The sequence below is a fragment of the Megascapheus bottae genome, chromosome 1 (assembly GCF_031878675.1).
Source record: "Megascapheus bottae isolate mThoBot1 chromosome 1, mThoBot2.hap1, whole genome shotgun sequence".
NCBI classification, from domain to species: Eukaryota; Metazoa; Chordata; class Mammalia; order Rodentia; family Geomyidae; genus Megascapheus; species Megascapheus bottae.
The window spans coordinates 89,157,949-89,413,228 of NC_143509.1; the positions used below are offsets into that span (position 1 = coordinate 89,157,949).

The 255,280-nt window shown below is 34.5% G+C and overlaps 2 protein-coding genes and 1 long non-coding RNA gene across 5 annotated transcripts; 2 read left to right on the plus strand and 1 right to left on the minus strand.

The window, feature by feature from the left end:
- Positions 1 to 23,719: 23,719 nt before the first annotated feature.
- Positions 23,720 to 43,151, plus strand: LOC150069573 (uncharacterized). Its single transcript, XR_016535554.1, has 4 exons — positions 23,720 to 23,802; positions 35,964 to 36,000; positions 41,360 to 41,433; positions 43,103 to 43,151. It is a non-coding gene; the product is annotated as an uncharacterized LOC150069573 (long non-coding RNA).
- A 35,940-nt stretch (positions 43,152 to 79,091) lies between these two features.
- Positions 79,092 to 98,882, plus strand: Chodl (chondrolectin). 3 transcript variants are annotated; one of them, XM_090348088.1, is made up of 6 exons: positions 79,092 to 79,554; positions 90,321 to 90,630; positions 90,764 to 90,921; positions 93,503 to 93,589; positions 95,468 to 95,570; positions 98,700 to 98,882. In XM_090348088.1, the coding sequence occupies exons 1-6, from the start codon at positions 79,473 to 79,475 to the stop codon at positions 98,782 to 98,784; spliced, it is 825 nt and encodes a 274-aa protein (XP_090204214.1). In that variant the 5' UTR covers positions 79,092 to 79,472; the 3' UTR covers positions 98,785 to 98,882. The 3 variants fall into 3 exon arrangements, with proteins under 3 accessions (XP_090204214.1, XP_090204223.1, XP_090204230.1); XM_090348097.1 differs by lacking the exon at positions 98,700 to 98,882 and adding an exon at positions 98,571 to 98,675; XM_090348104.1 differs by lacking the exon at positions 79,092 to 79,554 and adding an exon at positions 84,690 to 84,709.
- A 3,128-nt stretch (positions 98,883 to 102,010) lies between these two features.
- Tmprss15 (transmembrane serine protease 15) lies at positions 102,011 to 195,709 on the minus strand. The gene is made up of 26 exons (XM_090333295.1): positions 195,565 to 195,709; positions 193,276 to 193,400; positions 193,123 to 193,190; positions 182,901 to 183,052; positions 181,905 to 181,949; positions 179,833 to 179,868; positions 171,842 to 171,976; positions 166,403 to 166,514; positions 162,961 to 163,067; positions 162,299 to 162,439; positions 157,712 to 157,861; positions 149,115 to 149,220; positions 148,659 to 148,806; positions 146,381 to 146,516; positions 140,826 to 140,915; positions 138,377 to 138,502; positions 137,484 to 137,624; positions 134,771 to 134,881; positions 133,626 to 133,758; positions 124,014 to 124,109; positions 120,982 to 121,031; positions 120,643 to 120,817; positions 113,315 to 113,496; positions 111,069 to 111,164; positions 107,832 to 107,971; positions 102,011 to 102,166 (listed from the first exon to the last, which is right to left on the minus strand). Exons 1-26 carry the CDS (start codon positions 195,707 to 195,709, stop codon positions 102,011 to 102,013), a joined length of 3,102 nt encoding a protein of 1,033 aa, XP_090189421.1.
- Positions 195,710 to 255,280: the final 59,571 nt, after the last annotated feature.

The following is a 255,280-nucleotide window of genomic DNA, read 5'->3' on the forward strand; positions in this document are numbered from 1 at the left end:
GTCTTCGTGCATGCTAGGCAAGCACTGTACCACTAGGCCAAACTCCCGGCCCCTGTTATTAGATTTCTTGATCATGGCCTTTCTAACTGGAATGAGGTGGAATCTCAAAGTTGCATTTCGTTTATGGCCAGAGATGTTGAGCATTTCTTCATGTGTCTATAGGTCATTCTTATTTCCTCTTCAGAGAAGACTCTCTTTAAGTCTATCTTTTAATGGGATGGTTGTTTCTTTGAAGATTTGTTTTGGAGCGATTCAATTTTTTCCATATATTTTTTATTGTAATTAATAGAGGGGTTACATTATATTCCCCCTATAGAAGGTGCATTACTTCACAAACATTGATATCCTTTCTCATGTTATGGTCCCCATTTCCCTCCCCTCCTTACCCTACTCATCTTGATTTCCCCCCTCCTCTCTCCAATTTCAAATAACCAATTATCAATTTTTTTAGCTGTTGATATATTTTAGATATGAGGCCATTGTCGTATGGTTAGTGAAGATGTTCTCCCACTCTGTGGGTTTTCTATTTAAGTTGCTAGCTATGTCCTTTGCCATACAGAAGCTCTGTAGTTTAATGCAGTACCATTTGTCCAGAGATATTTATTTGCTATATGTCCTTTCTTTCCCATCTTTCTTTTTTTTGAAGATTTATTTTGTTCTTTTATTGATATTTATAATAGGTCTGCTTTCATATGACAAAGTAAATAGTTTTATTAAGTTTGGAAGTCATAATAGCTCTTCCTTTCTATCCCCATCTTTTTTATGTCTTTTTGTCCTGTTTCATTGGTTTTTCTCTTTTTGATATGTCCTTTTTATTGTTCAAAAAGGTTATCCCTCCTTTCCAATCCTAGTGCTTGAATTCAGGACATAGGTACTAGACCTGAGCTTCTTTGGCTCAAGGCTAGCACTCTACCACTTGAGCTACTGCTCCACTTGTGGCTTTCTTGGGAGTTTAGTGGAGATAGGAGTGTCACAGACTTACTAGCTCCATCTGGCTTCGAACTACAATCCTTGGATCTCACTCACTTGAGTAACTAGGATTATAGGAGTGATCCACTGGCACCTGGCATGCATTCAAGACCTTAATTTAGATTTACTTAATTTCTTAGTGCTGTTCTTCTTAGTGCTGTTATCTTATGGCACAACTTGCTTTATTTTGCTCAAACTTTTCCATGTTCTATATTCTTATCTCTGATCCATGCTAGAGTTAAGTCCTCTAATGATTTATTGAATCCTTCTTGAACTGTCCCAAAGATAGGACTGACACTGTTTTTCCAATAATTCTTTCATATACAAGCCTTTTTATCTTCTATACTTCATTAAACTTTCACTTGGGAGGTAAAAGTTGTTCCTTTCTTTTTACAGCATTCTATTCTTTTTTAAAATTAAATATTTTATTAACACTGATTTTTTCCATCCTATTTCAAATATCATGTTTAACAAACAAGTATTCAAGAAGGGAATATCTATATACAATAACTGGCACATAAATTTTAGAATATATTTAAAACTGTTGAGACTGTGTATGTCATAGATACATATCAATCTATATAACATAACATGTCTATAGAGTATATATACCCCATCATAGATTTTTATGTCTATATATTTACATTTATATCTCAAAGACCATGTCAACAACCTTGGGTACCTCAATATTGAGTCATTGCTCATGTAATGTTTAGATCTAGTATCCACATATCAAGGAGACCATGTGCCTTTGGTTCCTTTGGTCTTGACTTACCTCACTCAACATCATTTGTTCTGGTTTCATCCATTTCCCAGCGAATGCCATTATTTCATCTTGTCTGTTAGCTATGTAGAATTCCATTGAATATATGTACCACATTTTTAATATTAATAAATTCTTTAATAAAAAAACTGAGGGCTGGGAGTTTAGCCTAGTGGTAGAGTGCTTGCCTAGCATACATGAAGGACCAGGTTCAATTCCTCTGTACCACATACATAGAAAAAAGCTGGAAGTGATGCTGAGGCTCAAGTGGTAGAGCTCTAGCCTTGAGAAGGTCCAAAGGACAGTGCTCAGACTCTGAGCTCAAGCCCAGAACTGGCAAAAACCCCCACAAAAAACAAAACAAAACAAACCAACCTGAGTATTCTAATCTTGCAAGAATATTAATATCCCCCAAAATTGATATTGTTGCTCAGTCCCATTAAATATACCTAACAATTGTGTCCAAAGCAATCTTTTCCTCTGTGTTAACACTACTACTTTTCTTACTCTTCCTCCCAGTGTATTTTAGTTATTAGCATTTCTCTCTTTATTCCTTAAATGGTGCTATTATTTAGAGGTACATGCAAAGTCATCTCTATTTTTACCTAATTCAAAAAATTTCCTTGAGTGATCCAATCTCCTGAATGTACTGACTATTCTATATACCTCAAAGCATCTGACATCTGACCAATATGGTACCTCTATGTGGAGATTTCAGTCTTAAGTAAAGTCAACATTTCCTACTTCTTTGTTTCTGTTTCCCCCTTTAATCTCATTTATTGAGATCAATATTCCACATAGTTGCCCAGGCCAGCCTGGATGACCAATGGTGCCATCAGAAGACTCCTGAAGGAAGCAGAACATGTGGTAACACTGAGATTATTCTTTGGTGGATTTCTGAAGCCTCAGGAAGACGAGATATCACAATAGAAGCAAGTGAGCCAGCAGGTACAGAAATGCAGCAGAGCTATCCCACAGTGCTCCTCTATTAACAAGAAAGAGGTAATACAGTAGGTTATGCATTTGGGTCACTCTATGAGCCATCACAAGAGTAGAAGATCTGACTCTGAGCTTCCCACCCCATGGCAAGTATTTACTGATGGGTTATTGATCCCTTCAGCCCTGAGAATGGCTGGGCAGAGACTCAGACAGCTGGAGCTGCCAGGACTGTGGTGTTGGATCATTTATTCTAACATTCTAAACTGTCTCATTTTCCACAGTTCTATAGTGAGGTAAATATTGGAAAGTGTAGTGATTTAAGGAACTTCTAACCATCTGTTAGATGAAGCAACAGTTCCATTCTCCTTATGTTACATATGGAGTGATGAAAACTGAAAGCTCCCAGCTCAGGGGATGGCTCAGCCTCTTCAGTTACACTTAATGTATACAACATAGTGGTTGTGTCATTTCTATTCTTCCTTATGCCAATATTTTACTCATTTGTACAAAAATGACTCCTCCGTGGATATAAATTGACACCAAAGAATGGTGAATTTTTATATCTTTCATGTAGATTATATGTCAGAGGAGGGAATAGTAATGAGTTGTTATAATTTTCATTTCAACAATTCCATCGAGAAATACAATGGGATTTTTTTTTTTGCCAGTCCTGGGCTTGAGCTCAGGGCCTGAGCCCTGTCCTTGGACTTTCTCAAGGCTAGAGCTCTACCACTTGAGCCTCAGCACCACTTCTGGCTTTTTTCTATGTATGTGGTACCGAGGAATCGAACCTAGGTCTTCGTGCATGCTAGGCAAGCACTTTAACCACTAGGCCAAACTCCCGGCCCCGGGATTTTTTTTTTGCCAGTCCTGGGCTTGAGCTCAGGGCCTGAGCACTGTCCTTGGACTTTCTCAAGGCTAGAGCTCTACCACTTGAGCCTCAGCACCACTTCCGGCTTTTTTCTATGTATGTAGTACTGAGGAATCGAACCCGAGTCTTCATGCATGCTAGGCAAGCACATTAACCACTAGGCCAAACTCCCCGCCCCACAATGGGAATTTTTAAATAGAGCTTTTACAAGATGAAATTGAATTAGGAAAATTTGATATAGATTGCTTAAATTAGCTTGAAGTACTGAGTACAGAGCCATAACCCAGTAATCCCAGCCATAACCCAGTAATCCCAGTTGAGATTGGAGCATTTGAGTTGGAGACCAGACTAAGCGAAAGGTGGCAAGAACTTGTTTCAGCAAAACAAAAACAGAAATGAGCTGGGATCATTGTTTTGTTATTGAGCACTTGTCAGGTCTAATGGAGGCATGAAGTGTAGTGTCTAGAACTAAGAAAAACAAAACAAATCAACAAAGAAGAATTCTATTTCTAATGCTACATTTGCAATTTTGCACAGGAATCTAAGTTTTTGCTCCACTTTAAAGAAAATAAACCCAGAAATCACATACTATCTGCATTACTGTTTTTTTATATATTTTTTATTTTAATTAATAGAAGGGTTACATGATATTTGCCAGATAGATGGTGCATTAATTCCCATACATTGATACCCTTTCACATGTCTTGGATTACTGTGTTTTTATACACTAGTTTTTGTACACTGTGTTTTATCAACTAGGTCTTGAGGTAAAGTAGAAAATTAATGTGTATGGACATGTTTTCAATTAGAACCCAATATCTATAGTGCATGAACATTTTAATTTAGTGCTGTGTTCATTTTTCTGACTATATTAAATAAATGAATGCTCGTGTCAGTCTCCATGTATTCATAGGCCCTGACGAGTAACCAGCATCTTAAATTTACTAAAAATAATTGCTTACTTTTAATGTTTATTGGTGAATTTAATTTTGTGATAAATAAAGTAACTTTGTAGTTCAATATTTCCAATGAAACAATTACTTTTTCATTTCTTGATTAACTTGTTTTGTGAATTCCCAAGAAAATAAAATATGTGAAATAGTATATAACGTATGTCCAGGAGATACATTCTTTTCAGTATTTATTCATTTGAATGTTATATACTTTCCCATAGTCACTGGATAAATACCATATACTGCAGTAAATTCTAAAGGAAAATAATTTACATAGTTGAAATAGAAAGCATTTTCTGGAAGAAAGTTTCTGTGAGCTTGACTGGCTAATTAAATAGATGAGTGAAAACTTAGCAGTCTAGAATCTATAAAAACTTACTACTAACTACTTCACCATCTCAGCAGCCACTGTCAAGGTCAAAGAGGTTTACTACCTCAGTATAGATATGGAAAAATTAACACAAAAGAATAAAACACATTGAAAATAACTAAGACACGAAGTGGGTGACATAAGCAATGACATATTAGATTAGAAATAAAACAATGATAACCAATGGCTGGATATTTAGAAAATTAATTCATCACCTACATTTGTTGTCATCTCTTTACAGTGATGCTTCCATTAGAGGCTTATCTATTGGCTCCGTTTAAGGCATTTGTCAATTTGAAGTGGTTCTATTAATCACTATATACTCTTTATTAGACATATTAGTAGCATATTCTCTCTCATTGTAAATGTTCCTTTGATCATTATTTTATGTATGTACAGGTTTATTTAATTCTCCTTAGATGGTTTCTTTATGAGATTAGCAAATTAGGCAGTTGGCTTTCAAAATGACCAACAGTCAGGACTAAGGCATCTGATTCAGCATTCATCAGCCCATTTATTTGGACAGGATCTTTCGTGTGTGTGTGTGTGTGTGTGTGTGTGTGTGTGTGTGTGTGTGTGTGTTTTACTTATTTTATTGTTGGGGTGATGTACAGAGGGGTTACAGTTATATTCATCAGGTAGTGGATACATTATGTATTGAACATTGTTGCCCCTTCCCATATTTTTCTCCCGATTTCCTTCCCCTCAAACCCCCACTCATCTTGTTTCCCTTATCTACCATTTTAAAAATATACAAATAAACATGTATATAATATACCAGCTACCACATTCAGATACAGTAACAACTTGAGATAAATCATAAGGGGAAAAGAAGAGAGAAATAGCTTCACAAAGTATATTAAGAATAGCAATTACAAAGATAAACCTCTTGTTCCCATATCCTTAAGTTCATTTTGCTTAGCCTCATCCTATATATACATAGCTTTTGAGCTATTATGATCCTCTGATAGAAGAATCTTTTTTAAAATATTTTATTGTGATTAATAGAGGGGTTACAATATATTCACCAGATAGAAGGTGCATAACTTCACAAACATTGATACCCTTTCTCATGACATGGTCCCCATTTCCATCCCACCCTCCCCCTGCTTATCTTGATTTCCCCCCTTCCCTATCCAATTAAGCACATATAAAATATATCAGATAACAAGGTGAAAAATTGTAACAATATGAGATAACCAAGGGATGGCAAAAGAGATGAGCAATAACATAGTATATTAAGGACAACAGTCACTCATTATATGGCTTTTGTTTCCTTATCCTGGAGGTCCTTACATTTAGTGTCGTACTATTTGGCCTAATGTCTCTACATTTTGTTCTATTGTAAATCTCTGCTAGGAAAACCCAAGGTTTCTACTGATTATGACAAATGACAGATGATTGATCCTATGTTCCTTTGAGTCTGGCTTACTTCACTTAACATAATTTTTTCTAAGTCTTTCCATTTCCTTACAAATGGGGTGATGTCATTCTTTCTGACAGCAGCATAGAATTCCATTGTGTATAAATACCACATCTTGTTGATCCACTCATCAACTGAGGGACATCTGAGTTGGGTCCATATCTTTGCTCTGGTAAATAGTGCTGCAATGAAAATGGTTGTGCTAGTGGATTTAGTATGCCCTTGTTTCTGGACGGTTGGGTTAATGCCAAGTAGTGGAATTGCTGGGTCATAGGGGAGTTCTATGTTTAGTCTTTTGAGGAACTGCTATACTGCTTTCCATAGTGGTTGAACAAGTTTACACTTCCACCAACAGTGCAGTAGTGTTCTCTTCTGGTCACATCCCCACTAGCATCTATTGTTATTAGATTTTTTTGGTAATGGCCATTCTAACTGGGGTGAGGTAGAATCTCAAAGTTGTTTGGATTTGCATTTCTTTTATGGCCAGAGATGTTGAGCATTTCTTCATGTGTCTATTGACCATTTTTATTTTCTTTTCAGAGAAGTCTCTTTTTAATTCTTTAGACCACTTATTAATGGGATGGTTGTTTCTTCGAGGATTTGTTTCTGAGAAATATAATTTCTTGAGCTCTAGGTATATTTTAGATATATCACCCTTGTATGTTGGATGCATGATCTTTCTATTTATCTGCTGGCTATGTATTTTTCCATACAGAAGCTCTGCAGTTTAATGCAGTCCTATTTATCCAAACTTTCTTTAATTTATTGTGTTTCTGGGCCTTTATTAAGAAAATTTTGACCTGTGCCAAGGAGTCCAAGTGTGTCTCCTATTTCTTCCTGTAAAAATTTCAGAGCATCTGCTCTTAGACAAGGTATTTGGTTCATTTGGAGTTGATTCTGGTGCAGGGAGACAGATAAGGATCCAACTGTAGTTTTCTATGTGTGTTTAGCCAGTTCTGCCTGCACCATTTGTTGAAGAGGCTCTCTTTCTTCCAGTCAGTATTTTTGGCTTCCTTATCAAAGGTTAGGTGGCCACAGGTAGCCAAAGATTAGGTGAGCTCATATCTGAATCTTCAGTTCTATTCCATTTATCCTCAGGCCTGTTCTTGTGGCAGTACTAAGATGTTTTTATTACTACAGCTTTGTAGTAAAGTCAAAGTTTGGTATTAACATTCCTCCAACACTATTTTTTCTGTTAAGGATTGATTTTGCTATTTGATGTCTTTTTTTATTCTATATGAATTTTTGGCTTGCTTCCTCTATTTCATTAAAGAATGACATTGGAATATTGATGGGTATTGCAGGATTGCCATTTTAATTATGTTAATCCTTCCAATTCAGGAGCATGGAAGGTTATTCTACTTCCTTAGATCTGTTTTAATTTCCTCTTTCAGATTTTTAATAATTTCATCATTAAGGTCCTTTACTTCCTTGGTTAATTCATAAGTATTTTTTAAGCTATTACAAAAGGAGTTGCATTCCTGATTTCAGCCCCACTGTTTTTATTGTTGGCATATAGGAAAGGTATTCATTTCTGAGGGTTAATTGGAAATTAATATTCAGATTAATTTTTGACAATACAGAAATAATATGCTTTTCCTGGAATGTGACTGATGAATGACTGGCATTTGTTACACACTCATACACACATATATAATGTGTATATGTACACAGGAAGCTAATTCTATTATAAATGTTAAATACAATACTCAAGGAAAGCAAAGCTTACACACAAATAGCTAACACAATTCTGAACTGATAATATTTTTTTCTCAAAATATAGAGACAGCATAGAAACCATCAGTCATTCAAGCATATCATGAACAACTATAATGGATTGGCCATAGTAACAGGTGTCAAGTATCTGCAAAAAATCCTTTTTTTTAAAGTTAGTGGAATTGAGCACAAAGTCAAACTGTGAAAAGATATGTGAGATTCCAGCTTGGAAATGCCTTTCCATTGTTTAGGCTATACATACCTTGGTACACAGAAAAAAAATAATGATTTGTACCAATACTTGACATGCTTTATTTATTCTTTAATTGATAACTAATATTGATACTTACTTATGGTGTTTTTCAGGCTTAGTACATCCTTACATAAAAAAACATATTATAAAAAACATGTTGAAGCCAGGCATTGGTAATTATAGGAATAATCCTATCTACAGTTCAGTGGCAACCCAGGAAAAATTGTCCATGAGACTCTTCCCTCCAATTAACCACCAAAAAGCCAGAAGTGGAACTATGGCTCAAATGGCAATGCAGTAACATTGAGAAAGGAAACAAATATCAGGAACATTGCCCAGGCCCTGAGTTCAAGTTCCATAATTGGCATACACACACAGAAACCACTGGAGTGGGTTTTTTCATATGTTATGTTTTTATTTCTATTTATTTGGTTAACTAATCTGAGACTGCTCACACTGTTATAGACTGGATGGCAGGAACAACAGGAATTTTTCTTCTCATATTTCTGAAGGCTGGAAATCAGGATACCAGGGTGACTATTTGCTGGGAAAGCATCTTCTTTTACTGGATAACTGATGTCTGCCTTGGAGAGGAGAAAGGAAACACATTTATTTTATAAGGGCACTAATGCTTTTGAGTGTATGAATTTAGGAACATGGGGCACAACCATTCAGCCCACACAGTGTCTTAAAATCACATGAGAAAAAGTAACCATACGGATAGACAATATAATGAATTATCCGAAACAAAACCTAAATCTATTTTTATAATTTTGGTAAGCATTCAACTGTGTAACCCTTTCATTTATTGTAACAATAAGTTGATAATATTGAAAATACTATATTGGCTTTGGGCAAATAGGTAAATTTGCTTGCAAAGAAAATTTACTTTTGATTTCATTTTCTCCAGTTATACTTATCCTATAATTTAAGTGTTCAATATTCTACTTTCCCATCATCTTTTTTTTTGGCAAAGTTATGTCACTGACTTTAACGATGATGGATGTTATAGCACTGTTGGATCAGCCTTCTAGCTGTCTGTCACTGTTAGGCTGATGGAATGAATACCTTGCAGTGGTTCCTTTGTCTCCATTCTGGTCTATCTCTGAAATTATTGAAACAACTTCTACTGTTCTTTTCTTTCTTTTCTTTCTTTCATTAGTACACAATTTTAAAAAGTGAATCAACTTTTTAATTATGAAGGTGATGTGCAGTGGGGTCCCAGTTACCTAAGGCAGGTAATGAGTACATTACCTTTCTCAATTTTTTCCCTGCTGACCCTCTCCGTCACAATTTGCATAATTGTGTTTCAATATACTGTTTAAGGGAGTAGCACTGCTGCATTTGTTCACCCTTTCTCTATGCTCCCCTTAACCCTCCCCAAAACAGATAAACTTACCTACAAGACAAAAGGTACAGAAACCAAAAATTGGGGCAAAGCAAAATAAAAGAAGCAAAATAATTTAAACTGAAGAAACGTAGTTGCATGTTTCTCCTCATTTCCTGTAACTAGAAAGTTCCTACAAATCTATAGGTAAATACACTGGATGGTAAAAGACCATAAATACATTTGGACATGGTAAATTATACACCACTCTAGACATTCACGCAGTGAGACCAAAGGAGGACATTCTTAGGAAAGGAACACAAAGGTTCATATAAAATGATTCGGCTTTTCTTTAACTTACAGTGACTTGTGATATGATTTTATTATTTTCATAACTATTTGCTTTCCTATTTGGAAATGGATTATATGATCTTGCCTCATTAACTGTATCCATAATCATAAAACTTATTTTACTTAGGGAAATATTAAAAAATGGAGTATTTGTCAGATCTATTCAGAAACTATCAAGGTCATTTTGTATATCCTCATTTCACATTTTATTTCCCATTTTTGACATCTAATACCCAATTATACATGTGAATATTTCTTTAGTTTTTAATCTAAAGAACATAGAGAAGAACTTTAGTGAACTGCTTTAACTCTGTTGGAAAAAGAAGGATTTATTTAAAGAGGATTGGAGTGCAGTTGAATGGAGAAACACTTTCCTAGCTTGTGAGAGTTTCTGGCTTCTATCCAACATTACTGAAAAAGAAAAAGAAATAGTGTGTTGTAAGAGCTTAATAATTTTGAATCATTTTAAGATATCTAGGTAGGACATACCTAAGAGAGTGCAGAAGTAAACAAATACCATAGATTTCTTGTCTTTCTGAATTCATGCATTGGCTTTAATTCCAAACTATCTTTACAGGATATATGCATAACTAATATGAGAAAGGTTGTTTTTTAAAAAAATTTACACAGACTTTATTTTTATGTAAGCTCTAAGATGTTCCCTCTTCATATAGAAAAATATTTTTAGTAAATCATAGAGGTTATATTCAAGCTATATAATTCTGTGTCTGTTTGCACACAAACCTGGAAAGACCACAAACAGGAGACGGCAAGCAATGGTTTTATGTAGAGAGGAATCTACAGTTGGTAGAGGCTAAGGGCTTTCATATTTTGTTTAGAATGACTGTATTGTTTGCTTCTCATACAAGTAAAGCAGGTTCACACATATGTGTTAGTTTTCTCAAAGCTCTGTTGAACTGACAGGTAATCTCAAATTATTAATATTTTTAATAATACAGTAGTAGTTATCCCTTAACCAACAGTGTATCCTTGGAGCAGACAACATAAATATATGATGTCTAACATAAGGATAATATTCTTCTTTTTATTGTGGATGCAATAACTCACACCTGCCATCCTCGTCACTGGGAAATATACAGAGAGGATTGTGTTTTGAGGCCATCCTGCGTAAAAAGAAGCACCCATTTCAACCAGTAAAAAGCTGGGTATGATGATACATGCCTATTATCTCAGCTACATGGAAATGATAAACTGAAGACTCCTTAACTTTAAGATAAGCCAATTTTATGTGCAGCCCTCTCCTGGGTTTCATACCATGGAAATTGGGGATGAGAGAAGCCTAGGTGACAGAGACATGGTAAAGACTATGCATAGCGAATACAAATTCCTTTGTCTTGAACCTGTGAGTTTCCTGGCTTCTGGAACTATCTAAGCAATTTTGTTAAGTTAGCTTAGTTTATAATTGAATTAAAAATTTCAGAACCTTTGTGGTTGTTGAATATATATGTGTTTGTGTACATCATTTATACCAATTCTATCTCTCATTTGTCTAATCTATCTATCTATCTATCTACTGTCTGTCTGCCTGCCTGTCTGTCTGTCTGTCTATTCTAACCATCATTTATCATTTTTTGTATTTACATTTAGAGATATATTTGAGCAATTTCTTGGTGAATGAGAATAATATTTCTAAGCTTAATACCCATTTTCAAGGAATAATGAATGTATATCTCTGTAGAGGAAAAGAAAATATTACTAACTCCTGTCTGTTTTACATAAGCACATTAAATGTTTCATTTTGTTTCACAACTTCATGGGTTGTCTGTCATTCTTTTTTTCCTAATCTTACTGCTTTATATATAGAGGATCTCTTCTGTCCATGTCAGTTTGTGTCTGCCTCTATTGCAGATAAACGATGGTGAGTTCATTTTCTGATCTTCCCAGTGAATGTTGGACAGAACTCAATTATTGGTAATGCATGTTTCTATAGTTATTCCTCTAGAGAATCTACCTTCAAGGTACTTCACTACTCCTAAAAGAGGAAGAAGTTCAACCTTAAAATCTGAAAACTTTCAAGATACTTCAAGATTCAGTCAGATGTTAATCTAATCAAGCTATGGATTGGGATTGGAAGTTATGTTAAATTCAGTTCTATCCACCACTTTAATCTGTGTTGGGTTCTTTTCTTTTTCTTTCTTTATTTCATTCATTAAAAATATAAATAAAGCATGTTTATTGTAAGGTGAGAGGAAAGGCCTTTTAGGAACACAATAAAATTAAAAAGCAGGTGAGTGTTTGAGATAAACAGTGAGTGTATTTGGAAGTGAAAAGAAAGTTTCAAGGGAGATTAAGAGATTCTTCTTTCAGGAAGGGGCCTCAAAAAAGAGACCCTGTCTTCAAGTTCCTATGCTATAAATACATTGCATTGAGGTTAAAGTTAGTATGGAAAAAATTAGACTGAGAAAATGTTTTACTTCTAGTAGGCTGGTTAAATTCTTCTCTGTTGAAATAGTAGATTTTACCATTATGATAAATAAAAAGATTATTTTTGAGCCAAGCCATCCATGTTTGGATTATATGAGGAACCACAATTAGTATAAGTAAATGTCTCCTGCTTTTTTTTCTGCTGAGATATGTCAGTGCCAGTTCTGATTAGAGTCTTTTATCTTTATGTGAGAGGAAAGTTTCATTTCATCCTGTTACACTTACATTTAATCAAGCTTACAAATTGCCCTTTGCCAATTCTGTTAATTTGATTGTGTACCATTCTCACAAGGACCTCTCAGCTACAGATATTTCACATTCCTTGTAGCTCTCTGTTATAAATTCCTGTCTTTTTTGATTTTCATAAAACTTAAGATTTCCAATGAAATCATATGTGAAACTCAAAAATAGAAGAGTTGCTCTTCTGAAGAAAGATAATAGCCTAAATATACTATTCACATATCTTCTTCCAACCCAAACATGACACTGTTATGTTTCTAGCAAATACAGTGTGTTCTTTTCTCTGTACTTTTTCTGGCCAATCCCTCTTTCTCTATCAACATTTGTTCTCTTTGTACATTTAGAACTTGATCACATTTATGCCAAAATTAGGGAAATGTTTTTGGGGGGATTTATTGTAAAAGTGATGTACAGAGGGGTTACAATTGCATAAGTCTGGTGATGAGAACATTTCTTTTTTGAACAGTATCCTTCCCTTCTACATTTTCTGCCAGTTTTTTCCCTCTTCCTCCCACCCTCCCAGTTATATAATTAATTTCCAACATAGTATCTATCTATTGAATTTAGTTCACCCTGTTTTTGTGCAAATCATTGTTTCTGTGCAAATCAGATAACCTTACATACAGGACAAAGGGTCAGAAATCACAAACAGCAACAAAAGAGAAAAATGGAAAAAAAAAGAACCAGGAATAGTACAATACCAATCCTATTGTTCAAAGAATGTTTTTCTTTTTGTTTGTTTTTGTTTTTGTCAGTCGTGGGACTTGAACTCTGGGCCTGGGATTTGTCCCTGAGCTCTTCAGCTCAAGGTTACCACCCTATACCTGGAGCCACAGCACCACTTCTGGTTTTCTGATGATTAATTGGAGATAAAAGTATCAGGGCCTGTAGTGAGCCCTGGCTAGCTTTGAACCATGATCCTCAGATCTCAGCCTCCCTGAGTAGCTAGGATTACAGGCATGAGCCACCATATATGGCTAAGGGGAATGTTTTGATGCATCTTTAACTTAGACTAAGGAACTTGGAAAAAGCTTTAAATGAACTTTAATAAATACAATAACCTAGCTTATTGTTTTTGGAACATTTACAACTTTTTCTTGAAGCAAAATGCATTATACTAATAGAGATACAACACCATCAATGTTGCTTTGATTTAAATAACTACCAATTAAAATATGACTAGTTTTTGTTATCATATTCGTAGCCATATTGATGGAGATTCATTTTATTTACAGAATTATATTGATTTTGCAAGTTCCTAAAAGGCACTTGGAAAGAATGGTAATGGAATGAATAGATGCATTACCTTGTACATCAATCAGTGAGGATTTCATGGATTGTAAAGTGAAGACAAATTTACTGAGGTCAGCATTTTTTTTCCTGCTGCTCTTTCTGGAACTGTAGCCAGCGACTTATTAGTACTAGTTACTTACTTTCTGGAATAGCAAGCGAGCAAGAGCCCAATGCAGAGGAGATTCTTGGCAGGGAGTTGCATTCTCTTAACTGCTTTAATTCTGATGATTGCATTAGATGCAGTTCATCTTTGATGAAATGCTCTCAGCCAAGACCTAGGAATATATCAAATAGGAGCTGATGCCTCATTTCTTTGATCAGGGCACTCAATTGAAGATAGGGGCATGGATAAACTTAAGTGTAGTTGCAGTAGAAATGAAAAAGCTAACAAATGGTTTGGATAATATTTTATTTTATTCTTTGTAATGCCATTTTGTGGAAGATAATAATGCCATAACATAAGAGGTGTGTGTGTGTGTGTGTGTGTGTGTGTGTGTGTGTGTATGTGTGTGTATGTGCGCATTTGTAAAAGCCTATGAGTAAATTAGTGAATTTGTGCACGTATATGTATTTATGCACAAATATAACTTATGTCTGTTATATCAGTTCCTTTTTTTTTTTACCAGTCTTGCGGACTGAACTCACGGCCTGAGCACTGTCCTTGGGCTTTCTGAAGGCTAGAGCCCTACCACTTGAGCCACATCACCACTTCTGGCTTTTTCTATATATGTGGTACCCAGGAATTGAACCTAGGTCTTCATGCATGCTAGGCAAGCACTCTACCACTGCGCCAAACTCCCAGCCCACATCAGTTATTCTTATACAAATAGAATTGCTTTTGATATCATTAACAATGTTGGTAGGAACTTTTATATTCTAGAAATCACAGGCAAATTAAGGATTTGGTTGTGTAACAGTTTAGCAATAGGAAGCATGAAGGGCCATTTCAAAAATCCATTGAAGTTCAGTTCACATGTGAAATCCTAGCTACTCAGAAGACTAAAACAAGGTTTGCAGTCACTGAGGCACAACATTTTATTTCCAATTAATTAGCAAAAAGCCAGAAGTATTGGTGTGGCTCAAATGGTAGAGCAATAGTCTTGAGAGCAAAAGGCAAGCAAGAGGTTGAAAAGTTAAAGTCCTAGAACCAACACACATATGCACACACATATGCTCACATACACACCCCACATTTGGGAGACATTAATACTCTGATACTTAAGACTTTATAGCCCATTCAGAAAATTATATAAATCATCAATTCTTGCATATGGCAAGAAGTTTTGTAACAGACCCTCCTAAGACATGATAATGTATATTGCAGGCTATAAATTTAATATTTGTGTTAGATACTTTGTGTCATTTTCTGTTAGTTAATTTTTGAACTTTTTTTTAATAAAGACTGTTTCTGAGTGTCCAGAATTGGTGGGATAAAAGATGGAAATGGATCTGGGAAACTGTACACTATTTAATGATTATAAGCACATGGGAAGACTGGAATTATTTCACCCTGATTACAGTACTGAAAATAATTTTGTTATCTAATTGAATTATTTTGTCCTAAGCTCATCTCTGATCGTTATATCATTGTTCCATCTTGTGTTCCTTTGCCTGCCATTTAGATTCACAGAAACACAATGAAAGGACTATTTCCAGATTAATTTGGTAAAAATGGCTAGATTTCTAAGAAGAGAGCATATTTTAGGAGTCTAATCTTAGAGTACTCTTCTAGGATCTTTTGGAAAATGGGAAAGTTTAAAAGGAGTTGAAGAACTTAGAGAAATGAGTAGTATTCCATTTATTTAGTCTCATAAATTGTTCTCTTATACAAAATGGGAGGATGCTTTTATTAGGCTTCTCTTTACTGTGAAAAATATCTGACAGAAATAATTTAAAAGAAAAAAAAGTTAGTTCAGAATTTCAATCCATTCTTGCAATCAAGGAGTGGTAGAATAGTGAAGTTTGAAGAAGCCGAGAAAGACAGGGAAAGGCCCAGAAAGAAATGACCTCCAAAGACAGTCTTTCCACCATGGCTCACATCTGTAATTCTAGCTACTCAGGAAGTGGGATCAATTGAGGATCATGGTCTGAAACCCATCCAAGAAGAAAAATCTGTGAGAGTCTTTTCTCCAGTTAAATACCAAAAACGCCAAAAGTGGAGCTATGGCTCAAAGTGGTAGAATTCTGGCTTTGAGTATAAAAACATTAAGGACAGTTCCAAGGCTCAGAGTTCAAATCATAAGACAAAAAAAGACAGCCATTCCTCCTGGGACATATATACATCTTCCAGTCCGGCACCACCATGGGCCTACCACACCTAACAATATATTGAATTTTGAATGAAATCTGTGGACTGGTTACACTGTTGACACCCTGGAGGACACAAGTAAAAGTTGGCTTTAGAAAATCTCCTAGCTATCTCTAAATCCAATAAAGTTTGACCATCACAGATGGTAAATTTGATAATCTGAAATTTATCCTGTAGTACAAATATAAAACCTCTCTAGTACACAAGTGTTCAAATTTGCCTCACCAAAGCCTTCCCTGTATCTGGTAAAATTGTATGAAGGATATTCGTAGGCCTATTTGACCCTTAGAGAGGAGGAACCTAGGGAGCACAAATGTTGAATATTAATTTGAAGTTCTTTTCACAATGGATATTGCTTTTATTAGGATTGAAAATTTTCAGGTGCAGGAAAATCTTGAGGGGAGGAAATATGGATCAAATAGCATTGAGACAGCTTCTACTTGAATAGTAAACACAGTTCACATTCAGATTATCTTTAATAACATGGGAAATTAGTGAGGTGATGATGTTCTTGGTAGAGATTACATGTATGTTTGAGGGTATTCTTGAGTATATGTTAAATAGCATTCCAGCACTTTTCTGTGCTGTATCACATTTAAAGATAGAAATTTAGATAATAATATTTGTGTGTTTGTTTCTTTTCTTCACTAGGAAATAGAATGCTATTTTGTATTCAAGTTAAATTATCACATTCAAAATGGTATGAACTAACTAGATATTAACACAGGTTTTCTTTCCTTTCTTTTTCTCTTTTGTTCTTTTTTTTTGCATTTTAAGATAGGATCTTTGATATGTAGCTTAAACTAACCTTGAATTCTTGACCCTTCTGCTTCAACTTTTCAAACCCTGGGATTACACATACGTGTACCTTCCCACACCCATTTTAGAGTTCTTTATTGGGTGATCATTGAATAAATTGAACTTGGAATGGAGATATGGATAACTCCTAACTTATGATGGGTTACTTTAATGATTAATTGCTTGATAGAATAAGTGTATACCCACACATTCATTTTTTCTTTCACTACAGTATTCAAAAATCACACAGCATATTCAACATTGTACTATAAAATAGACTCATGTCAGAATATTCTGCTGAACTGTAGACTAGTGTAAATACCCTCAGCACATTGAAATTATGAGATTTGATGGACTGTGTATATTACATGAATTCTCCTTTTTTATTGTAAAGGTTACATTACATGAGTAAGGATATGAGTACAATTCTTATCTAACATTGTTACCTACCTCCTGGTTTCTCCCACTTTTTCTTCCCTTCCCATTCATCCCCCCACAAGTGGTAAAGTTTATTTCCAAGATGGTGTCTTGTGAATATCACCATTGCATCAATTCACCCTTTTTCCTTTATCTCATCATTTCTGTGATTCCTCTTCCCACCCCCAACTCAGAGAAACATACACAAGAGACAAAGGATCTAAATGCATTTTCAACATACAATATTTAGATAGATTTTCAGCAATCACATAATCTTGAGCTTTATTGTGTTAATAAAGAAAATGATATTGAAGTTTTATGTGCAGGAAGGATGCTTAATTATTTAAGTTCTCTAAGACTGGTTTAGTGAAAGTGCCTAAAATAAAATACAGAGATAGTACAAATGGAAACTGAAATTCATTAATAAGTTATTTTTGTAGTCCATTCAAGCATCTTAGAAAAGAAATATCCACATCACATACAATAGTAGGATGAAAGCAGTAGAGGAAAAATACTGTTATAGTCCAAATATTTAGTGTCTGAAAAATCTTGTTGCAATTAGAGAATTGGCAATCAAGCAGGTGATTGGATTAGATTAGGTTTAGAAGAAAAAATTATAAAAAATGTATGGGGGAAATTGAGTTGCAAATGAGAGCATACTACTTAGATGAAGTTTCTCTTCAGGTTTTTGGAAGAAATTAGGGTTTCAGGCAAAGGTTTGTGTGTAACTTTTTTAAGTGGCATAGTGGTTGTGAAGCAAGGAGACTTCTATTGGGAAATAGGAAAAAGAAAAAAAGAAAGTGGTGATATAGTACTGGATAAAATGCTTACAATTGTAGAACAGCAGGAGAAAGACAAGGCAGGGAAACAAACAGACTGAAGGTGAGAATTAAGTAGCATTTTAAGAAACTACATTGACTTTGACTAAGCGACAACAAGAGTTCAATACTTACCCAGATATTAGATTTGCTGTGCACTAACCTGCACTTTGTTTAATTTCATCTGGCTTTGTTTAATTTTATGTGGTCAACTAACGTACTGATCCAATTACTAGCTATATGTAGATTTGTGAGCATTAGAAGTGGCATTTTCCATTGTAGGTGGTGAGAGCTTAATTGGTAAAGTTATCATTTATATTCTATACACACATATAAATAAAAGTTTACCTTTGAGAGGTTGTGGGGAAAAATAAGCTCTACAGCAAGGTAAATATCTCCAAGTCGCTTCACTCTGTTTTGGAAATTTCTTTTCTTCAACTTTATGCCACTTATATTTTACTTCAAGGATTCTTCTATCTGGAGTCCCGTAATGTTCAAATGGCCTTTGATCATTAAACATATGGTCACACACATTAGGAGAATCCTCATGCATTAGGTAATTTTTCTAACAGGTATATTCAGACAGTAGCTGGCTGGAAGCCTAGATCTGTGCAGAAAACACTACTGACTTATTGGTATCTGCTTTGTTTTGCATTTGGTCTTTACAGAATGCATTTCTGTGTTCAAGTTGTTCAGATATAGAAAGTCTTACACTTTTAGAAATTCACTATAAATATAATTCAGAATGGATGCATCATAACTAAACTGTAGTTAAGATTCCATGAAAATCAAAGGAATCAGCATTTCTGATAGATCAATTAAATTATCTACCTTCTTATTCATACTTGTATTCACTTCTGTAGCTAGAATTGATTGACTTCTAGTAAGCTGTAGGGAAAACACTTTATAAATAATTGGTAGTAATATAAATCTAGTGTTTGTCAAGACACTAAGTGCTAGGAGCAAAATCTCAGGTTAAGTGCCACCTGAGTTACTCCATAATCAAGAGGGAGAAAACTACAGCTATGTATGTATGCTGATGAAATACATGTTTTAATCAATCCATTTTCTTTTTCTCAAATATCCAGATTCTCTAATATCTATTTATTTAACACCTCTAACACCACAAATACTATAAAAGGATGATGATTTTAGTTTTGTTATCACTAGTGCTGTTTATGTAGAACCATAAATATCATTTTCTATTTCTCTCAATGAATATTCTTTGCATATTTAAAATTTATGATTACAAATATGAATTCTAAAGCAAGTTGTATTTAGTTTGAGTCATAGTTTTTAAATAATAGCTATGTGACAATGGACAATATGTATAATTTCTTTTTAATACATTTTTATTGCAATTAATAGAAGGGTTACATTATATTCATCAGATAGGTGTATTACCTCACAAGCATTGATACCCTTTCTCATGTTTTTGTCCCCGACCCTCTCCCCTCATCTTGTTTTCCCCCCATTTCAAATAACCAAATAAACATATATACAATATATCAGATAACAAGGTAAGATACTGTAACAATATGGAATAACCAAGGGACAACACAAGACATAATGGTATAGTAAGAACAATAATCACACTCTTGTTTCTATATCCTGGAGGTCCATTCATTTAACCTCATTTTATATAGCCTTATGTATCTAGGTTTTGCCCTATTGTAAACCTCTGCTAGGAGAGTCCCCGGTTTATACTAATTATGACAAAAGAGGGAAACCATTGAGCCTATATTCCTTTGAGTCTGGCTTACTTCACTTATATCTATATCTCTATCTATCTATCTATCTATCTATCTATCTATCTATCTATCTATCTAAATAATTTCAATGTGCCTTAGTTTCTTCATCTGCATGATGAGAACCATGTTTGCTCTCTGGTCTGGGATGTAGTCCAGTGGTATCGCAATACCTAGTACATAGGAGGCCTCATGCTTGATTCCCAGCAACGTAAGAAAAATAAGTGTCTCTTACTAGTTAGCATTGCTTTGAGTATAAAAATATCAAATGTGTAAGTAAATTGATGTTGTGTCCAGAATTTATTAAATGCTACATAATTCTTGGTCATTTTTACTATTATATATATATATCTATTTTGATATACTGGAAAATTTGGTAGAATTTTTAGATTAATAGCTTCATAAATTATGAAAAATTACTTCCTTTAGACGGACCTCCAAATCCAAAATTAAACATTTTATGTTTATTCAACATAACTGAACATTTATTATCCTCTCCTATATGAGGTACCATAATTTAATTAACTTTTCTAAGAAAACTCAAGTAATTATATTGAGACAATACTAATTGGTAGATAAATAGATTCATTTTTAAAGATTTCTTTATCTGATTACATGGAATACTTAAGTTGATTAATAGTATTATCTCTGATTGGAAAAATAGTACCCAAGTTTATGTATTATGTTTATACATGAAGGTTGTGTAATCTCACATTTTGAGGAACATTTATTGTAAAAAGGAATCAAACTAGACTTATGTGACATTTAAGAAAAGAATTCTTCATATTCCATGATTATTATATTGCATAGTGCTACTAGAAGCCTTCCTCTGCCCATTAATCTCTTAGCTTCAAGCACTGGAATGTAACATAGAATACTGTATTAGAGTACAACCATGGGGAAATTTTATTTCACCATTAGGAGAATTGGTGCAGTTTGTTCCAGTTATCACTCTTCACTTTACATTCATAACTAACCTTAAGGCCACATTTACATGGAAGCTGGTTTCCTTCTACCTGTACCCCTGTCATTTTTGAGGATTTCTAGCCTAAATCACACAAAACAATTTCAGTAAGTGCTAAATGTAAAGTGATTTACATTCACACATACAGAGCACGGAGCCTACTTACCCATTCCATCTTGCAACAAACTCCTGAAATGCTTTTTTCTAGAAAGCACATTTAAGATATTCACTTGATTAAATTATGACGGGATATTGATGGAGATTGCATTGACTTTGTAGATAGCCTTTGGCAGTACTGCCATTTTCACAATGTTAATTCTTTCAATCCAGGAGCATAGGAGGCTACTCCACTTTTTTGGGTCTGTTTTTACACCATGGAATTCTATGCTGCAATCAGAAACAATGACATTGCCTCATTTGTAAGGAAATGGAAAGACATGGAACAAGTTATATTAAGTCAAGTAAGCCAGACCCAAAGAAATATAGACTTCATAGTTTCCCTCATTTATAACAGTTAGTACACATTTAGGACTCTCCTAGCAGAGGATCAAAGTAGCTCAAAAGCTACATATACATGTCCATATAGGAGGAGGCTAAGCGAAATGACTTGAGGATATGGAAACAGGAGGTTTATCTTTGTAATTGTTCTTAATGTACTACGTGAAGCTATTTCTTTTCTCTTCTTTTCTCCTTAAGGTTTATCACATGTTGTTACTGTATCTGACTTTGGTTCTTGGTACATTGTATATACGTATATCTCTGCATTTGAAAAGGGGAAGGTAAAGGGAAAACAAGATGAGTGGGAGCAGGTGGAAGAAAACATGGGAAGGGGTTAGCAATTTTCAAGAGTAATGTACCCACTACATGATGAATGTAACTGTAATCCCTCTGTACATTAACCCCAACAATAAAATCATAAAAAATATATCTTTGAGGGAACTAAAAAAAAGACATTCACTTCAGGCTATATTGTATATATTGAATATGTTTCTTTTTTTTCTGCAGCCTTGGGGAAAATATAACTCATCCATTTATGAAGATACATTGCTTACTTTCTTTTTCTTTTTTTTTCAAACATTATTCAATTTAAGGTAGGAGCAGTGCATATGAGTTTAGGAGTTTAAGGGAAAAGGTAAAAAGCCTTAAATAAAGCCTTAAGTAATCATATTCACCAAGTAAAGATTAAGAATGTGATTTTAAAAAATAAAGTACTGTAATTTTGACTTATATGACGACTAGGGCTAGTTTAGTGTTTTGTTTTCTTTTCAGTAACAAAAAACATATACAATTGATCTTTCTTTTATTAAAAATCCACTTTTAAAGGACTTGGGGGTAGAGGCATTGCTTAGTGGTAAAACACTTACCTAGCATGAGCCAGACCCTGGAGGAAATCCTGATTGTCCATAAACAAAGAATCCCCCAAATGCATAAGAAAAAGTATCCTAATTTTATTTACTATATGAGTCTATTAGAGAAGAATATTTACCTCGTGAAGTGGAACATTCAATAAAAGCCTTCATTAGGAAGCAGAGTTTAATGATATGTTGAGCTTATCTTTTTTCCATTACTTGAGCAAAAGGCTTTCATTTTTCTACCTTTTTTTAAAGAATTTATTAACGTTCATTTTTACATCATATTTTAAATGACACGTTTAACATACAAGTGTTCAAGGACGGAATCTCTATTTACAATCACCGGGACTTAGTATTTAGAACTTAATCACAATTAGGCGAAGGGTTTGTATGTCATAGAAACATATTCATTTATGAAATAAAACATTGTATCTATAGAGTCATAGGTTTTTATGTCTTTATAGTTATGTGTGTATTTCCATTACCATGAAGGCTTTCATTTTTGACCCATCATATATGCATACAACATACATCGGTCACATTCACTCCCTGCATCATTCTTTCATCCTCATTCCCCCTCCTCAAATAATTCCAACACCCTTTACTCTTCCCTTTACATAGGTGTACATGTAGTATTTTGACTGTTACCCTCTTTCGTGCTCGCTGCTTACCCTCCCCCTCCCACTAGTTAATACCTATACTTCAGACAGGATCTGCTTGTGTCACTCATTTATTAATGATCTACTCATTGTATGATGGGGTTTCATTGGTATTTCACATATGCAGATAAAGCGTATGTTCTTCCTGCTTACTTGCACTTCCCCCATTCTCATCACCACATAGGACTCAACAGCTTTCAATGTCTTTCAGGCTGCTATCTTCATTCACGGATGGAACCCATTTTAACACTACTGACTTCCTTCCTACCATTTTCTTTTCTTCTATAGGCTCCCTGTAACCCCCTCACACAGTTCTGCATTTAAAAATTTGTGGGTTTTTTGCAATGTGCATGCATGATTTTGTATGTGTTGGTGCATGTATATGTCTATATTCTAGGTTCAGCACTCACAAGTGTGCAGATTTCATCCTGAACCTGGCTTAAATTACTTAATACGATCATCTTCAGCTTCATCTAGTTCCCTGCAACTGACACAATTTCATTTTTTGTTTGTATAGCTTAATATTTCACTAAAGGGTTTTTTTGGTGATTTATTCCTTGCCAGATGAATGGCTGGTACAACTTTTTCTCCCTTCTGTAGCTGTGTCTTCAGTTGTTACTATTTCTTTTGCTGTGCAGAAGCATTTTAGTTTGATGCAATCCACTTGTCAGTCTTTGCTCTTGCCACACAGTTGGAGTTGTGTTCAGGGAGTTAATGCCCATACCAATAAGTTCCAGTGTTTTCTCTATTCATTCCTTTAGTAGCTTTAAAATTTCATCTCTGAAATCATCCTAAACCTATACTGTAGAAGACCCTGACAATCAGGTAAGAGTTGGTTTTCCTTAAAGTTTGGTTGCACAGAAATAAAAAAAATGGGATCGAAGATAATAATAAGGCAATAAACTACATCATTTAGAATTGTTGTGTTCAAGAAATAAAAGTCTCATGTCATGCCAAATGTGTATTTTTTGTGTCTAAAACTTTATAAAGCAGCTAAGAAATTTATACTTTGGATCTCGAGAACCTGGATTTAGCATATTTACAGATAAATAAGATGGCAATATTTGGTTGTTTTTTCATTTACTTTAGTCATCTTATTGATGATTATGAAAGACTGAACGAAACTTTTGTTTCTATACTTACATAAACATAATTATGTAACCACTATTTCATGCCTCCAATACCGTACTTAAAATTGTGTCTTGTGAATCTTTGTGACTACACATCAAGAAAGGATTTATTGTACATTAGTGAAAAGTGTTTCTTTTATTATATTGTATCTCTAATTTTGGGAGAGATTATTATATAGAATTATGGATTATATTTTGGGGCTAGAATTGTAGCTTAAATGTAGAGCAAGTCTGAGATCCTGGGTTCAATTCTTAGTCACACATGCACACACACACACACACACACACTATTTATTTGTGCCCAAAGCAATCACAATTCACAATGAAGATAAACCTTTGAGCACTGGAAATCTAATTAAAATCTTCCAATCATAAATATTTATAAAAACTGTCTTTTTAAAGGATATTGTCCCAGTGGATTTAGTATGTCCTTGTTTCTGGATGATTGGGTAAATGCCAAGTAGTGGAATTGCTGGGTCATAGGGGAGCTCTATGTTTAGTCTTTTGAGGAACTGCCATACTGCTTTCCAGAATGGTTGAATGAGTTTACCCTCCCACCAACAGTGTAGCAGTGATCTCTCCAGGCCACATCCCCTCCAGCATCTGTTGTTATTCGTTTTCCTGATCCTGGTCATTCTAACCGGAGTGAGGTGGAATCTTAGAGTTGTTTTGATTTGCATTTCTTTTATGACCAGAGATGTTGAGCATTCTTCATGTATCTATAAGCCATTTTTGTTTCTTCTTCAGAGAAGACTCTTTAAGTCTTTGGCTCATCTTTTAATGGGATGGTTGTTACTTTGGAGATTAGTTTTGGAGTGATTTAAATTTTGAGTTGTTGATATATTTTAGATATGAGGCCTTTGTGTGTTGTTTGGTTGGTGAAGATCTTCTCCCACTCTGTAGGCTTCCTAATTAATTTACTAGCTATGTCCTTTGCCATACAAAAGCTCTGCAGTTTAATGCAGTCCCACTTATCCAGCGTTTCTCTGATTTGTTGTGATTCTTGGTCCTTATTAAGAAAGTTTCGACCTGTGCCATGGAGGCCTAGTGTATCTCCTATTCCTTCTTGTAAAGTTTTCAGGGTGTCGGCTTTTACCTAGAGGTCTTTGATCCATTTGGAGTTAATTCTAGTGCAGGGTGACAAAGAAGGATCCAACTTTAGTTTTCTGCAGGTGCTTAACCAGTTCTGCCAGCACAACTTGTTGAAGAGGCTATCTTTCTTCCATTCTATTTTTTTTGGCTCCCTTGTCAAAGATTAGGTGGCTATAGGTCTGTGGTTAATATCTGGGTCCTCAGTTCTATTCCGTTGGTCTTCAGGCCTGTTCTTGTGCCAGTACCAAGCTGTTTTGATAATTATAGCTCTGTAATAGAGTCTAAAGTTTGATTTTGAACTTCCTCCTCTGCTGTTCTTTCTGCTAAGAAGGACAGCACTATTTACCATAGTAAAGATATGGAACTAACCCAGATGTTCCTCAGTTGATGAGTGGATCAACAAGATGTGGTATTTGTACACAATGAAATTCTATGCTGCTGTCAGAAAGAATGACATCACCCCATTTGTTAGGAAATGGAAAGACTTAGAAAAAATCATATTAAGTGAAGTAAGCCAGACTCAAAAGAAGATAGGCTCAATGGTTTCCCTCACTTGCCATAATCAGTAGAAACCTTGGGCTCTACTAGCAGAGATCTGCAATAGAGCAAAACCTAGATACGTAAGGCCATATAGTATGATGCTAAATGAAAGGACCTCTAGGATATAGAAACAAAAGCCATATAATGAATGATTGGTTTCCTTAATGTACTATGTTATCTCTCATCTCTTTTGCTGTCCCTTGGTTATCTCATATTGTTACAGTATCCCACTTTGTTACCTGATATATCAGATATATTTGTATTTGCTTATTTGAAATTGGATAGGGAAGGGGGAAAAACAAGAGGAGGGGTGGGGGTGGGGGGAGGCAAATTGGGATCAAGACATGTGAAAGGGTATCAATGTATGTGAATTAATGCACCTCCTATCTGGCAAATATCATGTAACCCCTCTATTAATTACAATAAAAATATATGAAAAAAAAGGATTTCATCATGTACCCAAACAGTTTTTAACTCTCTCAGAGAGTAAAGCACTGTTATTTAATCCAAAATTTAATGTGCATAAGAATACATTCTAAGAGTTAAAAGATTAAGGGGAATAACATTCAATTTTAATAAAATATTTGGAGAGAATTTATAGGTTTTTAAGGAGGTGTATTATACTTACATTCCTGCATAAAATACTCTTTAATTGGAAATGGATATAATGCATTTTGTTGAGTTACTTATGAAGAATAAAGCCATATTATCCAAATTTATGCAAGTTATTTTCTTATTTGTGATTTCTTCCTTGAGCAAGTATTACTATTTATTTACACTGTACATGTTTCATTTTGTCTAAATACTCCACAGATCTAAGCATGATAGTTTCTGACACTATAAAACTTTCTATTTACTCAGAAATATCTTTGTACTTCAACTTATTGTCATTAGCAAAAGAAGTTATATTTCAAACACATCACAGGTTTAAACCTTAATTAAAAGCCATGACAGTCAATGAAAACAAATTAAGATAGGAACTTCTTTCCCATTTATTCTTTAAGTAAAAGATACTAATATATTTTAAAAGTGAATTTTTTTTGCCTAGACTAATTTTTTCCTTAACAAGGCACCTTACTGCTTTTTTTTATTAATAAGTTTATTTTTCCCCTGCTGAACATTCCATTTGGTTTTGCTTTTCTGTCCTATTCAATTACTTTTTGGTTTGTAAAAGTAAAACATGACCAGGAGAATTATATTTTGGATTCCACTTTAATGACATTTAAAGGGAGAAAGAAGAAAAGGAAAATTGTCAGATGAATTGTTCTCTTGCCTTCTTTTATTGCTACTCCATCTGGAAATAATTGGCAGGCCTGGTCTGTCTCAGGAAAAGGGGATTCATACTGAATAGACCATCTGCATACATACATGCACCTCTGATGCTATTGCTTCAACAGATGAGAGAATATTATACATGAAAATTATATGCAGCTGCTCTTGTAACACTGGTAAATATTTGCAAGAATTTTTTTCTAAGATGCCTCACAATTTATTGTGAAAAAAATTAATTGATCTCATTTACTAATTGGAGAAAAGTCATAGGAAATTAATAACACCCACCCTCCTTGATAAAGAGGGATATTCCTCTTAAAAACATTTTATTTTTTTAAAAAATATTTTATTAACAAACAACTATTCAAGAAGGGAATCTGTATATACAATCACTGGCACTTAGTTTTTAGAACATAATCAAAATTAGGCTAAGAGTTTGATATCATAGATAAATATGAATCTATGTAATAAAACATTATGTCTATAGAGTCATGGGTTTTTATGTCTATGTAGTTTTGTTTATGTCATTTGAAATATGATGTAAAAATCAATGTTAATAAATTCTTTAAAAAACCCAAACAAGTGATAACTATAACATTTGGCACAAAAAAAAACTTATTTGCTCTAGGTAGTTGTACAAATGAGTCACTATTTAAGAAAGCAGTTTATGAATAGAATATATCATGATCAATGTCACCATTTCAACATTCTCACCATCCCTCCCAATCTACCCTTCCTTTATCTTAATATTAGGTTATGTATTAAATCTTTTGTCATTTATGAAAGTTTATATGTGTAATGCATCTTGATCTGTGTCCTCACTTTAATATCTTCACACCTCTTGACCCACCCTTTCCCTATATTTCTCAATTCCGTGGTATATGCAATGAATTCTTCACTGCATTCTCCCTCCTTTTTCTTTCATTCTAACAAACCACACCCTCTTTGCAAGTACCCATTTCTTAGTATTTAGTTGTTGGGAATTCCATTTTTTGAATTATTTTTAAGGAGAAGAGTCTCATGTGTCTTTCCACAGTAACATCTTCTTATTCATAGAAAACATATGAAGTTTAATCCACTAGAGTGCTTTGACCCTGCACTGTTTAAGCATGATGAGTTTTAAATTTCTGTGTAGCAAGTTTTAGCTCCTAAAAACTATCAATCTAGGTACACATATTCAATAACTTAAAGTTTCTTGGGGAGAAGAAATATACTTGTCTCGATAGGTTTACTCACAGGAAATGGCAATGTTCAGTATACTATATTGAACTACCATAGACCAGATAGTTGACAAATCACTGAAATTTATTGCTTCTATTTTGGAGAAAAGAAGTCCAAGGTCAGGGTATTATGGTGTTCTGATGATGCATGTCTTCAGAGTTCCAGACTGAGAACAACCTATTGTATTCTGGAATGGTAGACAGATAGCTCCAGACTTCTCTAATGCACATTTTATGAGAGCATTAAAATCATTCAAAAAGGATCTATTCTCTTGATCTCATTGCTTCCCAAGGGTCCAGTCTCTTAACAACATTGTACTGGGGACTAAAACTTCAACATGTCATTTTTTTTGGTGGAAGCATTCAATTCACAATATGTATTTACACATGCATGTGTATCATAATGTAGAAATTATTGTGATAAAAGAAATTATAGAATAGTTTCAACTCAGTTTTACAGGAGTTTTGGTATTTAACTCATCAAATCTATATTAGTTTTGTATTTACCATCACAAACCATGATTTAAACATATCTATTAGTTTTCAGATTACTGAGTTAAAGAATTTGAGCCCTGGAAGATGAGCTCTTTCTTCAGGGTCTCAACAGAATCAAATCACATTGTATACCTGGTATGGGTTCTTTTGAAGTCTCTGTGTGTTTAATAAGCTTGTTGGAGTAATTATATTCATTAGAGTTGTAGAATTAACTCCCTAAGTTCTTGCTGGCTATATGCTAGGCTTTATCCCCAGCTCTTAGGGGCCTCTTGCTAATTGTGGTCCCAGGATACTCACAAAACATGGCAGTTTGCTTTTCAAAGTAAGCTTAATTACATCTACCAAAGGAAAATCTAGTCCACTGTGATTTATTTTATATGCTGCAACATGAGAGAGCATCCATTACAACACATTTGCCATTTGCTTAAGAGGAGAGATTGTTCAGTATATGTTTACCAGAGAAGAAAGGCATCATCTTTAGAATTTGCTGATATTGGTTATATTCATATCATGTTTATAATAGTTTCAAGACTCTTAATAAATATTCTGACATCTTATGAGGAGGAAGAATGCCCACTATCATTGGTAAAGATGAAAGGTCCAGATTTGGCTATCTTTGTTAACTGTCCTTACTTATCATTGACTGTTATTCTAGGTAATAAGTATGAATATTCTATTTCTGCCACTAGAAATATTAAAGATAAAAGCTTAAAAAGAAAACACCTGTTTATTATCTTTTACTTCAGTAGGACAGAATTTCAGGCATAGTTTAGCTCAGCTGTCTTTCTGTTCTGTGTTCATTATGAGAAACAGACTCACCCACCCAAGCATGAAGAATGGACTTGGAGGCAAGAGTGCAACCAAAGCAAGAATTTAGGTTCCATTTTCATATGAATGTGACAATATCATTCTTCTGATGGAAGCATAGAATTTCATTTTGTATATATACCACATTTCCTTTTTCTTTATTTCCTTTTGTGAGTCCTGGGGCTTGAACTCAGGGCCTGGGCACTGTTCTTGAGCACTTTTGGTCAAAGCTAGTACTCTACCACTTGCACCACAGCACCACTCCCAGCTTTTTCTGTTTGTGATACTGAGGAATTGAACCCAGGGTTTCATGCATCCTAGGCAAGCACTCTACCACTAGGTAACACTCTCAGTCCAAATACATACCATGTTTTCTTGATCCATTCATCTACTGAGGGACATTGGGGTTGGTCCCATATCTTAACTATGGTAAATGATGCTACAATGAACATGGTTATGTTGTTAGCCTTAATGTGGCCTTGTTATGTGACAATTTGGGTAAATGATCAGGAGTGGGATTGCTGGGTCACAGAGGAGCTCTATTTTTAATGTTCTGAGGAGCAGCCTACTGCTTTCCAGAGTGGTTGGACAAATTACACTCTCACCAACAGTGCAGTGGTTATCCCTGGCCAATCTCCACCAGCATCTGTTGTTATTAGATTTCTTGATCATGGCCATTCTAACTGGAGTGAGGTGGAATCTCAAAGTTGTTTTGATTTGCATTTCTTTTATGCCAGAGATGTTGAACATTACTTATGTGTCTATTGGGCTTTCATATTCCTCCTCCAGGGAAGTTTCTCTTTAAGATTTTAGCCCAATTATTTATGGGGCAATGTTGCTTTGAGGATTTGTTTTTTGAGGGTTTATTTTTTTCAACATCCAAGTATTTTTTAGATGCGAGCTCCTTGTCTGTTGTATAGCTAGTGAAAATTTTCTGCCAATCTGTGAGCTTTGTATTTTTGGCTAGCTATATCCTTTGCCATGCAGGAACTCTGAAATTTAATGAAATCCTCTTTGTCCATCCTTTCTTTGATTTGTTGTGTTTCTGGATCTTAGGAAGTTTTTACCTGGGCTAAGGAGACCATAGGCTCTATGGTCTCCCTCATTTATAATAACTAGAATATGTCTAAGATATTCTTAGCAGAGGATCACTATAGATCATTAGCTGTGTGCATATGAACATATAAAATGGAGCTTATCAACATGAACTCCAAGAAATGAAAAAAGTTTTTTTGCAGTGTACTCTTTGCAGTTATTTTATTCTCACTCTCTCTCTGTCTCTGTCTCTCTGTCTCTGTCTCTCTCTGTCTGTCTCTGTCTCTGTCTCTGTCTCTGTCTCTGTCTCTGTCTCTGTCTCTGTCTCTGTCTCTCTCTCTCTCTCTCTCTCTCTCTCTCTCTCTCTCTCTCTCTGTCTCTCTGCCTTTTTGGTTTATTCCCTGTTGTCAGTGATTTTTTCTTTGGCACCCATTGTCTTGCACATAGGTGTATCTGATCTGGGGACGAGAAAGGGAATCACAGAAAAGGTAGAACCTGGGGTGAACCAATACAGCAGTGATACTCACTAGATACTATGTTGGAAATGAACTCTACTACTTTCAGGGGTGAGGATGGAGGGTGGGGCCCAGGGCCAGGAATAGTAGAAAAGGAAGGAGGGGGTAACACTTCAAAAAGAAATATACTCATTACCTTGCTCATGTAACTCTAACCACGCTATATATCACCTTTACAATAAAATTAAAAACATATTTTAAAGATGGTAAAAGAAGAGGTAAGGGTTTTTAGAGTCTTTAAGAAAACTTACAAGCCATTACATTCAGCCAAATTATGTTATCTGCATATTTCTGTCAGAAGGTTGGTCTTACTTAGATTATTAACACAGAAAAATAGCCATGGAAACATTCCTCTTCACTGGAATTTTTCTTTCAAATATAGCATTTAGCCTTTGATACTATGGTCTTGTGAGGAAGCTACTGCTTTTATTCTAGTCATAGCTATGTAATGTCAAACTTATATTATGGAAGACCACTTACATTAGACAGCTTAGAAGTCTCAGGGTCATGTATACACTAAAAGAAAATCCTGCAACCAAATAGTATAAATGTCTGTACTTGCTTGGAGTATGTTTAAAGTCAACTTAGAGACCACATACTCATGCTACTGACTTTATGTGATGTTAGGTATTGACTGGGAGATTTTCTTCTAAAGTGTGTGTCCTGATTCACTTCTGACTCACACTCTGGGAAGGGAACTAATATGATTCACTATGCCTGGAAAATTTATAAAAGCTATATTGAATAAGTAAAAGAACAGTATAAAAGACAATGTAGTTCATGTATTTTTGAAAGAAATCTGCATCTTCTTAAAATTTAGGGGATCAAATTTTTATCATTAATTTTTATCATAATTTTAATATAAAAAGAAACAATCACCACTTTGCATTAAGGAAAGATCTATAGTGACTTGATTTTAAAGTCTGTTTTCTAGGGTGATATACTGTTAATAAAATTCAGTACTAGTCACGGGTTTGTTGTTTTTCTTATTAAATAGCATATACCATCATTCATATTAAAATGTTCGCTTACTATTGTCACATCATTCCATTCATTATTAACTGTATTTTTTGTCTCTTTTGGTCCTGGGGATCAAACCCAGGATATTGCACTTGCTAGGCAAGCATTTTGCCACTTAGCTATATCCCAGCCCCCGTTTTCCACTCATTATTGAAATGAAACACTCAAGCCCAAATCTGACAGCACAGATATCCTCATGGCCTCATGGGTAAAGAATCTGAAAAGGGAATAGTGGAAAAGACATTTGCTGTGCAATGTCTAGGACTTAGGAGAAAAATTTAACAGCTAGATATGTGAAGTTTAGTATTTTCTGATGCATGTTCACTGAAGTATTTGTTGCCTTTGGGCTGAGAGGACCCAAAGTCTAAAACTCCCAGCAAGTCAGTAAACCCATGGTCTATTCAAAAGGCTTGATTTCCACACAGCTTGGTGGCTTGTAAATTAATGGATCAAAGGGTAAGTATTGCAGAAGCTGCCTTATAAATTATTTGGTACAGTTTCTAGCACTGTTACTGCTTTTATCAGTTGTGAGTTACACATTTGCACATATTCAAAGGAAGTATTACATGCACACCATTTCTAAATTGGAAGGCATAAAGTCATGTTGCAGAAGCAAAAGTATGTGAAGTAGAAGATATACTGGGGTTACTGTTAAAATGCAATTTGTCATGATATTTACGGTGGTGTTTATATTTATTAAATAGTTGAGAGTATCTTCCTACTTGTTGTCTTGCTTGTTAGTTATTGTGCACTTGGGACTGTTCAGAAAGAAATCTCTGTTTGTGGTTTACAAGAAAATGACAGCTTTTAATAATGGTGATGAGAACAAAGATTAATTGAAACTTGTACTTATTATTCAGCTTTACTAGTAATATTGTAAATATAGTCTGTTAAAAATACCATCTCTTCATGTGGATTTCATTTCTCTTCATTCAAACAAGAAGTATCGCCAAATAGCAGATGGACTTCCCATAATGCTTTTGGGCAGATGTTCTCTTTTGGGCCATAACATGTGAATAAATAAATGCCATGTTCAAAACTATCTCATCATCTGCAGTAATTACTGGATAAGGTCCAATGTGTACACAGGTCTTTTACAGCTGAATTATATTGGTTCAGTCTGCTACTGGAAGCTTGGTTAGTAGTAATTCTCTTTTGCTAAGTTTTGATTGGAATATTGTATATTTACTAGATGTTTATTATACCATATTTATACACCAAATACAATTAATTTATCAATTCTGACTTTCTGATTATCATTTTAAAAGATATCTCAAAGCAAGTGCAAATACTTATTGCATAGTGGAAAATCAAACTCAGAATAAATATGGTATAGCAAAAAGACTAAAGAAGGAAAATCCACTAATAAAGTGACTTAGAAAGATTAAGGTGGTTTTACAATGCATTTTGCTTGAAAATCATTTTGATTCTGTGCAATTCCGTGAATGCCTCCCATCTTAACTCAGGTGTTCTAGAGTTACTACATGTATGCTTCTTTGAGAACTGTGAGTGGAAATGAAAGACAATCTCTCTATTTCATGAAAAAAGAAAGCATTCAGAGCCTGATATACAATAGATTGAGGGTAGATAATTTTCTTTCTTTCAATCCTGAATACTATTCAATCATGCATACTTTCTTTATACAACCCCCAGTTTTAAGAAGATGACCCATTTCAGCACTTGCCTGAAGCTTTGAAAGTGGTAACAGAAGGCACTTCATATAAAAAGTGCTTTTTTGTGTTGCCTTGCCAGGGATAAGACAGAAGTACAGATTACTCAAAAAGACTTAATTAGAAGACAGACTCTTGTGTCCCCGTGCACCTGCATCTTCTGTTTACTCTATTCACTTCACCTACACACTTAGGCAATTTTGCTGAGGAAAAAAATTACACTTTAAGAAAATCAGACATGGGAATAGGTATTTGCTATTCAATTTATTAGTGTATTATGCATGCAGGAAAATGGAGGATGGCATATATCACAGTAGGTTTGTTTTTTTAGAAACATTTTGGCAGTATGTTCCAGTTCTCATTTTTTTTTTAGTGCTAGTCCTGAAATGGGACTCCATTAACCAGACTGTTAATACATTTTAGCTCAGAGCAGTGATTCTCCACTGTAGGCAAGCTTGGCCTCCAGGGACCATTTGGCAATACCTCAAGATACTTTTGTTTGTCATAATTGAAAACCAGGGGGAGTGCTGCTGGCATTTGGAAGAGTGAGGCTTGCAAGGCAGCTGCACAACCTGCAATATTGAAAAGAACCCACTCCCCTAACACGAAACTATCCATTATAAAATTTCAATGGCACCAAGGCGGAGAAATACTATGTAGGACAAGAAAACTTCTAGAAAACCTTAGTTTTATAGCATAATTTCTAGTATTATTCCAGTGGATTTCCCTTAGCAAGGCATGACTTAATGTCCAAAATTGAAAGGGAAAAGAACTTTTTTAAGTAAGTCGTTAATGTGGGCACTCATGTTCAGTCTTGTGGTGGACAGAGTACAACCTTTATTCCTTATCTATGCCCTAAGCCTTGGAATTTCCAAAGATATCACTTTGACAGGCCAAAGGGATGTTTGTTGCCTGGAGACTGTGATTTTCTAGGTGAGCCCAACCCAATTGGGGGAATCATTTAAAGCAGAACATCAGCTGAGGCCCCAAGGGATGGCATCATAAGAAGAAGCAGAGCCAACTTGAGCGCCTGGTACTGCTGGCATGGAAGGTAAACCATCATGAGCCATGGAGAGGCTTCTAGAATATAGAGATCCAGAAATTCTTTCTGGCATCCAGAAAGCAAGACACCTCTGCTGACACACCCTTTATTTTTGCCCATTGAGACCCTCATCAGACTTTGGAAACCATAATATGAAGAAACTGTAGTTTTATAAGTCATTAACTTTGTACCAATTTATTATTATACAGAGAAATACCGTACACCCAGTTGATTTGTATATGTCACTTGATCCTTTGAACAATATAAGGACAAATGTGTTAGTTTTGGAAAAACAGAGAGACATACAGGGAAATGACATGGAGAGCTAAAGTGATCTGCTGTGTCACACATTTAACAATTGTGAAGAAATGGTCTTGGGAAGTGTACATTTGACTTTAAAGCCAGTGCTTTAAATGTTTTTGGAACTGACCTCTTAACTTACTTCTAAGCAGAAGGTCTTCTTTTCTTCTCCCTTTCAGTGTTGCACAGTAAGCCTATGGTTTTGTATATGCTAGGCAAGTCGTTTAACATGGAGTAAAAATTCAGGCTTAGGTAAGTTTGTTCTTTGCCAAAAGCATAAGCATCTCATCCTTAGTACTTTTTGGTTCTTTTTATAACATGTAAATTTTATGATTAGCTTGAGTTAATCTCTTCAGAACTATTTGTAGAAAATAGTTCCATTTTGCCTAGGGAAATGTGTACTTGGTTAGTATTTGATAGAAAATATTTTATTTTATTTTAAGTTATAGTCATATCTACCATGTTTCTGACATCATTTAGAAGTAACTTTTCCTCCCTTTTGTAGTTGCTGTTTAATTTTCCATTTCTTTCCACTCTCCACCATCCATTTTGTGAACCAAATGGAGCAGCTTTTGCTTTTTTAAATGAATCATGTTCTTTTTTATTTATCTTTTACCTATTACCAATTTTGTCTTAGTTTGTTCACGACCTTTGTTTTGCCTTGAATACTGTCTTACTCCTTTGTTTGCTTTTTATGCTCATTCTTCAGGTTTTAGTTTCCTGCCTTTGAACTGGTCTGGGAAGAGAATTCTTTTTGACACCCTATCACCTCAAGAATAGATTTCATTTGTAGCTGAACTCATTTTAGAATTTATTTTAGTAACAGTAATTTTTCCTTGTCTTTTCAGTGCCTCCTTCTAGACCAAAAGTAAGAGTCTCTCAAAGGTAAGACACTACCAAATATTCCATTAAAAATAAAAGACTATATAAAACAATTTGAACTGACAAGTGTACAATGCTAATTATGCAGCTGATTTCATACATGAATTGTCCATGTAACTATAATTAGATCAAGAGAATGCCAGCTCCTTGGAATCATCATCCTTTCACCTGGAACTTTTGTTTCTGCAACTTCTTGTTCCCTCTTTCTCCTCCTATTCTACCCAAACACAATCTGTATCCTGGCTCTAATGCTATGTTATTTTTTTTTTGCCAGTCCTGGGCTTGAGCTCAGGGTCTGAGCACTGTCCTTGGACTTTCTCAAGGCTAGAGCTCTACCACTTGAGCCTCAGCACCACTTCCGGCATTTTTCTATGTATGTGGTACCGAGGAATCGAACCCGGGTCTTCATGCATGCTAGGCAAGCACTTTAACCACTAGGCCAAACTCCCGGCCTGCTATGTTATTTTTTAAAGGGTTTCCATAACAAAGTAGAATAAATTGACTTAAATGACAGAAATCTATTTTCTTATGATCTGTTAGAGGATAGGTATCTAAAAATGGGCTCTGAGCTAGATTGAACACACAATCTGAAATTTGCAGAATGATATTATGCAAAGGGAAGACCTATTTTCATAGAATTATGCTTGATAACTTTTCAGTGTCAGAAAAGAAATTCATTATTTGATTTCTACTCTGATTTCTTGCAATGCCCCTGATTTTCTAGTTGTTCATTTGTATTGCCTCCTCTTTCCAACCCTGAGCCTTCTTAGAGAACTGTGAAGACTCTGCACTGCTCACACTGTGTTCTGTGTGCATGCACCTGTGTCCAAACACATACTCCTTATAAGGATTCTACTTTTTCTGTATCGGGGGGAGGGGCATACAGTTCTATGCCTTACTCTTACTTAGCTGTACTTTCAGTAATCCTATTTCCAAATAAGGCAATATTTTTAAGTGTTAGAATTTAGATCTCCAATATATGAATTTTAACTAGGAAATGCAATGTAATCTACAGCATTTGTTTTTGAACTTTGAATAATATATAGACTATATTTTATGTTATCTTCACTGGTTCAATATTGTATCCATGCCATCTGGCCATATTGTTTTGTAATTAATTACTTAATCATTTTGATTGCTGTACTGTGCTTTACTACCTGCTTATAGTGCATACATTTATCCTTCTACTGTTGAAAGATATTGGTTTATCACTAAGAGTTATTATATATAGTGCTGACAAAAAGGTTTTTACTATAAGTTTTGATGCATATAATGTAAAGTTATAAAGTAAAGAAATGCTTATTGAGTGAATACATTGTAAGACCATGCAAGTACTCATTCTTTAGTACTTTACTAAATGAACTAAATATTTGAGTAAAGTAGGGGTAAGCAATGGAGATTTTTTTCCAAGTGTTTCTCTTAGAATACTGATCTCACTAAAATAACTTTGTCCTTTAAAAAGATTTGGAAATATCAGATTGAACAAAGTAAAATATTCTGTTTGCTTAGTTATACTGTACGGTTTGTTTCCCAATTGTTAATGTGAATTGCATTTTTTCTGGAGAGTGAATATGAAAGACATTTCTTAGAGTTAAGAGAAAAGCTCTTTATGTTTTGGGCAAGATGTAGGAAGGAAGAGAAACTCCCTTCAGGTTCTACATCTGTTTATTACCAAACAGGTTTTAATTTTTTTCAGATGGCATATTATAAGCTATGTAGAATCCTACTTAAACAGAATCTCAGAAGTACAAATACATGGCATTTACCCAATCGTCCAGAAACAAGGACATACTAAATCCACTAGCACAATGATGTTCATTGCAGCACTATTTACCATAGCAAAGATATGGAACCAACTCAGATACCCCTCAGCTGATGAGTGGATCAACAAGATGTGGTATTTATACACAATGGAATTCTATGCTGCTGTCAGAAAGAATGACATGGCCCCACTTGTAAGGAAATGGAAAGACTTAGAAAAAATTATATTACGTGAAGTAAGGAATATAGGCTCAATGGTTTCCCTCATTTGTCCTAATCAGTAGAAACCTTGGGCTCTCCTAGCAAAGATTTACAATAGAGCAAAACCTAGATACATAAGGCTATATAAGATGACGGTTTATGAAACGACCTCCAGGATAAAGAAACAAAAGCCATATAATGTGTGATTGTTGTCCTTAATGTACTATGTTATCTCATCTCTTTTGCTATCCCTTGGTTATCTCATATTGTTACAGTATTTCACCTTGTTAACTGATATATTGTATATATCCTTATTTGGTTATTTGAAATAGGATAGAGAAGGGGGAAACAAGATGAGGGGTGGAGGTAGAGGGAGGGAAATGGGGACCAAGACATGAGAAAGGGTATCAATGTTTGTGAAGTAATGCACTTCTACCTAGTAAATATAATGTAACCCTTCTATTAATTACAATAAAATATAAATGGAAGAAAAAATATGTTAAGGGATAGTACCCAGCCTTAAGATTAAGTCCTAGTTCTGAAACAACAACAACAAAAAAATCAAATGATACACCCAAAAGTAAAAGAAACAAAACAAAACAAAACAAAAAACATGGCTTGGACCATTCGGGGTAGGATCTTCAATGTTTTTCTTTGTGTGAGGCTAACTCAGAATTTTATTAGTATTTTTTATAATTGAACAATGATTGATGCTTTTAGAGGGCTTCTTTGAACACAGCAATGTTCTGTGTTTACAATAAGTTGTCTAAACAACAAGCCTCAAATTTTAGGAGGAATAGTGATCAGTTAGGCAGGGGTAATAAGCACAAGCAATCATTTGGTTCACTGTGCTTACAAAGGAGGACCAACTCCATTTCAGTTCCCTTTTCAGCTTTCTTCTAAGCAGCACAGTGGATTAAATGCTTGCAAGGGGAGTTGTTTCTATTGTATATCTTAAAAGAATTAAATTTTAATTAGTGAATGCATTAAGCATGTATATTAATTAAGTGGTTTGGGGTTGCAGTAGTTCAAGCATCAGCACTTTCCCTGATGTCTCATTTTGCTGACTACAGTCTGAAGGGAAGCTTGCCCCAGACAGCAGCAACACAACGGGGCTGCCAAACAAAAGGGCTTGCACCCCAATTAAGTTAAAAGTCTCTGCACTGCTCTTACATTCCAGATGGCAAGTAAATTCAGATCTGCAGGAAGGATTTAATTAAGATATGTTGATTGTAAGGATAAAGCCAGGAATTCAACCTTAAGCTAGCACAGACAAAAAAAAAATGTAATGGCACTTAAAAATCATTGCAATATAAGTAGGATCTAGTCCATCAGTAGAGTCAGGGATCTAATACTCAGTATTTTACCATTCTATTTGCTATTTGCTCTTAATATAAGTTTGGTTCTTTGCCCTACAATAATCATTTTAGATTTTATTCTATCGATCCCCTCCTATCAAATGCATTTAATCTCAAAAGTAAGTATAATCCTAGAGCATAATCGCTGTATTCCACTTCAAAAAATAGTTTAATATTTTAACAAAAGAGTTTACTTGAATGGCCCAAATTTACAGAAGAACAACAAGATACATGTCATATAGAATATTAGTATGGTTGTGTTTATAGAAATAAAGACAAAAGATATAGACAGGGGAAGGAGAGAGAAATTGTGTCCTAAAAATCTACTTAGCCTATATGAGGTGTGATGTACTAATTTTGTTATATGTATCTATACATACATTTATATAATGTAAAGCTGTAGGTATATAGACGTTTATTAATATCTATCCATTTGTATATACTACATATCATATAGTAGAAAAATATTTTTATAGAAAAATAAATTATTTGGATCTTATATAAAAAAATAATCCTAGAGCATTTAATAATTCTGTTTTTTCAATTGTTGCATAAGAAACATACTTGTATTATGAGATTGGACTAAATGACAAATACTGTGATGATTATAAAGTGTGTGAATTACACCTAATCCTTCTACAAACTTGTCAATGCAACTGCTTAATTGTCATCATTACAAGGATTTGTAAGTTTCCATCTCAAACATCCATAAATTGGTCAATACAGAACCATGGGTTAAACCCTAACACAGAATTCTACTTTTACTCATTTTCCTTTCTTGGTAATGATTCCAATACCTCTATAGCTGCTCAATGTTGTTGCCTTTCATAGTCTAGCAAAATAGTTCTGTTGATGCTGATCATTGTAGTGTACCTGGGACGAGTCCACTTCTGTTTCCCTCATTCTGGTCCAGGATTTCTCAAGCTTGATAAATTAGTATTTTCAAAAATATGATTTTTTATTGTGAATGATTTTTTTCTGTGTAGGATTAGATGTTACATCCAGCATCCTTATCATCTATCCACTAAATGCCGTACATCTATGCTAGTTATGAATCTTCCGAGTTTGACAGTTGTTCCCTGGACTAAAAAGTCAGCCCAAATTTAGGACCATCCTGTTCATATTGTCATTATCTCTTGATACAAAATATTAATTGTCATAAAGCTCAACTGAAATATTTGCTTTAATTTAAGTTGATTCAAGTTTTGTTCCTTTTTGTTGATCGTACTGGGGAATGAGCACAGTGATTCGTATATAGCATTCCATGTGCTCCACCACTTGAACCATGATACCATGCTTTAATCTGATTTTCGAAAGTTCTTTGTTTACATAGTCATTTAATTCACATTTCAATAAAGAAAATGGTCCCTCCTTTAAACCTTTAGTATATTTCCTCTTTATTTTATTATTTATTTTGTTATTTCTGCATATAAAATAAATTTGTTTAAAACAATATCTATTTTATTAGCACATCCACGATTTGTCCAACCTTGTCCAACCAAGTTGGTTAGGGCAGCCCATTTCTGCTTCAGGCATAATAACAGTGATCATTAGAAGTCTGAACCTTGAGTAGGCAATGGTGTCATATGCTGAAATCCAGACACACTGGAAGGGATAAAGTTTGTAATGTTCATGTTTTATTGTGATCTGTTTATAAGGTGCTCATAACACTAGTGTTTATTCCTTTCAGTTAGGCAATCATAAATGACTTCATTTTAAATTAAGAAGGAAATTAAGTTTTTTGTAAAAATTACAAAGGAGATACCACACTCCCCAGAAAAATAATGCCCAAGTATCTTCATAAAAGAAAATCTAAATAGTTTTCAGTAAAGTTCCTAAATAGATTTTGGGGAAAATCAAAACAAAAAAATGTATGACAATATACTAATCTGTTCCCAATAGTGATCCTTAGCTTATGTTTATTCACTATTTGGCAAGAAAACTTGAACTCAGTGTCCCACACTAACTTGTCTTGCTAGACCATTTTGGCATTCTACCATTTCAGCCACACTGCCAGCCTATTTTATTTATTTTTTTGCTAGTTAAATGGAGATGCCCACGCAGGCTTTGATCTTCCATCCTCAAAGCTCAACTTCCTGAGTAGCTATGATTCCAGGTAAGATCTACTGAGATGCATCAAGAATCTTTTTCCTTTTGTGCAGGTCCTGGGCCTTAATTAAGACTTAGCTATCATTCCTGCACTGTTTTTTGTTTGTTTGTGATTTGCTCAAGACTAGTGCTCTAGCATTTGAGCTAGCATTTGAGCCTTAGCTCCACTACTGGATTTTTGGTGGTTAATTGGAAGTAGGAGTTCATGGGCTTTCTTACCTAGGCTGGCTTAGAACTGCAATCCTCAGATCTCAGCCTCCTCAGTAGATAGGAGAAGAGATGTGAGCAATGAGAACCCAGTGTTTTTATTCAATACTTGATTCTGAGATTATACAGATATATATAACATAAAAAGAATCATTTCTTGTAATTTCTTATGCTAAAATGCAGTTCCAAGAATTGAATTCAATATCTACTAATATTCTATTCTTGTTGCCAAATCTCTAATTAAATGAAAATTTTATTATATCAATAATTCAAACATTTCTTAAAGACCATGTTGGATTATGAAGCAGGTCTCTCTTAGCCATTTACTTTCATACTTAAAGCCAAGTTTATAAACTTTTATATTAAATTTTTCAATATTTAAATATTTCATTTTTTGCTGTCACAATTTCTTAGGGTAACTGAGTAGATGCATACATGACTGTGCAAAAAATGTTGAAAATAATTAAATGTGTATATGTTTTCTTGTTTAGAAAAATGAAAAGAAGACTGGGCTGGGCCAGGAAGTTCTATTTATATTGAGAGAAATACATATTTATGTTCCAAACTAATAAAGCTTACTTGTCAGGCAAGGACTTGAAAATAGTTTCACTACAGTTGTAGTCCTGAGTGAGGCCCAGATGGAAAGGCACTTTGACAAATATTTAGAGTAAATCCTCATGGTTTTGCATGAGAAACAGTTTGACTACTTCTGTCTATAAATCCTGAATTCCCCCCCCCCTTTTTTTTTTTTTGCCAGTCCTGGGCTTGAGCTCAGGGCCTGCTTACTGTTCTTGGACTTTCTCAAGGCTAGAGCTCTACCACTTGAACCTCAGCACCACTTCCAGCTCTTTTCTATGTATGTGGTACCGAGGAATCCAACCTGGATCTTCATGCATGCTAGGCAAGCACTTTAACCACTAGGCCAAACTCCCAGCCCCCTAAATTTTCCCCTTTTAACTACGTTTTATAGCTAGACATGAACCTTCCTCTGTTTACTTTTGTAAAATTAATATAATTGTGTTTGCATTCTAAGAAGCTTATAGAACAGATTAAATGAGTAAATGTTTTCAAAGCACTTAAACTGAATATTATATGAATGGTTATTATTTTTTGATAAATTTGTTTTAATGAGTGATTTTCAGTTTTAGAAGTTGAGCTTTCCTGAATTGCATCACAAATATAGTACAAGAAGTTATTTAGTGGATCTGTACTTAATAGTCTTCCAGTGCGTTTGCTTCTTTACAATTTATTCATTTTTATACAATATTTTCAGAGGCACAGCTATGTACTGGGTAGTAAGCTAGATAACTAAAACTATATAAAGTTCAGAAATCTGTAGATTAATCCAGAGAAGTACATTGTTGATTTTGTTTGAGTCTTTGAAACTCAGAGGGAGTCACAGAAGCCATTCTACGCTGTAAATATATTTTTCATCATACAACTCAAGACATTTTTTTTCTCCCATGCAGGAAGATTCTTTCATGCAAAAGAAAACGGACACCAGCCATGCCCAAAGATGTGAGAATAATGTCTATTATGTTTGTAATTTGCCTTTCTCTGATAATGAAAGGTTGGGTATATATTTCCATAGACATTATTTGCTCTTTGTAAATTTTCTCAGATCAATGTCTATCGAAGAAATTAATTCATCTTTTACTTGGATGACTGTGGTTTTTCAGTATTTGTAGCAATCCTATGTGCGGTAAACTAGTCATGAAATACAAATTTTTTTTTTTTTTGCCAGTCCTGGGCTTGAGCTCAGGGCCTGAGCACTGTCCTTGGACTTTCTGAAGGCTAGAGCTCTACCACTTGAGCCTCAGCACCACTTCCGGCTTTTTTCTATGTATGTGGTACCGAGGAATCAAACCGGGGTCTTCATGCATGCTAGGCAAGCACTTTAACCACTAGGCCAAACTCCCGGCCCCGAAATACAAATTTTGTATAACTCCATCACATGAGTTAACTAAAATAATCAAACTCACAGAATCAGAGCAGTATAATGTTTTCAAGGGCTACAGGGGGAAATGATGAGAAAGTTTTGCTTAATGGGTATAAAATTTGAGTTGTGTTAGATGGCTAAGTTCTAGAGAGTGGTCCATGTAGTTAGTAATATCGTATTTACCCTTACCATTTTGTTCAGGGTTAAAAAAGAAACACAACTTTTGGAAATGTATGAATTTCAGAGTGTTTTCACTTTCATTTGGTTTTGAGAGAGAAGTCAAATTTTGAGGGAAACCATGTGCTTCTTGTTAGGTGTCTTTGAAACCACCTTGATGCAGCCTTTGAAACATAACACACTGAACACTGCAGTCCATTCTTTAAAACACAAATACCTAAGACAGCCTTCAGACTCTCCCTTTTAGCTAGTGAACTTGACTTTGAGAGAAGGAATAGACCTGATAATTCACGGTACAAATTTATTAAACTTGATTCTAGACAAGTTCAGGATTTCTGAAAGGAAGGCTATCCAAGGGACAGTGATCAACCCTCTGCTGTAAATTTTTTTATTGTTGGGTAAAGTATGCTGTAATTTTTAACTTCTGCTATGAAAAATCCCAGAGTTCAAACTCTCAGCAATTTTCAAAATTGCCATACATTCTTATTAATACAAGGCATTGTTATTAACTGTTTTAATATTGTCACCAAACTATACATTATATATACTATATATATCCAGTATGTCGCTGAACTTATCCTTACTAAGTGAAACCATGTTCTCTTTCACCAACATCTCCTATTCTCAAACCCCTGTTTTCCTCAACTCAGTCGCTGAAAACCAACATTTTACTCTCCACTTGTGTGGGTTTGGTTTTTTAGATCCACATATACATGAGATCCTAGGAATTTGTCTTTCTGGTGTCAGATTTGTTTCATTAAGTGCAATGTCCCCTAAGTTCATTCATTATCACAAGTGATGAAATTTCTTTTCTTTTTCTTTTTTTCTTTTTGTCAATTCTGGGACTTGAATTCTGGGCCTGGGCATCATCTCTAAGCTTCTTTTGCTCAAGGCAAGCACACTACAGTTTTAGCAACAGCACCACTTTGGGCTTTTTTTTTTTTTTTGAGTAATTTATTGGAGTTAGAGTCTCACTCTTTTTTGTGTTGGCTGGCTTTGAACTGATCCTCAGATCTCAACCTCCTAAATAGGTAGAATTAGAAGTGTGATCCACTGACACTGCACTTGAGATTCCTTTTAGATTCTTCTATTTCAGTTCTTTGAAGGTCTTTGGGCATTTGTTTCCCCAATAGAAAGAAATTTAAAAAAAAATAGGGCTCTTATCAACAATGTATTGGTCAGCCCTGTATTCTCAACTCATAATAGAATTTAGCATGGGATAGTACTTTACGAAAATACTATTTTAAATGTGGGTTGACAGCATATGAGGTCAAAAGTGTATAGTACCCAATATAATTGTGGTAAACATTATAGAACATGCACAGCTATAGCTGTATCTTATCAACTTACTTCTCCCTTATGTCATGTAGAAACAAAATGATGTGCAAGGAACTTACCAGGTAGACTAATATTTAGATATTATTATCACTAATTATAGTAAATTATACTTCAGGTTACCAGTAACTTTAGTGATCATGATTTTATACTAAACTGTACTTTGGACTCTAGCAGCAAGAATATATACAGGTAATACAGAAATCTTTGCTGTGACATATTTTTAATCCATTAAAATCACATTTGTTATAACACCATTTATTATAAGTATACCTGCAACAACTATTGTTATACAAATGTTGATATTAAACTTAATGAGATGAAAACCCAGCATCATTTCTAAAACTCATGTGTTGATGTAGGGATACTTTAAAAATGTATTTTCTACCTTCTTCTGGAAATGTTTATTTCCATTTCATACAGATTTGCTGTTGCAATTAACAGTAAGTGGTGACTGGCAAGTGCAAGTGTCAGAAACACATTAGTTCTGTTGGTAAGTAGAATGCATTCACAAAATCAATATGACTCCATTTGCAAAAGTGGAGGTGTTTAGAGAAATATAAATATCTTTATTCAGTTTTTGTCCATTTAGTAAAACTACAATGAGAAACTAAAATGGAAAAAACAATGCTTTCTAAAATCTGCCCATTAAATATTGTGCCATTGAAAATGATTTTATTTTTATTATCACAAATATTTGCCACTTTCAATATTTCACTCATTCTCTGTGACTACCTTTACATCAGACTTACCAAGAATTCCTTAACTTTGGCAAGGTAGCAGAGTATAAGATTAAGCCTCAAAAATCAACTGTTTTGCACTATGCCAACAATGAGACTAATGAGGCAACAATCAGGAAAGCATCTCCTTTTGCAATAGCCTCCAAGAAAATAAAGTACGTAGGAATTAACTTAACTGAAAATGTAAAGGACCATTTTGATGAAAACTTTAAAACCCTGAAAAAGGAATTAAAGCAGAACTGAAGAAATGGAAAAATCTCCCATGCTTTTGGATTGGGAGAATTAACACTGAAAATGGCAAGCTTGCTAAGGGCTATCTGTAAATTCAATGCAATACCCATCAATATCCCAATGTTATTCTTTAAAGAAATAGAAGAGGTAATCCAAAATTTCATATGGAATAATAAAAGACTCTGTGTTGTAAAAACAATCCTTAGCAAAAAGAACAGTACAGGAGGAATTTCAATATCAAACTTTAGACTTATTACAGAGCTATAGTAATCAAAACAGCTTGGTACTGGCACAAGAACAGGCCTGAAGACCAATGGAATAGAACTGAGGTCCCAAATATTAAACTACAGGCCTATGGTCACCTAATCTTTGATAAGGGAGCCAAAAAGATAGAATGGGAGAAAGGCAACCTCTTCAACAAGTGGTGCTGGTGGAACTGGTAAGCACCTGCAGAAAATTAAAGTTGAATCCTTCTTTGTCACCCTGCACTAGGATTAACTCCAAATATATCAAAGACCTGGAAGTTAAAAGCAGATACACTGAAAACTTAACAAGAAGGAATAGGAGATACACTAGATCTCCATGACACAGGTTGAAACTTTCTTAATAAGCACCCAGAAACACAAAAAAAATAAAAGAAAGTCTGGATAAATGGGACTGCATTAAACTGCAGAGCTTCTGTATGGCAAAGGACATAGCTAACAAATTAACTAGAAAGCCTACAGAGTGGGAGAAGATCTTCACTATCCATACCACAGACAAAGGCCTCATGTTTAAAATATATCAACAGCTCAAAAAATTGAATCACTCCAAAACTAATCTCCAAAGAAATAACCATCCCATTAAAAGATGGGCAATTCCACTCTTGACATTTACCTACCAGTCCAGAAACAAGGACATACTAAATCCACTAGCACAATCATGTTCATTGCAGCACTTTTTACCATAGCAAAAATATGGAACCAACCCAGATGCTCCTCAGTTGATGATTGGATCAACAAGATGTGTTATTTATAAAAAATGGGATTCTATGCTGCCATCAGAAAGAATAAAATTGCCTCATTTGTAAGGAAATGGAAAGACTTAGGAAAAATCATATTAAGTGAAGTAAGCCAGACTCAAAGGAACATAGGGTCAAAGGTTTCCTTCATTTGTCATAATCAGTAGAAACCTTGGACTTTCCTAGCAGACATTTACAGTAGAGAAAAACCTAGATACATAAGGCCATATAGGATGATGCTAAATGAAAGGACCTCCAGGATATTGAAACAAAAGCCATATAATGAATGATTGTTGTCCTTAATGTACTATGTTATCTCTCATCTCTTTTGCTGTCTCTTGGTGATCTCAGATTGTTACAGTATTTCACCTTGTTATCTGATATATTATATATATATTTATTTGGTTATTTGAAATAGAATAAGGAAGGCAGAAAAACAAGATGAGGGGTGGGGGTGGGGAGACAGAAACTGGGACCAAGACATGAGAAAGGGTATCAGTGTTTGTGAGTAATGCACTTTCTATCTAGTGAATATAATATAACCCTTCTATTAATTATAATAAAAATACATGAGAAAAAAAGAAATCCAACAAAGTTCTTAGGAATTTAAAGCCTACTATTTTAGCATGGTAAGTATGTAATGTAAACTATTCTTTTTTCATATATTTTTTATTGTAATTAATAGAAGGGTTACATTATATTTTCCAGATAGAAGGTGCATTAATTCACATACATTGACACCTTTTTTTATGTCTTGGTCCCCATTTCCCTCTCCTATAAACTATTCTTTTTAGGTTAAGATAGTAACTTTTTTGTTAAATCTGAAAGACATCTAGATATTTTTGTACTTTAAGGTCAATATTTACCTTTCCTCAGAGTAATAAATAATAATCTCTAACAGTTGTTTTATAAAACTAATATGTAAAGCATATGAAGTACCTTACTTAGCTCTATAATATTAAAAACAGAAAGCCAAATGGCACATTGATTTTCTTGTAAGATTATAAAATTCATTGCTATGAGCTAAGAAACAATTTCACTATCCCTGCAGATATTTTTGTAATTATTCTTCCAATATAAAAGGGAGGAACATTGTTCAAAAAAAGATTATATGTGTATATCTGTAAAATACCATCAATACAAGATTATTCCAAATCTGACAATAAATGAATTCATAAAGAGACAGAAAAATATAATATCTTAATTTATTCCTCTTTTAACTAAAAAGTTCAGGAGCCAAATGATTGATGTCTAAATTAAAATTTTGATTTATGAATAAAAGCTCAAATTGTCTCTCCAATCGTCTTCCTCTATTCACTTTCTTTTAGAGACATTGCTAAACTAGATACACAGTTGGGTTTCTTTAAAAATGGTAGTACAAACCAGGAGCTGGTGTTCTAGCTACTCAGGAGGCTGAGATCTGAGGACAACATTGTGAAGCCAGCCCTGGCAATAAGTCCCTGAGACCTTATCTCCAAAGAATCACCAGAAAACCAGATGTGGAGCTATGGCTCAATGTGGTCGAGTGGTAGTTTTGGGCACAATAGCTCAAGAATAGCACCTAGCCCCTTGTCCTAATCTAGGCCATATGACTACATATATGGTAATCTTTAGCTTGCAGGGGTATGGAGAGCAACACCTCAGATTCTTTGTAGCTGTGTCCCATTACCTTTAAGAAAGAGAGGAGGTTCATAAAATCTAAACAACAGTGTGCATGTAAGTAAAGACACCTGTCTGATAATTACTTTTGCTTTAGTAAATGGGACACCACTTGAAGATTTCAGATACTAATGACAGATAATGTATGAACAAGTATTATGAGCAACTGTGTAAACTTGGCTTTCATCTCCCCTCATTGTGCGAGAATTTCTGAATGGGAAAGCCTGAAGGGGAATATAAGCCCAGACCAATCAACTGCATGGGCTCCATTGTCCTTAGGATAACCTGCTGCCATTCTGTCTTGACATTTAACCAAACTGTTGTGTTTGTGAAGAGGTCTTCCATACTATCTCTCTGTAATAAATTTTCAGTTTGCTTTTGCTTTTAAAAGAAAAAAAGAATAGCACCTAGCTAGGCCTTCAGTTCAAGGCCTATGACCAATTCTCTACACCCCCTACCCACCATAAAAAAAATGGTGGTGCAACCACATCTCTCTGGAGTGGGTTTAGTCACACAGGCCTCATTTTTACAAAATTAACTTTTGATATGCATGACCTTTTAGAGATAAAAAGTTTCAATAAAATTTACAGGATTATCAAAGTACTTTTCTTATTCACACCAAATTGAAGAAGAAAATGAATTTCTAATCTCCAAAGCAGTAACCTAAAGCCATCTGAGACTCTCGAGATTCAGTATGGTACCTAGGATCATAGTCATCAGTATGATTTTCATCAGTATTATTTCCACTAGGATGTCAAGTGCTGTCAGTAAATGCCATCATTTAAGCTAGAAAGGAACCAACACTGTATAAAAATAAGTCAATTTTCTGTGTTATGGAGTTACAATGTTTAGATAAGCTACCTATACATACTACCACTTCACTTGAGGAATGATGTTAAAAAAAACTGTGCAAAGTAGCTTTAAAATCAGTTGTTATCATTCAAGAAATTATGAAAAAATGTAATATAGGATACATGAGGTTTGAAAAGAGTCAACCAGGGGTTAAAATAGTCAACTTTTAATAAAGGAAGCTTTGTTGGCTTCACAATTACTCACATGAGAATATAATTTGCAGATGCAACCAAATAAATATTTCATGATAGTTTAAACTTACCTAAGCATTTTGAGTTACCATTAAGGGGAGAGACACACAGTTGAGCTGGTGATTACAGGGCATTTACTTAATGAAAAGCCATTGTTATTAGTAGACTTTATTATTTATTTGAAATATCAAGCTGAAAGTTATAGTCAGGTCAGCAAACAGCACAGACAATTGAAAGCATATAGATTCCTTTAGTATATATATTTTCACTTAATTAAATTTTTAGTTGAACATTAGACAGTGCATTATAAAAAGACTTCAATATTCCCTAGATAGGTCTAATCATTTGTAGAGACTTTACATTCTATTAATCTTGGCATAATCAAGAACAAAGGAAGGCTGTAAATGCCTTTCTTTCATAACTGATCATGTAAATATTTGTAACAATATTACAACAAACTCTATTTCAAGCAGCCACATGAAGGTATTTTTCTATTATATGTCAAATGGAAGCATATGATTTATGAAGTTTTATTATAAAATCATGATGTCTAATTAAACCAAACAAGGGAGAAAAACAATATCATAGTTATTTAGAATCAACAATAAAATTATTTCATAACATTATAATAAATCTATATGATTTGATTTTGTTATTTAGTTTTTTAAAATTTGATTTATTCATAGTGAAGACAAAAATGGAACCTCTCAAATAGCAGTTGATGTTAAAGTTCTACAACTTTTTATTGTGTGTGTGTGTGTGTGTGTGTGTGTGTGTGTTTTCATTTTCACTCATTCATAGGTTATACTCTATCCTTTCAGCAATACCTTCAGCCCACTATTTTGCTTAACTGGAGATGGAGTCTCACAGAGGTTTTTTCTCTTTTCAAATCTTGATCCTGCAGGTCTCAGCATCCTGAATAGGTAGGATTACTAATTTCTGGTTGGCATTTAAAAAATGTTTGCTTGTGTTTGTTTTAATATAACAGAATGATAAAAATCATGTTTTTTGAGGATAGAAATTTATTACCCTTAATTAAAGTAATAAATTTCTGTTCATTTATTTTAAATAGCAAGCTGAAAGATAGTGATAGGTAACCGAACAGAATGGGCAGTCAGTAAGAAGCAATAGCAAAATTATCAGTGAGGAAATCAACCTTTTTGAAACTGGAAAACCCGTGCTACTTATTATGGAAAGTGACAGAATATAGTGGAAGATCATATTACATTTTTAAATTTTTTATTTTATTTAAGGATGTGTACAAAGGACTTGCCACTTAACAGAGAATATAACCCATCTTTGATCAGTGCCATCCATTTCAACATTCTCATGCGTCTCTCTCAACACACCACTTCCTTCAGGAAAAGAATATGGAGGTATACCTATACTAAAGTTCATACCAGAGTTTTGATATTGTCATTGAACACACACACAATCACCTTAAATACAATGTTACAAAATCAGTATGAACTGACATTTTGCATTAAAAATGATTTTTCAATCCCTGCGAAAGACCATTTTTTTCCCCCAGAACTGAGTACCAAACTCAGGACCTTTCACTTGCCAGGCAAATATTCTTCCCCAGTCCCTAAGACCATTTTAGATATGTTGAGACAGTTTATAGGTCAAGGAGTTCTAAGAACTTGATTATGTAATTTCCTACCAGATTATAAAAAACCTGAAAATGCCCATAAGTTTATTCAGAATTTAGTTCTTAAACAACCAGATGTATGTTCTGCCTTTTAAATATGAGTGGAATAGAATTCCATAAAGTAAGGAAAAGACAAAAATGGAATGATTACTCATAAATCACATCATTTCATTGGTTAAGAGTATCATCATAGATAATTCTCAAGAGTGTTCTTTCCATTAAATTTGATGGAGAAAAATTAATACAATTATTTTCATTTTTTATTAGCAGTGTTTCACATGGATTATTAAAAATACTTCATAATTTATTCTTATTTTAAAATAATTTAGTCTTTTCAGATTGACTTCTTGAACTTAGACATCTCCATTTAACATTCTTCCAAGCCTTTGGAAGTTTATGAGCTTACTGTTTTTATTGTTGTTCAAGTATGAATATAACACCTTTTTTTTCTAATCCAATCTTTGTTAGGAAAGCTTTTTGTAAATTCAAGGCTGATACTCCATAACTTGATTTATACGTATATTTCTGGATTTCTGCTGGTAAAATAGAGATAAGAAGGTCAGATTTATCTGGCTGGCTTTGAATTCTAATCCTCATATCTCAGCCTCTTGAGTAGCTAGGATTACAAGTGTGAACCTCCAGTTACTGGAATATGATGATGCATTTTCAATTTTTATTTACAGTCTTATTTATGCAAATAATTAATTGTTTTATTATTGTATTTATACAAAACAACAATGCTCACTTTCATCATTTCTAGTCAACATAATACTAAAAGTCATAAGTATAAAATTAGTCAAAGTAGAAAAATGAATCACAGTACATAGGAAGAAGTAAGATTGTCATTGTTTGCAGATGATATACGTGTAAATTCTGGAATATTTTAATTAGAGTTTCAGGATATAACATATGAAATATAAAAATCAATAAGCTAATGAGTATGTCATGAGTCTTCATGGACTAGATTAGGGAATTCATAAACTGCCTTAGGGAATTCAGATTAGAGGCAAAGTACTCACCTGGCATGCCTGAGTCCCTTTCCTTAACACTGCAAAATAAAAAGAGATATCAGACAGACAGATAATAATTTAAGAAGTGGCTTTACTCTCAGTATAGCTTGGATACATTCATCTTGTCCAAGACTGCAGAAAAAGGTGCCATCTTGGAAATGGAAACTGGCCTCTCTCCAACATTACATTTGCTACCACCTCCTTAATTTTAGACTATTCAGTTTTTTAAGTTGTAAGAACTAAGTTTACCTTCTTTACAGATTTCTCACTTTCAAACAATTTGCTACATGACTAAGTGCAAATGGACTAAGCTGAAGATCTCACTCTCAATGACTTTTTAGCAATTTGATGTTTTGTGATTGTTAGTAGTGAAAACTCAGTTCTGACATGTGTCATTCCATTAGGAGCGTCTGGTCAAATTCTCATTTCAGACTTTAGATTTACAGGCAATCTTTAGGAAAGAAAAATAAATGTGCCTTTAAAAGGCTACAGAAAAGGCTATAGTGGCCTAGTGGTAGAGTACTTGTCTAGCATGCATGAAGCCCTGGGTTCAATTCCTCAGCACCATATACACAGAAAAGACTGAAAGTAGTACTGTGGCTCAACTGGTAGAGTGCTATCCTTGAGAATGCCCAGGGCCTGAGTTCAAGCCTCAGGACCGGCAAAAAAGGTCTATAGTTTATTTTTCAACAAGTTCTAGAAATAAGCTTTCCAGTACAGGAGTCTCTGACTAAATGGTTCTTTATATTTCAATTTCATTTATTTAAAATACAATTAAACTGAATAAAAAATAGCTACAAGTGGTAGGTTGTTCCTATCTTGGCCAACAGTGATCTCTATCATTTCTATTATTTTATTATTCTATCATTTCTATTGTGGCACTAAATTTTACTTAACATGCCTGTAGGCTTCTTTTTACTAATTGGAATTAATTATTGTTTAAAAAATTTATTTTTATGTCATAAAATTATTCATTTGAATAAATTCATTTTCCACAATGAATATCTCTATTTTAAGAGTAGGAATTGAATTTAAAGATCTTAGAATACAGAAAGGAAACTAAATCAAAGTCTTTATGTAATAAATGTTTCATTACTTTGATGTACATTGTATGAACAAAAATAAATCAAGAATTGACTTTATATCATGTGTGGAATTCATCATATAGTATGTTTTGAATCTCTTTTTTTGTTAGGGCTACCTCTGTCAGGAATAAAGTGCTGAACATTTTTGTCTATTATGTTTGTATTTATTGTTGGAAAAAATCAATATCAGTCTGACCCTTAACTAATAGCATGGTTTTGCAGCTGCCCAAATGGCACCATAGTTAATAGCAGTTTTAATGCCTGAAACCACTGTAATTGCTTTCAGAAATCAATAAGTCAATAAAATACTTTTTTGGATACAAGTATTGAACAATACATCACATTTTGAAGATGTTTCTTTTGATTATGACAACCCAAATTTGCAGAATTTGACAACTAAACAGAAATGAATAACTTTAAAGGAATAACTTTATAGCTCTAAAAGTAGACCTAAAGAAGTGCAAACACGGATTCACAGATTTTGTTACATACTTATGCACATTTAATGAAGCTTTACATGTTTTCTTTGAAAATACAAATGTAATAAATAAAAAAAACTTATTAAGTCACAAGTAAACACAAGTGTTTAAAATAAAATTTAAATTTCCATATATTCCAGTTAAAAGACCAAGTTATCAAAATGTTTGGAGAAACAATTTGGATTTTAAAGACAAAAAATTTATAGAAAACTTTCAGTAAGAATTTCTTTGGATAAAAATAATTTGTTTTTTTTTCTATTTAGTTGTTTCTTCATGTATACCTAAATTACGTGTTGGGATTCTTTTATGAAAATGTCACATGTGATATTATTTCACTTCAAAGGGAGACTTTTTGTGAATTGTGGGAATACTGTGCTTATTGTAGCTGAGAAAACAAATGAGATTGGAAGCAAAAAAAACACAAGCAAACAAACTCTAAGAAAAACACACTGTTTGGAAAAAGTGATGCATCTGTCACTTACATTGATTGCATTCAGCATTCCAGAAACTGAAATAAGAATGCAATGGTTTGGTTTCTAATCAGTTAGTTAATACCAAGAAAATTATCTGGATCCAATCTCTGATATATGGACATTTCTGTTTTTGGCAAGTGTTATTGGAATTTTAATGTTTTGATCGAACATACATCTTTTCAGAACCTCTTACAATTTAGCCAGCCTCACTAGATTAGATTGCTGTTTGGACATTTGCAACCTTTAATGTCTGTAATGCTTGTGACAGTACAGACAATTTATTACTTACAAAGTAGTTATCAAAATCAAAACCTCTATAATTCTTTAGGAGGCAAAATATCTAATCTTTTCTTTCCTACAAAACAAATAAAATGTCCCAAAGTCATTGTTCATTTTGTCTTAGTTATTAAATTTTAGCCCATGAGGTGAATGCTGTTATTGACTAACTCTCCTTTTGGCTGTGTTTTAGACATAGCATTTTGCCATTGATGAAAATAACAGGGTTCAGTTATCATAGCCCTGTACTAATCATTTGGTAGGCTGTACTTAGACATGTAGGAAGTTTGAAGGAATAACTCCCAATGGTGTGAGAATAAGGGTTTTTATTGTTAATATGAGTCCATGAGAATAGAAGATACTCTTAACTAGTGGAAAATGAGATAAGAATGAGGTTTGACAGTGTTTTAATGGGGTAGTATTCTCATTACTATATTCCAATGAACTCATTTTACAATGGTGAAGTAGAAAAAGGCCTAGTAACTGAGTGAGCTAGCATTCACCCTACCCTGAAAATAATGAAAGGCAGAAATTCTAAAATGTGTATTGAGTATGACAAGTCTCTCATCAAATTCCAACCAATTTATGGTCACTGAAATTAGCTTGATTTCCTGTGCACAGAATAAATTTTCTATGCAAACTTCATTATCTACATGATTTTATCCCCATATCCAATTTATTCAAAACTTTATGAGTTTTAATTTTGACTTCTATTGCAACATCAACCTGGCCTTCTCCACATTAGCCTCTGAAAGTTCTATTTGTCCATTAAGGATATATTAAAATTTATCTCACTGGTAGAACCTTACCTATGTACTAATCATATTGAATCATAAGTCTGCACTTATTATTTTGCCTCTATGTAGTACTTACAACCTGCTATAATCCAGTTTTATATTTTTCATATTAGAGTGTATGTCTAAGCGATTAGTGTCTTAATTATCTTCCTAGTTCCTTAGCTCCTACTGAAGTGGCTTTTGCATAGCAAGCACCAACACATTTATAATACAATTAAATGATACTTTCACAAATGCTCAGCTTATCTTTGTCTATCTTGATGTGAGTTCTTCATTTGTAAATTGGGTAAACAATTTATTCTGAATTTATAGGTTAATTTTGGAGTCAAGGAATTCATATAAAAAACTGCAAAACCTATTATAAATATATTTTCTAATATCTAAAATTTGGTACACACTCATCTGCAAATTTTTACTTGCTAAAAGAATATCTTCAGAGCCAACTCAGTGCAGAGACCGCTTCAACTTTAGCCAGTATCACATAGGAGAAAGATATCCAGTATCCTTGATTTACAACTTTGACATTATACTCTCACAATATTAGAATAATACTTTAAAAATATACAGAAAGCAAAGAAAAAGAATGTACAACTAGAAACACATGTTAAAGAGAAAATAAGACCTAAAAGAAAAAAAGTATGAAGTTTAAATGATCTAAATATGAATGTATAAGCCAATATAGTTCATGACAAAAGAAAATTTCAGTAAGCTTATATGAAATAAGTAAAATTAAGCATAATATTTTCATGTCCAGCAGCCATCTTGCTTCATGATTGCTTCCAAGCTCAAGCTTACTTGACAGTCTTAGGGAAGAGAAACTTCTGCAGATTTATATCGTTTGATATCACCACCAAAAGGGGAGCATGCTTTCTCAAAATCACCTCATCCTAGAATCTCATCAATGCATAAAAATCTTGCTGAGTCTGGGTATTACTGACTCAAACTGCCAGTCTCTGTCAGAAGAGAAATGGTAATTGGTCTTCCCCAGAAAAACTCCAGGGATGGTAGAAGTGTCAGCATTTGTTGCATGTGGAAAAATTTTCTAGGAATGAGGTCAAGCAGAGCAGAAAGATATAGGTCTTGACGACGTATTTTAAAATATCTGTTCAGCCAGTGATGCTCAAATTTACTTCAATTCCTATACTATATATAGATATATAAATATTTTATAATATATACATGTATTATTAGAAAAATCTATTTATTGGTTATTATAAGAATAATAATCTCTACATGATCAACTCAATATACAGAGCATTTGAACTTTAGCCACTTATAACAGAGACTGCATATACATATGTATATACATATATTTATGTCTAAATATGTAATATGTAGTGTATATGTTAAATATAATAGTGTATACTTATTTATATCTCAGGAATTTCTTTTAATATAATCTAACATTATCTAGTATTTAGATATTTAGCCTATTTTGCTTATGTATTATCAAGTCATATTTCAAAGGCCAGATTATTCTTTAATTTACTATCTAGAATTTCTTCTAAAATTTATACCCTAGATTTGGTTGGTTTGGGGATATTGGAGTCCTCCTTGTTGTCAGACTAAAGTAAGAAAGGATGGTTTGTGCTCATAAAAAAATGAGTGCTTTTGGGAATAAGTCCCAGGGGTTGCAATGACAAGGAGGAATTACTGACAAATTGATTTCCTCCAGAGAGACTGAGGTAAGAGTCAGCTTTCAAAGGCAAAATGAAGCCCATGACAAAACCTGCTTCGAAACAAGGTTCATTGGTCTCAGGAAATTGACTGTGTGAGTTGGTGTTAGCCTTTTGTTAGAGATAGAATGAACAGAGAATATAAGACAAATAAAGACTGAGATATGTGAGGCCCAAAAGAATATCAGATGGAAATTAGAAAGTCATTTTTTAATGAGCCACCTTTTCTCCTTTCTTTATGACCTTCCAGTTGTACCCATAAGAGTGACATCATCTTGATTTCATCAACTTTGATAAGAGTGACATCGTCTTGTTATCAACTTTTATATTCATTTCTTCTACTAATATCAAATGAGTAATTTTCTGGATCAAGACTAAGACATAGGAAGTAAGCCAGACTCAAAGGAACATAGGCCCAATAGTCTCCCTCATTTGTCATAATCAGTAGAAACCTTGGGCTATCCTAGCAGAGATTTACAATAGAACAAAATCTAGAGACATTAGGCCAAATAGTATGACACTAAATGTAAGGACCTCCAGGATAAGGAAACAAAAGCCACATAATGAATGACTATTGTCCTTAATATACTATGTTATCCCTCATCTCTTTTGCCATCCCTTGGTTATCTCATATTGTTACAATATTTCACCTTGTTATCTAATATATTTTATATATGCTTAATTGGTCATTTGAAATTGGGTAGGGAAGGAGGGAAATCAAGATAAGGGGAGGGAGGGTGGGAGGGAAATGGGGACCATGTCATGAGAAGGGTATCAATGTTTGTGAAGTTACGTACCTTCTATCTAGTGAATATAATGTAACCCTTCTATTAATCACAATAAAAATTATTTAATAAAAAAAGTAAAAAAAAGACTAAGACATAGCTCAGAAGAACACCCTCAGAACTGTCCGGTAGACACATCCCAAAGAAGTATACTTCTGGTGATCCAAGATGAACTTATCCATTTCTTAAAATTTTAAATTGTTCTGCATACAGGAGGGAGATGAAGTGCTATTTCCACCTGGGTGGAATTACTGTGAAACTTGACTTAAACAATTAAAGATTTTTTTTCTTTTTTCATTTTGCCAGTCCTGGGGCTTGAACTCAGGGCCTGAGCACTGTCCTTGGGCTTTCTCAAGGCTAGAGCTCTACCCCTTGAGCCACAGCACCACTTCTGGCTTTTTCTGTGTATGTGGTACTGAGGAATTGAGCCAGGGACTTTGTGCACATGAGGCAAGCACTCTACCACTAGGCCAAACTCCTGGTCCGCAATTAAGAATTTAAAAAAAAAAAACAACAACTTTATTCAGTATTTGAAATGTGGTGAGATAATAAGTTTTGTGCACATTCCAGCAAGATGAATATTTGAAGGATATGTTAACTATGAAGAGTGAAAGAATCATTCCCAGTAAAATTCTATGTTAGATATTATTGTTCGAGAAACATAAATATTGTATTTCTTAAAGAGAACCTATATAAAATATTTAAAATTTGAAAAGCTGATAAATGCATCAGATATTTCAGAATAATTATTAGAAGGTATAGGAATTTGGAGCTGAATTATTGGTTGGAAAATGTAATTGGTATATTCCACTCCCTACTCCAATAGCTATAACATGTTATTTATCCTTGGCACCAGGAGAAATGATGGGAAGGCAAATGGTTGTTTTTTTTTGTTTTAATCTTTCTGCTTTACAAAATTAAACTGATTCAAATTATATTAAAATGTACTCTGCCCATAGCATTCCCCAACAGATATAAAATTGCTGTCAGGACTTGGAGAAATGACCGATGAAATTGGAGACTCAAAATTGAACAAGCATACTGAGGTCAAAACGCCAGGAAAAGCAAGGGTACCAGAAATGTTCCTGCATTCTGAGGTGCAAATATCTATGTGAGGTGAAGTTAGAGTTCACCAAGTAAGTGATTTTATCTCTCTTAGCTCCTTTCAGTTATGACCCAGAGTATGAGTATCTCTGCATTTCTCTTATTCTGCCATGGTGAGCCCAGAAATTCATCAGTACCAGCAGCCTGACTAAAATGAGGGACAAAGACTATTTAACTGGCATCAGACATTGTAAGCAACTTTTGCTCTCCTGAGACCCTGAAAGAGTATAATGCATTTTTTAAAAAACCATAGCAACATGAATCTTGCAGGTAAATGGAACTTGAAATCGGTGTGAGAAGTCTGAGACATGAATTGGTGGAAGCAAACAGCCCCAATTTTGGAGACTTACTACACCTTTTCAACAGTATTAGTTCAGAGAGAAGGCATAGGAGAGTAGCTGAAGAGGGGTCTGACACTGATTATACTAAATACACTTGGTACCCTAAAGGTGTTGGAATTCCAGATTCCTAAACTCTCAGGTCTAGAAATTTATCTAGAACTGAGATTACTGTACTATTTTCTTAAGCAATAGGTTATATCACTGCACGCCTGGCTGATCTACCTTCAATGGTTTATCATAGTAGCCCTCTGTGTCTTACTTTGCACCTCTTTAAGATGAAGATACTGGTGATTCTTACCTCAGGATTCATATGAGAATTAAGTAAGGTAATCAGGTAAATTGCTTAAAACATTTCACAGTACAGCAAACCCTACTGGCTAGCTCTTCTCCTTGCTATTGTCATTGTCACTGGAATGTGCAAAAGAAACTGAGATCAGGTCCAAACTAGGATGCCTGCTACTGATTATCTTGACTCTATTTCAGATCTCAGATTTAATTCTGGGAACATATTAGAATTTATTCAATTTTCTTAATATTGGGAATATAGAATTAGATATTCTTCTATTTCGCTTTTCAAAGCTTCAATTTCTTTTGACTTCATCTATGAACTGCTTTTATAGTACTTGGTATGGAAACTGAGAAGGTAGGAAGGTGCAGTCAGAGAATGAGATATTAAGGGTAATATTTTCAGGAGTTTAATAGTTTCTTTCAACTGCTCACAGGAGGTTTTCAGGCAATATACTAACTCTTCATATGAGGTGGCCTCAGGAATGCCCATAATATTAATTTCTTTATTGGTTTTATTAGTGTGTTCATTTTGTGAAAGTGAATTTATATACTGCTATAGATTATTTGTGAGGTTTTGGGGGTTCATGCTATGTCTCAGGAGAAGTTTTGGATAGAAATGCATTCTGAACCAAACAGTGCTAACTTTTTTCTAGGTTAGAAACTTCATACATTTATAATCAACTCTCCTTTATAATTTGAGATATCATATATAAAATATCTATTATCATTAACAATATGTAATTATTAATAGGTAATATGCCATATTAATTAAAATGACAAAAAGCTCGATCTTTTGTTTATCTGTGACTATACGCTTATAATATTTGTTCTTACACGTGTCATTGCTTTTCACTTAAAGTTTGTTGCTTAAAGACTCAAATTTACCCACATCTAGAAAGAAATCAGATAAAAGCTTTCTAGTTTACATCTGTATTGTTATTATATTTAGCATTTAAATTTGGAGACATACATACCCTTTCTTAACCTAATGTAAGCTTCCTGCAAATTAAGCAAAAAATGTCTTAGGTAGGTAAATGGAAAATTTCAGAGGTATATTATACATTTAAACATATGCAACATAAAAATGTATATGGTAGCCTATTATTTGAATGAAAGTAATGGGAAAATGGAGATAATATATAATTATTTTTATTACATATTTTAAAATAGATTTGAAGGATAATAGAAAGGTAATGAAAACAATATTTGTGAAATGAATGGGAAAGACTGAAAACAAGGATAGAATAAGACACGATATAGTTATTACACTTCTTAGCTACTGAAAATGCTAGGTGTTTTTAAGTAATTTAGAAAGTAACACAAAAGTACATTAACTTTCCTCAAATACTGTCATTTAAAAATTTGTTTCTCCTCAAATTCATATAAAACCACACAAAATACTGAGAACTTATGATACCTGGGGGGGAGGGTGACAAAGAAATCCAGGACCTAGGGAAGACAGGAAGGGATGGGAGGTAGGAGGATCCTGTGAGGCCAGACACAATAAAGCTTTGCTGTCTGGCACTGTAGGTCTTATTATTGGCTATCAGGCCTCCTATTTTGGGGAGCAGGGAAAGACATATATCGTTTTCACAACAAGGTTTTCCCTTTATGCTTGAGATGAATTGCTTGTTTCTTCCAGGGGTCTAACTAATGGGCTCATTATTTCAAGTTATAGGTGAAATGAGAGGTGACTGCAAGGACATGTTTTGAATGTGATGTACTAAGTAGCAGATTCTCTTCCTGTCTCTTAGCAATACTCTTTATGGTGTTGGTGAAGTTTCTTTTGAGTTTCATAGAAATTGATTTTTCATTGTAACTCTCTGGAATGTCTTATGTTTTCTGTTGCTTTTTAAGTTAAATGTAGAAGTTTATATGTTTAAACTAACTTAAAATGTAATTTAAAACAGTAAAAAATTTTGTTTCCTGGTGACTTCACTGGTAGTAGAGGGACAGAGAAAGAGTGAACAAGAGAGAAAAAGAGACAAAGAAAGAGACAGAGACAGAAAGAATAAACATATCAACTTAGAAAAAGTCTAAGTCTTCTAAAGCACATTTCTAAGCTACTAATCTATTCTAGTTTATATAACTACAACTTTCTATCTAATGCATTTTATTTTATTTTTTTTGCCAGTCTTGGAATTTGAACTCAGGACATGGGCACTGTCCCTGAGCTTCTTTTACTCAAGGCTAGAGCTCTACTATTTGAGGCACATCACCACTTTCTGGCTTTTTTTGTGTATATGATACTGAGGAATCGAACCCAGGGCTGCGTGAATGCTAGGCAAACACTCTACCACTAAGTCACATTCCCAGCCTTAAGCATTTTAAATTACCTAAATATTTGTATATTTGGCATCCTATAAGAAACACTGTAAGCAAAACTGCTTATATACAACAGGAAATCCTTCACAAGTGCTAGGACATATGTCTATGACTTGGGTTCTCATGAATTTAGAGTCTTACTGTGTCTTCACACAGTGAAGAAAACTAGACAGTTCATGTAGGCCCCATTTATGAGGGTGCCACATTGTGAGGTAGGATCTTCTATGAATTTTAGAGGTATAAATCACACAAATTATAACTATAATTGGCCTATATATTACTTCTTTAAATTGTGATGCAGTCACATCAATAATTCTGCTCTGAAATTAAGACTGTTATTGTGAAAATAGTCAAGCAATTCTGTGCTTGATATAAAAATATTCACAATTTTTACTTAAAAGTATTTACAATTTTCTCTTAAAGTTTTACATCATGCTATGTGAATATTCAGCTTTGCCCCTACCAACCTCTCATAAGAAGAAAAACTTTTATCATTTTACTGTATACAAAATTTATTTAGTGACAAGTGGATTTGATTTGACTTTAGAAAATATAAATTCAGGTTTTGTCCATTCCATCTACCAGCTATGAAATAGAATGTGAAGACAGGGAAATAGATTCTTTAAAAAAAAATTGTACCAGACCTGGGGCTTGAACTCAGGGTGTGAGCACTGTCCTTGGGCTTTCTCAAGGTTAGCACTCTGCCACTTGAGCCACATCACCACTTCTGCCTTTTCTATGTATGTGGTACTGAGGAATCGAACCCGGGTCTTTGTACATGCTAGGCAAGCACTCAACACTAGGCCAAACTCTTGGCCCGAGGAAAATTGATTCTTGTGTCAGATACCTCATATCTAAATTCAGGGACTGTTAACCATATATGAAACTGTATAAATATGTTCTGAATTACTACAGTCTGTAAAGTTTTTCCTTGCTTATGATTGAAAAGTGCACAGTGTTTTATACTGGGTAGATTTAGCTCTAATGCAACTGACAATGATGATACCCAGATAAAAATAAAGTGTTTATCACAAGAGCAGACAAAGTTTTACATCTTTAGAAGACAAAGAATTGTGTGTTACTATCATGAGAAATGCTACTTTTAGCCACTGAGAATGATAACGATGACAGTTACTTCAGCTAATTTTTCAGTTGTCACTTTATATATTGATAGAATCAACTTAACCATTCCATGTGTTAGTGCCATTTATTTTATACACTATTGTTGCTTATTGTATACACTATTGATAGGAATCTATGGTTGACTTTACGCAAATCTCCTTACATCCTGAGTTAGTACTTAATAATAATCACATAACGAATTTGATGGCAGACTATGGTTTTCAGTAGCTTAAAATTTCAAACTGCTGACCTCATACATGAGAATGTGAGTGGTACAATGAAGCAGACATTTCTAAACAACTTGTCATTAGGCTATGTCTCTGTGCAAATGGCATCTTCATGTAAATTATTTTCCATGACATATTTTTTTCATTAGTGAACATCTACAAGTAACAACATGGCAGATAAATCAGTGTACAGATAGTTTTACAGCTCCAGGACTGTGCTACATAGGAATGCTAGCTTTTCTGTGGGCATCTGCATCACAGTCCCATGGGGGTTTGTCACACACACAATCCAAATATCTCAGCTGTGTTTCCAGTTCCCTGGTTGTCTCCTCTGGCATGCAATAGCACTTGTGGGCCAGCCCAATCCTCTTGTCAATTTTGTGAGCAGCTAGAAGAGTACCATTCAATCCTGCAGCCCTATTATTTGGCTGACTTCCTTAGTTCATTTAAATTGGTTGATTTGTCCAAATTTTTCTCTTTAGGCTTGATTACTGAGACATATAGTTAAGGCTTCATTTCATCTAAAATGCTAATTATAATGAGATAAAATGTGTACAGTGACAATTACATAACGAGGGCGTAAGTAAATACACGTATTTTTTGTGATTTTGTGCTTTAGCTCTTTAGATAAAAATAGCAATTTTTGTGCAGTTATGTTCTTTAAACACTTACTGTACAAAACAAACACACATTGTCTGTGAAGTATATGTGGGCGATAGCTATATTAGACTCGCCTCCTAATTTTAACATTTATTTATGAATCATTGCTATCCTCTCGGGATAATAGTTAATCTGGCCAAAGCAAGACACCACTGGAAATGCCTCTGTGAAACAAAACAAAATATATTAAATATATGAAAGTAGGTGGAAGTAGGAAAAAGTATCAAGTGAAATCAGGTGAGATGTATATGAAATATTATCTTTGTATAAGTACTTGCTGATTTGATACTTATGGAATTGTGTCTAGTGAGATTTTTCAGTATTCATTTAAAATAACACCCCAACACATTAACGGCTTATACATTCACAGGTATGCTCATTGGATGAAGCCATCTCTTCTGTAAGCACTGAGTGATAGATGTGTGCAGTGTTTTGTCATGTTAAGGCCCAAACTGAAGAAACACTCCCTAGCAAATAAATAATTTCTTTTTTCAGGTTGAAGCCGTAATTAAGAGGTTAACCCAAACCACAGAAGCACTTGTAAAGTTTCTGTCAGAATAGGATATGTGTCATTTTTCCATCTCATTTGCATGGGTTAAACAAATCATACATTGAAGCCTAACATTTTAGATACTGGAAACTTCCTCACCGATGGTATGGAAAGAATGAATATCCCTACATAATAAACACATCACTAGACAACTTTTTTTCTTGATAACAACTACTCTTCTTTCTGCTTTCTAAAAACGTATTCACTCCAGATTCAGTAAAGACTTTCTCCTCTCCTCAGAAAGATTTACTTTTTTTCAGCATCAGAACTGAGGTCTAAAAATCTCTACATCGTCTCTTCCCCTTTCCAAAACATTCAGTGCTGGAACAGAGCAGAACATTCTTAATGAATTTGTGGCTTCCTAGCCACAAGCAAATAACATAAATTTCAAGTTTTTCTTTGAGGCCCACCTGCCTCTGGAATCAATGAAGTGGGGTGTTATATTCCTTCCAAGGAGGTGTAAGGGTACAGTAAATATTTTTGAACGACTATATGATCTACCTCAAATGACTAAGTGGGCTGTACTTACTGAAATCATTGGTCAAACCATTTAAAATGTACTCTAAGAGAAAACTGAAACAGACTGTTTTCTCAATGTTTTTCAGTGTTGTCTCAATTCTAGATACAAAATGTTCTTTGCCAGAAAAAAATCTGGGAGGAGGCAGAGCCAGTTTGTAAGAACCACCCAAATTGAAGGCTGTAGATATTCTTTTATCACAGAAGATATAGAAAAGACTAATTTCAATGAAATAATAATATAGGTCTCAGAATTACAAAAGTAGCATTATTAGCTTCTTGTGAAATTTAAAGTTTTAAGTTCTGTATGTTGCCATTCTGATTAGCAGGAAAGGATATCAAAAGTAGAATTTCTAGTTTTGAGACTTATGTATACAGTGATTTTAATATTTCTATTGCTGTAGTACCATATAATATGGCTTCTTCACTGCTTATGAAATATTTAAAGGGAAATAAAGTGGTAAAATACAAAAATCAAAGAATTTAACATAGAAAAATATTTATTCAAATTAGCATTTTACAAATTAAAGCTTGTGTAATGTTTACTGTTAAAAATAGATTATTGGACCTCTTACTGCTTTTTTAACTGAAATATCAATCAGAAATAAACTTTTTTCCATTTTATAAATTATATTTCACTCATACTTAGGTGATCTTTATTGCTGTGCAAATGTTTCAGTCTTTGTAAGGAATTTATTCAATTCAACCTTCATGGAGCCTCAATCACAGGGAAGACTTAGAGATAAAAGTAGATTTTAATTTATTTATTATTTTGGATTTTTTTCTTTCTATCACTAAATATTTTTATTGTTGTTATAAAGTGATATATAGAGGGGTTTCAGGCATCAGGAAAAGTGGACTTTAACTTAGTCATTTTTTCCTACTTGGGAGAGGATGCCTGCTGTAGATTGCATTTGAAGAAACACTCTTACTCAGCTTTTTAAAAAGGTAATAATCAGTGCTATCATAAAGTAACCATATTTCTAATGAAGATTTTGACAAGGTAAATGACTTCTTTGCTCCTTTCTCTGCCAACTCACTAAAGTGTTCCATGTTTTGAATCCAACATCATGAAATGACCCTTCTTGAAGTGTACCCTGCCATAGCCTATTTGATTTTATTACCTACTCAGCAGAAATTGTTTCCATGCCTGCTGGCCATGGCGCTTATGCAAACTCTATGACTTGGCACAGCAGTGCTTCCATTTCACTTAATTTAAATACGTCTTTTGTCCAGCTAGACCTTCCAGTGAACAGTTCAAGGCAGTCCAAAAGCCAGGCTAAAATTAGTCTTGTACCAGCCCATCAAATAACCAGATGATCCATCTAGTTTCATAGCTATATGGTTCTTCTCATGTTATTTAAAAAATCTATTTAAAAGACTGTTTGAAATATAGCTACTCAAGGCCTCTTTCAGCTCTACTTCACACTCTGTGAATTACTCTCCTATTTAGTCTGCCCTGAAATTCCTTCAGAATCAGAGAAGCCATGCTCCACTCACTGCTTAATAGGTGGATTTAGTTCCCTTTACTATCAAAGAGAAACAACCATGTCACTGTCAAAGCATTGTAGCTAATGTCTATGGGGTATAAGGCTTTAGCCTTTGCTTAATGTGAAAGAACAGTTGTCCCTTTTCATTCCCAAAGTATCACAATTCTGATTCTTTTCATTTGTCCTTTATCTCTCCAAGTGTTTGCTCCATAGGGCTTACCAAAGGGCCAGGTGGGTTAGGTAGTTTTAAGAACAACAGAGACAAAGCTTGCATAGGAAGGCCATAGTTGAATAAAGGATACAACTACCTTGGCACTCTGGGGTCATTTTGATAGGAGAGCGATTGTAGTCTTGGTAATAAAATAGTGTGTTGGATTAGTGACAACTATGATAAAGCTATATGTAGATGGATGAAATGAGTTAATACACAGGACTTTTTCACAGCAGTGTCTAGAACAACATAATTAAGAATTATTGTTACAGATCTAACCATTCTTCTAACAGATGAACAAATCAATGTTAAGTCTCCAGTGCAATCATCCAGTACAAAGACCCAACTTCAATATCAACAATTCAGAAAATATACAAAAGCATGAAAACTTTGTGTCATTTTTTTACGTTTTACTAATGTAATTTTTTCTTTATTTCACAGTGATTACATTGCTTCTGGTAATTGTATGCACTATCTTTTCTTCTACTTTAGGTGTCAATGAAAATATTTAATATTCAAAATTCTATGATTTATTACTTTACACTGTGACTTAAAACAGTGCATCTATCAAGGTTTAAAAATATATCAATAAGATATGACCAACTGCAACCACAAAAAATCTTTTCAAAACTAAACCTGGAGAATGTATTTTATTTCAATTCTTTGGTGCTACATTGAAGAATGTTATTCCAAATTGAATTGTTCATACAATAAATTGATAGTGCATTAACTTTTAAAGATACTGGAAGCAAAAAACTTAACGTGCCCAAGGTCTTTGGTTTATGCTGTATTTTTATATAAACATAAAAAAGCAAACTAAAAAGATAAAAATTAAAAAAAAATTAAAAAGGGGGCCGGGAGTTTGGCATAGTGCTTGCCTAGCATGCACAAAGACCTGGATTCGATTCCTCAGTACCACATACACAGAAAAAGGCAGAAAATGGTGCTCAAGTGGCAGAGCTCTACCCTTGAGAAAGCTCAAGGACAGTGTTCAGGCCCTGAATTCAAGCCCCAGGACTGGGAAAAAATTAAAACTGCAAACTATGCTTTATTTTTTAACATGAAAAGAATAACTTCACTTGATAAATATATGCCCTCATTTGAATGCTCTCCTTTACTTTGTGACTGTTGTCAGATTGACCACTATGAGTAGAAATTATTCATCAGATTAATATAAACTATTTTTTGATGGTTAGATAGATTCCAGAAAGGTTCTATGTTATTTTCCTAGGTGTTCAGAAAAAGGAAACAGACTGTAGATTGTTTTTCCTTGTTCTTATTAGACCATGAAGCTTCTGGATGGCTGTAATCTTAGCTGCTCAGAGGTCTAATATCTGAGGATCACAAAGTCAATGCAGGCAGGAAAGTCCGTGAGACTCTTCTCTCCAGTTAAATCCAAGAAGTTGGCAGTCAAGTGGTAAAATGATAGCTCTGGACACAAAGGCCCAGAGATGGCACTGGGCCCCGAATTCAAGACAGGATTGGCACAACAAGAAAAGAAAGCGAAGTGATAAAGAAGGTTAGGTTTCCGAGGACCTGATTGAAAGACAGAGTAATCTATTGGCCAGACTATTAATTGGAGGCTTGTGACTAGGTAGTTTGTAAAAGCCTGTGTTATCTTATGCATATATTTTCTTTCTAGTATTGTACTTTTTCTGAAGATATGTTTGTATGAACATTGGAAGACAATTAAGAAGTTGAAAGACTAATCATATGAAATACAATTCATTTTGAAGGAAACTTTTGATGATGCAGAGGATGTTGGAAAAGCTATGAACTGAATCCTGGTCAACTCATTGGATTTATTATATTTATATCTTTATTAAAGTTAATGCTTTTATTGTCTCTGAATGTTAGAAGTTTTCTTGTGGTTCAAAGGGTTAATGAATCATGAGGAATAATATGAGCAAATATATTTTAATAGCAGATTCTGCCAGATATGTATCTAATTGAATGTTCTCCACTTATGAGAAATTACGTGTTCCAAATGGTTTTTCTAACAAAAATCATTGAAAGTAGCAGTTTGTTACTATGACAACCTGGAGTAGAAAGTGAGGAGAGCATTAAAGGTGAGATAAGAACAACAAAAGTTTCTATTAAGCGAAAGGCTAATCATTTCTGATTTTTATATTTTGGAGGGATTTGAAATTTCATTCTAGGTGTTAAAATGTATAGCTTCAATATCCTGGAGGTCCTTTCAATTTGCTTCACATTATATGGCCTTATGTATCAAGATTTTGCTCTATTGCAGATCTCTGCTAGTAGAGCTCAAGGTTTCTACTGATTATGACAAATGAGGGAAACCATTGAGCCTAAGTTCCTTTGAGTCTTGAAACAAAAGCCATATAATGAATGATTGTTGTCCTTAATGTACTGTGTTGTCTCTCATCTCCTTTGCTGTCCCTTGGTTATCTCATATTGGTATAGTATCTCACTTTGTTATCTGATATATTGAATTTATTTGTATTTGGATATTTGAAATTTGTAGGGAAGGGGGGAAAACCAAGACGGGTGGGGGGTGTGTGGGGGGGGAGGGAAATGGGTACCAAGACATGTGAAAGGGTACCAATGTATGTGAATTAATGCACCTTCTATCTGGCAAATATCATGTAACCCTTTCACTAATTACAATAAAAAAAAAGAAAAAAAAAACCACTGGAAAACTGGAAGAGCTCTGACAGAGCCCAGGCCCAGAGTTCAAGCCCCACGGCCGATCATAAAATAAATAAATAAATAATAAATTTTAAAAAATAAATAAAATGTATAGCTTTTATCTTTACAACTGAATAGATTTTGAATGTTCAGTTATGTTTACCCCATCTATTGGTTATTAAATGAATGAATCAGCTCTCTATTTTTCTGAATCTGGTAAGTATTATTTGTTTCAACTTTGACTACCTGCAGATATTATAGTTGGTCACTGAAATCTTGATTCTCAAAGGGTATTGTATGAAGTGGTGGGTTACACAAAACAATTCTGAAGTTTTTGTGGAGGGAAGTTTGGTCATATGGTCATTTGATTCAGGTGTTTTCTATTTCTTTTACATTTCTCCTAAACCTCACATTAGAAATTGCACTGAATTCTTAGCAAATGAGCAAGTAGTTTCATAGCTCAAACTGTTTGGAGCAATATAGAAGTTTGATTTTATTTTTTGTCAGATAATCTCTTGAAAAGTAATTAGTAAACTTCTATTTTGTTTATCTTATCCTCAGTGAAACATGCTTGTTTTAGCTTTTAGATACCTAAAATTTTATGCTAAGTTTCTATGTGTATGTTTTTGAAAATTTTGAGTGCAATCAACATATATTGAACTTCTACTTTACAAAATATTATCAGGTACTAGGGACATAGGTGATTATGTGACTTTGTGTCTATCCTAAAGTGGATTACTGTTCACATAAAGCATCCAACTAACTGCTAAATTAGAAATAATATAATATTTAAGTATTGGAGCAAGAAAAATTATCCTTATGAAAATAAAAGTAATAGACTTCATAGAGGAGATGATAACAAATCACATGGCAAATATCAAATTGTAATCATGCATTGTTGGGGATAAAACAGGAGTTTGTCAGCCAGAGTAAGATGTGTAATTATTGTATTTATGGAAGAACAGGTTATGGGTATGAGGATTTAGCAGTACAGAAGCAAAACAAAAATAGAATATATAAGATTATCAAGGGAGTGTACTGTAGTCCCTAGGTGTATATGGGATATTGGCTATGAGACTTTTTGCATTTATCAAGTCCTGTAGATGCTTAGTAACTTTATGAAATTGCGCAGTATTTACATATAACCTACATATATCCCAATTATGCCTTAATCTAATAATAATTTAATTATTAAATCACTTGTAATATCCAATGTTATATATTTAACATCTTATAATATAAATGGTTCTTCTGCTATATTGTTTGGAATATAATGATAAGAAAAGAAATGCAACATTTTCATGTTTTTGCTCCATGACTGGTTAAATCTATGAATATAGAAGCTAGAAATATGCATCCAAATTTCTATTCTTTTTCAGAATAAAATTGTCTATAATGGAGAATGGATATTGATTCAGAAATGCAAATAACATGAATCAAACTTGAAAACTTCTGCCCCTTTAAGTATGTCATCAGAAAAGTCAAGTAAAGTTTTAAAGAATTATTCTGAATTGTTGAAGTCTTTTATGTTTGGTGGTATTAAGTATGGAAATAAGAGCTTTATATTTACTGTGATAGTACTCTACCACAAGCTACAATCTCAATCATTTAGCTTTAGTGTTTTGTTTCTAGATAACATCTTGTACTTTTTCCCAGGTCTTGACCATAGACCCACTTACCTCTGTCTCTTAAATAGCTGTGATGAACATCTGGATGCCATTGCCTCTTTCTTGCTGTTTGAGGTAGGATCTTGCTGACTTCTGCCAAGGCTGGCCTTGTGCTACAAAGCAACTCTGTCTCCACCTTCTGAGTAACTGAGAGTAAAGCTATGTGCTTGTAGAACACTCATTTATCTTTACTCCAGGAATAGGAGATGAGAATAACCTTCCTATGCTGATTGTAGTTTATATCAAAATACCTTCCCCCACCACAACACAACTCTTGAGAGCAAAAAAGGGAAAAGTAATTTATTTATTTGACATACATCTGGTAGTTATCATGAAAACATACTTAATATGTATTACACAATGCATTCTATTACTAACTACATGTTTAATATTTATAGTCACTATTCATTTATGTATATCTCTATTAAAGCTAATTCTCTCATTGTCTATGACTGATAGAAGTCATTTTATGGTAAAAATTGTTAACAAGTCATGGGGAATAATATAATCAAATATATTTTTATAAAAAATTCTGCCACCTATGTAACCAGTTGAATGTTCTCCACTTATGAGAAATTATGTGTTCCAAAAAGTTACCTAACAAAACTTATTGAAAATAGCACTTTGTTGCTATGACAACCCTGAAGTAGAAATTGAAAAGTAGAGCATTATTTATTAGAATATATCAAGAATTTCAAATTGGCTGATCATTTGTCAAACAGGCAATAGGTGGAGACAAAAACACCTAGGGTAGGAGATTAAAAAGCTCAGAAGTGATGAGCAGTAAACCATTAGGGTATAAACAATTTTATAACCACAATTTCAAACAAAGAAATGAAACATGGAACCAGAATTATTTGTTGAATGAGTTAACAGAAGCCCCGGAAAGAAACTGGGAGTAGGAGATGTGGGGGTGGTATTGCATTCTGTGACTAAGTCTGCATGTGTGAATAATGGAGAATGATAGTATATTTACTATCGTGATGATCATCTGGAAACTGCTCAGCACACAGGGCCTTTAACTTGCAGTAAGAAAATAGTGTAGAATCTAGGTTACTCCATGGTGTTAGTGACCCTGACTTAGAAAAAGTCTTACAGAGTCATAGAGGAGTGTAAAAGCTTAGAGAGAGCTTGCCATAGAGTATGGGCGTGATTAATTAGACAAATAAGGTATGGATGCTTAGCTATACTCTCTATTTTATCCCTACTAAGTGTTAGAATCACGTATATATTTAAGATAAAAATCATTCTTTCGAATCTTTTAGGATCAGATAAAATAATTCCTACTCTTCAAAGGAAATAGGAAATACTTAGGTAAAACATGTTTGATGATCTCTTATCTCTCTGATTTTCCCTGAAATGTTTACATAATATCTTATGAATTACAACATCTGCTATTTAGAAAAAAATTTCTTCTGTAACATGACCAGTTGAATTGGGTTTTTTTTGTACGAAGTATTTGCAAATAGAAATGCACATACTTTTGTTATTTCTTTCACTCTCTGTTCAAGTTTATTCCAAAGGAGTTGCTGTGGAGTGCAGAATATTTATCTGTAAAGTACCTGACAGAGAATTCCTCATTATTTGCATTCTGCTGTGCTGTGATGTATACATACATTTGGTATGTGATTTTGCATTTAAAAACTCTATGAAAACAAGATGAGGAGTGAGGGTGGGGGGGAGGGAAATGGGGACCAAGGCATGTGAAAGGGTATCAATGTATGGGAATTAATGCACCATCTATCTGGCAAATATTATGTAACCCTTCTACTAATTACAATTAAAAATATATGAAAAAAACAAAATAAAATAAAAATTCCTGACCAAAAAAAAAACAAAAACAAAACAAACAAACAAAAAAAGAATACAAATACACATCCAGAAACAGTCCAATAGATTTTCCCCCAGTCCCTCTAACTTTGCATTTCACCACATATAACTTAGCATATTGTTCAGCTCTGACATGGTTGTTTGTATAATACTTGATAGGTAGAAAAGGAGGCCTAACTCCTGTCCCAGTGCTCATTTCCTGGTCTTGGGACTGCACCTGGCTGAGACAGTGTCTTGATTCCCCTTCTTTACCTACCTCCCCTCCCCCACACACACCCTGCCCACCTTTGTGCTGATAGGCTCCTGCATCCTATATTAGCTGAATGTACTTCCTCAATAAACAAGATCCTGCCTTGAGGGGTCCATTATGCTTCTGATTGCCCCTGGTGAGGGAAGGTCAGTTGGCCCTTTCCTTTCTTGGCTCCTCCTGGTCCGGCCTGTTCTCCCTATCCCTCCTGCAGGTCCAGAGAGACCAAGGACTAAAAACCCCAACAATGGGGAAGAGAGAAGAGAGGAGAGGAGGAGAAGGAGCAAGAGGAAGGGAAGGACAGAGAGGGATGAGGAAAAGAGGGACAAGGGAAAGGAATAAAGGAGGATGAGAGAATGGAGAGAAATGAAATTTCTTTAGAGAAATAGAATTGAAAAGTTGAAAAGGACCTCTGAAAAAATTAAACTTGGTATTTTGCAGCTTCTTTGAGTACGCCTCATGTCTAACACAATGCATATTAGAACTCCAATTATGTGAACACGTAGTAAAACATTTTTTAATTTAGTGACATTTTAGAATCAAGTTTACATTTTTATTAGAATCATTGTGTATATACCTCTGGAAAATTAATGCATATGTAGATAGATAACAGACATTCTGGCATCAATAAAATTTATGATTTGGAATTAGGTGAAGATAATATGTGAATATAAATATGTAAGAATAGCCCCACTATTGTGTAAATTTAAGAACAAAAAGAAGATTTAATTTTTGTGCAATATAGTAATATTCTTAACTCTGTGTGTGTGTGTGTGAGAGTGTATGTGTACACCGGGTGCTTGAACTCAGAGCATAGCTGCTCTCCCTGAGCATCTTGGTTTACTCAAGGCTGGTGCTCTACCACTTGAGCCAATAGCATCACTTCCAGCTTTGTCTGAGTAGTTTATTGGAGATAAAAAATTGGCTGGGATTTTTAGACTTTTTCTTCTCTTCTCTTCTCTTTTCTTCTCTTCTCTTCTCATCTCTCTTCCTAATCTTTTCGTCCTCACCTCTTCTCTTCCTTCCTTCTTCCTTCTCCTGCTTCTTTCTGTTGGCCTTCCTCTTTCCTTATCCCTCCCTCTGTCTCTTCCCCCCTCTGTCTCCCTCTCCTCCCCCACTTCTTGTGCCAATGTATAACAAACAGGCATTCTATCCTATTTGGTTTCCAAGATACTTAGAAAATAGGAGTCCTGAATAGCCCAGGCTGGTTTTCAACTTGCATCTTCAGGATTACAGCTGTGAGTACCAGCACCTGGCTCCTTTTTATTTTAAAAGAGAAAACTAAGAGACAGACTTAGCCATGATAATACTATCCCAAAATTAAGATTCATATTTCTGCTAGCCAATAATATTGAAAGCGGAATCTGTCAACTATAGACCTAATAAGTAAGACCAGACACTAGAAGCAAGGGTAACTTTAGATTATACCATTTTTGACAATCTCAACTTGTATGTTATAGTTATGTGTATTAAATCTAGATTTAGTGATTAATAAGCCAGGATTAAAAAAAACAGTGATTTGTGCTAGATTGGTAATAGTAGCATCAATTGTGAAGTTAATTTTTTTTTGGCAGTACTAGTTTGAACTCGAAGCTCTGTACATGCTACGTCAGGACTCTATCACTTGACCCAGACCTCCAGTCCATATTATTTTAGATTCATAAAGACACACTAAAATGAAATTTTGTTACTTGAGTTGATATTTAAATATTGACATGTACTCATATTTCTTCAGATGTGATGAATTATGTTTCCATTAATAGAGATCCATAAATGTTTAACTTACTACTTGAATTGTCAGATCTTACTACACTTAAAACTTCAAATCATAAGAAACTGCATTTATAATATGAGATTCTGCATTACTTTTGGCTGTTACTATGAATAATGGAGCTACTCAAACTAGTCCTGCAAAAAACTAAGCTATCTCCAGGGATTGTTAAGAGTGAAACTGGCACTAGCCTGGGATAGGTCACACATTCTACAGCACACATTTTGAAATAAATATCTGAATTTCGGGGGAATTTTCCTGACTGTCCCTTCTTGCATTTGAGCCAGTTAATGCTTGAATAGATGCTCATGTCTCTTCTCTAAAAATGGGATCTAAACTGTGAATCCAAGCTTTTTTTCCTAGAGTGGGCAATAAACTTAGGGAAGAGAAAGTGTTGCATTTCCTGAAATAGTTATATATGAGTACTTGTATTTCAAATTTTTCAAATATTTACTTTGTTAGGTTCCACTGATGAGAATCATTAACTCTTTAAGTGTGAAAAAAATGAACAAATGAGCTAATTCTGGGTCATGATAATACCTCATGTATACTAAAGTAAAATAACAGCATTTTTATACAACAAATTTTTGCTATAGACCATATTCATCACTTTTTGATCTGGAACATATGAGTATGCCCTGCTGTGATTAAGGTTAAAGCTACGATCATAAAGTTATCCAAGTGGGAAGCCAGCAACTGCAAATCAGTGCCTGGAATTCAGGCTGCCTTGAGATATATTAATGAGTATAGGAAGCAAACGCACCCTGGGAATTACAGACATTTGAAAATGATCAGCAAGGGTGAAGGATGAGTTATGTATTTGGGATGTACAGATTCCATATTCTACTATTAAGAGCTCTGATATCATCTTTCAAAGTTTAGGATCTCACATACTGTACAGTATTGATGTTTCAGAGCTACAGGGAATTCACTGACTGATTTATTCTTGAGAATTTGGTGTGGGGGGGCAATTTTTCTGTTATCACCCTGTCCGTTTCAGCTTGATGATCAAGATACATTTTAAGTGGTGGAACATGGGTGAACTTAGCCCACTCACTTTGAAATGCTCATGTAAAATGTTTAGTATTTTACTTCAAAAATATTAACATATGAAGGATCAAATGATTGCATGCCAAATCCTGTTTCCAGATCAGCCATGTCCAGCTTTACACAGTTATAGACAGTTTCTCACTTGTCTAGGTCTCCTGCTGGCCCTTCAAGAAGCCCTGCTCTCCTATGATCTATAGATAGTCCTGAAACTTCTCATTTTGTTTGCATACTTTGGAACTAAATTGTACTCACCATCAGAGAGCCATTTGCCTCCCATGAGATCCTTACTTAAATGTATTGTGGATGGGGAGGAATGAAAATCACTTCCTAAGAAAATTAATATCTTTTGCTAACTCCAATAGCTTTGTAAAATATAGGAATGTAGATTTGTTAAAGATTTCTAAGTTATATGCCTCACTATTATATTTTACACATTTATATGCACACATGTATATATAGAGAGAGAGACATGAGTATGTCTCTATGTATACACATGTATATATGGACACAATATGTGTATATTTATAGATATATGTATGTGTATATATATATGTACATTTTCATACATGTATATAATGCATATGTTTTAAACTATATGTGATAATCATTCTTGATACTCTCTAAAGAGAATGTATACTATTTTTAAATTCTATATTTAAGGCTGCCCATATCTGGCTACCTAAATTAGTGATCATCCACCCAGATGATTTTTGTATTAATTGTACAAAATATTGGCTTTGTTTGGACATTTTTACATTTGCATGCTGTTAAATTTTAATCATATAGATACTCTAGAGTGATGTTGACACAAAAAGCTTATTCATATCACCTAGTCCTTTTTAAAATCATCATATTGAAAAAGGTACTCTTTTTTAAATCCATGAGCTACAGGAATTACTGCTGTGCAGTCTTAATTAGTAAGGGTGTGGTCACCTTAACTTCTATCCTAAAGAAAAAAGAAACTGATATTTTAGGAAGTCAGCCAAATCATTTTGAGGATATAGTACTTATTATCATTTTGGATTTTCTGAAATCTAAGATTATGAAGTGGTTCTCAGCCAACGATGGTTTCAAGCAGTTGCTGACATTTTACATGTTAGAGACATGCAGGACCTGCGGTCTACTCTAGGAAATGATATCCAGAGTTTACATTGATTAACTTTCCTTCCCTGGGATGGACCCTTTCACAATCACTTTGGACTATGCAAGTATCTCAAAATAGGGTGACATGAAAAGGGGAAGCAAGCATCACCCAGAAGTCTAGCTCTATGGGCATTTGAAGAAAGCCCTTAGATCATGAGCCAAAGGGAAAGAGCACCATTAATGTTGATGATGGCTGGAGAAATCCCACAAATACATTTGCAGATGAATTCCTGATTCTACTCTAATGGAGGTGGAATTTCTTCTTCCACTACAGAATTTTATACCCAATCATAGTTTTATTTTCCACACTGTTTTCTGGACCACAGACACCCACTGATGCTCAGAGACTCAGTTTCATGGACACCCTTCATTGTCTTGAGACTTTATCCATGTTCCATCTTCCACTTAAAATATCCGCAATGCCTGTGTCTTATAGACAGTCATTTAGCTGTGGCAAAACTCACAAATTCTCCAATAAATCCATATTGTTTAACTGTTCATGACCGTACAATAATACAAGGAAAGTCCTATAGAAAATACAAGGAAACAAAATACAAAGGGAAGGTACAAGTATCTGTAACTCATTTAGAATATTACTACCATGAGTAGGGTCACTTTCATATCAGTTAAAGTCCTTACAAGTGTTAAAATTTCTAATGTTTCTACGTCTATTTACTGTTTCAGTATTAATTGCTAATTTCCCCCAAGGAAACAATCCAATGGATATTTCAAGTATCCTTACGGCTTGTAAAAACCAAAGACATGTTAGAAGAAAGTGTGCTGCCTACTAATCCAAAATGATTCTATTTAAACAATTTTGGTGCATTTAAACAACATAGTGGACAAATACTAACTCTACCAAAGCTGATTAGGAAAACATTTTTTCAGAAGTCATGTCATGGGTTAGCTAGAGGAAGAACTGTGTTGAATCTCTTTGTAATCCTTCAAGAAACAATGCTTGGGTAGATTGTTAGATTAAAGAGCAGAGCAGATTGTGAAAAAGTGCCCTGGTTAGTTTTAAGATGAGTTATGCTTCTAATGTGTATCCTAGATCAATGCTTGCAAAGAAATACGTACACTTCATATCCAGGAAGTTATCAAGAATTCAAGACATTTATTTTGCCTTGATGGTTTTCTGTGGAATTGCAAAAAAAAAAAAAAAAGAAAAAGAAAAAAGAAAAAAAGAGAAAAAAACAACAAAAAAGCCAAACTGGAATCAGTGGGGAAAACTAGGCTTCCAATATTCTCTTCAATTTGCTTCTGTGGCAATTTAGTTAAACAACCTGCTTGGAAATAATCTATTTTCAGAACCTAGGTGGGGAAAAACCTGCCACATTATATAATTCACAGAGCAGGTTTTGGCTCCCATTCTGCCAATCCATCTTAAATAGTGCTTCTGCTTTGTATCTAGCAATGTATCTGATCAAGCAATTTAGCACCATACAGAGGAGAGAGAGAGAGAGAGAGAGAGAGAGAGAGAGAGAGAGAGAGAGAGAGAGAGAGAGAGAGAGGGAGGGAGGGAGGGAGGGAGGGAGGGAGGGAGGGAGGGAGGGAGGGAGGGAGGGAGGGAGGGAGGGAGGGAGCGCCCCACCACTTGGCATCCTCCTGGACATTTATCTTGGAGAAAACCAAGCGGAGCCAACTTTTGCCAGAGTTTAATAGCAAAGCTGTCACATTTTACACAAATGAGTATTGAAGTGCATTGGCAGTGGAAGGGGGTGGGGCGGCAGGCTGGGAGGAGGTGGGATGCTGACTGGACTCTTTTTTGTTCTGGAGGGAGGGGCTGGATGCCCTGCTTGGCAGGAGAAATGAAGTAGTTAAAAATGATTAGTAGCCAGGGGCCTGCACGTCGGGTATATAAGAAGACCGCACCTCCTGCTCAGAGCGCCTGCTGCTGCCGCCAGAGCCTTCACCAGCGCTCCAGGGCTCAGCCCCTGAGGACCCAGAGGCCAGGGAGAGAAGGGGCACACAGGAGCCCAGGACCAAACTGGAGCTCTCCTTGCAGATCGGCTGCAGATCGGGATCCCCAAACTTGTGCTCTCTTTCCAGGCGCCTTGCGTGCCCTAGACAGGCACACGCGCGCGCGAGCAGCGCGCTGGGCTGCGGGTCGCGGCTGCAGGCGATGCGCCCAGAGGGCGGAGCAGTAGCACCGGGGCCGCGGCAGTAGCGGTCCGTGGGGGAGCCAGGGAGGCTGTGGGGTGAGAGCCTCGGGGACTGAGCTGCCTGCGCGGGAGGAGGCCAGGCCACTGTCCTCCAGGAGACACCTGCTGCTCACTCCGCTGCGCCACCATGATCCCTGCGGTCTCCCTGCTACTGCTGGGCGCGGCGCTGCTCTGCGGCCAGGGAGCCTCCTCTCGCCGTGTGGTCAGCGGTGAGTGGGGAGGTGGGGGGCCCAGACAAGATCAGAGGGGTAGTGGGGGTATTGGGGTGCTGAGGGGCAGCCTGACCTAGAGTGGCCACTGTGTGTGTGTGTGTGTGTGTGTGTGTGTGTGTGTGTGTGTGTGTGTGTGTGTGGTAATTTGGAACCCTACAGGAGGAGTCCAGGGAAGGTAAAGAAATGAATCCCGTGTCCCGCTTTCCTCTTGTCCTACCAAACACGCGGAGAAAAGTGGAATTTGTTTGTTTGCCTGCATGTTGTTTTCTTCTTCAAGAGCCTGGTTAGCAAAGGAGTTGTTGCTACAGACTTGGCCAAGAGTCATGTCACTTTTTAAGATAGTTGGCTATAAGGAAGGGTTAGTCGCCTGCAAAAAAAAAAAAAAAAGCAAAAAAAGTGGAGGATGTGGAGGCAATGGGCAGGGCCAGTGCAGAAATGTAAAAATGTCACCTACCCCCTTGTGGGGTTGGCTCCATGTCAGTCCAGGCACCAGATGTGTAGGGGTGATTTCCAAGACCAGACCAGTTTACAGTAGGTTGCTCTGCTCTCCATGGATGCCTGTCTTTGTTCTCAGCAGGACTGGGAAAAGATCACAGAGGGCCAGGTCCCTGTGGAGAGGTCTTTCCTTAATATATATATCTTTTTTTTTTCTGTTGTAGGGACCTCTCAGAAAATGAAGTCAGACAAATCTTGGCTGAGGTGTGCTTGGTAAACTTAAGCATACAGACAGTGTACAGTTAAATCTGTAGAATCAATGCAAAGGAAATTGATGAAATTTGGCAGGTTTCCCAGCTTTGTCTCCCATTTTTCTTTATGTCCATTGTCCTATGGTGGAGGAATTTATGATGTTGCTTTTCTTACATTGTCTCTACCTCTCCTTTCTTTTGGAAGTCTTTTAAGGATATAGACTCCCAACCAGTAGGATTTAATGTGGATTTTGCTCCTCACAAACATTCCACACAGTTACATTATGCTCAGTAACATGTGTGTGTGTGTGTGTGTGTGTGTGTTTGTGTGTGTGTGTGTGTGAATGGACATGTTTAAGGGTAAAATGGTTTTCTTTAAATATAAAGAGACCACATCGTACTTGTCACATTTTGCACATCTGCACAACAGGTGTCCCTTGAGGTAGAGATAGAGGGCAGATGACAGAAACTTAATCAGTTTTGAAGCCAGACATTTAGAAGCAGGAATATTAAACTTAATCACTACCGAACTTCCCTTTGGCAATTGGCAAAATCCCACGTCATCAGAATGTCATTCTTAAATGCATAGTTACCAATCACTGTTCAATAACTTTTTTCAAGATTACACAAGCTCTAGCATCAGATGCTTTGCTAATTTAATTAAGAATTTAAAAAAATCTATAGATCATTGATGGAATTTGTTTCATGCCTAACTGCCTTGATCAGAATTATTCATACAAATAAACAACAGAGAGCATGCTTTGAACATAATGTGTTTTCTAAACAAATAGAAACATTCAAAGACCTTTTTGCTGCATTCATCTTTAGATGCCTTAAAATTCAAAGAAGATCATTGTTGATGAAAAGTTTACTCTTTTCTATTTTACACTTATTCCAAATCTTTTTCTGTGCTTTCCCTTTAGTAATTTGCAGGCATCTTGAAGGTGACATCTGGAAAATTTCTAATTAACTCAATCTGATTCATTTGATTTAGCAGAAATAATGGTATTTACTTGATGTTAAAATAATTACTTAGTCATGTTTTTCTTATGAATAATTCAATTGCCTTTAATCACAGAGAACTCACATTGCAATGTTACTGTCTCTAAATGGATTTGTGGCTTTCCTACTCTGAAGACTATTTTTTTTAAAGATAAATGTTATCTATCTTGGGCTGTGTGAAGAATAGCCTAAAGCCTGATACTTTTGAAGAAATATTTTCTAACAGGTCCAATGTCAGCCTGGTTGATGGTAAGTTCTAACTAGTGCACCAAACTTTTTCGGCCACTAGGGGCCATTTACCAAATATTTTTTCACATGGCTGAGCAGAACTGAAATAGCACCTATGACCCAATGGAACATACTACACAATGAAATACATTTGTAGAGATTACATTTGCAATAATTTTTATTTATTATGCAATTATAATTGCATTTGCTCCCGACTGTCCAGGAAAGATAGGCACTTACAAAACAATACTGCAGAGTTCTTTTTATAGTAATACTTTAATATTCATGAAGACCCTTTGCTACTACTTGTAAATGCATTGTTTTAACATTCAGAACATGATTTCACATAAGGTGAAAAATAATTTAGCCAAAGGTAGCATTGAGACATAAAATTTAATAGCGTCTTCTAATAAGAGTTTTTGATGCATGAATAAGCAATAATCTATCTTTAGCCACAATTATGTATCTCTTTCTATATGTTGATAAAACTGTAAGAATGTTTAATTAAAAATTATAACTATGGGGCTGGGAGTTTGGCCTAGTGGTAGAGTGCTTGCCTAGCATGCATGAAGACCCAGGTTCGATTCCTCAGTACCACATACATAGAAAAAAGCCGGAAGTAGTACGGAGGCTCAAGTGGTAGAGCTCTAGCCTGGAGAAAGTCCAAGGACAGTGCTCAGGCCCTGAGCTCAAGCCCAAGACTGGCAAAAAAAAAAATTTAACCTCTAGAAAGTGGGAAGTGGGGCTTGGCTCAAGGGTAGGGTGGTAGCCTTGAGCTGAAGAGCTCAGGGACAGTGCCCAGGCTGAGTTCAAGCCCCATAACCCCCCCCCCCCAAATTATAACTATGAAATAGGGCAGGGATGGAGGAAAAACCAAGAGGACTGGGAGGGGATGGGGAAAGGGGAAGTGGGACAAAAACATGGGAAGGCTATCAATGTTCAAGAAGTAACATATCCACTCCCTGACGAGTGTAACTGTAACCCCTCTAAAGATTATAATTAAAAATGCAAGTATGTTTATTTCGAAGTGGGAAACTTATTTGGGGAACTTACATCTGCAATAGTTTAATTCTAGAAGTAACTGGTGGGTAGTAAGTTTTTTTTTTTGTTTTTTTTTTTTGCCAGTCCTGAGGCTTGAATTCAGGGTCTGGGTACTGTCCCTGAGCTTCTTTTGCTCAAGGCTAGCACTCTACCTCTTGAACTATTGCTCCACTTCTGGCTTCTTCTGTGTATGTGGTACTGAGGAATCAAACCCAAGGTTTCATGCATGCTGGGCAAACACTCTACCACTAGGCCACATTCCTAGCCCAGGTAGCAACATTTTAAAGATAAAGATTTTTTTTTAACCTGAAGTATATGAATAAATCTGAAGAATTCAGAATTCAGATTTCTTGGCTGGGGGAGGGTGTTTGAAGATCAATTGTCATTTTAAATATTTGAAGCATTTTAAAGTAATTTCCTTGCTTTTTTTTCTTTTCTGTTTTCTTTTCCTAGTGTGTACAATGGTGGTTCCTTGTTTATGCTGGAAATTACATTAAGTATATTACATGACACTTCCAAATAACTCCTAAATACTTTAATATATACTAGTCTATCCTTATACACACATGTTATAACAGATAGTGATCTAGGGACCACTTCTTTTTATCATGTAGATACACAGAAAACTGTTGGACAGTAACCAGTAGTCTATAGAGATTAACATAATGGAAGAAGAGAGACACAGGAAAATCTGTTGAGACTATCCAGGCCTATGGAACAATTCGATGACATCATCAAAGGCAGAAAATGATGACAGCATCCAAAGATGCAGTTACTTTAAGCATCCCTCAGGAAAGAAGGGAACAAGTTAATCTTATTTGTAGGCATAAATGAACTATACTTAGCATAGCCTTTATTCTTTACTGTTTGTCATTTTATGTTGTATTTACAACGTTTGCCTGAAGATGGCAATACCTATACATCGATGTTAAAGAATTATCTATCTATCTGTATATCTGGATCCAAAATGAAAAAATAATTAATGATTCACTAGTAACTTTTCTTATCTACAAAGATTTTCCTCTTTATATATAGATAAATCTATCTATATAGATAATACATAGAATATATAGATAATATATACATAGCTCTATAGATCTACAGATATTATAAAGAATATGTAATCTATACATATATCTATATATAATATATATAATATATTTTATATATTTCCTATTTACAAATCTCTCTATATATGTATATATATGTATTATTTATATCCCAATGGGGAAATATAATTGATCTTTTACAACTGCCTTCTGTGCCAGGAACTCACACATAGGTAGACAGATGTGCACAAATGGAGATGAGGTTATTTCTTCATTGATTTAATATATTTTTGATGATGTAGCACATCCTGAGAACTTGATTACTGTTATAGATCTTGTTTGGGGGAAAACATCCAAATTACACCCCATTTGTCTTAGTGGGAAAGTAAAATGGCTAGATTAAAAAATATCATCAAGGGTATATATGTTTGAAAACCTAATGTAGATGGTGTTCCAGTATTAAATTTGAGCAAGAAAGATTTTCAAAGTTTAGAAGCAACTTTTTAAAAATGTTTTTAATTTTTTATTGTAATTAATAGAAGGATTACAGTTATATTTTCCAGATAGAAAGTGCATTACTTCACACACATTGATACCAATTCTCATTTTTTTGTCCCCATTTCCCTCCCACACCCCTTCCCCTCATCTTGTTTTCCCTCCTCCCCTTTCCTATTGCAAAGAAACAAATAATCATATATATAATATACAAGTTAACACGGTAAGACACTATAACAATATGAGATAACCAAGGGACAACAAAAGAGCTGAGAAATAACATAGTACATTAAGAACAACAATCACACATTATATGGCTCTTGTTTCCATATCCTGGAGGTCCTTTCATTTAGTAGAAACAGCTTCTTATTGCATATACTTCTTTTACATTAGCCTCCTTCTAGTCAATAACTGATTGATTCTTGTAGTTGTAATACAGATACCATCCTAATGAATGCATTTACCAGTCCTTTTGTTCATAGAGTATGTATTGACTACAATGTGTTTGAAACACATATGTTGGTAGTACAGAAATCAGAGTAAATGAACTACAGAGCCAGACAACCTAGTTCTATGTCCTGGTGTTGGCATTTGTGAAGATTGTGGCCTTGGGAACATTACTGAAATTGGAGGATTCAGTCTTCAACTCAGGTAAATTGTGATGTGCATAGAAGTATTTGCCAAGAGGATAAGAGGGGCTTAGTTTGGCAAGGCCTATGCCCATAGTTGAGGCTCCCTAGAGGCCAAAGGAACCTTTTTGAATTGAATAATCTGGAAGGGATTTTCTTAACGATATATTAGCAGTTCTATTGTTGTGTGCTAATTTTCTTAAAGAAATAGCTTTTACTATAAACAAAGCCCTTTACTTTCTTTATAAATGTCAAGCTCTAATCACTTTCATCATTCCTCTGTCATTCTTAACTTCTTTTTGTACGTAAGGAAAATGAAAGGAAAATTAAAGTTACTTCATGTATCTCTAGCTCAATTATTGAACTGATTTTAGTTAAATGCTTGAACCTTTAAGTCACACTATTACTTTCATTGCTGTTTATTATTCTGATCTCTTAAGTATCAAGTTTTAAAACATCGAGTCTCACTTTCTTCTCAGAACCCTACTCATTACCAGTGCATGATGTAGGGTTTGTTGAAAACATCTTCCATTTGATGTCTCAAAACTATTATTTCTCAGTACAAGGGAATGCATTCTATCATACACTCTTTAAGTCAGTATAAGTTTTTTTCATAAAACTAAAAGTTTATTATGACAAAAAGTTCTTATTTAAAACAAAATATCTTTTAGTGAAAAAGTGCAGCATTGGTGCTCACTGGACACTGATGAAAGTGAACTAGATAACTGGTGGGGAGAGATGGGAGGAAGGGACTGAGAAAGAGTGAGAGAACAGAATACATGGCAGGGAAGGATATGTTCTCATTACCTGACTCGTGTCATTGTAACTCCTCTGTTTATTACCTCTACAATAACAAAAAGTAAACAAACTATTGTTTAAAACAAACTATTTTGACATTACTGTACTATTGAATATTGAAAGCAGAAAATTTAGAATAAAAGCAGGCATTTCATTTTTAATTATAAATTATTGGCATTGTTTTAAGAGGTCATATTACTATTAATTTCATCTAAACATGAATTTTACTTGATTTTTGAAAGAGAGAAAAGGGAATTATGGGACAATTTAATTAATAGGATCACAGTAAAATGCCAAATGTTTAGCTAATTCTGTTTAGGGAAGATTTACTGTGTAATATTTTCCTACAGAACTTAGTTTTGGCAACTAAAGATAGATCAAAATTTAACAGTAAGCTATATAATATATAAGAAGATATTTAATGTCGGTATTCATGTAATACTGCTAATATATATTAGAATATGAGGCAAATGAAAATCTTTGTCACCTATATAACATGAATATTCAGAACATACATACAATATATACATGATACATAATATATTATGCATAATTTTCAGAAAAAATATAGCAACCTGCGATTACAGCATGAGTTTGTCTTGCTTTTCCATCATTGAGAAAGTGGTTACAACTCTGCCAATATTTAGTGCTCAATGAATTTTTCACAAAAAAGACACAAGAGAAAACAATCTCTGAGGATATTATCATAGTAAAGACAGGAATTGAAATCCTTTAGTATTAGTTACTGAGAAATATTTCTCAATAAATGAAATAAGTGAAAAAAGTATATGTGTCTGTAGTCAGGTGGGTGTATACACACATGTGTGTGCAAAACAAAATTACTGTGAATATTTCAGAGAAGAAAACTTAAAGAATTAAGTATATTTTATATTTAAAATTAAGGAATTATGAGAAATAGGTTTGACAATACCTTGGATTTCGTGTTCCTCAATGTTTTGAGAATTCTGAGTGGCACTCTTGTAGATGTGTCAGAAATGAAAGGGTATTTTTAACTATAGATGTGTGATGAGTTATGTAGAGCTAGAGAGTACAACTATAGCCCTAGTATAATACAGTATATGGCTCTCAAAATTCTTACCTATGGAAGATTATTTTTATGTGGTATTTTAAAGTAAGACACAGGCGAAATGTTCATGTGATCATATAGGACAATGAGGAAGGCAATCAAAATGTCTCTCTAGAAAGATTAGCCTTTACAGAAATGGGAAAGTTGCTCCCAGAAGGTCTACATTACCAGAACTTTTCTGGGAATTAAAGCAGCATTTGTTTCCCAGCTGTTGGAGTTCCACTGTGACAGAAGCCAAATGGGATGAGCTGAAATGCAGCCAGAGGTTCAATAACTTCTGCTTCTGCTGATTTTGCCATAGCATCGAACAGACTTGCACTATAAGGGAAAAAGTAATAGTAAAATAGAATTAGATGTAATGGAATTCAGAGTATCATCAGTTTTAGCTCATTATACATAGCCATCAATTCTGTACAGTGTCGCTATAATTTCCTGGAAACTGCCTTGCTAGATCTGAACTGCTAGTGACTTTTCAACTCAAAAGCCAAAGACACAGCTGATAGTCACTGAATACCTTTTGCAATTAGTATGTCTCTTCCAGTTAGTAATTGATTGCTGTTCTGATTTGTTTGAGTCCCCACCCACTTCTGTGTAGCTGTCATGATCTGCTTTCTTTCACTTAGGACCTGTGGATCCGTCTACTCTTTACAACCAGAGATTGGCACAGCAATATTTTGGTCAGCTATTCTCCAGGACATATAATGATTGATACCTATTTTAAGTATGATCTCTGTCTACACATTGCTGATAATATTATTACTCTCATAACTAAAATAGTCATATTAAAGAATTTCCATAGAATATCTAAACATTTTCCTTGCATTCCTACCTTCATATTATAAATGAGTTAGTTCTGTCACCATTTTTGTGCTCTCACTGCAGATAAATCAGTGATGCACTAATCACTTAATATGTCAGAGCGAATGAATAGTGACTTTGTGCACGTCATGTATACTGGCCTCCTCTGAATGTGTTTGTTTTGATATAAGTAAATACATTTTACTCATTAAAACATCTCCCTGTTTTTGTAAAATGACATCTTGTTTACATTTTGTAAAACAAGCTTGTTGTAAAAATTGAATATTTCAAAAGGGCTAGATTCCAACACAATGTTGTAACCTCTTAAAGTGAAAATTTGGACAAGTTGAAAACTCAGGGGAATGTAGTTAAGATATATTTGGAAACAGAAATATGCGAAAGATGTAGTAGATAGAAATGGAATAGATCCTGTTTCTAAAATACAGAAGTAAAATATAAGCTTTCTGCATTGTCACAATATCATTAGGAACAACCATTTCAAACAATGAACCTATATCAGAACAATTAATAATACATAAGAAGAAAAAGTCTAAAGAGCATGCATTATTTGTATTAGAGTCAACCAGGGGGCTTCCGTGAGAAGATAACAAAAGTTCTCCCTCAAACCTCTAACTCATTTTCCATGGTCATTTATATTATCATGTGATGTTAACCATTAGTTCAGCCAGTCTACTAATTTGATATAAGTTTTTAGTGTTCTGCTCCGATTCCAGATCTCAGTGTATGAGACAAAAGAAGCAACTGGCTGGATGACTTGCATTTCTGGAATCACTATTTTATGTTCTCAGCTTGCGTCAGGATCTTGAATGTCCGTGGTGTTGTGTGATTAAAAGCTTTGTGCAGATTTCTCTCTCCTGAGGGTCATGGAGGGTCTTTAATTGCTGTTTCTGAAGGTCAGAATGGATATGATATTCTGGCTCAGTGTGACATTCTGTCATTCAAAACACAGTTTGAATATTTTAGTTTTTGACAGTATTTATTACATCCTCCCAACCACCTCCACTGAGAATTTTCTTGATAGATCACAAATTTAAATATATGATTCAAAGAACCCAAGAGATGATGTTCATCCAAATGGACGGAATCAAAATGGTAAAAAAAAAACACCCTCTTAATTCCTTAACATTATAGAATTTGCTTAAGTTTATAGACGATACAGAATAGCTGTTTTCCAAGATCAATCCTATGCTAATATTAGTGCAATACAAAGAGAGTAGTGAAAAGTGTATTCACTATTTGGAGACAAAGATGAGTAAGAGGCTGGGCCCAGTTTTTAAAATTTAACATAGAGCTTAGAATTGAATACAAGATGAAGCTTAGGAAAAGCAAGACAAGAGAACATGAACTTTCTGGAAATGGTGCCTATAAACTTCGTGTACATGCTTAATGTGGAAGGAGGTAGAGGCCGGGGGAGGGGGTCATAAGTAGAATAATTAGGATTCTGTTGGTTTTAGAGTTAAGTAAATCTTGTCCACTGTAACAACCCTGCTATAAACACAGCTGTAGTCTAACCCAGTCAGGGTCACTGATGTTTGCAATTATGTCTCCAAATCATTAGGAGAACTCCTTCTGCTTAAAATGTTATTATTTTCATATTATCTGTGGCTTAATAGAGCCCAATTTGGCTGATATTTGAAAAAAAATGATTACAATTTAGTATATACAATAAACAAATAGGTTTTCTCAAACTTATAGTTTGTCCTCAAGTCTAATAAATATTTATTACCTTATCTGTGTTCAGTTTACCTTTTGATTCTTTGAGGCCAAAAGTCGCCTTATCTTTTTTTCCATCTATAAATGATCAGAGAGGCAATTCTTAGCCATTACTGGATCTTTATTTCATGATATATTCATTCCAACGTCATTCTAGGCCATTAGATATTTTTTTCACATTTAAAATTCACTTCCTTTTAAAGAATTTGATTCTCTAAGTATAAATTTGACAGCTTTTTATTAAAATGTATGACTTATTAGAGATGTTTTTGCATATGAAGGATATTAACCTTAGTACTAGCTTTCATACCCAGTATTTGTAATAAAAACAAAATATTCAGAAATTGGAAATGAGATTGTTTTCAAAGATAGTACTTTAGATATTTATCATCTTACTTCTGATACAACATTAATTTTTCATTACTGTACTTACATTTATTCTTCCCTCAGTTATCTTTCAATTTCAATAGGTTTGCACTCAGAAATAAAGTAAATATTTGCACTGAAAAATAATTCCACTTCGAATCTTCTTCAGAATATCATAAGCAAATTTACTTTTTTTTAGTTTATTTGCTTTTCATCATTAGTTTTTTATAAGGCATTGTTCTTCACTGGCTTTGATCTGCTAGTTCATTTTTCTATATATGTCTCAAGTTCCTTTGGCTACTTTTTTGCTATGAGAATTGGCTTATGGAGCCTAAAGCCAGAAGAAGTTTGGCTTCCTTTAACAGTTTCAACAAATCCCCTTGGACTATTGTTTCAAAGTTCACCTTCCCCATTTTTTGTTTGTTTGTTGTTGTTGTTGTTGTTGTTGTTTTTTGGCAAGTCCTGGGGTTTGGCCTTAGGGCCTGAGCAATGTCCTTGGGCTTTCTCAAGGCTAGCACTCTACCACTTGATCCACGGCACCACATCCAACTTTTCTATATATGTAGTACCGAGGAATCAAACCCTGGTCTTGATGCATGCTAGGCAAACACTCTACCACCAGGCCAAACTCCTGGCCCCACCTTCCCAACTGCAAAAGAATCAGTTTATGTTTACACGTTGATAGGGATGGGGCAGAAAATATTCATACACAACTATCCCATGAGAGGACCATTATTGACAATGAGCTTTCTGTTTTGACTGGTTATTTTCATTCTGATCAATGCTGAACTTAAGAACGTAGTCCTGATTATCGATATTTGGGTATCTTTCTTTCCTACTTTTATTCCAGGCCAAAAGGTGTGTTTTTCTGATGTCAAGCATCCTTGCTACAAAATGGCCTACTTCCATGAGCTGTCCAGCCGAGTGAGCTTCCAGGAGGCGCGGCTAGCTTGCGAAAGTGAGGGAGGCGTCCTCCTCAGTCTTGACAATGAAGCAGAACAGAAATTAATCGAGAGCATGTTGCAAAACCTGACAAAACCTGGAACAGGGATTTCAGATGGCGATTTCTGGATTGGGCTTTGGAGAAATGGAGATGGCCATACCTCTGGGGCCTGCCCAGACCTCTACCAGTGGTCTGATGGAAGCAACTCCCAGTACCGGTAGGTATGGACCCAGAAGGGTCTCATGTGTGTGTTCTTGGGGACTTCAGAGGATATGGGGAGAGCTCTGTTACATGTGGAGATAGCAGAATAGAGTAGGCTGATAAATATCCGTGTTGGTCTATCCCTGAAGAAACTGGTACACTGATGAACCTTCTTGTGGAAGTGAGAAGTGTGTTGTGATGTATCACCAACCCACTGCCAATCCTGGCCTTGGGGGGCCCTACCTTTATCAGTGGAACGATGACAGGTGCAACATGAAACACAACTATATCTGCAAGTATGAGCCAGGTAAGAAATGCCATTAGTAAGTTTGGTAGATCTTGTGTACATGTGTTCATACTAAGTTTTTGTTTTCTTTATTTAAGCTCTTTTTTCTTCTTTCCTGTGACAAAAGAGAAATTACTTAACAGTGATCCTGTCATTCATTGTACAGAATATTGCACATATTAGAGTAAGCTTCCCAGAGAGCTCAGTGGAAGGGAGGAAACAGAAACACCTTGAGGAAAAAATGATCATTTGTAAACTTATGGACATTTATGTTTGGGTAATGAGTTTGTGAACATAAATATGTACTTTAAACTATCTTAAAAGCTTAGTTTAGTGTTTGGGAAGTAGGTATGCATTGCCAAAGAAACATGAAGACTTGCGCATGTGTGCAACAACTCTTTAGAACATTTCTGGCGAATTGAAAGCAACAAAGTGATCTCTAGGCATGTTAACTCAACATGCCAACATAATAGAAGACATGTGTCTTTGTATCAGTGGAGACTCTTGGGAGCAGGTGATTTCCATTCATTGAAATACACCATCTTGGTCACTCTTCTGAAATCTCTAAATATTTTGCCAAATGCAGGAAATGGGAACATTTCATTGACCTGAGATATAAAAGGGTGGTTTCCTGTTAAGAATAAGTAAGCCCTAATTAATATCACTAGGGTGATTCAATGGAATTGATATTTGACTAAATGACAGACCAACCAAAACTGTGTAAATTTACATTTTTGTCCTTTAAGAAAATCAAGTCAGAGACATAGACATGTAGGATTGGGGGGGTGTTTTTCTACTTTACAGTGTTTGAAAGTATCATCATCACATTTCTCAAGGACTGTCTGCTTGACCTCATAATCTGTGTTCATGGAAGGCAATTATAGCAAAGAAGTACTGCTTCCATTATTCTCTCAAAATTACATGATTTCTTTTCTCATAAGACGTACCTCACCAGGATTATGTGGATTATATCTACCCTCATCTGATGTTTATCTTGCTCTTGAGTATATTAGCCACCTTTTTATATACCTGGTGAGTTTGTTCCTTAACCTCTTTGGCTAGTAAATCCATCATTATCCTCCTAAAATACTGGCAAAGAATGCCTATTACACACATAGGTTCCTTCTCAGTTTTCTCCTAGAAGAATACAAAGTTGAGATCCACTGATATTTTAAAATTTCAGCACTCCTTGTAGTTAAAACTATTGATTAAAGAAAATGCTAGACAGTATTTCATGCTCCTTTATAGTTTTCAGATAGCTATTTGAGCATTCATTTTATTACTTTATCAATTCTATTATTTAATTTACATCCATGCTTACACATCGCTGAATACATGGTCAGCAATAAAACATTCTTTACTTGATTTGTACTACTATTATTTAGGCTCATATTACTCATGTAAAAGCATTTGCTTTATTATCTACATTCTATCCATATCCAAAATAATCTGTATTTATTACTTATTAAGTGATATTTTATGTACGTGTTCTGTGTGTATATGTTATGTGTGGTGGGGGGGGAGTGTCTGTCCTATGGCTTGAACTCAGGGCTTGGGCACTATTCCTAAATTTTTGTGCTTAAGGCTAGCACTCTACCAATTGAGCCAAAGCTTCACTTTCAGCTTTTTGGTGTTTAGTTGGAGATGAGTCTTATGGACTTTTCTGCCAGGACTGACTTTGAACTATAATATTCTGATCTCAGCTTTTTGAGTAGCTAACATTACAGGTGTGTGAGGCACTGATTCCTGACTATACATTCTTTTTATATTGCGTGCATACGCTGATATTTGCCTATCTTAAAATAACTCGGCAGTTTTGGCCTTTATCTTACTTGTTAAGTTTCGATCTTCAATTATTATCAAGTTTGTTTCTATTTTGAACATGTAAATGACATTGATTTAGTTAAATTCCTTGAACTCAGGGCCTGAGCGCTGTCTTTGGGCTTTCTCTAGGCTGGGAGTTTGGCCTAGTGGTAGAGTGCTTGCCTAGCACGCATGAAGCTGGAAATGGTGTTGTGGCTCAAGCGGCAGAGCTCTAGCCTTGAGAAAGCCCAAAGACAGCGCTCAGGTCCTGAGTTCAAGCCCCAGGACTGGCAAAAAAGAAGAAGAGAAAGAAGAAGAAGCAGCTGAAGAAGAAGGTTAACACAGAAACATTAGCCTAGAAATGCAGACACTGATGACCTTTTAGTTTTCATCTTCTCCTCTTCTACTTTTTCTTTTACTGGCCTGTGAGCTGCTGTATACCTTTTCTTTGGGTCTACCAATCTTTTTCATGGGGGGAATCTTTTCTGTGGGGGAAAGGAGGGACTAAAATTACCCTATACCTTCTTACATATTAAAAACAACCTTACGAAATAATGTGTCAAATTTTATTTACATGATAATCACATTAAAGTCCTCCCTTTCCCTCTCGTGGGGCTTGAGCTCAAGGCTATCACCCAACCCCTTGAGCCACAGCGCCACTTCCTGTTTTCTGGTGGTTAATTGAAGATAAGAGTCACATATTTTTATATTGTTTTAGAATACTTTGCTATTCTTATCTATGCTAGGATTTTTCATATTTAATCATTATTTATGATCTTTATGTACTAATTATTTACAGAGATTAGTCCAACAGATCCTGTAGAAAAGCCTTATCTTACAAATCAACCTGGAGACACCCCTGAAAATGTGGTTGTTACAGAAGCAGGTAATTCTTTCATTTTTCTTAGTTTGGTTGAATGGAAAACTTAACCTGGAAACACTTTCTCATGCCAAACCCATTGAAATATTTCTTGTGGCAAATGGAAGTGGTGCTCTAAAAACCAGGCAGTAGAAATTCACTATTGAACCGGGTTAGAACTATGCTAGTTGTAAGTAGAAGAATCTGTTTTGTTTCTCAATATTATTTAAATTTCAAAATGGTGTATCTGTTACTGAACTAACAAATCTACATTAAAACTTGTATCTATAAAGAGTTTCCTCAGCAACCCTTAGATGTCTTCTTGCTAATTGGCAGAGTTTATAGAGCAAACACCATAGTAATTCTGCAAACAACAGTGGTTTGAAGGATGTTTAGAAATAGGCTACCATAGAGGTGAAGACAGAATAAAAAAACCTGTTTGGTGGCCTTGATTGATTTCCATTGTGTAAACACTCCTTTCTAGCTCATATCTGGCTATCTAAGGGGGCATCATTGCAGAGCAATTTGGGAGGAGAAGTATACAATAAGCTTTTGGCCTAGCTGTCCCCTGAATACCACTGCCTACAAGAGGAAACAAAATGCAGTCACCAGTGCAAGTCAGATAATAGAAAATGTCACCCATCATCACCTGTTTCAGTTAAATATTATTTGTAGCATAACCCTGCATCAGTTAGATAGATATTTATTTATCCTAGTTGTTTTGTAAAGACTGGGTTAAAAGACTTGATGTTTCAAAATCAGCAGGTGATTAACAAAATTTACAGAAGCATAAGATTTTCTGTTTTTGTTCATTATTGATATTAGGAATGGTAACAAACTTTTTAAAAAAAATTATTGTATACATCCTAAAGTGCTTTCTTCATCAAAGCTCAAGTGAATTGATGAAAATGGTAAATATACACAAATTACTACAATTACTGACCTCGATTAACACATCCTTTTTTAACCAAGGCAGGGGAACTAGTTTAAATGAATTACTGACCCATATTGGCTCATGTTGACCGCAGATAATTAGGTCAGATATAATCACAGCTTCCAGTTTGCAAACTTTGGGCATACTTCTTCAATATTCTTTTCTTATATAGGCATAACACTAAGATTTCATGTTCTCCAAGTTTGGGTAGCTGATTTGAACTTCATTAATAATATCTAAACCTAATAAAAATATTCTCAAATAATTTTATCAGGAATATTTTTCCTTCCATTACATTGAAAAATGTTTAATAAAGTCATTTCATGCTGTGTGGGATTTAAGTGTTACAATGATTTTTAAAATTTTACTAAAAATATCATTATCAACTCTGATAGAACAGGATTAAAACATGATTCATTTTGGAGTTTAATTAAGACCATGTCTTTGTGTCTCTGGAGTCTTATACCTCTGGGTTATGACTGTACCATCAGATAATATTTACGTATTGTGACTTAATCCCAAAGACTTGAATATCATCATGATACTCAGAATATTGACTAGGATGTTTGTTTATCTAACAAGCCAATAATGATTTTAATAATCATCATTGTTTAATAATAAGTACTTAGTTTGCAAAATAATAATTGAGAGGGATTAATGAAATGAGATTGCTAAAATGATTAACATATTATGAAAATTAGTCCATTTCTAATTTGCAAGTTTATTGGCACCATTAAAAGTGTGTATATATAATTAAGCATGGCAATAAGTGAACTAAAAGTTGCTTTTAATTTCTTATTGAATCATGGATATAGTATTTCATTAGTTGTTGGTACTTTAGCATGAACCTTTGGCATCTAACAATTACTAATAATGGTTTTACTTTATATTTTGGCCAAATTCTTTAGTAACTTTTGTGTTTGAGTTCTCCTTCAGCTATCTTTATACATTATGACTATTCTAATTTATAGGAATTATTCCCAATCTAATTTATGTTATTATACCAACGATCCCACTGCTTCTACTGATATTGGTTGCTTTTGGGACCTGCTGCTTCCAGATGCTTCATAAAAGGTAAATTATTTATTTATGTCACACTAACTTGAAACATTTCAATAGGATTTCAGGAATCTGAAACTTATTACTATGCAATTAACTATATTTTTGACTTGTCTCCAAAAAGTTCCTCTCTGCCAATAAAAATCCAGTATACATTATCTCATGAAGACATCCCTTCATAGTATCCCATTTACTTATCATAAGGCATAAGAAGTAAGGGTCCTGTTTCTGTTTCTCAGCTGAGAAAATACTGGCTTAGATGTGTTACTTCATCTGTCTAGCTATAGCTAATATACGTGATAGACTTTGACCCACGTGATCATAAGCTTACTACAAAGGTTCTGTACAATACTGACTATTGTGTTTTACATATATATACATATATAATGTTTGATATCACATTTTTATCTGAAAATTAATATGTATGCAATACTTCATTGTTTCTTTTTTTAATAGATAAACTATGCAGTGCCTTTTCAAAATTATGTTGTTGGCTTCTGTTTTATTTCATGAAGATCTTGTAAGAAGAGTAAATAAGGCACAGTGGTAAAAGTCAGTCATTTGGATACTCTGAAATAAAATGATGTGTCTTAATAGTAAAGTTTCTGGGAATATTGTCCACTTTTATGCTGCTTACTCACAATCTTCAGTTAGAGGAGTGTAAGGTTTTTTTTTTTTTATGTGTCTGCCAATTGCATTTTAAGAACAAAAACTATATGTATGTCAAAGGAAAACCAGAAGATAGTAGATTAAACTAAGAGGATATTTGTAAAAGTAAATTTTACATCTTTGTTACACTGTGACAAAGGATATACAAAATAACCTATTTTTCTCTTTTAACTTTAGACTTTAGAATCTTTTCAAAAATAAATTCTAATAAAAACTCCAGAAAAAAATTAAGTAATATAAATTATATATAGTTCAGGAGACAAATACAACTTGGGAAATTGATATAGTTAAGTGATCTCTTGGTTTTCTATTATATATGGGCAATGTTTTGAAAATTGTTCTTCAATATTCTGTACAGAATAATTACAGCAGTGAATATCTTCTTATTATTTTCTTTTTACAAGACTTTACTTATTTATTTTTGTCTATTGTGGAGCTTGAACACTGCCTCTGAGCTCTTTTGCTCAAAGCCACTGCTCTACCACTTTGAGCTACAGCTCTTCTTCCTTTTTTATCATTCATAAAGACTGTAATGCCAAGATGATTGATTTCTCATCGTGAAATCAGTAATATAGAGCAAAAATTGGATGGTAATTCCCTATTATGTGAGCCTTGTAAGTAACAAATCAACTTGATAAAAATGATTTGAAAAAATGATTTAAAATAGGTATGTGGTTAATGCCTATTTATGTCAGTAACTTAGAAAAAAGAGATCAGGAGGAATTGAGTTCAATGTTAGCCGAGGGAAAATGTGAGACTCCAAAGATCAAAACGTAAAATCTGAGCATGGTCCCAGCTGCAGAGGAGATGTGGGCAGAACATCCTCTTTGAGGCTAGCTATGGGCAAGAGTTGAGACCCTATCTGAAAATAACTAAAGCAAAAAGGACTTGGTTTGTGCTGAGACCCATTTCACAAATAAGAAAAGAAAAAAAGTGAAAACAAAAGTATAAGGCCAAGACATCCTCATTTGTAAAGTAAAAGGCACTGAACTACTGTATTTTCTCTCGTTTCTTTCTTGTTTCCAAAGCCATGAGTTTTTTCCAGTGGTTTGTAATTGCTCTATGTCTCATAGGTGGTTATACCATGAGAATCTGTTTGAAATTTTCAGAGAAAAGTCAGTCAGACTTGAACACTTCTAGATGCCGGATCTTGCTATAGTGCTTCACTTATCATTCTTAGCTCCTCCCCTTTACCGTTCTTCCAGGAAAGCAAGGAGATACATCACCAAAGATTCAAATCAATTATCAGCAGAGTGCCTTGCAGAAAGTTTAGATTCCAATCTGGTACACAAGATGACTTCTATCATTCTGGGTCATATTCAACAAGACTTTTATTCCCTTAACTTCTAGTCATTCTTAAATGCAATATTTATTTCATACAAAAGCCGCATCAATCATGTAACCCAGCTAAAAATAATGGACTTTTAATTTGCTTGACTTATTTTCTATATGTGTTAGATAACTTGGTAGTATAAAGTTATGTTGATCTATTTATTGGAGGAAACTCCATAGAAACTAGACTTTATTTGTCCAAAGACAGTTGCATTGAAGTACATGAGCTCACCTTGAAAAGAAACCCTCTCTGGATGTGTTTAGAAATAGCTCTTGTGCTTTCAAGGAGTCATGAAAGTCTGTGGAAAGTCAGGATAGAGAGTGGGGGGCATGTCCCTGGGGACCAGGGAAACGGGGAGAGGGGGGGAATGAAGAGATGCTCTGGATAGTAAATGAGGACAGGCACTGAAAAGTCATGTAGGTGAGATGTCATCCTCAGAAAACTGAAACAAAGACATCTTCTAGACCTTGACATGTAATCTGGGGCAAAATGACTTGGACCACTTGCAGATAAATGCTTCCACAGCTCTCTCAAAACAGAAGCAGAATGCCAGGAACAGGCTAGAAATGTGGGCAGGAATTCCAGTACTGACAAAAACTAAAGTTAGATCTCAGACTTGAGGGAGAGACTTTGATATTTCTGAATTCCCAAAGATGGAATCAGTGGTTAATCGACATTGCTTTCGGAGACCTTGGTATGATTGAGTCATGTGGCTCAAATGACTTACAGGGAAACATTGTACTTATATTTAGTATTTCAGAATTTGTTTTGAAGATTTGAAATTAAATTCAACATGGATTGCAACAGGAAACCCCCAAAATATGTTTCCAAATATTATCAATCAGAGAAAATAAGGTTGGCCAGAGAGTTAATTAAAAGTTTTAGTAGGGTATATGTGTATTTGAACTAAACTCTAAAGAATCAAATTTGGAAAGATACGTCTTTGTTTCTCATCATTCATAAGAATTTTTGTCCTCACATACTGAAATAATTTGTAATTTCTTTTTTTGTAGGAATGGAAAAATAATCTGTCAAAGAAGGGCTCTTTTATAAACAAATACCTGAATTACCACCATTTATGCCAAGAAATGAACAGTGTGATAAGAAAACTTTCAGCACTGAACTTTCTTTTTGTCTTTCAGTAAAGGGAGAACCAAAACCAGCCCAAACCAGTCTACACTGTGGATTTCCAAGAGCACCAGAAAGGAAAGTGGCATGGAAGTATAATTCATTGACTGTCCCAGAAGTAAAAATTTGGTAATTCTGGATCAGTATAAGGAATGGCATCAGAGCATTAGCTTGGAATGGCTTGAAATCTCAAAGGATTTGCAAGATGAACTGTAAGCTCCCCCTTGAGGCAAATATTAAGATAACTTTTGTATGTTTATTATTTCATTTACGAAATATGCTGTGCTATTAATGGAGTGAGACATGCTTATTTTGCTAGAGGTTGCACCCAAATGTCAAGTAAATGAAATGGACCATGCAGACAAAATTGCTGTCAACACATCAGACATATGTGTGTTGAAAGCAGTTATTTTAATTGCTTTCACCTTTCATAAATTATAATGTCATTAATGTAATGTAAATCATATTGAAATTTACAGTGTACAGAAGTATTTTACCTTTGCATAAGTGTTTGATAAAAATGGACTCTTCTAATATTTATTTTTATGGCATTTCATTTTCAATACATGCTGTTTTGATTAAAGAAATATAATCACTACTGTCAATTGAATTCATACACACACAGATATATGACCATAGGAAACTTTATTTCCTTTTCTACAAATGGTTTGATTTCTTTCACTTTTTCTGTTGTTGGTAGGACAACTGTTTAGGAAATTTCTTCAGAAATAAGAAGTTATTTCGTTTACTGTGGTATAAATCTCCTGAAACACTTTACTTAGAGGCAAGAACTGTTTAATTTCAATTGTGCAAGACATGTGCCTTACTATAATTTTTAGTTTAAAAATCAAATCGATTTTGTAATAGAACTTTACTAGTAGCTGTAATAGTCATTCAATCAATCTTGAACAAAATGTGGCATATACAGTATAAATGATTCCGTCTTCACATGTGGCCTATATAACTAACTACAAGTTGCTCTCTGAGGGTCGTAGAGTAGTGGTGGTCCCTCCCCTCCCACACAAAGAATGATGGTTGTTTCAGATCGTCAATGGCTACAGAGACTTGGAATTTTTCCATACCTGAATTTGGTCAAGTTCTTACAGGAGGGACCAAGTGAATTGTTTCCATCAATGTGGATCTAAGCACAGCACAATTATATTTTAGGGTGAGAAAAGAAGTACATATTGCACGAATCTATGTGACTTGTATTGGAGGTCATCAATTATGGAATATTCATCGATGAGGGTTTGTTTGTAGCAGTAAACTGTGGCTCCATGCTGCCTAATCTGGATTCTTTGATGCTTAGGACTTGTACTTCGCAAGAGAGAGTTGTAACTATTTGATCTTCAAATGTTCCTGTGCTCCTTTTAACCAAATAAAGAGTTCTTGTTTCTGAAGAAGGGTTCCTGGTGCTAATTCTCTTATGTAAACAACACGTAGATAGGCTGCATTATGAAATGGTGAGCTTGACCTTGTGGTGATGGATTGAACAAGGCAATTTAATCTCTTCTCTCTCAATTCTCAGTGACGCACAAAACACTTTCATTAAGGCAATTAACTCAAATGGGTTGTCAAAACTAAGAGGCAAAAGAGACATTAGTGGACGTTAGAGCTGAAGACTCAGCAACTGGGCAGTGATAGTATAATCTTAACTATGTTTTAGAAGCATGCCTCCTTTTTTCCATGACTGCTCAACTTTCTGGAGAAGAGACCAGCTGCTGGCTATGCCTTCTGTCCCACTAACTTTCGCCACGCACAGCTTTTGTCACGCATTTCTTCTTTTAGTCAGGGTTTAGTGGAAGGAAGATTAACTTGTTTATTCTGTCTGTGCCACCCAGAACTCTGACAGCTGCGAGACTGAAGCAGCCAATGGATGGTGGAAGGTCTTTTATTTATTTATTTATTTATTTATTTATTTATTTATTTATTTATGTGTTTATTTATTTATTTTTACACAGATCTGAAGAGCTAGTAGTAATGATGAAATCCTAAGTGATGAATGATGGAAAATTAAATTGCTCTGTTAGAGGATGGTTGTGATGGTACCCTGTATATGGTCCATCTGCTGGTTTTCAATTTCAGGACAAAGTTTTAATCTGAAGTGAAGAGATGAGATGTGGGTCAGTCTAGAGATATTAAACACAAACACCATGCCTCCTGCTCTAGACTATTGCTGGGATAAGGTGATTAGAAAAGGGACCTCAAGAGTTACATTCCTCAGTTTTAGACTTCCATCTTCATATACCTTCTTGACATGAGGATTTCCCCTTCTCTGACCATTTCCAATGGGAATCTTTTCACTCCAAAACACAAACTTTTAACTAACCCTTGCTCTTGAACTTTTAGAATACTGCCACATGTATGATTGGCCTCCTTTCTTCCATAGGCAAATGCATACTGGTTGTCTCTTCTTTCAACGCCAGTAAACTTCACACATCTGCCATTTAGCTCCCGTGTGTGTGTATGTGTGTGTGTGTGTGTGTGTGTGTGTGTATGCATTATATTTAGTATATATGGGGTTTTGTTTCCTCAAGTGAATCAATAGATACTGTGTCACAAGCAGAATTGAAGTTGGCCATTACTCTGGAAATAATCCAAGAGATTAAAGGAGTGAAGCAAATTCATTTATTACACATTTTTGGGCTCCAATGGATAATCCAGCTGTGCCCAAATAAGTATTTCACATTTTAGAAATACTTAGTATAGCATACAAGAGAGCCAGAATAAACATGCTTAAGTTATTGCTTATTTTATTAAAGAGGAATCAACAGTGCTTACAATGGTCCCTGCTATGTTTATGAGCAATGAAAATATTAAGCTTTTTGTTTACATTGAAATGGCAATGTATTTTGATACAAAGTTGAGAAAATAATTTAAATTTGTACAATAAAAAGCTAAACTGAATCCACACAACTAATAGCACTTTATTTCAGATGATGATATACTTTAAGTGAAAGTGAATTCCATAATTTGTCTACTTTTATTCTATATTTTTAAAATATGATATATTTCTTAAACCAATATCTCTTTAAACAACATAAAAAGGTTTAAAAAAGAGTAATGATTTCCAACAAAAGAAACAATGATATCTGTAAAAGACAGTTCAGAATGAAATAAAAAAATAAAGGTATTTTAAATTGCAGAGGTCAACTTTATTCTTTGATTTTATCTCCCTACATCTTCTATCCCAGAATTTCAGTGATTTAGGTACTTTTAGGTTTTTGATACTTTATATCCCAGAAGCCCTCAGTTTCCACAGGTCCGATGCTCCTTAGAGTGAAATAGGGAAATGTGTTCAACCTTCACATTTGTTAGGAAGTGCTTAATGTAGGAAACTTCGAATCCATTCGGTGAACCTTGGAACACGGACATAGACTCCTGGGCGATGAGGCACGGCACACTGATACCCAAATGATGTCACACCAACAAGAACCCAGCTGTTGTCATCTTGGCACATTAAAGGTCCTCCTGAGTCTCCCTAAGAGTCAATAAAGAAGAAAGCTGTGGGTGACTGGTCAAGTATATGTAGGATGGTTCTGAGTTAACTGAACAAAGTTTAAATAAAGATATGCACATCATATATATATGTGCATATATAAGTATGTGTATATTCTCACCATTATCCTATATCTCATAAATAGGACATGGAAAAAACAATGACAGACACAATGAATAATTTTTCTCACATTTTTGAATCCGATGGTCTTACCTTCATGAAAGTATTTGGGTAATAAGCAGTTCTCTCAAGCATAAAATGAAACATGTCAAAATGAATCTATAAGATAAGCGTGCTGTTAAAGAAGATATGCTGGAGGTATTACAAAGAAAAGGAAAATTATCTACTTGATAGCTTTATAGAAAATAAAGAAGTTGTAGATGTGGTGGATTTTAATACTTGTGGGTAGCACTGGATTTCTGGCAGCAGTCAGATTTGAAAACCTTAACATTTCAATGAAAGTAAGCAAATATTTAGCATGTTATCTAATGGTAAGACTATGTATTCTAAGATTTCATCTGATAGAGAAAAGATTTTAGTTAGCACAGATACTAATGATAGCTTATCATAGTAGAGTTAGCTTGTATTTGCACATAGTGATAACATAAATAAGATTATGTAAAGAGTGTTATTATTTAATCATGTAAAATTGGCAAATATTTTTTCATATTAATCATGCAATACTTTTTATAATTATTTGAGTTGTTGAATTTGACCTTGTGTCACCTTGTACCTGCTAAGCAACACTGTATCACTTGGGCCAAGGTGCCAAACTTTTAGCTATTTTTCAGTAGACTCATTCTTTTGTCCAGACCTAACCTTACACCACTAGTGGGCTATGTGTATCGCCTTAGTAGCTGGAAATATAACTGCAGATCACTATACCCGGCTTATTTGTTGAGTTCGGATCTCTAATATTTTTTCCTCTGCTAAATATGATGTATGATCACCAGCACCTTTTCTCTGCCTCCTGAGTAGGCAATATATATTTTTCATGTATTATAAAATAATATATACTGTGTTTAGAATCACTAGTGTAAGAAAATATTTCGACTTCAGCTTAATGTTAGGGAATATCCTGACAGACATTTTGCTTAATTCTTTATCATCTCTCAGTCATATTTTTAAAGGAGAAAAATGTGGCTTATCAGAGGACAATTTTTTCCTCTGAAGTATAGAGGAACATAAATTTCATTGGCCGCTGCAGCCTACCTATATTCCAGAGGCAAAAATGAGCACAAGCTGTTTAAAGGGAGGGATTATGACTTATATTTTTGTATCCTAACTCTCTAGTAGTCTACACCCAGGTGTTTACATTTATGGAACTGTATATATACATATATACATATATGTCTCCAAATACATTATATATGACTTAGAAATTAAAAGTAAACTTTAAAGGCTTTGATAATTTTAAGAGATTCACTAGGCTCTTGCCTTAAAAGCTAATTTACTTTAACAGAATAGATAAAATATTGATTATATTGATCCAAACATTTTTATTATATGTACAAGGATTTTAAATTACTGAGTACATATTGGAACAATTGTAGTCACTCAAGAAACATAAGCAAAGCTTATTGCTTCTCTGCTGGGAGAACTAACTCTTTCTTCCTCATCAGTTCTTATATTTCATCACTAGATTCCATTTAAGTAAGTAATCATCTTGATTTACTTTCAAAACAGGAATGAATGCCCACACATAAAACATCAACAAAACTATATGTTCCATTCGGGTGTTACGTTGATAAAGAAATAGAAATGTAAAGGCTTGGGAGGATTGTCCTCTGTGTGTCACAGTCTCCTGAATGGCAAAATAAAGTACAAATCCCTAGGTTCCAACTTCATAGAGTTGATGACTTAGCAGACATGAGATAGGTCCTGAAATCTGTATTTCCAACAAATTCTCAAGTGATGTTAATCCATCTACTAGACTGGAGCTCATGCTTTGAAAGTCATGAATAAAGAACCAACTTTGAATCATTAAAAGAATAGCCACCAGCTGGGCGCCATTACTCACGCCTATAATCCTAGCTATTCAGGAGGATGAGATCGGAGGATCAAGGTTCAAAGCCAGCCTAGGCACAAAAGGACCTGAGACTCATATCTCCAAATTTAACCTATAGAAAACGGGAAGGTAAGGGTGGTAGCCTTGAGTTGAAGAGCTCAGGGACAAAGTCCAGGCTGAGTTCAAGCCCCATGACTTACAAAATAAATAAATAAATGAATATATAAATAAAATAAAAGAATAGCCACGAGTCAGTCTTATAAAGAGAAGACATTTACACAACTGTCTCAACACTGGAAACCTATGGTAAGGCAGCTGGCATTTAATTATTTAGTTATGAAGACCCAGCAGGGAAAATATTGATGCTGAAGTTGACCAGGTCCAAAAAAGAAATGTACTCATTATCTGACTTATGAAATGATAAGCCGTCTGAAAAAAACATAATAATAAAAATAAAATTATATTTTAAAGTAATACCTCACTGGGTACTGGTGGCTCAAACCTGTAATCTCAAGAGACTGAGATTTGGGGATCATGGTTCAAAGCCATTCCAGGCAGGAATGCCTGTGAGATTCTTATCTGCAATTAACTGTAAGAAAACTGGAAATGGAGCTGTGGCTCACAATGGTAGACTGAGGGACATCCTGAAGTCATGGCTGTTAAAAAAATAAAAATAATATAATGGCAACAATGCCTCTAATAGTAATATAAAGCCTCTAAGTACACATTCAAGAAGTACATTGATAAAACAGCTTCACAGCTTTAACTAATGCCTTCTCGTGTAATTGTTTACACAATTGTTTAAATCTGTTGTAATTAAATCAGTTACTCTTTCTTGAACCAACAATCATGTGACAATATAGAGTATTTCTTAATTATAATATATTCTCTTACACAGCATATTTTGTAGTATATGATATTTTTACTAGTGAATAACCTGTTTAGGTTCTATGGAAAGATGAGACTACTGAGATTTCAGAGATGTGGAATGAGTTCTTGGCTGAATGTAACAATCAATGACATTAGCCATCCTATTTTGTGCTTAGTGTGTGAGGTAACTGCCACATAATCCTCATTAATGATAATGATAATTGTATAGCTGATTTCCTTCCTGGGCATTAATCCTATAAAATTTCAGAAATGGCAGTATATCCACCTTTAGAATACTTTTAGTTTTAGGGGCCGGGAGTTTGGCCTAGTGGTTAAAGTGCTTGCCAAGCATGCATGAAGACCCGGGTTCGATTCCTCGGTACCACATACATAGAAAAAAGCCAGAAGTGGTGCTGAGGCTCAAGTGGTAGAGCTCTAGCCTTGAGAAAGTCCAAGGACAGTGCTCAGGCCATGAGCTCAAGCCCAAGACTGGCAAAAAAAAAAAAGAATACTTTTAGTTTTAAAAGAGAGCAAAAAAATCTGGAGGTAAATTCTAAACAAGTATAAACTTATTTGATTTGTCTTGAATTTGCCTATTTTCATTAAAGCTGAAAAAAAGTAATCTGAAAGTTTAACAAAACTTAACATATTGAGTTAATTAAAGGCACATACACAGATTTATTTGCAGAAATACTTGCTGTGATGTCTTCAGCTATATATGTGCATATATTTCAATATATCTCTCTATAGTTCAATGTATATATGAAACAAGTTGTTTCTCTTAAACAATGAAATCATTTTCTCAAGATATAAATTTTTCCCATGTATAAATTATTTTATCTGTAATGCTTGTAAGTTTAATCTAATGCAGGGCATGTTGGTGCATTCATATTTCATTAATTTTCAAACACAGAAGGCATGACAGTAAATAAATTTACTAATCTCATGACATAAAACTGAAGGGCATTTACTTGTTGCTTTCCATGTGCTATACCATTTATGTCTCTCTATAAATTCAAAGTTACTTGTCCAAACTCAGTTATTACCACCAAAAGACTTATTCTTCTCAGGAGAGGCAAGAAACTGGCTTGACAGGAATATAAATTATCAGTATATCAGTATATCTGACCACTCATGTCTACAGCAAGAATAGTTATATGAAATCAGTCTAGAAAGGTAACCATTAGCCAATGGGCAATGTGAGAATAAGAGTAAATCATTCACAGGATCATGGACAGAACTAGGGTGTCATCATGTTAAGCAAAATAAACCAGACAGAAAAACAAATATCACATGCTCTCTCTCCTAGGTGAAATTCAGTCCTTAAAAAAGTCTCAATACAGAATCCAGACTACTTAATGACTACTCGATGATTCATACGGATCAATTGCAGTTCAAAACTTAGAGAAGTTGTATTTATTGAGAAAATGTATCTTTCATGGAGCTCACACTTAGCTCCGTTATTTCTCGGAGGTAAGATGCTATTTTGGGAGGCCAGTATACAGCTAAGATTTTTAATGGATGATCATCCTTGCCAATGGTTATTGGCAATTCAAATGTGGTGCAATGTTGGCTTTCCTATTGTAGTCATCCCACTTCATCATATCTCTAAAATAAAATTTAAAAATGATAAGAATATTCCCATATAGGAATTTTATAGTTCTCAGAGTTATACTAGGTTATTTTCCCTTGCTCATTAAAAAATGGCTGTCCTTAAGCTATTCATATTTTTCTTTTCCTAGAAATTATTTCGTTATTTGACATGTGGATTATACTCTAAACTCAGGATTGATAATTTGGGGGCCTGCAAATCAAATTAGCCCTCAGGCTTGTTTGATTTGTTTTACATTGATACAGAGACTAAAATAATTAGAAATTTTCAACCAAGGAAATGACAGTATAGTTCAAAGTGGTAGAACACAGACCCTGAGCACAAAGGCTCAGAGACAATGCCCCTCAGCTCAAGCCCCAGGACCAGCACAAAGACAAAAACAACCATAATTAAGGAAAAAGACCAGAGAAATTTGAAAACAAATTCTCTCAGCTAAGTTACATATTCAATCTCAAATCAGATCCATCACTCTTCATTTTATCTTACTATCCCATGCAGTCGTATATCATATCTCATCTTAAAACATCATTATCCTGTTTCTTAATTGTAAAACTTAGGTTTTTTTGACAAAAATAACAGCTTTGTTTATGACAAGATGTAGAGGCATTCACAAAATACCAAGGGAAAAAATTTCTGGTTAATTTTCTAAATCTCAGAGCCTTCTCTTTATACCAGGAAAGAACGCCCTCTTCCAAACAATCTTTTCATTTAGTCTCTCTCATCATTAAAGCTATTTGCTATCCAAGAAATTTGTCTCCCTTGGACCTTGTAAAACTTAGTTTTGTCCACTGAAGAGAACTATGAAAATAAATCTTTTTTATATAAAAGAAGAATTTAGCCAAGCACAGTGGCTCACGCGTGTAATTCTAGCAACTGAGGAGGATGAGATCTGAGGATCTATGTTCAAAGCCAGCCCAGACACTAAAAGTCTCTTATCACCAATTAATCACCAGAAAACCAGAAGTGGCTCTGTGGCTTAAGGGGTAGGGCAGTAGCCTTGAGCTGAAGAGCTCAGAGACAACACCCAGGCCCAGAGTTCAAACCCCATGACCCACAAAATAAAAAGAATTGGACTTCAGGGATGATTTTATTACTTGTGAAATATTTAAATTGAGATGGTCTCTGAAAATGCAAGGTAACAAGTTTTACATATTCACCTGACAAGAGTCTATTCCTCCTTCCTCATAGCCTGCGCATATCATATTTTCCGTAATGTTATATTCCGGCATCTGCTGCTGGCATTTCTCATTTGATAGAAGAGGGATATTAGCTTCTTGCAATATGTCTGCAGTTGGACCTGATCAAATGGATGAAGCAGTCAGTGAGATGTGATCAGTGTGCTCTATTGAATGGAACACTATCAGTCTTATTTATTCCAACATTTTCCTTTCATGATTGAGCCATTGTATGGATAGAAAAATGGAACTAACTACCAACCTTGCATTCTCGTATAAATAAAACCCATCTGCAGATTTCACTCAATGCAGAGCAGTCATGCATTCCCCCCCCCCCCCCCCAACGGCTGGTCAGAATGGCCCATGGAACTAGGGTAGTCTTTAGGTATTTTCAATGGTTGTGAACAGTTACAGTACTGCTCTGGGAAATAAAGCCCACCTAAACAATTAGTTTCATTCACACAAATGAGCCCTGACTCAGAAATCCAAAAGTGCTTTCATTTGGCACCTGAAGAAGCCCAGCCTCCTCCTCTCCCTCCTTTTCTTCCTCTGGTGTAAAGTCATTCAGCTTCTTTGTGGTGCTATGTGAGTAAGCAGGTGTAGACTACATGGAGAGCAAGCTCCATGAACTGTGCTCTGGTCCGGGGATAATCAGTGTGCCATTCACATGCAGGTGAAGAGGAAAGAAGCCTTTTATGATCACAGTGTAGTTATACTCTCTTTTTCAAGTGACTTGTCTACTGAAGTATGAATATGTTTATGAAACCATTAATCCCAAGAGGGATATTAAATAAGCAGGTGCCAGGAGCACGGGATACATAAAAGATAAGTACTTTCTAATATCAGCTTATTCGCTGGCTTCCTGGGGAGAAGCAGAAAGGTGAGGAGAATTTAGTGACTTTGTCATCCTGTGTCACAGAAATGTTCAAGACCATGTTTTTAATCTAATGTGCCGCTGATATACTAAAAATAATTAAGGAATTTTCCTGCATTTCTTAGCTAAATAGTCAGAACAATATTCACCCAGAATGCAAAACAGAGTCTATGAAATTACGTATAAAGCAAAGTTCATAAAGTTTATTAAAATTATAATTATCCAAGAATTATAATGTAGCCAATGATGTCTAAATCAATTTGATCTCAGATATAACATTTGTTTCTGGCTCCATTCCTCTATTGGAGACATTCTTAAGTCAATTAAACATATTTCTGACTAACAATAAGTGAATGTGTGCTAAGTTTACTCAGCTCAGTTTTGCCCCCTCTATGGAACAGAGTCTCAAATTTCATTAGTGCATAATTTGCTTTTGAAGAGTCTGTATTGTGCCCATAAAATGTCCTTTAGTTTGAAGCCTGGAAGAAAATATACCTACTTAGAAGTCATTTTTTACTCTTTAGATTTCTAATTTAATAAACCATGACGTTTCTAATGGAGGAAATACAAGAATATACAGTGTTTGGCTTCAATGTATTTTAGGGAGAACTGACATGAAAATATTTTGAGCAATATAATGTAATTTCTGAGCACAATCTTTGTTAGGATCATCGGGCAAGCATCTGACTCAGAACTTCCTGCTTTTCTCTTATGAAATTAGGGTTTCTCACTATTTCTTTTTTTCATAGAGCCCACGTTTTCAGACTTTTAAGCACAATGGCTATCATTGGTTTTGGAGATAGGGGGATTTGTGTCATGCTACAGTAGCTTTCCTTTTTACTTGGTATTTTTCTAGATGGACTCCTCCTGTTAGCAATTGTTAAGATGCTTATTGTTAGCCAGTGAGCATCATGATTTTATTTAAAGTCCACAACATACTGGAATATATTAAAATTCATTAAATAAAGCCATGAATAGCTATATATTTTTGGGAAACCATGTCACCATGTCATCTTTTGATGCATTGTATAATGTTAAATGGAGAAAGCTTGTAAAATAATTTTGTATTTTTTTAATGTAATGCCCATAGGTAACCTACTGGGCATTAATACACATCAGAGTTTCTTGTTTTGATCGATTTATAGCACAGAACCTATTGATGGAACTTCCTACACTTGTAACTTTCTCTTGTCTGTAGGAATCACCGTAATTTTGCAGTATTTATGAGTTCAACTTCTCCAGAGTCCACAATGTAAGTAGGATCATGTTTTCTGTTTTTTAATTTTTCTGTGCCTGATACCTGATACATTACCCTTAAGAAGAGTAACAATTCCATAGAAGCTACACAGATTTCTGTAACAAATCATCTAATTTTATGAAGTCCTAACATACTCACTCTGATAAAACTTCAGCTCTCCTTTTGGAGCAATTTATGCAGATAAGATGATGAAAAGCATTTCATTTTTACCTGTGTAATTCACTTTCAATTCATGACGCATCATGTCAACCATGTTTTCTCAAAACACAAAATGGGAGGGTGTTCTTAATTGAATAGTGATTCATTGTAAAGATAAATCACAATTTTCTTATCTATTCATCATTGATTGACACTCAACTTCGTTTCTATTTCCTTACTCTTATGACTAGTGCTGCAATGAACATAAGAACTCAGGTGTCTCTTGGACATATGGATTCCATTTCCTTTGGACATAGAACTCATAGTGAAATAGCTAGCTTGTATGGTATGTCTGTTTCTAATTTATTTGGGGCTATATTCCACCTACTGTGGAGGATAAGGCATACTACCTTATAATGGGTATATTAATTTACATCCTAACCAAAAATATGCAAATATTTTCTTTTTCCTTCCAGCTGAAGAGCTCAGGGACAACACCAAGGCCCAGGGGTAAGGTGGTAGCCTTGAGCTGAAGAGCTCAGGGACAGCATCCAGGCTGAAGTCAAGTTTCATGACTCCCTCTCCCCCAACTGTAGAAAATGTACTTTATAAAGTTAATGGACTTATAAAATTAGTTTTGATTTAGATTCATTTCAATAGATACATCTTTTCTATTTATCAGAATGCTTGTACGTAACTAAAATCAAATATAAAAAGTTTTGGAGGTTCTAGTGTTCTTTTCAAGGATTATAGTTTTATAATATTGTCTATATAATCTAGAAATATTTATAACATAAAATATTAATCTAAGCCAGGTAAAGTTTTAGGAGATATGGAAAAATGGTTAGAGCATAAAAGCTGTTAACAGTGTTAAAAACATTCCTAGGCCATACAATTTCATATGTCCCACCAGCATGTATTTTCCCTTCTTTCAAATCTGATAATTTACCTTCATATGCAACTGTTCCCCAGCCAGCAATAGAACAATTTCTTTCTGGAAGAAAAACTTGATTTTCTTCTGGTAAACAAATAGGTTGTATATAATCTGAAAAACAAGTAAGACGAATGAACAAAAACAATTACATACACATATGCAGTTTTCTTTTGACCAGTCCTGGGCTTGAGCTCAGGGCCTGAGCATTGTCCTTGGACTTTCTCAAGGCTAGAGCTCTACCACTTGAGCCTCAGAACCACTTCTGGCTTTTTTTCCTATGTATGTGGTACCAAGGAATCAAAAACCCAGGTCTTTGTGCAGTCTAGGCAAACACTCTACACTAGGCCAAACTCCTGGCCCCATATATACATTTTTAACACACTTTGAGCCATTAACTTCAATATTTAATCTACAAAGCCTGAACTTTGGTTTCATCCTTATGAAAATACCGTTTAGGTATGAAGAAATAAAGGAATTTTAGAGTAGCCTTTCTTTGACACCATTTTGCTGCCGCTGATGTCCTTTATTCATCTCATACATCTATACATCTTGTCCTCTAATTGCCCTTTTGTGATGTAAAGTATCTTGGTGAAGAGTAAATCACTTGTATAGACTTCTAAATCTGCATACTCAATTAGAAGTAGAGTCAGTGCTGTGAACTTTTGGTTAGGCCTTCTTCGATATTAATATAATTTGGGCATTGTTAAAATTTGTCTCCAATTAATTCGACATTAAAAAAGGTATCTTGCAGGTTTTGTAAAGTGGCTCTGAAACTGCTCACTGACGTCTAAGGCCCTGTATATCAATTTGTAAGTGGCTTGGAGTACTGGGAGTAAGCTCCCAGTATCCTAAAGCCTAGAGAAGACACAAAAATCAGTATACAGTGTTTATCCTCAAAGACTAGGCTTATCCTATTAAGCAGAGAAATAATCTGCTTTGACAAGCTCTGCAATACATGTACACAGCAGCTTCAGGCAAGCACAAAGATGGCAGCACTCTCTTGATACTGGGCTTGTAAAACATTTCAGAATAAGGGCTAGAATTGAGTAGAACCTCTCAGGACAAAGTTCACTTTTTCAAGTGAATTCCTACATGTTTTCCAAGACTATTCTGGTTGTATTATAAGCTCTCCCAGAAGATTCTTTATCTATAATACTTTATATTTATACTCTTAGTTGACACCTTACCATGTCCTTCTGGTTACACAGAGTTATCTTTCTATTGTATAAAATTTGGAGAGGACATGTGTAATATCATCACATTTTTCTTTGGGCTAAAAGGGAGAGCTGTAAGCATATTAGTCTTTTTTAATTTAAGTTTTTATTGTCGGGGTAATGTATAGAGGGGTTACAGTTAGATTTGCCAGATAGTAGGTGCATTACTTCTCACTCATTGATAACCCTTTTTATGTTTTTGTCCCCATTTCCTCCCCTTACTTCTTCCAATCATCTTGTTTCCCCCTTCCCTTATCTATTTCAAATAAACAAATATACGTATATATACGATATACCAGGTAACAAAGTCAGATACAGTAACAATATGAGGTTAACCAAAGGGCAACAAAAGAGAAGAGAAATAACATAGTACATTAAGAACTAGCTAGGTTTTGTGCTATTGTAATCCTCTGCCAGGGGAGTCCTAGGTGTGAACTAATTATTACAAATGAGAGAAACCATTGAACCTATGCTCCTTTGGGTCTGGTTTACTTCACTTAATATAATTTTTTTCCAAGTTTTTCCATTTCCTTACAAATGGGGCAATGTTATTCTTTTTGATGGTATCATAGAATTCCATTTTGTATAAATACCACATCTTGATTCAGTCATCTCTCGAGGGCATCTGGGTTGGTTACATATCTTTGATATGGTAGATAGTGGATTTAGTATGTCCTTGTTTCTGGACATTTGGGTAAATGCCAAGGAGAGAAATTACTGAGTCATAGAGGAGCTTAGTCTTTTGAGGAATCGCCATACTGCATTCCATAGTGGTTGAATGAGTTTACACCCCCAGCAACAGGGTAGTAGCTATCTCTCCTGGCTAAGAATATTATTCTACAAGTCCTTTTCAAATATCTGGATTTAAATACTTCCGTGAATAGAATTTAAATGTTCTCTATACATCAATTCCAGATGAGTTACAAAGAGTTCTGTTACAGATCATACAATCTATTGAATTACTAATTTACTCATAGTGATAATACTTCAACTCTTCTTTTGGAGTAATTTATGCAGATAAGATAATGAAAATCATTTCATTTTTACCTGTGTAATTCACTTTAAATTCAAGATGCAACATGGCAATGTCATTGTTCTTTGTCCGTTTATTGTAATGAGGGTTTATGACAATTTGATCTATCAACCGGGTTACTATATGAGGAGAAGAAAGATTTGATTTCATATGCAGACCTAGGAATGCTGTCCACTTTGATGGATCTACATTTCTCCTGAAGATGGTAAATAAGGATTAGGAATTCTGTAGTCAAAACAGCTAGTTATCTGATCATTTCTTATATAAAAATTTAAAATTATGCTTGCCCATTCTATCATATTCTTATAATTCTACAAAGAATTATTCAAAAGCATTCATTATTCTTAACTTACAATAAAATTGGACAAACTGATAGAATTCCAAGTGTTTTAGCACACATTTTCATTGTATAATGTTCAAATCATGGTAAATGTACTTATCTCCTTGATTTATTATATTTTGAGGCAAGATATTCAGATTTTTTGAAATGTACAGGATATTACTTGTTATCTATAGTTACCCAGCTCTGCATTTAAACCTCAAATTTACTTCTCTTGCTCTACCCACTGGCTACCTATCTCACGTGGCTCCTGATCCCTCCACCTAGTTTTTACTCTGGTAATCAATCATTGTTCTACCCAGGACTTTGAGATCAGCTTTTCTGGATTAACATATGAACAAAATTTTATATTTCCCATCATATTATAAAAAAGCCTTAATCTTTCTCTAACATATCTATTAACTCCTCTCTCTTCTCTCTCTCTCCCTCCCCCTTCTCTCTCTCTTTCTCTCTGTCTCTGTCTTTCTGTCTCTGTCTCTGTCTCTCTCTGTCTCTCTCTCTCTTTCTCTCTCTTTCTTTCTCCAATCCTTGGGCTTGAATTCAGGGCCTAGGCACTGTCCTTGGACACTCAAGGCTAGCACTCTGTCACTTGAGCCAGAGCACCACTTCTGATTGTTATAAGCTCTCCCATAATTCTTTATCTTTATACTCTTCTCTCAGTTGACAACTTACCATGTGTTTGTGGTATAAAGCAATCCAACCCATAGCTTTGTGCATGCTAGGCAAGCACTCTACCACTAGGCCATACTCCTGGTTCCCAAGTCATCCATCTCTTGATCTCCAATTTTACTATGTGATTCTCTACTCTAGTGTTCTCCCAGAATTACCTAGAACAATTACAAATAGCACAGATATCTGCTTTCTCCCTTTCTACAGTTGGTTTAACATCTCTGGACTGGAACATCAGATGATTTAAAAAAATATCTTTTTTAATAAGACACTACATTTATAGTAATACATAATATAGTTTTCAAATCTCTATATTTGATTGCTAGATATTGATAGTCAGGAACTAAGCCTGACTTCCAAGCCTTCACTTGGGCCAAATCTGGGGTCCATCCAATTTTGGGCAGGGTTCTGTGGGAGAAAGTAAGAACTGAGTGAAAAGACAGAAAGGATGGGTAGGATCCTAGAGGTGGAGGGTTCTTTCATAATTCTAGACAGGGTTCCCTGGGAGGAACTGAGAACTGAAAAGAGGGAATAAGGAAGTGGAAGAAAGAAAAGAGCACCATGACAACTCTGCTCCAAGAGGTTGCTGGCAGCTCCAGAGATGTGCTGGATGCTATGTGGGAGTATGTTATTGTATGAGACCTGTTTGTTTCTTGAGATGCCTTCTTGCTTTCCCAGTTCTGGGACAGAGAATTCAGTATTTCAGTGCACACTTGGCACAATGATAACTGCAGATAACTTGATTACAAGCTGCCTGGTACTCCACATCCACCTGGGCCTTCCTTGAATAAAGGAAAAGCTCTCCCTTGTTGTCCTATTTCAGCCAGAAAACCAGAAGTGACACTGTGGCTCCACATGGTAGAGTGTTTTTCTTGAGCTGAAGAGCTCAGGAACAGTGCCCAGGCCCAGGGTTCAAGCCCTCATCAACACCCACACTACCACAAACAAAAAAGGTATACCTGAAGGCATTGTTTTTCCTGTTCCTTAGCATTAGGTAATTGGTAAAAGGAAGATTTTCCTGTGTCTAATAACCTCATTATTATTATGGCTATTAAATAATATCATTTCTGGATGGAAATGAAGTTTAGGAATTCAGTTTTTTCCCCAGTGGCTCACAATTCTGATAAATATTGGATATGTTTGTGATCTGCACACATGTCCACTCTGAAAAGATGCAGGAATAATGAGGCAGTACAACAGTAGGATGAACATGGAGCATACATTGGTGAAAATTCACAAACATAGAAATATGTGAGCAAAATAGTAGGAGAGAAATGTGAACTGTGCATGTGGAAGTGAGTTTTCTAACTCTGTACTACTACTTAAGCTGATGTTGAAGCAATAACATAAAGAGATGTTATTTTCCAAGCAGCACCATAACAATTTTTAAAAATTATACAGTGTGTCAAATTAACCTGATAAATCATATTTAATTAGGCTAGTAGCTTAAAGCATGTGTTCTTAATCTTCACGGTTCATAATTTGTGTATTGTATTCTACTTAATATTTGAACATAATGTGGGGCACTGGTGATTTCTTAACTCTGTGCTACCTGTAGGCCCTCCCATGGTAGTAATTATAATTATTAACTATCAGATGAAATATAGTACCTACAAATTAGTTAGGAATTTGGGAGCTTATCTAGTCTTTTTTTTATTGTAATTAGTAAAAGGGTTACATGATATTTGCCAGATAGAAGGTGCATTAATTCACATATGCTTATCTATTCTTTTTTTGAGTTGTCTTAATTCAACAATCATTTAAATCAAGCCAAATAAATCACTCATCCCCATCTGAACTATATGATAGATTTTGAAGAAAAATAGGTATAAAGCCACTTTAGCAGAATTTTTTTACTTATTTTTATGTGCTATGTTATACAATATATATGTTATACAGAGATATAGGCATTCTCTTAATTTCAAACAATCCATATAAAGACCTTATATCCCTTGAATAAATATTGGCTAATATTACTGAGATAAAATTTTTATTTACAGGGGCCTGGAGTTTGGCCTACTGGTATGAGTGTTGAGTAGCATACATGAAGACCCGAATTCCATTCCTCGGTACCATATACATAGAAAAATTCCAAAGTGGTGCTGTGGCTCAAGTGGTAGAGCTCTAGTCTTGAGAAAGTCCAAGGGCAGTGCTCAGACCCAGTACTGGCAAAAAAGTATTTACATAAATAATTTCTGTGCAGATAATACAAATATATATCAATGTGATACATGAATTATATAATTATAAATAAAATGAAGTGCAAAGTAAGAAATACATGAGGTAGTAATTTTAAGATTAGTTTTCTGTAAATACCAAGCAAATTATGAATTTAATGTTGAATTAAAATACGTGTGTTTTGAAATCATGTAAATACATATTATTTATCTTTCTTCAAAGGAAGGTATCAAGTCAAATTAAGATGGTTGAGTTTTTGTTTTTTGTTAGCTTGTTTGTTCCTTGGTTGGTCGTAGGGCTTAAACTCTGGGCCTGGGTGCGATCCCTGAGCTCTTGCAGCTCATAGATATCACTCTACTGCTTGAAACACAGCACCACTTTTGCTTTTCTAGTGGTTAATTGGAGGTTAGGAGTCTCACAGACTTTTTGTGCCAAGGCTAGATTTGAACCACGATTCACAGATCTCAGCCTCTCAAGTAGCTAGGATTACAGGCGTGAGCCATTGGTGCTTGGCATAGGTATACAATTTTTGATGAAGAAAAGAAACTCCATAAATTTAGAACATATTGTCTGAAAGAATATACTTTCTTGTAAAGAAAGAAGCCCGAGGGGGCAATGTGCATGGGAAAATGTGGGCATACATGAGTAAGTATACTGTATAGCCTGGTGATAAATATGGCAGATATAGAATATATTTTGGTAGAAAAAGGGGACTTGAATTTTGCTACATTCTACTGGTATCTGCCCTGTAGAAGCATGGATCTTAATGTGAAGAGAAAGAGAAAGAGGCTGTGAGACAGCAGATAAGAGGAAAAAGTCAAGATGACTCTTGAAGTAAAACCACTCAACTACCATCTTTCAATTTCGGCAGTAGAGCCAATAACATATACTATAGAAAAGATAGTCTCTTCAACACATGGTACAAAGTCACCCCTTGGCTCTCCTGTCTGTACTCATTTCATGCTTCATTTTTTTTGCTGGAATCTTTCCCCCAAATTCTTATTTGAAATTTTTTTCTGTCTTAATCTGTCATACAAAAATGATCAAGAAAAGGATTCTGTTAGTCTGGACAGTTTTCTAATTCTGAAGACTTCCTAATGTTTAGCATAGGTTCAACACTTAGCAAATATCATTTGAATGAATATCTAAAAAGCAGGAAGCAATCCATGTCTAGGAATGACTGAGGACCGCTTATGGCCATTGCATACTGCTATGGTGCTGTATGGTAAGTCACACTAGCACATGTTGTTATGCAAAGTCAAATAAGAGGGTTCAGCAATGTGACTGAGGATGATCACGTCACTCTTGAAGAAGTGATACCTCGGAGTTCTGATACTGAAACTTCTAGTAGACTGATTATTCTGTCTGCTTTTCATAAAAGTGTGATGAAAAATAGTGCCACTAGAATGTGTCAAGGAACTGGACCAAGGAAGACATACAGAATACATATGAATGTATTGGAAGGGACAGAAACAAGGTTTCAAATTGATTAAAAACCTACCAGAAAGAAATAAATGATAAAGGTATCTCATGGGTCAAACCCAGGGGCCCATGCACACTAGCTAAGGGCTACCACTGAGCTGTATCCTCAGCTGCTCATCTTTTTGATCTGAAAAATGTACTGTAATCCCAGAATGCTATTACAGTATTACTGTAAGTAGGAGATAATCTTCATTATCCTAATACCTTAAAACGATAAGACTAGGTCAATAACAAATGGAGAAATGATAGTGCACTCAGGATGTTTATACTTTAGAATACCTGTAAATAATAAGCAAATTACCTTCAAATGTGTGAGGCATTCAGATGAAGCCCAGATTTTCAACTTTTTAGTGTGGTAGAAGTTATGTACAACTATTTTATAATCAGTGTCAAACTACTTAAAACATTATTTTCCAGAGTTTTATTAGATTCATCAGCTTATTTCAGTACTAGGCTATAAATGTAAGTGTGAATTTCTTACTGTATCTCAGATATGCTACATATAAAGTTATATATTTCAGCATTCTACTGTTCTTACCAGTTTTATATCAGTGGTGGTGTATCAATGCAAAAAGTTCAGAAATTAATCTGCTATTTATTGAACAACAGTTGAAGTTTTTCTCCTGCTCTCCTGAATAGGAATAGGAATAATATTTCATTTCACGTTTATATCATTCATAATATTCATTCATCTTAATTTGTTTGGATAATTATCCTATAGGGTATATCAAGGTCCCTCTGCAGACCAAGAGATATAAACGCATACTAAATTGCCTAGTCTGTAATCACAAGCGAACTCAGCCACATTTATGGAATCAAAAATCGTGCCTTTCTGTTCAACATTACTATTGTACTTGAAGTCATAGGAAAGTGCCTGTATTTTTCTAAGTGCATTTAAGATTTTAAAGGGGACAATTTGAGGAGAGAACATCAAAGAGTTTACCAGTTTACTAATTTTGAGATCATCTAATTTACTAATAACTACCTATGTGCAATAGAAAAGACTAACTCTATAGCTAGAAATATCTCTTACTTATATCACAGAAGTGATATGATGTTACCCATCTCTGACTTGTACATTTACTGCAAGAGACTGTAATACCTGATCTATAGCACTGAATACATACTCTCAGAGAATGTTATCATGGAATGAAACCTTGCATAGCTCCATCGATCTGTGTGTTGACCAACATGAGATCTGGCCATGGATGCTGTCTTTCTAGATTCCTCCACTTTAGTTTTAGGCTTTATTCTCATTCTGTTCTCTTAGGTGTTTAGGTGTAAATTCAGTTCTTCAGTGTTCATTCTCCCTTGTCTTTCCTTATTATCACTAAAATGTAGACAATTGTGTGGATCTGACAATTACTAGTCTTTATGTGTACAGTCACTTTCATTGTCTATGTTAGTTGGAAGGGTTCACCTCTTTTACTTGGTTAGTTACAGCTGTTTCTGCAGTGTCTGAGCACACGCAGGTCTTTAGAGACAGGCTTCTGGCTTTATGCTCAGATGTGTAACTCTACTGCACCAGCAAGTCTCTAGGGTGTTACTTACTAAGTGAGAGGCAGAAAAAAAGTCCTCCTACTACTGAGGAAGTTTCTATTTCTTGAAATGACTTAGAAATATTCAAGTATTCTTATGTCATATGAAAAGAGAGACATCATATTTCTGAGTCTAGGACAATTTATTTCTCCATTTACTATGTTCTTCTTCATTTTCCTTGTTCCTTCCTCTAGCATTAGGTGAGATCTGGCTGCTCTTAAAATGGAGAAATAAGACCTAGAATTCTGCTTGCATTTGGCTCTATTTTGTTATGAAATCATTAGTTTCATATGGTCACTAGTTCTACATTTTAATTTTATTGACTAGGTCTAACCTGAGTTGTAGTTAAGTATTTTGATTCACAAAAAAAGCACTTAAGCTTCAAGAATGCATAAAATTGCTGGTGTGGGGGCTTCCTGTGTATGCTTTTTGGTATTGAAAAACTTGTCAACAATAAGCATTAGCCTAATTAGGTGGTAACAAGCATAACTTGCATGATAAATATTAAATCTGTGGTCTTGAAAATGTCCTGAAATTTCTGCAATTGGGGAGGCTGATGTAGGAAGATTGTGAGTGCCAAGCCAGCCTGAGCTACATAGAAAGTCTTAGGGCAAGTGGGCTAATGCAATTAGATCATTTCTCAAAAAAAAAAAAAAAACCAAAACAACACAAATATTTACTTTGTTGGTAAAATTTTCAAATGTTGTATGGATAGAAGACTTGGTATCTGTGATACTTGATATATACTAGATCTATGTCACAAATGAAGATGATTTTTTTTTTTGCCAGTCCTGGGGCCCGGTGACTGTCCTTGAGCTTTCTCAATGCTAGCACTTGAGCCACAGCACCACTTGAGGCTTTTTTTTCTGTATATGTAGTGTCAAGAAATCAAACCCAGGGCTTCATGCAATGCTAAGCTAGCACTCTACTACTCAGCCACACTCCTGGCCAGAAGAAGAATTTTTGGTGGAATTATTTTTTATCTGTGATTTTAAGGAAAACTTATTGAAATGCTATCATGTCAAATGCAGAATTATTTTCCTCATCAGGTGTGTGAGGCTGAGAAATATGAGAAGCATAGCAGTGTCTTGGATGGTGATTTTGACTGAGAAAAGACTCATAATCCGCACTCACCCATACACGCAGTGTGCAGCAGACACCAGCCATTCTCTGCTTATGAGAGTTGCTCCACACAACAGCTGACCTCTGTAATATAGACCAACGAGCCAGGGCCAGGTCCCTGCTTCCACATCGTTTCCGCCAACAACTTTTGGGCTGACTTTTGGAGCCACCAGTTTTTTACCACATGCTATTCATAGAATTGAAGAAAGAATATCTGTTTTACTTGGAGGGTGAGGCTTTGGATCATGAGAATTGAATGATGATAAAAATAAAGTTCAGGTGACAAAAATCTCTATATAGAATGTCCAATTGAAATCTTAAAGAGAAGGTGATCAAAAAAGGTTTACTTACGTTTATGGTTACATTGCAACTGAATCAAAGAATCTTGAAAGCACTGTTGACTGTAAGAGAAGAACAATTACATTTCTAAATTTGTACACTTGATATTTAATGCGTGTAGTGCAGGTTATCTTACTTTTCTTCAATGTACTTTAATGGTATATATCAAAACATCTAATTCATGTATGACAATACATGAAATATAAACAAGCTAAAGTACACAGAAGAAAATGCCATACTTTAATAACAAGTAGCAATGAGTTTTACATCCTTACTACCATTTACTTCTCCTATAGTTTAGGATAAGCTCCTCAGTATCCTTGAAACTCAATTTCCTAATCCACAAAATAGACATAATCATATATCATACATCAGAGTAAAACTAGTATTTACATTGCAATGATTCTAGTGCCTTACACATAATTAATATGCGGTCAGTGATAGATATTTTGCTATATTTGCTATTTTGTTTGAGCTAACATTGCATTTCCTCATTCTGTGATCTGGTAGGTCCTGCTTGATGGAAACCAGGTTCTAAGATTTCTAGCTGATGCCTGAAAGTCACATACCATATAATATCCTTCATTAATGCCATTTTTGCCAGTCCTGGGTCTTGAACTCAGTGCCTGGGCACTGTCCTTGATCTTTCTCAAGGCTAGCACTCTACCGCTTGAGCCACAGCACCAGTTCTGGCTTTTCTGTGAATGTGGTTCCAAGGAATGGAACCCAGGGATTCCTGCATGCTAGGCCAGCACTCTGCTACTAGGCTACACTTCAGGCCCTGATGCCATTTTTTTTGTTGTAATGAAATATCTATTGCACATTGTTTCCATATTATTTTTTTGGGTCAAGGACAATGCCAAGTTAAAAAAAAATCTATGTTTTTCTTCTTTACAATTTTATGCATAGAAAACTTCATCATGAGTGTCGATCATAGATCTTAGCATCTAACTATATGACCATTTTTTTCTTTGTCCATTGTGATTTTTCTTGCTTTTCACATTTAGGAAGTACTACATAACTACCACTGTGTTTCGGTGGACATATGATTTATTACGTGAAATAAGATATGGTAACAATCATTGAAATGTTGTAGTCAATGCTACCAAATGAGAGATTAAGAGATAATGCACTCAGTGGGTCATAAAGGAACAACTCACTCCTGGAAGGGAAAAAAGTGGGTTCTGAGTCTCTGTTCAGACTGGGACCTAATTTAGGAGTTATAAATTGCCTTTTCTGGAATTTCCATTGAGAACTTTTAGACTGGGTTTGACTGTGGTTATCTGAAACAGTGGAAAGTGAAATGGGAAAAGAAAATATACCATCCAGAATATGCCTTGCTATTCCCACTAGCAAAATATTCTCTGAGGAACACTAGGAGTGAGACTGTGTTTCATTTTGAGAATGATGAATAAGTCACAAATCCTGCTTTCAATGGAAGCAGACATGAACCTAGCTATCATTAAATAAATAACTGAAGGACTCAGTATTTATTAAAAATGAGAATAGCATTTCTTTCAAAACTATCAATTCTATTTTGAACAAAATTTTTTTCATAATGTGTTATACAATGTAACCACTAGAGATCAGTGTAACATAAGAAATTCGAATACTTGGTCACATCTTTTCCTAATGCAGCTATAACATCTCAAACATATTAGACTTCAGTGATTTATACCTATATATGTACTAACATTTCATTTTCTCATGTTGTTTAGGAACTTTAACGAGAAAAGTAAGAGAAAAAAGAACAAAACATTATCCTAGCCTCAATTAAAAATGATTCATTGCTTCTGGGACATGAATGACAAAATATTTGAAATTACATGCATCTATTTTGTCTAGATGCTTTAGAATACAGAATGATTTTTAATATACATATTAAAACATGCATTCATATTTTATTGTCCACAAATATACATATAAAAATGGACATAGATAAATATGTCATTATGTGTCCATGGTGGCCCATAGGATTCTAAATTACTTCAGTTATTCATTCGTATTCCTAGTTTACTTTCAAGTTTCATAGAGACTTTGCATTTGGAGTTCTTTAATGAAAATATATATACAAAATGGTTCATCTTTTAAGATACTTTTTAACATTCTCTGAAGGAAAAATAGTATGTTGCCTACTTTCTAGGAAGACCAAGCAGTAAATCTTATTTCACCAAGTGTAAAATTACTGTACTTATAATGGATTCTGTAGTTAAAGGTTACCCCCAGTACAGAAGAATGGTGACACCATGATTTTGTGTCTTTTTCTTGGCCCAATAGAGTAAAAAAGTACAATATAAATGGATGGATTACTGTGGCATTTAGTCTTATTGGAAAATTCATATGTCTTTATTTATTTGCTTTATAGAATTACTAGTAAAAGTGAACTACCACTTTTAAAAGGGATCATTTTAGAGCAGAGAAATAGAATGTTTTGGGTAGAATTAGATTTTGGTTTTAAATATTTGCATAAAAGTCTTGAGAATTTGTACAAATTATTGATCAAACTCAGGTTTTCCTTTCCTCAAATTTGTGATGAAGCAGTATTATTTAAATCATAGAACTTTCCATAGAATATTATAAGTATTTGAGGTCAGACTGATGATCTCTGGTGCTGGCAAGTGGAGAATTTAGTCTTTTAAATGCCTCAAAATAGTATAAAAAATGGGAATTGTGAGTCATTGTATTTTAATAGCTAAAAGATGTGTATTTACTGACATCCTCTTCCTTTACTTATTTTTATTGAAACCAACAGAGCAAGGATATTTTCTAAAGAACCAGTTTTAACAGAAAATAGAATCTAAAAATTATCTCTGCAGTAACTATAATAGTGACATCAGTGTAAGTCAGTCTTGTTTTTTTTTTTTGAGCTGTATGGAGTAATTTAATTGAACTTCCACTGAATTCAATTGAATAGTTTTAGATTTTTATTTTGCTTCTGTAATTCTTATTTTTATAGTTCATATAGGTCTATAAAATATGACCAGGTGAAAATCTTCACAGTCTATATATTCTCACCTAAGTGAAGAACAGATTTAATGACTCACCTGGGTGTTAGTATTAAGCTGCTGTTAGGTGCTTTGTTTAAGTTTACAAATGGCCCACTTCTTGTAGAGAATATAGGCATTGATGAGTTTCCACTCCTGCAGGAGGTGAGGAAGATATATAAGTAAAATAATATATACAGTTAAAAACACACAAGATACATTGTTTCAATTTTGTCAGGCTGTGGACACAGAAATTATGAAATTCCATGTACACAGATGAACATTTTAGCATCAATTTTTAAATATTTTGCCACCTACAAGACAATGTAAATTATATTATTTTATAAATATATATCATTATGTATTTAAAGATTTTGAGCTATGATAAAATCACTTAGCATTTATCACTTATCATTCTATGATGTTCTGTAGTTTTGAATAGTATAATAAGTACCTTTTTTTTTTTTTGCCAGTCCTGAGGCATGAACTCAGGGCCTGGGCATTGTCACTGAGCACTTTTGCTCAGGGCTAGTGCTTTTCCACTTGAGCCGCAGCACCACATCCAGCATTTTCTGTGTATGTGGCACCGAAGAATAAAATCCCAGCCTTTGTCCACACTTGGTAAGTATTCTATCACGAGGCAACATTCCCAGCCCCAATGGGTAAAATCATTGAGTAGATTTATCTTTCAAAAAAATATATGTCCCAGGCTGGGAGTTTGGCCAACTGGTAAGAGTGCTTGGTAGTATACACAAAGCCTGGGTTTGATTCCTTGGTACCATATACACAGAAAAAACTGGAAGTGCTGCTGTGGCTCAATTGGTAAAGCAGTATTAGCCTTGAGATAGCCCAAAGACAGTGGCCAGGCCCTGAGTTCAAGCTCCAGGACTGGCAAAAAAATACATGTTCCCTACAACTATATATTTTGTGTTTATCTTTCAAAAAGTTGCTTAGTTCTGAATATTTCATTAAATTTCAGTTTAATTCCAAACTCTAATTTTAAAAGGTAAGAACTGTATGTTTGATCTTAGATAAAAGTATAACTCCTAGAACTTAAAGTATCAATTGATGAGAATAATAGGATGAAGTCACTGCCTACTGACCAAAAAGTCTGAAAACCCTATGCAAAAACCTTATATATCCACATTCTCAAATCTGAATCTTAATCTAAGATTTCTCTTAATTTTCCCATCCCTCTTAAACTCAGATGGAGACTTTCTTCTACTGGTAAATAACAAAATTATGGAGATCTTATCTTTTCCTGCAGCTACCTGTTGCCTCTTCAAAAAAGGCCCAGTGATTTTACATATCAGTAAACCACTTGAGCCACAACTCCACTTCTGGCTTTTTCTGTGATTAATTGTACATAAGAGTCTCAGAGACTTTCCTGTTTGAGCTAGCCTCAAACCATGATCTTCAGTTATCAGCCTCCTATGTATCTAGGGTTATGGGTGTGATTATCAGTGCCCAGCTTTCCTTTCTTTCTTTCACTTCAAGAAAGAGTTTCTGTCTGGTACTCTTCATTCACCAGAGAATTTAGGAAATAGAGATGAACTGTAAAGTTCCAGAATTTAGAATCTCATATTCTATTTGATAAGCAGATAAAAGCAATTCAAGTACACAAAGTCTTTATCATTGCTTTAAGGAAACCTCAAATAGATTCTCCAAAGCTGTGATGATCCTAGCTACTGCTAGTGTTAGAGATTAAGCTACTCCTCCAATGTAGGCAGAAAAATCACTTTATTTAATGGTTTGTATTACATATATTTGCTAATGCTTAGAAAACATTTTAGTCAGGAAGTCCTTAAAAGCAAAAGGAGTTTTAGAAATTCATGTTTCATTGAGGTCCTGAGGGAATTTACCAATGTAGTCCTGTTACACTTAAGGACTCACACATTTATAGATAAGAGACTGTGCCTCAAATAGGCCATAAGGCACTTAAAAGTTTTATTGGTTGGTTGTGGGACCTGAACCCTGGGCATGGGCGTTGTCCCTGAGCTCTTCAGCCCAAAGCTGCCACCCTACTCCTTGAGCCACAGTGCCACTTCTGGTTTATTAGGAGTTATTTGGAGATAAGAGTCTCACAGATTTTAGTGCCTGGGCTGGTTTTGAACAATGATCCTCAGATCTCAGCCTCCTGAGTAGCTAGGATTATAGGCATGAGCCACCATGCCTAGCTAAGGCATCTGAATTTTACCTTTGGTAGAGTTTGTGGTTATCACACAAATCTAGGCTTAAAAAAAAACAACTCTGAGACTAGAAATAATTCTAGCTAATTTGGTAAAGATGAGAGGTTCATGGTTTATAGCCATCCATGGCCAAAAGGCTAGTGAGATCATATCTCAAAAATCATGCTGGATGTTGTAGAGTTCACATTAATAATACAAGGAATTATAGAGGTAAGAATATTACAGTATGGGGCCATCCCTGGCCAAATGTGTGAGACTCTATATGAAAAGTTAAAACAGAAAATGCTACATTCATAGTTCAAGTAAAATACCATTTGTTTAGCAACTGGGAGATTCTAGTTCAAATCTATTATCACCACATTTATATATGATGTGTGTGTGTGTGTGTGTGTGTGTGTGTGTGTACACGTGCACGAGCATGTGGATCTTGTAGTTAGAATTGAGTGGTATCCTTTGTTACTGTGGGGCAATGCTTTTAAGTTACAGACACTTTCTAATCTTCGTTTTAAACAAACTCTTTTCTAATTTGTTTGCTCACATTCCCAGTATCCATATTCTACTGATCATCTGCCATAAGCGAAACATCCTTCTTGGTAGTTTTCTGTGTCCTGAGTGTCCATCACACATTCTAACAGAATTAGCTTTATCAGTGAATGTACTCAACATTCCCCAACCTCTTCAGTCCATTAGAGTCAGAAACGGTGAGAGGATCCAGGAATCTATGTTTCAGCAAGTGCTCTGTTGGTTTTGATGTCTACTATTGTCAAAAAACTCCCGTCCTATCCAAATACAAGATTTTGTCCTTGTTGAAGGTACATTTTGATTCTGTGGTACTTTCTAGTTATCTGACCATCTGTTTTATACAACTTGATACTAAATGAAAGAATATTTTCAAGAGGTATCTTTGTTAAAATATTTTATGAAAAATATATTTCTGATATGCTGACTTAACATATCACACATCTACTTCTGGCATGCACCATGAGGGATGGTGATTAGTTATTTTATATGATTATTTTACATGAAATGAGAGTATTTATGAGCAATTGATATTCAGCATATTTATAGAGGATATTTTATATAAAGTTCTGTGTTATTCAACTGATGTCCTTTTCCCTTCCACTATCATTTCTTAAAAAGGGATTTAAGAGGGGATTCTGTGAAGATTACTGTTAAAATGTCCATTTTCTAAATTTTGAAAATAACAAGATCTGAAGATTTATCTAATGCTATTGTCCACTTACCTAAGTCAGTAAAAAATTAGTATAACATAGAGCAAACAACATGTAGCATTACCTTCTTGAAATATTAATTCTTCTTGTAACTTAAACCCTGATTACCATGTTTAAGGATGCTTATATACCCTTAAAAGGCATTCCTGACTTCAGAACAAAATTTATTCTATAGTATAAAAGGAAAATATAGATATGGACATTATTATTTTAGGCCATATATGAAATATAAAAATATAAATGAATTCTGGAGAGAGAAAAAAGAATAACCCAAGGCTACTTGCATGGTATTAAATCTTTTGCCTCTTTTCTGAGGTCATTCTCAGGTTTTCTCTCCTTTGTCTACTCACTCAGACTGCATTTGCTTGATAAGAATTCTTCCCTGAAGCAAAAGCTTAGGTAGAAATGTTTTAAGCCATTGGATACACTAAAGCTAAAAGGAATAATAATGTGAATACTGCAGCCAGGCACTACAGGCTCATTTCACACCCCAAAAGGTTTAACTAATGAATACTGCAAGGTGAGGTGGAATTAGCCTAAAAGGTTTTTGGAGAGGGATGGACCTTTCTTTTCAGATTGGAGAGAAAGGAAAGAATTGATTTGGTAAGGGAGAATGCAAGGAGGAACATTTTTATTGATAAGGATAGGGTGGATTGAAAGAATTCTATAGTCCATCATCGCACTAGGAGACTCACTGTATGGTGCAGTGGTAGAACCGTTGTTATTGAACTGATCACACGTCATCTACAGCTACTTGTTCATTTAGCACAATTGTGGCCTTTATTCACCTCTAAAATAACTCTTAGCAGATAAGCTTCATTAAATTTAGATTTTCTGACCCCAGACCTCAAAAGTTTGGGACAGTTGAATATATGTAAAGAATTGTCCATCGATTAGTTATTCTAACCAAATAAATGTCTTCCCTTGTGGAAGCTACTGAATTAAGGGCAAGACAGAAGTCAACTGATCTGTTGATCTGTTATTTTATATTAAAATTCTTGTCAATATGACAAGCTAAGGAAACCTGTGGACTAAGTTAGAATGGATTTTGGTAGAATGTTTTGACCTATGGCAATAAATTAAAAAAGTTTCTGTATGGTTTGTTTTGCGCTTTTGTTTTGTTTTGTTTTTAATACCAAGTGAAATCAAACCACCAAATGTTCTGCCTGTAGCAAAACAAACTTGAAGTATTATAAGGATTATGAGTTCCTTAAATGTGAACCTATTCCCTACGGATTACCTAGCTCTCATGGAGACTAAAATCTCAGCTTCTCATTGTAACCAAATACTTTATCCTCTTAGCCTGGATTGAATAGATATTTTGTAGCCTGTTATAACACTACATTGTTTCCATTTATTTGAAAAACTTAAAATAATATTTTACCCTCTCCTACTATTTTCAAAACACCTTTCAATGGTCAAGCATTGAAGTAATTTCATTTTATTTTAATTTGGGTTTGAGAAAAAGAAATTCAAATTGGTATCTTTTATATATCAGGTAATATTGTGCAGAACTATATTGAAATATAAAACAATACCAATTTGCAATAGGATCACTAGGTCTTCTCTTAAAAGTATTTTCAAAATTCTGTAAGGTTTTTGAGAAGCTGATGATTTAGTTTTTAATAGAAAATCAAGTGCATTGCTCCTATACTGGGTTGGGAACAGTGTAGTGTTCTTTCCTAGAAAATACCGTGTGAAAAAAATCACTCCTAAGTTTCTGTACATTTATTTTTTCAGCAGGTTAAATTATTTTCATTCTTTGAAAAAAGGCATAGCTGTTATTCAAAATAATTTTACTTATGCATGCTATAAATGGGATGGAATTAAATGCTCAATATAAAAAAAGTGAAGACTGATGAAATCTGTCTGAAATGATTTACAAGAATCTGCAGGGAATTGCAGTTTTTACTTCATCTGCATAAATAATCTTGAAAGACTACACTGCCTTTTTAATAAGTTAACTTCTAAATTACTTTCCACTATGCTAAACACACGTCATTTAAACTCACTAAGTTTTCTTTCACCAATCTAGATGAATTCTCATTAAGGTTTTAACTTTCTTTCCATTATTAGAGCACTAAGGAGACTTTAATAAGCAAGTGCAGGGACAAAGATTGAAGGTCTTGGCATTAATTACCCTGACTCATTTGAGAAGAAAGGAAATACCTGGCCTTCATCAAAACCACTGTATCTAGTGCAGTGGCAGGGGGCAGGGGAGTTGGGGTGGGGGAGAAACACTACTTGTTTTATGCACAGTAAGAAATGTAGCTCTCATCTCTGTCTCCAGCTCTAAGGACTCTGATCCATAGGAAATGAGGTCAGTGAAACTCACTAGCTGGAAGAAATAAAACCATGTAAATAAATAGTAAGTTTCCATCTACTCCCTTTAAACCCTTAGGATGACTTCCCTGATATATCTAAATTGAATTAAATACATTATTGTATTTATTGCATAATCTATTTTAATTGCCTATTTGTCTATATGCACATATGTATAAGCCAAAACTTGTGGGTTTCCTTTTTTCATTAATGGCTGAAACCCAATACCAGGCCTAATCTTTGTGTTTCTGTTGTAATGAAACTAATATATTTACATTGTGTACTGTTAAAATATAATAACTATTTATACTTCCTTTCCAGTAAAGTATGGCATGAAACTGGAGGAATTAGCATTATAACATCAATCAATATACTGTTTTCACACCCATCTAAAATATGATTTTCAAAGAAAAGTATAGATCAATTTTCCTTCTGTGAATAATAGACTCCTCTTCATACCATGCATCCTCAAGAAAGCAATTGAGTGAGGATTCACAAATCTCAATGGGGAAAAAAAATTTCTGCTTAGTAATGTGGTAAACTAGAACACAAATTTCCTGGGCAAATTTCCAGGCTATTTGTATGTACCAATTTAGAAATTCAAAGTATCAACCTCTTCAGCTTCATCTTTCCACTGAGTCTAAAAAACAGCTCCTTAGATTTAACAATTTTGACAGTGCAACCAAAACATTTCCAGTCCCATTCCTATGAAGTCACTATTCAATTAAAATCATTATGGAAATAGGAGACTGGAGTCAATTTCAATTCACCGGAGGTTTACTTGATGTGACAAATTAACAGCTGACAATTTCCTTGTTTTCTGTTTATTCAAAATCAATACTCTTCTTACCACCCAACCTCTTCCAAGCTACTTTTGTTTGTAAAAAAAATGTAAAAATTGTAAAAAAAGAGATGTTTTTAATTAAAAACTGTAATGTATTACTTTAAAAGATTGATGTGAACATACTTATTAACATATATATATATATATATATAGAGAGAGAGAGAGAGAGAGAGGAAGAGAGAGAGAGAGAGACAGAGAGAGAGAGAGAGAGAGAGAGAGAGAGAGAGAGAGAGAGAGAGAGAGAGAGAGAGAGAGAGAGAGAGAGAGAGAGAGAGAGATAGGACAGGAAGTTTTTGACTAATACACATAGCCAAATTCATGGTTATTTACATAATGTATGTTAGGATTCACTTTCCTTCTTTCATTCCTGCTAAGAATGATCTTCTTCATAAGTCTGATATTGGGTCTGCTGGGAACTTCCAATGATGAATCTACAGAATTTTGAAAAATGAGGAAACTGGATAGTTTTAATCCAAGTACAGTGAGTTATGGAGAATTTATATCACTGCTTGTGAGACCTCAGCACATTTTCCTGTGGTAAAAATATCTCCATGGCATGGTTTAGTGTTATTTTAGCTTTGGTATGCAATGCAGCTCTCCCAGTATGCCAGAAGTTAACAGCTGTTGTGGACTAAGTACTCAAATACTGCACACAGATTATTTCTAGGGAAAAACATGTTTTGGGGTCCAAAGGAAACTAAAAAGAAGGCGATTTTGAAAATATATGCATTATGATTCTGTTATATGAAATACTAGCCAGTTTGAAGAGGCTCATATAGACAAGGCAACCAAGTGCATTTGATTTTGATGAACTGGAAATAGGTGGCATTAGCTAAAATATTGATGTATGCATATGAGAGTACATGTATTATTTTCCCTTTTTGACCTTGTACTTTTTAGAGTATGTTTAGAAAATCAGGTACCAGTTTAGAATAGAGAGAAAATGATAATGCTCTCTAGTTAAATGACTTTTGGCATGCTTTTAGATAGCTAGATACATCCATATTTATAGGCACATATGCTTGAAACAATGAATAATTTATTGCCTCCATGAATACTTATTTTGTTCATATATTCTTTTCAGAAAAAGATAGTTTAGATGCGAGCAATAACAGAAAATAAAGCAAAAACATAAAATATAGTTTGGATTTTAAATATTTTCTAAATGTTCTCAAATTTTGAGTCTTGGTCTGTAGGGATGTGCTTTTGAAAGGTGGTGAAAACTTTGAGGAACCATACAATCTACTCTTGTTATCGATTGCTATCTCATATGTTCAAAGTGCCAGGACCAATTCATTTATCATTTACTGGAACTTCCAAGACTGTGAAACAAAATGATCCTTCCTATTTATAAGATGGCTACCACAGATGCATGCTAGATTGATGTGGAACTAGCATGTATCTCTTACATTTAGAGGGACCTCATAGTTTAATATGACACACAAGTGAGGAGCATGACCATGTAAATGATAAAAAAGAAACTACATGTGATGCAATATGATTGTGAATCTCCAGCCATCAGAAGGCAGTATCAAAACTGTGAAATTGTGAGTGGTAGAAGACTCAAATTATGACTACTCATTTTTTTTTTATTTTGGGGTCATTATTTTCCAGATAGGTGAGGAAGTAAGGAATGAATCATGTGAACTTAGACATTTCATGTAACATATTGCTACATTAGACCTGGAAGTATAAGTAATTTTGGTGATTCATTAATTATAATTTTTACCTGTATTGTCTTTCTTGAGTAAGTCTTATAAGTTTTCATATGTGTCAACAATTGTACTTTAACAAATATTCTCAAGCAACTGTTGTGAATATTTTCAAAATAAATTTCTCTAAAGTACTATTCTGTTTTGTTATGTTTGTTATGGAAATGAAACATAATCAGTGCTCTGTTTCTGTTATTTCCATATCTTTACTTATAAGCCATCAAATAGATAAATATATATGAAATTATATATATATATATACCAGTTATTTACAAATATTTTTTCTAGCTGGATTCCCTATACAGTACTTGGACAACTACTTATATGTTATTTACATTTTTAGCTGTTATTAGAAATCTAGAGATAATGCAAAAATATATGGGCAGAATTGTTAGTTACTTGCAAATATTGTGCCGTTTTGTATCTGCATATGTGCTATACATAGGGCTTGAACCAGGGCCTAAGGCCTATCTTTGAGATTCTTTTGCTCAAAGTTAGCACTCTACTACTTGAGCCACAGCTTCAGTCCTATCTTTTTTGTAATCAATTGGAGATAATGGTCTTATAGCCTTTCCTGTCATGCCTGGATTTGAACCACAATAATTAGAGCTCAGCCTCCTGAGTTGCTAGGATTAAAAGTGTGAACCATCAGTACTTGTCTATGCCATTTTTATAAGGAACTTGAGCATGCATGGATTTTACTATCCATTTTGGTCTAGGAACAAATTCTCCACAGATACCAGAAGATGCTGTACTTTATTTTCTTAAAAAGGTAAATGTAAAACTATAAGAAATGCTCATATGCATAGTATATTTTATCTTGTACAATATTTGCATAGAAATGTTTATACAATAAATTACTATTTGTGAAAGGAATTAAATAAAAATATTACTTCCTAACTCTAGGATATGGAAACAAGTGGTTTATGTTTATGATTGCTGTTCTCAATGTACTATGTGAAGTTATTTCTTTTCTCTTTTTCCCCCCTTATGGTTAATCGCATGTGGTTAGTGTATCTGACTTTGTTACCTGGTATACTGTATATACACTTATTTGTTTATTTGAAATAGGAAAGGGAAGGGGGAAATCAAGATGATTGGGAGAGGGTGAAGGGAAGGAAAAGGCGACAAAAACATGAGAAGGAGTATCAATGTTCGAGAAGTAATATGCCCATTACCTGACGAATGTAACTGTAACCCATCTAAACATTATCCCAACAATAAAATACAATAAAAAGGAAAAAATTTACTTTCTTCTTTTGTGCTCATGTACTTTCTAAGTTCATATGTAGTCTCTAAATTCACAAATTTATATACTAAATAAATTGTAATGTGGTGTTGTTAAAAAAGACATATTTTAAGTAATTACTTACCCTAGTCCTAGCAGCTGACAAACATCATTTGAAATTTCTGTGGTCCAATTCACAGCACAGGCTACATGCCATTTACCCTGGATGTTGAATTGCACCAACCCATTGTTGCTCATTGTGCCATTGATAAGACGCACTGCAGATTCAGGGAAGAAAGCTAATTACTAAACACTGAAAAGTGAAAGTATTGGTGTGTGGTCAATCAGAAGGTACATGATTTCCTTTAGCTCATACTATACTCCTTAGATATTTACTTATGCCTATTTACAATAAAAATTTCAAACAATTCATCCACAGCAAGTCATATACACTACACTCTTTAAATATTTACAACTATAGTTATTTACAATAAAAATTTTAAAATAATTCATCCACATCAGGACATGTATTAAAAACACCAGATTTCAACTGGGGTCATTTTTATACAAGTTAGTAAAAGTAAATGAAGTCCTTAGAATAGCATCAATGTTGTTAATAGAATATAATTTAAAGTGTAGAGATTGATGATGCTTTTCAACTAATATATAATATTCAATATTACATAATACCTATTATGTATACTTTTGTACATATAAATGCATTAAATATCATAATTATGCATTAAATATTTCCTAGTAGTAAAAGTGAGACATAGTAAAGAATGCATTCTCAAATTGTTATGCAGATCTGAAGTAGCAGGGTAGGGGTAGGGGTGCAAACTAAAAACAAGCAACACAGGAGGAGGAATAAAATATACCCAAATAAACAAGAAGGATAAGGACCAAGTCTAGGAAAATCAGTTATAACTCAGCACCTGATGTCTACTTATATTTTGCAAGAAGTGCAATACTATAAACAGTCAATCTGAGTTGTACAGAAATTGCTACTTTGAACTCTTATGTCTTGGGAGTATTTATGTCACCAATCTGATGTTGTTTCTTGTAGACTTTTTGTTATTAGTTTGTTTATTAGTTTAAGCAAGCAAAGAAATACGTAGACATGCAAATGCCCCATGTTAAATTTTCTTCTGAGCAGGTAGTACAAAAGTGTTGAGATCACTGGGAGATGTTCACACTCAAAAACTTAATATTGTAATAAACACATTGATAATGTTTGTGGAATCTAAAAAATAGTGGTTAAAGTAATATAAATAATAAAATAAAATTTACCACAATGTGCTTCATCTGAGCCATCTTTACATTGTAGCTGACCATCACAGAGATTCACAAGTGGAACACATTCTCCATTTTCACACTGAAAATTATCATCTTTGCAGGGCTCTGTAGGGAAAGAAGTTTATTTTATAGCCTAAAGAAATAACAATTGGAGCCAGATGTGGCTCACAACTGTAATCCTAGCAACTCAGGAGGCTGAGACCTGAGGATCAAGGTTCAAAGCCAGCCCAGGCACAAAAGGACCTGAGACTCATCTCCAGTTAACCTCTAGAAAATGGGAAGTGAAGCTTGGCTCCAGGGTAGGGCAGTAGCCTTGAGCTGAAGAGCTCAGGGACAGCGCCCAGGCCTAGTTCAATCCACATGACCCACAAAAAGAAAGAAAGAAAGAAAGAGAGAGAGAGAGAGAGAGAGAGAGAGAGAGAGAGAGAGAGAGAGAGAGAGAGAGAGAGAGAGAGAGAGAGAGAGAAGAAGAAGAAGAAGAAGAAGAAGAAGAAGAAGAAGAAGAAGAAGAAGAAGAAGAAGAAGAAGGGAAGGGAAGGGAAGGGAAGGGAAAGGAAGGGAAGGGAGAAGGGAGGGAGGGAAGGAAGGCAGGAAGGAAGGAAGGAAGGAAGGAAAGAACGAAAGGAAGGAAAGAAAAAGAAATAACAGTTGGGGAGTGCCCATTCCATCTCATCCCATTTAAATATTAGCCCTTTGTAAGGCACCTGGTAGAACTAGCTTTGATATTGAAAACTGTGAGCGTGGGTACTCAGAATGCACCAGAAATGGAATCCAGGTCTCCCATATGGCTTTAAAGAATTGTAGAAAGAATGACACTGTGGCTCAAGTGGTAGAGCACTAGCCTAGAGCTGAGCTGTTCAGAGACAGCACCATGCCCAGAGTTCAAGCAAAAAGAAAAACAAACAAAAAAAAAACCCTCAAAGAATTGTAAAAGGAACCTCAGTCATATCCTTTACAGCAGGATTCAGGGACGTTTCAAAAAGTGGCTATGAATCTTTGGGTAGACATATCCTCAAATCTTTTGTTACTATCACTTCAGCAAATTACCCCACTTCAAATGAACAGCAAGTAACAGCCACTATTATGCTACTCAAGCACTACCATCCCATTGATGCCTCCAGATGTTTATTAGATAGCAGTGTAGATGCTGTCTTTTGTGAAAGCAAAGTCAGGCCATCTAGGAAATAGTGCATTCAACTGAAACATGGTCAGGCAATACTGAGTAATCACAAAGTAATGGGAACTACAGTAGAGGGAGTGTAAAAGAAAGTCAAGGATGGTGGTCTGAATAAGTAAAATACTCTTGAAACATGAGAATGCAGTTATTTGTTAAACATTAAGTCTGAATGCATGACAAATATTGGATCTGACTCAAAAATAGGAATAAAAATAGACATAAACTTTAAAGATTTGGAAGAAGAAAAAGCACTTTTTTAAAAGCATGATTTCAAAAAGTATTTTAACATGTAAATGTAAATGGGAACATGTAAATGTAGTTAATGGGAATTTTAGTGACTAGAACGTTTTTAGACTTATTTTATTTGAAATTATATTTTAGCTTTATTAACTATGAGAGAAATTTCACTTACTTAAATCTGAATAGTGATTATATGCTCTAGGACCATTTTCCTTTTATGTGAGCCATTTTAGCCCTTTTTTTTGATCTTGTAAAAATAAATCGGTCTGAGTTTAAATACTCAGTGTCCTGGACTGTTAAGTGAAAAAAAGTACTTCTTTTTCATCTTAAGTATGTCATAATCATGATTTTTTTCCCGTAAACTTTTTTAATACTGTGGGTCAAATAAGTTACATATCTCTATAATATTATTAGGGAAGTACTTGTAAATGCAATTATTTGTTTCATGAACACATTTTGAATCAGATTACTGAGATGATAAGTGGGCAGAGATAATTATATTTTATGTTTCTCAGGCAAGCATTGATATTTTAACTGAAGGAATTGTTCTGTCTTTAGAAACTTTCATCTTATTTTCCAATAGGAAATAGAAAGGCTTAAAAATAGCAACACAAAAATTTATTTATACATTCTATTAAAAACTATATTTTAACACACATTATATTTATTTAAAAACCAAACAGCACTAATTCCAAGGCAATACTAATGTATTTTAATATTGTCATCATCATTGCTTGAAAATAGCCATGGTGATTTTCAGAGATTATTAAAATCATTGGGTAAAATTAGGTCTAGACAATAATTGAATCATAGATAAATTAATTGATAATCTTATTCTTGCAATGTAGCCAGACTATCTATAATTAGAAAAATCACAAATTATGATAAACAGATATACATTACCAAAACTAGATCTTAGTCTCTTGCTCTGTATTTATATCTATTTTAAATAAAGACTGACTGTAAGACCTAGAAATTTGAAATAACTACAGAAAAACACTGGAACACAAGACATAGGCTATTTCTTCCTAAATAACATTTGAATAGTTCAGCAAGTAAGAGGAGAGAAGGTATTGACAAATATACTGCATGCAACTATAAAACTTTTACATAGCAAAGAACTGATGATAGAGCCTTTAAAATGGCAAAAAAAATCATTGCAAGTTATACATCTGACAAGAGATTAATAACACATCAAAAGATGTGTGGGAATGTTAATGAACACAACCACTATGAGAAGCTGTGTGGATGTTTGCTCTAACTTTGTGATGTGATCTATAACATTCTTACCTGGCATCCCCAAGTGATACCCTGTAGTAAAGTTTGCTTTAAATCCTTTTCTGGCCACACTATTGTCAGTGATGAACAAAACAGCCATCCGATTAGTGGTGGAGAATACATCCTTCACAGGCCCTGGCCCTGTATACACGGCTGCTCCAAAGGAAAATGAATTCTCAATAAGACCTTTGAATCTAGAAGACCACAGAGCCTCTAGCGCAGATCCATTTCCAGGAAAAACATGCTCATCATGTAGCAGCCCATACAGATGTGCTCATAGTCCTTTGGATTTTAGATGCAACTTCTAAGGAGCTAACTTTGCTATTGATCTCTTTAATATTAGTAAACTCTCTGTAGCTTTATAACTTAATACAGAATTAATCATAATGTTATTTGGATTAGCACCTTGACTGTACAAAGTTCATGTTCTCTCAATTAGTGACTTCTTCCTTTTAAAGACCTTTAAAAATAATGTGAGTTAGAATTTTCTTATTTTTTTTTCTCCAAATGTATTAAAGTTGTTTGGAAATCATCACACCAGTTTGAAGAATGGAAAAGTTAATAGTAACTTTTAAGCTATTTTTCACTAATTCTTGGATTGTGGGATTGCATAGACAGTTTTTACTCGATAATGTTTCAGCTAGTTAAAGTATGGTCACATTTTTATTTTATTTGCCTATTACAAGCAGTGAAAAGAATTCAATTTTAAAAGGGATTCCAACTCACAAGAGCTCAAGAAAATAGTGTTTTGTCACCAGTGCTAACAAGCTGTCTATTGAAGGCTGATATCCTGCTGCAATGTTCTCATTCTGCTAGTTGTAGAAGTGACCAGTCTTCAGTAATGCATTCTAGCCACCCATGCCTTGAGCTAGCAAGTCTTCACAGTAGTTATGCTGCAGACTTACCTAGGAGCAAGGACTCATCTTCTTCACCGTCTCTGATTTCAACTACATCTACCACCGTTTCTAAGTCAAACTCTTGAAATTGGAGTTGTATGTTCTTTCCTTTTTGTGCATTTAGATTCCAGACACCTGAGAGGTAATCAATAATAAACTTAATTTGCAGTGCATTTCTTTGGGCTTCCTTTAAATCTTCACTCTCTGAGGAACATGAAATTATTTTTTAGCATTTCTTTTCTATTTCATAAAATTCAAGATTTCAAACAGGTGGGTTTTTGTTCTTTATTGTACAAGGAAATTCATTTGCTTGGTCAAGAATATGGTTAGTAGGAAAAGTTCAAATTTGAAATGAGTTACCAAGGATGCATACTTTTATATAAATTGTAATACTAGAATAAAATATCACAACTTGTAATTGAATCCAACTGCACAAAACTTATGAATACCAAAAGAAACTAACATTCAATTTCAATTCAATTAATTAGAGAATCTAAACAAAGTCCTGGGTTCCTTACTTGTGCATTAAGGAGCCTTCATGAAATTCTGCACAGATGTCTTTTCTTGCCTTTATTTAACCATCTAAAATATTTTTTCAATGTCTGACAATTTCTTTTAATTCCTATTTAGATTGTTGTCAATTAAAAACTTATTTCAGTGCCTAGAAATGTTTAATATTTGAGCAATTATATAATAGATCAAAACATTTCTCTGAATTTATGTTTTTATATCAGACTGCTATGTGAATTCCTACTTGGTTTAAATGATGCATACTTTTTAATGTCTAAGGAGTAGAATTAATAGTATGTTTCTCTATGAAAGTGGAATTGGATGAATTATTGTTTATTCATTTATTAGAGCAGATAAATCTTTATAATGGTAATCTATTTGCTTAACTCTTGGTCACTGCAGGAAAAAAAAGTTCACATTTTCTAACTCATTTTTTATCATTATTGTGGTGTTTCTTTCACTGATAGAATTCCCCATTTCCATTAGTAGCCATAAGCAGGCGTGGTCGTGGGAAGGACTTGTTCCTATCTAAGCCTGCTAATGTGAAAACTTTGTAGAATAGACTAGACACTCATTGTGTACCTTTAATATCATCTCTCTCGTGAATTTTCCCAGCTGTTCAGATTGGTGGAGACACAGCATTTGTATAGTCTTTGCTAACTAGTTTCTCTCAACTTAGGTATTATAACATTCCTTTTCATTATTTTCTCCTTCAGAGGTGGCATGTACAGGTGTCATTGTGTTGTTTGCTTTACTGACAGCTATATTAGCGAAAGGAATGCCAACTGGTTTCTAATGTTTTAAGCATTCCATTGACTTTGCTCTGTAAATTACAAAGTTTGTATAAACACCATGAAAATTATTTGCATACGCTAGAGGAGTGTGAAGTAAACTGGCTCTCTTACTGATCACACTCAGCTATTCCATTTGGAATCATAATAATAGCAAATACTTGGAAGAACTCTTACATTGTGAGAACTGACAGAAGTGATGTATTTTGAGGAACTGCTTTGAGTAGGATGAGATGTTTTTATTTAATTAATTAATTAATTAGTTAATTAATTAACTTTGGCAGGCCTGGGCTTGAACCCAGCACCTGAGCACTGTCCTTGGGCTTTTCCTCAAGACTAGTGCTCTACCACTTGAGCCACACCACCACTTCTGGATTTTTTTTTCTATGTATGTGGTATCAAGGAATCAAACCTGGGTCTTTGTGCATGCTAGACAAGCACTCTACTACTAGGCAAAACTCCCAGCCGAGATTTTTATTTTTATTTTACTGCTAACAAGTTAGCAATAAGTTTGATTCTTGTTATATTAATAATACTACAGAGGAAAAATCATATTAAGTGAAGTAAGCCAGACCCAAAGGAACATAGACTCAATGGTTTCCCTCATTTGTAATGATTAGTTCACATCTAGGACACTACTAGTAGAGGATTAAAATAGCTCAAAACCTGGGTACATAAAGTCATGTAGGCTGAGACTAAATAAAAGGATCTCTAGGATATGGAAATAAGAGCTTTATGTTGTGTGATTCTTATTCTTAATGTACTATGTTATTTCTCTTCTCTGTTTTTTTTTGCCCTTTAGTTAATCTAATATTGTTATTGTATCTGACTTTGTTACCTGGTATATTTTATATGTTTATTTGTTGTTTGATATAGGAAAGGGAAAAAGGAAAACAAGATGATTATAAGGGGGTTGGGGGAGGGAAAGGGGGACAAAAACATGAAGACGTGTATCAATGTGTGAGAAGTAATGCATTTACTACCTGGTGAATGCATCAGTAACCCCTCTATGCATTACCCATCAATAAAAATTATACTACAGATACACATGACAAATCTGTTCCTGTTTGACAAATTTGTCCTCCACTTTGATATTTTATTTTATAACATTGATATATATGTTCAGGGGGGTGGGAACTAGAAAAGGAACGACTTACAGAAAGCCTGGTTAGGGTAGTCATTTGGAAAGTTTGGTGAACTGAACGTTGTGTTTGGTTCCCACAGTTCAAATGGTCCTCCACAGTTTGCTGAAAAGGAAATAAAATAGTTTAGGGACTTTATGCTTCAGAGACATAATACTGTATGCTGACAAGTTTGAAATTTGTAAATAGAGTGGTTAAAATGCTAGTTTTTTGGTGTGAATGTTTGTGAGAACCTGCGTATATTTTAAGTGTATATGCATACTGTACTGAGGTTTGAACTCACAGATACATGCTTAGTTTGTATGCTTACTGCACGCATTGCTCCCAGACCTTTTGTCTCTGGTATTTTTGACATAAGGTCTCATTTTAGGACTATGTCATCATGGACCACAATCATGTTTGTAAAGTGTATCTATGTATGGCTCAGAATTGTCAGCACCACTTCTCTAAAAGTCCTTGTAGATTAGAATACTGATATCATCATTATTTTGAAGTTAGATGGATAATCTGAAAATTTTGGAGATATCCATTAATTTGATAATGTGATAGATGTTTACCTAGCTCCAAGGGCAATGAGCCAGTTAATCTCAAGCTTCTTTCTCCCAAGTATCTTCCTGTCTTACTTTGATCTGATTAACCTAAGTCATTTTCTCTATTGGGACTAAGGCTCATGAAGGGTTTGAATTGAGTTTTAGTAAGTGATGCTTAATAGAAATGTAACAAAAACAAGGAAGACAGTCAGGAATATGGCTGAATATATTGACAAGGAAGATAAATGTGAGATCACCCAAAAGAAAGAAGTTAATGTACATAGATTGTTGAAGAAGGTATTCAAGTTAAAGAAAGGGTAATTAGGAACACAGGAAAGTTTTTGACTGAAGACTGGAGTATCCAGTTTACTATGTGAGTAAATGCACTGTAGAATCTAAACAAGGATCTACTACAATATTCAACTTTACATACACATAACTCATTTAATTGAGTAATTCCCAGGTGCCATAAAGTGTTTCCATGGGAACACTGAGAAGGTAAAGTGGAATTGGAAGGAGAAAAGGAGGATTGGGCAAAGGCAAATTGATTCACAAATTTAGCCATGATCAACTCAGTGGTGTGTGTGTGTGTGTGTGTGTGTGTGTGTGTGTGTGTGTGTGTGTGTGTGTGAGAGAGAGAGAGAGAGAGAGAGAGAGAGAGAGAGAGAGAGAGAGAGAGAGATTTCCATTTTCTTTTTTAACTTAATGCATTTATTTATTTATTGTATTTTATTTTGGGGGTAATGTATAGAGGAGTTACAGTTACATTCATCAGGTAGTAGGTACATTACTTCTCGAACCTTAATACCCCTTCTAATGTTTTTGTCTCCCTTTCCCTCCCCCACCCACTTCCAATCAGCTTATTTTCCCCCTTCCCTATTTCAAATAAACTAATAACCATTTTCTATTCAAAGCATAGAAAAATACAGAAAATTTTTACACTGAAAAGTAGAAAACAGAATTTTGAGGATGTGTTAAATTTTTACTTATCTGAGTACTTAATGCAATATAAATAAAGATCAGAGATAAAATTTTAATAAAACGTACAACCAAAACTAAAAGATTGCTAAATGGAAGTGTGAAGTCTGTTTAGGAGAGCAGTTTACTTAATATTTCTTCTCTAAGCACAGCTCTTGGGATATTCATTCCTTTCAAATGTTTAAGAAGTATATTACAAAATACCTTTGAATGATCATTTCATATCAAATAACTGTCCAGTAGGATAAAATATTTCATTTACTCTCTGGGTTTAAGTGACTGTAAGGAGTGAAATTAGAAGTAGTTTAAACACATTCTAACCACAATGACACTATTTATTTTAATAATGGCATTGCTGCTGTGGGCCTTCTAAGCAGAGGGCCCAAGGATTCGTGAGAAAGGATTGCAGATATCACAGTCACGCTGTGCCATCAGGTAAGCCAACACCACTAAGGAAAAGAAAGTAGCTGTCTAGTAAAAAGAATTTTACTCATTCAGAGTGTTCAGTACTCATGTTTGTCTTTTTCTGGGAGCTATTCTCTCAAATCCTTGTACTCTGATTAATTTCTGACTATGCCAATAGGGATTTTTCACAGCATTCACTATGCAAATAATATGCAGCAGTTTGCAAAATAGTTGCCAAGAATGGATAATTTCCTTCAAGCAAGTAATTTTAAATGTGTGATTAAGTTGCTGAAGACCAGGAAAAATATGATGGTGAGAACGCCTTTACTATGTGGTGGGATAAAGAAGTGTTGCACCTTCACTTACACAAAAAGGGTTTGAATTAAAGATTCCCAGCAGAAAGCATGAAAAAATAAGCATATAGTTATAAGGAAAAATATGCGTGGGATTGGTGCTCTTTCGTGTATGCCATTAATAATGGAATTTGAGGAATGACTGAATATGTTAAAGTAGCTAGCATCAAAACATGTATTTGATGTTTAATAGCCTAGGAATAGATAACAAATAATTATTAAAGATTAAATTTTAAAATTTAGGTTACAATTTAAAGTGAATTCTCCCACGGAAGCATTGTGCTCATTTTATGAAAATTTATATTTCCACTAAAAAGTTATTATAACCACTCATGATGCAGTCATTTTGTATTAAAGTTGTGATACCAAAATTTAAACTTTATTCTTGGAGATCTCAATTTATTATTAATTGTAGAAATCTAACCAAAGATAACTAAAAAATTAGGCTACTGGAAGTAAAGATGAAATAATAAAATTAAATAAAATCATTTAAAAGTTGTTGATTAAGGAATTTAAAAGAATAGGTAATATAGAAATTATAATGTGTGACTATTAATTCAAATAAGTAAGTGTGATGATATACTGAGTTGGCCATTTCTTACAAGAGACAACTTTTGTGTGAAGAACTTGTTACTTAGCTCTCAGTATCATGTATATTAAACTTTTCAAGTTAACTTTATTTGTTATTTAGAAATAGAAAATGACTTAAATTATGACCAGATTGAGAAAAAAACATCTATAAAGTAAATATGGAACTGGCTAAAAATGTATTTTTATTTAACTTATTCTTTCTTAATTAAACGGTCTCAGTAATAAGTTCAAGTTCCCAAAATGTGAGGACTTTTGTACATGCCCACGCTATTTAGTAGTTATCTCACTGCTAGAATGTTTTGTAAATGAAAATGAGGCTTTTGTAACCGAATGTTTGCTTTTGTAAAGTGTTTTCAGCATAAGCTCCATGCTAGTATTACACACACACAGCTGCAGAAGCAGCAAGTGACTTCTGTCACAAAACAGAATTCCTGTTATAGGACTAAACTTGCATGCCTTCAAACTAGTCACAGTATCTATCCCTAAAATTGATGGTAGAAAGTGACTACACTATATTATTCATTTATTTGCGAGGGATTATTTTCTTACTTAAATGCTCTCTAAAGAGTGGAAATAAGGTTATTGCCTAGCCATCCATGGTTTACTTTTATTTTTGCTTGAACAAGTCAGTGATTTAGAAACAAAAAAGCTCTGTTCAAATAAGACTCTCACAGAACTAATTGAAAATAGCATTAAAATAAAATCATTCAGGATGCATTGGAAGGTAATTAACATTTTCTACTGTGCTAAATATTGCCTTGAATTGAATCGGTTGGCAAGTGGAACAAATTTACTCTGGGTAGATTCTACATTTGTATTTTAAAATAAGATCAATTATTATACCATTATACCTTTTCTAATGCTAAAATATGCAGAGATACTAAGCTTCCATGACATCAGGGAATTAATTATCTTTTTTTCCTTCTGGCTAGAATTGATATAATGTTAATGTAGGTCATGTAGATTAATATTTAACAAGGAAACCATATTTAAAATTTATTTGTATATATAATACTTATAATCAAAAGTTATCTCAAATATTTTATTTTAGATGATCAGATTTTGCTGTTTTAAACATAAGCCATATAAAGGTATATTATTTAAACCTTGTAAAGTCTAGACTATTTGTTGACAAATACAAGGACCAACAGAAAGCATTAAGAGAATCTATTTTTCAGAATGACATAATATTGAACTAGGAAAATGTTGGTACAATTGGGTCTGTAGTGAGTGTTTATTCAACTAGCACTAATTTTTAAAAACTTTGAATATGTATTTTTTCATAAAGAATATTGTGTATAATAAACATAGTGCATCTACACAGAATGAAGTGAAACGAAGCATAAACTCTTAAACCTCTATTAGTATTTTCTTCTACTTCATCATCATTTTCAACCTTTCTGATGCCAAAATTGTTTTGCCAAACATATCTGTCAGCAAAAAGGCCAAACTAATAGGAGATAGAAAGAATATTTAACGCATAGCAAGTAATAACTATTATAATTATGCAATTTGAGTAACCTGCCAGGTTCAAATGGAGCAAATGCAAAGTTTGATCTCAGCAAACTAACTTCTTATTCTTGTCTATCATGCACAAAATTCTACGTTCAATATCCAGCACTGGAAAAAAAAAGAAAAAGCTCACATCTTACTAAAATTTTGTCGTCAGACTTATCATACAGGATTCATGGTTCTAGTCCACTATTTTTTCAACTTCATGAATGTCATTCATGCTTCCCTAACATTTTCTGCAACTCACATTTTTTGTTGTCCATGACTTCTCACATACTAGGTACAAATAACCTTTCTTTGGCTTTAGGTGTTTATCTTTTGTATTACTATTTTGTATATGAATGATTATTGGTATAATTCATTTTTGTTTTTCAGTACTTTTTACATGGTAGATTTTGATATGATACTTTTGCCTAATGATAATGTAGTGATAATATCCTAATAGAGAGATAGTGGGGATTTAATATAGTTTATCATTGTATTTTCTTCTCCTTTCCCTTGTCAATTTCTATTAGTCTGAAAGTATTGTGAAGTGGTTGTCTCCTTTGACACAGAGAAGATGAACAGTAATGAATTTCTTTGAAATGTCAGATTTCCAATTTGACTTGAGAGCACAAATAGACTCAGGCTCTACTTTGTACTTTTAAAATAAAAATATCCCCCAGGGCTGAAAATCCTAATTAATATTCAGCTGCAAATTACTAGTGGCCTCATAAAGAAAATATATTGCAAAAACCATAGAAGGACATCATTTCAGAAAAACATATTGTTTGATGTGGTGCTTATGCTAAAGTTAAAGGCTCCATCCTTGTTATTAAATTATTCTCAAGGCAAGCTTAGAGGGCGTGAGGCTTAATGGAACCCTGAGATATTAGAATCACTCATGAGGAAGTCATGAGTCCACTCTGAGATGGCTCCTGCCTGAAATCCTAGCTAACTCAGTAGGTTAGATCTGAGGAACATGGTTTGAGACTAGCTCTAGAAGAAACATCTCTCTAAGTTTTATCTCCAACTAATCAGTCTAACTCTGCATGTAAAGCTGTGGGTCAGGAAGTGCTCTATTCGTGGCTCTTTACTTTCCAAAATTTAATCTTTGATGTTCAGTGAAAAAAACAATGGTGTTTGGGTGAAAAAAAACCCAAAGCAAAATCTATCTTAGAATATTAATGTTTCAGGAAAAAAACACATTGAAAGTACATACTTGGACGTTCTGGTGGAGGAGTTGGGACCAAAGTTGGCTCTGGATAGAGACTCTCATTGCATATCCCATGGGTTAGGTTAATATCATCCAAAGCGATATCACTCAGGAATGGATTTTTAATAGCATTAAAAGCAATCTGAAATTCAGAGACATATATAAAATTATTCCACTCTAGTCTTTTGTGTTCCAATAACCTCTCACAGGTCAACACTACAATTTGCACCTGGATGATGAGCAGTAATTGAATTGTGAAATATTTATGGATCATGCTCTTTAAATTCTTACGAGGAATCCAGCTTTCTTATACTATGTACAGTCTGTGTATATTTAATCCATATCTACTTTTTGAGTTAGACAATGTAGTTATAGTTTCTGTCTCTTTCTTGGCCTCCATCTCATAATGTTGTTATTCTGTCATATTCTGTCATATGTTGTGGCAGTAGATAGACTTCTCAATGATTTCTTCCCCTAAGAATATAAAAGATTCAGGTGGATCTTTAAGTTTGTAAGACATAGCAAATAAGAAGTGAAGAAACACTGGTGGAGATCATTATAAAAAGCATGGCGAATAAGAGGACAAGAGTTAACTATTGTCACAAAATGCCCATGCAATACCAGCTGGTCCTAGCCACGGTTCATCTAGGGCAATGGGAGGAGAATCCCTTAGAAGCACTGACCCTGGGACTCAGAAGCACTCTGGAGACAGAATCTGCATGAGAGACTCCATAATAGGCTCAATGGAACAATGGTTAGTTTGGGCCACCCTTTTCTGCCACCTTCCTTTTTGTAGAATAAACAGGTGACTGCTAAGTGCACTCCCTGCTGTACTAGTGACATGGTATCATTATCTTCCCTGGTGTTTCAATACTTGTACATTGTGCATCTACTTGATTATTCATTCACTCTATCTCGTGAACATTTTCCCAAATAATTCTTGTTTCCTTTGTGTCACAGAAAATGAAATAAAATTTCAAAATGAGAATAATAATTATTGAACCTCCACATCAGTTGTAAAATACAAATGCAATAGTACCCTCTAACCATTAGGTAGTACACTCTAACAGTCCAAAGGATACTTGAAATTGCAGAAAATATGGAGACAATGTATACTATAATTTTCCTATATTCCATAAGTTAAACTATGAGGAAGGTCATTAAGTTTGGCACAGTAACTGATTAAAAATAATAACATAAGACAGCAGGAAAAGTGCAAGACTATAATCTAATAAATTACTTAAAAATGAACAAATTATTATTTCTGTATTTTTTCATGGATGCTTTATGACTGCTGTTGAATATGTGTAATTGAAACACAAAAAGTGAAATCATGAATAAGCTGGGGCTATTACAGTGTTTGTACAACTTGGTGCTTATTCTGCTTGATGGTTAAATACAAAATGATTGAATTAAGTTTAAGTATTTTACAAAAGATGCTCAGTGAACTGAACCAAATTTCACTAGAAGTCCTCATTTCCTTTCTTCTGCTTTCATGCTGTTCCCACGCTCTTACTCCAACTATCAACAAGCAAACAAAGTTGGAAGAGAAACTTTACATAAAAATATAAATTCAAAAAAAAGAGAAAAATGTTTAAAGAAAAGTGATATCAAAGGAAAGAAATACTCAGACAGGCAATATACAGATGAGAGTCCTTCTGAGTATTACCTGGCTGATTTACAACTAACTTGTTACGAATAAAATGGAAGCCTTTGATATTCACAGTGTCTGTGTAAACATTCATCTTGCTTGAAATCAGACTATTAGAACAGTGTTAATTTGGCTAAAGAGATAATCTATCTATTTCTGTATTTTAATTGCAAAACCCTTAGGAAGCCAATATGTTAAAGTGTTAGCTGAAAAATTAATTGATCTTAATGTGAAATAAGTGATAGGTAACTTCCCAATTAGAGGCCTTGTTTTTTCAAGGAAATGTATGGAGATGAAAGCAGCATGGGGTCAGCTGGTTGAGTATTGATAGCTTGAGATGTCTTTGTAGGAAAGGATGATTCACAGGAAAAGTACAGGGAACTTGTGCAAAGTATCAAGTCCCATCTTTGATGTGAAATGAAAAGATGCAGTTAACCAGTGTGAGAAAGAGGCGAAGCAAGTCAATAAGTAAATAAAAATAATAAAAGTGTTAACCATAAAAAATAAGGTAGAAAAATGCTGGAAGTGTCTTGTCTATTCTCAGGAATATATTACTTTTTCCACCATAACCCTGAAAATTATAAGTGTAAAATTATCAGAAGAAAAGGACATATCACAAAGTATTCCACACACCTTAAATTCTGCTGTTTCATTTAATGTTACTTGTCCATAATTCCAATTTTCTCCATAATTCCCTTCTTTTTGGAAAATGGTCTTCATGTTTTTGCCATTGCTGATGTTAATGCTTAATGTATCTACATTTTCACCATACATAAAATACCTAATTTGGAAACAAGCAGAAATGTTGAAGTCTTATTACATTATTGTTAATGTATTTTAATTTATTCTAAATCCCTTCCTGTCTTTGAAACTTTCCCTTGGGAAGATGTTTGACAAGGGAAGAGAACATACAAGAACTTTACTACTTTATCAAATAATAAAAGGCACAGTGTATGGATTAAAATATTGTGCAACATCTTAATGAAATATGAGTCTGAAACCTTGAGAAAGACAATGCTATCATTAAATAAGGCCACATTTGACATGTGTTACACCATAAAGGAGCAGAAACACTGAAAAGAAACTCACCAGAAACTAAGGCAGACTGGGGCCAAAGTAGGTTCCATGGAGAGGCTTGAAAGTCCAACTCTTTCTCTTCGCCCTCCTTGAAAAGTTGGTGTAGAAATATAAAATCCTGTTTAAAAGAAAGTGAAAGTTTTTATAGCTTAAGAATTATTAAACCTTTTGTTATGTGAGTAATATTATTTGACAGGGAAAATACATATAGTAGAAAGATTAGCAATTGTTTTTATGTAGTGTAGAAGACAACAGAATGGAATCCAGAAGCAGCAAGTGCGGGGTATTTTTTTATGGTATTTTTCAAAGTACTTTTAAGTCATTGTACAAAGAGTTGCCATTTAACAAAGCAGTTTATGAATACAATATTTTCAGCAATGTCACCCTTTCAATACTCTCACCCACTTCTCTTGTACTTACCTCTCTTAGTCTTCTTTTAATTAGGAAAATCACTTCACAATTCTTCCCCTCCCATTTTAATTCCAGTTTGTTATATTCTTGGATGAATCCATAACTTTATAGAACACAGTACTTAAAAGCATATGTGAAGGCAAGGTAATAAGTTTTAAAGATCCTCAGTTTAATAATCTATTGACTACACTGCACACTTTTAAATAAAATAGTTACTTGATTTGATAAAATTTTCATCTTCCTGTGTTCTTTGCATGATAAATTATCAGATCACAGAGAAACAGGTAGCATACAATCCCTGTAAAAGCTTTCATAATGGCACAAGTGAATGCATAAAATACTTTCTGGTATAGAATTCATTATTCCAGCCAATGATTTAAGTGATTTGATATGCAAAGTACCATTAGGTAAGAATGATGAACATTATTTTGGAGAAATTTATCTCAATCTTAGTTTGTCACTCATACATTTATGGCAGGAAATAGAAATCATATAACAAAGATGATATAAAACAAATTAAATACTGGATTAATCTAATTCTATTGCAATATATGCTTTTATGAAGTGCTGGATTTAGTGTTTGCTTGAAATCCTGTGACATATAACAAAAAATACAAGCAACGTGGCATATAAAATTCAAAAAACATTCATTTGTAATATTTAGAGTAAGAAGACACGAATGAAAATTATTAGAACTGCTTATAGATACATCAATGTGTATTTAGATCAGTGAGGCAAAATTAGTCAGAATAAATATTTAATCAAGTTGAAGTAATGGTTAAATTCCTTCACAAATGTAATGTTTGTACATTTATGAGTTAAATTATGAAGTGTAAAAATATGTGTGTTCACATTTTATCTTACTTATGTGTTGCTTATATTTTACATATGCTATAATATTTCAAAAATACTGATTTTAACTTTTGTTTTAGAGTTCAGTTACACAACCAAATAAATGAAGTTATCATTGATATGGAGGTCAGATTTCAGAATCCACACTATAAAAGTGTAACTCTCATTCTGTGTTGAATTCACCTTAATTTATTCAGTTATGACATAGATTGGAAGGAAATAACTAAAATACCACCAAATATCCTGGAAAATAGCAAAATTATTGAACTACTTAAACACATTCGAAATTAGCAGCAACTCTACCATATTAACACACATCAGGCTTCCATTTATGTTTGGCCATGTTCATAGCCAATTAATTACATTCTGAAATATATTAATTCTGCTATTGACTCTACATATTTATATATTTGGGAATGCTTTTAGTAATGTCAACCTATGGATTTATGTCCACAAAAACTAAAGTAATCAAATAGATTATAATATACATTTAGTAAAAAGAATAAAATACATAAACAACATAAAAAATATCAAGTAAAATTTAATTATTGAAAATGGTAAAATGACATTAAATGATATATTAAATTACTATCTATGATATTTATTAAATTCTTCAGTTAACAAATTAAAATATGGAGAACATTCTTGATAAAATTGTGAATTCTAAGAGTAAAAAATTACAGCGCACCTGTAATTGGATGGCATGAGTAAATCTAGCCCCTCAAGTCTTTTAATTTTATCTATGGTATTTTGCCTGTGTAGGTCACTTAAGCAACACATGCCAGATGCAACAGCAATAACTGCGTTCCAACAAAACACATTTCATTTAAACTCGACCGTAATTTTTTTTTCTTTTTGATACATGGTACTGAGGAATTGAACCCGGGTCTTCGTGCATGCTCGGCAAGCACTCTACCACTAGGCCAAACTCCTGGCCCCTTTTTGAAATTGAACTATTATGCACTCATCATTAGTACTTTTTATCTCTAGGGTCATTATAGTTAAGATGTATTTCCTAGATCTATGGATATTTTTTGCCCCTCCTGGGGCTTGAACTCAGGGCCTGGGCACTGTCTTTGGACACATTTTGCTCAAGCCTGGCCTTCTGCCACTTGAGCCATAAGATTTGTTATTTTTATTGTCTTCAATAATTTTAATATAGCATACTTCCCATTGGAATCTTCTTCTGACAAGCTCTGAATTATTGTATATTTAGTTAGTTGCATTCGGAGTAAGAAATCCACAAAGTCCAAACTGTATTTTCATGGAATATCTCATCAGTGAGAGAGGTTTAGGTCAGAACACCAATGTCATTATTTCATTCTAAGTTCTTCACCTCAGAAATTATTTTCATATTTACAATATTTCTTGATAATAATTTTATGTGTGATCCAATTAGTCCTTTATTCATGATTTTTATCTCTCTCATTCAAGAAACAGAAATTCAATCTGAGATTTGCATCCTTCATAGTCTAATGATAAAATATTCTCCCATTTGTTCTTATAATTCATCTATTTATGTTGACTACCTTGTAGATTTAAAGAAAGATCTAAAATGTTAAGACTTTCGGGTTGTTTTATATTTTCTTGACTTTTTGAATTTGATACATTTATTTCTCTGCTGTTGCAACGTATATTAAGTTGTAGTAAATTTACTAGAAAGCTTTCTAGAACTTGGGAAAATAAAATTGCTTTCCCTGTTTATATTTTCTACAAATATTATATAACTATTTGCTTGGTATATTATCATTATGTTCTTTTATATTTATTAGAACGCCATACAGGTGAAATGATAAAAGATTTTCTATCAACCTATTGAATTTATATAGTCAAATAATAATGTCTTTTAAGAAGCCCTCAACTTTCTTGAAAAATCTTGTGGAACTACTGATATTCACCTTAGAATAAATTCAAAACTTAGGAAAACTGAACATATTTCATTACTTCAAGCTCTTTTTTTGTCTTTGTCTTTGGGGGGGGTGGCTGGCTGGGGAAGGGTAAGTTGTTAGAACTCTATCACTTTTTAAGTTGACCATGAAATGAACTCAATCTCTTCCCCAACAACATCCCAAATAAAAAGAAAACAAAAGGCACACACATTGATGTTGATGAAAGAAATTGAACCTGGAGAAAGAGTTGTGCTTTCTACAAATATGGAGAAATTTTCCAAGAAGAAAAATGCAGCATGGCCTAGTGGCTCATGCGTAGTAACTCAGGAGGCAGAGATCAAGAGGATAATGGAGTGAAACTAAACCAAGTAAAACATTTGAGAGACCCCATTTCCACCAATAAAAAGCTGGGCATGATGGTACAAATTTGATATCTTAGCCCTGTAAGAATTGTAAATAAAAGGATCATGGATCAGGCTGTCCAGGTCAAAAATACTAAAAAGGGGCTGGGACTTTGGCATAGTGGTAGAGTGCTTGCATGCATGAAAACTTGGGTTTAATTCCTTGGTAACCCATTCATGGAAAAAGTCTAAAGTGTTGCTATGGCTCAAGTGGTAGAGCTGAGAAAGCCCAAGGACAGTGCTCAGCCTTGAGTTCAAGCACCAGGACTGGAAAAAGAAATACTAAAAAGAAAAAAAGTACAGTGGACATGGCTCAAAGGGTAAAACATCAGCCAGACAAGGATAAGGGTCTTGGTTCAAATCCCAGGAGAAAGAAAAAGAAAATTGTCTCACACATATGGATTTGCAAGTTGTTTGTATGTAAAATTATGTGAACTTAGTACATAAATGTTATTGGAAGTAATACATTGGACAAAGGCCAAAGCTCAGTCTGTCTATGGATATTACACAGTGTATTATCTTTTCAAACCAATTTTGCAGGAAAGATAAGAAATTTAAGATGATACTTTTTAAAATGCTATAATCATCCTAGTACTAAGTTATATGCTTAACTGGAGTAGTGATATCTAAATGCCTAACATGAAAAGTTATAAAAATTTAAAAGTTGAATCAAACAACAATTTTACTCCACAGGATACTACTTAGAACAGTATTCTGTGTCTCTTGTAGCATGAAAAGAAAATAGTAACTAAACCTAACAGTTATGTATTACTAGTTTTCAGGAGTGAGGCTTTTTTGAAGTTTTCCTTAAACATGGCTATCAGTGTGAGACTTTGGACATAGATCCTTCTGATTTTAACCTTAATTTCTAGATAAGGGAACTAAGACAGATAATAGCCTACCTAAATAGAAGGTATTATCAAAGTTTAAACTTGGACTACACTTTAGTGATATTTTGCTCTCCACTGTGCTATCTTCTGAAGCATCAAAAACATCTTGAAAGGGGTATAGACTAATCTTTGCCACTAACGACCTATTGGGTCCATTCATTTCTGAAGTCTGTATATAACTCACCTCATTTCCCCTGAATAAATTGGCCCTTTCAGAGCATCCCAAGATGTTAACTTTGCTTTTTCCCCCAGTTCTCTTTAGCTCCAACAGGAACAGTGAAGGTTGACCATGCAAAGATTTAGGATCTACGACTCCGACAAGAAGAAAGCACTTTAGAAGGTCTGGAAAAGGGAAATGGCTAAGATGTTCCTCCCTAAAGCAATGCTAATTCAGTCTGTTGAATTTAGGCTTCCTGTCTGTCATTAAAAGTGAAGGCAAAAGAACAAGAAAAGCTTACATGACTAAGAACAGCAGGAGAGATTTAATTCTCTTCCATTCTGGAGGCAGGATGTTCTGATGCATTAAAGAGCCACTTGGAAGAAAAATATCCCTTGGGGTGAATGGCTGGTGATTATGAATCACAGGTTATGAGAGTTGAAGTAGCCTTATTAAGTCTTCCCATGGACCTTATTACTTTGCTGCCTCTGGTGAGCTCTGACCTACTCTGCCTCTTTAATTTTAAATAACTTCCGCTATATGACTTTCTCTTGAGTTGCTCCTATGCCACCCAACTATTTAAAATCTCCGCCTGACATTCAATCTGTTTCACTTTGCTCAGGTTCATTGCATTTGCTTAGTTATTAATCTATTGTCAAATTGAAATGATTTTTTTCTTCCTGCAATGCACTTACACTCTTCAAATAGCAGTGGAAATATTTTTCCTTTTATTATGACAACATCAAAGCCGAGACATGATGGTTCGAATGTCAAAGATTTCAACTACATAAAAGGTATCTATCACAGTCAATAGATATAATATAAATGCTTCCTGAACTTGGATCTAATTTCTCTATCCAACTTTGGAAGGAGAAATAATGATCAGATTACTTGACTGCTGGTCCTCTTTAGAGGGTGAGCATGATGAGAATTTAAGGGGTTGAGGATACTAATTCATCGTTGTGGGGTCAAGCTCTGGGAAATAGCTTACTCAAGAGACGATGACTTTGTAGGAAAATTTGCATGTCATTATTTTCAATATTAATTACTTTTGATTTTACTCAATCAGCCTTTACTGAAGGCACATTTTTATGCCTAGGTCTAGATACTGCTAAGTAATTTTGCATTAGCGAAGAATAATGCACAAGTATTAATAACTAATCATGATTAACAAGTGTTGCCTTTCTTTCACACGATATCCACAACCTGATGTCTTCATTACATTTGTTGGTTCTGCCTCCCCCCACAGAAAGTCTTGCAATGGCTTGTTTTGCAGAAAGTTTTGCAAAGGGCTTGCTACCTTCTAAAGCATCAAACACATGCTGCTTTCCACCAGCTCTTCCCTGCCGTCCAGTCAGGGTGAATCTTATCACTCTTATACTCAAAAAGCTCAACCAGCCCCTTCTTGCACTCAGAAAAAATCAGTCATAGAGAAGCCATTGTTGTCTAGATTTCACTGCCTTCCTCACTCCACTCCGGGGACATTGCCTCCCTGTCTTTTCTTTAGTCACGTTAAATACATTCCCTTTAGACACTTTTCACTTTCTTTCCTCTGTCTGGAACAATCTGTATGACTAATCCCTTTAATTAAAAAAATATTGGATACATATGTCACTTTTCCAATGATGTCAAAACTGATTATTTTAATTAACACACACCCTCCTGATGTTCCTTCTATCTTCCTATACAACTCACATATTATTTTACATGTATTTTGTTTATTTTCCTTTAACTTGGATAGACTATGTGATTTAAAAAAGCAAAACAAAAAGTCTACTTTATTTGACTACACACATTCTCTGAGTATTTTAAATAGGATCCGGTTCACAACAAATACTGAAAAACAAACCAAAAAATAAAGAAGAAATAAAAGGACTTTCGTGATGACAATACAAATCAATGAAAATAGTCATTTGTAGTAAAGATATTTTGAACAACTGGAAATAATAAGGTGGACTGTGTTTAATTGTTCTTTGGATGGTATTGTCTAAAACTCTTGGGTCTGACACATTTTACTCTTGAAGATGATAACCCGTTAATGTTTCTTAATTAGATTTTAGTCATAGTTAATATTAAATTAGCCATTTACCTTTTCAGGTCATAAAAATGAAAACATTGCCTGTGTACTAGTTGCTCATGCCTGGAATCCTAGCTATTCAAAAGGGTGAGATCTGAGGATCATGGTGCAATGCCATCCCAGGCAAAAGTCTCTGAGACTCATCTCTAATTAACCGGAAGTGGTGCTGTGACGTAAGTGGTAGAGCACTGGCCTTGAACTGAAGAGCTCAGGATAGTGCCTAGGCTCAGAGTACAAGACCCAGGACAGACCAAAAAAAAAAAAAAAAAGAAAAAGAAAATACTGATCTTTGTAACAGAAGTACTCACTAACAATAAATTGCAAAGCACATGTGCTTAGATTTTTTAAATGTGACATACTATGTAATTCAGTAAATGAATTATCCCAATATTATAGAGTCAGATTTGTAGATACGCATTCACATATTCAAAATGTTGATTAGCTTTAGATTATGTCAATGCTGTTGGAACTGTAAGCTAAAAAAGGACTGTTGGGGCTCAGTGATAGAGTGCTTGCCTAGTATTCAAATTAAATCCTGGGGTTTGATTCTTCAGTATCACAAAACCAGAAAAAGTCAGAAATGGTAGTGTACTCAAGTAGTAGAGTGCTAGCCTTGAGCTCAGGGACATTACCCAGACCCTGAGTTCAAGCCCCCAACTGAAAAAGAAAAAAAAAAAGGTGGCTTTCTTAGGAATCCTAAGGTGACAAGAAATATAAATAGTGTAAATATATACAATGTCCTCAGATTTATAAAAATAAATCCAGAGAGGAAGGCAACATTGTAAGTTGCGGTTTCTGACAGATTTTGCACGAGTATATGTGATGTGTATGTTCAATATCAAGAGTTTTATGCCTTATCCTTATTGGGTTTTAATATATAATTATAAATGAGTAATATTTGCCGTGGTAATCATAATTTGAGTCCCATTTGAGGATGATATAAGTGCCCAGATTTCTACTCTATTCTGTGATTTTTTCTTCATTTGAAGATCTATTTTCCTCTTTAATCTTGGTTCAGTGATTATATTTGGTATTTATATTGGTATATGTTTCTAGGTTTCTCAGAACAGTGTGGAATAGTCTTTTCTTTTGTCTTCAATGTTAATGTTTCTATCTGGAATCCAAATCCAAATCTGGAATCTAATATCCCATTCATGTGAATAAAGGTTTTAGTGTATAATAGTTTTTCCTTTAGGAGAAGGCTCTAAAGACAGTTTATCATTTATTATATAGATTCTCAGAAGTAATCCTGTCCCATCTAAAACTAGTATGATATCACATATTGAAAACACTAAGGAATTCTTTTTAAAGAAGCTATTTGAAGTAAAAATTTTCTCAAGTTTTCCAGGTACCAGGCAGATAGTAAAAAAAATGTGTTTTTAAGTACTAGCAATAAATAATCAGAAAGTGGAATTAAGACAAAGCAAAGCCATGCTCAGGAATATTCATTGCCTCAAAGAAGTCCACATGGTAATAAATGGTAAATCCACACAATCATCTTAGCCTTCTTGTTTATACTAGTCATAGTGCACTTTTCAGTATCTCATGAATGAATGTATAAAATAAAAGAATATGGTTTTTTTTTTCTTTTTTTGCCAATCCTGGGGCTTGAACTCAGGGCCTGGGCACTGTCCTTGGGCTTTCTCAAGGCTAGAGCTGTTTCTGTGTATGTGGTACCAAAGAATTGAATCCAGGGCTTCATACATGTTATTCAAGTACACTACCATTGGAATATATATATCTTACATATATATGTATATATATATATATCTTAAAACACGTGTTAACCAGCCTATATAAAACCATTTTTATCTAAATGCATCCATTAATTCATTACCAAAAAGAACATCTGGATTTTTTTTAGCAGCCTCTCAACCACAGAATAATGGACCTCCGTGTCCTTTAGAGTGATGAATTAAATGTCAATTATACCTGAATTGTTGCCAAAAGTGTGATCAAAATTTGGACCAGTAAAAGGGGGAAAAGTGCCTCCCTGAATCCTTTCCCATTCATTATCATCATTTAGATCCTGGATCCAGAAACAAAAGCCATCCTCAAAATTACAATTAATCTTCTCAAAATCTGTGAAATACAAATATAGATAAAATCTCATCACAATCAGTACATAATGCAGAAGTTTGTTTACATTGAAAACAGTCTAACTTTATACCCTTTTAAATGAACAGCATACATTAAATCATTCCTTTTGTTAATCTTAACTGTCTCATAACAATTACTTCAAAACAGATTTTGGTTTCCAACTGTTAAATGAATGTGTTTCTTAATTTATCAAACACAAACTTTCATTATTTAATTTTTTAATTTGATTTTTGTCTAATCACACAAATTTTTTCAAATATTTTCTCTTTTCCATTGTAACTGAAGTTATTACTTTGGATATCATTAAATATATTGAAACTCTTCTTTTTTACTGTCAAGATAATGCATAGAGGGGATACGGTTATATTCATTAGGAAGTATGTACATTACTTGTCACACATTGATACCCCTTCTCATGTTTTTGTCCCAGTTTCCCTTCCTCCAACGCCTCCCAATTATCTTATTTCCCCCTTCTATTCCCTATTTCAAATAAACAAATAAACCTACATACAATTTACCAGGTAACAAGAAACTCTTCAATATTATGCTAATAATTTTACTGTAGTATTTACTGTACATGAAAAATTTTTTTTTGCCAGTCCTGGGCTTGAGCTCAGGGCCTGAGCACTGTCCTTGGACTTTCTCAAGGCTAGAGCTCTACCACTTGAGCCTCAGCACCACTTGCGGCTTTTTTTTTTTTTCTATATGTGGTACCGAGGAATCGAACCCGGGTCTTCATGCATGCTAAGCAAGCACTTAAACCACTGGGCCAAACTCCCGGGCCCTGTACATGAAATTTTAACTTAATTTTCTGTGACATCCATTTTTTCTTTCATATATATTTTTTTGGCCAGTCCTGGGCTTGAGCTCAGGGCCTGAGCACTGTCCTTGAACTTTCTCAAGGCTAGAACTCTATTTGAGCCTCAGCACCACTTCTGGATTTTTCTATATATGTGGTACTAAGGAATTGAACCCGGGTCTTCGTGCATGCTAGGCAAGCACTTTAACAACTAGACCAACTCCCAGCCCTCTTTCATATATTTTTATTGTAAATAATAGAAAGGCTACATTATATTCACCAGATAGAACGTGCATTACTTCACATACATTGATACCCTTTCTTATGTCTTGGTCCCCATTTCCCTCCCCCCCACCACAGACCGTCATCTTGTTTTCCTCCCTTCCCTATCCGACTAAAAATAACCAAATACGCATATATAAAATATAGCAGATAACCAAGTGAAATACTGTAACAATATGAGATAACCAAGGGACAGCAAAAGAGATGAGAGATAACATAGTATATTATGGACAACAATCACTCATTATATAGCTTTTGTTTCTATATCCTGGAAATCCTTTCATTTGGCGTCATTCTATATGGCCATATGTATCTAGGTTTTGTTCTATTGTAAATATCTGCTAGGAAAGCCCAAGGTTTCTACTGATTATGACAAATGAGGGAAACCATTGAGCCTATGTTCCTTTGAGTCTGGCTTACTATACTTTAAATGATTTTTTCTAAGTCTATTTCCTTACAAATGGGGCGATGTCATTCTTTCTGACAGCAGCATAGAATTCCATTGTGCATAAATACCACATCTTGTTGGTCCACTCATTAACTGAAGGGCATCTGGGTAGGTTCCATATCTTTACTATTATAAACAGTGCTGCAAAGAACATCATTGTGTAGTATGTTCAGTATGTCCTTGTTTCTCAACGATTGGGTAAATGCCAAGTAGTAGAATTGCTGGGTCATAGAGGAGTTCTATGGTTAGTCTTTTGAGGAACTGCCATACTGCTTTCCATAGTGGTTGAACGAGTTTGCACTCCCACCAACAGTGTAAGTAGTGATTCCTCCTGGCCACATCCCCTCCAGCATCTGTTGTTATTAGTTTTCTTGATCCTGGCCATTTTAACTGGAGTGAGGTGGAATCTTAGAGTTGCTTTGATTTGCATTTTTTTATGGCCAGAAATGTTGAGCATTTCTTCATGTGTCTATAGGCCATTCTTATTTCTTCAGAGAAGACTCTCCTTAAGTCTTTGGCCCATCTTTTAATGGGATGGTTGTTTCTTTGGAGATTAGTTTTGGAGTGATTCAATTTTTTGAGCTGTTGATATATTTTAGATATGAGGCCTTTGTCCGTTGTATGGTTAGTGAAGACCTTCTCTGCAGGCTTTCTAGTTAATTCGCTAGCTATATCCTTTGCCATACAGAAGCTCTGCAGTTTAATGCAGTCCCAGTTATCCAGACTTTCTCTGATTTGTTGTGTTTCTTGGTTCTTATTAAGAAAATTTTGACTTGTGCCAAGGAGACCTAATATGTCTCCTATTCCTTCTTGTAAAGTTTTCAGTGTGTCAGCTTTTACCTCGAGATCTTTGATCCATTTGGAGTTAATTCTAGTGCAGGGTAACAAAGAAGGATCCAACTTTAGTTTTTTGTAGGTGCTTAACCAGTTCTGCCAGCACCACTTGTTGAAGAGGCAGTCTTTCTTCCATTCCATTTTTCTGGCTCCCTTATCAAAGATTAGTTGGCCATATGTCTGTGGGTCAATATCTGCGTCCTCAGTTCTAATCCATTGGTCGTCAGACCTGTTCTTATGCCAGTACCAAGCCGTTTTGGTCACTATAGCTCTGCAATAGAGTCTAAAATTTGATATTGAAATTCCTCCTGTGCTGTTCTTTCTGCTAAGACATGTTTTTGCTGGGGCTGAGAGTTTGGCCTAGTGGTAGAGTGCTTGCCTAGCATGCACAAAGACCCGGGTTCAATTCCTTGGTAACACATACATAGAAAAAATCTGGAAGTGGTGCTAAGGCTCAAGTGGTAGATCTCTAGCCTTGAGAAAGTCCAAGGATAGGGTTCATGCCGTGAGCTCAAGCCCAGGACTGGCAAAGAAAAAGAAAAAAAGAAATGTTTTTGCTATTCAAAACAATTAATTACTCCATATGAAATTTTGGTTTGCCTCTTCTGTTTCTCTTAAGAATGACATTGAGATCTTGATGAGTATTGAGTTGAATTTGTAGACTGCAATTTTCACAGTGTTAATTTTTCCAATCCAGGAGCATGGGAGGTTTTTCCATTTCCTCAGTTCTGCTTTAATTTCCTTTTTCAGGGTTTTAAAGTTTTCATCAAAAAGATCCTTTACATTCTTAGTTAAGTTATTTTCTAGGTACTTTATTTTCTTTGAGACTATTGCCAAAGGAGTTGCTTTCCTGATTGTTGCCTCGTTCCTCTCATTGTTGGCATAAAGGAAGGCAGTTGATTTTTCAGGGTTAATTTTATACCCTGCTAACTTTCCAAAGGTTTGAATCAGCTCAAGCCACAATACTCCTCAGGCTCTTCAACAAAATTGAAAACAAAGGCTCTTTGTTAAACTCATTCTATGAAGGCACTGTAACTTTCATCCCAAAACCAGACAGAGATTAATCAAAGAAAGAAAACTATAGACCAATTTCTTTGATGAATATTGATGCAAAACTTCTCAACAAAATATTGGCCAACTGCCTTCAACAACTCATCAAGAAAATAATACACTATGATCAAACAGGATTCATCAGAGGGATTCAAAGCTGGTTCAACACACGCAAATCAATTAATATAATTCACCACATCAATACCAGCAAGGACAAGAATCACATGATGGTCTCAATAGATGCAGAAAAGGCATTTGACACTATCCAACACCCCTTTATGCTAAAAGCTCTGGAGAAACTAGGAATCCATTGTCCACTCCTCAGTATAATAAAGGCTGTGTATGACAAACCCACAGCTAGCATTATACTTAATGGCAAAAAGCTAAAGCCATTCCCTCTAAAATCAGGAATGAGACAGGATGCCCACTCTCTCCACTCCTCTTTAATATAGTATTAGAATTCCCAGCCAGAGCAATAAGGCAAGAAACAAGCATAAAGGCGATACAAATATGGAAAGAGGAAGTGAAACTTGCTCTTTTTACAGATGACATGATTCTGTATTTAAAGAATCCTGTAGACTCCACTCCCAAGCTCCTTGAGCTGATTCAAAACTTTTTTCTTCTTTTAAAAATCTTATTTTATTGTCAGGGTGATGTATAGAGGGGTTACAGTTACATTCTTAAGGTAGTAAGCAGAGTACTTCTTGAACATTGTTACACCTTCCCATGTTTTTCTGCCAGTTTTCATCCCTCCCACCCCCTCCCAAGTTATAAAGTTCAGTTCCAACATAGTCTTGTGAATATTGCTGTGACATCTATTTTTCAATAAGTTATTTGATTCCCACCAAATATGAAAACTTTTTTCTAAAGTTATTTCTTTATAGTGTGAGCTAGAAAGATTCACATAATCAACACTTAGTAAAGAACTTACAAAATAAAAATTTTACATTGTGCTATTTTAAAAATTATATTAAAATGTTGAAGCACCTGAACATTCAATACTTACTATTAAGTTCACTGCTGTTAAATGTAGTATATGTTGCACTAAAGCCGATATAGTCATTTTCATCAGATTGTATGAGAAAGGTAGCAGTAACTTGGTTGGAAAATATTCTAATTATGCCAGGATCAGTTTCCCAAAGTGAAGCTATAATCAAAAATGAATGGCTATTACAGGTCAATATCTACTCATCACCCATCTACTGATTTCAATTTATCGAACCATCTATTAATCTGTCTGATGCCATTCAGTTAAAATTCATTACTCTTTATGATTAATTTATTTTAAATATCTCTTCTTTTAAGTACTAGAAAGCTTCAAATTATTCTATATTTATGATTTTTCAGTGTCTATTTTCATTTTAGTCAATAGGTACATGCACTATATATACATGAAAAAGAAAGTTAGTTTTTAGAGGCAAAATCCTTAATTTATAAAGACATAATATACGTGTAGTTATAAAATATATGAAATATTCAATTGATAAAGGGAATAATAGGGAAAAGGTAGTAAGGTGGTTGTTTTTTGACAATTATAATGAAAAAATGGAATTTGGGAAATATGTTTATTTCACATATTTTAAAATATCAGTTAGAAGAGGATAAAAATTAATAATTTTGATACAATTTTTACTTTAATAAATGGACTACATATTTGTTTAAACTTACCTCTTAGAATTTTTTCTGGTCCTACCCCTTCATAAATATTTAACACATCTGAATAATATGTATTGAAAGAATCAAAGCTCAGTTTAATGGAAAGTCCTTGGTTTACACTAAATTGAAAGGACATAAAAGGGAAAAAAATCATATAACACTTATCATAATTCTTAATGCATTCTAGAATTTGATGCATATTGTTTGTGGAATAAAGCAAATAGTATGAGATCTACTTTCCCAAAACATTGTAAGTATTCAGTTCAATATATCATTAACAGTGTTGTATGACATGTCTCCACAATTTATGCATGTAGAACAAGTGAAACTCTACAGTCATTAAGCAAAAATTCCTTACTTTCTTATCCCTTCCTCCCCTGGATCCACCATCTACTTCACTCCTGCGAGTCTCAGTAGTTGAGGCACTTTTCATACAAAAAATCATGCAAAAGTTACTATTCATGGCTTGCTAATTTCATTTAACATAATGTTTTTAAGTTCAGTCTTCTAATATTAATATGAATTCCTTTCTTAATTGGAAGAAAAATGTTGCAGTGCATATTTATATGTATCTATAAAATGAATATAAGAATTTCTTAATCCCTTCTACTGATGAATATTCAACTCTTGCATACTCTGAATAATTCTGACATGAACTGCGGATAATATATATCATTTTGACATCCTAATTTTATTATTTTTTGATACTCAAAACTAAGCCTGGTGGATTATATATTTTAAAGAAATTGCATAATAATTATACTGTGTTACTTTCCTAGCAAGGCAGAAGGCTCCAGTGTCTTTGCATTCTGACCTACACTGTTACTTTGAATTGTTGCAATGACCATCAAAAAGTCTGAGTAATGTTTCATGTTTGATTTCTATGTTCCTAAGGATTTTGTAACATGAACATTTCTGTTTTCATGTATGTTTTTCTTTTTACTTTTGTACCATTGGAAAAATGTTACTTTGTATAAGCCAATACTAGGTATCAAATTCAGGTCCTTTAGTTATTGTTGGCTTTTTTTTCTCATTTCATCACTTGACCCATGCCTCCAGTTACATCTTTTTGCAGGTTTGAATTTTTCTGCCTCGGCTATCATTGAAATGTGATCCTCATCTCTCAGTCTCACAAATAGCTGGGAATAAAAACACAAGACATCAGCACCAGCCTTTTAAAAATATTCTTCCATTTTAAATCTTTTTTTTTTGTTTTCTATTCAGTTGTAGAAATGGTTTATGTCTTTTAGCTATTTATCTACTATAGATACTTGTTTAGCAAATATTTTCTCTTATTGCTCAGATTGCTTTTTTATTGCATCCATTGTTGTGTAGAACATTGTAAGTCTGATGTCATTCTACTCATGTATATTTTATTATTTTAGGTTTTTCAGTTAAGTTTCTAACTCACTCTGTGTAAATTTTTATGTAAATTTTAAGATAAGATTCTGATTGCATTGTTTCACTTTTTTCTTCTTTCTTTATTTTTACTCTCAATTTTTTTGTCATTCATTTCAGGTTTCTCTCAACATTTATTGAGGAAATTGGCATTTTCCTTTTGTGTTGTCCTGATGGTGTAGTTGAAGAACATTTGAATATGCTTGCAAAACTTTCTCTCAGCCTACTGTTCAGTTAGTATACAGTTTGAGCTATTGTATTTTTATGTGTTTTGAAATCTAGGAAATGTGAAGTCTCCCATATTGTTCTTCATATGAAGTCTTTAATTTCTTTTATTTTAAAATAAGCAGATGTACCTTGACCAGCATATCATGTAGGTTGGTATGGACATCTAAACAGCATTAATTTTTCTAATCTATATAAGTTTTCCTTATTCTGATCATGCTGTGCATATCTTAGTTACTACTTTATTGTCTTGTCTATAAGAACTTGTCTCACTTAAATACAAGGATTAAATTCATTTCTGCTTTTATTCTTCAATGTTTGTAGAGACTATTATATGGTACTTTTTAAAATCATCTATGAAACTACCAGCATGTGTGTTAGAATGTAGGGCAGGTTTGTCAGAAGATGTGACTTGGACTGTGATTCTAAGGAGCTCATAAATATGAGATCCTTTAATTAAGGAAATAGATCTAGGATCTTCTGTCTCATAGCTATTGAATATTCACAGGATTTTGGTCAATAAAGAAGAAATCAACAGGCTTCTCATCTCCTCCAGGAAAAGGGAGAACAAAGCTCTTGGTGGTAACTGGAATATTTTTGTTCTGCCCAGGGAGAGTGGAATTAGCTTGTTTTAAAGACATGTAGGGAATCCAGAAGGAAAGATGAAGAGACAAGGGCTGAAGAAATAAAGGGGAGAAAAGGAACTATTTCTGCTGCTTTAATCACAGTTTTAGTGTCTCTAGGCCATAAATGAGTGAGTACCTCTGATAAGGCTTTCAACCTACAATACTCAGGAACCTTTGAGTCCAGAGGGTTCTGCCTTCTCAGAGTAGATAGCAGGGCATAGAAGAGAAAGACAGGAGTGATATTATCTGCCTTCTAGTGACTCAGGAAAGGAATAAATCCCGAGGCACTTATGATAATGAGTTAACAGAAGACTATAATCTTGTGGTTTTAAAAATATTATTGTTATCATTGAGATATTATACAGAGGGAGTCACCATTTCAAAATTCAAGTAATAAGTACACTTCTCATAGGGACACTTTCACCCGTTCCTTTGCTTTACCCCAGTTTCCTTCTCCCATTCCTATCCACAAGTGGCATGGTTCTTTTTTCTTTTTCCACCTTATGATTTATCTTATTTTGTTACTGTATCTGACTATACAATATACCTAGTATATTGTATATATGTTAATTTGTTTATTTGAAATAGGGAAGGGAAAAACAAGATGACTGGAATGGGATTGAGGAGGGAATGTGGAAGAAAAAACATGGGAAGCAGTGTCAATGTTCAAGAAGTAAGGTGTCTGACGGATTTAACTGTAACCCTTCTAGACATCACCCTGACAATAAACTAAAAAAAGAAAACTATAAATTCACCACAAAGTACATTATTTGCTTTCAGAAAATGTTATAAAATTATTTACATAACTTAAAAGAATAACAAAAATAATAAATGGAAAAATAAAACTTGTTCCCCGCCTTGTAAGATGGTCTTATTTATTAGACAAAGTATTGCACATTATATATTAATGAATGATGAAGCTTGTGGCAGGGACAGAAGGGAGAAAATGGGAAGAACGACGGGTGGTATTGCATTGTTAAAAAAAAACACACTTAGGGAACTGCAATCCTTTATACTATGTAAAAATCACAATAAAATAGAATAATTTTTTTAAAGTCCAACATCTTGGAAAGTTTGTCCATTTGTTAATTTAGAGCTAATGAAAACAATAATTATTTTAAGAAACATACTATTCAAAGCAGTACACCGTTACATCAGGATAGATTTTAAGCCTGAAGCCTAGGGCATCAAAGTGGGCATCTTACCGTATAATCCACTGACAAATAATACTTGGTGATGTGGCCTGTGTTGGATAATGGAGAGCTTGGAAAGACCCGGAAGATCCAGTCAGCAAAAATCTGCCATCACAAGCAGTGACTGCAGAAAAATTCCAGTTAGAGTGAGACAGAAGTCATCTTGGGATTTAGAGATGTTAAGTGATTACCACAACGTCTCCCAGTTTGGAAGTAAGAATTCAGAACAACACATTCTTTCACACCATACCAGGCTGCATTTCCTATTAATGAGGTAGAGGTGTTAAGAAGAGATGACATTACTTGACATCACTCACTCTTTGAGCAGGCAAACAGAGTGTGGGAGAGTGTAAATGAACAAAGGAACAGGGAACTTTAAAATACTCCACCTGTTCTGTTCTTGAAAGCAGGACATAAGTCATATAGACATCCACAACAATAAGCAGGAAGCTAAAATTATATATATGTATGTATCATATAATAATATCATATAATATATAATATATATCTGTATGTATCATATAATAATATATCATATAATAATATATCATATAATAATATAATGTATATTATTGTTTCAACAAACAAGACAAAGCTAAGAATTTGGAAAATCTAATACAATACAGTATTTGTTAGGGGAAATTCAAATGGTTTAGTTCTTCAAAAATGAACTCACAGGAAATGGCTCTGTGGCTCAAGGGGTAAGATGCTAGCCTTGAACTGTAGAGCTCAGGGACAATGCCCAGGCCCAGAGTTCAAGTCCCACAACCAACTAAAAAAAAAGTGAACTCACAGTACAACCAAATGTATACCAGGAAACTGGAACTTGAAAATTGTGGAGCAAAATGAAAATAGAGACAAATGAAGAGAAGTGGAGCGAGTATAGTCATAATATTTCATGAATATCCCATGCAATTAAGAAAACTGAGGAGAGGATGTGGGTTGGGAGGGATAAAGGAAAATGATGAAATAGGTGACATCAATCAAGAAGAACTGTAGTGTATAAACTGATTTGTTGAATTGTGATTTATGTACAACTATTTTACTATACCGCTTCATATATACACAAATAACTACTGAAATATAAGTTAGAGAAAAATTTGCAAAATAATTTTTCAAAGCTGATGGATTTTTAAAATAATTTTCAAACCCGTTTACTATATATGACTTGGTAAAGGTATCAGCAACAGCTTTGAGGTACACAACAGTATTTTGAATACTCCAAAATGTGGTTTCTAAAAAGACATTCTGGAGCATTCTTCACTTGTCTGTGAGCCATTTGGAAAGAGGTCCTGTGAAGGATTTGGGCGACAAAGAAGATGGCAGAAAAGTTACAGCCCAATGTCCAGTCGTTGTCCACTATGATACAGGTGCTAAATGGAAAAGGTGATGGATATATATAAAAACATTACTGAGATTATCATGTCAGGCTGTCCTAAGGAATATGATCAGTTTGTCTGTCTAGTTCTCTATGAAGTAACAACATCTTCTTTGTAAATTCATAATCAAAGTCTGTTATAATTGTCCTCTGGTAATTTCCTGCAAGCAAACCAAGATAGAATATTGCCTTAGCAATATAAAAATAAAATTGTATCACTATTAATTACTTACAATGGAAATATACAGAATGTGAAAATATTATTTCGTGACAGAATGTTGTATTAATACCTTTCATATTACATTATTTAAATGTGGGCTATTTCTAGATATATCAACTTTACATATAATAATGAAATAAAAATAATAGGCTTTCAGGCTGAAAATATCTGACACAGAGATGGATTAAATATTTGTGGCTTATTGCTCTGTAGATTTTTCTACTACAAATAAGATCAGACTAGTAGACAAAGAAACCTGTCAATATCAACATTCCATAGGAGGATGTGAAATGTTTGCATATCCAATGGGTCTGAATTCTAAGCAGAAGTCACTCATTATTTACTGTGGGTTCAATCAGCCCACTGAATTCTCCAGATAGACAAATCAAAACTTCCCACCAGCAAGTCTGTTAGACACCTAACAGACCTGGGACATGCAAATGAAGAGGACACTTGTCAACTTAATGTTAGCCCTGCACCTTGGCCAAAAGGCTGTGAGTCAGCATGTTTTCTTCACATAGGTCAGCTAAAAAGTGAATTTTCTTGCTGATGTAATTCTAATCAGAAGAGAGAAACAATTTCAAGAAATCTTGTTTTAGCTATAGTCAGCTATATGTTACAGTAATCTAAATATCCAAACATTGAAAAATAGGAAGCTGTGAGAGGAAATCAACTTTAATGCACTCTATTAATAACACAACCGGAATTAGAGCTCACAGCTGGAGTAAAGTAAATAAATATGAGAGATCAAAGGCCAATTTCATATAGAGAAAATGTCTCTTCAATGTGCTGTGTGGATTGTTCTGTGAATATAGGTTGACAGGCAAAGTCTTGAGGTAGTAATTTTCTTACCAAAAATTTAGGTTTCAGGCTTTTAAGCTCTCTACTATTAATGACTAACATGAATATACTTACAATAAAAAGAACTTGTATTCTTATATGTTCACTGGATAATAATAATGTAATTAAATTTATCATTGTGTTTTCTCACAAAAGATTTAAATGTATTTCCCCCAAACATATACAATACTAACTTTAAAATAGAACATGAAAAAAATAAAAGAAGGAAAAGGAATAAAGAAAATGGAAAATTATGAGAAAGGGTATCAATGTTTGTGAAGTAATGCACTTTTCTATCTGGTGAATATAATGTAACCCTTCTATTAATTACAATAAAAAATATATGAAAAAAAGGAAAATGGAAAATGAGGAGGAAAAAAGGCCTAAGAGACCAAGTGACGTGCTTGGTGATGCTGAATTTTAAAGCTTAAATCCATTCTAACACTGATAAGTCATGCTGCAATTTGATATATGCATTTAAAATAGATTTACTAATTAATTCATCTGTAATACTGAAGCTTATCTCATGAGTTTATGTTGCTCAGAAAAATAATTCCTTTTCCTTCCTTCCTTCCTAGCTTCCTTCTTTCCTTTTTTCCTTCCTTTTTGTGGGCTATTCCTAAGGCTTGAACTCTGGGTCTGGTTAGTGTCCCTGAGCCTCATGGCTTAAGACTAGTTCTTTACCACATGAGCCACAGCTACACTAATAGTTTTTTGATAGTGTATTGGAAATAAGAGTCAGATTTTCTTGTCTGTATTCCTTTGATCTTAATCTCCTGAGTGGCTAGGATTACAGGAGTGAACCATCAAAGTCCAGCCAGTTCTTTATTTTGAAGTTTATTTGGGGATAAAACAATCACTCTTATACAACATTTATGGCTAATTTTTGATTTGTATTGATATATCTTTGTAAAATTTTAGAAATTCATTAGGATGCTGACTAAATAATAGCTGTGACAAATTTTCTGATTCTTCTAACATATATTTTCCCTGCCTTTCCAAATATCATATAGCCTTAGTGCTATGTTTCTTACTTGGCTACATATATTGTTATTTTTGAAAGCAAAATCATCATCATCTTTGTTACCTCATGATGGCACACTTGTATCATATTCTCTTTGGAAGGAGTTAAGAAAATGCTTGAAAAAACCATAACATAAAAGATCACTTTGTTCTTCCGTGAGTAACTTCGTTATATAAAATAGATTAAAAATATTCCATAGTCTGCACTTTCTTCCAATATATTCTGAGTGCACTTCAGAGTATGCAGTTAAACTTTGTAGGTTTGAATTATATCCAAGAACAATTGAATCAGGAGTGCTGAGTGGAGGTCTCTTTAGGATAGGATGCTTCTGTTGAGTTGCTACTGGGAAGCAGACCAACTGTCCATCATACAAAATTTGCACCAAGTGGAAAGACAGTGCTTTAAATGTTGGTCCTTATTGGGCTTTCATTTCCATTGAACTTCATGCAGAAAGCTATCAAATAATAGAAGGGGAAGTGCAGCAAACAGTAACTCTAGTACTTACCACATAGCAGGCATAGTTAATTTTTAAATGGGTTATAAACCACATCCCTCAAAATGTGCAACTCATTCTTTCTGTTTTTTGTTTTTTGTTTATTTTTTCCAAAATGAACTTTAGGCTACACTTACCCAAATGGTTCTCCCCATTACTTCTTAATCTGTATTTATAGTTTTGTGGTAATCATCTAAGCTAAGTTACACATGAAAATAAATTATACAGCTACTGATTTCAAGTAAATGTTTTTACGTGGATCCCAGTTACAAAATGAAGAAAAAAGAGAAACCATACTTAAATTATATAATCATGCTTGATGTACAGAATTAACTGTTTAGCTGTTTAATTAAGAAAATAATTGTAGCTTGAAATAAGCCCAGGCAGGAAGATAAGGGAAACTCTTACTTCTAATTAATCAGAGAAAAACCTGGAATGGGCACTGTGGCTCAAATAGTAGAGTGCTTGCTTTGAGCAAAACAGGACTCAGGGACAGTGTTCAAGTCCTGAGTTTAAGCCCCACGAGGACAAGCAAAACAAACAAAACAAAATAGGAACCAAAGCCACTTAAAATGAATACTAAAATATAAAAATATAAAAATGAAACACAGATTTGTGCTCCTGGGATATTTGTTATCAACCACAATCATTGGTATGAATCACAGAACCAGAACAGACAATTAATGGCAACAATCAAAACTGAGTGACTCTCATTATTTGCGGAGGGTGGGAGGGGACGGGGGAGAGAATATTGATTATTATGGAAGACTGTAAAAACATGAAAAAATCATTTGTAACAAGTGAGAATATTTAAGTAAGAATTCATTTTCATAAGAATTCAGAGCAGGGGCTGGGAGTTGGCCTAGTGGTAGAGTGCCTGCCTAGCATGCATGAAGACCTGGGTTCAATTCCTCGGTACCACATACATAGAAAAAAGCTGGAAGTGGTGCTGACGCTCAAGTGGTAGAGTTCTAGCCTTGAGAAAGTCCAAGGACAGTGCTCAGGCCCTGAGCTCAAGCCCAGGACTGGCACACACACAAAAAAAAGAATTCAGACCAAAGTAAAATAGAGCAGAGATGAAAAATAGTGATGAATTGAAAGCCCTGCAGATTAGAGAATGCTTTGTCATCAAATGAAATTCTTTAACAATTAGCATTAAAAAATAGTGATGAATTGAAAGCACTCCAGATCAGAGAATGCTTTGTCATCAAATGAAATTCTGTAACCATTAGCATTAAAAAAAACAGTGATGAATTGGAAGCATTGCAGATCAGAGAATGCTTTGTCATCAAATGAAATTCTGTAACAATTAGCATGCTCAATCCTATGTAATAAAGTTGAGATAAATAGTGTAACTACTGAGCATTAGTAGTAAATGATCCACATAGCTATGAGTAAGTCTCATTCTTCAGTGGTGTACGATAACTGAGATTTTGGGGCATCCATGCACGTGTTGAACCTTGAGGGGAGAGAGCAAGTTTGGGGGGTGACCTTACCACACAGATTGTTATCTTCATCAGAACCATCTGGACAATTTATTTGTCCATCACAGAATAAATCAAGGGCTACACATTTTAGAACATCAGCACCACAAGGCCTTGAACCAGCTGGGCACGTGATGGAGACATTTCCTTAAAAACAAAACAAAATTAAATAAACTGTTAGCTTCTTGCCTAGTAGACTTAATTTCCAAGCTGGTAATGTTTGAGTATTTGTCTTCCCTTGTTTGTATTTTAGGTCCTTACAAGAACATACTTTAATTTCCAAAACAAATATTTACTTCAGTTGATGAATCATTTCCAAGCATATATAGGATTTTAAATTTTGGAAAAAAGAGGATCTCTTCATAAACATTAATTGTGATTGTTTATCTTAGCTTTAATAAATTAGTACCAGAGGTTCCACATTGAGTTCCTACTGTTTGTAGCTCCTAGCATTGTGACATATGGGACGATCTATTAGCAATTACATCATATTTTCTATAGCATCTAGTATTCACTTTAGTCACAAATTATTATTTGAAAATAAAGTAACTTCAGTGGAGACATGTGTTGTGAAGAGTAAATTAGGCCAAGGAAAGCCATTTTAAAGTAAGATATAGGAGTTAAAATTTGAAGTGCATTTAAGTGCTTTGCTACACTGGGCAATGGAGAAATACAATGGCTATTTTGGTCCCTCATCTCTTTTGGTTCCTGACTTACAGGTTCTCAGAAAATTGCATGCAAATACTCCCTGCAGTGTTCTTTGTCATACTTTGGCCAGGATCAGATCAATTTCCAACTGTCTTATCTTTCTGGGTCCAGTTGTACATAGCAGAGATAGCAAAGCAAGAAGAACATTTTACTTCTGAAAATCCCTGTAGATACTTTGTTAGGCTGCAATTAGCATATATTTGTAGCTCAAGATGGTTTCATTGTAAAAAGTTCTATACCTATTTATGGGGCACTTTAAATGAATTCACCTCCTCTAACATATTCAGCTCAGACTATTGAAGAGCAATTAGAAATAAGACATGTTCTTATATGTTCACAAGATAAGACACTGTTTCTGTTTTGCAGAGCTTTTTGTTTGTGACTAGAATAACATAATGGATTAAAGGTTCTGAAATGTCCAACTCAATACCATTTTTTTTCTTAATTTTAAAGTCAGAACTATACTGCCATCTGCTGGGATATTTTAAAAATTGAAATATTCTGACATTTCTGCTTCCCAAAATTAATTCATAAAAGTAAAATATTTCCACCAATGGATCTACCAAGAATACAGCTGATTAAAAATATTTATTGCCCCGTGTATAGAAACTGCATTAGATGCTCATAAATGCTTCTTCAAATGACGAAGCAGAGGAATATTCAAGAAATACTGAACACTTAAAGACATAAAAATCAGAATAAGTCTCAAATAGCAGACTATAATTGTTTAGCTGAATAAAAATTAATGATGGACTTGCTGTTTAGTAAATCCAAATGTACAATACAATGGTTGATATGTATGAGGTGCTAATCACTCAGATGTAATCCAGAAAATCTATAATATTTGGTAGTATTTCATCAGTGCTTACTAAACAGATTAATAACAGCAATCTATTTGAGTGTCTTCATTTAACAGTAGCTAATAAAATTCTATGTATTCAGCACTCAAAAGACTAGGCCTTAGGACTTAACTAAGAAGACACGTAATTTGAGTGTTCAAATGCTTCTCGTGAGACCTTTGCTTCCTCATGCTTTAGCTCTTTCTCCCTTGTCTAATAAAGCCAAAGTCACATTAAGGGAAAAACTATATGAGTCTTTTGGTCTCACTAAGAGTAATCTATTCTCTTCACAAATATTTATGGTGCATTTATTTGTATTGTGCAATTTTAAGAGATGGAGATAAAAAGATGTGTAAAATACTATGATTATGGAGTTACCTATTTTTTTTAAGAAATTAAGTGCCATGGGAATATCCCAAGTTAGATAATGAGTTGCCATCTGATGTAGGGAATAAAATAATACTCCTAAAACAGTTCTTCTTCCAGTTAGATTTTGAAGGGATCCCGTGAGTGCCACATGAAGGGAAGTATATGAAGTGTTTGTGATGGTGTGACAGGAACTCATCAATGCAGGAAACATACACAAGTCGGGTAGGTCTTCATGGCAGAATGATTGTGGAAGTCATCGTTGAGTAGACTTGGGTTCTAGTTTGGGGAGGACTCTCCACCTTTGTTAAGTGTTAGAAATAATGTTTCTATAGGCAGTGGCATTGAAAATATTTCCTGTATTTATGTGATAAGACAGTTTATGTCTTATAAGAGCAATTTCTGGGCTCCTGTGGAGAATCATGTGACCAGTTCAGAATAGATCAGTTGAGAAGCTAGTTCACCTGCCCGACTGGAAGCTAGAGCCTGTTGATTTTCTCACTGATGGGCTAGAGAATCACTGGTCATAAAGAATTGAAGGGCTTCCGTGATCCAATGTAGTCCTGACCAAGATCAGAGAAGGCAGAAAAATGGAGTAGGATAGATGAAGACTTGAACTGCTACTGCTGGTGTTCAGTCTCAAGTGCGGGTATAGACTAAAGGGGCTAAAGTGATCTCTATCAGTGACCTGCTGATTTCCCTGAATAGCCAGAATGACATGAACGGACCAAAGTTCCCAGCCACAAAACGGGATTCCTACACAGAAAAAAGTTTTGAGAAATTATAATGTTTAGCCCAACAAATGTACCGAGAGAGAGTAATATCTGGGTTAGTTTATTCGGGACTTATTGATTTGTGTGACTATTAAATACTGTGAATTTTATTTAGCTCAAAAGCAAGATTTTTACATGTTTTAAAAAATATCTAGTTGGTACTTTTTTCAAGATAATTGATTTTTAAAAGTTTATTATGGGGATAACGGCTAGAGGAGTTAGTTACATTTTGTCAGGTGGTTTACTTCTCACACGTTGATACCCCTTCTCATTGATTTGTCCCCATTCCCCTCCCCTCACCCTTCCCAATAATCGAATAATTGATTTTCTTAGCCTACTATGAAAGAACACCAGAAAATCAGTATTATCTGGATAAAAGGACATAACTACCTGTTTATATTTTATCAGTTTGTCAGCAAACACAAATGTGATTACTTCAGAGTGATGCAAAGCCAAGCCAATTTTCGAGGGATGTGGGATGACAAACTTCCTGGAAATTTTTTGTACTAAACCTGTGCCAGGCTTTATGGACGATAAGAAATCTAACATCCAGCGTTTTCTATCCCATCACTGACAAGAAAGGTTATACATAAGAGAACACATTCAAACGGGTAGTTTAGAAACCTCTTCTTTCCCCTCTTCAGAAGTGGGGATGGCAGCACTTGGTGATGAAAGCTGTTTGGGAACAGTAACCTCAAGATTCTAGAAGCTTCCTTGTATTGGAAGTAGACCCTGCATACATGAATATCTGCCTCAGAGACCAATTTCATTTCACTACACTGTCCTGGAAAATTGATAGCACCTTCTAGAAATTCTCATTTATTTTGATAGAACAAATGAAGTCTTATTAGCAAGACAATTACATTTCCATCCACAAGAAATTACAGTGGCAAGTTTCTTTAGCAGTCTTGGTAGCACATCAGTAGGAGTGTCTTAAATTGGAAGAGAATGCTTAGTAATATATAAACATTGTTTCCTCAAATGCCCAGCCACAATACATTTGTTAAGAGATAAAGTCCCTGAGTATCAGTACTGGTAAAATTAAACTGAGGGTTGTAATTCTTCCTTCGGTTTCTTTGGTGTAACAATATGTTCTTCAAAAGCAGCCAATTACTCCTCCTTCCATCTCCAAACTCTTCCACATAGTGGAATTGTAGCAAGATTGCATTTTGTATGAAATGGAGAAAACCTATGACAGGGAAACTTCTGTGTTTTCTGCAATCATTGCTTGCACAGTCAGCAACAAAGGGCTAGAGCAAGCTACAGTCTAGAAACCCTACAAGCATATGAGCAATTGCCCAGAACGGCTCCTCCTGGCACCCAGCAGCAGCCAAGAAATCAATCTGTATAATGCGCCCTTAGCTCCTACCTCTCTCCTCCGGCATTGCAAGTGGGTTAGTAAAACTTTACAATAATTGGCAACAAAGGCAGCTGAACAACAGAACACAATCCTCATGGACTTTGTATCTATTATCACATAAAAATACTCTTTGGCAGAATTTATAATAGTACTGATGTCAGGTATATGATGCATGCATTTGTTGATTTTTCTCAAACTCTATCTTCCAGGCATATAAAAATGAGTATAAACTTAACATCCCTGAAAGGCATATTCATAATAAATTACTGCTTGGAAACTGCAGTTTTCAAGTTTAATTGCCTTGTTCCCCTCTATAAATCTATAGTATCTTACTGCATAAAAGGGATAAATGAGAGAAATGTGATTCAGGACTCATGTAGAACGTGGATTTAGCTAAAACAGGAATATGATATCTTTCACGATCTTACCTTGAACATTCTTTGAGAATCAATTATTGTTAATTCGGTATATTCTCCAATAATGGGAAATGCTGAAAAACTAATATTTTTAGTTTAATTGATTTGATTTAAATAAGCATTACTAAATACAATTATCTTGTCTTAGGCTCAGTTGCTGAAATATCTTTAAGCAGCATGTTATTATTTTTATTGTTGTTACTTTTATGATATGATTCCTATTATTTGTTAGACATTAGTAGTGGGAAGGAGAAGTGATAAAAGGTCATGTTATCATACATACATTCTCTTGTGTGTTGATCAGAATCTGGAGAAGGATATGTAGGTTCAATGAGCTTTAAGACTCTCTATGGATATATTTCAACACAAGTCAGGCAGGCTTCTTTCTACCCTGTAGACTTTGGCAGGCCTTAGAATTATGAGAGGTTGCTCCCTAAAGGATTTTAATCAATGATTCATATAACCGCTTTGAATCTCAAACACCACTCCATCCTATTTTACACAGTAATTATTAATTCTTTCAAAGAGGGGGGCATGTAGGATTACACAAATGCTCTTCCCATAACAAGATAACACATGCTGCAAACATTAAAAATATAAAAATAGGATTGCAGTAGTAGCCCTGTAAACATGATCTCATTTTCTAGGTTTTCAGAAACCTTGGTAATTATGTCCTGAACATATGAAATGAAAAACGCCAGAAAAATATTTTCTACATTTTAAATTGTACACCAAGGTAGGTAGTATGTTGCCATGTTGTCCTCAACCACTTTGCCTAAGGGGAACCATTCCTCTCTGTGTGTCCTTGTAGTCACTGCCCAGTGTCTAGTCACTTGGGAATGGACTCTATTACTAAACTGTTTCAGTGTTACTGTGGTTGTGTCCAGGAAACTTCCATTTTGTTGTTGGCCCTAAGAACTGAACCTACAATCTAATATGTAGTGGGTGGGCACCATTCTACTTAAAACATGGTCCCTTACCAAACAACTCTTCAATATTGGTCTTCAAACAAAGAGGAATGATACTAGCACCTTGAATATGCCAAAGAGAGACCGTAAAGTGCTTTCAAAACTATAAAAGAAGGCATAAGTGTATCATAGGTTTGTAATAAGATATATTTATATATGTGTTTTCTCATTCACAATAGATTTTTACCTTGATAAGCCCATCATTATTTACAAATCCTGTAAGTCAAAAATGTACTCAGTATATCCAATATACCAATATAATAGTTTAACTTTACCAACCTTAACTATGCTCAGAATTTTTACGTAAGACTAGAGTTGGGAGAAATCATCCAACATAAACCCTATTTTATAATAATGTATTGGACACCTTTAAATTAAATATTGTATTGAAAGTTAAAAAACCCTAATAGTTATATAGGTATATTTTCATACCATCATAAAGTAAAAAAGTTTGTACTACCAATCATTTCAGGACTTCCCATTGAGGTCTGTACCCCATTAACTTGGAGACCACTGTAATTGTTGGAAGTTATTGAAGATTTAAACAATGCTGCCTGAGTTTGATTAAAGGGTTTGGGAAGACACCTAGCTACTCAGGAGGCCAAGATCTGAGGGTTGCAGTTCAAAGCCAGCCCAGACTGAAAGTCCGTGAGACTCTTATGTCCAATTAACCACCAAAAAACCCCCCAGAAATGGCACTGTGGCTCAAGCACTAGAACACTAGCCTTGAGCTGAAGAGCTCAGGGACAGCACCCTGAATTCAACCCCCTCCATAACCCCATTCTCCCTCTCCCACAAAAAAAAGTACTAAATGGGTGCTGACACAAGTAAACATCTAGTTACAGAAGTGTTGACTGAATGAATCCAGCCCTAGTTTGGCACTGGTTTTGTCAACAGTAGCTCCTTAGTAAGAGAGAATAATATTATCTAATTTATATATGACAGAATAACAGAAAGAATAAACTATTTTATATCTGATGATGTTGAATCATTGTTAGAAAACATTGTGATGCCATTAATGACATTTTGAAAATTGAATATAACCATGATTCTAAAACTCAGAGATCTACAATGAGGTAATATAACCCAGGTATTAACCCATAACATAATTTTACTATTAGTAACACCATAGGCAGTAAATATGAGCCTTGAAGTCCCAGTTTCATTATCTATAGAATATTGATAGTGTTAAAGTTCTGTGCTATTAGATGATTTTTAAGGAGCGTAAAATAAAACATGAATGAAGGCTCTAAAAAGATGTAGGAATAAGATTATTGAAATTTAGCTGGAGTTACTAGCTGGATGGCTGTCAGCTTAACTGTGAAGATAGCAAAATGAAACTCACTGAAAGCTGTTGAATAATACAATGAAATTCGTTCAATTCGGTTGAATATTACAGGGAGCAAAGGTTCAGGAAAGTGAGGGGAAAATAATGGAGGGGGCTCAATCATCATCTGTTTTCCTGTGTGAAATCCCATATCAAGGTGACATTTGAACCTAACACTCACAAAAAATAAATAAATGGAAGGAATGTAAAACAAGTTCTGTCTGTGCTTTGGTAGTAGAGGGAGGAGGGAGGAAGAAGAAAGTTGAAGGAGAGGAAATATGTGTAAAAATATACCTTTGGCCTTGAGATCCATTAATTTGGTCTCATCCTATATGGCCTTATGTTTCCAGGGTTTGAGCTATTGTAATCCTCTACTAGGAGAGTCCTAGGTTTGTACTAATTATTACAAATGAGGGAAACCATTGAGCCTATGTTCCTTTGGGTTTGGCTTACTTCACTTAATATGATTTTTTCTAAGTCTTTCCATTTCCTTAAAAATGGGGAGATGTCATTCTTCCTGATGGCAGCAGGAAGAATTCTGTTGTGTATAAATACCACATCTTCGTGATCCAATCATCTACTGAGGGGCATCTGGGTTGGTTTCATATCTTTGTTATGGTAAATAGTGCTATAATAAACATCATTGTGCCATGGCTTTAGTATGTCCTTATTTCTGGACGACTAGGTAAATGCCAAGTAATGGAATTGCTAGGTCACAATGGAAATCAAAGCTTAATTATGACTGACTGTTGTTCTTAATGTACTACGTTCTTCTTCTTTTCTCTTGTGTTGCCCTTTGGTTAATCTCAAATTACCTGGGATATTATATATATATATATATATATATATATGTTTATTTGAAATAGGAGGGGGGAAAGATTAGGGGAGGGGGTAGGGGGAGGGAAATGAGAACACAAACATGAGAAGGGGTATCAATGTGTAAGAAATAATGCACCTTCTATCTGGTGAATATAACTGTAATCCCTCTATACATTAAAATAAAATTTAGAAAATACCTTTGGTACCTGCGCAAAAATAGAATAATAAAGCTTGTTGAGATTGTTTCGTGAAAGGGCCAAGGAAGGGAAGGAAAGTGGAAGAGAAGGAAGAATATTTCTAATTCTAAGTACAAGGAATGCAAATATAGATAAGTCAAAATGAAACCCTCTGGGACAACTGACACTACAAATGTGTAATAAAGTAAAACCTACAGAAACAAAATAGATAGGATAAGATTAAGACTTACCTGGAGTGGCAGGAGGATGGTTGGTCAATGGGCTGTCTGTGAAAATGAATAAAATTAAAGCAATTATTTCACAGTTTAAAGATTTTTATTGGAAAACTACTACTACTTTCTATTTAGTATTTTACCTTTTAATTGTTTCTCTCTCTTTCTTTCTCTCTCTCTTTTTTTGGCCTGTCCTGGTGCTTGAACTCAAGGCCTGGTCTTGAGCTGTCTCATGAGCAGTGCTCTACCACTTGAGCCACAGCATCATTTCCAGCTTTTTCTGTATGTGGTACTGAGAATCAAACCCAGGACTTCATGCATTCTAGGAAAACACTCTATCACTAGGCCACATCCCCAGCCCCATAGTTAGGTATTTTTAAGATATTGTGAACTATTGTGATGTTTGTGGGTGTGTATGTGGTTTTTTTTAACGCAGATTATTTGTATCTGGATTCAAAAGAGAAGACTTCTGTTTGCTTCTAATGCTTTTTTTTTTTTACAGTTTTTTTATTTTCAGTTAATAAATAATTGTGAGCATTTGTGTGTTTTGATGCATGCTTATTCATTGGAATATTTAAGTCAAATCAGTTTGTTTGTTTGTTTTTGTGGGTCATGAGGCTTGAATTCTGGTCCTGGGCACTGTCACTGAGCTCTTCAGCCCTACCCCTTGAGCTATAGCCCCATTTCCCATATTCTAGAGTACTGGCACATAGGAGTCTCACATTCTTTAGTGCCCGGGCTGGCTTTGAACAGTGATCCTCAGATCTCAGCCTCCTGAATATCTAGGATTACAGATAAGAGCTACCATGCGTGTCAAGTTCATATATTTATTTTCCATTGACTTTATTTAGAGTCAAGTCAGAGATCCTAATATTTTACCTCAACTTTTATTTTCTAAATAGAGAAGATACCATACCTGACGATTAAGTTAATCTTCAGATTCACTAATTTTATAATGGCTTTGAATTTAAAGTTTCTAGCTTAAGCAAAAGCATTTTAAATAGAAATATGTGGTATGCATACCATGGCCACTATCAGAAGGAACTACATTTTATTCATGAAAATAACACTTCATAGTTTGGAATCTTAAATGTATCATGTATTCTTCCTCCTCTTCTTTCTCCTATCCCTTCTTCTTTTTATTACTGGTCCTGGTCTTCCACTCAGGGTCTTGAGCTGTGCCTGAGCTTTTCTGCTCAACGCTAGCACTCTACCACTTGAGCTACAGCTCCACTTCCATGATTAGGTGGTTAATTGGAGATTACAGTTTCATGAACTTTTCTGATGGATTTTGCTTCAAACTGTGACTCTCATATCTCAACCTCCTGAGTAGGTAGGATTACAGGCATGAGCCACCAACCCATAGCATCCTTTATATTTTTTAAGTAGGTAAAAATGCCACATTCACAAATATTGAATTATGAATTGTTCACAGAATATATTACCTATACTAGGTGGGTATTTCTTAAAAATAGCTTTCCCAATCATTGTGAAAATGGCCACAATCATTAATCCCAAAAGTATTATCTTTGTTATTTCATAACCATTTACATTTTAAAGTAATTCTACATAAGGTTAACATTCAGAGTGATAACAGAAATATTTAGAAAACTATAATTTTAGAGGGATAATAAAACATAATAATTAATGTTTGTGGTTGACAGAAATAGGGTTGGTATTTGTGCTTTTAATATTATAGAAAAATTTACATGTAAGGTGACTATGGTAACTTCTAAAACTACTGGATAATTTTTGAGGGAGAACCCTTTCAACAGAGGGATTGATTCAATAGTGGTGAAGTCCTAAGTCTGAATAAACTTTCAAGTTAGAGAGATCCAGTGAAAAAGAGCCATTGACACTGAGCTTTGCATTCTCCTTTTCCAGAGACTGCAACGTATTTTGAAAGTCATTATTAGAAAAGTTTTTAGATTCTCTAAATACCATAGTTTTCATCTGAATACTAAGACTATCGGAAAGAGGTATAGAAATAAAACAACTCTGATCTTAATAGGAAACTTAATGATTACCATGTAGCAATTGCAGTAAAACCAACGTAATCTGTGTAGTAAAGAAATTCTATAAATACTCACCTAAAGTTGTTGTAGGGATTACAGTAGAAGAATCTATCGAAGATGCTAGAATAATATAAAATTAAATTAATACTGGGCTTAAGGTATGCTACAAAACATTGGGTTCAGTTAGATTATTTCTTCAAAGAAATTTTTTATATCTTATGCCATATTCACTCTATGTCTGTGATATACTGGAGAATGAGAGGAATGAGAGAGAGAGAAAGAAAGAAAAAAATTTTAAGAGAAGTTGTACTCTTCAAAGACCTGCCCCCAAGGATCTAGTTTTGCCACCTTAGCTCTATTCTTAATAGTCCAGTCAGCTATGAATGAATTCATCATTGACAAAAAACATTAACAAAACCAGTGTTTTTATGATCCAATAATAGTTCTATAGGGATACAAGTTGTGTGCTAAGCTCTTAAAACATAAACATTTTGGGAGGACACACAAAATCACAACAACATCCAGTGATGGTATTTTTGATACTTCAATTCTCTTCTGCTTTGGTATATTTTCTTTGCAAAAATGGCTTGTCATTTAAAAAATACAGATTAATTTTTTATAAGGAAAGAGAGGGGAGGACCCCACCTGATTATATTTTTCTTCTTTTTCATTTATCTTTTCAACTGGCTTAGACACTCGAGTTTATAACCTAATAAAATCAGTAACTTGCTTAGGATTTCTTAAGTATTGCTTTCTGAAATAAGGCTCCTAAAATGTCAGGGTATTTTTGAACCAGTGACAAAGATAGGATCAGACTCACAAACATCTATACATACCAACATCCTCAGAACCATTTTTGATATGTTTTTATTCTACAAACTTCTTCCCAGTAATATTTTCCCTCAAAATATAGTGTCTCCAATTTCTACTTTTCTCATGTAAATGTATTACCTCAGGCAATAAGATACGCTCCTAAAGCCAAAGATAATCTCGCTGCTCTGCAGGTACACTGCTAGAATCTTAATTTCATAGCTTAATGATTCAAGGAAATCAAATAATGTTCACAAATACCTGTGATATCAATGCTGTTCAAATCAATATGGAAAGTGAGCAGTTGACTGGATTTATTTGCTTCAATGCCTTGAATCAGTTCTTCTTTTACATTTTCATCTGACACCCACTGAACAAAAAAAAGGTCAAATAGGACTATAATGCTGCCATTTCTGCAAAGCAAAAGATATGAGAGGAAAAAGTCAGCCTTCTTCTAGTGATTTGTGCTCAGTTCATGTAAAATATCATCAAAACTTTCCAGTTATCACCTTGTTAACCCTCATTACACTAGTACAAAATGGTATAACCCTTGATCTATAATGTGTATTTTATGCAGTGATTTCATTTGCAATTTAAAGAAAGATGAAAGTGAATATGCTAGATAATGTATATTGTCTTTATTTCAATCAGCAAGTTAAAGGAGTGCAACACGAAATAATTTTTCAAGAACACAAACTCTAAAGAAACACTGCAATGTGGCCATGCTATTCCCAAGAATCTCTTGTGCCAGTTAAATCAAACAAATCATAACATGGGATTACCTTTGATTTTAATGACAGAAAGAATGAATGCTCTGGGTCAGAGTTTTTTCTGGTTGACTTAAAAATAGCAAGAAACATTAAGATAGTGTCAATGGTCAGACTTTTTCTTTCCTGTCTTCATTTCTATAATTTCAAAAAGTTAAAATGTTTGTTCATTTCTATTAAATTTATACTATCCTTCTAATATAAGCCATTCAAATATTACATTATATGAGTGTAGGTTCCAAAATATAGATATTAATACTCCATGATGTAGGATAGTTGGGTAAATGAGACAGAAATTAAAAAACATGTGTTGAATGAGATATACCGTCCCTAGATATGTAATTGAGTCTAAGAATAGGAAGTGCACAGATTTTGTGTATCTTGGACCACAAAGAAAAGCCTAAACAAGACAAAGTCATTTCATATGTCCTATTTTTTCTACGTTTGGGTGCTAGTGTGAAAAGAGGATAATTGGAAAGTTGTTAAATGAGCATACCTCAGGATAGTCTATTTTAAAATACTAATCCAAGGTAGAAAACAAAATAAATACTTCTGGGTTAAAGATTGTTCATTGAGTTAGATCTCACCTTATGATCTTGAGAGTCACCCGTTTGAAGTATTTCCACGTAATTTTGCTTTTAGTATAAAAGCCTATGGTCTTGGAAGATGACTGGAAAATTGAGTAGAGAGTTCCTCTCTTCTATCAGAGAAATCTACTTTGCCAAATAAAATCCTCGTAACAGTGATATTTGAAAGGCAACAGATTTTCAAATAAAGGATTTTTCCAACTCTAAGATAGTTCTTGCATCTGTAATAAGAGTCTATAGCAAATTCTTTTTTCCCCTTCATTTATGCACTAGGCCACAATTGTCCTGAACGGCCAAGGTAATTCAGCATTTCTACTAGACAGGATATACTTTATGCTGTGTCACAATGACTAATATTCCTGGTTTAATAGAAGCTATTCCTTTCTATACAGTAGATTTTTAAAATGAGCTGTGTATTTCTATATAATAACTTTCTACTCCATATTTGTCAATTTTCTGAAATTATTAATTTAGGATTAAAATTTAGTTTATCCAACTATTTGCTTATATCATAGCAATCACGGTCTGTGAATGATAAAGTTCCATTTAATATCTAGCACCTTGACATTCACAAGAATGGATTCTTTATCCTCAATATGAACACAGAGTTTCAGAGTTTTTCATCTGATCTTTTATACTTGTTTACTTTTCCATGCTGCCTGGTCACAAATTTTATCTGAGAATCACTCTCCATTTTCCAAAAAAGAAAATTAACATTCTTAAGCATTCCTTATGTCAATCATGGTTTTATTCATACACAGGTGACAGAGTCTGGATCAGTTTAATAATAGGATAAGACTGATAGACATTTCTGTGAAATATTTTCACATCTAATAAAAACAAGCTACAGATAATCAGTTATTTTCTTGTTGAATTTTATTGTGCATAATATGAGTGTCCTAATGACCTTTCTTGGGATTTTGAAGGGAGCAGTGATTGACAAGTCACAGAGAAAAGCTTGGAGGGAAGAAGACACCAGGATTCTGTCCTAATCACATCTTGTAATTGTTCCATGGAAACCTCCCAATTTCTTGTGATATCAGAAAACAACTACCCATTGGTTAAGGCACCAGTGGGTCATGTAAATGTTAGTTGAAATTTTAAAAGACAATAATTAATAGACTTTCAACTTTCAGGCTTTATAGGTTGGTATTGGAGTAGAAGATGGAGAAAGGCAGAAGACTGTACCTCTTGTTGGCCAACATTTTCATGTTAGTGATAATGACACTGAGACCTGGAGTAAGTTAGAGCTATTCATTTTATTAGTGCCAGGAATAAAACACTTGTGCCTCTTTTATTCAGAGAAAGTTTTACATAATTCTCCACCTCTTATCTACAATTTCATTTCATTCAATACTATTATAAACTATTAGTCAAAAGCAAAAGACACTGTAGCACTTTAGAGACAAATTTGGATTTTATTATCATGAGCTATTGTAAGATTTTAATATCCAAATATATAGTTCAAATAACTATAAAGATATTTTCATGAGGGAGAGGGAAGGTATTTTTCTCCCTACATATCTTCAAGATTTATAGTCTTTTCCTTCTCCTTTTTCTCTTTTCTTCCTCTTCTCATTCTTTTCATTTACATTACATCCATAATCAACCTCAATAACCAAAATACAAATGATGAGGTATAGAAAAATTTATGCTTAAAATGGAGTAACTGAATAATCTCTATTTTTTCCTCAACTTTCAATTTGAAATTTTTACTTCCTCTTGGTTGCACAATAGCTTCTCTATGAATCTTCTACATATTTGATATGACTTATCAGTTATTTTTAATTTATTTGAAGTAGGGAGTAAAAGAGATAAGTTATTTGGGTCACAGAAAGGGAAAATCTGGAATATCCTTCATTGACTTGAAAGTAACTAGATTAGCTCATCTTCAGACTTAAAACATATTTGTATAAAAGATATATTCCCTTAGTTGTGCATTATAGAAAGAATTTAATAATTAATATTTTACAAGGACAGGAGTTACATATTCTATATACAAATATATGGTTTTGTTCATTAGAACATCTTTTGAAGTGTTGAGATATAAGAAACATATGGAAGAGATCACAAAATTCATAATAAATATTTGTATATGCCATTGGAGATTGATATTGTTTATTACTAAGGCAAATGAGAATTATTCCTTTAGGAGAAAAATGATATTTTCAAATTACTTGTTCCGGCAAAACTACTGCATCTCCTTTTTTATTTTGTCTCCTTCTTTGTCTAGTTTTTCTCTCTGTCTCTCTCTCTCTCTCTCTCTCTCTCTCTTCCTCCTCCCTCCCCCCCTCTTTCTCCCCCCCCTCTCTTCACCCATCCCTCTGACTAACTCTGCCCTGTGTTTTCTCTCTATTTCCCTTTAAGCAAATAAATCCTATCATTGTACAGAGAGCCTGAGTTTAAGAGATTAAACTAGTTCTTATCTTCATTTTTCCTTAACACCATCAAAGTTTGCTGAATAAACAAAGTCTTTACTCTCCTAACTTTGTGACTTATCTGGGTTCAAAGGGCAAGCAAAAGTGCATATTGCCACAGAGGGTAAACTGTACTTGATTAAAAGAGTCATCTGCTAATGCTCTCTGAATCAAAACATGTTCCTAAAGCAGAACAGCAGACGATATTCCCAAAGGAGAGAAAAATCATTAGCTTGTTTGGCAGAATGGCTACACACACATACTCCCAGTCATAAATTTGCAAGTGGTAAGGGTAGGTATTAAATATTAGTTAAAAGCAAGGAAAAATATTTTGTTGATTAAGTTTAAAATACTGAGAATTATAATTTAGGTGTATACACTTGTGAATTTAACTTTGATAAAAAATAAGACAAAGTTATTTAATAAGATATATTTCATAAAATATATGTGATGCATAAGATATGTAAAATACTATCTATAATATATACTCAGTCATTTTTGTCCTCTTTGTAAATTGAAATTTTAAATAGAATGATAAGGGTTAATGCGAGTGTTCCACCATTTAATGAATGTTTTTATTCATTCATGATTTTAAAATAATCCTAAATATTTCCTTTTCACTCTGCTTTTAATTCTACATTTCTTTTACTGCCTTTGGTTAAGGTCCCTCATCTTCAACATTCTAACCTGAAATTTATTATGTAGATATTTTCATGAAATTCTCTTATATCTCCTTTTTCAAAAACTCTCTTTCCACCTTAAAAGTCATTCAGCTATAACCTGGGGAAATGATCTCCACACTGATGGAGTATAGAACGTATTTTGTTATTATTTTAAGTTACTTAGTAAGATTTGGGCACTATACTGGATTCCTATTTGACTGTAAAGGAACTAAAGAGTTCCTCAGCTCAAATAATTTACAATTTCAAACAGTGTTTTTATGATCTAGAGAAATGAAAGCACTACTTATGCTAACCATACAATCAATCTGGGGTTCTGTTAGCCCACCAGGCATACATATTAGTCAAAGAAAAAATCCAAGATGTCCTAAATTTCCTTAACAAATGTTAAATAGTAGAATGGGAAGGAGCAAGATGAGGTTAATAAATTAATACACATATGCCAACACCAATAAAAAGCTACTCTACATTTTTGATTGCTTGGGAAAACTTTGACATAAATATTCAGAAGACCAGCAGAACCACCTACAATAAATACTGGCTCCCTTTCTGCTTTCCCAATACCAACCAATTCTGAAACAAAAAAGTTCCTCTCTTAGTGGACTAATCTCCTCTCCTCAAATTTTCTGAACATAAAGGGTCTCTTCCTCTCTCATCTGTGGTTACTCTAAGTTCCAAGTTTACTGTTAACAATTTATGGTTTTTTTTTTCTGTTTCGCATTCACAATGGGTTATTACGGTATAAACATATAATTCTACAAATTAAATTTTAGTTCTAAAATCATAACGTTTATGATCAAATCATATCAAAATACAGTGTTCATCTTGTTCAAAGTAGATAGAAAGGAGTAACTCCCTCTGATAACTCAACTTTAATGACTGTGACAAAGGCATTACTAAAGTATTCTTTCTAGTGGAAATATGGAACAACTTTACACTTTTGAGAGTATTGTGGCCCTGTGCACATGAAAAGCATTTACCCAGGAGAAGCATCTCACCCAGGAGAGATAGATGGAAGACATATTTTAGAGTTTATTGAGACCTTTTTTTTTTTTTTGAGGAGCTCCTTAACTTACATCTATCACTATCGAGATGGTGGACCTCTAGGATATGGAAACAAAAGCCATATAATGAGTGATTGTTGTCCTTAACGTACTATGTTATCTCTCATCTCTTTTGCTATTCCCTTGATTATCTCATATTGTTACAGTATCTTACTTTGTTATCTGATATATTGGATATATTTGTATTTGGTTATTTGAAATAGGATAGGGAAGGGGGAAAACAAGATGAGGGGTGGGGGTGGGGGGGAGGGAAATGGGGACCAAGACATGAGAAAGGGTATCAATGTACGTGAATTAATGTACCTTCTATCTGGCAAATATAATGTAACCCTTCTATTAGTTACAATAAAAATACATGAAAAAAGATGGTGTTTGGAAAGAGATTTCTCTGAAAGAAAATGATTCAATTATCTAATCACCCACCAAGTAATAGGATCTTCGATTACCACAAAAAATGAAAGAAAATTCATACAGAAGTCTCCAAAGTTCATGAAGTAAGGTGTAAAGCTCAGGGAGGCAATCTAGGAGTATTTATGTCTTCTAAATGGGACGTCTTGTTAAAAATAAGCCATTCAGCCTCAAATGAGGCCTAAAGAATAAGACTTGTTAACTCCAATCTGAAACCTCTGAAATAGGAAGCCAAAATAATAATCTTCCTTTAAACTATTTATCCTATGCCTTTTTTTTACACTGACAAGAACTAACATCCTCTTCTGTGGATAGTTATAGACTTTGTCTGAAGAAGGGTACATTTTTCTATAGCATCAGTGTCCGTGCAATAAAACCCAGTTCAGAGAGCATTTAGTCTCAAGAGTTTTAATCACCAAGTTTCCAATCTAGTAAAAATGAAGTTATGCAAAATGTTCTACCCATCTGAACTAAAAGGGCCCAACAACAACAACAAAACTAAATAACTACACTGATTAATTCTACAGGACAAAACCCACTTTGCCTTCTATAGATGTTACTAGGCCACAGGCCAATGAAGAGATAATCTGGATGTCTTACTAAGTAAAGAAAAAGCTTTTCAAAAAAACCCTAATTGATGTTCTAATGTAGCATTACAGACTCAGTCCTTGACAGATCTACAAAGTAAAAATGTTCCACTCATTCCAGCATAGTAAATACCTGAAAAGTAGATCAAAAAAGTAAACAAAACACCCAACCTTGCATGTATGCTTTTATATTTATGGAACTAATATTGATTCAATGTTTTTTAAATAACACATTGAAAAAGACTACAACAATGAATCAATCCTAATGTCTTTTATGTCTACTTCAAGTCCTGATATGGGAATAGTAAAAGACACTTTCAAGAATAACAAATTCTGGGAAAACATATAAAACCTTTGAGCTATAAAGGAGAAGTGAAGACACTAGATACTTGTAGGGCCAGGTAGTTAGATTAAGTTTTCAAGAATATGAAAGATATAAAGAATAATAAAATCATTGACAGGTAAATAGACATGGAGGAGAGAATGTGTAAATCCACATTTTTGCACAAAAGGCAAAAGTTTGCCATTTTCTACATTATGATTTCAGTTGAGCAATGTATGTTTAAAAACCACCAGTCATTTCATAGATCTTTATACAGCAAATACTCTGAGGCAAACATTAGTCAGAATCAGAAAGCACAGATGCTGCAGACACATTGCCTGCAGTGTAGAAGAGAAGCAAATACACTGTTGCATTACATTTTGAACATTATATTTTATGTATCTCTGTGATGTGCTAAAAGAACAGAGAAGCAAGGATCTAATTCAGAGTAGACAGTCAGCTAAGCATCACTTGAGAGGAGACTGCAAGGGTGGAATGAAGGGTGGCTCTCCTGTAAAGGGATAGGAAATAGCAGGCAGAATGCATTTTTGAGATGGAACATAGGATTACACCTGCATTTAGAATTATGACATGTAAACAGCTGTCTGAAAAACTGAGATATATACAGATAGAGAAAATCGTATTCTCTAAACTTAATTAATTTTAATTTGTACTTAATTGCTTTAATTTTAAAGCATATTCTCTAACACTTTAATAACTACAACCAGGACTTGTAGGTGAGAAATATGCACTTGATAGAGAGCAACCAAGCATTTTTTCTAGTTATTAGAATCATAAAATAAAAACTCATGGCAGTAGCTATGACTGCTTAAAGACATTCACAGAAACATTGAAAAATAGATGCCTATTTTGTTGTCAGATATTTATGAGACAATGCATTTCACACAGTGTGACTTCATTTTTTGCAGCAGTTAAATTACCTTCCTTTTGAGGCTATGAATGTCACTGCCCAAATCAGTCAAGCAAATTCTAGACTATCTCAGTTTAAATGATGATTTTTCCTTGCACTGTCACATAATCTTTTTATACAATTAGTAATGTACTGCCCAGGAACATTTCTTGGCTTGCATATTTCTCTAATTGTATTTAGAATTATTCATAGCAGGAATATTTTAGACCTTTCCCATCTTAGGTTCAATGTACCTTCACTTATTTATTAATGATAATTATATATTTTCCACTTAACTTTTAGGTGTTCTTTGTAGGAAGGAGATCAAAACTTTTATCCAAAATAAAAACCACACACTACCAGTAACAACAACAAATCAAGGAAAGTAAAGAAAATAAAATAGTTCTAAGTATATCAGCCCAAGAAAGAATGTCTGAATAATTATTATCAGGTGTGCTCCTTGTTAATATTCTCTTTCTGTGTGTATTCCCAAAACCTATTCAATTATCTGGTTTTAGGCAAGCATGTCTCTGTATTAAATAAATGAGAGAATGAATGTATGACTAAATTAAGATTTATCTAATTCTATATTGAGAAGATAAATATTTGAGACAATATTTCAGAGCCAATCTAAGACTTATTTTGCTTAATTTGTAAATAAAGTACCTACTTTCCCTTCATCTTTGGAATGAGTCAGTTTTCTGCTTTGGAAGATAAAGGAAAACATTTCAAATTCAGATGGCTCTACTTCTACTCATTGTGCACGGGTTTTAATGTTATCTTCTACATTCTCTTTAATGTATGTATCTTTTATAGGATTTTAAAGTTATTTCCTTGCCAGAGCTGAAGATATTTTCAGAAAATAAAAGAAAGGCTAACTTCTGGACACTACAGAAACTCCAAGGAAATAGTTCATATCAAATAAAAATTGCACTAAATTCTTTCTTTTCTTTTCTTTTCCTTCCTTCCTTCCTTCCTTCCTTCTTTCCTTCCTTCCTTCTTTCCTTCCTTCCTTCCTTCCTTTCTTCTTTCTTTCTTTCTTTCTTTCTTTCTTTCTTTCTTTCTTTCTTTCTTTCTTTCTTTCTCTTTCTCTCACTCTTTCTTCCTTCCTTTCTTTCTTTCTTTCTTTCCTTCTTTTGTGACAGTCATGAGGCTTGAACTCTGGGCCTGGGTACTGTCCACGAGATCTTCAGATCAAGGCTACCACCCTACCCCTGAGCCACAGCCCCCCTTCCCGTTTTCTAGTGATTAATTGGAAATAACAGTCTCAGGTTCTTTAGTGACCAGGCTGGCTTTGAGCCATGATCCTCAGATCTGTCTCCTGAGTAGCTAGGATTACAGGCATGAGCCACTGTGCTCTGCTAAAATTGCACTAATTGACTCAGCTGGAGCAATCATGATATTTTGATATTGTAGAAGAGACAGAAAAATCATTAAAACAATTTTCATTCTCAGAAAATAGACATTTAGATCTTGGTCGATGCTATTTGGCTACACACACACACACACACACAATTTCAGTATTTAGATATAAGTCTAAAATACTTGAATTGTATGGTCACTGTAGTCTCCTCACATCATTTTTACCTTGTCTGTCGTGTGTACTAAAGTGACAATTAGGTTACTGTTAAAACAGTCAATTCTTACCAAATTTGGACAGAAATTCAGTCACAATGGAAAAAAAATTAGATGTAAAATAAGGTGCTTTTTACTCTTCAATGAAGAAGTGTTGTCAAAAGTTTTCCATCAGTGTTAATTTTATAAAGGTTAAAAGCAAGAGTAGAAAATAAGGTGATGGAATGGATGAACTTTTCTTGCAAAAAAGCTGAAGGCAGTCTAGGAAATGAGTAGAATAAGACACACTCAGGGGGAAACAACCTCTGGGAAACAAATAATCAAACACTAGCGTGATAATTTCTTGAATCTAAGCTTGATTTTTCACTGCTTTGGTATCTATACACACACACCACACATACACACACACGAGTCATACTTACACATATATAAAATACACATACAAACACTCTCACATGCATACTCTAGATTCTAGTATCCTTTGTGAATTATATCAGTATTTTACTATTCTAAGAATAAGTCAAACTTTTGAACACTTGATTTTCTCAAGCACAATTTTCTGTCTTCAAGGTATAAAAGTAAGTACCTCTTCTTTTGTAATTTACAATAATGCTGGAAGACACTGTTATTTTATTAATAATTGACATCCCTCTTCAATATGTTCATAACAAATTAAACAGTATATATCTGTGGTAAAGTTTTCAACTTCATTACCCTCCACATGTCTCTCCAAAGTTTTATCTTAGAAGAAACATGTGAACATATTACCAGTTACCAAAAATATTATTTGCTCTGAAATAAAAATTTATCCGTATGGGCCAGGAGTTTGACCTAGTGGTTGAGTGCTTGTCTATCATGCACAAAGACTAGGGTTCAATTCCTCAGTACCACATACATAGAAAAAAGCTGGAAGTGGTGCTGTGGCTCAAGTGGTAGAGCTCTAGTCTTGAGAAAAAGCCCAAGGACAGTGCTCATGCCCTGAGCTCAAGCCCAGGACTGGCAAAAAAAAATTATCTGTGTGATTTTTCTCGGTTCTCACAATATGCTCAAATATAAGAAAGGATTTCTTTTCTTCCTGCACACAGTGAGTCTATTTTATATATTTGGGCAAAAAATAAAAGTTCATAATTCCACAAATATCAATGATTTTTTAAAATCATACTCACTCAAATTGTAAAATTCTTGAGGTTTTATATTTATCCTTCAGATTGCTTGATTGAAAGATATCATCTATCTAAAAAGAGTTTGAAAAGTGTTAATAAAAAAAGTTAATAAAAAATCATAAAAATTTAAATCCACTGAAGGGAGAGAATCCCTACCATTTGTTGAAGGTCAAAAGCAAGTACTTTGAAATCCACTGAGAGTTCATCTTGCAAATTAGGATTATATGTAGCTCCAGACGTTATTTTAAATATCCCTCTTGCTTTATGGCTTTTTCCAAATTCTGTGTCAACAGGAATGAAGAAGAAATCAGTGAGGGTGAACCAATGCAATAGTGATACAAGACAATATGTTGGAAATGAACTTTATAACATGATGGGGGCAGTTGGTATGGAGGGCAAGTGAGAATAAAACCAGGGAAGGGATAACAATGCTTGAAAAGCAAGGCACTCATTACCTCATGTATGTAACTGTAACCCCTCTGAACATCACTTTGACAATAAAATTAAATTTGAAAAAGGAAATCAAACAGTGAATTATGAATAAGACATAATAGGTACATTCTGGCTTAAGATTCAGAAGTAAAGTTCTTGCTTGATTATGTTGCTCTTCTAGTAGGTCTTGATTTTCTTTGTGGTGTTCCTGTTTTGAAATCAGTTATCTACCTTCTTCTCATCCTGTTTGCTTGTATATTTGCTTTTATCTCTTTTTTTTCTTTTTTTGTCAGTCCTGGGCTTGAGCTCAAGACCTGAGTATTGTCCTTCAATTTATTAAGGCTAGAGCTCTACCACTTGAGCCTCAGCACCACTTCCAGTTTTATTCTATGTATGTGGTACTGAGGAATTGAACCCAGGTCTTTGTGCATGCTAGGAAAGCACTCTACTATTAGGCCAAACTCCTTGGCCCCTTTTCTTTTCTTTGAAGTCTAATCTATACTATAAGCTTGTCCCTACTTTTTTTTTAAAATTGAGATTCTTTTTGGATGACAAGGTACTAATCAGAATCTTTCAATGACAGAAACTGATTCAAAAAACATGGTGAAAACTTTGCCATTAAAAGTTGTATAGTTGCTTTTAGATATTTCTTGAGCCCAAACATCCAGGGACACAGCTGGTTTTCAACATGTTATTGCTGTGAAGATTTCAGTACGCATGTTAGTTGCTTTGAAACCTCACTTTGAAGCTCTATTTTACATTCTAGAAATTATAAAATTGGCATGCATGACTTTTGGCATTAGATGGTGACTATCTTTACTGAAGGAATTACTGAGAACACTTCAGAAAATACATTATTTGAATAAGAAAAACTAACAGCCAATTGCATGATCTTTTTCAGAATATTGTCTTTATTACATATTGAAAATAAATAGTTCTCACTGAAATACATGTCATTGACACACAAAATCCTTATAGTGACATAGTATGAGAAGATGATAGTTTTTCTTTTCCACAATGGGGAAATTGGGGTTAGAATGACTAAGATAAATTTCCACAGATATGAATTGCTTTAGCTGAGAGATCTGGAATTTGGACACCATTGTGGCTGACTTATAACTCAAGGTCCATCGGTCATAGTCACCAAGCTCTGCTGACGAGAAGTACAGTCAAACTAATGATTGCAAACAATGAACTTGCATTTATTTCAGTTACTATTGTTTAATTGATATAAGTTTTTGTAATTTATGTCACTTTTTCAAAGACTCAAATTGCATTCAGGTTTTTATGCCAAGCTATTGAAAAGAATGCTTTTAAGAAGTAAATAAGTGAGAACTATGACCTGTATTATTTAGTTTGGAATTGTACTTCTGATACCTTACCAATGATAAAATCATAAGTAAATTATCCCTTAAAATTTTTTTGCCTCAGATTTCTCTCATATAAAATATAGTACCAGAAGAAGCACTTTACTTAAACGTTTTTCTTATCAAGATATTGCACTTGAAATTTTTGAAAAGCAGTTAATAGAAATGAAAGTAGTTTTAAACAGTACAGGCTTAATTTTTTTTATTATAAGGTACCACTCAGACATAATGAAATTTAATCTACATTCCTACTTATTTACAGAGCCACAATAAAAACTGAGCTAATAAGAGAACAAAGGTTATTATCTTACAGAAATAAGCAGTAAAACTTCATTAACTTCCATACATCTTGTCTAGTCAATGTGGTTTAAGTGGCTTAAATATATCTATGATTGCAAATTTGAAATGTTATTTGCTGAACTGAAGCACAACATGTTTCACTTAAAGCAATTAAAGGACAACATTTCAATCTCCTGCTCAAATTCTAGGTAAAGTTTCAAATTCCATACCCCTATTCTTACGAAGTGTAGCATAGAGAGGCATCTCATGAAACAAAGATGCCTTGCAATGAAGCCACAGCAATGAACACAGTGATTCACGGGACTGCTGAGGTGAAATACCTTCCACATCAGAGTGCATTGCTTACCTTCCTCTGATTCTTCCACTATGATCCAGGACACAGCAATTACACCTACACAGATTACCATTAGTATGGCAAAGAGAGCAGCAAACATGATTTCATACCAGCTGAGGGGAGGAGGCCGTGAAGATGCACTTCTTTTTGACCCCATTTTTTGGTTTTGAAGCCTTATACCATGAGATAGTATAGATATGTATTTACTCTATATCAGTAAAATGGGTATCTCAGCACTGAAGGTGAGAATCTATATAATTTTGAGGTCTTATAAGAAAAAAAAATCACTAGGTTCATACTCGTTCTGGTCAGTATGATGTCTATGTCCCTTTGGCATTGTGCTGTCTATGTGCAGTAAGTGGCTTTAAAAAGAGTAGTTAATCTTTAAAAAGATATGAATGAGTAATGATACCTACAGTTGTAAATGGTAGTTATCTAGACAGGCCATTGTTGATGTAAATGAAATTAAAGTCATGTTGTAAACAAAGAATAGCTATTGTTTTGAGGATTAATGGAAAAACTTAGGATCCATGATTGATTACAGTCATCAGGTACAAGCACTTGAGTTTCATGGAGTGATTTCCTTACCTGTACAACTGTGTCAGTAAGGTCATTATTAAATCATCTGATTTGTACATGGATGTAGTAATCTGAAAAATAAATTAGGCACAGATGTAACAATATATATGTTTATAGAGAGAGTATTTTTCTCTTTAATATATTCTCTTTCTGTCTCTTTCTGATCATATAAACCGAAAGTTTACAGGTACAGGTAGTGAAGTTACACAATGGAAAGTTATGCAATGGAAGCTGATTTACCTTAAGTAAAGTCCACTTAAAGAAGGTATCATATGGTTACCCCTGCTTTTTTTTGGTGGGTCATGGGCTTGAACTCTGGGCCTGGGCTACTGCCCTAACTCTGGGTCTGGGTATGGTCATTGTCCATGAACTCTTCAGCTCAACAGTACCCCTGGAGCCACAGCACCACTTCCGGTTTTCTAGTGATTAACTGGAGATGAGTCTCTCGGTCGTTTGCGCCCAGGCTGGCTTTGACCCATAATCCTTAGATCTCAGCCTGCTGAGTAGCTAGGATCACAGACATGAGCCACCAAGCCCTGCTTCATGTTGTCATTCTTAATGGCTAATCACAACTATGCATATACGGAAGTAGCTGCCTTAGAAGGAATAGTCTGTTTCTATTTTAGGAATAATTTCCAAATGAATAAGACATTGCTCATTTGTCCTGGGCTTATCTCCTTAAATATTCAAGTTATTAGAAGAGAACAAATTAAGATAGTCATGTTAATAATTGTTGACATATGCTTTATGTGAAAAGCAAAAACTCTTTTCTGGTAAATAAAGTTGAAGATATCATTGAAACTTTCACATCTAGCATAAAAATGAGCCCGGGATGAGATGTAAATCCATACATAAACCAAATTTAGTGTGAAGTAAACTACTTTGCTTGACTTCTGGTAGAAAAATAGGCCAGTAACAAGCAAGTTCTAGATTGATAATCCTTAACATGTTGAAATTATGAAATTATTCTTGGCTAAAAATAGCAATAACTGCTTTTTTCCTGTACCACTGACAAAAGTATGATATAAATAAGCACATTGAAAATATTTGTGCATTATTTTGAATGTAATTACTATGTGTTGGTAAATATTATAATGAATTTAAATCAGAGACAGCACTGGAGTTCCTGGAAATATAGTTCATTTCATTTGTTTGAGAAGGAATGATTCTAACAATAGGCCAGACTGGCTATATACTCTGTAGACATAATTTTCATTACATAGATTAATATGTACCTATGGCATACAAACCCTCAGCTTAATTTTAATTATATTCTAAAAACCTAAGTGCCACTGATTGTATATAGATATTCCCTTCTTGAATACGTGCTTTTTAAACATGACATTTGAAATATGATGTAAAAGTCAATGTTAATAAATTCTTTTAAAAAATAAACAGAGTGTGGAAAAGATTCCCCTTGAAACAAACACAATTCAGAAAAATCATGGGGAATTTTTGAGTTTTACTTTTTTGACATCTAAAAGGGAAGAAGATGGGAAGTCATTACTGAATATCAATTAAAATTTAAAAAACAATAAGTTATTTCATCAAGTAGTTCTTCAAATATTAAAAGCATTCATGCTAGTGAAAGTGCCATCTATTGCTTGGGAGTGTGAAAATCAAAATAATCATGAGAAGAACAATTTGATAATGTAAAGCAAAACTAACTACATTCAAACCAATCTCCCCTTAAATTCCTCTAATTAAATGCTCTGGGCAATCTAGCACATTTGAATAATGAGTTAGCACTCCCTGTAATACTAGTTAAGCTTCAAAAAATGTAGGAGAAGTTTTAAGTATTTATAAACTGGAATAAAAAGTAATTTTTGTACTTCTTAATGCTGGTTTATATGTGTATCTGAGGTGGAATTCATTGTGGTATATTAATACGTGCACATAACAAACTTCAAACATATAGTGCTTTATGTGCTTAAACATTATACAAAAGAAAAAATGCACAAACAAATTATATGTGTCAATCAGGAAATGAAATGTTACACAAAGAACCAATTCCACAAGCATATATACAGTGGTAGACTAAAGTTAAATGATGTGAAATTAATTTGTTAAGTGTTAAGTACATATGGAAGTGCTGTACAATGAGAAAATGGAGAAGCCACATATTGAGAAGCCAACTGAGAAGTGTTTATTAAAAGGCTGGCAACTGCATGGTGGACTCCTGTCTCCAAGACCAGCAGCCAGCAAATACACTTAACAGTGTTAGGAAACACACTTTACACCTTTAGGAAACTGAGCCATGAAGCCCAAGAAGGAAAGAAAAACAGAAACAATACCAAAAAAATAAAAAATAAAACAACATCAACTAAAAACAAAAACCCAATTCAGCTCCAAAGAAGAGCTGATGTGGGGCCCCAGGTGCCCAGAGAGCAGAAGACAGGAGACAGGACAGGAACACGGAGACAGCAGATACGGCTGTAATGGTGCCTGAGGTGTTAGATATGTAATGTATTGAGTACAATAATATGCTAAACAAAAGAATTTATTAAATCATGAATAGAATGGTATAGAACAGTACAAGTTTTCATGCTGCTATGTATAATGTGAAATTTAATATTCAGGACATTTTAATTTCTGGATTTCCACTTGAATGTTTTAGACACAGGTAGGGAAAACTACAGAAAGCAAAAAAAAAAAAAAAAAGAAAAGAAATGGAAAAGAAGAACTAGTGGATTTAGTATGTCCTTGTTTCTGGATGATAGGGTAAATGCCAAGTAGTGGAATTGCTGTGTTTAGCACTATTTGCCATAGCAAAGATATGGAATCAACCTAGATGCCCCTCAGTTGATGAGTGGATCAACAAGATGTGGTATTTATACACAATAGAATTCTCTGCTGCTGTCAGAAAGAACGACATCCCCGCATTTGTAAGGAAATGGAAAGATTTAGGAAAAAAACATATGTAAGCCAGACTCAAAGGAACATAGGCTCAGTGGTTTCCCTCATTTGTCATAATCAGTAGAAACCTTGGATTCTCCTAGCAGAGATTTACAATAAAGCAAAACCTAGATACATAAGGCCATATCGTTTGACACTAAATGAAAGGACCTCCAAGATATAGAAACAAAAGCCATATAATGAGTGATGTCCTTAATGTAGTATGTTATCTCTCATCTCATTTGCTGTCCCTTGGTTATCTCATATGGTTACAGTATTTTATCTTGTTATCTGATATATTCTATACATGCTTATTTGGTTATTTGAAAGCAGACAGGGAACTGGGAAAACAAGATAAGGGGCGGGGTGGGGGGAGGGAAATGGGGACCAAGACATGAGAAAGGGTATCAATGTTTGTGAAGTAATGCACCTTCTATCTGGTGAATATAATGTAAACCCCTCTGTTAATTACAATAAAAATACATAAAAAAGAACTAGTATGGTATTTTTGAGATGGCAAATAGATAAACATCATTTACATACACAATGAAATGTTAAGAGAATAAATGAATCTTGCCTTGCATTTAAAACCTAGTGTTTACAAAAATTCAATATATAAGTATATTTAAAATCTTTAAAAGAATAATTCAATTTATTGCAATTTTTTACTTTGCTTACATCTCATTGAACACAACTTTAACATTAAAGAAAGCCCTTAAGTATTCTATGCAGTACAATATTCTGTTTAAACGTACAAAAGTACACTTCTTCAACTAGTTCACTATGTATGAACATATTTTCCATTTAAAAAAGGATATATATATTTAGGTATATGTATCTATGTATATTTTTTCCACATTGATCAAGACTGATTATTAGTTCTTTAATGAGGGTCACTTTAAGGAGCTCTGTCTATGCAGGAGTTAGACTCTTAGGTCACATCTGTCCAGTGGACAGTTAAATGTGTCTACAATGTATATTTTTTTCTTTTAAAATGCTATACATTTGTCTGAACCCCACCTTTCCACATAGATGTTGATTTCTACTTGGCAACTTTGGGCATGTCACTAAAACCCTTCCCAAGTTTCAGCCTTCTCATCTTCAGAACAAAGCTATTGTTCTTGAGATCATTTCCATTTCTGAAGGTCATGACTTTATAATTTTAAGTTTTCTTTCAAAAGAAACTATATGAGTTTTGTCCATGCACATTAAAAATAAGAAAGATTTTTATCTTAGATTTATTTCAGACATTTACCTGGAAATCATATCGTCAAATCAGAGATAATTTCTATTAAAATATTCTTCACATCTTTTTCTTCATGTCTTCCACTGACCTTCCATTTTCATGGCAATTGCTCTCATCCACCCTGGTTTGACTATAGGGAAGCCATATTTACTTTCCCTTTGCTAATGCAAATTCTGCTACCTAGCTCTTCACTCTTTTGTTCCTGCTCCACATGTGCTTTCTTAGCTTGCCTTATGAAAGCTCTCACCAAGCATATCTCCCTAATCTACTTTTATCTGTAAAGTGGATTATGAAAGTTTTGAATAAAAGGTATTATACCAGAACATGCTGAACTGCATAGCACTTAACTGTTCTGAAGGAAAGAACTCTATTCACCACAGTATTCAAAAATAGACCTGTATTGCAGGAGAGAAAAATGAACTAGGCTGGGAGAGATTGTTTTTTCCTAGTAGGGGTTACCGCACTTTTTATAGCATCTTAGTTGGTTAGTAGGGAGCTTTGAAAAAATATCAGCATGTTCTTCTCTATCAGCTGCTAGTTTAGGTCATTTTCAAAGAAACCCCCTGTGTATTCAGAATCCTAACCAATTCTCAAGCCCATGATTTTATATTGTTGTGCCAGCCACATCTGTAGCTCAGGCAAGATTTATCTTCTCACCATGTCACTTCTTAACTTTAATCATCTTACTGCCTGGAGGTTAAAAGTTTTTTTTTGATATTGAAAGAGAGTGATCCTACATGTCAAATTTTCTCAGTGCTCTTTTATCTAATTGCCCTGCCATCATCACCAGAGCATTAAATCAAGTTGTACTTTTCCTTAGAATAAGTTTTCTGCTTAAACTTGCTAAATTTTTACTGTCATGTTATTAAAACATGCCCAAGGAAATGGTCTTTTGTTCTTTTTTGTTGTTGTTTTGTTTTGTTTTTCCAGCATTAGATCCCAATAAAAGATCATGAACCGAAGGAAACTAAAGTTTCCTGGCCTAATTTGGACTCCATGTCTTAGGTAAAATTGTGTTTTTGTTAAAAGACCTCTCCCTGAATATGCTTTACTAGCAACGTAGTCATTTAAGATTTCCTGTGATACATCTATATGCCTAACAAACTTTAACAATATAAGGATGCCATTGTTTAACTTTTGGACCTATTATATGTAGCCAACATATGAAACTTTTTGATAGATTCTCAAGGTCTTTGAAGCACCTCCTAAAGCATTGGAAAACAAACCAGCCCACAAAAAACACCAATCCTCTCTCTTCACAAACACAATAGCATACAGATATGCACATTTCCATTTTGACTAATAATAAGATAAACATTTTTTTTTTTTGCCAGTCCTGGGCTTGGACTCAGGGCCTGAGCACTGTCCTTGGACTTTCTCAAGGCTTAGCACTCTCCCACTTGAGCCTCAGCACCACTTCCAGTTTTTTTCTATGTATGTGGTACCAAGGAATTGAACCCAGGTCTTCGTGCATGCTAGGCATGCACTCTACCACTAGGCCAAATTCCTGACCCTAAAATAAACATTTTATGTAAACTAATAACCTCAACTTAGAATAAGTATAAAACAATATTTCATAGAAAATGATGCTGATTGTTATTGCATTATTTTAGCCAATTTTTATCTAAAAGCAATTTTTATCTAAAAGAACATGAAGATTTTTGGAGTACATGTATAATTCTTATCATTTATTTGGCAATTCTAATTTTTAATGCTTTTAAAACTCTTTCTATTCTAAAATATGTCACTTAAAATTCAACAAAATATGTCCACATACTGAACATACTACAAAAACCAAAGCATCTACCATTCTACACAATCCTTTCATTGTCTCTTTTCCTCATATAAGATTCCTGCCATCTCAAACAAGCAGGTACAATGACAGCTACATTGAGATCTCTAGACATAACAAATGAAAAGCAAAGATTTTGTGGAGATGTTCCAAAACACAATTACGCAATTAAAATACGCATTTTTAACAGTTAATGAATCTCCTTCTTATGGCAGGAGACTGCAAAAATAAAAGGACTTATTTTGGATATATTTTAAGATTCCTATTACCTAAGCTAGCATCTATTCTGAACCAGATTTTGTGTGTTCACAATTTAATTAAATTCAAGCTCTCAATACCTTGTGAAAAAATAGAGCCCAAGCCTCTCAGATGTGTGCATGTATTGGTTATTTGTGATCTAGAAAATTAACTCTTCAGTGACAAGAACAGTACAGATTTTCAGAAGATAATCTTGTTCAGTGGGAATCAATCCATATTAGGAAGTAATGAGAAGAGTGCTTTTACCACAGCAGCTGTATATGTCAATAAGAACAACAACCCATATGTTTCCACGAACAAGCATATAAATATGCACTTCCGTACATAGCCACAAATAAGATTTACATATACAGAGTTACACACACACACACATATATATATATACATACATAAATGTATCTATTTTTTCACAAAAATATACACAATTGAAATATTCACAGGACATGCTTAAAATATATAAGGAAAACACTGGCAAATGCAAGGTCCTGAGTTCGATCCCCAGCTTTGGAAAAAATATATATAAGGAAAACATAAATCTATCTATCTATATATGTATATATATATACATGTGTGTCTGTGTGTGTGTATGTTTGGAAGGTTTCTACAGTATGGGGAATACTGGACTAATGCTCTCTGACCTATGGATGAGGGAGGTAGGGAAATAATTTATATGTTTCTCTGCATCTCCAATCATATTTATCTGTGGTAGCAAATGGGCAAGTTGAAATCTTGTAGCCTGTTCTTGAGAATACTAATGATTTTATAGTCACAAAAGCAGAGGTTATGTTAGCCATAGTTTGTGAAAGTGATAGGATCAGCTTTGTGGGGCATAACAATAAACATGTAAGGATCTCCATATCCTTGAGAAGTTCTCTACTCTTGGCTCCTTTCTGTTATCATGGTTATGGTACCATTCCAGTCCTTCCTTATTCTTACATTTCTGTTATGTGTTTCTTGGACTGGATCTGTGTACTATTTTGCATTTTACTAAATCATAGTATGGTGCAGCTGCTACTAAGAGTTGCGTTCTATTTTTTTTTTTTTTTTTTGCCATTCCTGGGCTTAAGCTCAGGGTCTGAGCACTGTCCTCGGATTTTTCTCAAGGCTAGAGCTCTACCACTTGAGCCTCAGCACCACTTCCGGCTTTTTCTAAGTATGTGGTACCAAGGAATCGACCCTGGGTCTTCGTGCATGCTAAGCAAGCACTCTACCATTAGGCCAAACTCCCGGGACCATTTGATCTTGTTTCTTTTGTTCTTTTTGCTTTTTATTGGTCATGGGACTTGAATTCTGAGCCTGGCTGTCCCTGAGCTTTTCAGCTCAAGGCTCTATCTCTTGAGCCACAGTACCACTTCCAGTTTTCTAGTGGTTGCTTGGAGAAAAGAGTCTCAGAAACTTTCATGCCTGGGCTTCCTTGAACTGCCTGCAGTCTTCAGATCTCAGCTTCTTGAGAAGGGATTACAGGCATGAGCCACCAGCATCTTGCTTGTTTCTGTGTAAATAAAGTTTTGAATCTTTGACTTTTTGTTGCGTTTTTTGAAGGAAGAACTGCAAACCTGTGTTCTAGGCTTTGGCAATGAGCGTGACGACAAGAGTAGGATTCCACATGTGAAAGTCACTTTGGCAATGGTCAGTTAGAAATGTCACTGCTGTGATTCCAGCCATATCTCAACACAGTTCCATGTTTTTTTCACAATTGTTCTATCTCATCCCTTACAATGATCTAGAGAGGTTTTGAAGAATGTATTGTTTTGTCTCACAAAGCCTAATCCCTGAACATGATTGGTACTTATAAAGAATGCAGATTGCCCCCCAGAATTACTAGGTAACAAGCTCTATTTTAATCCTAGGTGATGTACATGCATGCTAATGTTCTTAAAGCTTGGGAGGCTTGAAGCAGAAGTCAAAAATTCTGATGAAAGATCAGGTAAAGATAGATGAATACAGTTAATACATTAAGCAAGTCAAGTAGGCACTCATTCTGAATGTCCTGTAACAATCTGACATTTGAATGAATTCCAAGACTTATGTACTTCCAACTTGAATCTTGATAATAAAGGGAAGGTAGTTTGCACAGAATTTAAAGTCTTTGGCTTTTGAATAGTGATTTCTTTTTTTTTTTTTTTTGCCAGTCCTGGGCTTGAGCTCAGGGCCTGAGCCCTGTCCTTGGACTTTCTCAAGGCTAGAGCTCTACCACTTGAGCCTCAGCACCACTTCTGGCTTTTTTTCTATGTATGTGGTACCGAGGAATCGAACCCGGGTCTTCATGCATGCTAGGCAAGCACTTTAACCACTAGGCCAAACTCCCGGCCCCATTGAATAGTGATTTCTGAATACAAATTTTGAGCTTAACCAAAAAGACTGAGTGAGCCTAAAACCATGGATGACTTCTATTTAATTTTCCTCAACTTTAATTTTCCCATCAATAGGGTAGAATTAGTATTTGTCTAATAATTAAAGTAACTCTTTGGGAAAGTTCTTATGAAGAGCTAGATGATCCTATCACTGGTCAGTTAAACATTTTCCCATTCAAAGGGTTCAGTACTAAAATTCTAATCAGTGTTTTAAATTTAGGCATGCAGAGATCATTGTATTATTTTTTTTTGTAAAATAACCGCACAGTTTCATGAAAGAAAAGTAGATGATATATGCAATTTCTGTACCTTTGTTTGGAAATTGTACTCAGAGTCTTTTGAATACATTCTTAATCTATTTATGGAATGGTTTTACTCTTTTGTTTAAAGTCTGAATAGGAATTTTTTGATATGAAACTTTTCTCAGGAAGATAATGGATTAAGCTTCCTGGAGACTCTAAGTAGATTTTATCATCTGCTTTATCTTCAGCCTTTGCTGCTCTGAGAAAAATGATTGCTGGCACAGCCCTTTGGTTAACTCCACTGAAATTACAATGCCAGCTTCAGGTACAGAATTGCTCAGCCTATTGCAGTATCTGCCTCTGGGCTGAGACCTGAGAGCCATGTATTACCCTTAACAGATAAAAGAGGGAAGGTGAAAATTTTGTTGTACTGACATTTTACCTTATTATGATTTTTTTTAAACGTTCATAGTATACTCTAACTCTAACACAGGAAATTTAGGAGATCTCAAAACAACATTTCATAAGATTATTTATGCTTGGGGACTGAATCTAGGGCCTCACAAATTCCAGGTAGGTTCTCTGACACTGAACTATAGCCTCAGCCCCCCCCTCCCTTTTTTTTTTTTTTTTTTTTTTTGGTCGGGTGTGGGACTTGAACTCCGCCTGGGCATTGTCCCTGAGCTCTTCAGCTCAAGTCTATCGCCCTACCCCTGGAACCACAGCCCCACTTCCGGTTTTCTGGTGATTAGAGATCAGTGTCTCTCTGGCTTTGTAGTGCTCAGACTGGCTTTGAACTTCGACCCTCAGATCTTAGCCTCCTGAGTAGCTAGGATTACAGGCCTGAGCCACCATGCTGGGCTCTCAGCACACATTTAAAAAGAGGATAGAATGAAGCAATACACACATGGTGATATTTCTGTATAATGTTACCAAATATGCCCTCTGTATAACTCTTGGAACTAGGTATGTATATATGCATTATTTATTTGTTTATTTATTACGATAACTCCATGGGTCAGGTGTTAATGCTACTCTCACTTTAAATATGTGGCCACTAAGTATTTACATATCTAAACTATGGTATCAAGGATAATAGGTGACACACTTTGGACATAAATTCAGGTACACCAAGTGTAGAGACTGTATTCGATAGCTTTGTGCTTGTCAATTCAGTTTAATTCCAATTTCATTTTTCAAATGTTAACATTTATTGTGTGAGTCTGAGATGGACCTGCCACAAGAAATATTGGTGAGTTTCGGAAGATGGATGTGAAATGGCAACTGGAAGATTTATACTGGAGCTCTGGGCATCATTGTAGGTTTCTTCTGAGTTGTTGATGTGGCAGTTCCTGTCATGTGTTCTGCAAGTACATCAGCCAGAGTTCCGATAGATTCTTTATGTACAAGCCAGGCTTTTATGCAGTGTTAAAGTGAAGGATGTCAGCTGCTTCTGAAGGTCACCCAAGGTCATTCAGATGTGGAATGATAACTGATGAAAAAGTTTATGAATTATGGACAGTAGACATATTTTCTTATTTACCCTTCTGTGTTTTTAACTTTGTCCATAAAGATTTGCTCAGCACTCTAAAATTTCTCTTACTTATGCTACATTTGTTAATTTGCGATGACTTGCTCTGCTGATCTTCAGTGATTGCATAAGCACCCTAAATATAGAGGTGAACACTTTCTACAGACATTGCTAACAATAATCCTGGATTTCTTCCTCATGACCTTTTCTGACCTTCTAACCAGACCTTTTTTGATCTTTGCTCTTGTGAGTATAAACTCACCATTACATAGAACCTAATCTCTGGAATAAGTTACTACTTCATACACCTCATTTCTTTACTTGGCTCATGGATATACTTTATAGGAAAGAATTTTATAAAATAAGGGTTTCCTAATCTTCTATTAAGAGATAATAGCTTAACAAATGCACACAATGCTAGGGTCATTTAGTGAAATTTTGTCTTTTATTTCCTCTTTTAAAAAAAATGTCTGTGGGGCCAGGAGTTTGGCCTAGTGGTAGAGTGCTTGCCTAGCATGCACGAAGTCCCAGGGTTCAATTCCTTGGTACCACATACAGAGAAAAAAGCCAGAAGTGGTCCTGAGACTCAAGTGGTAGAGCTCTAACCTTGAGAGAGTCCAAGGACAGTGCTCAGGCCCTGAGTTCAAGGCCCAACTGGCAAAAAAAAAGTCTGAATTTCTTACCATCAAGCAAAACAAAAGAATATGTGAAAGTATGGTTTACTTATAGTCAGTGATATTTGACATAGAGTGTTTCCGTTGGATGTAGTATTTCACTAAGTATTTAAACTAAGAGAACATTTCTTCACAAAATCTCAGAAGCTAAGCCAATATATTCTCACCTCAAAGGCAAATGTTTTAAGTGTTTTCTTACAGCTGATTCTTAGGGTTACCTGAAGTCATGTATTTATTCTTTAGGCTCCCGTTTACCTCTATGATAATATTCAACCAACAGAACTTCTATTAACTTAAAAGATTTTATTTTCCAACCATTTAGTACTCTTTTATAGTCTCTTCAAATTTGAACATTTTGCTTAAACTCCAGTGCCCAGACTGCTCCCAATTGTCTAATAAAGCTCCAAGCCCAGAGAAACATTGCAGAGAAACTATATAGCAATTCTTTTATGCACGCTCTTGTTTTGACATCTCAGTGAGTCTATTTACATGTAGTAATTTTCCAGAGCCAGTTAAAGTCAGAAAAGTGATTCACTGTGGCATTCTTACAAAAATATGACAGATGGGCTCATTAGTCTTTTGATTCATAAAATTCATGATGTTGTTCTGCTTAAAATAAGAAGCAAAAAAATAAGCCAGCCCCTGATAGGTTTAATTCAGAATCAGAGCGAAGTAATGCCAACTGTGCAGATTCATGCAAAGGACTGACAAAAGGAGCATCAGGAAGACAAAAGAAATAAAAAGGCTATGCAAATCAAGGCACTATGCTTTGTGAAAAGTTGTAAACTACTAGGTGATGGTTAAAAACTAAATAAAAGTCAAGGATCTCCCAAAAAATTGTTCACAGGAAGGAAAGAAAAGCAATGCAAAGGTAGATGCTGCCATTTGTTGGCTATCTCCATGCAAATACCGTGATAGAAAAATAAAAATAAGTAAATGGGCTTTAAGAGAATACATTAAAAAATGCCAGAGAGACATTTAGTATAAAGAAATCCCTACCAACAGAAGAATGATAGAGGACAGAATCTTGTCTATTTATCAAGAAGCTAAAATGTTGAAAAGATATTCATTGGAATGTTAACACCAAAGATTCTTTTAGAAAGTGCTGGTGGAGTGGCTGCATGCTATTGTTATTGAAGTTGTCATTTGTATTGATTAACTATTCACATTTTGTTGCAATCAGCATAACTTCCTGCTCTAAGAAACCCACAGTCAAATCTGAATTTAAAATTACAGACAGTAAGTTTTCAAATCTTATCTGCCATCTTGCCTGGTGAAAGAAAGGCTAGGGAGCCTGTGGCCCATTTTTATACTCTTTAAAAATAAAACAAACTGGATAAATTAGTGAAAAAGAAATCCCATAACACAAATAATCTTAAGCAAAAGACTTTTGCGAATAAATGAAATACATCACTATTGGATTTGCAATGGTTTGTATTGCTTCCTTGTTTCATGACTGCCTTCAAGTATTAAATTGTTTCATAAACTTTGAAAATTGTGCCATTGCATAGAAAACAACTGAAATATTTTAAACATGCACAAGAATTTTTAAGTTTCACAGATGGATAGCTTCTTTGCTTTATTCAAGAAAACACATGATAATATTACCTCTAACAAGGGCCGGGAGTTTGGCCTAGTGGTTAAAGTGCTTGCCTAGTATGCACGAAGTCCCGGGTTCAATTCCTTGGTACCATATATATAGAAAAAGCCGGAAGTGGTGCTGAGGCTCAAGTGGTAGAATTCTAGCCTTGAGAAAGTTCAAGGACAGGGCTCAGGCCCTGAGCTCAAGCCCAGGACTGGCAAAAAAAAAAATATTACCTCTAACAGAGGTGATACACATTGGTAATCCCAGCAACTTACAAGGTAAAGATCGGTCTGATCATTGTTTGATTTCAGTCTGGTCAAAAAAGTTATGAAGTTAGTGTTAGTGTTGCTGGCTGCTTGCCTTATTGATATCATTTAGATATGGTTTGAGTATGTCCCCCCAATAAAATGCAATGAAATCTCATCTCTATTGTGTGACACACTTACCCATCCCATAGATCTAGATACAAGTAAGACAACAAAAGTGAGGTTTTCCATTGCTTTCTTGAAAGATCAGGTCTGTAGTAGGTGTGCCCTGGGTAGATGTATCCAGCAAAATGCCCATAATGTGCAGAGTCCCTTCCCAAGCTCCCCACTGGGGGATACTCTGGAGTATACATTCTTGAACAGACACTGCTTCATATTGAATAATTTAAATACATGCACATCTTGAAATTAGTTAAATTTTAGAATTAGGTCTTGGCTTCTTTTGTTCTTCTGTGATAGGAGGTATTTTTAGGCATGTGATCTATGTGACATAAGCAGTTTTACCTATCTCCTCATTTTATTGTGTCCCACTCTCTCCTTCTGCTCGTTGACTCTTCCTAATGCCCCTGCTGTATACCCTGTTTGTTTAGCTACTTTCCAGTGCATGAACTTTACCAAGTCTGCAAGTTGCTTTGCAAGCAAGCTACCAGTATTTCACTCAGGGCCAAGTGCTTTGTCTTTTTCCATCACAAACCAAACAAGTGGGCTTCTTTATTCCATCTAGACAGAAACCATGAGCCGGTGAGAAACAATTATGTTGTTATTTTGGGAGATATTTGCCAGTAGCTTAATGAATACCAACAGGCAGTCACAGTCAACCTATTTGACAGATAAGACAGAGAGAGAGGAAGGCCCATGCCATTAACTACAGGGGAGACACAGGGGATTCAGGTTTGAATTTGTAACTTGAGTCCACTGACTGTTAGAGGAGTGCAGATCTTGCTTCACCTCAAGCTCTGAGTGTTAGAGCTAAGTAGACACCTGAAGTAAAAGTTATCTTCTTCTGGCCAATCCCAGCTTTTCTTGGTCACTTTCACCTTGAGTGCTTGAGTACTTTGGGTACCTGTAGAAACCCTGTTGTGACTGTTGCTTCAACCACGACCACCTCTGCCATCTATTTTACTTCTTCCCATGGATACCCTCTGCTCCTGATGATTATGTATCCTCCTTTTCTTGTCTATTTCCAGGATTTGACCTGGTTGATTGGCCCCAGTCTGTGCTTCTTGGTTCCTGCTGCAAGAATCTTGCCCTCCTCCCTGCTGTCCTGCTGATGCTTCAGCTCCAATATATTCTTCCTGCTACCATTGCCATTTGAGGATCCTTCCATTGCCCTCTATTAGGTCTTGTTCTACCTTGGCCATTAAGATGTGATTGCACCTTCATGAGGCTTCCATTGTCACAGAAATGCTAGCTGGGCCTGCCATGGCCTAGCTTCCTTTTCATTCACATCCACTAGCTCAGCAAAAGTAGTCAAGAGCACTTGAAAAAAAGTTGTTTCATTGATATCTGGCAGGGTGGAGATAGGGCTGTGGTAGCCCAGAGGGATGTCTGTTAGAACTTTTCCAAACAGTGGAGCAGCTTCCTATGTAGCCAAACATATAAGGAGAGAGAAAAAGAGAGGAGTGTTTGCACCAGTCAACCAGTCACAGTAGTCTAAATGAAACCTATCACAGGATTTTTCTTTAATCTCTCCTGGGCCACCAGGGGAAATGCCCTTTTACTGGTCTGGTAGAAATGATGCAGAATCCTTAAACATTCTCTGTGGTTTGTCACAGAAAAATTTCTGTGGAAGTTGTCAAGGAAGTGATCTGAGGAGTCAGAAATGAGATCTGGTGAGTAAATGACAGAATGTTTCTGGTGGTGGAGGGGCGTTCAAAGAGCCTGAGGCTGATAAGATGATGTGATACTCCTGACCGCTAGGGTCTCTGGGAAGGAACTTGGAGGGGTCAATTTGGAAGTCAAATTGCAAATAAAGCAAAAATAAACATTAAAGTGACTATGTATACTACAGGCTTATATAAACCATCACAGTACCTTAGTATTTTACAGTGCCCTTACAACACTCAGCTTCTACCCCATCTAAACATTCCAGTTTACTATTTTAATTGAGTACATGAGGTACATTATGTATCTGTTTCAGCTTTGGAGTTTTATCCTAAGTTCTTGCTCTGGGGGCAGCACTTACTTTTGGGGAGGAATATTTTCACAGATTAAGAGCAGGGAAACACCCAGATCCCATGATTTAAATATCCAATGATAAGACCTACTGACAAAGCTTTATGAAATTTGGTTTGATTTTTAAAATGTATTATTAGTTTTAATAATGCTTGGACAAAATGGAGCAAAGGAAATATGTGAATAAGGTGGGATTTCTATATTAGTGTTGGTCCAGAGTAGGGAACAGAGATGGGAAGATTTCTAGTTCAAGCCTAGCCCCAGGAGGAAGGTCAGTGAGACTTCCATACCTTTTTTGTGTGTACCAGTCATGGGGCTCGAACTCAGGGCCTAGGTACTGGCCTTGAGGTTCTTTTGCTCAGTGCTAAAGTTCTTTCACTTGAATCACAGTTCCGTTTCTGTGTATATGGGGAACTTTGTTGGAGATAAGAGTCTCATGGACATTCCTGCCCAGGTTGGCTTCAAACTGAGATCCTCAGATCTTAGCATTCTGAGTAGCTAGGGTTACTAGGTAATCACCACTCCCCTTGAACCTATCATATCAAACAAGTGAAATAGACATAGAAGCACATATGTAATCCAAGATACATAGGAGATGATTGGTTGAAGGATTGTGATTCTAAGCCTGGTCTTGAGAAATACTAGTGACATTTTGCTCAAAAGAAAAAGAAATGTGGAAGGACTGGAAATGTGGCTTACATGGTAAAGAAAGTTTGAGTTCAAGACCTTGGTATTTCTCCCAAGAATATTTCATTAGACAAATTTTAGAAGAGATCTATTTCACAACTCATTTATCTAGAGTTCATGAATGAAACATAACGGAGTCTTTTACATGCAGTAAATAGAATTTGTTTCAAGAAATTTCAAAGGGAAAATATCTTTGGTGATTTGCTGAAATTCCACATGCTTCTGGAAGAAAGTAACCTATGGCAGAACAAGAATATGATCTTATTTTTATAAACCATCATTTTATTTTATTATTCTCACATAAAATTTACAACAAAGCATGCAATTACTAAATAAAGGTAGATATTATGAATTTACCTTGCTTGTATTAGCAAACATAGAGACATACAAAATGTTTTAATAACAAAATAAAAAAATTGACATTTGTTTGCTGCGGTTTTACTTTCATTCTCAATGAGCTTCATGTCGCTTCACATTTACATAATTTCCAGATCTATAACCTGCGCCTGTTATGAGTTATAGAAGGCAAATCAACATCAAAATAAATGGTTAAATAAAAAATCAAACTTTGGTTTGATTATATGCAAAGCCTGGGAATGTATATTCATTGTAGCAGTTTTGATGGCATAGTTTTGAGAGCTGGTACACTGTGAGCATTCTAGACAATAAATTTAAGGTAGAAAAGTGTTTCAGAAAGGGCTGCTTATCTATTTTCGTTTCATCTTGAAGTCACCTTTTAATGAAATTTGCAATTTCACTGAGAGAACACTGCACTAGTTTTAATTAATGACTTCAGATCATTGTTGAAAGAATGCTCTCATGCTGAATGCTGTAGAATGTTCATTTGTTCTTTCTTAATGTCAACAAGCTTGCTAATCCATATGCTTTACTTTGAAATCTTTTAATTAATCTATGCTCTGCATCCTTGCCTACAAATCTTTGTTATGGCTAAACAACATTGAAAATGATCAGTTCTGAAAGTCAATTCTCCCTTTCTGTCCAATTCCAGGTGAAATCTTTATTACATGATTATCAGGAATTACTTGGCCATTTGAGATTCATAACTGCTCATCTCTGAAAATCTTTTTCTAATTTCCCATATCAGATGACCATTTTCACAATTAGTGAAAGTGTTTTTAATTTAATGTGAAACAGTTTTAATGTTATTATTATCTCAGGAACTTTTCCACTTATTGATTTATTTTTTAAATTCAAAGGGGGCACATAATTTTTTGCCACAGAGAAATATAGTTTGAAAGTAGGGATGTTATTCCACATATAGCCTACTAAACTGCCATCAAAGTAACAATAATCAGCAATAGGAAGTAGGGCTAAGGAAAGGTACTAATGGACAAGAGAAATTATGGCACAATAAGAGCATAGGTAGTATCCCAATTCAATAGCTTCTAATGGAGATAGAATGTATATACAGAAGATCAGAGAGGAGAATCTAAAGCAGGAAATGACTTGACAATAGAAAGCAGAGGTTTAAGGTAATGGTTTGGGGCATATGAAATGTTTTCTGAACGACAATACTACTACTAAAATCAAAAAGCACAATGAAATCAAAAGTCCTTGGCAATATTTAGACTTACCCCAACCCCACAAAAAATACAATGAAAAGCCTATATTGATGCATCTTTCCACAGGCATCATCTTTAAGAATCTATGTAACTCCAAACCAATGCAATGAGATAAGTGGAGACTTCCCCATTTCTCTCACATTGCATAGATTTGGTCACATGTGATGAATTTAGACAAATTGAAGAGCTGCATATCTGTATTCCATATTTGTTATTAATACATACTATAATATGTAATATAATAACACATATTATTGTATGTTGAAAGTAATACTCACTCTTGGAATCTGAAATTTAATGCTACAATCAACTAAAAGTCCTAAACACTTTGCACATTTTATGCACTTTGGATAATTAGACTTTTGAATAATTGTGTGTGTGTGTGTGTGTGTGTGTGTGTGTGTGTGTGTGTGTGTGTCTGTTTGGGGTCATGGGGCTTGAACTGGTCTGGGTGCTGTCCCTGAATTCTTCAACTCAAGACTACTGCACTACCCTTGAGCCAAGCCCCATTTCCCGTTTTCTAGAGGTTAACTAGAGATAAGAATTTCAGGTCCTTTTATGTCTAGGCTGGCTTTGAACCTTGATCCTCAGATCTCAGTCTCCTGAGTAGCTAGGATTACAGATGTGAGCCACCATGCCTGGTGAATAATTGTGTTTTTAAAAATTATTTGGTTGACTTCTTCATATAAAGATTGACTGGAAACACACCCCATTATTTTTGTTAAATTTCCAAGATATGAATTAAATAATAGTTGATATTCTATAGTGATGCTAGTAATACAATGGTATTTTCTGTTTAAATACACCTCAGTGTTTCAAAATGAATAACTCATCTGATGAAAGCTTCAAAGAACAGTTTGATCAAATGAGCAGTTAGAACATTTTTGCAGAGAAGCAGAATAATAAAATTTGATCATATTAGGCTGCTTTAATTTTATAAATCTTCTTCTGTGCTAAGAATAGTTTTTCTTCAGGTTTTTCTAGCAGTGCCATATTAATTTTCTCCTTTTAGCACTGCTTTCTGGCTCCCCTGTAACTTTTCTTTCTGCCATTAGCATTCTCATCATTCCTGTTGGTACAGTTTAAAATTACTATCAGTAGAATTTTATTCTTAGTCATCTAGAGCCTTGTTTTGATCAACTTCGTGATTAAATACATTATTTCTTTATTTTCTTTTGTCTCTCTCTTTTAAATAGAGCTATCTCCTCAGAATCATGTTTATCCTTCTTTGTCCCTCTTTAGCTCTTTGGATAGATACAGTTGATGTATTTGTCAGCAGGTTATCTTTTTTAAGTCATAAAACATTCTGATATCATGCAACTATTTATTGAAGCCAAATAAATATTCTCAGAGATTTTTTTCCTCCTTACTTTCATCTTTCATTTATGCTTGCCAAATTTTTCTCCAAATATGAATTAAGGTATAATAGACTTATTTATAAAGGAAGCTATTGAAAGTAACCAATGCCTGTTCTTGTTAGGGATACATAACATCTTAGATGTTCTTGGAGAAAGAAAGTTAATTTCATTAAAAAAGGCCAATACACCATTATCTTTTTTTATAAGTAAAAAAAAATTATTGTTGGGATAATGTTTAGAGAGGTTACAGTTGCATCCACCAGATAGTAGATGTATGGCTTCTCACACACTGAAATCACTTCTCATACTTTTATTCCCATGTCCCTCCCCCACCTCCTCCCAATCATCTTGCTTTCCCCTCTTCCCTTTTCTATTTCAAATAAACAAATAAAAATATATACAAATATACCAGGTAACAAAGTCAGATACAGTAATAATATGAGATTAACCAAAGTGCAACAAAAGAGAAGAGAAATAACATAGTACATTAAGAACAACAATCACTCTCCCTCCTTTGTCATAATCAGTAGAAACCTTGGGCTCTCCTAGCAGAGATTTACAATAGAACAAAATCTAGAGACATTAGGCCTAATAGTATGACACTAAATGTAAGGACCTCCAGAAGGAAACAAAAGCCATATAATGAGTGACTGTTGTCCTTAATGTATTATGTTATCTCTCATCTCTTTTGCCATCCCTTGGTTATCTCATATTGTTACAATATTTTACCTTGTTATCTGATATATTTTATATGTGCATAATTGGTTATTTGAAACTGGATAGGGAAGGGGGAAATCAAGATAAGTGGGAGGAGGGTGGGAAGGAAATGGGGACCATGTCATAAAAAAGGGTACCAATGTTTGTGAAGTTATGCACCTTCTATCTGGTGAATATAATGTAACCCTTCTATTAATCACAATAAATAAAGAACAGCAATCACACAAGATAAAGCTCTTCAATACACCATTATCTTGATTTTCAAAATTTATGTGAGATTGTTTGTGACAGCTTACCTGTCTCTTTCATAGTGAAATAGGGTTGAAATATTGCTTTTACTTTGTGTTTTTCTTGTATAAGTTGTCAGTGAAAATATCTTCAAAACAAAAATAATGCTATTGTTACAATATCTTATCTTGTTATCTGATATATTGTATATATGTTTATTTGTTTATTTGAAATCCAATAGGGAAGGTGGGGAAAACAAGATGAGGGGAGGAAATAAGGGAGGGAAGTGGGGTCAAAAACATGAGAAGGTGTAGAAATGATTGTTAAGTAATATACCTTCTATCTGGCAAATATAATGTAACCCTTCCATTAATTACAATAAAAAATAAAAAATCATCTTGACTATTTTATTCTAAATTTAAAGGTTTGAATAAATAAAATATGTGTAAAACAGGTAAAGTTCAACATGCTTCTAATTTATCAACTCCATTTTGAATCAAAAGTAAAATATTCATTTTAGGTTTAGAATAAAAGAATTTATTTGATTTATTGAAACAAAATGTTTTAGGGAAGCAGATGAGGAAATGTGAATTAATAAGAATTATATCCAAATAAAAGCTTTGTGGAATATTTTCAACTAATTATCCATTAGCCTTTGGCTTGTATATATTCAAAAATTAAAAATTAATGAAGAAGATAGACTTAGTTAAATATTTGTAGAGAAGCAAAATTAAGGAGAAGCAACAAAAAGGCAAAATCATATAGATTAATAAAAATCTAAAATGGCTATAAGAAAATTACTGCCAAATTTCTAAAATTGAAAAATACTGTCTAAATTAGATTCCACATAGCAAAGATTTTACTGTAACTGTCTTCCAACATTTTGTTTCAGAATCTCTTGTTTCTGTTAGGTATGTAGGGAAAGTTTCAACTTGTCCCCTGAGTCTCCTCTTGGAGCTAATTGCTCCATAATGCTAACTGCTATTCTTACCCTCACTCTGATCTTAATAAGATGACCTGCTCATTTACTTGCCACTATGTTCCAGAAATCAAAGCTAGAACATTTAAATAATGGTCATTCAAGAATGGTCACTAACATATTGCAGGTTAACACAATTTTCAGAAGTATCTGGTTTCACATATTTATTTGAAGTTTATAGTTTATGCCCAGTCTTTGCTCTGCTCATGTAGAGAGAGAACAGCAATCAGTACCATCTGGATACAACTGGATGTTCAGAGCCATTAACTAGAGAAACTGTGATTGTCCTTCCAAATCTGGGCTTCCAACTGGAAGCCCTTCCCTATCTTCACACCATCTCTAACAAACACTTAGCCAAGTCACTTTAGAATACACCCCAGGTGGGTTTAGATTGGAGAACTTTTCAAATGACTATTGCAACAGAACAATATAAACTCAACATGTATATAAAACATATTTAAAAAAAGACCGACACACTCCACTTATGTAATTTTAAGCATTACATCGTATTGTAGTCCCTATGTAACAGGCACAACACAGAAAGCATCATATTTGTACTTGTTTCATAACTTTTACTTGTAACTGTCAGAGGCCATTGTTTTGATTAGTCATTTAAGCTATTTCTACCATTGATTCTTACTATGCAATAATGGTAATAGTCTGTCATAAATTTAAATATGTAATTTCAAGTGAAATTAAATGAACACTTCATAATTTTAGCTACCAATTTTAATAATTCTTCATTGTTTAATAATTAATCATATATTTTTGAGAAAATATTGAGCTAAAATACACTTTTACCACTACCATCTTTCTTCTTTCTTAAATTTAATTTTATTTTGTTGTAAGAATGTCAAAGGGATTACAGTTACATTCGTAAGGTAATAAATATATTTATTATCTAACATTGATACCCTCTCCCTTGTTTTCTCCTACTTTCCTTTCCTCCTAGTAACCCTCCCCAGCAAGTTGTAAAGTTCATTTTCAACATAATCCTTTGTTTTACAATTTCTGTGATTACACTTCCTTCACCACATCAAATAAACATATATACAAGACAGGTGAAAAAAACAAATACAGTGACAATAGGAGATAATGCAAAGGGGAAGGGGAGAACAAAAGCAAAAGGAAATAACCTCACACAGAGCATTAAAAAAACAAAAAGGAGTGTGAGAGAAAAACAAGGGAGGGGCTAACAATGTTTGACAAGAACTGTAATCACTACCTTAGGTAAAAGCTGTAACCCCTCTGTACATCACCTTGACAATAAAAATAAATTTAAAAAAGAAACAACAAAAAAACAACCCTCTTGTCTCCATATCTTGGAATTCATTTCAGTTATTAGCTGCTGTTTTTAGCACATGTTTTATCTGGACTGCATTGTGGAAAGATGTATTATTTACTTATTTTTCCTCATACTCTCTGCCAAAAAATATTACCCACATTGTTGACTTGCTTGGCAAACTCTTCCAGTATAGATATGGAGTACATGTTAGTTCAATGAGACTAAATAATCCTAAATTCCAAACTATTGTCAAATACAAATTAATAAAGTTTACTATAGTGATAGCTAACTCAAAAGAATCTGTCAGATTCTGATCAAAGATATCTTCTCTTCAAACACAGTGGGTATTGTTTGTATGTTTTCGGTCAAGTGAATAGATATTGTTATGAATTTCAAAATAAATGGAGAGTGCATTTGATCATAAAAACCCAAAGTGTCTTAACACGATAACTATGTTTTACTTTCACGAGGTTATTTCTAGTAAGTCCTTAAAACTTACTACAATATGCTTTTTAATCTTCTTTATCATTTAATTTTTTTTACTTCATTCTTTGACTACACCATTGTTGGACAATGGTTTCACTAAAAGATTTTCAAAAGCTGTCTTCTGTGAGTAGAGACAAGCTTCAACTTTGAATTCTATTTTCTGATCAATTGGAGCTTCTTAATCCTTTTCTTCCTTTACTTGATTGTGCTCTAGAAAACAGCTGTCAGCGAGGGAAGAAGTTCAATACCTCTGGGCCATGACCCACTTAAACACTCTATCTGCTTGGGAAAAACTCCACGGCAGCCTTAAATGTCAATGTTATCCTCAAATTCCCTGATGTCAGCATCAGGGTTTCTATTGTCATGTGTGTATAACTTCCATCCTTTTCCAATAAAATACTAGAAGTTACTCGATCTGTCTGGAGAAAAAGAAGTAAATATGAGCCTGGAATACAATAATTGGAGCATTGTACCTATTATGAACAATTACAAAAGTGAGCAAAGCCTTCTAATCATTGAACCTCCCTGATAGAATGTTCAATTTTGCACATATTCATTGAAAATTGATTTTGAAGGTTCCAGTGGAGTTTGTGGTACTGCGTTACCAAGATTCATCTCCAGTTGGACTGATTGTATCCTTCCTATTTCAAGATATTCTCCCCTTAATCACTGACCTACATTAAATGCCAAGGTCCCCTCAAACTTATTCAAAGAACTGACTTCATTTTTTTGCTATTAACAGTGGCTAATCTCTTTTCAATTTAGATATATCATTTTTTTTTTTTTGCCAGTCCTGGGCTTGAGCTCAAGGCCTGAGCACTGTCCTTGGACTTTCTCAAGGCCAGAGCTCTACCACCTGAGCCTCAGCACCACTTCTGGCTTTTTTCTGTGTATGTGGTACCGAGGAATTGAACCCTGGTCTTCGTGCATGCTAGGCAAGCACTCTACCACTAGGCCAAACACCCGGCCCTAGATATATCAATTTTTAACAAACATTTTATGATAGGGTTCTTTGGTTCCTGAGAGTTTAGACTGCAGTGAAAAGTCATTTCTTGGGTTTGTTTTCTCTTTGATTTGGCAATATTGAGGTTTGATCTTAGGGATGGGTGATGGCTAGGCAGATGCTCAACTGCCTGCACTGTGCTTCCTGACATTCTGGATTTGACCCCTTTTAGACAGGCTTTTACTTTTTGGTCAGGTTCAGCTTCCAATTTGGCTTTCCTACTATATCTCTTGCTGTAGCTATGTACCACTTCTCTTGCTGAGAAGGGATCTCATGAAATTTTGTTTTCACTAGACTGAGTTGAAGCCATGAGACTAACAATGTTTGCTTCCAGATTAGCTAGGAGTATATTGGTTCCTGGTAAATATAAATTCACTATTAGATTTTTCATCAATGATATTTCTCACAAGGAGGAGGTTTCTCTTCTAAGTTGGTTAAGAATTTTTATCATGAGTTACTAAATTTTGACATGTCTTCTTCCTCATTTGAGGAAGACATGCTTTTAAAAAATTTCTGGGTTGGGGCTGGAAGTGTAGCCTAGTGGTAGGAGTGCTTGCCTAGCATGCACTAAGACCCAGGTTCAATTCCTTGATACCACATACATAGAAAAAAAAGCCAGAAATGTTGCTGTGGCTCAAGTGGTAGAGCTGTAGCGTTGAGAAATCCTAAGGACAGTGCATAGGCCCTGAGTTCAAGGCCTAGGACTGACAAACAATAATAAAAAAAAAATTGCTGAGTTGATAGCAAATTCAATGGTTCACTTAATAAGATCCTAAAGAAGTTCTTAACTGATTTTACTTCAATTGTTCAAAAAATTATTACTAGTATACTACAGTCAATCAGGTATCTATAGAACAAAATAAAGCCAGCATGATGTGGGTAGATAAGAATGTTTTAAGAATCCGCAATGTGATTATGATTGTTACCAAGCCAATATCTGCATGGTGTATTAGAATTCCAGGGGCATCAGAAAGGTCTGCTTCAGAACTTTTTCTTACTTGTGTAAGGTTTGTTGCTTGTACTGGGTGAGTTTGTTACATTTTTTCTGGCTTTCAACTGATTGAACAAAACTCCCTCATATTTATGAAGGACAGTCTCCTCATCCCAAATCCCTAGTTTTTACATACTAATTACCACTCAATACTCTTGTAGAAAGATCCAGAATAATTTTGACATGTCTGGGCTCTGCGGCCTATCAAAGTTGGCCCACAAAACATCTCACACTGTTAGTTGTTTCTTATATTTGGTGCATGCTCATCACTATAGTCATTAATTAGGCTTTATTAGTCAATCATATTTTGAAGCATTGAAAATTTTAAGTGAATGTTATGGCATTTTATTTTTCTTATATCAATAACTGAAATTTGGAGGAACTCAAACTTTCACCCATTAGCTAAATGAATTAAAGAATAAAAAATAAAATCTCATGGGTATGGTTTACATGCTAAAAAATTCATGTTTTTTATTCTAGGCAAATTCTATGGAATCTTATGAAATACAATGAGTTTTGTAGATTATTTTTCTCAAAAACATTTATTCAGAAATAACTCCCTCTTCATTTTAACTCTTCAGTATATAATTTGGGTTATAAATTAGAAAAAAACTTAAGTTTATAGTCTTTTCAAAGTTATTAATTACTTTCTGGTAGAGTGAATTTACTGAATTCAATTTCATGAGATAGCAAGTACATAGTTCTCCATTTTAGGAGAGAGATGTTATTTTTATATGTAGAAAGTATTTGTGTTAAATCTATACTTCTAAACTAAAGAAATACTTATCATTAGAAGAGGTTAAAATGGCAAAAAAATGGAGGAAATGTTCATCATCCATGGTCATAAAGAAAATGCAAATAAAACAACCTGAAGATCCACCTTGCCCCAAGTTGGTGGGGCTGTGGAGAAAGAGGAACCCTACTGCAGTACTGGTGGGAATGTAAACTAGTACAGCCACTCTGGAAGGCAATTTGGAAATTTCTTTAAAAACTAAGACGGGTGGGGTGTGTGTGGGGGGGGGGAAATGGGTACCAAGACATGTGAAAGGGTATCAATGTATGTGAATTAATGTACCTTCTATCTGGCAAATATCATGTAACCCTTTTACTAATTACAATAAAAAATACAGAAAAAAAAACAAAAAAACTTAAAATAGACCTTCCCTATGGCCTAGCCATACCACACCTGGCATCTATCCTGAGCATCATAACCCAGGTGATAAGGACACCTGCACAACCATGTTCATTGCTGCACTATTCACAGTAGTCAAACAATGGAAACAACTCAGATAACCCACTACAAATGAATGGATACAAAAAATGTGGTGTATATGTACAATGGAATTCTACCTAGCCAACATACAAGATAAAATAATGGCATTCGCTGGGAAGTGGATGAATCTAGAGCAAATCATGTTGAGTGAGATAAGTCAAGACCAAAGGCACAAAAGGAGCATGATCTTAATATGTGGACATTGGATCCAAACAGTACAAGAGCGATGATTCAATATTTGAGTACCTAAGGTTATGGATGATCTTGGAGGTATAAACATAATTATATAGACATAAAAATCTATGATGGGATATATACTCTATAGATAAAATGTTTTATTATATAGATTAATATGTACCTATGACATACAACCCCTCAGCTTAATCTTAATTATGTTCTAAAATCTAAGTGTCAGTGATTGTATATAGAGATTCCCTTCTTGAATACTTGTTTGTTAAACATGACATTTGAAACATGATGTAAAAATCAGTGTTAATAATATCTTGATAATTTTTTGAACACAATTTAAAAAGCTATACATTTATGCAAACCTGCTTGGATCATCATATATTGAATTTTTAAAGGATAAGTTTCCTCACCTTATAAGAGAGTAGATTTTTTAAGAATTTATTGATGTTGATTTTTACATCATATTTTAAATGCCAAGTTTAACAAACAAGTGTTTTATTTCATAAATGAATATGTTTCTATGACATACAAACCCTTAGCCTAATTTTGATTAAGTTCTAAATACTAAGTCCCAGTGATTTTAAATAGAGATTCCCTTCTTGAGAGTAGATTTTTTTAAATGTCTTTTTTTTTGCTAATAATTATGAAGTGACTTTAATTTATTTTTTCTATTGCTGTTATGAAGTAATAGAGAATGAGTAAAAACTAAAATCACTACACTTCACTAACAACATAAAGAAAATATGTTCCAATTATAAAAGGAAACATATTCTTAGCACTCAGTCATTAGTTTCAGAAAATTAATTAATTGAGCTTTTGTGAAAGAAATCTTATAAGAAGATTAAAAATTTTATTTAAGTATCATTCACAGTTGTATATAATAGCAATTCAAACCACAATGTGGTAATTACAATAAATTATAAGCATTTGTTCCTGAAAACTTTGGGTGCACATAGTAGTATTTTACAGTATCTTGATTTGTACAGAGACTTTATTGCATGGCAAAAAGCCTTTAATGCAGGTCTTTCTCCTACAGGAGCACAGTACACCTTAAAGAGTCTAACTACTGAGGTAAGTCAGTATTAGATGTAATTTAGCAATTATTATTTCTAGGTGATTATGTGGTGAAGACACCTAGGTTTAGGTATGTCTTTTTAACAGAGTAACACATAAGTAAACTGAAATAAATTTTAAAAAATTGACAGAATATTTTTAAGATACTGACAATTTGACTTTGAGAAGTGGGAAAAGCAAGCAGTGTGGACAAGTAAAACAATTCATATATTCAAATCACGTCCAGAAAAAAGAACGCTTCAGCCTTTTCCTAAATAACTTGATTTGTAGGGTACTGGGACTTTTTAAAATTAAAAACTAAAATATACACTAAAAGTAATGAATAACAAGAATGTAAAATGGGTTTTTTTGGGGAAGTGGTGTGTGAGTGCAAAATGAGAGATCAGAGGGTGAAGACAGTATTGAGAAAATGGAGGAAGTGATTGTGGTCCAAGTGTGAAAATGGAGCTGTTCATCTGATTGCAATTTTTTGAGAACGGGGAAGGATGGATGCAGACATGTGACTGGGGTTATCAGGTTAAGATATGTTTTATGTATGCACAGATTCACCTGTCAAAATGAAACAGCAATACAACTAATGATGTTAACAGAAATCTAAAAACAATTAATCTAAAATAATAGTAATCTCATAAATACAATAATATTTGCCTATTATGAAGCTCTACTTTGAGGACAATAGTGCATTTCATTGGGTAACCTGTCTTAGTGAATTTAATATTAAATTTAAATATGACAATTTTAATTCTATTAATGCAGAATAAGCTACATATATATGTATATATATTTAATTTTTTTCATATTTTTATTGTAATTAATAGAAGGGTTACATGATATTTGCCAGATAGGAAGTGCATTAATTCACATACATTGATTCCCTTTCTTTTCTTTTTTTTTTTAATTCTTTTTTTTTTTTTTTTTTGCCAGACCTGGGCTTGAGCTCAGGGCCTGAGCACTGTCCTTGGACTTTCTCAAGGCTAGAGCTCTACCACTTGAGCCTCAGCACCACTTCTGGCTTTTATCTATGTATGTGGTACCGAGGAATCGAACCCGGGTCTTCATGCATGCTAGGCAAGCACTTTAACCACTAGGCCAAACTCCCGGCCCTACCCTTTCTTTTCTTATATGAAAAATATTTTCGAGGGGAGAGGAAAAAGGAAGACATAGAGTGTACAGTATGAATCTGAAAATACAGATCTGATGTGTGTGGTGATTTGTGTCTCTGAGAGGTTTTTGAGGTTAATTAGTTGCTGTGGCAGGAGCACAAGACTGACAATGAGATGTCATGTGACATGCCTAGTAAATGAAGTTCAGAATATAACATAATAAAACATGCACACACAGAGAGAAAGATTACAGAGTTAGATAATATATAAAAAAGCTAAACTAATTTTCTGTATTTCTGTAGTTTTATTCTTTTCATTTTGTGATAGTGAGGTTAGAAATCTGGTTTTCATGTTTGCTATGCAGATGGCCCATCTCTTCAACTACATGTCTAGTTCTTTTTGTTATTATTTATGTCCAGAGCTGGCCTGAACTGTTATTCTATTAGTTATATTTCCCACTATCTGGGCTGACAGGTATATGTCACCAAAAATAACTATTCATTGAGATAGGATCTCCAGAACATTTTTCCCTAGGTGGACTGCAGCTGCAATCTTCCTGATTGTTGCCTCTGGTGCACAGATAAGTTGTAGTCTTTTTTAATATATTTTTATTGTAATTAATAGAAGGGTTACATTATATTCGCCAGATAGAAGGTGCATTAATTCAGATACATTGATACCCTTTCTCATGTCTTGGTCCCCATTTCCCTCCCCCCCACGCCCATCCCTCATCTTGTTTTCCCCCCTTCCCTATCCAATCTCAAATAACCAAATACAAATATATCCGATATATCAGATAACAAAGTGAGATATTGTAACAATATCAGATAACCAAGGGACAGCAAAAAAGATGAGAGATAACATAGTACATTAAGGACAACAATCACTCATTATATGGCTTTTGTTTCTATATCCTAGATGTCCTTTCATTTAGCGTCATAATTTATGGCCTTATGTATATAGGTTTTGCTCTATTGCAAATCTCTGCTATGAGAGTCCAAGGTTTCTACTGATTATGACAAATGAGGGAAACCATTGAGCCTAAGTTCCTTTGAGTCTGGCTTACTTCACTTAATATGATTTTTTCTGAGTCTTTTCATTTCCTAATAAATGGGGCGATATTCTTTTAAAGAAGGAAGGTAAAAAGATGATAAAGGAAAAGTCACAAGACAGAAAGGTGGAGGGAGAGACAGAGATGATAGAGCTAGAGAGAAAAAAGATAGAGATAATGTAGAGAACAAAGGCTTCTGAGGATCCCATGAAGTTAATAAGTCCATATCACAATTATAAAGACTTTAGAATTACATACCGAATTAAACAATTTCTACCAATTTCTGTTTTCAGGATATTTACAGAATTGAGTTCACATTCACACAGTAGACAAAGATGTTCCCTTCACAAGAGAAGTTTCCTTTTTTCCCCTGTCCCCTCTCAGGGCACTGGAAAAATAAATTCATTTGCTTGATTTTTATTATTTTCATATTTTCACATGGAGCTTGTTCAGTTTCATTTATCATTTTTATAAAGTTCCTGGTAAATGATAAAGGGCATGGGAGGTTGAAGAAAGAGAATTTAGAGAGTGAATAACACATTGTATCTATGAATGAGAGTAATAGGGACAAGGAGAAGATGAGAAAAGTTAGGGTAAGTTGGGGCTGAGGTTAATGTGATAGAGCCCTTGATATGCATATATGAAATACCATTGTAAAATCCCTTTGAAGACAGTTACCTGTGACTTACACCTGTAATTCTAGCTACTCAGGAGGCAGAGGTCTGAAGATTATGGTTCAAAGCCAGCCTGGACAGAAAATTCTGTGAAGTGCTTATCTCTAATAAACTATGCAGAAAAAAGTGAAAATGGTGCTGTGACTCAAGAGATAAAGCATTAGCCTTGAGCACAAAGAGGCTCAGGGACATCACTCAGGCCCTGTGTTCAAGCACCAAGAACAGCAAAACAAACAAATAGTTAAAAAGTCTTTGAATAATTAAGCTACATAGGAGAAAATGGATGTCAGAAATGTAAACCAGGTTCTGTCCACCTTGGATTTAGGTCTTAGTAGGAAAGTAGAGGATGAACAGAAGGAATGAAGGAAGGTAAATATGAGTTTAAGTATTTTATGTTTAAGCATTTTATGAAAATGGTACAACAGTTTAGTGAGATTGGTGAGGGACAATGGTGGAGGGGGTGATTGATTCCAGAAGATCGTATTGAGGATTGATAGAAACAGACCACATAGTATGAATAACTGGTGCTAATAAAAGTATGGGAAAAGGAAAAAAAATAAAAGGATAAATTTCCCTGTTCATTTATGTCCATGTATTCCATGAATGGGGCTGTCTAAAAATTCTCTGAAAGTCAGTGTAGCTTTATGTATAGAACAGACCTAATGTGTAAAACACCCTCCAAAACAATGAAGAATTGGTAAGAGTTTACTCTGTGTTTTGTCACTATTTTCCACCATCTAAAACTTTTTCATTAAGTGCTTCTATGACTTATCCTTGACTTCCTAATTGAGAAATGGGACAAAGCAGGAAAATAAAATACACAAAAGCTACTTCTGAAGAGAATAATTGCTCCTTCGCCTCATACCTAGTGTTTCATTTTATTTCATTTAACAACAAATGACTGTACTTTGTCTATACACTTTGTCCCCTGCCATGTAATTTACTTTTTCTAAGACCTGCAGTTGGTGCCATATGTAATTTTTCCAGTCACAGGGTAATCTACACCCGGCTAGGTTTCAATAAATGTATTCTGAAAATAACTTTCTGTTTGGAAAAGCAATACAAAATATGAAGTATAGCCGTAAGTTATGACTTCCTCTAAGTGAAAGAGAAATCATCCTGATGCTAATAAAAATTTGCATGTGTATCATAAAGCAGAAAATCACATGCGTTAGCATGAATGCTCAAGGGGAAGCAAGTGCAGCTGGCTGTTGAACTCCCGGTCTCTCACGTCCACCTGGCTAATGAACACAGGCTACCAAGACAGCTGTATTTCCAGCAGTTTCTCTTTATTTTCCAATTACAGTTTAGAGATAAGAGGAGGGCACACATGATTAGAGAATTCTTCAGGATGTAAATGAATGTTTGTAATAAAAGAAGGAAGTCATTTCCTTCTTAACTGTTTCAGCTGAGTCAGATTTTGAGAAGTTATGGTTTATATTTCTTATCTAAGCTCGATTACAGAGTTTGCTATCTTAAAATTTTACATTGCCTTGGGAGTCAGTCTGTTAGATTTTGTGCCTTTCAGGCAGTACTTTGTTTTTATTGTGATGGAAGAATTGGAATATATTGTTAATATATTTACTGATTATAAGAATGTTTAAAGGGATGGCATTGACAAGATATAGTGTATTCACAAACTACTTTGTTAGATGACAACTCTATTGTACAATTACTTAAAGATAACAAAAATAATACTTCTTTAAAAATTATAAAAAGTAAATTTAAGACTTTGTAAAAGTTTTGGGGAGAAGTGAGGAATGTGACTAGTAGATCATCAGATAATCCCACATGAGTACATTTTCTTTCTCTGTGTGCAAGCTATTGATACAATATCTCTCTCAACTATTAAAATTTTTAATCAAGGAAAGGAATAAATAATGCCAAATCTATATGTGAAAGTGGGAATTTAATGTGATGAATGGGAAAGCTTATTTTGAAATTGTATGAGAGACTCTCTACTATAATCTTGTTTGTGAGAGGCAGAAGATTATGGATGGCAAATATATTTGTTTGACTATGAAGGACAGAAGTGATGTTTCTTAGCAAGATGGTGTAAGAGTCTTTAACAGTTATTAAGTAAAATTCAAAGGAGAAGGAATATTCAATTGGTTGCTTTCTTTCTTGCTCTTTTCTCCTGCATTTTAGCAATATCAATAGAATATTCAAAAGGTATATAATTTTTCATTTTATTTTATTATCAGAGTTACGTATAGAGGGGTTAAAGTTCCATTTTTAAGGAACTGTAGAGTACATTTCAGACATATTGTCTTGTGAATATCACTGTTATACTGGTTCATCCTTTGTCTCATCATCTTGTTTTTCCCCATTCCCTTAACTGATTCAAAGAAACATAAGTGTATATAAAATATACCAGGTACCAAAGCCAGTTATCATAACCACAGAGGATAGTCTTAAGAGAAAGAAAAAAGAAAAAGAGAAAAATTACAAAAAGAAAGAGTAAGGAAATACTTTCACATAATCAAGGGATAGCAAAAGAGATGAGAGATAACATAGCACATTAAGGACAACAATCACTCATTATATGGCTTTCGTTTCTATAGCCTAGAGGTCCTTTCATTTAGCATCATACTATATGGCCTTATCTCATATTGTTACAGTATCCTTACTTTGTTATCTGATATATTGGATATATTTGTATTTGGTTATTTGAAATTGGATAGGGAAGGTGGGAAACAAGATGAGGGAGGGAGTGGGGGGAGGGAAATGGGAAACAAGACATGAGAAAGGGTATCAATGTATGTGAATTAATGCACCTTCTATCTGGCAAATATAATGTAACCCTTCTATTAATTACAATAAAAATATATGAAAAAATAAAATAAAAAGTAAACTAAAAAAAAAAGAAATACCTTCACATAGTACAACCACAAGGATAAATCTCTTGTTTTCCTATCATGAAGTTCTGCTCCTATATGGCCATATGCACAGAGCTGTTGAGCTCTGTGCTAGGAAAATCCTGGATGGATACTTATTACTACGTAGGAAGGAAACTATGGAGCCTATATTTCTTTGTGTCTGGCTTATTCACTTTTTGTGATTTTTTTCAAGTCTTTCCATTTCCTTACAAATGGAACAATGCCATTCTTTCTGACAGCTGCAAAGAATTCCATTGAGAATATATATCACATCTTCATGATCACTCTTCATGATCCACTGAGGAGCATCTGGGTTCAATGCAATACCCATCAATATTCCAATGTTTATATGGATAATAAAAGACCCCATATAGCAAAAACAATCTTTACCAGAAAGAACAGTGCTGGAGGAATATCAATATGAATTTTTAGACTCCATTACAGAGTCACAGTCATCAAAACAGCGTGGTACTGGACAAGAACAGGCCTGAGGACCAATGGGACAGAACCGAAGACCCAGAATGAACTCATGGACTTGTAGCCACCTAATCTTTGATAAGGGAGTCAAAAACTTGGCTGGAAGAAAGACAGCCTGTTCAACAAATGGTTCTGGCAGAATTGGATAAACAGCTGCAGAAAACTGAAGTTTGATCCTTTTCTGTCTCCTTGCGCTAGAATGAACTTCAAATGGACCAAAGACCTTGCAGTAAAAGCAGATACTCAAAAAATTTTACAGGAAGAAATCGGAGACACACCTGGGTTCCTCGTCACGGGTTGAAACTTTTGTCAGAAAGGCCCAGAAACATAATTCAAAGGAAGTTTGGAGAAATGAGACTGAATTAAACTGCAGAGCTTCTGTATGGCAAAGGGCATAGCTAGAAAGTTAAATAGAAAGCCCACAGAATGGGAAAAAATCTTCACTTGCCATAAAACAGACAAGGGCCTCATCTCTAAAATATACCTATGGCTCAAAAAATTAAATCTTTCAAAAACAAATCCTCAAAGAAACAGCCATCCCATTAAAAGGTAGGCTAAAGACTTAACGAGAGACTTCTCTGAAGAGGAAATAAGAATGGCTAATAGACACAAGAAAAAAGCTTGACATCTCTGGTCATAAAAAAGTACAAATCAAAACAACTTTGAGAGTCTATCTCACTCCCGTTAGAATGGCCATGATCAAGAAATCTAATCATAACAACAGATTCTGAAGAGGATGTGGACAGGAGGGATCACTACTACACTGTTGGTGGGAGTGCATACTTGTTCAACCACTATGAAAAGCAGTATGGCAGGTCCTCAAAAGACTAAACATAATCCTGTTCCTTGACATTTACCCAAATACAACACAATCCTGCTCCTTGACATTTATCCAAATACCCAGGAACAAGGCTGTACTAATCGTGTTCTTTACAGCATTATTCACCATTGGTAAGAAAATGGATTAATTTTAACATGTTTCCCAATAAGACACAGTGAATAAGTTTCACTGTTCCATCTTTTTTACGCACACCTGTGAAGTATTTTATATTTTCCTTCCTTCACCCTCTCTGTTAGTCCTTTCCTGTCTTCTATCATTAGCATCTATGTTACTGTTCTTTTAGATCTACAATTGTTCCTGAACATAGCCTCTGCTCTTCTGCTCAGTTTAGAAATCATGTTTATAACACAATGTACAACTTTGAATTATATTTTGAATAATAAAGGGTCTAAGGTAATGGTGAGAAGTTAAAGTCCAAAGAGGGATATATGAAGCTCAAAATAGTTTCAGAAATCACTGCAATAAAAAATGCATTGGATGACATTAAATGAATCTTAACATGTACAAAAGGTTCAAGGCATGAGACTAATAATAAAACAGTTTATAACAATATAATTAAGAAGATAAAAAATAAGATTGGAGTTTAAACCCAGTTCAGGAAGGACAGTCATTGAGACTATTGTCTACAATTAATAATTAAAAAAAAGGTCAAAGTAGAGCTGGCTCAAGTGGAAGAGCAGTAACCTTGTGCACAAAAGCCCAGGGAGAGTGCCAAGTCCCTGAGTTCAAGCCCCAGGACTGGCTATATATATATATATATATATATAACACCCAAAAATATATATTTCCTTGCAGACTTTTTAAAATGAGTGGGATAAAATATACACTTAGATTAGAACAAAATTGATTATTTTTATTCAGTGAAATTTGAGATAAATTGATAATAGTTTAGTTGGCTGAAAAATACTTTTTATACCAATGTTATTAGTAATTCCCAGGAAGTACTATGATTTAGAAAAAAGGCCCAAGTACAAAATAAAGGGAACAATGAAATTGAATTAAAGCTTATAGTAGTTTGGACTTCTGAGTATTCTTTATTAAGATCACATTTGGACTTTGTACATATTTTATGTGCTCACATAAAATTATGAGGCTTATCTACATCTATTAAATATAAGACCTAATTTTATTGACAGATGTGTAGAAACAGTACATTAATTGCCCAGGCTTGATGTAGAGTATTAAGTATTAATGAGAATTATATTTTACTGTCTTCCAAAGAAGCCAAGGATGAATTTGAGATAATATGCACAGGTCTAAATTATAGGAAAATTGAAACAACATTAAGAAATTATATAGTAATAAATAAATTATATGCCATAAAACTACTTTATTTAGTAACATTTCTTAATAATTATCCCTGTTAAATAGCTGAGTCAGGACTTCAACTATCCTGAGAAAAAAAAGTTCATCTGTGTGGGAATTCTAAATATTTCTTGACAAAATTGATACATTTACCCCACATTGTCAGCCTGCAGAAGATGACAATTTTTCCTCTTATCGAACTTCTTTAGAAATTTGATAGAAAAATGTACTTTAAATCTTTGTATAAGAGCAATGTTTCTTAAAAGGAAAATATGAAATCAAAGCGACTAGTGGTTCTTAATTTTTTCCTCTCATATTTTTGCAAACTACTTAGCTAAAGAAGGAGAATCGAAGCAATGGAAAATTTTTTCTGTGATAATTATTTTATGCTGACAAAAATGAGTGCTATCAAATGATTAAATCCACAAATATTTATTGAATATGAATCATTTTTAAGAAATGCTCACCGCCTAGACTTTGCTGTCTTTATCTGTCATTCCTCACATTTTGTATTTGTAATCAGAACATTTACCCAAAAGCACTTTATCTGACTATTATTACACAAAAATAAGGTCGATTTGCTTATCGTACCCACAAGCTTTGATGAAGTCAAGTCAGTTTCACCATTTATAAAGGCAGTGTTAATTTCCAGATTTTCCATTATCTTATCTTTTTGTTTTTGAATTTTATTGAGTCACATATAATTTTGTCAATACCAAGTACCACATCCTCTCATTATAATATCCAAATCTGGAGAAGGAAAAAAGAATAGCAGCAGGGAATTTTATGGCCTTTGACTTTCTTAAAGCAGTGAAAAATTGCTTTATAATGATTTTCTTGGAGTCTCAGAGAGTAATGAAGGCTAAAACTGAATATTGTAAGTCTAGCTCAATATTTCTTAAGGGTCATGTTGAAGAGTTTGTTAGAATTCCAAATTCTCCAATTGTAAATGGATTTTACTAAATTATGTACTCTAGTAGTGACCTTTCCAGGCAACTAAGATGCTCTTTATATAGTTGATGCACTCTAATATGTGAAATTTCACTCCCAGAGGCTGATATAGATTAGAAGGTTTCTAATAATGTATTTCAGAATTCTGATTAAATTCTATGTTGTATTTTTTTTAGTCTCCAGAGGCCATCAATACCTTCTATATATACAAAGTGAATACAGTCCATCCCCTTTCCACACATGATTTTTCACTTAGGACTTCTAGTTGTAAATGGAAAAGTTACATTAATTTGGATCAAGCAGGAAAAGAGTGGGAAAATGCAGGTTATGTAGGGCATGATTAAGGAACACAAGGAAAAGTTGTAGGTACTTTCTACTAGGTTATTGTCTCTCAGGCTGTTTTTAATCATGGTGTTTGATTTTCAGGAGAAACAAAAACATATTCATTAAAGTGAAAATCAGGGGACAACATAATAAATTTTGTTTCTCTCCCCTAACAGTATGATTAAAGATCGTATGCCATTTTGACATCGCCTATCTTGACATCATCTTAAAGATGGTGATATCTTAGACTGGTTTGCCTCAAGTTCTATGTTGACTGTTCAGGTATGAAATCGACTTTTAGCTCAGTTATATGTTTCAGAACAACCCTTAATTAGAAAGTAGTTACAAGTAAGTGAATGTTGGTAGCCAAGGTAAAAAATATCCATCATGTCTACAATTTTGGCACAAATAAGAAAATACATAGGGTTGAGTATTTCATATTACTTTGGTTTCATAAATGCAACTGTGTGCATAAATATATAATGCTGAAATCTCCTAAACACATTTGTTTAAATGGTTATTCTTTTTTTTACCAGGATAAATGCCACATACATTTACCACTTGATACAAAAGAGTGTTCAGTCTTGGACTTTTAAAAAAACTTATGTTCTTTTACTATGCTTAATTATTTCTATTCCTTCATTTACTATGCTGTCCTTTTCCAATTTTATACTTTCTTTTCTTATCTATCTTGCAATTACCCTACTTTAAGTTTATCTTCCTTATTCCAAATTCTCCTAAAATAGAGAAAATCTATCAGTTTTATACTCATTCCAAAACCCTGTAAAGACACACCAAAAGAGAATTTAGATGAATCAAATATCTTTTTGATGAACATAGATGCAAAAATAGAATGTGTGTAAACCAACCTCAACAATATATTTTAAACGAGCTGAGTACAATGATGAGTTTACATATGTAAATCATTACCATAATACAGATCATAAATAGCATCAAAGACAAAATCACAATTTTATCTCAACTAATGTAGTAAAAACATTTTTATATTTCTTTATGATAAATATGTGAATAAATTAGTCATTAAAGTAATATTCCTGAACATAAAAAAGGTTATACCTAGCAAACTTATGAACATACTGAATAGGGAAAAAATGAAAAAAAAATAAATAATTTCCTTTAAAAATCAAGAATGACACAAGTCTTTCTATTGTTTCCACTCTTTTCAGTGCAGTATTGTAATTCCTAGCCAGAGAGAATGAATGGGATTTAGACTGGAATGAAGGCAAATTATCTACATTTACCGATGACATCATCAAAAGTCCATAAATCTTCCATCACAAATCTCTGAGATCTAACAAACACTTTTGGCAATGAAGTAGGAAAAAATTATACAAAAATGAATCGGTGCCTTTTTGTGTGCTAATAAGAAATAGACTGAAAATAAAATCAGGAAAACAGTTGTATTGGCAATAGCCTCAAAAAAATCTCAAGCAAAAGAAGCAAATACTTCTACTGTAAGAACAATAAAATTTTAAAGAATTAAACTGAAGAAGACATGAGAAGATAGAAAGGCTCTCAATAATCATAGACTGACAGAATTAATTTTGAGAAAATGGCTGTGCCATCACAGTCAAACTACAGATTCAGTTTAAATTCCATCAAAATGCCAATTTCATTCTTTGATGAAATAAAAAAAATCAATCCAAAAGTTCCCTTCTTAAAGTTCACAAAAGCCTAAAACACTTCATGGCAGAGAAAGAACAAAATGGGTGGAACCATATTATAAGACTTCAAATTACACAGCAAAGCCCAATAGCAGGATAGTATGATACTGGAAGGAAAATGAACATGGAACAAAATGCAAGAGAAGACACAGAAAAAGCCCAAATACCTGAAACCATTTAATTATTGACTAAAGAGCCAAAAACATGTACTGGGGAAAAGGCAAGTTTTTGGCAAATTGTGCTGGGGAAACTGGTTATCTATATAAAGTAGAATAAAGAAGACTTGTATCTCTCACTCAATACCAAAATCTATCCAAAGAGATCAGAGATACAGAGTTAACATTTATTTATCTGTCCCTCTCTGTTTATCCATCCCTTTTTCTGTATCTACACACAGATATCTTTTCTGTTTAGAAGATGTATTCTGAGCTTTAAAGCTCTATAGTTAGTTCTTCATGTTTTAGTATGATATACATACATGCATACAGATTTATAGACTGACAGATGACAGGTAGGATTTTTCTTAAAATGCACATAGTATATGTTCTGTGAAAAAGTAGCACACCGATTCCCTACATGTGTCAGAATTTCCTGTTAGCAACAATTCAATTTCAATTTGTCTAGAGAACATTATCTGTGTGAGTTTTGCACTTTTGTTATATGCTGCTCTTTGCTAAAAGTGAATAATAGTTTTCTAAAAAAGACAGCAAATCTAGTTTGTAAGTAAAGATGGAATAACTGAAGCCTATCAGTGAAGGTACTGGGTTGATTTGTTTTGCTGCCACAGGGTAATGAGGCAACTTTGCCTATCTGCTCTCACCTCTCCTCCACTGTGGATGACATCATCTACTTGTCACACACCCATAAAGACTATTTTGAGCATGCAGAGGTGATGAATAATATTAAAGCAGAAAATGTATGTGCCTCAAGCAGGATATTAATTCATGACTCGGCGTTTTTGTGAAGTACTAAAGATTAGAAGTGATTATCCACCCAATCATTACTCATTTAATTATTATTACACTTGTCAACATGATAGTTTAAATACAGAATAATAGGAACCACAGCTTATCTTGGATAACTCTGTTGGTTACCTATGGTAGCCACTAATGTAACTCAACAAAACCTGAAGTAGTGTCGTCTTTACATCACACTTGAAAACAGAGGTCTCAGAAAAAAATGTTTAGTGGAGTAAAATCTGGAATTAGATATAGGTATTTGAGTCCTTCATTCTACACATGGTAACTACTGTTGTTCCCACATTTCCTAGTCTGTTCAACTTTGTTTTATTACTTATTAAAGTGCTTTTACTAATTAAAGTGCTTTTCATCTTATCATAAGTTAGCCGACATCTCCAGTTTAGATGTTCAGTCCTTCCTGTTTCTCATTTGTAAAATATTACTTCAGGCTACTTTAATCACTCTTGTGAGGATAAGATAAAATAATGTATGTAAAGACTGTAAACAATCCTGTAATTATTATTCACTATATTATGTAGGTATTATTCAAAATGTAGGTCAAAGTACGAGGATATGCTTTATTAGGCTACACTTCCGAATTTTCATTTGTCAAACAATCTTGTAGTCTATCTTTGGTTGATGTCTGCCTGACATCAGGGGTGAGGAGATAGCTAGATAAACTTTGTCCACAAATGAACATTGGGTTAAAAAAAGTAACTACAGGATGTGGATTCAAAATAAATTTTTCTTAAGTTAAAGGCAAAAGTCATAATTCTAAAAATTCTTTGCCTGTATGCAACATTATGAATAAAGTTTTGTCTCTGAATCTCCATCACCTTTTTCCCCCTTCATTCTAAATTCCATTCCTCTTTCCTAAACTTTGATTATAAAAAAAACCTCATTTAATTGAGGATTTATGTCAAGCGTTTATAACCACAAGACAGTTTTGTTTTCCATAGGAATTAATTTCAATTAATGTCCTCAAAAGAAAGGGCAAAGGAAAGAAAACATGAGAGCAACCCCTGAAAAAATATTGGTTTAATAAATTAAGAAAAACACATTACATAGTAACAGTTTTCTGTCTTATATACCCTTAGTTCTCTACAGTTTACTTTAACAATTATATTAGTAGTCTAATTATATCCATGAGTGATTATTTCAATTGTCTTATATTGATATACTTCTATTTATCCTACCTATATTTACATTAACATACTCTGTTTCAGATTATCTTAATCATTTTTTCTTGTGTGTGCTGGATCAATATAATAATGGCTTTGAATTTGGATAAAGCAGTTATTAATTTTCAAGGAAATTTGTGTAACATTTCTGGGAATTTTAGTGAGTGCTTTATGTTTCTGTGGATAGCGTATCTCCAAATGCTTTAAATGTAGGTGTATAAGTATAAGAATGTTTGTATGAACACTTATTGTAATTTTGCTAAATATTATACTATTCCTTTGTAATTGTAATTTTAGTTGGAATTCATATAGCTGGAATGATGTAATTTCCAACTCTTGAGTACCATATTATCTGTGGAGATTTTTTTAACTCAAGGAAGAATGTTTTATCTTGGGTTTCAATGCGCTTTTACCTCCATCACACCCAGGAATTCTAAGAGCTAACAAACAAAATAATTGAAGTATGTATCCCTGAATGGGTTTTGATATGAAAATATTTGAAATCTGGCCTGGAATTTCATAAAGCATAATGGATTTTTTTTTCAGTAGGAACCTTTTCTCCTTTAGACCAACAGGATAGACATTGATTCAGCATTTATATAGGAAGTGATTCTCTTCTAAATTAAAAATGTCTTCTGGGGCCAGGAGTTTGGCCTAGTGGTGGAGTGCTTGCTTAGCATGCATGAAGACCTGAATTTGATTCTTCCTGGTACCACATACACAGAAAACAAAAAAAAAAGCCGGAAGAGGTGCTATGGCTCAAGATATACAGCTCTCCCCTTGAAAACTCCTAAAGATTGTGCTCAAGCTTTGAGTTCAAGGCCCAGATCTGGCCAAAAAAAAAATGTCTTCTCCTGTTATTTTATTTTTTTATTTCAAAAATTCTAAAAGATGCTAATATATACTGAAAGTCAAAACAAATGATATTTGACAAAAGTCCCATTTTCTTCCTTTTCTCCATAGTTTAGTGATGATTGCTAGCCTTGGAATGCAGAAGGTGAAGTTCTTTTCAAATATTAGGATATATATTACCCAGATATGCTTCAATCATAGAAATCTCAATTTTTTAGTACAGTTTTATATACAATTTTTGTATTATTAAGTATATGTATCAATGGCTTGATCACAACAGTTAATTGTATTTGGAATTAATATTAGAATAGTAATGTTTATTTTTCTTAATCTATTTTTATCAAAGCACACTGTGGTTTAGAAAAGGAAAGTGAAGTCTGGGAATGTGGTCCAAGTGGGAGACTAGCATGCACGAATTTCTTGGGTTCGATTTGTCGGTACCACATACACAAAAACGGCCAGAAGTGATGCTATCCTTCAAGGGCAGAGCACTAGCCTTGAGAAAGCCCAAGGACAGTGCCCAGGCCCTGATATAAAGGCCCAGGACTGGCAAAAACAAACAAACAAGGAAGGAAGGAAGGAAGGAAGGAAGGAAGGAAGGAAGGAAGGAAGGAAGGAAGGAAGGAAGGAAGGAAGGCAGGCAGGCAGGCAGGCAGGCAGGCAGGCAGGCAGGCAGGCAGGAAGGAAGGAAAGTGATTTTTAAGCATGGGAATGATATAAGGAAACTTTGTTATGGTTATTTATTATTTTTCTGAACACCTTTAAGCTCCCCATATCTTGAGCTATTTATCAAGCAATATAGATGGTTCTCTCACATTTAGAAACGGCTTGTGATTTAGCCCCGTTCCAACATTAGTCTGTGTTTTAAACACTTTCTACATCATGATACTTTTGAGACCTAATGCAAATCTTTAAGAATATTGTATCTAATTTTTAACATTTTATCTTGTTCAGAGAGCATAAAAGTTTTTATTGCTAGAAAACCTATAAAATACTAGAAAGTTAAAAGTCTTCTTTAATAGTTCTGGGTCTTCTAGTATAATATATATTATGTTTGCTATACACACACACACACACACACACACACACACACACACACACACACATATACCCAAATAATAAAACCTAGATCTTATTTCAGTTTTGTCTTGTATGATCAATTGTATGATCATTGAAAATCATGTGACTTATCCTGACCTTGTTTGCTTTTAATATATCTTTTAGTTGAATGTTTATTTTCATATTCTCACATAAATCATCATTAATACCTTTGTGAATTTTTTACAGTGTTCACATGTATTTCATAAAAATCCAATAAAATAAATATTACCAATATCCTAGACAACACTGGGTCCCTTTCAAGTAAATAAATCTAAAGAAGATCCAGTATACTGTCATCAAATTATAGTACCAATTAGTATGAACTATGAAAGTTAATGAATTAGAATAATCTATACTAGGATGTTACTTTCCTCAATCAGATAAAAAATTTAACTAATCCCTTATTTAAATGTTATATAACATGACTCATGTTGAAAACTGTGTACTAGTTTGTGTCTCTCCTTTTTTTGCTCAAGAAATCTGTTTTATAATACTCCCCTAAATTATTGCATATAATTGTAGCAAGTCTGGATTTATTCTGCCTACTACTACATTCTTCAAGTTCAACATAATGAATTATTCCTACAGAGGACCACAATAGCATTAGGATAATCTCAAAAGGAGATTAACATCTGGTGAACTAAGAAAGATTTGCCAATACGTTATGCAGATCAGGTGCAATAGAATTATTTTTTACCCCATACCCAAAATAATAAAAATTGAAGGGATGCAGAAAAAGTTCAAAGCCTATTATTTAGAGAAGTTTAGATTTTCAGTGACACTTTCAAATGCTTTCAAATGCTTTTTATGTCCTGCATTAGGGTATATTCTTGTATGGCTTTACTTAACAAGATTTAAGCAATGTCTGCACCAGTATGTCTACTTAGTATTTTAATTACATAGGAGTTTTATCTTTATGTCTCAATTACAGGAATTATATCGGCTATAAAAAATCTTCTAGCCTCAATCAGTTCCTTCTTATAATGATGCATTTTTATTCATTTATTTTAAGACCTCATGTGTATATACTTGTGTAGTTTACATATCATATGATATAAGAATTAAGATATGTTGCTTTCTCAATAATATATTCAATGGAAAAAAACACTTTGGTCCTTTGTCATCAATAAGGTAACAATATGTGGTTGAATCTATTTCTGTGCTTTGTGCTTTTTTCTCTATCTTCTACTTGCTACCATAATTATACAGTTCCATTATCACACTGTCTTAACTGATACAGGCTTATCAGATTTTTATCAGTGTATATTTTTAAGTCATTTTCTTCTTTAGAACTGGAAAGCCATTTTCAGTTGTTTGCCTTCATCAATGTTTCAGAATTTATTATTTTACTCATAAACAAAATATTTGATCAGATCAGGAAGACTTTATTATGATATTGACAGGTTTCAACTTACTGAATTATTTTAGTGATTTTTTGCTTTTTAATACATTTAATACACAGTATATTACTTTCCTAAATCCATAACTTGAGTGTTTTATAGAAATAGTGTTTGAAATTTGAATTTTATGTCTCCTAATTAGTAAACAAAAGCAATAAAATTGTTCATGCACATTGACTTGTATACAGAACATTGCTCAATTAATGGATTTTCTTTGTGCACATTTCATTTATGACAAATAATCATCATATTTTTCATTTACTTACCAAAAATGCACTTTTTTAACCAGTTCTGGGCCTTGAACTCAGGGCCTCAGCACTGTCCTTGGGCTTTCCTCAAGGTAAGGACTCTACCACTTGAGCCACAGCACCACTTCCAGCTTTTTTCTATGTATGTGGTATCCAGAAATTGAACCCGAGCCTTCCTGCATGGTAGGCAAGCACTCTACCTCTCAGTCAAACTCCTGGCCCCCGGACTACACTTTTTAGGAACACTTAATATAATGTGAAAGAGAGGAGGTGATTAAGGAGTTTTAAGTCTCAACATTAACAGAAGCAAATTTAATATTTAAATCAAGCATAATGTTAAATGTTTTATAGAGGGCCTATTTAAGGTTAAAGAAATATATCTTTTTATATTATGTTAAGTAATTTTTCTTTTTGTTTCCTGTTTTGATTAGCATAGAATTTATCAAATGATTGTTTTCAGCATGTAACAAAATAAATACATAGTGTCTTTACTATCATAAAATATACATCGATTAATGAGTATTGATTTCCTTTGAATATGTGAAATAAAACATACATATCCTCATTATTATTGTTGTTATTGTTATTGTAAATACTGTTGGACTATATTTCACAATATTTTGCCTAGGATGTAAATTCATATTATTGCTTTCCAGGCATAGTTTTCTTTGGCTAATAATTTTATAATTATAACTAAATTCAAATTTCTGGAAGTGCTTTCAAAACCATTGGGAATATGTACATTTTTATATTATATTTTAATTGAATATTTAATGCTATCCTTAAGGGTAGCCAACAGATAGAAGGGTTGAATTAAAGTCTTTAAAGTACTGTTATTATTGGTATTATATATGACAGGTTAATATGCATGGACTACTGCATGCTCAAGAAATGTCCTGGAATAGGTTGTTTCATATTATTGTTAGAAAAAATCCCTACATTATTATTAATATCTTTTGAAACAAAGGCAAATAGTCCAGAGTTACACAGGTAGTTAGTAAAAGTACCATATTCTTTTTTTCTCTCATATATTTTTTATTGTAAATTAATATTATAATACATTATATTCACCAGATAGAAGGTGCCTTACTTCACATACATTGATACCCTTTCTCATGTCTTAAAAGGACCACATTCTTACATAAATATTTATTTCTGTGCTAGGCGCAGTGGTTCACGCCTGTAATCCTAGTTACTCAGGTGGCTGCTATCTGAGGATCCAGTTCAAAGCTACCCTAGGCACTAAAAACTGTGAGACTCTTACCTCTAATTAATCACTAGAAAACTGGAAGTGGTGAGGTGGCTCAGGGGGAAGGGCAGTCGCCTTGAGCTGTAGAGATCAGGGACAGTGCCCAGGCCTAGAGTCCAAGTCTCATGATTGAGTAATAATAATAATAATAATAATAATAATAATAATATTCCATTGACTCTGTGCATGTGTACTTGTGTTTGTGTATAAATGTGAGTGTCGCCAGGCGTGGTGGCTGATGCCTGTAATCCTAGCTACATAGAAGTCTGAGATCTGAGGATCAAAGTTCAAAGCCAGCCTGGGCACAAAAGGACCTGAGACTCTTATTTCCAGTTAACCTCTAGAAAACAGAAAGTAGGGTTTTACTCAAAGGTAAGGCAATAGACTTTAGCTGAAGAGCTCAGGGACAGCACCCAGGCCGAGTTCAAACCATGACCTACAAAAAAAACAATGAGTCTTTGCATAAGTACCATCTTTTCTTTTCCTTTCAATCATTCATTCTTTGATGCACTCTTAGGTTGTCTGGGGCCACCGTGGCTGGTGTTAAACTATACATTGGTCTCCAGGTATCTCTTTGTCACACTGACCTCATTTCAGTGGAGGGCTGATGCAGCATATGGGAATTGCATTTTTTATTCACTGGGAATATTTATACTGTTCCCCTATAATATCTATTATGCATGTTCATTTCATTACTCTAGTCATCTTATGATTTACTAAATACATAGTGCCTGCTTTCAACTCTCAGTATCTTTTCTCCATTTATTATTTCTGCTTGTAATACCCCTCCATATAAGTTAGTAAATCCTTTATGGTTGTGGTAATTCACATTCTCATCAAATGTCAGCAAATATCTATTTTGTTCCATATCCCCCTTTGTTATGTTGATAATAGTATCACAATTTATCTTAGTTTTCCTTCTGACAAAATAAAATTCTTATTTATAAAGTAAAAAAGGAATGAACTACAGATTTACTGAGTCCCTTGTTGTTCCATGATTCAAAGTCAGGGACCAGTTTCATTTTATTTGCCCTCCACTGAGCAAGAAAAGGTGAGTTAAACCCTTTTATTATGCTTTGTATGTACCTATTCCTCTCCACCCTCACACTTCCATTTCTTCCCAGTCACTCCCGTAATGCTCATGGGAAACAGATTTTCATATAAATACAACAGCACAAAGAAAGTCAACATATAGCAAAACACTCCCATTCCTTCACAGAATCCCATGGATCTCCCAAGAACACCATTTCTCTCAAGCCGATTCTGTTGCAGCTTTTCACTTTCCTGCCTTCAATGGAGAGACAGATACTGTCCATTTCTTTTCAGCCTCCATTTGCAGTTTTAAACTAGTTCGATCTCATATAGAAAGCTTTCTTGAAGGCTCACATTCTATAATCACAACTTCTTTTCATTTGTAGCTATGAAATTGTAGCTACTTTTTTAAGTAGGGCAAAAACCTCTCCTATTTACATAACTCTTCTGCTTTTTTGTCCCTTTGTCATAATTCATATTGAAGTACTTCAATGCATTAAAATAGGATTTGTCAAATTTTCTGTGGTCACAACTCTTTGAAATGATCAATTTTCACTTCTGTATTACTGAGTTTCTAAAATTATCCAAGGAAGCACTTTGGTATTTTATCTGGGGCTCTTACATTTCTTATATGAAATTCCACCATCCTCCTATATGCACACACTTACTCATTGCCTTTCTACCTCTCATTTGTTCCTTAATCCAGTGTAGATTTCTTTGACTGAAGTGTAACCTTCAGTGCTAAGGCATGCCCACCATTTCATCAGAGCTTCTGCATCCTTTGATTTCTTTGACATGAGAAAGTCAGTGCTCTGAGTTTGTGTTGAGAGTCGGATTGTCTGTTTTCCCCTCTGCTAATCCTGGATGCGTGCTTTCTGATAGGAAAACACTGAAGACATTTTTGAAAGTGTACTTTATCTGTTCCTCCCCACCCTCACACTTCCATTTCTTCATATTCATCTTGTGCAATTTTCTCAGTGGTTTTTACTTGAGATTTAATACCTGGTGAACTTTGTTTTCTATTTCCTCAGTGGCTATCGAAACTTTTCACACTTTCATAAAGGCCGTATTCCATGATGTTTAAATTTTCACTTTCAGTTGCTGTGGTTACCCAACAACTTCAATGAGAAGAAAGTATATTTGATTAAGAAGAGTTACTCAATTCATTCTTTAAAATAGAAAAACTACCTTACATGAACAGAATTAGTTATTCTTCTGCTGCCATTATTGGCAAAAATGCCTTTCTAATTCTGTACCTGGAACTGTTTTCTTCCAATTTGACTTAGGGGACTTTTTTTTATTCTTCTTCTCTTTGTTATTGGGTATTCTTTGTTTTGGGGTGTTCAGTTCTTACTGTGTACTACTAACATTTTACTCATCTTGTGGAAGAACAAATAAATGGACTAAGGAGTATATCATTTTGGTGGATGAATCACAATGGATTAGATGACACAAATGTTAAACTATAAACAATATATATGTGTGATTAATATAATAGTGGAAGCTGGTAAAAAGAGAGAAAATAAAATGCATTTGAATAAGGATAAGCAGCCTAGACTTAAAGTAAGTAGAGTAAAATAAAAATGATTTAATGAGGATTTACAAATTGATATTATGGTTCAGTATGCCTAGGGGAAATAAAAGTTAAGGAAAAGACATTAAGTTGAGAGCTTACCTGATAGGCTGAAGGAATTTTACAGAGACTGGAGTCACCAGAATGTGCCTATGAAGAAAGAGTAATAGGACAGAAAAATACACATTATTAGTTTGACAAACTACATATAATCTTAAAATCCATTATTAGAAGGTGAGTCACCAAAAATTGATAGGTTGAAATAAAGTAGAAAAGCCAGAAAATATAGTGAGTGTCAGTAAGTGAGACAGTAGAAAAAACCAAGAGATTCTGGTACTCTAGAAATGGAAAGAAGTTAAATGAAGAACTTGGAAAACTGGATCAACTGAATGAAATCCAGACTAAGAGCCAGGTAAAACAGGAAAGAAGTAAATAGCTCTTGTGCAAGGTAATAGTCATTAGGGATATTGTCAAGGATCATTTCAGTGGAATTATAGGAATGTTGCCCTAAGAAGAAAAACTAAGATAAATTGTGATAATACTGTCAATATGACAAAGGGAGATATGGATAAAATAGATATTTGCTGACATTTGATGAGAACATGAATTACCACAACCATAAAGGGTTTATTAATTTATATGGAGGGGTATTACAAGCAGAAATAATAAATGGAGAAAAGATACTGAGTTGAAAGCAGGCACTATGTATTTAGTAAATCATAAGATGACTAGAGTAATGAAATGAACATGCATAATAGATATTATAGGGGAACAGTATAAATATTCCCAGTGAATAAAAAATGCAATTCCCATATGCTGCATCAGCCCTCTACTGAAATGAGGTCAGTGTGACAAAGAGATACCTGGAGACCAATGTATAGTTTAACACCAGCCACGGTGGCCCCAGACAAACTAAGAGTATGTCAAGAAATGAACGAATGGAAGGAAAAAGAAAAGATGGTACTTATGCAAACACTCACATTTCTACACACACACAAGCACACTTGCACACACATACAGAGTCAATGGAATATTATTTATTTCTTTATTTATTGTCAGTCATGGGGCTTGAACTCTGGGCCTGGACACTGTCCCTGAGCTCTTCAGCTCAAGGCTTCCACCTTTCCCCTTGAGCCACAGTTTCCTGATGATCAATTGGAGGTAAGAGTCTCACAGTTTTTAGTGCGCAGACCAGCTTTGAACTGGGATCCTCAGACCTCAGACTTCTGAGTAGCTAAGATTACAGTCATGAGCAGCATGCCTGGCTAATAGAATATTATTCAGTCATAAAATTAGTAAAATATTATTATGTGCAGTATGAACAGAATTGGAGCTATGTTAGGTGAATGTATGGAGGCAGATAAGAGATGCACTCCATAATCTCACGTAGATGTAGAATCTAAATTAATAGATGTATACTAGAAATAGATAGCAGACTTGTGGTTACCAGAAGCTATGGAAAGTAGGAGGGAAAAAAGACGATGAACTATTTATTCATGCATACGACAATATGTCAAGATATGAAGGAATTTTTAGCATGTTACTTCACAATATGGGCCACTAGAGATAAAAGAAATACATAAGATAGGAATTTGAGAGTTTTTACTTGGAATAATTGATAGATATTGGAAGGCGTGTGTGTGTGTGTGTGTGTGTGTCTGTGTGTGTGTGTGTGTATGTGTGTGTACTTATAATACACCCATAGAAGAAAATTTCACATTACCTCATTGGCAAATAGAAAGAAAACATTATTTCTATGTGTCAGAATATGATTTGCATTCAATGTCCTCCAGAGTACCATTTCTTCAAGGCTTGGTTGTCAATCTGCAGTGTTACAGGAGCAGTGAACTATTTAGGAGATGCCTAGGACAAGGAGATTGGGCCCTTAATGGGCATGTCCTTAAAGTGATGATAAGACTCTTGGCACCTTCTTTTCTCTCTGTTTTCTGGCCACCATGTGGTGAGCAGTTTCTTCTGCCACAAGTTCTCCACCCAAACCTAAAAGCAACAGGGCCCATTAATCATGGACTAAACTAAAACCTCTGAAAACACGAGTTAAAAATAAGCCTTTCCAGCACTATTTACCATAGCAAAGATATGGAACTAATCCAGATGTCCCTCAGTTGATGAGTGGATCAACAAGATGTGGTATTTATACACAATGGAATTCTATGCTGCTGTCAGAAAGAATGGTATCATCCCGTTTGTAAGGAAGTGGAAAGACTGAGAAAAAATCATATTAAGTAAAGTAAGCCAGACTCAAAGGATCATAGGCTCAGTGGTTTCCTTCATTTGTCATAATCAGTAGAAACCTTGGGCTCTCCTAGCAGAGATTTACAATAGAACAAAATCTAGATACATAAGGCCATAAAGTATGATGCTAAATGAAAGGACCTCCAGGATATAGAAACAAAAGCCATATAATGAGTGATTGTTGTCCTTAATGTACTATGTTATTTCTCATCTCTTTTGCTGTCCCGTGGTTATCTCATATTGTTATGACATTTTACCTTGTAATCTGATATATTTCATATATGCTTAATTGGTTATTTGAAATTTGGAGACCATGGCATGAGAAAGGGTATCAAGGTTTGTGAAGTAATGTACCTACTATCTGGTGAATATAATGTAATCCTTCTATTAATTACAATAAAAAATATATGAAAAAAATAAGATTTTCTTCTTTTAAGTTGGTTTTCTTTTAATATCAGGCATTTTGTCAGTGTGAAATAAGCTCACAAGCTTCAAAAATGCCTCAGGCACTGAGCCATATGCTCGGTGCCTCACCACTACTCATAATTACATTTTTTGCCTTTCTGTCTTTATTTATTATAGTTTTATAAATAGTTTTGCATATAAGTAGTTTCAGGCACCACTAAATGTTGGATAGGATATTTTAAATATACCTGGCAAATCTGTCATTCCATGGAGCTAGTATTTTAAATACATTAGTTACAAAGTACTAAATGATGCTGGTAACTTACTTAACTAAATGATGGCTTATTGACAGTTTGCTTTAGTGTCTCCTTTGGTCATTTTGCATCTCTCTCTCTCTTTCTCTTTCACTCTGCCTTTCTCTTACTCGATCTTATTTCTCATTTTCCCTCAAACTTAATTAGGAACAGTATACAATTTAGCTATTGAGAGCACGCAATTTGATATTTGCATTGTAATTCTCTTTTGTATATTAACTATGATGTGTTCACTGCAAATTCCCTGACACTGAAAACACCTTATTTGCACAAATGTTTTAGGTGGGAGCTCCTGAAATGGGAATTTGCACCTTCTATTTCTGCCTTTCTATGAATTTACTCTTATTATTATTCCTAGAGGAAAATAATCTTCTGCGACTATAAAATTCAAGAGTGCCCTAGATAGAGAGGTGAAATAATCAGTCTCACTTTCCAACAGGACCTCTTCATGAATATGATGTAGTCCCACTGTGGAAGTTAAACTAATACCAAACACATTTATCATTCTAGAGATTGTTATTGTACTCTCTTTGTCTAGCAGCATTTGGGGTATTGGATAATTCATCTTGTAAAGCTGAGTTTTATTTCTCTCCTCTTCTTGTAGTTTGGTGTCTTAATTGCACTGACTCATGAACTGAATCTGCTGTGTTTTTTTCCTTCCCTCGCAGTAGTGCTGATATGTCACAGAACTGTGACTACAGCCTCTGCCATAATTGATGGGAACAAATTCTTCTGGGATGTATTAATACAGCTTCAGGCAGAGAGGCAAGCAGTGAACGGAAAGTAAATGGGTTCAGGAGCTCTAGAGACGTGGGTGTTGCTGGAGGCAGGGAGGTAGGCAACCACTAATAACTACAGCTAAACAGTGGGAAGAAGGCATGCACTAGATTCCCTTCATCAGTCACCACATATCATTTGCACTTGGTGGCTGTGATCCAATGTTGACTCCCCAAGCCAATTATCCTTCAGTGCATTCCTAATCAGAATGCATTTGTCTAATCCTTAGAGTGATTACTGCACTTTTGATCTGCACTGTCAGTGTGAAAGGAGTTTCTTTGTTTTTTTTTTTTTAAGGTATTTATTTCTCTTTAGTCTGGAACACTTGCTTTTTAAGACCCAAATTCTATTCAATATATAAATAAAACTACTCATAGTTTAAATATTGTGCCCTAAATTTGTAACTTGTACAAGTTACAACTTGTCACTTCGTAAGCTAAAATTTAGTTGTGGATAAAATATTTAATTTGGGGTTGAGACATGGCTTAGTTGGCACAGGGTAACTCATGCATGCATAAGACGTTGGGATCAATCTCCAGGACCCCAAAAGTAAAGTAAAACCAATCAATGTAAAAATTAGCATTTAATTCTGTTGATGAAGAGCTTGGTCTTGAGAGAATGAATTACTTGCTTAAGATCTAAAAATTGCATGTCTTTTGTTTGTTTACAAAGCAACAGTAAGGTGCACCATGGTTAGAAGTCAGGAACAATTAGGTATCTATTGCCCATGTGACTAGGTTTGGGTTCAAAATGCACTGATGCACTTGAAAATAAGCTTAGAAATAAGTTGTGGGTATATATTATTTATCAATGACTGAAACAAAGTGCAGTTGTTCAAAAAGGAGCAATAAAGAGGAAATAGTTAATTTTGTCTGAGAGCTGAAGGATTATGAGAGAGACACCGTCAGTAGCTGGCATTTGTAGGAGGGAAAACAAACCACCTGATGCAATATCTTTGCAGGCGAGGTGGCATTTCATGAAGGAATCTGTGTCCGGTGTTTCAAGAATATGTGAAGCTGCAGTTTCTCTAGCTAGGAATTGTCCTGGGCTTATGGAACAGTGTAGGGGATGTTAGAATACAGGTGGCTTTGTGTAGAATTTTTAGATTATTAAGCATGCCTTCTTTCATTCCTTCAGAAACAAGTGAATTCCGTGCTATTTCAATGGTTAAATTCTCTTACTAAATAATAACAAAAAGCAAAGGACACAGTGGCATCTGTGCTTTTCATACCCTTGACTTGTCAATGAATTGGTGCCCCCTGTGCAGTCCACATAGGTATGATTTTGACTCTGAAAGACATCATCAGACGTTGTTACAACAGAGATGATTGAATATAAAGGTCTTTGTGTTTTCAAATCTTCATGAATAATTTCTTAAACAGACATATTTCTTTGTAAATAAGATACTGGGCATGATGTTAACTTGCCTGTCCAGTTGGGAAGAATTTAATGACTCTAGCACCATATGGCGTCTTCCTAAAGTAAGCAAGTCACAGGAAGCATAAAAAATTTACTGCATTAGAGTGTCTGACGTGGCTCGCAGCCTCCTGCTGAAATACTCAAGGAGCATTCGATATTTTTGTCAGTGTTCCGCAGGCATTTTGATGAATATGAATGCAATAGAAATGTCTGAATCTAGGTATGAATCAAATATAAACCAAAATATTAACTGCCTCTAGAGAGGAAATGCTTTGATTTCTTTGTGCATTTTTAAAAAATTTCTGCCTGGTCATTTCTCTAGGCATCAGACATAAAACTGGCTTTAGTTCTAGAATTAAATTCTCCTGGGAAGGGATGACTGATTCAAGGCACACATACAAATAAAAATGTCTTAGATCCATTTTTTAAAAGACCAATATCAAGTTGACTTATCAAAAGAAATCTTCACCTTGATAAATGCTGGATCATTTGAAGGAATTATAATTATGGTAGTCACCAAGTCACAAAATAATACTAAGTATTTCTCTCATATATGTGTCAAATCTCTTGCTCTTTTCAAAACTATTGTAATGTAGAACACTATGCCTGCCTGATTGAGATATTAAAGGATTATCAACTCGCTCACGTAAATTAAACATTTTAGTGGTTAGAAAATAACATAATCTTCATTCTATTTGGGGAAATGAAGGAATTAAGTAGGGCATAATATTATAGAGAAAAAGGAAATCATAGTAAGGCAAGAATTCTCTCCAGTTATTATTTTCCCATCATAAACAACGTAGCTCCAGAATTCTTATTAACTGGTAATGGGTGCACAATGGGTTCATTAAATGCAATGATCAGATTTGGATGTGGTATGTCTTTATAAACAAGAGGTTGTCTGCAAACTTCATAGAATCCTTTTAGAATGTAAATCCTTAGTGGGACTCTTAGAAAAGAATAGTATGTGGAAACTATCTAGGGATAAATTTCTCTGGCCACAGTTTTAGGAGATCAATTCCTGTGTGTTTTTATCGGTCTCTGTAGATGTTATTCCATTTTATAGAAAGAGTAAAGTAGGCAATATTCTCTATCTCCCCTCCCCCCAAAAAACTCAGTGTTTTGCACTCTTGTGAAAACTCTTTGTTTTTTTCATATATTTTTATTGTAATTAATAGAAGGGTTACATGATATTTGCCAGATAGATGGTGCATAATTCCCATACATTGATACCCTTTCACATGTCTTTTTTTTTTTAACTTAAGGTTGGTATTCTACCACTTAAGCCACTTCTCCACTCTGGGTCTTTGCTGGTAGATTGGATATAAGAGCCTCAGAATTTTTCTGCCTAGGTTGGCTTCAAACTATTATCCTCAGATTTCAATCTTTTAAGTAAATAGGATTACAAGTAAGAGAAAGTTTAGAGGAGATTTTTTTTTACACACACTAAACGTTCTTATGAGTGCTGCACAGTGGCTCACGCCTGTAATCCAAGCTACTCAGGAAGCTGAGATCTGAGGATCCAGGTTCAAAGCCAGCCTGGGCACAAAAGTACTTGAGACTCTTATCTCCAATTAACCTCTAGAAAACGGGGAGTGATGGCCGGGGGTTTGGCCTAGTGGTTAAAGTGCTTGCCTAGCATGCATGAAGACCCGGGTTCGATTCCTGGGTACCACATACATAGAAAAAAGCTGGAAGTGGTGCTGAGGCTCAAGTGGTAGAGCTCTAGCCTTGAGAAAGTCCAAGGACATTGCTCAGGCCCTGAACTCAAGCCCAGGACTGGCAAAAAAAAAAAAAAAGAAAGAAAACGGGAAGTGAGGGTTGGCTCAAGGGTAGGGTGGTAGCCTGGAGCTGAAGAGCTCAGGGACAGTGCCCAGTCTGTGTTCAATATATAAAAATATGATGAGTTAGAAAGGAAAATTATGAACATAGTAGTTTTCTCTACTTTTATATTATTTTTATGCAATTTTGGATTTCCTTTTCCTTTTGAAAAATTATTTTCTAAAAAAATGCATAATAATAAAAATATATTTTCTGGTTATGGGGATTGAACTCAGTGCCTCACATTTCTAGGCAAGCTTTGTCTCAATTGAGCTATAGTCCCTAGCCCCTTTGTCTGTATTTTGGTTTTTGATTTGAGGTTTCACTAACTATGCCCGAGCTGGTTTCAGATTTACAATCTTCTTTTTGCACCTCCTGAGAATCTGGAATAATAAATATATACCACTAGGCTTGATGCTGTCTTCTGAAATAATTACAAATTTCTTTTATGATTTTATCTTAAGAGAGAAGTTCCAAATTGGTATAAAGCCATTGGAAATGATTTAATTCACTGTTAAAGTTTATTATACCTGTTTTGATATTTGAGACATATTTATTGGCATATGAATATTTCTCAAGGCACAGTTGTTTGGTAAAATGTGATTATATTAAATATACAGTTCTGTTTTATATGCACCAAATTTTAAGCTCTACAAATTATCATGTGTAATATGATAATCCTTTATTGATGCATATACTGGTTATCTATGAAGACCTTCTACATTGCATCTTCTAGTCTATCCATACCTTGTGAAACTATGATGAAGGCCACTAAGATTTAGTTCTCAAAATGTAAATGAGAGGAAAACATCTTCATTCAGTAAATGTCGATGTTTAAGAGGGCATGCTTGTTGTAGAACCAAGAGTTTTATTTTTGAACTTTAATCATGAGTCCTGGATCACTCTTTCTTCTGCACCTCTGCTTTGAAATCTTAATTTGTCTGCCAGTCAATTAGAGGCTTTTGGCTGCTCAGGTGCTAGAGAAGGAAAAGATAAAAGTGCATTTGGATATTCTGCAACCTTATTTCAGCCACCCTCTAATTTCATGAAATAATTTAAAAAGGGAAAGATCTTTGTAATGATTCTTTCCATATAAGAATTGGAGCTAGAGAGCCACTTCCGGTTCTCTGGTGGTTAATTGGAGATGAGAATCTCATGGATTTTCCTGCCTGGATTGACTTTGGACAGTGATCCTCAGATCTCAGCCTCCTGAGCAATTAGGATTATAGACCACCAGCACCCAGTTAAAATAGTTTTTTAAACTAAAAACAAAAACAAATCCTCTAATTATCCTTTATCATCTTTTTCTTTCTTCTTTTCTTTTCTTTTTGTCTGTGTGCTGGTCCTGAAGCTTAGACTCAGCACTTGGTTGCTCTCTCTGAGCTTTGCACTTAAAACTAGCACTCTACCACTTGAACCACAGCTCCACTTGGGGTTTTTTTTGGTAGTTAAATTGGAGATACTTATTTTTCTCTCTCTTGTAGATGAAATGGTCCTCCGAAACTTTTTCCATTTGGAAAAATGGAAAAAACAGTATCTATGGAAACATAATTTAAAAAGTATCGCTAGCTGGAAATATAATAAATTAGTGGAATGGATGCATTGCCCAATAAACAGTGTCTTAGAAGGGGAGAAGACACAAGGAGAGGAACTTGTTACAATGGCAGAATGGTTCATTAAGAAATAATCATCAGCACTATTTTTTAAAATAAAAACCAGAATTAATTCTGAAAGGGGAAACTGTTAAAAATCACATAATACTTTTTGATTGATCAATTCAGGAAAATGCAAGATGTGACAGATGTGTATGGGAAGAATACATTGATAGTTTATAAAGACTGCCATAGCAAAGTACAACACACTGAATGGCTTAAAGAAGAACATGTATTTTCTCATGATATGAAGGTTAGAAATCCAAGATCAAGATGCTAGCAGGTATTGGTGTCTGTTGATGCTGCTCCCATATGCTTGTAGCTATTCACCTGCTTCATGAATTGCCATGGCCATTTCTCTTTATGCACACATCCTTGTTCTTTCTCAGGTGTTTCATGACCTCCTCTTGGTATAAAGACTCTGTTCAGACCAGGCTAGAGGGTTCATTAGTAAGATGGACCAGAACTGGTTAAGCACCTGCAGAAAACTAAAGTTGGATCCTTCTTTGTCACCTTGCACTAGAATTAACTCCAAATGGATCAAAGACCTGGAGGTAAAAGCTGACACACTGAAAACTTTACAGGAAGGAATAGGAGATACAGTAGGCCTCCTTGGCACATGTCAAAACTTTCTTAATAAGGACCAAGAATCACAACAAATCAGAGAAAGGCTGGATAAGTGGGACTGCATTAAACTGCAGAGCTTTTGTATGGCAAAGGACATATCTAGTAAACTAATCAGGAAGCCTACAGAGTGGGAGAAGATCTTCACCAACCAAACAACGGACAAAGGCCTCATATCTAAAATATATCAACAACTCAAAAAATTGAATCACTCCAAAACTAACCTCCAAAGTAACAACCATCCCATTAAAAAATGGGCCAAAGACTTAAAGAGAGTCTTCTCTGAAGAAGAAACAAAAATGGCCTATAGACACATGAAGAAATGTTCAACATCTCTGGTCATAAAAGAAATGCAAATCAAAACAACTCTAAGATTCCACCTCACTCCAGCTAGAATGGCCAGGATCAGGAAAACGAATGACAACAGATGCTGGAGGGGATGTGGCCAGGAGGGATCACTACTACACTGTTGGTGGGAGTGCAAACTCGTTCAAGAACTATGGAAAGCAGTGTGGCAGTGCCTCAAAAGGCTAAACATAGAACTCCCCTATGACCCAGCAATTCCACTACTTGGCATTTACCCAACCATCCAGAAACAAGGACATACTAAACCCACTAGCACAACAATGTTCACTGTAGCACTATTCACCATAGCAAAGATATGGAACCAACCTAGATGTCCCTCAGTTGATGAGTGGATCAACAAGTTGTGGTATTTGTACATAATGGAATTCTATGCTGCTGTCAGAAAGAATGACATCGCCCCATTTATTAGGAAATGGAAAGACTTAGAAAAAATCATATTAAGTGAAGTAAGCCAGACTCAAAGGAACTTAGGCTCAATGGTTTCCCTCATTCGTCATAATCAGTAGAAACCTTGGGCTCTACTAGCAGAGATCTGCAATAGAGCAAACTCTTGATACATAAGGCCATATAATGTGAAGCTAATTGAAAGGATCTCCAGGATATTGAAACAAAAGCCATATAACGAATGATTGTTGTCCTTAATGTACTATGTTGTCTCTCATCTCCTTTGCTGTCCCTTGGTTATCTCATATTGTCATAGTATCTCACTTTGTTATCTGATATATTGAATTTATTTGTATTTGGATATTTGAAATTTGATAGGGAAGGGGGGAAAACCAAGACGGGTGGGGGGTGTGGGGTGGGGAGGGAAATGGGTACCAAGACATGTGAAAGGGTATCAATGTATGTGAATTAATGCACCTTCTATCTGGCAAATATCATGTAACCCTTTTACTAATTACAATAAAAAAAGAAAGATGGACCATTTTAAGGGCTCTATCTGTGAATATAGTGATATTTCAGAGTTATGGGGGGACCAGTTTTATCGTGTAAATTTTAGGAGGATACAATTTAGTGTACAGCTCTGCTGCTAGCTAAGGTACCTGTGGAGGACAACAAAGAGACTCAGTGATAAGAACCAGGAGATAGCATAGACTATGTGTAAGATGGAAATTTAAGAGGGATTGTCCAGTAGAATATAACCAAGGTTACGATAAAGCCACCAGAACAACCAACTTCACTACAACACTATTCACCATAGCCAAGATATGGAATTAGCCTCAATCTCCATCAAGGATGTCCCTCAATGGGTGGATCAAAAAATGTGATATATATATTCTATGTATGGACATATATATATATGTATCATACGTATTTGTCAATATGTATACAATGAAATTTTATTCATCCATTAGAGAGAATGATATTGTTTCAGTTGTAAGAAAAGGGAAAAACTTAGAAAAATGTGTAATATATGAAATAAGCCAGACCCAGAGAAACAGGGTTTCATGGTTTTCCTCATTTGTGGTAGCTAAGATGTCACTATAAAACTTTAAGTAAACACATTGGGTTGTGCAAGTAGTTACAAATGAATTAATTGACGTATAATAGACTCTATGAAGAGCTCAAATAGTGTAATTGTTTTTTTGGCAGAATTCATGTAACAATTATATATATATACTTAAATATAGTATAATTCTTTTTTAAAAAATAAAAATTAGGTCAAAGCCCAACAAATTCAGCAACAAGAAATGAGTACATGCAAGAAAAGATGAAGATGAGTGAAGGTAGTTAGGGGGAGAATGCAATTAATAATTCATTG

Coding starts and splice junctions, on each gene's coding strand:
- Chodl (XM_090348088.1), top strand. CDS start 79,473: ATGATCCCTGCGGTCTCCCTGCTACTGCTGGGCGCGGCGCTGCTCTGC. Junction 79,555..90,320: donor CTCTCGCCGTGTGGTCAGCG/GTGAGTGGGGAG, acceptor CTTTTATTCCAG/GCCAAAAGGTGTGTTTTTCT. Junction 95,571..98,699: donor TTCCAGATGCTTCATAAAAG/GTAAATTATTTA, acceptor TTTGTCTTTCAG/TAAAGGGAGAACCAAAACCA.
- Tmprss15 (XM_090333295.1), bottom strand. CDS start 195,709: ATGGGGTCAAAAAGAAGTGCATCTTCACGGCCTCCTCCCCTCAGCTGG. Junction 146,517..148,658: donor ATGAAACAGCAGAATTTAAG/GTGTGTGGAATA, acceptor TCTGAATTTCAG/ATTGCTTTTAATGCTATTAA. Junction 134,882..137,483: donor GTATCACTTGGGGATGCCAG/GTAAGAATGTTA, acceptor CTTTCCCTACAG/AGCCCTGCAAAGATGATAAT.